The 288,358-nt window shown below is 35.3% G+C and overlaps 1 protein-coding gene, 3 long non-coding RNA genes and 2 pseudogenes across 36 annotated transcripts; 3 read left to right on the forward strand and 3 right to left on the reverse strand.

Moving 5' to 3' along the window:
* Window positions 1–1,533: 1,533 nt before the first annotated feature.
* Window positions 1,534–227,931, reverse strand: LOC126720911 (nudix hydrolase 7-like). Of its 32 annotated transcripts, none has more exons than XM_050423760.1 (11): window positions 225,336–225,689; window positions 225,008–225,225; window positions 224,854–224,919; window positions 220,465–220,602; window positions 219,803–219,880; window positions 147,880–147,930; window positions 70,599–70,633; window positions 48,661–48,717; window positions 36,561–36,612; window positions 3,599–3,715; window positions 1,534–2,676 (listed from the first exon to the last, which is right to left on the reverse strand). In XM_050423760.1, the coding sequence occupies exons 1-11, from the start codon at window positions 225,466–225,468 to the stop codon at window positions 1,741–1,743; spliced, it is 1,881 nt and encodes a 626-aa protein (XP_050279717.1). In that variant the 5' UTR covers window positions 225,469–225,689; the 3' UTR covers window positions 1,534–1,740. The 32 variants fall into 32 exon arrangements, 31 of the variants coding, with proteins under 31 accessions (XP_050279717.1, XP_050279716.1, XP_050279724.1 ...); XM_050423759.1 differs by lacking the exon at window positions 70,599–70,633 and adding an exon at window positions 109,498–109,532; XM_050423767.1 differs by lacking the exons at window positions 48,661–48,717; window positions 70,599–70,633; window positions 147,880–147,930; ... (3 more) ...; window positions 225,008–225,225; window positions 225,336–225,689 and adding exons at window positions 36,928–36,962; window positions 49,115–49,165; window positions 49,254–49,331; ... (3 more) ...; window positions 118,697–118,762; window positions 122,214–122,300 and having other exon boundaries at window positions 36,561–36,669.
* On the reverse strand, window positions 5,002–6,220 carry LOC126720915 (uncharacterized). The gene is made up of 3 exons (XR_007653726.1): window positions 6,043–6,220; window positions 5,810–5,944; window positions 5,002–5,476 (listed from the first exon to the last, which is right to left on the reverse strand). It is a non-coding gene; the product is annotated as an uncharacterized LOC126720915 (long non-coding RNA).
* Window positions 146,734–218,864, forward strand: LOC126720916 (uncharacterized). Its single transcript, XR_007653727.1, has 3 exons — window positions 146,734–146,843; window positions 191,306–191,438; window positions 218,783–218,864. It is a non-coding gene; the product is annotated as an uncharacterized LOC126720916 (long non-coding RNA).
* On the forward strand, window positions 201,284–218,433 carry LOC126720914 (uncharacterized). Of its 2 annotated transcripts, none has more exons than XR_007653725.1 (3): window positions 201,284–201,317; window positions 201,799–201,957; window positions 218,285–218,433. It is a non-coding gene; the product is annotated as an uncharacterized LOC126720914 (long non-coding RNA). The 2 variants fall into 2 exon arrangements; XR_007653724.1 differs by lacking the exons at window positions 201,284–201,317; window positions 201,799–201,957 and adding exons at window positions 201,377–201,446; window positions 216,641–216,670 and having other exon boundaries at window positions 218,285–218,428.
* Window positions 227,932–236,087: 8,156 nt separating the features above from the next.
* LOC126720918 (receptor-like protein EIX2) lies at window positions 236,088–239,460 on the forward strand (annotated as a pseudogene).
* Window positions 239,461–257,200: 17,740 nt separating this feature from the next.
* LOC126720919 (probable leucine-rich repeat receptor-like protein kinase At1g35710) lies at window positions 257,201–260,065 on the reverse strand (annotated as a pseudogene).
* Between the last annotated feature and the right edge of the window lie 28,293 nt (window positions 260,066–288,358).

Raw genomic sequence — 288,358 nt, forward strand, 5'->3', positions numbered from 1 at the left:
CCAAAAAACTAGGAATTTTATTTGTTGAACACACTTACTACTCTTCCACTAGCGAATAGCAATTCCCTAAATTAAGGAAAACACACAATCCATTACTCATGCTCATCCAAGTTGTTCACGCTGAGTTCATGTCTATCCTCACTCTCGGCCAGCCTAGAAGTCCCTTCGCTCCACGCACATGTTTGTTTGGATAATAACAATCACCAACTATGTGGGAATGATTCTCAAAAAAAATAAAAAATAAAAATTATGTGAGAATGAGCATTAATTGCTCCCTAAAGTACCGAATAATACATAAAATTTTTTAATATTTTGGTAGGAAAAAGTATTTTATATATCAACTATATGCAGCATCATTTTCATATTTTGTAGATCTCACCAAATAATACAAAAAATCATTTAATATTTCAATAGAAAAAATCATTTTATATATCAACTACATGTAGCATATCCCTCATATTACGTGGATCTCACTCTCATATGGTGCAAGTCTCATACGTGAGACTCAATATACGAGTGATGTTGAATGTGACGGAGATATGAGACAGAGAGCATTGCTACTGAATTGTACTTTCTATTTCGGCTGAACCTACCATTCTTAGCTAGATTGACAAGTGTCGCCACCTGCCAATACTGGCCTAATTTTGCTCAATTACTATTTCTTTTTTTTTTTTTTCTTTTTTTTGATGAACAAAAGGGGGGACGGAGGCGACCATATGTGACTTACCCCCCAGGGCGTGACCTAATAGGGGCACCCCCCCGCTAGAGAATGTTGGATTGAGCCATAGCTACTGTGACCAAGAAGCCACAGACCTCACCCTAGTACCCCAAGAGAGCCAGAGTGTGGGGCGCATTGCATGCCATAAATCCCCCCACATGGTACCCGCCACGACTCGAACATGGGACCATGAGCATGCACGCGAGATCCCACACCGCTGGGCCACCCCTCTTGGGGCTACTCAATTACTATTTCAATATTTATGTAAAATTAATTCAATACCAAGTAACTTGCTATTTATTTAATGTTTCTTCTGTCAACTGCTTGACCTGAACATACAAAACGAGTATAAAGAGAATGATCAATTGAAATTGACAAAAATCGATAAAAACTAGAACTTCACACCAAAAGTTTGTACGTCTTCTATTTACTGTGACCGGGACGCCACAGACCTCACCCTAGTACCCCAAGAGAGCCAGAGTGTGGGGCGCATTGCATGCCATAAATCCCCCCCACATGGTACCTGCCACGACTCGAACATGGGACCATGAGCATGCACGCGGGATCCCACACCGTTGGGCCACCCCTCTTGGGGCTGCTCAATTACTATTTCAATATTTATGTAAAATTAATTCAATACCAAGTAACTTGCTATTTATTTAATGTTTCTTCTGTCAACTGCTTGACCTGAACATAAAAGAGAATGATCAATTGAAATTGACAAAAATCGATAAAAACTAGAACTTCACACCAAAAGTTTGTACGTCTTCTATTTACGATGGGACACAAAAACCAGCACTTCAATACCCAAATCATCATGTCCAAAGTCAAAACAACACTTTATTTATTTATTTTTTTTTTTTTTTGAGAAAAAACAACACTTTATTACAAGATACAAAAGGTTGTCATATTATATACCCACACAATCCTAGCTGCCAGTCTCTCACTACCACCATACACCTATCATGATATAATTATGAAAATATCAAGGTACATATTATTATGATTATTTATCATCTGCTCTACAAGTACGGAGTGAAAAAGAAAATGTCACCAAGCCTATCATTACTTGGTGAATTGCCACCATACACCAAAAGTCCCTCCTTGCCATGTCGGTGACCGCCAGCAAACGCAGTCCAACCGCGAGGCCCGGGATGATCACCCGAATCCGGCCCATCCTCCCACCGTTTCCACACTAATGTCTCAGTGTCTAATGTATAAACCTCATTAGCAAATTTCCCAGCACCTAAGTGACCTAGGTCACTAGGGTCTACTTCCCCACCATGGATAAATATGTATTTACCAATCCCAACAGTGGAAAATACACTTCGGGCCGTGGGCTTTTCACCAGTTGTCTCCACTTGGGCCCATTCTTCACGGGCTGGATCAAAGTAGTATACATCATCCACTTCCTCTCCAGCAAAGCCATACACAACCCATATTTTTCCTTGGGCCACTGCCAACCCAGGCCCACCTCTTCCCCTGATTTTGTCCCCTGGGTTTGGATATTTGATCCACTTTTGATCAACAACATCATAGGCCCATAGATCGTTAAGCCGGCCCGCCACACCACACCCACCAAAGATATACACGTGGCGATCATCGGCAGTGGTAGAGTGGTAGCTCCGATGATCGGGTCCGTCGGAGAGTTGGGTCCACTTACTTGTAGATGTGTCAAACTTGTAGAGCTCATTGAGCTCATTGTGTTCACTATCTCTACCACCAAAAACATAAATTGTTTTCCCAACAGCTGCCATTGTGACACCAACACGTGGCGGTGGAACATCCCCGGTAGCATTAGCAACAGACCATGTTAGGGTTTCAAGGTCAAATACATGGACCTTGTTATCCACGGGGACACGTGGCGAGAATTCACCACCGAAAACATAGGCCTTCTGTCCTACTATGGAGATGGCATGTGAGCTTCTTGCTCCAGGCCCAGTACCATTTTGATCAAGCTGATCCAAAGTTAATTTACAAATGCAGACAACAAACTTTATGTTAAATGTGATAATGACAAAGTCTTTATCATACATGTGACCAAGAAAGTGACACAAATATAAACAAAGAAAGCACCAGCATCAGCAGTGACAATAACCAAGGGCATATGTGCTAAAAGATCTCTTATTTACTGTAGATTTAGATCAAGAATTGCCATCCAACGTAACAAAAGCTGATCACAAAATTTTCACCATTTTTTTTTTCCATAATTGTTGAGTTAGTATGTTGTGATTGGTATTAATAAAGGTATAGGTTGTATTTATACTGGATTTATATATATATTTTTTAAATTATTACAACAATAATAACTTATCAGTTTTAAATTACTCTATTGCTTATTCAAAAAAAAAAAGACATTGATACTTAAGGAAGAGGGCAATCAGCAACATAAAAGTGAATAAAGAAGATCCAGGTCAGTAAAGTAATCAATTGGAAGAAAACAAAATAAGGTACTCAGGACAGAATTTTATTGCAGATTAAGGAGTCCATCTGGGTAGAAATATCAAAGATTAAGAGAAGGTATTAAATCAGATGATATTATTGAATAATAAAGGAATTGGCTTTGGTGTCATCTGTATGGTTTTGCATTTCATAGATCATTCAAAGATTTAAAAAATCCACCTGGAGACCATTTCAATTTCTGGGGTTTATAAGGAGACCAAAATCAAATGTGAATCCTTCAAAGATTAACCAAACCTTTCTGTCAAGAAAGCACAAAGAGATTAAGCAAATCAACCATACTTTTTCTTCTTTCTCTATGAATTGATAAGTATGAAACAAGTGAAATCATCTGAAAGTGCATCTAAAAATTAGAGTCAGCCTAAGAAAGCAAAAACAGACAATTTGAAGCAAAACTAAAGTGTGAGTTAAGGAACAAACCTTGACCCATTTGCCTTGAGCCAAAGCCATAGCCGAAGTGAGTGTTCGAATTGTTTTCTGCTGAGGAATATTCCGAGTGGAAACTGCAAACAGTTTTCTTCTCAATACTGATTGTACCTGAAAAAGCTTGGTGGCCATTAGATATATATATCATTGGTGAAAGTACAAACATTTGGGCCACTACTTTTAGTATAGCCCCAAAATTTAGCATGAAATTGCAAACATACCACAACAAACTCAAAAACATGGACACAAATCAAAGTCCGTAATTAGAGACAAGACTGTTTGTCATGCATGATGGTCTAAACTAAACTAAACTATAAACTAATAATAGTAAATTCATATTCTCTTGGAAGGCCTTGGTTGTGCTGTGCCTTTGCTGATGATATCAAGTCTAGCTGGACTCCGATACCAAAGGTACTTGTAATATGACAATGAAATTAAGGTTTTTATAATATCAAACTGACAAACTCAAATCATTGCTCGGTATTACCTACCCCAGTAATTTATGTTCTTAAATAAAAACAATTGTGCTGGTGCATTTGTTGATTTCTTCTTTATCTAACAAGATATGCTTTTTTTTTTAGTTTATCTCTTTTTTATTTTATTTTTTTTTTTTTTTGCTGATAATATCAAGTCTAGTTGGACTCCGATACCAAAGGTACTTGTAATATGACAATGAAATTAAGGTTTTTATAATATCAAACTCAAATCTTTGGTCGGTATTACCTACCCCAGTAATTTATGTTCTTAAATAAAAACAGTTGTGCTGGTGCATTTGTTGATTTCTTCTTTATCTAACAAGATATGCTTTTTTTTAGTTTATCTCTTTTTTTTTTTTTTAATGAAATACTTTATCTCATTTTAGGATAACGACACATATAAAAAGAAGTTTTAATTTAACTCAAAACAATTCATTATAGCCAAAACCAGAGACAGGAATCTATGGGCGCAAGCTGTTTGCATCATTTTTAATTTCACTCGTGGAATAGACTATAGAGTGACATACGAGTATATGACAATTTTATTTAGGAATATTATTTTTGGATACATATTTAGGAATACTAGTCGCTAACCCGTGCGATGCACGGGCTAGATAAATAAAAAGATAATTAAGAAACCACATGGGGAAAAAAAAAATTTATTAATCTATTGTCAAAGGGTCAAATGACAGTATGGAAAACATTTCATAAATAACTTATAGCTCTATATTAAAACTAAAAGTAAAGTTTCAATCATTCTCTTTCTATAAAACATTATTGAAACTATATGTGGTTTACCTCAGTTTCAAATAGAAATTACTTGAAGAAACAACTATTTTGAATCATTATCTGAAAAAGGAGTGACATAAAAAACTAAAATAAGATGAAATTCCTCAAACATATTTTAGCATCAATGTCCAAGTTGAGCTTTATGTATAGCAACCAATTAGTCACTCCAATTGAAAGAACAATGTTTGAAAGAATCTGCCAAGTATCATATTCACTTACAATTTTCATCCACCCCCCTAAATCACTAAACTATACATCTAACTACCTTAACTTCAATATTGAATACAAAGATAGAGCCAAAATGTCTCATAAGAAAATGCATACAATAAAGAGCCTTGAAGCCAATAATGGAAACCTGATAGAGCCAAGTCTTTTAGCAGCTCATAGCCTAATCCATTAGCCCCTACTTCTAACACTTTCGCATATTTTGCAAGATCCTCACTCAATTCTCAACTACCACCAATTAAAACAAAAACCTTAAAAGTTTTAACGTATTTGAATAAGGATTAAACCCAAGAAGATCGAAGCTGAAAATTGATAAGAAAGAGTAGTACCATGTGGGGGTACCTTGTCTGCTGATTAAGTCCATGAAATACAAAAAAAAGAACTGCACCCATAAAAGTTGAACGAAAAGTAAAGACCCAAATATTATAAACTGAAGAAAATAAAAATTACTTTAAGAAAGTGAGTGAATTTGAAGGAAATTTTAAAAGCAACATTGCCTTCACATAACCAAGTATATGCTTTGAAGAGCATCCCAAAAAATAAAAACATATACCTGAAAGACCAGAGACAACCTTCAAGGCCTTCTACTTTGATCTATCATCACGTAATCTTAAATTTACACAATCTATTTAAGACTTAAAGATTCCATTTGTGGCACTATGAGATGATAGCCTACCTTAATAAATAAAAATAGAATTGGTAAAGCAAATAATACCTTCATAGATTTCATCCCATCCAGTGTAGTAATGATGTCCATTTTTCTTTCCAAATCCAAGGTTTTTGTTCTCTAAAGATTTCATTGCATCTTCCATCTCTCCAACTTCTCTTTTATGGTTATTGTCTCTGCTGCCTAATGAATTAAAAGAATATAATCAAAATATTTAGTCAAAAACCATGTTATATGTACAAAAGATTGCAAGAATTTTATTTGTATTTATTTTATTTTACCTCATCATCTTCACACAGGTTCAAAATTTCTGGTAGCACCAGACTCAACAATATAGTTGAAATTTTGTGGGTCAGTCTTGATGGTAAGCTCAGCAAAGCATTTGTACATTTGCAGTAGAATCAGAACCTTCGAATACCTAAATAATTGTCACCAATAACATCTACTTATGGGAAGCATCATGTGTGAATCATAAGAAAATTTTCAAAATCCAACACCTAATTGTAATGTGTAAGACACAAATAAACACAAAATCATAAGATTTCAAGTTAATATAATATACAAACGAATAAAAGAATTGAAAGTCAAAGATTTCAAGTTTTGCATATCTACTCTTTGATTCATTGTGACTGTTTTGGTTCTCATTAAAATTATAAAATATGCAGATTGAAGTGGCTTTTCATTCTTCTTCTCATAGTCATGCTCCAGTTCCTCCCGACACATAGACACCTAATAATTAGATAAAACATATATAAAAAAATATGCTAAAGTTCCAAAGATTGGTCATTTGGTTGCATTCAGATAAAATAATAATAATAATAACGGAAGAGAGAACAAACAATCTGTGCAAGAGTATAAAACTAAAAGAGAAGAAAAACAATCTGTCCAATACCAGAACAATCTCATATACATAATATTCGACTCCATGCTTCATCCGGTTGTGTCAGATTAACAATTAATACAATAATCTCTTCATAGTATTAGAGGGGACTGGTTTGACAGTAGTGAAGGGTCTCCTATAGATCTCTCTCCAACTCTCTCTGCACAACACATATTCATTACCAAAAAAAAAAATTCACTGAAAACTATAACAAAACAGAAGGGCCTAAAACAAAATTGGAACAGAAAATTAATAATTCCGTTGAAATTGTAATTCCAAAAACATACTTTCAAGAAGCTAAACTGCATAAAACACACAACCAACATAATATATGTTCAAATGAAAATCCCAAACTAAAATAAAGCACAATCTTCTAGTCATTTGATTTAGATTTAGAAAGCAAGTATTCTATTGCAATGATCATTATAACTTATTCAACAGATTTTAACACCTTTAAATTTAAAGCAACAAAATTAAACAACAATTAATTTGCATTTGTCAAATGACTACACTACAACATTCAAGCTTCAACAACAGATTTTAACAGTGATCAAGTAAACCATTAAATAAATAAATAAATAAACTAAAACACATAGGTTTGCCAGCATACCCCCTAACCCAAATTCCTCCGCCAATACCAATACCAAAAAACCCTTTCAATTATTTCTCCGCCTTTTCTGCTTCTTGGTGTTGTAGATGTCTTCAATCATGCTCTGCTTTTTCTCATCATTCAACCTTAATTAAAACCAACAACCCAAATAGTATTAATAATTGATGAAAGTTTTTAAATAATAATAACTTCTATAAATCAAAAGTCCTAAATTACAAAAATTTTAAAATAAGAATATAGTTCCTGTAATCTAGATTCAGTGTGTGAATACTCAACAAAGCAACCATAATATACATAACCATAGAAAAGAAAACTCAGTTCTCACACGACACAACAACAATAGCCAATAATAATAACAACAAAAATTTCAATAATACAAAGCCTAGAATAGCCAATACTATTTCTAAATTTAAGCATGATTGGAATACAAAACGTGATGGGGCTACGAAAACAATTAGTATTAAAAAAAAAAAAATTACCAAAATTGCAAATGGGTGTGTTCAAAGTTGAGGCTTTGGTTGATTTTGGAACTTGATAAACGAAGAGGCTGAGAAAAGGACGCTGAGGAATAATTTAATTTCCTTGCAAACTCGAATATTTATTGCAACACGATATCTGATTGAAGAGGCATCTTACCTAATGCTACTACCCTGCTTCTATTATTCCCTGCATAACAAAAATTGTGTTAAACAGGGAAGATCAAGAGGACGCAGCTACGAATATGATTGAGGAGGAATGCCTGGAAATCTTAGCAATTTTACACGAACTATTAAAAACAGCTCCTATGTATCTTATAACCTAAATTTGAAACTAATTCCAATCAGGTAAAGCTAATTCTGTAAAGAGTGGATTACGGCATGGAGCAGAAATAGCAGCACAGATATAAGAAATATAACTACAACCAAAAAATATAAAGAAACATATGTGCTTTTTCCTGAATATATTTCAGTGCATATCCAAACATTTTTGCATTATTCTTGTACCCATACCTTTGACCTCCTTTGATATAACACTCGCGACAACCTTCAGTTATACGCTTTAGGTGGAGAGGGCGTTAAATTATAATGTGGAGGACTATAATAGATGTCATAGTTACTGCAATTTGTTCTATTAAAACCTGTAGGGGCGGGAATATTGAGAACGCGGTTGCATTTGAACAGGGTCAGGATTAATAACAAAATCAAAAATCAAACCTAACTTACCATATCGTCTCCCCAACGGCCAGATGATTCGCAGCGTTCATCTAGAATCGGACTCCCCCAGATCTCAAATTTCTGTAAGTTATAGGAAAGAAGTTCAGCAGTGACTTTAACTTTGGGCAATCGCAGATCTTCAGAATCGTTTTTTGCTTTTGGGTTGTGGGTTTGATATGGTCTGATTATGGTGGTTTGTGTGTTGCGGTTGTTGTGGGTGGTGGAGGTGCTGCTGCCTACTGAGTTGTGGTGGTTGTGGGTGAAACGGGAAAGGAGAAGGCAGAGATTGTGGTGCTGGGACTGTTTTGATGGGTGAAACGGGAAAGGAGAAGGCAGAGATTGTGGTTGTAGGTGAAACGGGAAAGGAGAAGGCAGAGATTGTGGTGGTGCATTGAATTATTTATTTATTTTTTTTATCACTCAGTTGTGGTGGGACTGTTTTGACTGAGGAAGGAGAAGGCAGAGATTGGGTTTTGTGTTTATCGGGTTTTAAAAGTTTTATGTTGCGTGAAAAGTTTTTTGGTTTGTAGGTATGGTGGGACTGTTTTGACTGAGGAAGGAGAAGGCAGAGATTGGGTTTTTTGTTTATCGGGTTTTAAAAGTTTTTTTTTTTTTTTTTTTTTATCTTTATTTATTTATTTTTTTTAAATATGCTGACGTGGAAAATTGTAGAAGCTTCAAAAACTTCGGTTTTATATATATATATAGATTATTAGTTTACATTGTAATTGCAATGTAAAATTTACAATGTTGTGCATTTTTTTTTTTTGCAAATGTGTATAATGTATACAATACTACTCTTCCTTCTTCTATTTTTGGTAAAAATATAAAATTTTAAATAATGGCCTCCTAGATTTGACTAATACGTCATTTTTGTTTCTTAAAATTACTTTTACACCATATATAACTAATTAATTTAAAGTTACTTTTAAAATTACTTTTAATGTAAAATTCAAACACCCTCAAACATTAGGGAGTAAAATCCAAATTTTGAAACTTTATGGAGTAAAATTCAATCACTCCCAAATTTTAGGAGTGTAATTTGCAATTTACCCTATATTTAATAAAAATCTTATTTAATTATTTTTAATATTTTTAAAAAATTAGAGACACAGAAATTATTTTTTTTCCTTTTGGAAGAACCATAAATGTGGATTTCATGGTTAGGAGAACTCTTTAATTATTATTATTATTGATGGGGACTAAGTTAAGGATATTCGTCCATAATGATCGTCCATAGTCACCACATCCATAACTTGACCACATCCAAGAAACCTTAAGAAAAGGAGAACAAAAACATTGTACTTAGGAAACAATACAAGTCCCTTTGTAACAAGAACAAGTGGGTCGTCCATAATACAAACATAAGGGCGACCAAATAATACTTGGTGAATTCTACAAAAGGACTTCTCATAAACTCCCTTATGATTTGACCATAGTGTGCTACTCTCAAAATGTGGAAGGAGTTCCTCGTAATTTGCTCCACATATTCCATTTACCCATTTTCTCTATTAACTACTCACATCATCCACGATGGTGGTGGATTTGAACAAGTAAACCCACTTCTAACTATCAATAAAAGGAACAAGTCATATTCACCCAAGGTAAGTATCACCATTCACTATTTTCCTTTCCTTGTGTTCTAGAGAGAAAACTGACTTAACCGTCAGAGGGTCCTTAGCTAGGTTACGCTGGTCACCCTTGACAGTTCTTTCTTTCTTTTTAGGACTCATAGCCATCACTATAGCCCGAAGCATTTTTAGCCTACTAATTTTCGTGTATTATTAGTTGGCGTTGTCTGTGGGGAAAGATAAGGGAAAAAGTTTCTAAGTGTTAACTTCTTTGCTCTTTCCAAGACAAAAAGACTGCATGGTTCGGACTAGGTCAATGGCCATCAGTCCAGGACACCAGGAGAGTGGAAATGCCTCCAGTCACTCAAATCATTCGCCACCACCCCCTATGACCGTCCAACAACAATTACAGTCCATGACAGCAGCGATAGTAGAATTGACACAATAGAACTAGGAGTTAACTAGAGAAGTTAATAGACAACGTCATCAACAACGTGATGGAGAACAAGACCAAAATTTAGAGAATGAAGGGGTTGAGAACAATGCTGAAGGAGACCAGTCCAGAGGTACCGTCACTCGTAGAGTACCACATTTGGAGAGGGAGATGGACTAGATGAAAAGGGACATGGAAGAGATGAATGATTCCATGAGGAGCAAACCATGTGGATGATCTTGTCCACAGGACTGATTCCCCTTTCATTGCGCCCATCATAAGTCATCCCTTGACTTCCAAGTTCAAAATGCCTACCCTGGACTCATATGATGGGGCGCGTGACCCTTGCGATTATATTGCCACGTTCAAAACAACCATGCATCTCTAAAGTGTTCCAAATGAAATCATGTGCAGAGCCTCTCCTACCACCTTGAAAGGCCCAACCAAAGTATGGTTTAGTAAGCTATCGCCAAATACCATAACTTCATTTCAAGAGTTAAATAAGTTGTTAATTAACAACTTTGTTAGGGGACAAAGGTAAAAGCATTCCTCGTCCAGCTTGTTGAACATAGAACAAGGAGAAAATGAAAGCCTACGTACTTTTATCAGCCGTTTTATTAGAGAAGCTCTATTGGTGGATGAGGTGGATGACAAGATCCTCTTAGCAGCTTTCTATAATGGAGTCAGTTCAGACCTGTTCATTCACAAGCTGTACGACTAGGAGCCTTAGACGATGGTAGAATTAATACATTTAGCCCAAAGTTTCATGAACGCAGAAGACGCAATTATTGCCAAGAAGAAGAAGAAAGGTGAACGATTGGAAAATGGCTATATACACCATCCAAAGCAAGGTTCTCGTCCAAAGAAAGCCAAAATAGGGGAGAAAAAGGGTCGCGATTGTAAGAAAGCAGGGTCGTCTTCAGGATGATACTCCAACTACACTCCCTTAAATACTCTGCTTGATCAAGTATTAATGCAGATTAAAAACGATCCATCCTTGAAGTGGCCTGAAAGGATGTAAGGATATCCTAGTAAGCGAAACAAAAGCAAGTACTGTCGTTTTCACGGTGACCACGGACATGATACGGACGAATGCTATGAATTGAAGTAGCAGATTGAAGCTCTTATTAAGCAAGGAAAGTTGAAAAATTTTCTTGGGCGAGACTATAAGGACAAGAGATAACTAATGAAAGGCAAAGCAGAGGAACTAGCACGTCCACTGCTTGGAGAAATAAAGATCATTATAAGGGGTACATCAATAGGAAGCTCGTCCAAAGCCAAGAAGACCTACCTACGAGAAGTCCAGAATGTTCAAATATCTGGATGACCACCAAGGATTCGAGAAGATGAGCCTACCATTATTTTTAAGGACGAAGATGCAAGACGACTGAACCATCCTTATGATGATGTGATTGTCATTACCTTGATGATTGCAAATTATACAACTAGAAGGGAATTAATAGATAATGGGAGTTCAGTAGACATCTTTCGCAAACCAACCTTCCAGCAAATAAGGATTAATAAAGAATTACTTCGTCCAGTAAATGTGCCATTGATCTGGTTTGGAAGAATGAAAGTTTTACCAGTGGGCACCATCTTTTTGCTAGTCATGGATGACTCTTACCCCCTAGCAAATCCATAAGGAAGTGAATTTCTTTATTGTAGACTATTCGTCCTCGTATAATGCCATTATTGGACGACCAACTTTGAACAGTTGGAAGGCTGCAACGTCCACCTACCACTTGTCAGTCAAGTTCCCAATAGAGTATGACATTGGAGAAGTACAAGGAGATCAATTAGCTAATAGAGAATGTTACTTAGCTATGTTAGCCATGGACGAGCAGATGCAGACAATGAACATTGAAGAAAGAAGAACATTGGCTAAGTCAATTGAGGTATTGGAAGATATACCATTAGATGAGTCCAACCCAGAAAAATTTACCAGGATTGGAACAAGTATAGGGGAGACGATGAAGTAGGATCTCGTTGGATTCCTCAAAAAGAGCACAGATGTTTTTGCTTTAAGTCAAGAAGACATGCCTGAAATCGACCCAAGTGTGATCACTTACCGTTTAAATGTGTCCTCATCTTACATGCCTGTCTGTCAAAAGAAGAGAGTGTTTGCCCCAGAATGAGATAATGCCATCAAAGAAGAAGTTTATAAGTTAGTTATCGCAGAGTTCATTCGTGAAGTTTACTACCGTAGAGTTCATCTTAATGCAGTAAAGGTCAAAAAGGCCAATGGCAAATAGAGGATGTGCGTGGATTTCACAGATTTAAACAATGCATGTCCTAAGGATAGCTATCCTCTTCTACGCATTGATCAATTGGTGGATTTAACAGCTGGACATCAGCTACTAAGCTTCATGGATGCGTTCTTAGGGTATAACCAGATTGAGAAGATGAAGTAAGATCTCATTGGATTCCTCAAAAAGAGCACAGATTTTTTTGCTTGGAGTCAAGAAGACATGCCTGAAATTGACCCTAGTGTGATCACTTACCATTTAAACATGTCCTTATCTTACAAGCCTGTTTGTCAGAAGAAGAGAGTGTTTGCCCCAAAATAAGATAATGCCATCAAAGAAGAAGTTCATAAGTTAGTTACCGCAGAGTTCATCTGCGAAGTTTACTACCGCAGAGTTCATCTTAATGCAGTAAAGGTCAAAAAGGCCAATGGCAAATAGAGGATGTGCGTGGATTTCACAGATTTAAACAAAGCATGTCCTAAGGATAGTTATCCTCTTCTACGCATTGATCAATTGGTGGATTTAACAGCTGGACATCAGCTACTAAGCTTCATGGATGCGTTCTTAGGGTATAATCAGATTAAGATGGATGAGGTAGACTAGAAGAAAACATCTTTCATCACAAGCCAAGGTTTGTTTTGTCACAAAGTGATGCCTTTTGGTTTGAAAAATGTAGGAGCTACCTACCAAAGGCTAGTCAACCATATGTTTTGTTCACAAATTCGGCGAAATGTTGAAGTATATGCAGACTACATGTTGGTTAAGAGCACGAGGGAGATGCAGCATTTGGACTACCTTCAAGAAGCCTTTGATACACTTAGGCGATATAAGATGGAGTTGAATCAAAGAAAATGTGCATTCAGAGTTGCGTCAAGGAAATTCCTTGGTTTTATGGTTTCATAAAGAGGGACTGAAGCAAACCTTGATAAGATCCAAGCAATTCTAAACATGGAGCCACCAAAGAATATCAAGGACGTCCAAAGCCTCACTGGACGAGTAGCTGCCCTTAACGTGTTTGTTTCAAAAGCTACTGAAAAATGTTTACTATTTTTCAGAGTGTTAAGAAAATCATTTGAATGGACGAATAAGTGCCAACAAGCATTTAAAGACTTGAAGGCTTATCTTCAACTTCACTGTTAAGCTCGTCTAAACTAGGAGAAGAATTGTATCTCTATCTAGCAATGTCTCCTCATGCAATAAGTTCAGCTTTAATTAGGGAGGAAGGAAAAGTACAAAAGCCTGTCTACTACACCAGCAAAGTTTTAAAAGGAGCTAAAGGACGATACCCACCAATGGAAAAGCTCACATTTTCATTAATGACAGTAGCAAGAAAGCTTAGGCCATATTTTCAAGCTCATATAACCAACATTCTAATAGATCACCCACTAAAGAAAGCCATGAACAAGCTGAAGACTGCTGGACGACTGATCCAGTGGGCAGTGGAACTTAGTGAGTTCGATGTACAGTAAAAACCAAGAGATTTAATAAAAGCTCAAGTCCTAGCATATTTCATTGTTGAATTCACTCCTTCCAAGGAGAACACAGTGAGAAAAAGGGGGCAAAGTAGTGGGTTGTCCATGTAGATGGCTTGTCCATGCAGCATGCAGTAGGAATTGGGCTTGTTCTACACTCATTAGAAGGAGATCATTTGGAGTATGCAGTCCATCACTTAGATCAAACTTAATCCTTGTCCAAGGAGACTCTTAATTGTTGATAGGCCACGTAAATAGGACATGTGAAGCCAAGGAAGAACGTATGAAGAAGTACTTGGGAAAAGTTAAGCAATGCATAAATAGCTTCGCAACAATCCAGTTCCAACAAATACCAAGGGAAGAAAATACAAAAGCCAACGTTTTAGCCAAGACTACATCTGTGAACGAGATAGTGGGTGATCAAGTTAAAATCCAATACATTCCTAGCATAGACATGTTGGAAGTGAATTAGGAAGATGGAGTTACTAGCTGGACCACCCCACTTATGTCTTATCTCAAGGACGGAGTTCTCCTAGATGATAAAGAAGAGGCAAGAAAACTAAGGGTAAGGGCAATGAAGTTTGCCCTTATGGACGAGGTGCTGTATAAAAGGGGGTTTTCTCAACCCTATTTGAGGTGTTTAAATCCAGACAAGCCTCTTTATGTCCTAAGAGATGTCCCTGAAAGGGCTTATGGAAACCATTCAGGAGCCAGATCCCTCGTCTATAAGATGATCTGCGCAGGATATTATTGGCCATCTATGCAAGCAGATGCTATAGCTTATGTTAAAGCATGTGATAAGTATCAAAGGTACAACAACATACCTAGGCAGTTATCGGAGTATCTTACTCCAATGGTGGCCCTTTGGCCCTTTGCCCAGTGGAGACTTGACATCCTTAGTCCCTTCCCCATGGGGACGAGACAAATGAGGTTCTTGATAGTAGGGATTGATTTCTTTACCAAATGGGTAGTAGCAGAGCCCATGGTCACTAAATGAAATTGAAATGTCATAAATTTCATCTAAAAGAACAAAATTTTTCGTTTCGGAATTCCTAGGGTGCTCGTCTGAAACAACAAACACCAATTTGATAATACACTCTGCCGTTTCGGAATTCCTAGGGTGCTCGTCTGAAACAACGAACACCAATTTGATAATACACTCTTTTGAGGATTTTGCAAGAAGTTAGGAGTCAAGAATCATTACTCTTCACCTTCCCATCCACAGGCCAACGGACAAGCTGAAGTTGCAAACCGATCTTTGTTGAAGATCATTAAGACTCGGCTTGAGAGGGCAAAAGGGATATGGCTGGACGAGCTACCCAGCATCCTTTAGGCATACAAGATGACAGTAAGGACTCCAACTAGAAAGACTCCTTTTAAGTTGACATATGGAAGTGATGTAGTTGTACCCGTGGAGGTCGGTCTAACTAGCTACAGGGTGGCTCATTACAACAATGAGGAGAATGTAAAATAGCTTTGTTTGAGCCTTGACCTTGTGGACAAGGTGAGGATGGATGCAAAACAGAGGGTGGCTTGTTACAAAAACTTAATGGCCAAACATCATGATGCACTGGTGAGGCCAAGACAGTCCAACATTAGAGATCTTGTCCTGAAAAGGGTGTCACTGGCTACAAAGGACCCCATTCATGGAAAGTTAGGGCCTAATTGGGAAGGACCATATAGAGTCATCAATTCCAAAAGATGAGGTTCATACTACTTGGAAGTCTTAGATGGACGAAAGTCGGAGCTCCCGTGGAATGTGAGCATTTGAGGAAGTACTACTAGTAAAGAAGATTCGTCGGGAAGGTCAGCATGGACGAGTCTAAAGATTGCTAGTGATTTCTAGTAGTTTATATATGTTATCTTTTAACACTTATGTTTTTCAACAATATTTTATGTTTTCTAGCATTTGAATTCCCTAAAAAGCACTAGCTACTAGTGTGTGCTATGGACGATGTCATGAACAAAGTCCTTGTATATAAAGCAATTTGAATTCCCTAAAAAAAAGGATTAAGTGCTAGCATGGACGATGTCTTTGCACAATGCTATGTACTAAGTTCTCTGATGTTTATGGATGATGTTTTGTACAGTTATTGTATATAAAGTAGTTTGAATTCTCTAATTTAAGTGTTGATTGTGAAATTAACGTCCATATTAAATTAAAGGCATTTAAAATCTCTGGATGTGGAGATGTATTATCATGAGCCATCCTTAGACAAGGAAAAGACAAATTTCCATAAAACCTAGGACAATAATGATAAGTGCAAAGGGAAGGAATAAACCTCCCAATCCATTCGTCCAAAAATAAAGGATGAAAAAAAGCATGCATGCAATTCATATTATATGGATGACACGTCCAATTCGTTGTGTAATCCAAGCTATAAGAAAATATATAGCTAAGTACCACTTCAAGAACAAGTCTAAGGACGAGGAAAATATTCATATTCCAAACTTATCTATAGATGAAGAATACTTGGAATGGAAGTTGGGAATAAAAATATGGAAAAAAACATGTTCATAAATAAAAAGGTAGAAGACTATCATCCAAAAACCCTACTGTATCAAGCCCAAAAAAGGCAATCGTATAAAATACTCATCCTTAAACATGGACTGTTAATGTACTTGCAGAAAATTAAAATGGTCCAAAATAATGGATACCCTAAAAAAATAAAATATAAAAAAGAAAAAAAGACAAAAGCGAAACAACAAACGAGGAAATATATAAAATAGAAATCATTTCAAGGGTATAAACCACTGGGGGCATCGCCACCAGACTTAGAGTCGTCTTTAGTAGGAAAAGGAGTGGAAGCATCATCTTCAACATTCAAATCTTCTGAACTTTTCTGAAGTAGGGAACTCTTAGCTACAGTACGCAGCTTGATGGAATCAAAGTTCATCTCAGGGAACAGCTCAAGAGTGTCCATATGAAAATCTTCAAAGCCTTTTGCATAGTTCGCATCCAAAAGATCAATGAACGCTTTGGATGACTTGAATTCCCTTATCACTTTGTCTTTGGCTTGACTCGAGGACGATCTGAGCTCTTCGTTTTACTTCTACAGATGGTCAAACGAGTGTCCCTTTCCACAATGTCCGTCCCTAATTCTTTTGCTAAATTCTTCAACTCCTCAACCTCAGACTCAAGCTTCATCCTTTCCCCCAACCTGTGGCTTGACTCCTTCTCCATATCACAGATTTTTGCCTCAAGCCTAACCCTAGTGTGGTCCAATTCATAGGCCTGCCTAGACGCCGCCACAAACTTTTAACGTAACCTGTATCAAAGGAATATAGACAAAAGAAAGTGATGAAACTTAGACTCAAAGAAACAAAAATCAAGCTAAGGACGAATTACAATACCTTGAAACAATGGAATGTTCAAACTCTTTCATGGACATGTCGTAGCAAATGGCAACGTCTTCATCAGTGACTACCTGATTAAATTTCTCCCAAGCCAAGTCTTCACTTTCAAGAAGAGTCATGGGGGTAGCATTGGAAGGCTTAGATACGTTAACACCAAGACGAGAAGGAGAAGTGCCAACTCTAGATTTGGTCGTGGGGGTAGGGTGGTCAAGAACCATAACAAGGGTGGACTTTGTTGAAGGGTTGACCTTTTGCTTCTTGTTGCCCCAACGACTAGAAAGGTTCCTAGTATCTGCTCTTTTGGACACCGTCTTCTTCCTCTCCAACGAAGCATGAAGGACGACCTTCATTGTGGATGAAACTGGAGGATGAGACTATTTAATAGCCTCCTCCTCAATCTCATCTCTAGTAATGCCCTTCCTTTTGTTCTCCTTCATGGTTTCCATTCCTTAATAAAAAGGGGGGGGGGGGGGGGGGGGGTTTCAACATTTGGACGACTTGAGTATAAAAAGAAAAGAGAAAATGAAAAAACTTACATCTTCTGGTGGTAAGCTCGTGGGCAAGTACTTCTTTAGTGGGTTTAGGGCGAAGTCCCCAACTCGCAAGACGACAAAATGTCACTAAGCAATGAAATGTCCTATCTACAAAAGAACGAGCTTGCTGGGCGTGGTCTAGGTGGAGTTTGGACAAAGCAAGTCTTCTCACAGCTGGAAAAAAAAAAAAATTAGACAAGTATGATAAAGAGAAATAAAGCAAATGGTGGGAAATAACATACCCTCTAAACGAAGATGACCCATTTCACCATATAGGGAGGAACTGGAACCCTGCCTACTTCAACAGGGTTCTTTTCCTAAAACCTAGAGATGAAGCAAAACTTTGTCTTCCACCTCCTTCCAAATGTGGGGAGGGACCTAACCAACCAACAGTTGGAACTCCTCACTGAAAATTGATAAAAGCCCGAAGACTGACTAATCTCAGAGGGCTTGTAACAGTAAATAAACTCGTCCACAATAAGACGACAATTTCTCTAAAAAAACTTCTCTCCACAGCACTTGTATCGACACAATAAGCCTCCATGCATTGGGGTTAAGCTGGTTTATACCTATACCTAGCCTGTGAAGAATTTCCCTAGCAAAAGAGTTAAGAGGCAACCTAAGACCCCCCCCCCCCCCCCAACAAATAAGCTTTGTAAATACCAACTCCAAGACAAGGAGAACAACACCATTCACCTTGGACAACTAGACGAGGATTCAGATCGTCTAGGATCTGATACTAACTCTTAGTGGAACCTAGTTTTTTCTCGTCTGTCTTAAAAGGAATACCTACTGCGCAATAATATAAGATATCCTCCTCTTCATCTAAAAAGGAGATGGACACTGGTATGCGAGAGGGTAAGCCAGTTGACAAACTTAATGCCGTCTTTTGCCTTAACTCTTCTTGGAAAACCTCTAATGGGACCCTAAGAACCCCAAACAAGTAGTGCTCGTCCAAAGAACTACTTGCACTACTGTCACTTCCACTACTACTACTATTATTACTCTCATCATGATATTCATCTATCTCTCTCTCATCACTGTTGCTAGATGAGGACACTACAATAGCCATTTTGTAAAAGAATAACTTAAGAAAACCTATAGACGAAGAAAGGAGGATACCTGATTCTAGACGAAGATGACTAAGGACGAAAGGAAACTTCCAGATGATGTGCAGGACAACTGAAGTCAAGGAAGGAAATATGAAAAATGTGAGACGGTAAAAGGGGTATTCTCCTATTTATAGCCAAGGCAATTGAAGACAATTGAATACCAAAGAATTTTTCGCGGTAGCTCGCGAGTAGCCTTCCTGCGAAGTGAAGCATGTGCTTAGCACATGACTGGAATGCGAAGAGTCATGACAGATGGTGAAAATTGGTTTTTGCGAGTGTCTCGCAAGTAAGGCCTTCCCATGAGATACCCACAAAATATTCTGTTTTGCCAATTTGTCATATCTAATACACCCTGTCCCTACCTACACTATATATACTCACATTACCCACAAATGTTGAGGAGTGTTTTTCAGAGAGAAAACCCTAGTCACAACCCTTGAGAGTTAGAGATTGTTATACCCACAATCCTCTACATAATCCATTATGGTTTTCCTCAACTCCTACCTCTCCATTTCCAAATCCTTGAGAGGCTGATAGCCCAAACACTTACCACACCCATCTTAAGTGTAAAGTGAGGTTTTGGTGTTGCTGGGAAGTATTGGAAGAAGCCATTTGTTTGGTGGATGCAATCAGGTTGAATTACGTAATCCGGAGAATTAGAGAAGACAAGGCTTGGCGAAGTCATTTGGTAGTAGGAGCTTGGAGGGCTCGAGTACATGGGGTAGACTAGGCTTGGAGGCTCTTTTGTTATTCGTGTACTCTAACTTATTCTCTAGCAGATTGATTTACCGCTTGGAGGGCGACTGAGAGGTTTTTCGCCTAGTACTTCGGTTTCCTCTTCAATAACACATCGGCGTGTTATCTTGTGTTTGCATTCTTCTTCCCTACTCTTTTAGCTTTCATTTTACTGCTGTGATATGATGAATATGGCTTAGAGTAGTTACATTGTTTATCTGCTCACATTTACTCTATTCTACACTTAGTTTAAGTTAGAGTAAAATCAACTGAGCCATAATTTAAATTTGGGGGTCTAAACAGCTCTTGTGTTTTCACACATTTTCGAGCTTTCACCATTTTTCTCCATTAACTACTCACATCACCAATGGTGGTGGTGAATCCGAACAAGTAGACCAACTTTTAACTCTCTATAAAAGGAGCAAGTCCTATTCACCCAAGGTAAGTATCACCATTCACTATTTTCCCGTCCTTGTGTTCTAGAGAGAAAGTTGACTTAATCGTCGGAGGGTCCTTGGCCGGGTTACACTTGTCACCCTTGACAGTTCTTTCTTTCTTTTTAGGACTCACAGCCATCACCATAGCTCGAAGTATTCCAGCCTACTAATTTTCATGTATCATCAATTATTATCATTATTATAGATGTGATTCTTTGGATTAAACTTTTCATATATATTTAGCTTGGCTCCCTTGAGGAAATTTTCTGGCTCTGCCACTGATTTTACACATTTATTTAGTCCATAATATAAGACTTACATTACGAGTATAATGTAAACCTATAATTATCTTTGTAAACCTGTAATTATCTTATATTTTTAGGTGACAAAAGGGTGCATAAGATTTAGGCAGTGGGTGCAGATTGATACTATCTATGTGGAAGCTTGGACGATTCTTGAGACTATCTATAAGGGTACCAAGAAAGTTAAGGACACAAAGCTCTAGATGCTTACCACTAAATTTGAAGAGCTCAAGATGGGCGAAGATGAGTCTTGATTCATTCTGTGGCAAGCTCAATGAAATCGTAATTGCTAAGCTCAATCTCGGAGAGAAGATTGAGAATGCCAAGGTGGTGAGAAAGATTTTGAGGTCCTTACTAGAGAGCTTTCGTGCAAAGGTCATAGCTATAGAAGAAAGTAAAGATTTGGATGAGATCAAGATCCAAGAACTCATTGGAACTCTCCAAACATATGAGCTCAAACTGCCTTCGCACAAGTCGAGCAAATCACTTGCTCTCAAAACCATCAATGAGAGAATGGATGACTCCTCCAAAGAAGATGATGTGGAGAAGGAGGTAGCATTCCTTGCAAAGAAAATTGGGAAGTCATTTAGCAAAGGAAAGTTTTCTTCCCCTAAAGGTGACAGGAAGGAGTTCAAGAAGAAAGATGGGAAGGATTCACAAACCCCTCAAGGAATCATGTGCTATGAATGCAACAGTCATGGACATCTCAAAAAGGAGTGTCCCAACTATTTGAGAGGGAAAGGTGAAGTATTTGCCGCTACCCTTAGTGATTTTGAAAGCTCAAATTTAGACACAGAAGGAGAATATGAAAGTGAAGGAAATTATAGGGCTTTTATGGCAATTGCCTTCGTTGATTCAAAAGATGATTTAAGTAATTTGGTTGATGAACTTGGTGATCTTTCCAAGGGAGAGGAAATGGAAGACTCGGAAGATGAAGATGTATGCCAAAATGAAGGCGTGAACAACCTTCAAGAAGCATATAATTCACTGTTGGAAGATTGTGGCAAATATGCCAAGGTTGTAAACCTTGCTGTGAAAAAGATTGAAGATGAGCATAAGTGTATACTTGTGCAACTCAAGGAAGTGAAGTGTAAAGTAGAAAGACTCAAGGGAGAGTTGGTTGAAGCTTACTCTAAGATCAAGTTTCTTGAACTTGAAATTATCCAAGCTAATGTCAAGGTTGAGTGTATCTCCACCAAGAAAATTGACAACGTGCTGTTCTCGCAAAAATCTTCACATGATAAGACTGGTTTGGGCTACACCAAAAAAGGAAACTCTAGCAACGAACCCAAGAAGGAAGTAAGGTTCGTATTAGCCAAGAATGAAGAGAAACTCAAGGAAGTGAAGGCTGAGAATGAGACCTCTTCTATTGTAAAAAGAACCATTGGTGCAAAATCAAAGGAAAAAGGGAAGTCATTACCCAAAAATCAAAGGGGGCCTCAAGTGAAGCATGTGTGTCATCATTGTGGTGTACAAGGGCACACAAGGCTGAATTGTTTCAAGTTTTATGCTCTCAAGAAGGCTGACTTTATGTGTGGCCAAGAAAGTTCAAAGAGAAGACCAAAGTGAGCACAAGCTAAGGGAGATAGTGAGGGACATCTCATTGGAGACGTAATGGAAATGTTGAAGAACATATCATTATGCCTTGCAAGCTTCACCCCAAGGTTTGAAAGTTATGTTAGTCATACCCCTCCATCTAAGGCTCTCCCCTAAAACACTTATAAAATGTGGGTGAAGAAGGGTACTTATGCATAATCACTTTCTATACCCATGCATTAATTCTTCCATTGTTTAGGGTCATAGGTTCATGCATCATGACATATATAATCCACTTGTGTCATTGCTTCCGGTTTATAGCATGTTTCTTTTACAAGTTTTACTTTGTAAATCGATCTTCAAGCTTGTCATGAATAATTGGTCAATGGTTTTGATGATTTTGATACATGCATAGACTTGTGCCTATATATCTTCCCACATTTTTTTTTTTTTTTTTTTTACTTAAAGAGCTCAACAAATGTAAATCTCAAAATGAAAAGAGATAATGAGCTGCAAAAACCGTCGCATATATTAGTATTTGACTAAGAAAAAGGGAAAACGACTTGTATTAAAATGTATGGTGCCTATAAAGCCAAAGGCTTATTCTCAAAAATGGAAAATCAAAAGTTTAGGTATCGATCTCAAAATGAGATGTATTGTTAAAAAATGATCAAATGTTATGTATTGTAAAGAAGCCAAATAAAAAACTTCAAAGTTATGTAATCCTTTTTGTGGGAGGTCATATATGTTCATATCTATAATTGAGATAGATCTCTTGACCTAGTACTAGTTGTGTATAACATGATCGAATTGATCATTGAAGCTTCAGTCTGGACTATGGACGATTCCACATTTGATACTCACACACAACACACAAGACTCTTGTTCAACAAATGCTTATTTCATTTGTATAATTGTACATGATCAAATGTGATGTGTATGCTTAATTGCTTGTTGATCAAACCTAAAAAGAGTATTTTATATGTTTTTGAAAGTGTTTTTATGCTTTCGTGTTTTAAGTTTTTGGTCAAATTGCATTTTTCATGGTTTTCTTCAAAAACTTCTTTAGAGGCATTTTCGCGAGAAGCTCGCAACTAAGCTCTTCCTGCTAAAATAGGATGAGGCAAAACTTGAAAACACAAAATGTAGACAAAGACTTTCACGACTGTCTCGTGACTGTTTCATGACTAAAGACTTCTCATGAAAGGTTTTGTGCTTCAGATGCATTTTTCGCGAGTATTTAACCCACAAAAAACGTGTGTTTTTAGTTTTAAAGGGCTGATGTGACAGATTTTTAAACACACTTTAGTTTCCCTCGTTGTGCCTTCCTCGTGACTCTCTCAATCCCAAATAGTTTTTCACTCAAAAACCCGCTAAATATCAAGCTCAATTAGTGCAAAATCATCTCCGAGGTATGTTTTTATCAACCTTTTCATTCTTTTCTAAGATTTTGCAGAAAGTTGTCTAGGTTTACTTGATTTGGGGTTTTTTGAAAGAGGAGTTAGAAACACTTATTTTGGTCAAATTTTTTTCATATTCTTGATTGGGCTTAGTCACATTTGATTTGTTTGTGACTGTGTTGGCCCTATGCGGCAATTTTAACATGTATTTAGGCATATTTTCACATGTTCATTCATTGCCCACATGTTAAGTATAGTGTTGCATATCAAGTGTTTGACAAAATGCTCAAGTGGCATTTTTGAGTTGTTTTGGACTCCACTGAGTTCCAAATTTTGGGATTTCCCATGATTGATCTTGTTTATCATGTTTTGATCATTGGGTATGTGTTTTACACACTTTGACTTAACTATGCCTTTTCATGCATCACTTAGGCACACCTCATGCACACTTGATGCACACACATGCACAATTGTTCTTTTTTCTTTTTTTTTTCTTTTTTTTTCATTTGTGTTTTGTGTTTTTGCACTTGTTTTCTCTGTTTTGTGGTTATTTGTGCAGATGTCTCCCACCAAGCACTCTGCTTCCAAGAAATCTTCCAAGTGTCCACGCACAGACTTCAATAACTTCAGGTCCATTGAGGTAGACATGGCATATAATGATTGCTACAAATGAGTAACAATCAGTATGGAGAGGGTTGTCCGATTGGAGACACATGAGAACACTTCTATCCTCGAGGTGTTCAAGGAGAGAACTTGGACAAAGCTGCTGAATCCAAGTGGCAACGTTTATGAGGAAATCATACAAGAATTCTACTCCAATGCCACTGTGGATGGAGACCACATTAACTACTAGGTGAGACACAAGGAATTTGTTATCACAAGGGACTCCATCCAAGAATTCCTAGAAGTTCATCCACCTTCTCAGCCAATAGCCATACAATATGATGACAGATTGGACTCTCTTGAGCCAATGGCGGAGCTTCTTAGTGGTTCGTTTAAGAAGAAGTCGATGAACACTATCCCGTTCAATGTGGAGATGAGGACACTAGCATATGTCATGATCCACAACCTATATCCAGTCACAAACTTGACAACACTGGTTGGGCCAAGGACCATTTTCCTATATGATCTTTACACACATAAAGAGATCGACATTTGTGGACACATATACCACCTCCTGACCAAGAGCATCACCAAAAGGAACACGAGGACAATCATGCCATTCCCCACTCTCATCATGGGTCTCATTGCAAAAACAAGACTAAAGCTTCCAAGTGGTCTTACCATCGTGCCAAGGGACTATCCCATTGGTGCTAACACAATGACCAAAAGTAAAGCCCATATCACTGAATCCAAAATCGACATCTCTCAAATTCCAAGGGATAATGCTAAAGAAAAGGGTGGAGATACTGAGGAAGAGATTGACAGATTCACCTCAACACCAGAAAGTTCTACTCAACCATCCTCCCAAGCACAAGCACGAGGACCCGATCGTCTTGATCGCCTCATGGAAAGGGTAGAGCAGATGTATGGTTAATTTCAGTTTAATATTTAGTACTTTATAGTATTTTTTAGTACTTTTAGATGTTGATTAAACTATCTTGAGTACTACACACTTGTACCCTTGTTGGATCTTGTATCCTTGATGCAAATACTTCTTGTATTTCGCATTGGTTGTGTGTTGGACATGTAATGGATTCTTTGCGTTGCTCTTAATTTCGTTGCATGTTCGGATGATCATTTACTAGCTAAATGACCATTGTAGTCATTCTTTAATGACTGAACCTGTTTGATCAAGATATGCTTAATTGTTATATAGTTTTTATTACCTTGATCACACTTTACTTGCTTATATAAGTACTGAGTATTCAACTTGTCATAAGCTTAATGAATTTGGTTGTGTGCGAGTGTTTCAGGTTACAGGTACATACATGCAAGTGCTTCACAGCTTCTAGATTAGGTGTTAGTGAGTTTTGCCACTATTCCCAAACTCACATTTAAGTCTGCAGTCTATTTTAGGGGTTTTGTCACAGAATAGCCAAAGGGGGAGATTATAAAGTTGTGATTTAGAACTATTTTGTGTTGGCTTTTATTTCATGCCAAATTTGATTGTAATTTTGTTTAATCTTATTGTGGACGACTAAATTTCTCATTCGAAATAAGTCAAACAAGTAAAATAGTTTCACAAATGCGAATTTGTATTGATGATTGTGTGGTACAATTCTCTGTAATTACAAAAGAGTGATCCTTTGATTCGATTTTTTTAAAAGACTTGTTGATTGGATTTGTGGTAATGTGATTTTGACTTGAACACCCAATGTACTTCAATTTGGCTGAAGAATGGATCGAAGATCTTTGAAATAGAATTACAATGAATCTCTGGCTATGAGCTTGTTGGAAATCCTTTGTTATTCACGTTCTTCGTGTTCTTCATGTGTTCTTCGTCTTCGAAGGTTTGTTGTGGAAGTTCTCCGGGGCTTTAGAGGCTTGAATTCGTGGAGCTTCACTGATTTGTGGTTGTTTAAGGTTTCTGGAGGCTTTTGAGCTTGATTCCAGTGAACTTTGAGATCTAGGAATATGATTTGAATGATTCCTCTTCGAATGTTCTTCATATTTGAGGGTTTATGGTGGAAGTTCTTCGGGGCATTGGAGGCTTGAATCCGTAGAGCTTCACTGATTTGTGATTTGTTGATGTTTTCGGACCTTTGAGCTTAATTCCCGCAAACTTCAGGATCTAGGCAGATGGTTTGGATGATTCTGCTTCAAATGTTCTCCGATTTTGGGGTTGAAGTTATTGAAGTTCCTGGAGGCTTCAGGGCTTGATTCCAGCAGAGTTTTTTCATTTCTGAATCTTGGTCCTCCGAAATTTCTTAGGAAGGCTTCTATTTATAGGAGTTTGGATGTGGGTGAGCAACACGTGGCGGAGTTTGATTGGTGACACATGTCACAGCCTGATTGGTCTGCTTATGTCATCGCTTACACGTGCTGGACTGCTTGTGTCATCGCTTACACGTGCGAGGCTGCTTGTGTCATTGCTTACATGTATGCTGATGTGTGATTGGTTTTTGCATGACACTTGGCGAATTTTTGTTCGTTTCTGAATAGTGATAGCAAAACCTAGCAACAATACGTGGTGCTTTGTAATTGGTTGTATTTTGTGGACTTGGTAATGTGACGTATCAGCTTGTGATAGGTCGGGAATTTTCCCTCTCTACAAATGCCCCTTCGAGACTCGTTCACGCACACAGTCTCAGAGTGTGGTGTGGGAATGAGTTTCGAAAAAGTGGATTTTTGGTACTTGACTCTTTAAGTTAAGTAGTTGAAGGTGGTGGAGCTTTCAAAAGGATGAGATAATTTCCGAAGAGTAGACCCACCCATATGAAAGACTTTGATGAGATCGAAAAGGGGTCTGCCAGTATTTGAATGTACTTGCATGACCGAGCCTTCTTAGCATAGTTTAAGTTGAAGTAATTTCAAAAGAGTGTTCTATGGTATTTGAAGTGGGTTGGTGAGGAGGAAAGTTGTTTGCAAGAAGTTGGATGTACTTGCAAGATTGACTCATTTCAACAGAGGTTAAGTTGAGGTAATTTCAGGAGAGTATTTTGGATCGTTGGCGATGATCATAGGGTGTAGAAGATGGGGAAGATGAGAGAATGGTGGCTGGGTACAGCATGCAGAGTCATGTGGCTAACCTCGTGTTTTTAAGAAGTCCAGGCGAAGTAATTTTTGAAGAATATTCCTTGAATTACGGCGAGGACATGTGGGAAAGTGGTTGAATGCGCATGCGTAATTGTTTCACTTAGTTTAAGTTGAGGTAATTTCAGAAACTTATGGATTTTGGGTATGTTGGTGTTGGTGTTGAAGAAGACGGGGATGAAGCAAAGCGAATGGGTGAAACATACGCCACCATGGTGTTGGCCTTGTATGCTGGGGACCTTCTGGTGTAGATGCTTATGGGAAGTACACCTTTAGATATGGGATTGATTGCATGCTGAATGAGGTCCGACAGCAAGTAGTAGAATGTGCGTGCATGATGGGACCATGCCGACGGACGTTAAGTTGAAGTAATTTCAGAAGAGTACCTTCTGAAATTCTTCAAGCTGATTTTAAGTTGGAGTAATTCCAGAAAGTGAGTTTTGAGGTACCAGTTACGATGACCTTTGGGTCTCATAGTAGTGGGGACATGGAATAAGGCTTTGGTGACCATTTACCGGCACCAAAGGCTGAATTCTAATGAGCTGGTGCCTTGGAGGTTGTTTTAAGTGTTGGATGGAAGACAATTTGTAGGATACCCTAACACTTTTTACCATCTTCACCTACTGCCACTTGTTGGAAAAGCACAGAAAAATGAAAAATGGAGCTAACTTGTGATTCTGGTCTTAAAAACTAGCCAAGTTGCTATTTGTTCCGAACCACTACTTCTGCTAGAAGACCAAGCAATTGGAAAGAGACTACGTGTGTCCACTGGACTTGGGTTTCCTGGCCAACCAAGTCCACGGAAGCATGGGAGGACGATACAGGCCTTGTTATGAGTAATTTTATGGACAAAGGTGGTCGTTAAGTGTAGAAACAAAATTTTTTTGGATCTCAAAACTACAATGATGCTATAAAGAGGGTTTCAACAGAACCATGAGAGGGTTGATCTCAAACCGATTGTAAAGCAATATCGATTGCTAGGTGTTGAGAATGATGAGGCCATAGCGAGAAATGGTTGTGAAAAGGAGGACTTAAAAATCTGAAAAAAGCAAATCTTCATTTCATGATTCAGTGTTTTTTTTTTTTTGGATGAGTTTTTGATGAACCTGGCCCTCCTATTTATAGTAGAGAGATGAAGAATGGTAGATAGGTAGTTGAGAATGGTAGTTAAGAATTTTTGGGGAGAACGGTAGATGGGAACGGTAGGCACCAAATGGGAATGGTAGGTTGAACTAATGACCCAGTGTAATTTCAAGTTCAAGACACACTTGTGATAGTTCATTTGTACTTCGAAAGGGAAGCCTTGATGAAGTCTTGAGAATAACCTTGAGGGAATCAGACCAAGTGGATGAATCTCAAATTTTGATCTTGAGAGCCTAAGTTTTGAACACTTGGAATCGAGTCATTTGTGCAATTTCCGAGCCTCAAATGACAGAACGGACTCCAAAATTGGAATGTAAGCGAAAAATTGAGCAACATAGGTCCATCTTAAAAATTTTGACATTTGGTCAACATTTGCACAAAAGTCAACTTTTTTGGAAATTGGACATTTGCACAATTTCTGAGTTTCGAATGAAGAAACGGGTCCCAAAATCAGAATATACTCGAAAAATTGTTTCGGGTCAGATTTACGGGTCGGTTTAGGTCAAACCGGGTCATTTGGCAAGATGGGTCAGACCGGGTAATGGAGGATGATGTCATCCATGACGTCATTTCTCTGTCCCGTGCATCAACGCTAGCGCTTGAGAGTTTGTTGGCGCGTGGGAGCGCGTGAACGAGAGGTTTTGAACGCCGATGTCGCCGGAGGCGCGTGGCTTAATGTTTGGGCCTAAAATTTTTGGGCTTTGTCGATCTAAGGCCGTAGAAGACCATGGTATAGTCAGTTTTTGTGAAATCATAAACAGATATGTACAGTTTTAAGGGACTAAGCCGCTGGTCATCACGAGTCCGTGGCAATGCGTGGTGGCTCCGTTGTTGAAGATCTTTCTGGGTTTTGTACATCAAAGTCCTTAGAAGATTTCTGTGGGTTGATTTTTTGTGAAATCTTATCAGAAATTTTAGAAATCTGGAATGGGAGACCGCAGACATTGTTGGACTTGTTGCCACCTTGGTTTACTTTGGCGGTGGCCATTTTGACAATGTTTGACAATCCAGGCAGGGAGTGGTTCCAGGGTAACCATTGAGTGTCTCTGCTGTTCTCAAAGGGTTGGTGACACAGTAGAACAAGAAACTTCCCTTTGCTGGCCTAGAATTTCATTCACAGTCTAGTGCCATAGTTTTTCCTCTCTGCAGGCCAATAGGTTGTTTCTAAGGTCTAGTGTATTTTTTTTTTCTTTCTGACAGCATGATACATTTATGAGCTTTTACATTTCTAATTTTTCAAATGGGTACGTCACCCTTTGAAAATATGGTACTTTTAACTTTTTACATGTGTTTTTCCTTTTGTCTGTTAGCTTCTGAGGATCCCTATATAAAGCCACCCAGGGCATGCACTAATTTGTACAAGCAAATCTCCAGTGGGTGATATAATACCATAAGTGTAGAGAAATAATGCATATATATATATATATATATATTTTAGTTTCACAATATGCTTTGTTTGTACTAACCCTTTTTTTTTTTTGCTTGATTGCTTGTTTTTGTTATGCAACGTGCTTCCCTTGGCAATTAAGCTGCACCAATACTTATATTTTCAACACAGCCATCTCAAAAGTCTTCGCAATGTAGCCATATCAAGAGTCTTTACCATCGTGCCAACATTTGTCCTTGTACTGAAGCCATGCCAACATTTATCTTTGCCATGAAGCCATATTTGCACCGAAACTATGCCAACGTTCATCTTTGTCCTGAAGCAACGTCAACACTTCATTTTTGCCATGAAGCAATATTTGCACTTCATTAACACTAAAGCCGTACCAACATTGATATTTGCCACGAAGCAATGTCAATACTTCATCTACACTGAAGCCATGCCAACATTCAACACTTCATTCGCATCGAAGCTGTGTCAACACTCATCTTTGTCATAAAGCCACAACAACACTCCACATTAGCACTTGAAGTTGCACCATCATTTACATTGAAGTCATGGAGCAATGTCAACACTTCATTTGCATCGAAGCAACCACGTCAACACTTCATTTGCATTGAAGCCGTGTCAACACTCATCTTTGTCATGAAGCTATGTCAACACTTCATCTGTGCTGAAGCCATGAAGCCATGTCAACACTCCATTTTCGCCAAAGTCGTGCCAACGTTCATCTTTGCCATGAAGCCACGACAACACTTCATTTGTGCCGAAGCCATGAAGCCACGTCAACACTCCATTTTCGTCGAAGTCGTGCCAACGTTCATCTTTGCCATGAAACCACGACAACACTCCACATTAGCACTTGCACTCGCATTGAAGTCGCACCAAATTTTTAGAGGCAATATAGCTCTGACATCAAGGGTGCATAACATTTGAACAAGCCAGAGCATGCTACCAAGACTTTGAAGATGTTGAAACATGCTACCAAGAATTTTGTCATTGCACGAACATGCCCATAGAGGAGAGATAATGCCACACCGACTTCAGATATATAATCTATCATCATTCCAGAGGAAGTTGACGTCATCTAGATTTTAGAGACATGATGTGAAACGACACCACTCAGAAGGGAGATGATGTGGTTCTAATTTCAGAGTTATGAAGTGGCACAACCTAGAAGAGAAATGGTGTAGTTTAAACTTGCAAGGTACAAGAAGATGCCCCTAGGAGATAAGTGATGCAAAGCATACTTAAAAAATGTGGGAGAACATCCATTGAAGATGGGCAATGCCATGAAGACTTCATTTCTTGCAAAAGAAGTTGGAGATTTTGTTTTACTCCACAACCAAGCATCAACTTATGTTCATCATCATTTCAAAGAAAGTTAAGCAACGTCAACTCTTTACAGTCTTCATTTTCTACTATAACTTGTAAGCTCCATTGGTGTTTGCCCCCTGCCTGAGAGTTGGAAGTACATCACAAGCAACAGTCACATGGTTTGACCCAACAACTTCATCAAAGTTTAGATCAATCTTGTTTTCTTTGGCAAGCTTCATGATTTGTTCTTTGAAAACAAAGCATTTTTGGATTGGGTGGCCAATGATGCGATGATATTTGCAGTAGTTAGGGTCATCAACTTTCCCAATGTCTTCTAGCCGCTTGCATTCTGGCAATTCAATCAACTTCAATTGCAATAGTTGTTCTAAGATGTTTGGCACATCTTCATCGGGGAACGGATATACTTTTTGCTCACGTTCCTTAAAAGTCAGGCGACGTACTTCATTTTTTTGCCATCCTTCAAGCTGTTCTTTATTTGCCTTTGCTCCTCTTCTTGGAACCTTAACTACGGCAGTGTTGACAACCATTGAGTCTTTGAGATTGCTTTTTGCATTCCTATCATTCCTCCTTACTTCCTTTCTGCTTTCCTTAAGTATAGGAGGGTTTATACTTTCGCGGCTAGCAATGCTTAACTCCATGTCATGGGCACGAGTTGCTAGCTCTTCAAATGTTCGAGGCTTTATCCCTTGAAGGATGTAAAGAAGTCCCCAATGCATGCCTTGGATGCACATCTCTACAGTAGATATTTCAGAAAGTCTATCCTTGCAATCTAGACTCAAAGAACGCCACCGATTGATATAATCGACCATTAGCTCATTTTCCCATTGCTTGGTATTAGTAAGCTCCATCATGCTCACCGTGCGACGTATGCTATAGAATTGGTCAAGAAACTCTCTTTCGAGTTGCTCCCAACTGTCAATTGACTCAGGTTCTAAGTCTGTATACCAATCAAAGGCATTTCCCATGAGTGAACGGACAAATTGCTTTACAAGGAGGCTTCCTTGAGTCCTTGCGTTTTCATAAGTTTCTACAAAGTGAGCAATGTGTTGCTTAGGATTTCCTTTGCCATCAATCTGCAATAACTTGGGGGGTTGATACCCATCTAGCATTCTCATGTTGTTGATGTGCTTTGCGTAGGGTTTTGAATATGTGAGAGAACTTGTAGAAGAACCTCCATATTGTGCTCGGATGGTATTTGTTATCGTGTCTTGTAATTGTTGGACTGACAACGAAGCAACCGAAGTAGATTGTTCTCGTCAGGGAGTGTTTTCAATTTCTCTCCCTTCGTCATCCTTTGCAGATGTGAATTTATGACCATGGCTTAATTCACCGAGATCTTGAACTTCAAGTTTGTTCATTAAAGCTGCAATTTGGAGGTCTTTATCTTCAAGTGATTTTGTGAGAAGGACGACCCTTTGTTCCATTTTAGCCATATTTTCTTCCATGGTAGAGGTGTTAGTCATCATGACTGACACAACTTCCCAAAATGATGGAGAAGGAAGTGAATTGAAGTGAGCACGCGAAATCTCATATTTTGGGTTCCCTTCGGTGGGAGAGAAATTGTGCGATCAAATTTTTGTGAAGGATGAAGGGGATTTGCCCCCATACTTGAGGTGTTCCAAGGTGGAGATGTCCTTGTTGATGACCTTGTTTCTTTTAAGAGGGTCTAAGGAGATGATTGTCCAAACCTTGGCTTCCTTGGCTGATTAAAGTTGATTGTTTGTTTTAGGTTGGTTGTGATTCATTGCACCAATGCAATTGTTGGTGGTAGTCGTACCAACTCTAATTGAAGTAGTTATTGTTGAAGCTTGAATGTTCTTGCTAGAAGCCATTGAAGTAGCTAGGCAGCAAGATGATGAAGATTTCTTTCGTTGAAGGAGAATGAGATGAGAGGTAGAGATGTCCCACTGGGCGTGCCAGAATTTGTGGATGACTAAATTTCTTGTTCGAAATAAGTCAAATAAGTAAAATAGTTTCACAAATGCGAATTTGTATTGATGATTGTGTGGTACAATTCTCTGTACTTACAAAAGAGTGATCTTCTGATTCGATCTCCTTAAATGACTTGTTGATTGGATTTGTAGTAATGTGATTTTGACTTGAACACCCAATGTACTTCAATTTGGCTGAAGAATGGATCGAAGATCTTTGGAACAGATTACAATGAATCTCTGGCTATGAGCTTGTTGGAAATCCTTTGTTTTTCACGTTCTTCGTGTGTTCTTCGTCTTCGAAGGTTTGTGGTGGAAGTTCTCCGGGGCTTTAGAGGCTTGAATCCGTGGAGCTTCACTTACCATTTGTGGTTGTTTAAGGTTTTTGGAGCTTTTAAGCTTGATTCCAGTGAACTTTGAGATCTAGGAATATGATTTGGATGATTCCTCTTCGAATGTTCTTCGTATTTGAGGGTTTATGGTGGAAGTTCTTCGGGGGTTTAGAGACTTAAATCCGTAGAGCTTCACTGATTTGTGATTTGTTGATGTTTTCGGACCTTTGAGCTTGATTCCCGCAAACTTCTGGATCTAGGAAGATGGTTTGGATGATTCTGTTTCAAATGTTCTCCGATTTTGGGGTTGAAGTTCTTGAAGTTCCTAGAGGCTTCAGGGCTTGATTCCAGCAGAGCTTTTTCACTTTTGAATCTTGGTCCTCCTAAATGTCTTAGGAAGGCTTCTATTTATAGGAGTTTGGAGGTGGGTGAGCAACACGTGGCGGAGTTTGATTGGTGACACATGTCACAGCCTGATTGGTCTGCTTATGTCATCGCTTACACGTGCTGGACTGCTTGTGTCATCGCTTACACATGCGAGGCTACTTGTGTCATCGCTTACACGTACGCTGATGTGTGATTGGTTTTTGCATGACACTTGGCGAATTTCTGTTGGTTTCTGAATAGTGATAGCAAAACCTAGCAACAATACGTGGTGCTTTGTAATTGGCTGTATTTTGTGGACTTGGTAATGTGACATGTCAGCTTGTGATAGGTCGGGAATTTTCCCTCTCTACACTTATGTACCCTGTATTTTATGTGGGATTTCTTTGTAACGTTTATGTGTGAGAGAGAGTGTGAAGACTCAAGGCAAAGTGAAGAGCAAGAAGTTTTCGCAGGTAGCTCACGAGAAGCTTTCCTGCGAAGTGAAGCATGTGCCCTGCACAAGACTGGAATGCGAAGAGTTATGACAGATGGTTACAGCTGGTTTTTGCGAGTATCTCGCGGGTAAGGCCTTCCCGCAAGATACCTGCAAAACATTCTGTTTTGCCAATTTGTTATATCTGATACACTAGGTCTTTACACATACTATATATTATATACCCACATTATCCACATTCTGAAAGGAGTGCTTTCAAAGAGAAAACCTTAGCCACTATCCTTGAAAGTGAGAGGTTGTTACACCCACAATTCTCTACACAATCCATTGTGGTTTTCCTCAACTCTTACCTCTCTATTTCCAAATCCTTGAGAGGTTGATAGCTCAAACAATTGAGGTTTTAGTGCTACTGGGAAGCATTGGAAGAAGCCAAGTTTTGGCTGATGCAATCAGGCATATTACGAGATTCGGAAAGCTAGACAAGACACGGTTCTGAGAAGTTTTGTTGGAGTAGGAGCTTGGAGGGATTAGGTGCATTGGGTAGATTAGGCTTAGAGGGTCTCTTACTACTCGTATATCCTAACTTATTATCTAGTGGATTGATTTACCGCTTGGAGGGCGGCGGAGAAGTTTTATGCCAAGTATTTCGGTTTCCTTTTCGATAACATATCGGTGTGTTATCTTGTGTTTGCATTCTTCTTCCATACTCTTTTAGCTTTCATTTTACTGTTGTGTTTTGATGAATATGGCTTAGAGTAGTTTTATTGTTTGTTCACTCACATTTACTCTATTCCGCATTAAGTTTAAGTTAGAGTAAAATTAACTGAGCTGTAACTTTTAATTTGGGGGTCTAAACAGCTCTTGTGTTTTAACATATAATCAAGCTTTCAAAAACATAAAACTCTACACGTCAAATGAGTTTGGGCTGAATTGGAAATTTTGCAGAAAAATAAATCTGCACAAGATTCGATTGATCAAATCTAATTTTTGATCAATCGAGTCTTGCAGATTTAGACCAGTAAATCCTGCAATCACTCAATTCCAATTTTACAAAGAAACATACTTTGAGCAAGCCTAAACCTAAACTCAATGTTTTGATCATGGTTTGCCAACACATTACAAATTGAAGTTCTAATACATTTAGTTCCTAAAGTCCTAGAACCTAACACTATATAGTATGACTAACTCTTCAAGCGTTTCTATCATAGAGTTCTTATAGTCACAACTCATGCAAATAGTATATCGTGTTTTTTAAACATCACATCAGACTTCCTATGGCTGATTATCAGAAGTTACAAGGTGATTTGCATCTTGATTGTTGAAGTAGAGGTAGCTTATTTTGCCAGAGCCTGTAGTTGTAGCTAGTGGAGAAAAACCAGTATAATTCGTTTCAGACTTTGATAAGCATATTTTGGCAACATAATTGAAGAGCTCTTGTTTTTGGATAAAAGGTTGCGCTACGTAGTACCTCAATTGGCATCCACTAAAGAATTGGAAAAGAAAAAACGAACATAAGAAAACCATGATGCCATAGTTCAGTAATTATAGAAGGTCCAATATGAATCAAAATTCTTGAATTTTACATTGCTTTAATATTAAGTTATGCCATGCCAAGCCAAAATGGGAAAATAGGACATAATAAGTTAATGTCTTCTGCCACCAAATGGTCATGAAAGGTAGATTTTTTTCGTCTTTTTATGGTTTTATATTCGCTCTAAATGCATTTTCTTTCCTCAGAATACGTTTCAAATTCAAATTGAAAATGCATATTGCCTTAAAGATATATGAATTAGAGGAGGATTTCAAGAATGGGTGATGCAAAATAATTCACACTAGTCAGTACCATAGATATAAAGATTTCAACAAATATCTTTTGAATTAAGCACAAATGCCACCATCATACAAGTAATAAAAACCAATCCAAAGGATCTGCTTAAAAAGTTCCCAAATGGACTTATTTACTAGAACCTCACTACAACATATGCTTAAAAATACATTTTATTCTGATGCTCCAATCCGGACACAAGCCTTGTAGACATAATTGATTATTCCCTATGTATAGTCTTTTCTTTTATCAAACAAGAACATGAATTTGATTGGCTTATGGTCTTGCATCCAGCTAGTATGATTTTGAAAAGTTAATTCAAAGAATATAAGCAGCTAGTATGATTGATAGAAGTTTGAAAAATATGTGCAAATTTCCACATTGGGGATTGCTCAACTCCAACATTATTTTTATTAACAAAACTAATGTAATTTTATTCTTAAAGCCCTAAACTAGTTGATGCAAAGAAAAACAGTCTTTGTAGTAGTATTGCGAGAGAAAAAAAAAAACCTGTGCTGCTTCAATCTCTGAATTCTGCTTCTCAATGTCAAAGTTACGGGGATTTAACATGCAAATGAAGAGCAAATCTGATTTGCTAAAAAATGAATTGTGGCTTTGCCTGTATATTGTGTGTGTGTAAGAGAGAGAGAGAGATTAGAATGAACACCAAAAGGAGATTGAGCAACATGTAAACTATATTGACAACAATTAATATAATAATATTAGTTTTAGTATAACAAGTTGCCATAAATTTTTCATAATGCAACATTAGTAAACTTGCTTTTACAGGGAAGAGTATTTATTGTTTATTCACACATCTAAAACAATAATATCTAAAAATGCATGTGAACTGGATAGTATTAGGCAATTTTCTTACCTGAATGCTAAAACTTCCACAAACTCTGTGTCAATCTGAAACAAAATAAAAGCAAAGGTCTTAGATTTGTAAACCTACATGTAGGTAAATATCATACTCATTTGAATCCACAAATTGCATATTTTATCACTTACTCCTGTCTCTTCTTTGACTTCCCTAATTGCAGCTGAACAAATATCCTCACCCTACATATGAAAAATTTCAATCCAGGGTGAACATTTTCTAAAGAATTTGATAAACGATTGCACTTGGGGCATACTCACTTCATTAACAACCCCTGTAGGAAACTTCCACACCCCTGTTCCTTTGAATTTGCCACTAATCTCCTGAACTACAAGCACCTGCCATAAGCAGTGGCGGAGCCAGGATTTGACCTTAGGGGAGGCAAAATTTATAACTAATATACATGTGTTTCCATAAACAAATACATATTGTGTATGTAACATACAACATATGCATCATATATACAAAATATTAACCAAACTTGACAATTAAATGCCAGTAATATGAATAGTAAGTGATCATTCAATATTGAAAGATCCCCTAAAATCATTGCATATCATTATATTTTGTATATTTTATTAGTTTTTTTTTTAATATATATAGCCAATAAAATAATCCCCTTATATATTTTATGGAATTTTTCATGTAATTGTTTCCAAATTTTATTGCTTAATACTTTTGAAAGGAAACTTTTTTTTTTTTTGGGATGGTATTTTCATCTCTTCAATTAAGACTTTTTCTTCTTTATTTAAGTTTATTTTTTATCATTTTTTTTTATAAATTTTGAACTTTAAAAAATATTAATAAAGTAAAAAAAGATATGAATATAAAATTTTGATACATAAAAAAGGAAAATTTTGGGCAGGGTCAGGAGGGGCAAGTGCCCCCTCTCGACCCCCCCTGACTCCGCCCCTGGCCATAAGATAAATTCCATTTCAGTAGCTAGATTTACTAAGCCATCATAACAAGGCCATTCCATTTTTTGGTATTTAATGATTGAAATAGTCAAGTCAAATACACTAGAGCAAGTTGTTTTGCTTGATAGAAATAGCTATATGAAGTATGAACAAAGTGACTTATAAATTTTAAGAAGATCAAACACAAATAATGAATTGTCTAAATTGTTATTGGATTGGATATAAGTGTGGGTTGTGTGGGCATGTGTTGAATCTCATGTTGGATATGTATTAAGTTGATCTAGGTTGCATAAGTAATTACAAGTAGTACTAATTTTAACTTGACTAGACTTTTTGGAGTATAATATCAATATATAGCTAATGTTTTTGGAATAACAAGAGCAAAACCAGAATTTCCAAATTACAGCTTCGTCCTTGATTTCATGGTCAAGGCTTGCACAATACCATTTTAGGCCTAAGGAGACATTATTGGTGGGGCTTTTTTATATTTAAAATCTATTATTATTATTAATTTAAATTCTATTCTTCTTACTATTTAAAATGCAAAATTACTTACTAAGTTTGTTTATTTAGGTTTTGTTAAATCTACTTTTTAATTGATAATATGATTAGTCCACTTAATCTTTTAATCACATATCCCATTTTCGGTATGATTTTGTAAGTTTTAATTTTGATATTATGTTTGTTTCTTTGTTTTAGAAACAACTATAACAAGCTTTGTTAATAAAATTGTATAAGAGTAAGTGCATTTGAAAGGAATTTATTCTTTTCTATAATCGAGAATTGTAATATTATATTACATTTTTGAACATCACTATGATTATTTTCATTGTTATTTCCTTTATACTATGGCATAATCTTTGAAGTAATTTTTTTGAATTTCTCATTGATCTATAAGATTTTATATAAGTTTTCTATTATATGTTTTATTTTTTAGAGCATAGAATCACTTGAATTTATCTATCATGTAACTCAATGAATCAATACTAATCAAACCTAGACAAATTTTTTTTAAATTATTGACTTTTCATTTAACTCGGATAAGGTGATGCATGATGCAGTAGATTTATTTATTTATTTATTTATTTTTTAATATTACAAAAGTTCAAACTTGAATTTGTTACAGGAAAATAACGAAACCATTATCATCATCATCATATTTATGACATATCTTTCTAAACGTTTTAGATTTTCAATTGAATTAGATTTTCTTTTTGTCATCAATATCATGGTCATATTGGGGGTGGAGAAAATAATAAACAACCTATTTATGAAATTTTTTTAATAATTATTTTTAGTAAAAATAATAATAAGAGGTCCTGTTATAATTGGGCCTTAGGCATTGGCCCAAATAGCCTAGCCTAAAGGCCGACCCCAGTCATGGTAAGGGAAAGCCAGAAATTAATCCAAAACACATACCTCTCTCTTATTGTTCATGACAAAAGAACCAACACCTACTCGATGAGAAGCATTTCGAGGAATAGTATCAGTAGTTTCAGGAAGCCAACATGCAAGCATTAAGTAATCTGGTTCAGCATGGTGATACCGAAATCCTTCCTGTAAAATCAACAAACAAGATTATAAATCACAATTTAGAAAGACTATACATCGATTGTTGGTACATTTTAATATGAAACCAATAAATAGATGGTTAAGTTTCTTATTGCTACTGTGGTGGGTAAGAATGAGAATTAAGGATCTAACTTAGCACAATGAATTTATTATTTTTATTAGAGAAGCCACCTTTTGGAAAAGCCCAAGGTTTACAATTCTGACTAGAGGACATGTAATAACCAATTTATGGGATTTTCCAACCGCAAATTGCTTAAATTTTCTCAAAGAGAGAGCGAATTACATGTCTCGATCTAATTAGCTTCATTTTACATTAGAATTTCTCGTAATTATAACTAGCAACTATAAGGTAGGTAGTGCTCGGTTAACATGATTTTTGATTACTGAGAATTTAAGATTCTTATGAGTATAAATGATTGGGTGTTTGAATTCATGAGAAATGAAATTTCAGTGTTTAGTAAGTCCTGAGAATTGATTTTAGAAATCCTAAGTGTTTAAACTAATGGCCTATTTGGAAGTTTAGAGAGAGAGGAGAGTAGAGGAGAGTAGAAGGAAGGAGAGTAGTGGGGAAGAGAGTAGAGGAGAATGATTATCCTCCACCTTGTTTGGATGTTTTTAAAATTAGTGAGGGGGAAGGGAGTAATTAGCCCTTCATCTTGTTTGAATGTTTTAAAATTAGGATAGAAATGAGAGGAAATGATTTAAATAGACAAATTTAACCCTATTTGAAAATGGACTTGCAACATTGGTGTATAATTAATTTGTTAGATTAAATAATTATTTAATCAACATTTTGAGTTTTTTGATTTTTCTTTGTTAATTAATTTTCTCAGAAAACAAACAAAGATTAGTAGTGTAGAATTTCTCTTTGTTTCTTTGTTGCTCTCTCTGAGTTTGTTACGATGTCGAGCCGATATCTAGGAGCTCTGACCCAGGACTGGGAGCCAGTGGTGCTTCACAAGAACAGAGTGAGAATGGCGTAGAAGAACTATCTAGTGGAGGTGGAGAAAGCAAAGGAAGCTAAAGATGGAAGGCCATCCATGGGACCTGTGTACCAAAGTTTGTTTGCCAAAGTTGGATTTCCGGCACCGATTCAAGGAATGGACAGTTGTTGGGACGTGTTTCAGTACGACTCTCTCTGTTTGTTTGCTTGGAAAATCCGGGAAAATACAAACGAATATTAAAAGAAAAAAAGAGAGTCTTTTGTAATTTTCTCTTATTATTATTATTATTATTATTATTATTATTATTATTATTATTATTATTTTGGTTTTAAAACTACACGAAACAAAACAGACAAATCGTTTTCGCAACAAAAAGTTGACTGCATGTTTCTCATAACAAAAAGTTATTTTATTTTTAATAATTTACTGTGGTTTCAGAACTTGATTTCGAATTGGATTTATTGCATTATTTTCATTTTTTTCATTTAGCTTAATTTTTCTCATGAAACAAACAAAAATTAATTATATAATCGATTTATAATTTTGTTAATTTAGAAAGGGTAAATTAGAGAATTCATTTGGTCAATAATTTATTTACTCTACTTTCCCTCCAAATCTCTCCAATTTGGGAGAATTAAAAATGAGGAGTTAGAGGTAGTCCAAACCCCTCTCCCTCCTTCCTTAAAAAACATCCAAATAAAGTAATTAAATTACTATCCCTCCCTCTACTCTATTCCTTCTCCTTTTTTAAACATCCAAACAGGCCATAAGTTGGTCGATTTACTTATATATATATATATATATATATATATATATTTCAATTTCATCGAAAAATGAAAATTATATAAAATATTAGGGTGCCAATTGAATCTTATGAGTCTCATTAAGTCATTTCCTTTCATACTACACCATGAAAAAAAAAAGAAAAAGAAAAAAAAAAGAGGCTAAAATCCAAAATTGACCCTTTAAGTTTCACCTTTTTTCATATCAGTCCTCTAAGTTTTAATTTTGTCATTTCAGTTCTCTAAGTTGCAAATTTTGTCAATTAAGTATTCTGTTAGGCTTCTGTTAACTCTTTCTGTTTACTCACCAAAATGACACTATTTTGTGGTTTTTTAAAAAAAAATAAATTTCATAATTAATAAAAATGAAAAACTGTTATTGAAAAAAAAGAAAAAAAAAGAGGCAGCTAAGGGGAACGACCCTGCCCCTGAAAACAGGAAAAAAAAAAAAAAATCACGATATGGATCACTGTGTAAAATCCAAAGTTCAAAGTAGCACAGCACATAAATTCAAATAAAAAATATAGCTCACAAGCATAGGTCTACAACTACACGCAACTAATATAGTTCACAAAAAAAAAAAAAAAAAAAAAAAATAGAAAAGCTTTTTAAATTTTAAAATAGCAAAAAAAGAAAAGAAAAGAAAGACAAGCAGATCAGAGAGGAAACCGGCACCGTACAACAAATCAGTATGAGAACAAGTATTAGGCCTCTATTTGGTAATTGAGAAATCGCAATCCATCTCCTTCTTTCTCGGTGTCAATATCTCTCTCTATCTCGATCTCGATCTCAATCTCTCTCTCTCTATCTCAGTCTTAATCTCATGGTCCCTCACCGACTCACAATCTGTGTCTCTCTCTCTCCTGCCGATCCGACGATCCTTAACTCTTTCTCCTTCCCCCTTTCTTTCTCCCTCAATTCCTCAAGTAGGGCCCAATCATATTGTGATTTTTTTGTTTTATTTTCAGGGGCAGGGAATGACAGCATTCCCCTTTTCTACCCCCCACCCCCATTTTTTTTTTAAAGTTTTTCGTTTTTCTTAATTACCAAAAAAAAAAAAAAAAAAAAAACCCAAAACGACATCGTTTTGGTTAGTAAACGGAAAGAGTTAACAAAAGCTTAACAGAATATTTAATTAACAAATTTGAAATTTAGAGGACTGAAATGACAAAAGGTGAAACTTAAAGGGTTAGTTTTGGATTTTAACCAAAAAAAATGTCATGTTTGTGAAATTAGAACATGTCCCCTCGTATTGTATCTTACTTTTTCAGAAATTGTTGCATCGTTGTGTACCCATACCGATGCTTTTTAGGATGAAATAGGTTAGCTTGTTATGAAATAAAAGCGCAATTATAACTACCAGGTATATGTGTCAAAACAAAACTCTATCTATTGGATTTATAAGTTGAATTTTTTTTTAAATGTTAAAAAAAAAATAAATAAACACCTCCTTTTAAGTATTAGCCAATTTGTTGTAAAATAATAATAATAAATCTGGAAACCTGTGTTTACCTTAACAGTAGCTTCAACAAGATTTGCATGTTCGATAGGCAATTTGATCCAAACACCTTTCTTCCCCTGCAAATTACATCCCAAGTTTATAACATAATAGGAGGTACTAGTAGCAACTTCTACATCAAATAGATACTAGACGTAGGAAGATAAACTGATAAGATTAAAAGATACTATATATATATACCTGTTGCCTACATTGCGATATTGAAGCTCTAAGCAAAGAAGGAAAGATCTTAGAATCTATGGGCTGTTCTATCTTCACTACAACTCCTCCATATTTATCATTATCTGAATTTAGTAGCTCAACCTGTTCAACTATATTTTCAGACATGACTTGCTTCTCTGCTTCTGATTAAGAATGAAAATCTATCTCCTGAACGAATAACAAAAAGAAAGTAATTATGCACCGAGTTAAGCTGAAGAATTTATCCTGTAGTATACAGCTTTTACATATAAAAAAAATGATAGAAAATTCAACAGATGTTACCGTATATATATATATATATATATATATTTTTTTTTTTTTTTTTTGGTGGAGAAAGAGGTTAAAAGGGTAGGTGATATGTGAAAGAAACTATGATTCTTTGAGACAAAGTTCTAGAAGAGAGAGCAATGAGAAAACTGAATATTGCATCTCCAATAGATTACATGAGATACAACATATATAGGCTAACCAATCAAAACAGATTTAGGGGCCAAATCTATCCCGACATATATAGGCTAACCAATCATAACAGATTTAAGTGCCAAATCTATGCTAACCAATCATAACAGATTTAAGTGCCAAATCTATGCTAACCAATCATAACAGATTTAGGTGTCAAATCTATCCAGACATATACAGGCTAGCCAATCATAACAGATTTAGACGCCAAATCTATGCTAAGCAATCATAACCGATTTAGGTGCCAAATCTATCCAGACATATATAGGCTAACCAATCATAACAGATTTAGGCGCCAAATCTATTACGATTGGTTAGCCTATATATGTCGGGATAGATTTGGCCCCTATATTTGTTATGATTGGTTAGCCTATATATGTCTAGATAGATTTGGCATCGAAATCTGTTATGATTGGTTAGCATAGATTTGGTGCCTAAATCTATTATGATTGGTTAGCCTATATATGTCGGGATAGATTTGGCACCTAAATCTGTTATGATTGGTTAACCTGTATATGTCTGGATAAATTTGGCAACTAAATCTGTTATGATTGGTTAGCCTACATATGTCTGGATAGATTTGGCGCCAAATCTATCTGACAGAATTGTGTAATGACTAATAGAATAAAGACACGTGTACAATAGTGTAACTAACTAATACCCCAGCTCTTATACTAAACTACAGACAACTTTACGATATCATGACTGAACTACAGGTCGTTTATGTAGATGGTTGTCTATGAACTAAGGCTTTGTTGACTGATTTACTTGAGGCAGCATCATCATCCTTTACAACATGTGAGGCGCTCATTGTCACCTTTTAATATATATAATCTTTTGAGAAAGTTTATAAACATAAAATTTGGCAAAATATTTCATACTCATCTAACGTGGGAGATTATTAGTGGTACATAAAAATAAATAAATAAATAAATAAATAAATAAAAGTGATATTAGAAGTGAATTAAGATAAAAACTAAAAAGTTTCCTAATTCAACTGTTCTTATAAATGTTCTCCTCAATATAGGTAACCCATCGAGTTAAACTTTTTTTTTTTTTTTTGGTAGTTTTTTCTTTAGCAACACTGGTTGTGCTTGATTTTTCTTGGGTGATCAATTTCTCCACAATTCAACAATACCCGTCCCACTATAAAAATAGATCTCATTATAAAAATAAAAAAGGCAACGAAATTTATACTGCTGATGCTGATGAAGGAACCTTCATCCTGCTACTCCAATGGCTATTGAATTCAATGAAGTTGTTGATGCGAGATTGATGGCTGAGATTGGGGTTTTATCGATTGTCACAAAGACTTATTGCTTTAATAGAGAAACGGAGCAATATATGGGATTTGGCAACTACACAAATAATCTTAGCCCACCAAAGATAATCCTCAACCCCTTAAACAATAAATTAAAACCCAAAATAACAACAAAAAAAATTGGCCAGCCAAATAACAACAAACATAGCCCAAACAACAATAAGGTTAAGCCAAACAATAACAAATGAACAAAAGATTCAACAAAAAGCTCATTAAAAAAAAACAAAAAATAAAAGCCCCTAATCATTCGGATTCATAACTTGTTCATCCCATTACAATAAAAAAAAAAAAAAAAAATCATAATTTCATTTTTTTCCTAAAAAATTATACCAAGAGAGATAATCTAGTTGTGAGTTCTCTTCAACGATGTCAACCATTGTACTCTCCTTGACGGCTTGGCTCAACTCATATTCGCAACATGTATTATATCTCTCTCTCTCTCTCTCTCATCATTTTAATCTCTCTCTCACTTCATTACTCTCATCTCAACAATTTTCGTTCTCACTTTGGTCTTTTAATTTTATTAGTAAAGGAAATTGTAAAACTTCATGTATTAAAGGGTTTTTTTTAGTTATGTTGATATATTCAAGTTTTCTTTTTATTAACTTTTATAATTTAAATATCTTAATAATTATGTTAGAAAATATTCCAAGGCTCACTACTGTATGAAGTCATCATTAAGTTTCAATTTCCTCTATAATATGAAGACTTTAATTTTTGCAAGCTAAAAAATTGTCTACATTAAAAACGTAATCTTTGACACGATTAGACACTAAACGCTCTCTCCCTATTCCTCTCCCTCTCCCAAAATCAAAATGGGAAATACTATTCACTTGCCTTACTTAAAGTAAAGTAAAATCTTGTAAAATAATATATATATATATATATATATATGTATATATATTTAGGGTCATTCTCCTATGCCCCCTCTTTTTTTTTAGGGGGTACGGTACCCACATAAGTTTTAGCCATTAGATTTACGTATTTTAATCTTAGCTGTTTATCAGTTACTGGCCAGTCAGGTTAACATATAAAACCAAAAAAGAAAAAGAAAACATTTGGTTCTAGTTTTGCTTCTTCTTCTCTCGCATCTCATCTAATTTGACTGAAGTAGGTTCTTCTCTCACATCTCGACGTCTCTTCTCTCCAACTTTCATTGCTGATGTTCTTAGGTAAATCATTGAATCTATTTTTTGGCATCCTGTGTCTTTACAATCTAGAGTCTCTACATTTCTTATAGCATTCATTTAGGGATTTTGATTCTTAACCCTTTTCCTCTATATTTGTTGAAGTTAGGGAAAAACCCTAGTGATCGGTTTGCATGCCATGGATTCTAGCTCTTCCATCAATTGTAGATCTGAATCACAAAATATTGATAGGATTGTCTAGGTTTATTTGTGCCTCTGTGGGTTTCATTTGATTTGTTTATGATTTTTCTGTTGATTTTGTTTGATTTGTTTATAATTTTTTTGGGGTTTCGTTTGATTTTTTTTCTAATTTGTCTATGAGTTTTGTTTGATTTGTTTCTGATTTTTTGTGGGTTTGTATCTACTGGTAAGGATCAGAATTGCGCTGGTTTAGTTTTGTTAAGAATTTGTTGATTTATAATACAAGTATTGGCATAAATAAATGATTTAGAATGGGAAAAACATAGTGGAAAGTGGAAACTATACAAAGTTCAAAAATGGGGACAAATTATAACTCAAAAGACAAGAAAACAATGTCAAATTCTCATCCTTGAATAATGGAGGTGGGATGGATGGTGGAACCATCCTCCCTCTTCCATTGAATATAAAAAGAAGAAGAATACAGATAAAGATGTGGTATAGTTTCTTCCAAAGGGGCACAATGCAGAAGGTTTAGGCCGATGCACAGGGATCTAAATCACCCAAGGAAGAAGCCACATTGCTAGGGAAAGAATTAAAACTATTAAAACTTAATTTTCTGTTAGCCCATTGCAGCTTGCCATTTAGTAGCATCTTTTTCTATTACTCTTATCGATGTTGTAGTAATTTAAAAACTGCAACTTGAGACCAAAATTCTTTAATTGTCAATATGCCAAAACTCATGTCTTTCAATTCTGAAATCCACTAGAAACAAAATATAGAAGGATATGAGACAATTGTCTTTCTATCATTTTTTATATGAATTAACAATAACTTTGGACTTAAAAATGATAACCTAAATACATTGGGATTCCAACAACATCTTTGTCCTTTTAAGTGAAATATTATCCTGGCATTTTGCTTTAGAGACTGAGTACTAGTGAAACAAAGGCAATTTGTTTAACAGAGATCAAAAGAGTTGTTTTTGTCCTAACTCAGAACTACTGAAATCTAGAACCAGCTATTAGATGTACTACCAAAGATCTTGCTAAAAAATCATTTCATTGAAATATGTCTTAATATTTCCTTCATATTTCTAGAAAAGAAACCGTGGATAAAGGGACTACATAGGCATCTAAAACAACACTAAAACCACATCACATAGAACTTTACAATAGTTTTCACCTTAATTTCTTAATATATATTTCAAAATTCAGATGGACTAACATATACATTCTCAAACATCTGTATCATACGAACTTTGATTTCTAGATCTAGTGAGTGCAAAAAATGAAAATTTTCAACTATATAATATTAAGAAGTCTGATAAATGGAAAGTACCTTTGTGGGAAAAAAGAAAAAAAAAATGAAGCTTTTCTCTAATGCTCTAGTAATTAGTGGAGACCAATTTTAGATAAACGAAAATAAATTGAATCTTTATTATCACACTTTGTATTAAATAAATATCAAATTACATGTTTATTATTAGCCCCCAACCCCCCTCCACCCAAAAAAAAAAAAGCAAATTACAACTTTATTGACTCACTCTATCGAGAAGAAATCCGCATTTTGAATTATATGCACTGTAAAGAAATGTACGTCTATACAGTATGGCCAACCCTTCAAGCGTTTCTATCATAGAGTTCTTATTGTCACAACTCGGGCAAATAGTATATAGTGTTTTTTAAACATCACATCAGACTTTCAATGGCTGATTATCAGAGGTTACAAGGTGGTTATTATCCTGGTTGTTGAAGTAGAGGTAGCTTACTTTGCCAGAGCCTGTAGTTGTAGCCACTGGAGAAAAACCAGTATAATTCTTTTCTGACTTTGATAAGCATATTTTGGCAACATAATTGAAGAGCTCTTGTTTTTGGTTAAAAGGTTGCGCTGCATAGTCCTCAATTGGCATCCACTTAAGAATTGGAAAAGAAAAAATGAAAATAAGAAAACCATGTTGCCATAGTTCAGTAATTATAGAAGGTCCAATATTAATCAAAATTCTTGAATTTTACATTGCTTTAATATTAAATTATGCCATGCCAAGCCAAAATGGGAAAATAGGACATAATAAGTTAATGTCTTCTGCCACCAAATGGTCTTGAAAGGTAGATATTTTTCACCTTTTTATGGTTTTACATTGGCTCTAAATGCATTTTCTTTCCTTTGAATACGTTTCAAGTTCAAATTGAAAAGGCATATTGCCTTAAAGATATATGAATTAGAGGAGGATTTCAAGAATGGGAGATGCAAAATAATTCACGCTAGTCAGTACCCTAAATATAAAGATTTCAACAAATATCTTTTGAATCAAGATTAAGCACAAATGCAACCATTATACAAGTACTAAAATCAATCCATAGGACCTGCTTAAAAAGTTCCCAAAAGGACTTATTTACCAGAACCTGACTACAACATATGAATTAGAATGGCTTATGGTCTTGCATTCAGCTAGTATGATTTTGAAAAGTTAATTGGAAGACTATAAGCAGCTAGTATGATTGATAGAAGTTTGAAAAATATATGCCTATTTCCACATTGAGGGTTGCTCTAATGCAATTTTATTCTTAAAGCCCTAAACAAGTTGATGCAAAGAAAAACAGTCTTTGTAGTACTATTTCCGTTAAAAAAAAAATACCTTTGCTGCATCAATCTCTAAATTCTGCTTCTCAATGTCAAAGTTTCGTGGTTTTAACATGCAAATGAAGAGCAAATCTGATTTGCTAAAGAATGACTTGTGGCTTTGCCTGTATATTGTGTTTGAGAGAGAGAGATTAGAATGAAACACCAAAAGGAGATTGAGGAGCATGTAAACTATATTGAAAACAATTAATATAATAATATTAGTTTTAGTGTAACAAGTTGCTATAAATCTTTCATAATGCAACATTAGTAAACTTGCTTTTACAGGGAAGACTATTTATTGTTTATTCATACATCTAAAACAATAATATCTACAAATGCATGTGAGCTAGATAGCATTAAGCAATTTTCTTACCTGAATGCTAAAACTTCCACAAACTCTGTGTCAATCTGAAACAAAATAAAAGTAATGGTCTTAGATTTACGTTGAAATGTGTAAACCTACATGTAGGTAAATGTCATACTCATTTGAATCCACAAATTGCATTTTTTATCACTTACTCCTGTCTCTTCTTTGACTTCCCTAATTGCAGCTGTACAAATATCCTCACCCTACGTATGAAAAATTTCAATCCAAGGTGAACATTTTCTAAAATTTTCTAAAGAATTTGATAAATAATTGCACTTGGGGCATACTCACTTCATTAACTACCCCGGTAGGAAACTTCCACACTCCTGTTCCTTTGAATTTGCCACTAATCTCCTGAACTACAAGCACCTGCCATAGGATAAATTCCATTTCAATAGCTAGATTTACTAAGCCATCATAACAAGGCCATTCCGTTTTTGGTATTTAATAGTCAAGTCAAATACACTAGAGCAAGTTGTTTTGCTTGATAGAAATAGCTATATGACGTATGAACAAAGTGACTTATAAATTTTAAGAAGATCAAATACAAATAATGGATTGTCTAAATTGTTATTGGATTGGATATAAGTGTGGGTTGTGTGGGCATGTGTTGAATCTCACATTGGATATGTATTAAGTTGATCTAGGTTGCATAAGTGATTACAAGTAGTACTAATCTTAATTTGACTAGACTTTTTGGAGTATAATATCAATATATGGCTAATGTTTTTGGAATAACAAGAGCAAAACCAGAATTTCCAAATTACCGCTTCATCCTTGATTTCATGGTCAAGGCTTGCCCAATACCATTTTAGGCCTAAGGAGACATTATTGGTGGGGCTTTTTTATATTTAAAATCTATTATTATTATTATTATTATTAATTTAAATTCTATTCTTCTTACTATTTAAAATGCAAAATTACTTACTAAGTTTGTTTGTTTAGGTTTTGTTAACATCTACTTTTTAATTGATAATATGATTAGTCCACTTAATCTTCTAATCACATATCCCAATTTAGGTATGATTTTGTAAGTTTTAATTTCGATATTTTGTTTGTTTCTTTGTTTTAGAAACAACTATAACAAGCTTTGTTAATAAAATTGTATAAGAGATAAGTGCATTTGAAAGAAATTTATTCTTTTCTATAATCAAGAATTGTAATATTATGTTACATGTTTGAACATCACTATGATTATTTTCATTTTTATTTCCTTTATACTATGACATAATCTTTGAAGTAATTTTTTTGAATTTCTCATTGATCTATAAGATTTTATATAGGTTTTCTATTATATGTTTTATTTTTTAGAGCATAAAATCACTCGAATTTATCTATCATGTAACTTATTGAATCAATACTAATCAAACCAAGACAAATTTTATATTAAAAATCAGATATCATGGTTCGAACATAAAATCTATTATTATTATTATTATTATTATTAAAAATTAATGACTTTTCATTTAATTATGGATAAGGCAATGCATGATGAAGTAGATTTTTTATTTTAATTTTTTTTATTATTACGAAAGTTCAAACTTGAATTTGTTACAGGAAAATAATGACACCATTATCATCATCATCATATTTACGACATATCTTTCTAAACATTTTAGATTTTCAATTGGGTTGGATTTTCTTTTTGTCATCAATATCGTGGTCATATTGGGGTGGAGAAAAGAATAAACAATCTATTTATGAAATTTTTTTAATAATTATTTTAGTAAAAATAATAATTATTAAAATAATAATAAGAGGTCTTGTTATAATAGGGCCTTAGGCATTGGCCCAAATCGCCTAGCCTAAAGGCCGACCCATGGTAAGGGAAAGCCAGAATTTAATCCAAAACGCATACCTCTCTCTTATTGTTCATGACAAAAGAACCAACACCTACTCGATGTGAAGCATTTCGAGGAATAGTATCAGTAGTTTCGGGAAGCCAACATACAAGCATTAAGTAATCTGGTTCAGCATGGTGATACCGAAATCCTTCCTGTAAAATCAATAAACAAGATTATAAATCACAATTTAGAAAGACTATACATCGATTGTTGGTACATTTTAATATGAAACCAATAAATAGATGGTTAAATTTCTTATTGGTACTGTGGTGGGTAAGAATGAGAATTAAGGATCTAACTTAGCACAATGAATTTATTATTTTCATAGAGAAGCCACCTTTAGGAAAAACCCAAGGTTTACAATTCTGACGAGAGGACATGCACAATGAATTTATACCATGTTTGTGGGAGAAAATGGGCAAATTCCCCTTTCAAAAAAAAAAAAAAAATCTAGTATTTTGTCCCCTTTCCCAAACTAATTAGGGAAATACCCCTCTTTCGAAACTCGATTTTCTTAAAATTGAGTTATAAAAAAAAAAAAATCTGGAGCCCTATAGTAGCGTATTAAAAAGCCTATAGTAACGTTTTAAGGACCTATAATGGCGTTTTTTTAACTCGATCTCCATAAAGTCGAGTTATATGCAATTTTTTTTTTTCGTTTTTTTACCTATAACTCGACTTCATGGAGATCGAGTTACAAAACGCCACTATAGGTCCTTTAAACGTCACAATAGGTTTCTTAAAAACATCACTATAGGGCTTAACTTGATTTTGAGAAAATCGAATTTCAAAAAATGGGCATTTCTGTAATTAGTTTGAAAAAGATGGCAAAATACTAGATTTTTTTTTTTTTTAAAGAGGGCAAATGCCAATTTTTTCCCATGTTTGTGAAATTAGAACATGTCCCCTCATAATGTATCTTACTTTTTCAGAAATTATTGTATCTAGGGCCGGCTCTAGGCTTATGCCAATGCCTAGGGCCCCCTCACAAGAGAAGACCCCAAATTTGGGAGCAATCTTTTTTAATTTTTAATCTTTTATATATAAATATTTTTGGGAGATATTAAAACATTTTAGTTTACATTTTTTTTTCACTATCAAGAAGGCTCAAAGAATTAAGTAATGCTAGAAATAATGATAAGACAAATTTAAATAAATAGGTTTTACAAATAGACGTGTTACTAATCACAAGTAATTCAAATACGAAAATATTAAAAATACTATAAATTTTACTTTATAACTTTTATTTATTTAATTATTTTTATACAAGATAAAAATTATACTCTAGCATAATCTAAGTGTATATGTATGCGAAACTCTCTTCTAAAAACTTAAATCTCGGTCATTATCCTCCACACCCTACGAGAACTTATACTTGTGGAATGATTACTGCATCAAGGGTGCGTGATAGTCTCTATAACTTTATAATTTGATATGACAATGAATATGATAAGTGGATTCTCTCTCTCAAAAAAAATATGATAAGTGGATTTCAACAAACTATTGAATGCATTTTTAAATGAATATTTGTGATTGGTGATATATCTTTGTAATTCTCATATTGTAAATTTTATAATATTTCTAGTATTTTTGTAAGTCTTATGTCATTGATTACATTCATTATAACACCAATTTGTAGTAAAATTTGTTACAACTTTAGCATTTTCTAAACAAAAAAAAAAAAAAATCATATTAAAAACTAAAAAAAATGGATTTAAAAAAAAATTATTATATAAAATGCTAGTTAAATATTATTTAAGTGATAATATAAAAGTCCAATTTAAGGACTTCGCCTTAGGCCTCCGAAACACTTGGACCGGCCCTGGTTGTATCATTGTGTACCATTACCGATGCTTTTTAGGATGAAATAGGTTAGTTTGTTATGAAATAAAAGCGCAGTTGTAACTACCAGGTATATGTGTCAAAACAAAACTCTATCTATTGGATATATAAGTTGAAATTTTTTTTTTGAATGTTAAAAAATAAATAAAGAAACACCTCCTTTTAAGTATAGCCATTTTGTTGTAAAATAATAATAATAAATCTGGAAACCTGTGTTTACCTTAACTGTAGCTTCAACAAGATTTGCATGTTCGATAGGCAATTTGATCCAAACACCTTTCTTCCCCTGCAAATTACATCCCAAGTTTATAACATAATAGGAGGTACTATCAGCAACTTCTACATCAAGTGGGTACTAGACGTAGGAAGATAAACCGATAAGATTAAAAGATACTATATATATATACCTGTTGCCTCCATTGCGATATTGAAGCTCTAAGCAAAGAAGGAAAGATCTTAGAATCTATGGGCTGCTCTATCTTCACAACGACTCCTCCATATGAATCATTATCTGAACAAAGTAGCTCAACCTGTTCAACTCTATTTTCAGACATGACTTGCTTCTCTGCTTCTGATTAAGAATGAAGATCTATCTCCTGAACGAATAACAAAAAGAAAGCAATTATGCACCGAGTTAAGCTGAAGAATTCATCCAATAGTAAACAACTTTCATATATATATATATATATATATATAAATAGAAAAAAAAAAAAAAAAAATAAGAAGAAGAAAGAAAGAAAATTCAACAGATATTACCTATAGAAAATTCATATTACGAAGGGGGCAGGTGATATGTGAGCCCCATTGACCCATTTAATATATATTATCTTTTAAAAAAAAATTTATAAACACAAAATTTTACAAAAGATTGTACGCTACGTAACAGATTATTAGTCGTAGATGTTAAATATATATAATATTAGAACGCAATGTGTTATACCATGTTATATATACTAGAGTGGATGCGGAAGAGGAAGCATAGAATAGGAACATCAAGAACACGAGGATTACGTGGTTCAACCTTAACGGCCTACATCCACGGAGGAATCCCTAAGGGCTACATCTTTATTGTATGAGAGTGTAATACAATAACCTCCTGTATTACAATGAACCATAACATGAGTATATATAGGCAATTAAACCCTAGACTACTAGTACAAGTAGGACTGGGCTTGAGCCTATTATATTGGGCTAATATATGTTTAATATATATCTCTAACACCCTCCCTCAAACTCAAGGCGGAAGCTCGATGAAGGCTTGAGGTTGGATAAGCATTAGAAGATCACTTGGAAATGCCTTGAAGAATGCCTTTGAAGAAACCATAATGAAGAATGTGTCAATTGACCAATTTCAGAGTCTCAAATGCAGAAACAGAGCCCAAAATCGGAATCTACGCGAAAAATTAAGCAAGATAGGCCCTTTTGAAAATTTTGACTTTTGGTCAAAGGTCAACACAAAAAGTCAAAGTCAACTGGTCCAGAGTCAAAGTGCTCATGGGTCAGATCTGGGTGGTCTGGGTCGGGTCGATCCGTGTCAACGATCAGTTAGGTGACGTGGTGCTGACGAGACGACACTGATGACGTGTTGCGGATGACGTGGACTAGGGCGTGCGTGGCATGCTGACGTGGATAGGTGACGTCATCCGGTGACGTCACACGTCATTAGTAGCAGCTCTTCGGCGCATGTCTGTAACTTCCGAAGGCGCGTGGAAGCGCGTGCGATGGAGATTGATGCTCGGACTTCAGTGGTTTGGCAGATCGGCGAGCTACGAGGCCGTCATGGCGGCGCGTGTAACCATAGGAGGATCTGACCCTGTGAAATCGGCGGCGGCGCGTGGAGAAGTTGCTAGAAACTGCTCTAGCGCGTGGTGGCGCGTGCAGTGTTCAGTGGAGACCGGGCTTCTAGGTTTTTCTCACGGGAGGCCGTGGGGAACATTTGTGTGGTTGGTTTCATCAGGCGAATCTTGGATTTGCACAGATCTAAGATTGATGTCACGGGTTTGCTTGAGTTTATTGGATTTTGACACAACACAGAACCATGGTGGCTGCAAGATGCCGTGGAGTCTAGATCCAGCAGAGAAATATGTGTGACTTCAGATGGTGGTATGCACGTGTGAATCTTCTTTATTGTGTAGAGATGTTTGTTTGATGCTAAGAACGAAGTTTGGCTCCGATACCATGTTAAATATATATAATATTAGAAACGTAATGTGTTATACCATGTTGTGTATACTAGAGTGGATGCGGAAGATGAAGTATAGAATAGGAACATCAAGAACACGAGGATTACGTGGTTCAACCTTGACAGCCTACATCCACGGAGGAATCCCTAAGGGCTACATCTTTATTGTATGAAAGTGTAGTACAATAACCTCCTGTGTTACAATGAACCATAACATGAGTATATATAAGCGACTAAACGCTAGACTACTAGTACAAGTAAGACTGGGCTTGGGCCTATTATATTGGGCTAATATATGTTTAATATATATCTCTAACAGTAGATATAAGAAAAAAAAAAATGATATTATTGATAAGTTTAGATAAAAACTAATATAAGTTTGCTAATTGAACCGTTCTTAAAAATGACCTCCTCAACATAGGTCACCCATCGAATTAAACTTTTCTCTTTTTTTTGGTAGTTTTTTCCTTAGCTTTATTATTCAAACTTTTTTTTTTTGCTGATTGTGCTTGATTTTTCTTTGGGTGATGACTTTCTCCACTATTTAAAAATTGCCAGCCACCGATCCCATTATAAAAATAAAAAAAGCAATGAAGTTTATACTGCTGATGCTGATGAAGGAACCTTCATTCTGCTACTCCAATGGCTATTGAATTCAATGAAGTTGTTGATGCGAGATTGATGGCTGAGATTGGGGTTTTATCGATTGTCGCGGAGACTTATTACTTTAATAGAGAAACGGAGCAATATATGGGATTTGGCAACTACACAAATAATCTTAGCCCACCAAATATAACCTCAACCCCTTAAACGTTAAATTAAAACTCAAGATGATAACACATTCATTTTTTGTCAAATATCATTATCTTAATGAGTTTAACACTAGATGCATTGAATCCAACCCAAATCCGAGTATTTGAAAAATCAGAAAGGTGAGATGACATACCAAGTCGAGACAAGGCCTCTTGGGGAGGGAGGGGCTGCAGCAAATGAAGAAGTTTGAAGTTTGAAGGGCTAATGAATTCGATAGAGGTACTGATAGCTGATTATATATATAACTCTTTTACCTGATAGAGTCGTAACTCAGAATCCGGATGACAATTTCCCGGCGGCTTGCTGGTTTGGGACTTTTCATGGATTTTGTTGGAAATTGCATTTAAAGATCGATTAAATTGAATTGAAAGTCCCAACAAAGGGACCACTGACCACCTCTAAAACCAACCAATACTTTGAAAAGTATTTCTCGCCACGCTTCCTGACTATATTCGTTTCTGTTTTCAACACTTAGGTTTCCACATTTGACGCGCAAGCATTCCTTCTTTGTTTTGCCTGAAGTCATTAAGGTAACTTTGGCAGAAAGCTGCAAAAACCAGTCCTAATTTTTTTTTTTTTTTTTTTTTTTGAAAGAGAGATATGAGGGAAGTTGAGAGGATAATCATGCAGTAGGTATGAACTTTTGAGAAGAGTCAACGATAGGTATGAACTTTGATTATATAAACTTGGCAATTAGTTGGGTTTAGGTCAGGTATGAATTTGATCCACTTGGGTAACTTTAGGATATAATCGGATAAAAGTTGAAATTACCCTCAGGATTAAAAAAGAAATGAAAAAAAAAAAAAAAAAAAAAAAAAAAAAAAAAAAAAAAAAACTTTGAAATCAATAAATATATATATATAGAAGTAGAGATCTCATGCGGGATTATATGAGGTCTTGCCAAGTAGCGCTCTAACTTTATATTTAGCCTTTTTTCTATCTCTTTCATTAAGTTTTTCTATATTAATACGTGTTGTGATGATCTCAAGCATTTTCACTTTTCAGTTTTTTATTAAAAAGTGAGAGTACACAATTCGATCGATCCACCAATATTTCATACTTTTTTGATGAAGTTTCATATTTTTCTCACAACCCCTACTTTTGAGAAAAGCTTGTCATACTTTTTTTTTTTTTTTCTTTTTTGATGAAGTTTCATATTTTTCTCACAACCCCTATTTTTGAGAAAAGCTTGTGTTCTAGAAATTTTCTTAGCATAATCCTTCAGACGGTCCCATTATTTTTTCAAAGAAGACCTTTCTTTTGAAGAAATTGTTTAATGCAATCCTTCTATATACAACTCTCTCTTCTTTCCTTTTCCTTCCCTTACTTTTTCCTCCCTTCTTTCCTTTTCATCTCCCTTACAACCAAACGGGATATTAGTTTCCAAATTCAACTAATAAAAAAAAGTGTTTTGAGGATATTAATAAAAAAAGTTTGAATTTGGTAAGAATTGGGTGTAAAATTCATGTTTTACACCATCCAATAAGAGATGTTACATCAGCTTTTTGCTTAAAACTCAATACATCATACCACAATTAATAACATCTTAATAAACTCTCAATTTGATTGAATTTTCAGATGAGCATTATAATTGATTGAGTGTGGTTGTTCTTATTCTTTAATACGTGATAAGATGATGTGGTATGTTGGAATTGGAGGGTGTAAAATTTGGATTTTAAACTGCATCCTTATAGAATTTAATCTTTAATAAAAATATGTAAAAAACATGTTTAATTACCATTTTAGTCTTTAACACTTGTACCATGTATCGAAATGGTTTTTAACATCTTAAACGTGTCAATTTTGTTTCTAAACTTTTGGTATTGTGTCAAAATAATCCTTATTATTAAGCGGTACAAGAAAAGAATTGATGTATCTAACATTAATATCAAAATAATATTTTTATACCATCTAAGCTATCCTTTGAATTATCACGTATCGTTAATTAGAAAATAAAATAAAAATTTGAAAATATATTAATTGCATCTCCATAATGAGATGTCATTTTATTAGTAGAAATTGAAAATTTCTTTTCTTTTCTTTTTCTTTGCTTTCTCGGCAACCAAATGGGGTCTAAGTCTCGACATTTTAGTTAAGGTGCTCATGAACATCATCCAAAAAACATACTATTTACCTAATTTTAAAATGAAAAAAAAAAAAAAAAAAAAAAAAGCCAAATGTAAATTTTTTACATTGTCATTTTTTTAAGAAGTTAAATTTATTACCAATTATATTATAAAAATCTTGTAAACTAACATGGTAATGAATATGATTAGTGTCATGTCAACAAGGTAAGAAATCAATTTCCTAATTATTTTTCTATTTTGTGTTTAAAAATTGATACATTCATTTAATAAAAGTAGTGTGTAACCTTGTGCATATGCACATGTACATTTAAAAAAAATCACAATTATATATATATATATATATATATGATTTAAAATCTAATTGGATCTAGACTCTTCGGTTTTTGTACAAAATAATTCACTTACTACAAAAATTAAAATATTAGATGAGATACATGGCATTGAACTCCAATTAAAATTCAATTTAGAATCTAATTGAATTTAGAATCACAAATTTAAAAATTAGATGAGACCTGTGGCGCAAAATTATACTCCAATCTAGAATTTAATTAAATTTTCTCTCAATTTTGTATGTGTGTGTGCACGCGCGCGCACGCGCGTGTGTGTGTAGCAACCTACCATCAGTCTATTTAAAATTACATGTTGTTCATGAAATCACAGTCCCATGTGTGCAGCAACCTACCATCAGTCTATTTAAAATTACATGTTGTTCATGAAATCACAGTCCCATTTATGGCCTTTTTTTAGGAGCTATTATCTCATCAAAAAAACTATCTCATAAATTTTTTATGGCCTTTTTTTAGGAGCTATTATCTCATCAAAAAAACTATCTCATAAATTTTTTATTTTTTAAAAAAGTTAGTAAATTGCAATGTATTTGGAATGGTGAGTCCATAGGTATTTGGAATCAATTTTTTTTTTTTTTTTTTATAAAAAAAAAAAAAAAAAAAAAAAAAAAAAAAAAAAAAAACCTTAAATTGAACACATGACACAAAATTAGACAACAATTGGAATCTAATTTAGAATCAAATTGGATTTTTTCTAAGTTTTGGCTTTAATTATATATATAGACTGGTTATTGGCCTGTGCGTTGCACGATTTTTTTTGGTAAATATTATAACTGAGAACATTTTTTTGGGAAGAAAACTTCTTTTATTTTTATGTAGTGATTTTAAAAAATACAATGAAGGGTTTTATGATAAATTTTGTTAATTTTATGAAATATATTTGTATAAAATAAAACTCATAAAATGCATAAGATATACGTAAAGGTATAATTCATGAGTACGCATGAAAGTTATTGTTATTTTTTAATTTCTATTAGCTAGATCACATTTCTTAAATAAACAGAACAACCATTTCATCACCTTGTTATACATGTAATGATTGGAATGTTGTTAGTTAGTATATGATTGCTTGATAAAAAATATTGAGTAAAAATTATTTTAATTCTATTTAAGAAATTTTTTGTGAAATTTTCATTTTCATGTCCATTTTTTTAATCTAATAGATTTAATTTTTCACATTAGTTTGATTGAATAGTATTGTGCTTATACTTTTTTTCTTAACTACAATTGATAACTCACAAAATGAGTAAACAACCTATTGAGTATTGCAAAAGATACAAATATGAGCATCAACATGAAGGGAGATTTCTATTCATTTTCTTGAAAAAAAAATTTACTTACAAAAAATTCCAAACTTTATTAGGTAAAGAAGGATTAAAGTTATAGATAACAAAATCAATAAACCAAAAAATTTAGGAGACTTAGAGGAGCCATTACTCATTTGAAACAATCCAAAATACTCAAGGACTAACTTCCATCACAACTGCTTTAGCTCAAGGAAAACAATATCTCTCTCTCTCTCTCTCTCTCTCTCTCTCTCTCTCTCTCTCTCTATATATATATATATATATATTTGTTTTTTAGAAATAATTACAATATGCTGCTAACCCCGCAACTTGAACCTTTTTTCCCTGACTCCCGCAATTTGAATCTTTTCTCCCTTAAACCCTAGACACTTTGTATATGGGAAGGTTCCAATTCAGCTACATGGCCCTCGACATATATATATATATATATATATCATTTAATAAATATAAAACTTCTTTAAAAAAAAATATATGTTTATCATAATTAAGGGAAATCCTAATGGGTACTTCAGTTAAGCATATGTGAAAAAGGCATATACATACCAAAAATGGTAAAGGAGAAAGAAAAAGTTGTTAATTCCTTTTAATATGGTTAATTGCTTTACCTCAATCAGTCGCCCAAACAACATATTGATTATTCATACCACAACCACAAATGACAATGTAGCATTAGCCATCTGTAATTGCTAATCTAAAAGTACAGGTTTCTTTACTAGCTCTACCTTCTTTTCTTTTGGCTAATATGTCTTTATTGAGTCAAAATGAAACCACAAAAATCATATAAAAATCACCAAATTAGAGTTTAAAATTATAATTAAATTTTTAAAAGAAATCTAGGCCCATTTGCACAAAAATTCCATGTAACTAAGTCACACTTAGGAATATTAGACCATTTTTCCTTTGTATAAATAGGGGGTCCCAATGGGATGAGGGGGCTAATAATTTTCTCTCCAAAACATTTATTGTAGGAACACAAAAGTTTTCCATTGTAGACTTTTCTCGATTAAAGAACATGACTTGCCAACTAATCAAACTAGAGTTTTCAGTACCTACAGCAATTTCACAACGTCAAGAACAAACCCCAGTGTATACAATGTCAAATTCCATAGTCTCCTGTTACATCAAATGAGTGTTTAATTTTTCTTGCAAAGTATTGAATAGTAAAGCTTCTGGGCCATAGTCTCAATTACAACTCTCAATCATGTTGGACTTGGATGACACCTATCAACAACGTATCATAATGAGATGTAGAAAAAATTTGGAGTGTACACAACGTTTAGTGTAAATGGAAAGAAATTTTATCCTATTCCAATTGGTTAGGTTAGTAAGGGACCTATTCCAATTTAATGATCCTGGAATTTTGTATCCAAGTAATAATCTAGGAAACTTCCACCTAAAATAAGTCGGACTTTTGGCAAGAGAGAAAATTGATGTCTAGACAAATCAAACTAAGGCCAACCAAAATGGACCATATTCTTAATTTCTTATCTCTATTTGTTCCATGTACAAGACTTATAGTCAATACTTGGTGTATAAAAGTTGAACATCTTATCTAAAGTTCATCCTCTAAAAGCTTGAGAAAAAATTCATTTAAACCAACACAATATAAATTATAAAGGAATCAAAGAAAAATTGTCAAAAATAATGAAAATTTAATCTATGCTTAAATTCTTATTAGGATGAACACAATAGCAATATCCCTTTTTTTAAAAAAAAAATAAAGATAAAAAAATCTACACTTATTTTGCACATATGATAAAGCCCTATCACAAAGTTTTTTGAGACTCATGTTGATTAGTAATTAGAAGTTATAAAGGAATAATCATCAATATATATATATATATATATATATACATATATATAAGCAGAGATCTCATATGGGAGTGCGTGAGGTCTTACCAAGTGACGCTTTAATTTTGCATTTAGCATTTTTTTTACCTCTTTCATTAAGTTTTTTTTTTTTTTTTTTTTTTTTTTTTTTTTTTTTTTTTTTTTTTTTTTTACTGTTACCAAAAAGTTTACATTAACTTATTTTATTTTTATCTCATTAGTCTCTCATTAATTGTCTAAGTTTACATCACACATTTCTCTCTTTTTCATGTCTTTTAGCATACCTACCATTCTAATATTTTTTTTAAAAAGCAAAAAAATAATAATTAAGGACTAATAGTAATAACTAACCAAATAAGGCCTTGGAGAGAGATAGAGAGACATAAAAATGTTATGGATTGTTAAATAAAACTCATTGTTTCACTACAAAATCAAAACGCATTGTTTTATTATAAAAGACTTGAGACTGACAAAACATTTGAAAGAGAGAGAAAGAGAAATCTGAGGGGACGTCACCTCCGTCATATTAGCCTCCCACCACCATCAAGATGTCAAAACCCCAACGGGTATTTTTTTTTCCTTTTTAAATTAGGGAATTAAATATGATTTAGGTTTGGGTAATTTGGTTGGATAGTTTTTGTTTTGAGTATATAACTAGAAAGAATATTTGGTACGCAATGTAAAGCCATATTTTACCATGGTTTTAAATCATCTATAAAACATGTGCATACACACTTGCCTACACTATGTTTTATTGTCGCACTATCAATGAGTGGAAGACAGTAAGAGAGTTGGACATACTTTTATTTCGTAGTATTAAATATGTGAACACAATACAAATAATTTGATTTCCACGGTCCTGTTATTCTTTTGCATTTATTTTTTGTTTCATGATTTAAAAAAAAAAAATTTAATCTGACCTTTTTTTTTTAGGGCGAAAAATTAATCTTACCTTGAGAAGGCTATAAATATGCAGTGAAACAACAGTTATAAATTGCATACACATAACCATTATAACTATTCAGTTCAAGGAATGAGTAAAAAAGCTTTTTTGGAGGAATTTTGTAGAATAGAAGTTTTTACAAAATTTCTCTTTCTCAGAAACCTCATGCAAGAGTGCATGAGGTCCTACCAAGTGGCACTCTAATTTTGCATTTAGCCTTTTTTAACCTCTTTCATTTAGTTTTTTTTTTTTTTCTTTTATTGTTACCCAATAGTTCACATTTTCTTATTTTACTGTTATCTCATTAATATCTCATTACTTGCTTAATCTTACACCACACCTTTCACTATTCTTCATGTCTTTTAGCATACCCACTGTTTTAGCATTTTTTTTTTTTTTTTTTTTAAGTAAGGGCTAATAGCAATAACTAACGAGATAAGACTCTAGAGAGAGAGACACACACACAAAAATGTTGTGGATTGTTAAATAAAAGGCACTATTTCACTATATATTACCAAAATAAAAAACCTGAGACTAACAAAACATTTGAAAGAGAGAGAAAGATGAATTTGAGGGGTCACCACCTCCGTTATACTGACCTCCCACCACCATCAACACATCAAAACCCCTACGAGTAATCTTTTTTTCTATTTAAATTGCTTAAATATGATTTAGGTTAGGTAATTTGGTTAGTTAATTTTTGTTTTGGGTATATAAGTAGAGAGAATATTTGGTGAGCAATGTAAAGTAATATTCTTCCATGGTTTAATTTTAAATCATCTATAAGACACATGCATACACACTTGCCCGCACATGCAAACTGTTGGGTTCTAAGACTTTAAGTTTAAATGTATTAGAACTTTAATTTGTAATGTTAGCAAACGATAATCAAAAAGTTTTAGTCTTTGTTTTAGACTTGCTCAAAGTGTGTTTATATATAAAGTTGGAATCGAGTGTTCTGCAGAATTTACTGTGTAAATCTCCCTGGCTCGATCGATTAAAAATTAGATTTGATCGATCGAAACTCGTGTAGATTGTTTTTCTACAGAATTTTCCAACTCAGCCCAAGCCCGTTTGATGTGTAGGGTTTTATGTTTTGTCTTAAGTATAAAAAGGAAAATCCTAGCCACATTTTAGGTTGCTCTTTATGCTATGTGTGTGAATCTTTTGTGAGATCAAGAGGTGGTTGCCTTTACACATACTTAGGGTTTCCAAGATTCAAGATTATGTTAAGAACTTGGTGATCGATTCAGTTGCTACATTTAAGAGCTTAAAGATACATAACCAGGTGTACTTGTGCTTGCTGGGAATTCAAGGAATAAGTAGTTCGTGGACTCGGAGTTGTCATGTGGTCGTGGTAGTAAGTTTCCTACTCGAGGTAGCAATAGGATGTTAGTGGTCTAAGGCGCTATTGTGTAAATTTCAATTCTTTCATAGTGGATTCAGTTTTACCTTGAGAATAACTAGGTTAAATCCTCCCCTGGTTTTTTACCGGTTTGGTTTTCTTGGGTTATCATATCATTGTGTTCTTTATTTTCCGCACTTGTCAATGATATGATTTGTATGTGTTAACTTAGATCTGCATAATTTACCTAAGCTAATCACTTGGCTAAATAACTAGGTTAATTGGGTTGTGTTTTAAAGGGGTCTAAAAACAAACACATACAACACAAATTAGTTTATTTCATGGTCCTGTTACTCTTTTGCATTTATTTTTGGTTTCATGAATTAAAAATAATAATAATCTTACCTTAAGATGGCTACAAATATGTAGAGAAACTACTAAACCAATTTTTAATATCTCAAAATTTATATATTTCTTTACTCTAATTTAGTTTACTTTTTCTTTATAATTTATGTACAACATTATTCAAAACTATTTTACATAAAATATCACAAAATTATCCGTGCATCGCACGGGCAACTTATTAGTTACCCAAATTTAAACAGATCATTATTTTTGGACTCATGATGAGTCTACACGTGTTCAGATAATAACATTAAAATTTAATTAATTAATCAATTAATATGTAATAGGAAAATAATAAAACATCAAATATTTGAGTTAGTAGGTTGTTTATCCCAAAATTAGTATGGCTTATGACCATTTAAATCAAATAATTTTACTCAAATTACAACCAAAATAAAAAGATTGTCTTAAATATTTACAAAAATATTGCTATTAAATGCAAATCGTATTGTATATTGATTTTTTAAGTTTACAAAAACTTACATTTTAACCTATAAAGTTAATGGATCAAACATATATCTAGCTCCTTTTTCCTAAGTCAGATTTCAAGTTGACCTCTTTTTCTACAACCCAAAAACCTCTCTACTCATACTCAATTTTTCCTAAATATCACTCATACGAAATACTTTTGCCCACTAATTTTTTTTTTTTTTTTTAATTTTATAGAAAATTGTGTTTTAACCTATCAAGTTCCCTAAGTCAGATTTCAAGTTAACCATTTTACCAAAGGCAAAAAACCACTCTAACCATACTCATATTTTTCTAAATATTTGCATACAAATACTTTGGCTAACTAATTTTCTAAGTTTACCCCCCAAAACAAAAAAGTTTTAACCTATCAAATCACTGGGTCAAACACATATTTAACTTGTAATTTCTTGATTCGGATTTCAAGTTGACTTGTTTTTCCACGGTTCAAAAATCTCTCTACTCATATTCTTTTTTTACGTCAGGTTCAAGCAAATTAACTTGTTCAAAGTCCAATTTCACCAAATCTATTTGTGTAAGATATGGCTTGCAAAAGAGAGCTTTAATCTATTGCACTTTTTGGAAAAAAACAAATAAAGAATAAAGAAAATCAAACAAAAGGGTGTTTGGTAAAACTAGGGAAAATCATTTTTAATAAGAAGAAATTGAAATATAGATGTTTAGAGGAACTCTACAATTTATTGTTCATCCTTTAAATTCAGAATTTTGAAACACTGTTCACTATAATTTGCAAATTACTTAAAATACTAAGGGTCCGTTTGGATATCGCTGAAACTAAAAACTGAAAACTGAAAAACACTGTAGCAAAATAATTTTAAAATGTATAAATAGTACAGTGTGAACCATTTTTAATGAAAAGTTGCTGAAAAGTGAAATTTGTGGGTCTTGTGAACAATGCACGGGACCCACTAGTGTGCTGAAAATTGGATGAAAAGTCAATAATTTCGGCTATTGTTCATGCACTGTTCATGAACAGTGAAATCTGTCCCCTCTAAAACGCGTGTAGTAGGGAAAAAAAAAAAAAAAAAAAACAGAAAAACGCAAACACAAACACAAATGCATCAGTTGAACCCAAACGCACACTAAATTGACTTTCAGTTAAAGCTCTGTATAAAAAAGAAAAAAAAAGGGGGGGGGGGGGGGGGGAACTCTATTGCAAATAGTTTAAAATCAAAGTTCCACTTTTTGTAACAATATCTGATGGAAACATACTAAAAGTTAATCCCCTTTTTTTTTTCCGAGAGGGGGGGGGGGGGGGGGGGTGGTGAGGCAACTCTTGGTCCTAAAGTTTACATATTTAGTTACTTTATGATGTTCAAATGAGTGTTTCTAATCCTTTAAAGTTTGGATGTTTTTAAAATTAGTAAGGGGGAAGGGAGTAATTAGCCCTTTCCCATATTTGGATGTTTTAAAAATTAAGATGGAGATGAGAGGAAATAATTAAAATGGACAAATTTACCCTTATTTGAAAATGGACTTGCAATATTGGTCTATTATTAATTTAGAAAGAGTAAATTGGGAAATTTATCTAGTCAATAATTTATCTACTATACTCTCCCTCCAAATCTCTCCAATTTGGGAGAATTAAAAATGAGGGGTTAGAGGTGGTTGAAGCCCCTCCAAACTCCTCCCCCTCCTTCCTTAAAAAACTTCCAAACAATATAATTAAATTACTCTCCCTCCCTTAACTCTACTCTCCCTCCCTCTACTCTACTCCCCCTCCTTTTTTGAACTTCCAAACAGGCCATAAAATATGCTAGTTTTCTTATCAATGTATCTAAGGGAGCAATGAAATTGTTGGACTATGTGCTATGTTATCCACCTCAAAACCAATTAGTTATGAGGAAGACATACTCAAATTTTTTATGGCATTCGACATAATACCCCGCAGACCTATTTTTAGAGTGGTTGCAAAGAATCAAATTGTGGTCTTCACAACAAAAATTATTATTATTATTTTTTAAAATACAGTTATGGTGAAATTTTTATAAAAATAAAAATAAAAACAAATTATATCTTTGTTGTAAAGAAATCCACATTTTGAGGTATAACACAGTCAATAAATGTAAACTAAGTATGACATTCTATACAATATAACTAACCCTTCAAGGGTTTCTATCATAGTGTTGTGCACATAAAATCTGACTTTGTACATTTGATTATGAAGTGACAAGGTGTTTCATACCTTGATTATTGAAGTAGAGTTACTTGTTTTGCCAGAGCCTGTAGTTGTAGCCAGTGGAGAAAAACCAGCATAGTTCTTTTCTGACTTTGATAAGCATATTTTGGCAACATAATTGAAGAGCTCTTGTTTTTGGTTAAAAGGTTGGGCTGCATAGTCCTCAACTGGCATCCACTAGAATTGGAAAAGAAAAAAAAATGAACATAAGAAAACCATGTTACCATATTTCAGTAATTATCATAGGACCAATATGAATCCAACTTTCATGATTTTCGATTACATCAATATCAAGTTATGCCATGTCAAACCAAAATGGGAAAATAGGAGATAAGCCACTTTATTCCTGCTAAACCAAAGGGGCAATAAAATAGACAGAGGGGACAAGTTAATGTCTTCTGCTACCAAATGCTCATGAATAGTAAGCATTTTCACCTTTAATTAATGGTTTTTAATTGGCTCTAAATGTGTTTCAAGTTAAAATTGAAAAGGCATATTGCATCAAAGATACACGAATAAGAGGACGTTTTTTCAAGAACTGGAGACGCGACATAGTTCATGCTAGCTAGGGATATAAATATAAAGAGTTCACTAAATATCTTTTGAATTAAGATTAAGCACAAATGGAGTCATCATAAAAGTACTAAAATCCAACTCACCTGCCTTGCTTAAGAAGTTTCCAACAGGACTTATATCAATTAGAACTTGACTAAGCATATTGATGTAGGACAAGGGGAACAACAAAATCTGATTTAGAACACTAGGGCAAATCTGGTTTAGGTTGGGTTTTGAAGAATTAGGGTTAGGTTTTGGTGGGGAATAAGCTAGAAAATAATAGGTATTATAGGGTTTTCAAAGAGGACAAGGATTAATAGGGGTTGGAAATGAAAATAAAGGTGAAAAATCAAGATTTGGATTGCTATGAACAGTGATGTGAGCAGTAACCGTAAATAGTAAAATTAAAAAAAAAAAAAAAAAAAAAAAAGGAAGATAAATTCTAGGAATCACACCTAGACTTCCTAAACATCACACCTAGAGTTCTTTGGCATCACACAAATCATAAAAGAAAGCTTCATAGCTCTAAAATTCTAAAAACATTCATTAATAATCAACTTAATAGAAAGTACTGAAACTTTTTAAATAGAAGACTAATACTTAATCCTAATTGAGCTAAAATTTCTAAAAACCCTAATAAGACCTGGACTTGGACTCCTTAGGCTTTTAATACTAAGCCCAACTAAATAACCAAACTTAAATAAAACCCAAAAGAAGATCTAATGGACAGTTGGCATAGCCAATTCCAATTATGAAATTACAAAATTGCCCTTGATACTTAAAATCAAATAAAATATAATAAATCTTTCTTCTCATTGCCTCTTGCACCATTCTTGTTAGGTCATATTTTCTATGTAATTGGCTAATCCTTCAACAAAACACACTTCATTTGTAATTGGGTAGATCTAAGTTAGATTTTATGCATATCAAGTGGTAGTATTAAAGACATGAAGATTGATCCAAGAAATAAGTGAAGAAAAGTTGTTTACTAAAGCTCGATAGATAGGTCGACAAATAGTTGCTATCAAGAATTAATGGGAAACTCAACACAAGCTCGATTTATCAAGAACTATGATTTCAGACTTCTAGAACTGAAATTCAGCCTATGTTGATGTATTTGTTTAGAGTTTCTTTTCTCACAACCCTAGATATATATAAGGTATATTTTAAAAGCCGTCATATATGAATACAAAGACCAAGAGCAGAATTTTCTCTTTGAGAAGTTACTGTGTTTGTATACCTTAAGGTTTTTTAATTAAGTGCTTCCTAATCTTCATCGTTCAATAAGTGAAGAACTTTGCAGCCAACGATAATCATTTAAGTTACTAGAATTAGTCACGTACTGTGATCCGCACAAAGGAATTAGTCACAGATTAGAGATTTGTGCATCAAAGGAAAGAAAGCTACTACAAGATCAAGTCCAATTGAGTATTTGAGCAAAAGTTCAATTGTAAGTTGGTATTTTAGGATAGGTCAAGTAGTGGTAAGATTCCTCATACTTGTAACCGCTTAATTGTTGATTAGTGGATTATTGGGAGTAGTGAACTTAAAAACTGATGTGCCTTTTGTCTTGTGAAAGCTTTTCCTCATTTGTCAACAAATCATCTCACCGTGTCAATTTCATTTCCGTTGCATTTAGTTTATTTGGTGATTCTCATAAGAAGATTTTTTTTTTTTTTTTTTTTTTTTCTCTTACAAGTGATTCTCATAAGAAGATTTGGATAATGTTACTAAACCATAAGATTCTTGATCAATATATTACATATATTGTTTTTATTTTTATTTTTTTAATAGGGGCATAAAATTGAGTGTATTTTGTACTCTTGTTCATTGCAAGATATATGGTAAACGAAAAGAAATTGAATCTTTATTATCACATTTTGTATTAAATAAATATCAAATTACATCTTTATTATTAGCCCCCAAACCCCCCTCCACCCAAAAAAAGAAAAAGAAAATTACAACTTTATTGACTCACTTTATTGAGAAGAAATCCACTTCTTGAATTATATCACTGTAAAGAAATGTAAGTATGGCCAACCCTTCAAGCGTTTCTATCATAGAGGTCTCATTGTCACAACTCATGCAAATAGTATATAGTGTTTTTTAAACATCACATCAGACTTTCAATGGCTGATTATCAGAAGTTACAAGGTGGTTATTATCCTGATTGTTGAAGTAGAGGTAGCTTACTTTGCCAGAGCCTGTAGTTGTAGCCAGTGGAGAAAAACCAGTATAATTCTTTTCTGACTTTGATAAGCATATTTTGGCAACATAATTGAAGAGCTCTTGTTTTTGGTTAAAAGGTTGCGCTGCATAGTCCTCAATTGCCATCCACTTAAGAATTGGAAAAGAAAAAATGAACATAAGAAAACCATGTTGCCATAGTTCAGTAATTATAGAAGGTCCAATATTAACCAAAATTCTTGAATTTTACATTGCTTTAATATTAAATTATGCCATGCCAAGCCAAAATGGGAAAATAGGACATAATAAGTTAATGTCTTCCGCCACCAAATGGTCTTGAAAGGTAGATTTTTTTAGCCTTTTTATGGTTTTACATTGGCTCTAAATGCATTTTCTTTCCTCAGAATACGTTTCAAGTTCAAATTGAAAAGGCATATTGCCTTAAAGATATATGAATTAGAGGAGGATTTCAAGAATGGGAGATGCAAAATAATTCACGCTAGTCAGTACCCTAAATATAAAGATTTCAACAAATATCTTTTGAATTAAGATTAAGCACAAATGCAACCATTATACAAGCACTAAAGATCAATCCATAGGACCTGCTTAAAAAGTTCCCAATAGGACTTATTTACTAGAAGCTCACTACAACATATGAATTAGATTGGCTTATGGTCTTGCATTCAGCTAGTATGATTTTGAAAAGTTAATTGGAAGAATATAAGCAGCTAGTATGATTGATAGAAGTTTGAAGAATATATGCCTATTTCCACATTGAGGGTTGCTCTAATGCAATTTTATTCTTAAAGCCCTAAACAAGTTGATGCAAAGAAAAACAGTCTTTGTAGTAGTATTGCCATAAAAAAAATTACCTTTGCTGCTTCAATCTCTAAATTCTGCTTCTCAATGTCAAAGTTTCGTGGTTTTTAACATGCAAATGAAGAGCAAATCTGATTTGCTAAAGAATGACTTGTGGCTTTGCCTGTATATTGTGTGTGAGAGAGAGAGAGATTAGAATGAAACACCAAAAGGAGATTGAGGAACATGTAAACTATATTGAAAACGATTATTATAATAATATTAATTTTTCATAATGCAACATTAGTAAACTTGCTTTTCATAATATAATAATATTGTAAACTATATTGCTATAAATTTTTCATAATGCAACATTAGTAAACTTGCTTTTACAGGGAAGACTATTTATTGTTTATTCATACATCTAAAACAATAATATCTACAAATGCATGTCAACTAGATAGTATCAAGCAATTTTCTTACCTGAATGCTAAAACTTCCCCAAACTGTGTGTCAATCTGAAACAAAATAAAAGTAATGGTCTTAGATTTACATTGAAATGTGTAAACCTACCTGTAGGTAAATATCATACTCATTTGAATCCACAAATTGCATTTTTATCACTTACTCCTGTCTCTTCTTTGACTTCCCTAATCGCAGCCGTACAAAAATCCTCACCCTAAGTATGAAAATTTTCAATCCAGGGTGAACAATTTCTAAAATTTTCTAAAGAATTTGGTAAACAATTGCACTTCGGGCATACTCACTTCATTAACAACCCCGGTAGGAAACTTCCACACCCCTGTTCCTTTGAATTTGCCACTAATCTCCTGAACTGCAAGCACCTGCCATAAGATAAATTCCATTTTAGTAGCTAGACTTTTTAAGCCATCATAACAAGGCCATTCAATTTTTGGTATTTAAGTATTGAAATAGTCAAGTCAAATACACTAGAGCAAGTTGTTTTGCTTAATAGAAATAACTAGACGAAGTATGAACAAAGTGACTTACAAATTTTAAGAAGGTCAAACACAAATAATGGATTGTCTAAATTCTTACTGGATTGGATATAAGGGTTGTGTTGGCATGTGTTGAATCTCACATTGGATATGTATTAAGTTGATCTAGGTTGCATAAGTGATTACAAGTAGTACTAATTTTAATTTGACTAGTATTTTTTTTTTTTTTTTGGAAGAAATTTGACTAGTCTTTTTGGACTATACTATCAATATATGGCTTATGTTTTTGGAATAACAAGAACAAAACCAGAATTTGCAAATTACCGCTTTGTCCATGATTTCATGGTCAAGGCTTGCACAATACCATTTAATTAGGCCTAAGGAGACATTATTGGTGGGGCTTTTTTATATTTAAAATCTATTATTATTATTATTATTAATTTAAAATCTATTCTTCTTACTATTTAAAATGCAAAATTAATTACTAAGTTTGTTTATTTAGGTTCTGTCAACATCTACTTTTCAAATGATAATATGATTAGTCCACTTCATCTTCTTATCACATATCCCATTTTAGGTGTGATTTTGATAGTTTTAATTTTGATATTTTGTTTGTTTGTTTTAGAAACAACTATAACAAGCTTTGATAATAAAATTGTAAAAGAGATAAATGCATTTGAAAGGAATTTATTCTTTTCTATAATCACGAATTGTCATATTATATTACATGTTTGAACATCATTATGATTATTTTCATTGTTATTTCCTTTATATTATGAGATTATCTTTGAAGTAGTTTTTATGAATTTCTCATTGATATATGAGATTTTATATAAGTTTTCTATTTATTTTTTTTTCCAAGTAATAGCTGTATCAAGGATCCTTTTTGGGAGTCAATTAAATTTTTATTCTTTTCTCATTTTTTTTAGAAGTTTTTCATATCCAAATTGATATTAGTAATTATTTGTAATTAAAAAATATTTTATAAATAAAATAAATATCTACAATATAAAATTATAGTATGAAGATATCAAAAAAAAAAATATATTAATTTTAAAAATTTAGAATCACCTAACAACATCAATCTACTCAAACGAAGATAGATTTTAGATCATAGAATCACTCAAATTTATCTATCATGTAACTCAATGAATCAATTAATACTAACCAAACCAAGACAAATTTTATATTAAAAATCAGATATCATGGTTCAAACATAAAATCCAAAACTCTTACTGTTCATGACAAAAGAACCCACACCTACTCGATGTGAAGCATTTAGAGGAATAGTATCAGCAGTTTCAGGAAGCCAACATACAAGCATTAAGTAATCTGGTTCAGCATGGTGATACCGAAATCCTTCCTGTAAAATCAACAAACAGGATTATAAATCTTGATTTTGGAAGACAATACATCGATTGATTGTCGGTACATTTTAATATGAAACCAATAAATAGATGGTTAAATTTCTTATTGGAACTGTGGTGGATAAGAATGAGAATTAAGGATCTAATTACTTAGCACAATGAATTTATTAGTTTTTATTAATGAAGACACCTTTAGGAAAAGCCCAAGGTTTCGCTTTCGCTTGTGTTTCTGCTCTCACCAACACTCTATCTCTCTCTAAATTTGCTCTTTTTCTATTCCTTTAGTGTTCCACAGGTTATGATATTTATAGCATGCGTTTCTGCTCTCACCAACGCTCTATCTCTCTCTAAATTTGCTCTTTTTCTATTCCTTTAGTGTTCCACAGTTTATGATATTTATAGCATGCGCCATTCAGATTCAGTGGCTAAGGTTTGTGGTCCATGGATTTGTGGTTTCTGCAATAGCGCATATGCAAAAGGGTCACATAATTGCTTCCTTTTCAGAAAGTGATTCTCCATATTGTTAAATGCGTATATATGCGTGTTTCGTTTTGGTGTTTTCCATACGAGGTCTTGGTTTGAATAAGTCTTATCATAAGCCCCGGGGGTCCTAGGTATATTAATGCCTTTTTGCATATTTCTGAGGACGATGTCGCTTTCCCAAATATACTCAGGTGTGGGGGACAGCAATTAGAATGGTGGAAGATTTTAAGACTGCAAATAATAGCGCAGCAGCAGGGAAAGAGAAGCAGACCAGAGTTTGGAAGCCTCCACCTGAAGGTTTTTTCCTCATAAATGTGGATGGAGCAATCCCAGCTGAGGATGGTCACTCTGGAATTGGTTTTGTCATTTGGGATTGGGAGAGTCAGATTGTTGCAGCTATTAGCATGCCTCTATCCGGAAAATTTGCAGTAGAGGAAACTGAAGCATTAGCCATGGAAAAAGGTGCTATCCTTGCTTTTGATCTAGGCTTGGAGGATGTCATTTTGGAAGGAGACTCCTTGCAAACTATCCAGGCAGTAAACAAAAAAGATTTTATAGGAATGACTGGCCACATCATATCTGGTATCATCCATGAAATGTCCAAATTCAAGATGGCAGAGGCTAGACACATAAATAGGAATGGCAACAAGATAGCCCATGAACTTGCTCAACAGGCCAAGAGAAATGGGGAGCTGAAGAGCTGGACGGGTTCAACTCCAGATATTGTAGCTAATCTCCTTGGTGTAGATAGGTTCAGCTAAAGGAATTAGTTTGTGGTCTGGTCTTTTGTGGTCTGTCTTGTTACCTTTCTTTGCTGGTTTTTCTGTCAGGTTTGAGCTGTGTATTGGCTTTCGTGCCTTTTATTGAATAAAATGAATATTCAGTTTCAAAAAAAATATATACTCTTACAAGTCAGTATATTTGGGATACAGCTGTGATACAAATCAAATAAGTTATTATAACCTAACCCCATAAATATAATACGGTCCGGTTAATGTGTGTCTTTAGGACACATATTAAGTTATCTATTTTTGAAAATATTAGCAAAATCTATATAATAGTGAGAGATAGTCCAAACTTATGAAGATTTCTAGTTATATTTTATTTCCTCTTTTGAATTTTGGTTCGTATTATAAATATCATTTAAAAGACATGAATTCACTTTATTATCAATTATTGCTTTTACATTTTGTTTCAAAAGATTTTTTTCTTTTAAATTGATATATGCTTAACAATATATGAAAAATAAATATTTAACCATGTATATTAAAAATATATAGAAAAATATAGTTTATAATTAATTAATACATTTATCCCATCGTATGGTATCTTAGTTTTTTTTTCAGGATTTGTTGTATCATTGCTTCTTAAAATGAAATAAGTTAGCTTTTTATGAAATAAAAGCACAGTGAATCAATGATAGCCACCGGCCATATTATCCAAAACAAAACTCTATCTATTGGATATATAAGTTTAAATTTTTTTTTAAAAAAAAATAAATATAAATTAAATAAATAAAAACCTCCTTTAAGTATTAGCCAATTTGTTGTAATAAAATAATAATAATAAATCTGGAAAACTGTGTTTAACTTAACTGTAGCTTCAACAAGATTTGCATGTTCAATTGGCAATTTGATCCAAACACCTTTCTTCCCCTGCAAATTACATCTCAAGTTTATAACATAATAGGAGGTACTGGCAGCTAATTCTACATCAAGTGGATACTAGACGCACGAAGATAAACTGATAAGATTAAAAGATACTATATATATATACCTGTTGCCTCCATTGTGATATTGAAGCTCTAAGCAAAGAAGGAAAGATCTTAGAATCTATGGGCTGCTCAATCTTCACTACAACTCCTCCATATGAATCATTATCTGAACTTAGTAGCTCAACTTGTTCAACTCTATTTTCAGACATGACTTGCTTCTCTGCTTCTGATTAAGAACGAAAATCTGTCTCCTAAACGAATAAAAAAAAGAAAGCAATTATGCACCGAGTTATGCTGAAGAATTCATCCAGTAGTAAATTACATATAAAAAAGAATGGCAGAAAATTCAACAGATGTTACCTAGTATTTTTTTTTTTGGAGAAAGGTGTTACCTAGTATTTGAAAATTCATATTAGGTAGACTTTGCAAACAATATATCCTTTTAACAAAGTTCGAAGGGTAGGTGATATGTGAGTGCTCATTGTCACCTTTTAATATATATAATCTTTTGAGAAAGTTTATAAACACAAAATTTGGCACAAAATTTCATACTCATCTAACCTGGCAGATTATTAGTGGTACACACACATACATATATATATATATATATATATATAAAAAGTGATATTAAAGATGAATTCAGATAAAAACTAAAAAGTTTGCTAATTCAACAGTTCATGAAAATGTTCTTCTCAACTTAGATAACCCATCGAATTAAACATTTATTTATTTATTTATTTATTTATTTATTTTGTAGTTTTTTCTTTTGCTTTATTATTCCACTAGTTGTGCTTGATTTTTCTCAGGTGATCAATTTCTCCACAATTCAAAAATTCCTGTCCCACTATAAAAATAGATCTCATTATAAAAATAAAAAAGGCTATGAAGTTTATACTGCTTAAAAGTTACCATGACTTTTGAGTAAAGTTATAGTGCGTCTTTGTGTTAGAACCTCTTTCCCTCTTCCTTGTATGTGTGTGTTTGTTTCTCAAAAAAAAAAGTTTATACTGTTAATGCTGATGAAGGAACCTTCATTCTGCTAATCCAATGGCTATTGAATTCAACGAAGTTGTTGATGCGAGATTGATGGGTGAGATTGGGGTTTTATCTATTGTCGCAAAGACTTATTACTTTACTAGAGAAACGGAGCAATATATGGGATTTGACAATTATACAAATAATCTTAGCCCACCAAACATAGTCCTCAACCCCTTAAACAATAAATTAAAACTCAATATATAACAACAATAAAAATTGGCTGGCCAAATAACAACAAACATAGCCCAAACAACAATAAGATTGAGCCAAACAATAACAAATGAACAAAATATTCAACAAAAAGCTCATTAAAAAAATAAATAAATAAAAGCCCCTAATAATTTGGATTCAAAACTTGTTCAACCCATTACAATAAAAAATGAATTCATAATTTCATTTTTTTTCCTAGATTGAAAATGTCTACTAGAAAACATAAAAACTTTTTAAAAAATAGAATAGAAAATTTACTTCAATTTTAAATAGAATTTTTTGGATAAATTTATAATTACAAGAAACATAAAAGATATAACATAAAACTGAAAATGAAAATTTCACAAATGAATATGAAACTAATACAAAGTGGTTAGAAAATAGTGAACTATTAAAAAAGAAAGATGACAATCAAAATCATTATAATATTTGTCAATGTACCACCAATTCCAAACAAACCCATATGAATGAAACAGATTAAAGAACATATGTAAGAATGGGCAAAGTTTTGGGTCCTTACACTGAATCGCCAAGATGATAACACAATCATTTTTTGTCACATGTCATTATTTTAATGAGTTTAACACTAGATGCATTAAATCCAACCCAAATCCTAGTATTTGAAGAATCAGAAAGATGAGACGACATACCAAGTTGAGACAAAGGCCTCTTTGGGAGGGAGGGGCTGCAGCAAATGAAGAAGTATGTACTTTGAAGGGCTAATGAATTCGAAAGAGGTATTGATAGCTGATTATATATATAACTCTTTTACCTGATAGAGTCGTAACTCAGAATCCAGATGACAATTTCCCGATGGCTTGCTAGTTTGGGACTTTTCATGGATTTTGTTGGAAATTGCATTTAAAGATCGATTAAAGGTGTGTTTGGTTGCTGTAAAATGTTTTCCGGAAAATACATATTTTTCGGAAATGCTAATTTTCGAAAAAGGAAAATGTATTCAGGTTGTTTGGCTGTCTCGGAAATCGTTTTATAGAAAATCAATTCTGGTGTTTGGTTCGTCCAAACATTTTACAAAAATCGTTTTACGGAAAATAAATTCCGGTGTTTGGTTCGTCCAAACATTTTACGGAAAATACTTTACGGAAAATCAATTCCCATGTTTGCTTCGGTCAAACATTTTACGAAAAATGAAATTCGTTTTTTACAGAAAATCAATTTCGGTGTTTGGTTTGTGGATCATTTTACGGAAAATATGAAATGTGTTACAAATTCAAGCACCTGCATTATCTAGACAAACCTGTAACAATACAAAACTAATCATTCACTTCAACATCAAAAATAATCATTCAAATTCAAGAACCTGCATTGCCTAGACATATCTATAACAGTACAAAAATTATCATCCACTTCAACATCAAAAATAATCATTTGAATATACCCATAATATTTATATAAAAACAACCACATCAATCGTTCACCATTGGCATTACACCTCCATGGTGTACAAAAATGATATCTATTCGTGGTATCTAAACAGTACAAATACATAATTTGGGAAATTGTATCATTCCAATAATACAAAAGAGTACATATATAATACATTGGTAGGTCAATACTAATACTACAACAAAAGTTAATTCCTAAATCTACCATCACAGTCAACATAAAATAAACAAATCAAATTTGTGAGAACAAATAACCATCTAACCACAGCTTCCTCAACCTAGCATTCTTGGCTAAATATCCACGTGTCGTCTTCTCATTTTCACAAAGATGGTCGAAGGCAGTTGTGAGCATATCTTCGCTATATCCATCCGCCATCATAGCCATTACCTCATTGTACAAAGCTGTGTAATCCACCGGGCCCCGATTGATTTCTTTCAGAGCAACAGCTATTTCCTTCAGCTGATTAGACAGATCAGTCAGCACACTATCATCAGCATTAGAAGGTGCACTCCCTCTTTTGCGAGACTTGGAAATTCCCGACCCAGTGGTGGATGACTCAACTGCATTCTTCCCTTTCTCAACCACACCTTCCTCCACATTATCTGCAACAAACTCCGCACTATCCCCATTGTCTGACTCATTTTCAATATCCACATAGGACTTAGAAAAGCCACCTGTGGCTGTGTCCTTCCCCACAACAATCGCTAATTCATCATAAAAGTCAATTTTTTTGTTCAGATATTCTGCATGCTTTCGATGTGCCTGTAAGGGAGAAAGGAATGTATATAACAATGCAATAATAACTTCACTCATAAATTCAATATAAAAGGCTATGAAATAACAATTAAAGCAAAGACTCCATACTTTTTCCTACATTTTCTCAGTAATCAAACAAGTAATGCAAGAAAACTCTCAAATAAGGATTGAACAAGTCAATACATTGTGTTACTATTATGCACACTTCACTGTTGAGAGAGCCCAATTAAAAAATAATAATAATAATTACAACAGCAAGCACAAATCTTTTGGTCAAAAACTTTGTTTTCTTTCCTTCACTTTTTCTTGGCAACCAAATAGAAAGATCAAAGAAAACAGTGTGTCCTTAATTTCCTATTATTCCCAAGTCATTGCTGAAAAAAACCCATTAAAAAAATAACCTTAAAAAGAAAGTATCAATCTTTTCTTTACTTTTCCAACATTTTATTAGCAACCAAATAGAGAACCAAAGAAAATTGTAGCTCAGACACATATACACATATAGATAGATGAAAACACATAGGTATGTATAGATATAATACATAGCTAAGGTGACATGAAAGTTATATTTGAAAAACCTTATAAAAGCAATGGAATCCTAAAAAGAATGACAATATAAATTTCATATAAAAGGCAAAAACATATATTATCATCTATATTAAGAAAATATAGTTGGAAGCCATACCATAACTTCTTCTTGGTATGTTTTAGCGTCGCAAGTTATCATTTTCAAATTATCATCCCAACCAAATCCACTCTTCTTTCGAAGAGTTTGAATAGTGGACCACATGGTCCTTAGAGTTCGCATCCGGTTGTCAACATAGGACGGGTGGCACTCAACCCCGAATTGGGCCATTATCTCCTTCGCTACAAGAGCAAAAGGAGCCGGCCCTAAAAGTACTAGAGGGCTTATTGCCCTTTGCAGCCTCCTCTGTAAGTATCCTAAGCATTATTTCATGCATGGGTGGCAACCACCTAAATTGCTTGCTGCTGCTAACTTTCTCTTTGCCCTTTGACATTACTACATATGAAAATAGTATAGTGAGAGTAGCATTTAAAAATGAGAGTAGCATTTAGTAATTACGCTCGGAACATGAACAACAAATCAAACACACATACAACCACACTTATAAATGTGCACAACAGAATGAAACATACTAACACTAGAAATGACAATGTAATACCATCAAATAACAATGTAATGCTGAAAATAATTTTTCATTACACCACCAAAAGTTTATAGTAAATACATTGTCTTTACAAAAAACAAAAAGAAAAAACACATTACAATCATAGAAATCTAAATAAAGTACTACTCTCCACTCCTGGTATAATCAGACCACATGGCTTGGCATATCTCATCTCTCTTAGCATTCCATGATCTACTATCTTTGACGGACTCCCAACGTGATTGTGTTTCTTGTTGGTGGTCACTAGACTCTACTTGGTTCATTGCATCTTCCATAATATGGTCAGTTGGTTTAACCCCCATAATGTGATTATGAACCACACAACACGTTAACACTACTTTCACTTGAGTTGGGAAAGACCAAAATGGTTCTGCATTCAACACTCGAAAACGTTTCTTTAACACTCCAAACTCTCGCTCAATGGTAGTTCTCAATGAAGAGTGTCAAAGGTTGAACAATTCTTGCGCATTCTCAGGAGGACGATCACTAAACTCTTTCAAGTGATATCGCACACTTCGATAAGGTGACAATATTCCATTTTTATTACCATACCCAGCATCACCAAGATAATATTTACCTACATATATTAAAAAATAAAACCAAATCACTACTATGCTTAGGAAAACGCACAATATTTATTAAACTAATAAACCAAAAAAGGTGAAGTAATCGTATAATACCATCGGGAATTGAAAATTCCCCTGGCCTAGTAAATGCATCATTTAACACACGTGAATCATGTGCACTGCCTTCCCATCCAGCCAATACATAAGTGAACTTTAAGTCAAAACTAATGGCAGCTAACTCATTTTGCGTGGTTCCATCTTTGCGACCACGAAATCTTCCTTGTATTTCAGGTAGCACAGATGCACGAACATGTGTACCATTTATTGCTCTAACATAATCCTAATTTTTGACAGACATAATGGTTTAAAATTACATAAATCTTCACAATTTACAAAAATACACAAGTCACAATATTTACCTTAAAATATGGGTAAAACCTTTTGCTATTCCTTATCTCTAGGGGTGTATCTTCGCTACGCAATCTTATTAGAGCTCTATTTAATTTCAGGACCCCCCTAAGGACGACCTTGAAGTATCTATGAACAGTCTCAGTTGATCTATAGATCCGACTACCCATTACACAAAACCTCACATTATGACCAATAATGTGTAAGAAAATGAACACTTACTCCGTAACAGACATGTGAATAGTCAGGCGTACATGCTCCTCCTCAGTGAGGATATGACATAAGTGGTGGAAAGCTATAGGCTTCATCCTAAGTTGATTCACACAATGTGAATAGTCAAGCGTACGTGCTCCTCCTCAGTGAGGATGTGACATAAGTGGTGGAAAGTTATAGGCTTCATCCTAAGTTGATTCACACAATGTCTCTTAGTTCCATGCAGAACACTATTTATGTATTCCTTTCTCTCGGCGGCATGGTTAACATAAGGCGCCCTAGGTAGTTGTTTATGTCTACGTCGCAATTTCCTTAACAATGCAACCCCCACAAGGAGGATAGATGCAACTGAGGCAAGAATTGCGGCTTTGGTTTTTTTCTTCATCTAACAAAATCACAAACACTGTGGTCTAAGAGGTATGTAAACAAGCTTGCTATTGATTACACAGTAAATAAAAACAACCACAAATAGAAAACATTCAAACCACATTGATAACGAGTACCAAATCACATTGCATTCTATTTACACTATCACAATACCATCATATTGATAACTGCACATTGATATATCACAATACCATCACATTGCATTCTATTTACAATCAATATTTACACTATCACAATACCATCACATTGATAACTGCACATTGATATATCACAATACCATCACATTGCATTCTATTTACAATCACCTCTATATACCCAAAGCATCTTCAATTAAGGTTTAAACACACACATATTCTACTGTAAGAACATAATAACACCAAGCATGGGTCAAGCTCCAAAATTTCTACACATAACCCAACTAGCCAAATTTAAAAAAAATAAATAAATAAAAAATAAAAAATAAAAAAATCACAGCAAAAGTTCTACACATAACCCAACTAGCCAAATTCTAAAAAAAATCACAGCAAAAACCAATCATGCATAACCAATCAAGCTCCAAAATTCTAAAAAAAAAATCAAACCAAAAACCAATCCTGAATAACTTACAACCAGAAAAGCTCCAAAATTTCATATGCATAACCCATAAATACATAGTTTAATAAAACATGGACAATTAAAAAAAATTAATAAATAAAAAAAGTAAATAAATATATAAATATTTATAAAACTAAATATATAAATATTTATATATTTATTTATATAAATATTTATATAAATAAATAAATAAATATATATATATATAATGCAGAGATCGAATCAGGAGGTGGGTCGAGAGGATGGGTTGGACCGGTGAGGTGAGTGTGTGGATCGGACGTGTGTGGGTCGGAGGTGAGGTGAGTGTGTGGACGGTCAACCGATTCTGGAAAACTCACCGTGAGTCTGTGTTTGGCTCGGTGATCGGAGTGGCTAGACCGGTGATCGACTGACTAAGCTGGATCGGGTGCGTTGGTCTGGATCAGTGTGAGTTTGAGCTCTCACTCACCGTGGGTCTGCGGCATTTGGTGCGGTGATCGTCTGGCTGAGCTCGGCGTGACCGGCGTGAGGTAGATCGGTGTCGGTGGCTGGATTAGAGCTCTTGTTCTTTCTCTCGCTCGTTCGCTGGATCGGAGCTCTCGTTCTTTCTCTCGCTCTCTCTGTGTTTTGCATTCTTTCTCTTGCTCTCTCTCTCTTTTGCGTGACCCGGAAATGATTTGAAGTGAAAATGAGTGTAAAATCATTTCCGGGTCAAAGGAGTAAATTTCGATCAACAGGAAGTGATTTTCCAGAAAATTTCATTTTCCATTGCTGCCAAACACACGGGTTTGGGGGAAAATGATTTCCTGAAATCATTTTCCCCTAAAACAAACGCACCCCAAATTGAATTGAAAGTCCCAACAAAGAGACCACTGACCACCTCTAAAACCAACCAATACTTTGAAAAGTATTTCTCACCACGCTTCCTAACTATATTCGTTTCTATTTTCAACACTTCTGTTTTTACATTTGACGCGCAAACATTCCTTCTTTGTTTTGCCTGAAGTCATTACGGTAACTTTGGCAAAAAGCTGCAAAAACCAGTTCTATTTTTTTTTTTTTTTTGAAAGAGAGATATGAGGGAAGTTGAAAGGATAATCATGCAGTAGGTATGAACTTTTGAGAAGAGTCAACAGTAGGTATGAACTTTGATTATATAAACTTAGCAATTAATTGGGTTTAGGTCAGGTATGAATTTGATCCACTTGGGTAACTTTAGGTTATAATCGGGTAAAAGTTGAAATTACCCTCAGGATTCAAAAAGAAATGAAAAAAAAAAAAACACTTTGAAATCAATACATATATATATATATATATATATATATATAGAGAGAGAGAGAGAGAGAGAGAGAGAGAGAGAGAGAGAGAGAGAGATGGGTTCAAGTTACACCTGGTGTAACTTCATAATAGTTACACCTTTTTTTAAACCGTTGATTTCAAAAAGATCTAATGGTTAAAAATGCATCATTAAATGTTTATTACTCTCTCTCTCTCTCTCTCTCTCCTTATTTATTCCTTTCCAAATTCCACCTCATTAAATGGGCATGCCACTACTTCTTCTTCTTCTTTTTCCTTCCTTTTTTAAAGGAAACAATGATTAATTTTATTTCAAAAAAAAAAAAAAAAAAAAAAAAAACTAAGGAATTGTGCTGTAAACAATCTTGAGAGACTTTGTTGCTGTTACCACTATGTTTCTATAATCCTCTCCACTGAAATTATACTTCAGCAGTTCAATTTCCTTTCCCATAAATGATGGCGTATTTGCGTTTGAAAACAATGACCCCTCATTCATAGACGCTAGTGGATTCATTTTATATATATATATAAATAAAATAAAATAAAATAAAATAAAATAAAATAAAAAGAAAACAGATTGCAATTTGTATTCATAAACGCTAGTGGATTCATAAACTCAAAATCTCCTAGCAAAAGCAATTATTAATATTCAGTTGCAAAGCCAAAGAGGCAGTAAGTTTTAAATACTAGCTTTCAAAAGAATAAAGAAGTTAGAAAGAAAGTTTTATTCTTTTAAACTTTGAAGTTTGAAACAATAAAAGTTTTCATTTTTGTATTGTTGCCTCAGACACAAGCTTTCAACATGGGGCTTCAACCCTTAATTTTTTCACAGCACACAAATATTATGTATTTTATGTTCTCTTATTATGAATCACGTCCTTAGTATATTATTATTGATGGCAGTTTCAACTCACTGATTTGCAACCTAAGAACGTTAAGAATAAGACCATGAGAAAGCAAATCTGCAACTTAATACAGTAAGAATAGGCACTTGTGCAAGGTGAGGGAGGAATTAATTAGGAGAGAGAAACAAAGTAAAAAAAGGAAATATTATAATATTCTCTCAAATTAATTTAGTGGGCTGATGTGATTTTTAACCATTAGATCTTTTTGAAATCTATGGTCCAAAAAAGGTATAACTTTTGTAGAATTACACTAGGTGTAACTTTTATAAACTTACACATTTTTTACACCATAGATTTCTAAGAGATCTAACAGTTAAAAAAGCACCATTAAATACTATTGTTTTCCACCTTATTACCTAATTAATATTAGCATTCTCTCTCTGCTTATTTATTACTTCCCACAAATAATATTTTCTTCAACACAATCTAACAAAAAAAATTAAAAAATAATCCCATTTTACACCATCTCTCTCTCTCTCTCTCTCTCTCTCTCTCTCTCTATATATATATATATATATATATATATAAAAGCTATGTTATTACACCTTAAACTATATTAAAAAAAAAAAATAATGATTTGCAGTACATGGAAAATCCAAACAATTCTATATAAAACCTGACAAGTTGAACGGGCTACAAGAATATATGGAGTTTCATCAGATTTGAAGCAGTTATATAAAAAATTTAATTATATATCTAGATTGATAGAAGAATTGGGTCCTTGGTTCAGTGGTCGAATTGCCGTTTGTTTTGAAAAAAAAAAAATTCGAAAAACGTTTTTTTTTAGGTGTTTGTTTGTAGGTAAAATATAGTCATGTAAAATATTTTCCATTAACAATAAAATCTTTTATAAAAAAAAGTTGTAAAATGTTTTATCTTTAAAAATTTGGTAAAACATATTCCAAAAACATTTGTGACTTCTCCTCTCCCATCTAATCGCAAGGTCACAAATCCTATGGTTAAAGATGCTGCTCTGTTGATTGGTGCCCGCGGTTTGGTGGGAGAGGGGAAGTCACTATATGTTTTTGGAATATGTTTTACCAAATTTTTAAAGATAAAACATTTTACAACTTTTTTTATAAAAGAGTTTATTGTTAACGAAAAATATTTTACAAGTTTGATTATATTTTACCTGCAAACAAACATCTAAAAATGAAAAAAAAAAAAATTTCGAATTTTTTTTTTTCTTTTTCAAAACAAACGGAATGTTAGAGTCAATAACCATGGTAATAAGCCTCTAAACCTATATTAGTCGGGCTTGATTGGCCAATTCAACCGCTGAACCAAGGACCCAATTCTTCTATCAATCTAGATATATAATTAAATTTTTTACATAACACCTTTAAATCTGATGAAACTCCACATATTTCTTGTAGCCCGTTCAACTTGTCAGGTTTTATATAGAATCGTTTAAATTTTCCATGTACTGCAAATCTTTTTTTTTTAATATAGCTTAAGGTGTAATAACATAGCTTATATATATATATATATATATAGAGAGAGAGAGAGAGAGAGAGTGTGTGTGTGTGTGTGTGTAAAATGGGATTATTTTTTAGTTTTTTTTGTTAGATTGTGTTGAAGAAAATATTATTTGGTGGAAAGTAATAAATAAGGAGAGAGAGAATGCTAATATTAATTAGGTAATAAGGTGGAAAACAATAGCATTTAATGGTGTTTTTTTAACCATTAGATCTCTTAGAAATCTATGGTGTAAAAAAGGTGTAAGTTTATAAGAGTTACACCAGGTGTAACTTGAACCTATCTATATATATATATAAAAGCAGAGACCTCATGTAGAAGTGTAAGAGGTCTTGCCAAGTAGCGCTCTAACTTTACATTTAGCATTTTTTTTTACCTCTTTTATTAAGTTTTTCTATATTAATACATGCTGCGATGGTCTCAAGCATTTTCACTTTTCAGTTTTTTATTAAAAAGTGAGAATACACAATTTGATCGATTCACCAATATTTCATACTTTTTTTTCTTTTTTGATGAAGTTTCATACTTTTCTCACAACTCCTAATTTTGAGAAAAGTTTGTGTTTTAGAAATTTTCTTAGCACAATCCTCCAAACGGTCCCATTATTTTTTCAAAGAAGACCTTTCTTTTGAAGAAATTGTTTAATGCAATCCTTCTATATACAACTCTCTCTTCTTCCCTTTCCCTTCCCTTACTTTTTCCTCCCTTCTTTCCTTTTCATCTCCCTTACAACCAAATAGGATATTAGTTTCCAAATTCAGCTAATAAAAAAAGTGTTTTGAGGATATTAATAAAAAGAGTTTGAATTTGGTAAGAATTGGGTATAAAATTCATGTTTTACACCATCCAATAAAAGATGTTACATCAGCTTTTTACTTAAAACTCAGTACGTCATACCACAATTAATAACATCTTAATAAACTCCCAATTTGGTTGAATTTTCAGATAAGCATTATAATTGATTGAATGTAGTTGTTCTTATTCTTTAATACGTGATAAGATGATGTGACATATTGGAATTGGAGGGTGTAAAATTTTGAATTTTAAACCACATCCTTATAGAATTTAATCTTTAATAAAAATATGTAAAAAACATGTTTAATTACTGTTTTAGTCTTTAACACTTGTACTATGTATCAAAATGGTTTTTAACATCTTAAACGTGACAATTTTGTTTCTAAACTTTTGGTATTGTGTCAAAATAATTCTTATTATTAAGCGGTACATGAAAAGAATTGATGTATCTAACATTAATATCAAAATAATATTTTTATACCATCTAAGCTATCCTTTGAATTATCACGTGTCGTTAATTAGAAAATAAAATAAAATATTTGAAAATATATTAATTGCATCTCCATAAGTAAATGAGATGTCATTTTATTAGCAGAAATTGAAAATTTCTTTTCTTTTCTTTTTCTTTGCTTTCTCGGCAACCAAATGGGGTCTAAGTCCTGACATTTTAGTTAAAGTGCTCATGAACATCATCTAAAAAACATACTATTTACCTAATTTTAAAATGAAAATTAAAAAAAAAAAAAAAGCCAAATGTCAATTTTTTACATTGTCATTTTTTTAAGAAGTTAAAGCTATTACCAATTATATTATAAAAATCTTGTAACCTAACATGGTAATGAATATAATTAGCGTCATGTCAACAAGGTAAGAAATCAATTTCCTAATTATTTTTCTATTTTGTGTTTAAAAATTGATACATTCATTTAATAAAAGTAGAGTGTAACCTTGTGCATATGCACATGTACATTTAAAAACAATGACAATTATATATATATATATATATATTTATATGATTTAGAATCTAATTGGATCTAGACTCTTTGGTTTTTGTACAAAATAATTCACTTGCTACAAAAATTAAAATATTAGATGAGATACATGGCATTGAACTCCAATTAAAATTCAATTTAGAATCTAATTGAATTTAGACTCACAAATTTAAAAATTAGATGAGACACGTGGCACAAAAAAATACTCCAATTTAGAATTTAATTAAATTTTCTCTCAATTTTGGCTATGTGTGTGTGTGTGTGTGTGTGTGTGTGTGTAACAACATACCATCAGTCTATTTAAAATTACATGTTATTCATGAAATCACAGTCCCATATATGGCCTTTTTTAGGAGCCATTATCTCATCAAAAAAACTATCTCATATGATGATGCCGAAAAAGTCACCAATGAGCCACACAGTCCTTATATACTTGAAACGACACCTACACAACAAAAAGAAAAGACCTCACAGAGAGCACCGGTGTGGTGCCGACCAAATACCCTCCAAAGGTCTAGTTAGAACTTCTCACAACTCTAAAGTGCTAGAGTGGGGTCAATTATACGTACCTTGGTTTGCGAGGGTATTGGTGCTTTTATAGTAGTAGGGGGTTGACCTCTCATCTTTGGTGTGGAAGTCTTTTCCTTATAGGAATCTCTTTGGGCATATTTGGCAGAATCCTTTCCCTATAGGAATCCCTTTGAGTAGCACCAAACGTGGAGAGCAAGACATTTTCTTATATATGCAATCGTGGGTAGCAAGCTAACCGCTCTCAGGACCGTCGGCTTATCCCACTCCCTTTAGCTTTATAGGTGTCAGCTTATTGATGGCGTCAACCTTTTGGTGGGATCTGCCGACTCCCTTCACTACCCTTATCAGATCTCCTCTTGTCGACAACTACCAATGGAAGCTGACGGTTTTACCTGTAACTGTCAGCTTATGCCTGCTCCTGCCTTAATATGAATAGGCATTATTTTTATCCATATCAGCTGCCCCCTACTCCATATCCTCATCGCTTTTAACTGACGGGTTATAGAGTTAAGTTTTTCATTGGTTAATTGTCTTTTGGTTAGGGGGGCGAAAGTCATTTATGGGCGACTCCTTGAGCAACCATCATTAAATGCTCAGACACATGTCGCATCCCGATTAGCTTTGCTTCTGGACGAGGGCGTCGCTTCATCTTCCGTGCATTTCTCTCCTATATATAACTCTCATCCTCCCCTCATTTCTCCTATTTCATCCTTGTTAATTTCTGGAGAGAGAGAGCCTGTCACTCTTACTTCATTGATTTACTGACTCTGTTGCCTGTGCTGTTACCGTCACTTTCGGAATCATCTCCCACTTAGAAGACATACTTGTAAGTTCTCTTTCTTCCTTGTATTTTATTCCAACCGCTTAACTTTCTAGTGAGGTCGTCATCTTAGGTTCTTAGAATTGATCCGACACTTGTAGGTAGTTAGATGTTGAGTGATGAGAAGAGTGAACAGTCGTCAGTCCGCGATGGAGCGGGCTAGGACAAGGTCTTTGGTTCAGGTGATGAGTCCAAGGGCTTCTCACATTCGTTAGAGAGGGAAACGTCAGCCCGATCTCCTGATGATGATGTCGAGAGTTATATAGAGGAAAATGAGGAGGTAGTGGATGAAGGGGAGGATAAGGCAGAAGAAGGAGAAAGAGAGAGTGGAAGTGACGGGGATGAAGATGAAGGTAACGAGGAATCCTGTGAAGGGACCTCAGGGGGTCCTGGAGATAACCGTCCCTTCATTCTCCCTGAGGATTGGGTCGTTAACAAATTTCTACCAATGATGAGTGATAGGGTTTTTAAGGAGTTGCGTTCTCGTTACCAAATCCCAATTCCTCTCCCAAGGGAAAATGAAAGGTGCTATTCGGGGAGGACTGCGGACGTCGGCATGTATGATGCCATGTTTGCTGCGAGGCTTAGATTACCACTGACGGCTTTGCACCGTCAGCTGGCTAATTTTTTGGGTCTATCCGTCAGCCAGATTGCTCCGAATGCTTGGAGGATCTTTATAAGTGCTGAGATCTTATGGGGTCATCTAAGAAAAGGTAGCTGTCGTCTACAGACCTCAGCACATCGTGTCTTCTAAGGGGACCTATTATTTTACCGCCTGGGACAAGGGTTTGAAACTAGTGTCTAATATGCCAGACTCTAACAAAAACTAGAAAAGTAGATATTTCTTTGTCAAGGGGACGGATTGGGTATGTCATCAGGAAGAATGGGAGATGATGTCCCGTGGTTATTTTGACAACATTTGGGCTTTCGTTAGGGATTCAGGTTAATTTCATCTGCTCTTCTTCCTTTGTTTTGTTCTAATGCTTCTAACACCGTCTATTCCCTTGATTTCAACTAGTACTCGTCCTCACATATCTGACGAGCAGGAGGAATTCATTCATCGGGTTCTTGATATTCCTCTTAAGCAACGAAAGTGTATGGACTTAATCATCCTTGACACTCTTCATTTGTATTGCAGGGGCTTGAAGTCGACGCCTGAAGCTCACGCCTGAAGCTCGCAAATTGGACGAATACTGCCATTGTCGTAAGTAGATTTTCTATCATTCTCGTCAGTTTTGTTCTTACCGTTTACTTTCATAATGCATGTCAGTTGTCTTTTGCAGAAATGGATGCAGCTAAGCAAAGGGTGAAGGCGGCTGCTGCCCGTAAAAAAGAAGAAGACAGAAAGGCTAAGGGAAAAGAGGGGACGTCCTCGTCAGTCCCCAAGGCCGTCTTTAAAGGTTCGGCCAAAAGGAAGATTGACAGGGAGAATGACCGTCCGCCTAAAAAGGTAGCCGTCACTCCTGGGATGTGCACTCCAAGAAGTCACCTCCCAAGCTAGGTCCTGGTACGGGTAAAAGGATGATGACTTCAACTGGTCCCATTATTGAGTGACCTTGTTGCCTTCTCACTCACAAGGACTATGCTGTTGAGGAAGTGAAGACCCTTATAAAGCCGACGGATATGGATCCTTGTGCTGAGCTGGGCACAGAGGAGCTAGGGGAGTCAACTCTTTTTGACCTTACCCGGGTAAGCTCACTTCCCTGGTTGATTTTATAATGTCTTTTTTTTTTTTTTTTTTAACTGACGACTATACCTTTCTTCAGGCCTTGGTGCATGTTAAGGCACTTTAGGATCAGTGTGTCACCAAGGAGGGGGTCGTCACCAGGGTTAGGAAGCATAATTCCAACTTATTAGACCAGCAAAAGCAATATAAGGAGGCCGTCCGTACTCTGAACGCTGAGTTGGAGGCAACGAGGGAGAAGTTGGAAGGGGCAGGTAATCGAAACAAGGAGCTAGAGGAAGAGCTGACGACCTTACACAAATAGGTGGAGAAGGCTAGTGCTAACGCCGTTCAAGAATTCAAAGCGTCACAATCATACATCAATTCTTGTGCTGACTATTATGGCACTAGGTTTGATGATTTCCTCAAGCAAGTCGCGTCAACCTTCCCAGAGTTAGACCCATCCGGGATCACTATGGAAGAGTCCATGCCGACAACACCTGTTAGCGACACTGTCGCTGATGAGGGTGACAACCCTAAAGATGATAGCGTTGTTTTACTCAACCTGCTGCAACTCCTCCTGCTCAGAATAAAGAAGACAGGATTTCCACTGATGCCCCTGCCACTTAGTCCTATCCTTATTCTATTTAATTTGTGGACAATGTATTTAAATGCCCTTTTCGTTTTTTAGGCTTTTATTTGTAAATGATTTACTCTTATTTGTGGTACTTTGTACCCATTGCTTTTATCGGTTGATATGTTGTGTGTTGAAAGCCCAAAATGAATTCGTCGATCTATAGTCCCTACTATCTTTGCAAACTCATTCACTTCATGGATTAGTGATGGACTTGTCCTTTTTAAGGGTATGATGAGCCCGTCAATTTATAGGCTCGTCCATCTTATGGGCAATCAACTTATATTCTTTGTAATTTTGAGCTCGTCTATCTTATCTATTGAGTTTGATAAACTCGTCGATTTCATGAGCTTAGCTATGGACTTTGATTTATTTTGCTAACTTTATGATCTTGTCCACTCTTATGACAAACTCGCCATCCTTTGTAATTTTGTCAACTTTATAGCTTTCTCTACTTGATGAACTTGTCGGCTTTATAGTCTTGTCCATGTTTAGGACTTGATGAACTCGTCGTTTTTATGATCTCGTCCATTTGAAGAGACCGTCAGCTTTATAGCCTATCGTCCATTTTATGGATTATATTTTTCGTCCCTTTGGGGCAAGTTTATGTCACGTGGATTTAGACATTGAAGTCGTCCGCTTCTATTGATTTGTCCATATTTGGACTTGGTTCTCGCTCAGACAAGGGATTTTAACAATGCTTCATCCTCTTAGGATGAGTCCGTCCGCCTTACGGACTTAGAGTCGTCCACTTTTTGTGGACTTAAGGTCGTCCACTTTAAGGACTTAAAAACTTGTCCATTTCATGGACTTCACTGCCCCCTACTCCATGATCTCGTTAGCTTAAACTGACAAATTTATGGAGTTTAAGTCCTTTTTATTTGGACAATTCCAACTCATCTCTTAAGTAGACTTGTTCATCTCGTTAACTTTTATCGTAAGCCATCGTCTTGTAATGTTAGTCATATCCTTTGGTGGACGAACTCGTTAGCTTTATGGGCTCTTCTGCTTTGGGGACTTGGCTCAATCGTCCATTTTGTGGGTATTACTAACTGACTCGTCTAATCTATAGACTTAAAGATAAACTCGTCCATGTTGTGGACTTAATAATTTTTCATTCTCTTAGGATAAGGTCGTCCACTTTGGACTTATCAATGTCGTCCACTTTGTGGATTTAATAGGGTCGTCCACCTTGTGGACTTAATAAGGTCGTCCACCTTATGGACTTAGAGTCGTCCACTTTTTGTGGACTTAAGGTCGTCCACTTTAAGGACTTAAGAACTTGTCCATTTCATGGACTTTATGCACTTTTTCATCTTTTTTAGGGTGAAGTCGTCTACTTTTTGGACTTGAGGTCGTCCACTTTTATGAACTAAAAGTCGTCTACTTGTTGTGAACTAAAAGTCGTCCACTTGTTGTGAACTAAAAACTTGTGAATAGAAACTCCAGCCATTTTTGAATAAACTCCTCTTATTGCCATGCATTCGTAGAGAAAGTAGTTCTTAAAAAGAAAAAGTTCTGCCCTTTAGGCTTAAAAAAAGGTATTATAGCAAAAATTAAAGTAAATGATAAAACTAAGGAGTATAACTAAATTTAACTACGGTGAACTGTAAATAAAAGGGGGCGTTGTTCTTCATGTCGTCATCTCTACTGGTAGTACTTCTGTAAGTGCTTAGTGTTTCATGGATGTGGCAGCTTCCGTTCGTCTAATGTCTTCAGGTGGTAAGTGCCTTTCCTCTGCCATGACGTGATTTGGTAAGGTCCTTCCCAATTAGGGCCGAGCTTCCCTTAGGTAGGGTCTCTAGTAGTGCCCATGACTTTCCTTAGAACGAGATCTCCAACCTGAAAGTCTCTGTGTCGGACCTGGAAGTTGTGATGCTTAGCCATTCGGTCCTGGTACCGTGCGAGCCTTTATTCTGCCAAAGCCCTGATTTCGTCTACTAGATCAAGTTGTAGTTGTATGGCTTCGTCGTTCTTACTCTCATCATAATTGTGTACCCTGTAGCTTGTGAGTCCAACTTCAGCCGGGATGACTGCTTCGCTCCCGTATGTTAGCCGGAATGGTGTCTCTCTTGTGGGTGTTCTTGCCATTGTCTTGTATGCCCATAGTATGCTTGGCAACTCTTCAGGCCATATACCCTTTGCCCCCTCGAGCCAAGTCTTGATAATCTTGAGCAAGGATCGGTTCGTGACTTCTACCTATCCGTTAGCTTGAGGGTGGGCGGGGGAGGAGTAGTGGTTTCTTATCCCTAACTGCGAGCAAAAGTTTTAGAAGGAGTCGTTGTCGAATTGCTTCCTGTTATCTGAGATTAAGACTCTAGGGATCCCAAACCTGCATATGATGCATCTCCAGCGAAATTCCGTACATTCTTCTCCGTAATGTTGGCCAAGGCTTTAATTTCCACCCACTTTGTAAAGTAGTCAATGCCCACTACCAGAAACTTTAGCTGTCGCACTACTGTAGGGAATGGTTCTATGATGTCTAGTCCCCATTGAGCAAACGGCCATGGGGCCGTCATCGGGGTCAACTCTTCGGTTGGTTGTCTAATGATATTGCTGAACCTTTGGCACTTGTTGCAGGTTTTGACATAAGCCTCGACGTCCTTCTGCATGGTGGGCCAATAGTACCCTACTCGCACTAGTTTGTGCACTAATGATCTTGACCCTGAATGGTTTCCACAAACAACCTCGTGTACCTCTCTCATGACGTAGTCTGCCTCTTCAGCATCCAAGCACCTCAGATATGGACGGGAGAAGCCTCTTTTGTACAAGACATCTTTTATCAAGATGAACCACGCTACCTAGACATTTAGCTTTCTCGCGGCCTCCCTCCCGTTTGGCAAGACGCCATTCTTCAAATACGAAGCTATCAGTGTGGTCCAGTTTCTTTCAATACCTATCTCCTACACGTCGTCAGAATCTATTTGTGGGGAAAGCTGAAAAAAAGAGAGTACATTATCAAGGGTGATCATATTTTCTGCTGAAGCGGCTTTGACAAGGCGGTTGGCTTGCTCATTCTCTCCTCTGGGGATTTGGATGATCTTGGCCTTTAGGTCATCTACTCCTTTTCTTACTTGATCCAAATACCTCTTCATCCTTTCGCCCTTGCACTTATAGTCCCCATTCACTTGATTAGTAACGACCTGAGATTCGCAGTAAATGACTATGCTTGTGGCTCCTGCTGCTTTAGCAAGATCAAGTCCTACTACTAGTGCTTCATATTCTGCTTCATTGTTGGTGGTGGGGAAGTCAAGACGGACCATATATTCAACCATGTCCTGCTCAGGTGACAATAGTACAACGCCAGCTCCCCTGGCCTATTTGTTGGATGATCCATTCGTATATATGCTCCACACAGGAGACTCCTCTGCCCCCTTGTCCTTGTCGCTAGTAAATTCTGCTATGAAGTCCGCGACGATTTGTCCTTTGATGGCAGTTCACGAGCGGTACTGGATGTCAAACTCGCTCAACTTTATGGCCCATAACGCCAATTGACCAGCGGCTTCAGGGTTGCTCATCGCCCGCCTCAAGGGCTTGTCGGTTAGGACAATCACCGTGTAGGCTTAAAAGTACAGTTTAAGCTTACGGGTTGCTGTAACCAATGCGAAGGCGAGTTTCTCTATGGGCAGGTATCTTTCTTCGGCACCACGAAGCGCTCGGCTGACGTAATACATGGGCTTCTACACTCTTTCCTCTTCTCTGAACAAGGCGGCGTTGACGGCGACAGGGGAGACAGCCAGGTAGAGGAAAAGCTCTTCACCTGGCTGCGAGGGACTTAGCAACATTAGGGAAGATAGATAAGCTTTTAATTCCTCAAATGCTTGCTGACACTCGGCAGTCCACTTGAAAATTTTCTTCAGTGTGCGAAAAAAGGGTAAACACCTATCCGTAGCCCTCGACACGAATCTATTCAGCGCTGCTATTTTGCCATTGAGGCTTTATACTTCCTTCACATTTCTTGGGGGCGCCATCTCCATTATGGCCCGAATCTTGTCCGGGTTGGCCTCGATGCCCCTTTGAGACACCATGAATCCTAGGAATTTTCCTGCCGTCACTCCAAATGTGCACTTTCCTGGATTGAGCTTTATGTTGTAAGAGCGAAGGGTGTTGAATGTTTCCTTGAGGTCTTCCAATTGATCTTCCTCCCTTCGGCTTTTTACTAGTATGTCATCAACGTAGACTTGGACATTCCTCCCGATTTGCTGCGCGAACATCTTGTTCATAAGCCTCTGATATTTCGTGCCCATGTTTTTTAGGCCGAATGGCATCACTTTATAACAGAAGAGGCCTTGGCTAGTCACGAACGAAGTTTTCTCCTGATCATCTTCGTGCATTCGGATTTGGTTGTAACCTGAGAAAGCGTCCATAAAGCTTAACAGTTGATGCTGAGCCGTAGAATCTACTAGAACGTCGACCTGCAGGAGGCGATAGCTGTCTTTGGGGCATGCTTTGTTTAGATCGGTGAAGTCCACGCACATCCTCCACTTTCTGCTAGCTTTCTTAACCATCACTACGTTTACCAGCCAGTTGGGGTAGTAAACCTCCCTAATGAAGTTCGCCTCCTGTAGTTTGCAGACCTCTTTTGCTATGGCTTGATCTCGCTCCGGGACGAACACTCACTTCTTCTGTCGAATGGGTGGAAAGGAGGGCGACACATTCGGCCTATGTACCATGACTGAAGGGTCTATCCCTGGCATGTCTTCGTGGCTCTAGGCGAATACGTCCCGATTATTTCTAAGAAAAGTTTTGAGCGCTTGGCGGACTGAAGGATTAGCGAGGGTTCCAATTTTAGTTGTTCGATCAAGATTGGAGTCATCAAGAAGTATCTCTTCAAGCTTCTCTACGGGCTCCGTCGCCATCCGGTGTTCTTCTATGTTCATGGCTTGGAGGTGGTCATCCATTTCCATCATAGCCACATAGCATTCACGTGCGGCCACCTGATTTCCGTGTAGCTCTCCCACTCCATAGTCGATAGGGAACTTAATCATTAGATGGTAGGTTGAGGTTATAGCCTTCCACGAATTGAGGGTGGGTAATCCGAGGATAGCATTGTAAGCAGACGAGCAGTCGACCACTAGGAATGTTACGTCTTTGTTGATCTGTTGAGGGTAGTCGCCTACCATTACAAATAATGTGACAGTGCCTAGGGGGAACACCCTTGTTCCTCCAAAACCAACGAGTGGGGCGTTCGTTGGAATCAATCGTTCCTTGTTAATCCTCATCTGCTGGAATGCCGGGTAGTATAGGATATCTGCTGAGCTTCCATTGTCGACCAACACCCGGTGCATGTTGTAGTCTTCTACTCATATGCTGACAACAAGTGCATTGTCATGCGGGAGGTGAAGACATCGCGTATCTTCTTTCGAGAACCCGATAATAGGGCCTTCTCTCCGTGCTATCTTTGGTACGAAGCCCGTTAGTTGAACATTCTAGACCATCCTAAGGTAAGTTTTGCGGGCCTTTTCGGACTACCCAATAGTCACTGTTCCCCTTACAATCATCCTTATGTCCCTTATGAGGGGTCTAGGACGTTCATTATCTCGTCGAGGGTGCTACTTTTGAGGGGGTGGATCTGCTCTCTCCTTACTAACGAACTTCTGCAATTTCTCTTGTCTGATAAGGGCCTTAATCTGCTACTTTAAGTTATAGCAATCAACTGTGTCATGACCGTGGTCACGGTGGAAGCGGCAATATTTGTCTCTAGATCTCTTGTTGAGGTCTCCCTTCAGCTTTTCGGGGAATGTCAAAGCCCCTCATCCTTGATTTGTATTAGGACTTCATCTATCGGGGCGGTCAATGGAGTGAAGCTTGTGAACCTTCCTCCTAGGGGCTTAGAGAGCCTTTCATCTCTTCGGTCTCCTGTTCTTGCCTTCTTCTGCCCTTGGTCCTACCGTGTGTCTTCTTGTCTCTCCCTCTTCCTGGACTTTTCCTCCCAAGCCAGCAACGCGTCTTCAGTATTCATGTACTTGGTGGCCCTGTAGAGTACTTCCGACATGGTCTTTGGGTTGTTCTTGTACAAGAAGAATAAAAACTTACCCTAGGAGTATTTTGTCGTCGGCTTCATCAATTGAGAGTGCTTCCTTATTGAAATGGGTTATGTAGGATCTTAGCGTCTGGTCCTTTCGCTGCTTAATGCTCATCAAGCTCGCCGTGGACTTCTTATACCTATGTCCCTTGATGAAGTGCGCGGTAAACTGAGTGCTTAGCTCCTTGAAAGTGTTGATGGAGTTGGGTGTCAGTCAGCTGAACCATACCCTTGCAGGGCCCTTCAGCATTGTAGGGAAGGCCCTACACATGATTTTATTCGCTACTCCTTGAAGGTGCATCAAGGTCTTGAAGGTCTCTAGGTGATCTAGAGGGTCCTTGACTCCATCGTAGCTATCTATATACGGCATGCGAAACTTATGCGATAGGAGGAAGGAATTGATGAAGGTGGTGAAAGGTGAGTCAGTTCGATTAACACGATCGTCAAGTTCGCTGGACACTCGTCCTTTGAGGGCTGGACACTCGTCCTTTGAGGGCGGTCATCATAACCTCCATTTGTTCCTTTATTACCTGCATCTCCGCGAAAATATGTGGTGGAGTCGTATTCGTGAGGGATGGGAGGCTCATATTTTGCCGCTCCAGTCCCTCTCGGTCTTATCGCTCGGCGCTGGTACCTTCTTGGTCTTCTTCCTAGGTGCCGCGCCCCACATTCCTTTGGCGTAACTGTTCTTCTAAATCGTGGTTCTGCTTAGTGAGGCGTTCCACGACTGCGGCAAGGGTCTGCACTTGTCTCTCAAGGGTCGTTGAGCGTGGTTCGTCTCCCTGAACGTTGTTGGTGGTCGCCATCGATCGAGTAAGTACCATGCAACTCTTTGTTCGGGAAACGTTTGCTATGACTTTTTAATATACTATGAAGTCGATTTTCCACAGACGACGCCAACTGATGATGTCGAAAAAGTCACCAGTGAGCCACACAGTCCTTACACACTTAAAACGACACCTGCACAACAAAAAGAGAAGACCTCGCAGAGAGCACCGGTGTGGTGCCGGCCAAATACCCTCTAGAGGTCAAGTTAGAACTTCTCACAACTCTAAAGTGCTAGAGCAGGATCAATTATGCGTACCTTAGTTTGCGAGTGTATTGGTACTTTTATAGTAGTAGGGGGTTGATCTCTCTTCCTTGGTTTGGAAGTCTTTTCCTTATAGGAGTCTCTTTGGGCGTATTTGGCGGAATCCTTTCCTTTTAGGAATCCCTTTGAGTAGCACCAAACGTGGAGAGTAAGACATTTCCTTATATATGTAATCGTGGGTAGCAAGTTAACCGCTATCAGGACCATCAGCTTATCCCACTCCCTTCAGCTTTATAGGAGTCAGCTTATTGATGGCGTCAGCCTTTTGGTGCGACCTGCCGACTCCCTTCACTACCCTTATCAGATCTCCTCTTGTCGACAACTACTAATGGAAGCTGACAGTTTTACCTGTAACCGTCAGCTTATGCTTGCTCTTGCCTCAATATGAATAAGCACTATTTTTATCCATATTTAGAATTTAATTAAATTTTCTCTCAATTTTGGCTATATATGTGTGTGTATGTGTGTGTGTGCAGCAACCTACCATTAGTCTATTTAAAATTACATGTTGTTCATGAAATCACAGTTCCATATATGGCCTTTTTTAGGACCCTCATCAAAAAAACTATCTCATAATTTTTTTTTTTTTTTAAAGTTAATATATTGCAATGTATTTGGAATGGTGAGTCTATCGGTATTTGGAATCAATTTTTTTTTTTTTAAAGAAAAAACCTTAAATTGGACACATAACACAAAATTAGACAACAATTGGAATCTAATTTAAAATCTAATTGGATTTTCTCTAAATTTTGGCTTTAATTATATATATAGACTGGTTATTAGCCTGTGCGTTGCACGATTCTTTTTGGTATTATCTTTTTTGGTAAATATTATGATTGGAGAACATTTTTTTGGGAAAAAAACTTCTTTTATTTTTATGTAGTGATTTTAAAAAATACAATGAAGGGTTTTATGATAAATTTTGTTAATTTTATGAAATACATTTATATAAAATAAAACTCATAAAATGCATAAGATATACGTAAAGGTATAATTCATGACTACGCATGAAAGTTATTGTTATTTTTTAATTTCTATTAGCTAGATCACATTGCTTAAATAAACTGAACAACCATTTCATCACCCCATTATACACGTAATGATTGGAATGTTGTTAGTTAGTACATGATTGCTTGATAAAAAATATTTAGTAAAAATTATTTTAATTCTATTTAAGAAATTTTTTGTGAAATTTTCATTTTCATGTCCATTTTTTTAATCTAATAGATTTAATTTTTCACGTTAGTTTGATTGAATAGTATTGTGTTTATACTTTTTTTCTTAACTACAATTGATAATTCAAAAAATGAGTAAACAACTTATTGAGTATTGCAAAAGATACAAATATGAACATCAACATGAGCATGAACATGAAGGGAGATTTCTATTCATTTTCTTGAAGAAAAAAATTTACTTACAGAAAATTCCAAACTTTATTAGGTAAAGAAGAATCAAAGTTATAGATAGCAAAATCAATAAACCAAAAAATTTAGGAGCCTAAGAGGAGCCATTACTCATTAGAAATAATCCAAAATACTCAAGGATTCACTTCCATCGCAACTGATTTAGCTCAAGGAAAACAATCTCTCTCTCTCTCTCTCTCTCTATATATATATATATATATATTTAGAAATAATTACAATATGCTACTAACCCCGCAACTTGAACCTCTTTTCCCTTACTCCCGCAATTTGAATCTTTTCTCCCTTAAACCCCAAACACTTTGTATATGGGGAAGGTTCCAATTCAGCTACATGGCCCTCGACATATATATATATATATATATATCTGTGTGTGTGTGTGTGTATATATCTCATTTAATAAATATAAAACTTCTTTAAAAAAAAATTAATATGTTTATCATAATTAAGGGAAATCCTAATGGGTACTTCAGTTGAGCATATGTTAAAAAGGCATATACATACCACAAATGGTAAAGGAGAAAGAAAAAGTTGTAATCCCTTTTAATATGGTTAATTTTTTTACCTCAATCAGTCGCCCAAACAACATACTGCTTATTCATACCACAACTACAAATGACAATGCAACATTAGCCATCTGTAATTGCTAATCTGAAAGTACAGATTTCTTTAATAGCTCTACCTTCGTTTTTTTTGGTTAATATGTCTTTATTTAGTCAAAATCAAACCACAAAAATCATATAAAAATCACCAAATTAGAGTTTAAAATTATAATTAAATTTTTAAAAGAAATCAAGGTACATTTGCACAAAATTTCCATGTAACTAAGTCACACTTAGGAATATTGGACCCTTTTTCCTTTGTATAAATAGGGGGTCCCAATAGGATGAGGGGGCTAACAATTTTCTCTCCAAAATATTTATTGTAGGAACACAAAAGTTTTCCATTGTAGACTTTTCTCAATTAAAGAACATGACTTGCCAACTAATCAAACTAGAGTTTTTAGTTCCTACAGCAATTTCACAACATCAAGAACAAACCCCACTGTATACAATGTCAAATTCCATAGTCTCCTGTTACATCAAATGAGTGTTTAATTTTTCTTGCAAAGTATTGAATAGTAAAGCTTTTGGGTCATAGTCTCAATTACAACTCTCAATCATGTTGGACTTGGATGACACCTATCAACAACGTATCATAATGAGATGTAGAAAAAATTTGGAGTGTACACAACATTTAGTGTGAATGGGAAGAAATTTCATCCTATTCCAATTGGTTAGATTAGTAAGGGACCTATTCCAATTTAATGATCCTGGAATTTTGTATACAAGTAATAATCAAGGAAACTTCCACCTAAAATAAGTCGGACTTTTGGCAAGAGAGAAAATTGATGTCTAGACAAATCAAGCTAAGGCCAACCAAAATGGACCATATTCTTAATTTCTTATCTCTATTTGTTCCATGTACAAGACTTATAGTCAATGCTTGGTGTATAAAAGTTGAACATCTTATCTAAAGTCCATCATCTAAAAGTTTGAGAAAAAATTCATTTAAACCAACACAATATATAAATTATAAAGGAATCAAAGAAAATTTTTCAAAAATAATGAAAATTTAATCTATGCTTAAATTCTTATTAGGATGAACACAATAGATAAAAAAAATTCTTAAAGATAAAAAAAATCTACACTTATTTTGTACATATGATAAAGTCCTATCACAAAGTTTTTTGAGACTCATGTTGATTAGTAATTAGAAGTTATAAAGGAATAATCATCAATATATATATATATATATATATATATATATAAGCAGAGATCTCATGCGGGAGTGTGTGAGGTCTTACCAAGTGACGCTTTAATTTTGCATTTAGCATTTTTTTTACCTCTTTCATTAAGTTTTTTTTTACTGTTACCACAAAGTTTACATTAACTTATTTTACTGTTATCTCATTAGTCTCTCATTAATTGCCTAAGCTTACATCACACATTTCTCTCTTTTTCATGTCTTTTAGCATACCTACCATTTTAATATTTTTTAAAAAGCAAAAAAATAATAATTAAGGACTAATATTAATAACTAACCAAATAAGGCCTTGGAGAGAGATAGAGAGACATAAAAATGTTATGGATTGTTAAATAAAACTCATTGTTTCACTACAAAATCAAAACGCATTGTTTCACTATAAAAGACTTGAGACTGACAAAACATTTGAAAGAAAGAAAAATCTGAGCGGACATTGCCTCCGCCATATTGGCCTCCCACCACCATCAAGACGCCGAAACCCCTAGGGTTTTTTTTTTTTTTTTTAAATTAGGGGATTAAATATGATTTAGGTTTGGGTAATTTGGTTGGATAGTTTTTGTTTTGAGTATATAACTAGAGAGAATATTTGGTACGCAACATAAAGCCATATTTTAACATGGTTCTAAATTATCTATAAGACACGTGCATACACTATGTTTTATTGTCGCATTATCAATGAGTGGAAGACAGTAAGAGAATTGGATATATTTTTATTTTATAGTATTAAATATGTGAACACAACAAAAATTATTTGATTTCCACGGTCTTGTTACTCTTTTGCATTTATTTTTTGTTTCATGATTAAAAAAAAAAAAAAAATCTTACCTTTTTTTTTAGGGTGAAAAATTAATCTTACCTTGAGAAGGCTATAAATATGCAGTGAAGTAACAATTATAAATTGCACACACATAACCATTATAATTATTCAGTTCAAGGAATGAGTAAAAAAAAAAATTTGGAGGAATATTGTAGAATAAAAGTTGTTACAAAATTTCTCTCTCAAAGACCTTATGCGAGAGTGCATGAGGTCCTATCAAGTGACACTCTAATTTTGCATTTAGCCTTTTTTTACCTCTTTCATTAAGTTTTTTTCTTTTATTGTTACCCAAAAGTTCACATTATCTTATTTTACTGTTATCTCACTAATATCTCATTAATTGCCTAATCTTACACCACACTTTTCACTATTCTTCATGGCTTTTAGCATACCCACTATTTTAGTATTTTTTAAAAAAGAAAAAGAAAAAAAAAAGTAAGGCTAATGAGATAAGACTCTAGGGAGAGATAGAGAGACAAAAATGTTGTGGATTGTTGAATAAAAGGCACTATTTCAATATATATTACCAAAATAAAAGACCTAAGACTAACAAAACATTTGAAAGAGAGAGAAAGATGAATTTGAGGGGTCACTACCTCCGTTATACTGACCTCTCATCACCATCAAGACACTGAAACCACTACGGTAATCTTTTTTTCTTTTTAAATTAGGGGCTTAATATATGATTTAGGTTAGGTAATTTGGTTAGTTAGTTTTTGTTTTGGGTATATAAGTAGAGAGAATATTTGGTGTGCAATGTAAAGTCATATTCTACCGTGGTTTAATTTTAAATCATCTATAAGACACATGCATACACACTTGCCCATACATGCATATTGTTGGGTTCTAAGACTTTAGGTTTAAATGTATTAGAACTTCAATTTGTAATGTTGGCAAACCATGATCAAAAGGTTTTAGTCTTTGTTTTAGACTTGCTCAAAGTGTGTTTATATGTAAAGTTGGAATTGAGTGTTCTGCAAGATTTACTGTGTAAATCTGCCTGGCTCAATCGATCGAAAATTAGACTCGATCGATTGAAGCTCGTGTAAATTGTTTTTCTGTAGAATTTTTCAACTCAGTCCAAGCTCGTTTGACGTGTAGGGTTTTATGTTTTGTCTTAAATATAAAAGAGAAAACCCTAGCCACATTTTAGGTTGCTCTTTATGCTGTGTGTTTGAATCTTTTGTGAGATCAAGAGGTGGTTGCCTTTACACATACTTAGGGTTTCCAAGATTCAAGATTATGTCAAAAACTTGGTGATCAATCCAGTTGCTGCATTCAAGAGCTTAAAGATACACAAACGGGTGTGCTTGTGCTTGCTGGGAATTCAAGAAAAAAGTAGTCTGTGGACTCGAAGCTGTCACGTGGTCATGGTAGTAAGTTTCATACTCGAGGTAGCAATAGAATGTTAGTGGTCTAAGTTGCTATTGTGTAAACTTCAATTCTTTCATAGTAGATTCAGTTTTACCTTGAGGATAGTTAAGTTAAATCCTCCTCAGGTTTTTTACCGGTTTGGTTTTCCTGGGTTATCATATCATTGTATTCTTTATTTTCCACACTTGTCAATGATACGATTTGTATGTGTTAACCTAGATCTGCATAATTTACATAAGTTAATCACTTGACAAAATAACTAGGTTAATCGAGTTGTGTTTTAAAGGGGTCTAAAAGCAAACACATACAACACAAATTATTTTATTTCATAGTCCCGTTACTCCTTTGCATTTATTTTTGGTTTCATGAATTAAAAATAATAATAATCTTACCTTAAGAAGGCTACAAATATGTAGGGAAATTATTAAACCAATTTTTAATATCTCAAAATTTATATGTTTCTTTACTCTATAGTTTACTTTTTCTTTATAATTTATGTACAACATTATTCAAAACTATTTTACATAAAATATCACAAAATTATCCGTGCATCGCACAGGCAACTTACTAGTTACCCAAATTTAAACAGATCATTATTTTTGGACCCGTGATGAGTCTACACGTGTTCAGATAAAAACATTAAAAGTTAATTAATTAATTAATCAATTAATATATAATAGGAAAATAATAAAACATCAAATATTTGAGTTAGTAGGCTGTTTATCCCAAAATTAGTATGGCTTATGACCATTTAAAAATAATAATTTTAACTCGAATTACAACCAAAATAAAAAGAATGTCTTAAATATTTGCGAAAATATTGCTATTAAAATGCAAATCGTATTGTATATTGATTTTTTAAGTTTACAAAAACTTGCATTTTAACCTATAAAGTTAATGGATCAAACATATATCTAGCTCGTTTTTCCTAAGTCAGATTTCAAGTTGACCTCTTTTTCTGCAACCCAAAAACCTCTCTACTCATACTCATTTTTTCCTAAATATTACTCATACAAAATACTTTTGCCCACTATTTTTTATTTTATTTTAATTTTATAGAAAATTGTGTTTTAACCTATCAAGTTCCCTAAGTCAGATTTCAAGTTAACCATTTTACCAAAGGCAAAAAACCACTCTAACCATACTTGTATTTTTCTAAATATTTGCATACAAATACTTTGACTAACTGATTTTTTAAGTTTACAAAAAAAAAAAAAAAAAAAAAAAAAAAAAATTGTTTTAACCTATCAAATCTCTGGGTCAAACACATATTTAACTTGTAATTTCTTGATTCGGATTTCAAGTTGACCTGTTTTTCCACGGTTCAAAAATCTCCCTACACATATTCTTTTTTTACTTCATGTTCAAGCAAATTAACTTGTTCAAAGTCCAATTTCACCAAGTCTATTTGTGTAAGATATGGCTTGCAAAAGAGAGCTTTAATCTATTGCACTTTTGGAAAAAAACAAATAAAGAATAAAGAAAATCAAACAAAAGGGTGTTTGGTCAAACTGGGGAAAATCATTTTTAATAAAAAGAAATTGAAATATAGATTTTTAGAGGAACTCTACAATTTATTGTTCATGCTTTAAATTCAGAATTTTGAAACACCGTTCACTATAATTTGCAAATTACTTAGAACACTAAATTGACTTTCAGTTAAAGCTCTATATAAAAAAGAAAAAAAAAAAAGGGGGGGGGGGGGGTGGGGGAAGGCAACTCTTGGTCCTAAAGTTTACATATTTAGTTAGTTTATGATGTTCAAATGGGTGCTTCTAATCCTTTAAAGTTCGCCCTCAAAAAAAAAAAAAACCTTTAAAGTTTAAAACATGAGTGCCTAGCGCCGCCGCCCCCCCCCCCCCCCCCCCCCCCCCAAAAAAAAAATTAAAATATGCTAGTTTTTCTTGTCAATGTATCTAAGGGGAGCAATGAAATTGTCAGACCATGTGCTGTGTTATCCACCTCAAAACCAATTGGTTATGAAGAAAACACACTCAAAGTTTTTATGGCATTCGACATAATACCCCGTAGACCTATTTTTAGAGTGGTTGCAAAGAATCAAATTGTGGTCTCCACAACAAAAATGATTTTTTTTTTTTTTTAAAAATACAGTGATAGCTAAATTTTTATAAAAATAAAAGGTATTTTTTAGGGACATAAAATTGAATGTATTCTATACTCTTGTACATTGCATGATATACTGCATAAACAAACAAACATTGAATCTTTCTTAAAAAAATGTGCAGAAATAAATACCAAATTACATCTTTATTATTCACAAAAAATAATAATAAAAAGAAATTATATCTTTGTTGATTCACTTTGTTGTAAAGAAATCCACATTTTGAGGTATAACACAGTAAATAAATGTACACTAAGTATGACATTCTATACAGTATAACTAACCCTTCAAGGGTTTCTATCATAGTGTTGTGCACATAAAATCTGACTTTGTACATTTGATTATGAAGTGACAAGGTGTTTCATACCTTGATTATTGAAGTAGAGTAGCTTGTTTTGCCAGAGCCTGTAGTTGTAGCCAGTGGAGAAAAACCAGCATAGTTCTTTTCTGACTTTGATAAGCATATTTTGGCAACATAATTGAAAAGCTCTTGTTTTTGGTTAAAAGGTTGAGCCGCATAGTCCTCAACTGGCATCCACTAAAGAATTGGAAAAGAAAAAAATGAACATAAGAAAACCATGTTACCATATTTCAGTAATTATCATAGGACCAATATGAATCCAACTTTCATGATTTTTTATTACATCAATATCAAGTTATGCCATGTCAAACCAAAATGGGAAAATAGGAGATAAGCCACTTTATTCCTGCTAAACCAAAGGGGCAATAAAGTAGACAGAGGGGACAAGTTAATGTCTTCTGCTACCAAATGCTCATGAATAGGAAGAATTTTCACCTTTAATTAATGGTTTTTAATTGGCTCTAAATGTGTTTCAAGTTAAAATTGAAAAGGCATATTGCATCAAAGATACACGAATAAGAGGAGGTTTTTTCAAGAACTGGAGATGCGAAATAGTTCATGCTAGTTAGGGATATAAATATAAAGAGTTCACTAAATATCTTTTGAATTAAGATTAAGCACAAATGGAGTCATCATAAAAGTACTAAAATCCAACTCGCCTGCCTTGCTTAAGAAGTTTCCAACAAGACTTATATCAATTAGAACTTGACTAAGCAGATTGATGTAGGACAAGGGGAACAACAAAATCTGATTTAGAACACTAGGGCAAATCTGGTTTAGGTTGGGTTTTGAAGAATTAGGGTTAGGTTTTGGTGGGGAATAAGCTAGAAAATAATAGGTATTGTAGGGTTTTCAAAGAGGACAAGGATTAATAGGGTTTGGGAATGAAAATAAAGGTGAAAAATCAAGATTTGGATTGCTATGAACAGTGATGTGAACAGTAACCATGAACAGTAAAATTATTAAAAAAAAAAAAAAAAAAAAAAAAAAAAAAAAAAAAAAAGATAAATTCTAGGAATCACACCTAGACTTCGTAAACATCACACCTCAGAGAATGTTGCATCAAACAAACCATAAAAGAAAACTTCATAGCTCTAAAATTCTAAAAACATTCATTAATAATCAACTTAATAGAAAGTACTGCAACTCTTTAAATAGAAGACTAATACTTGATCCCAATTGACCTAGAATTTCTTAAAACCCTAATAAGACCTGAACTTGGACTCCTTAGGCTTTTACTACTAAGCCCAACTAAATAACCAAACTTAAGTAAAACCCAAAAGAAGATCTAATGGACAGTTGGCATAGCCAATTCCAAGTATTATGAAATTACAAAATTGCCCTTGATACTTAAAATCAAATAAAATATAATAACTCTGTCTTCTCATTGCCTGTTGCACCATTCTTGTTAGGTCATATTTTCTATGTAATTGGCTAATCCTTCAACAAAACACACTTCATCTATAAATTGGGTAGATCTAATTTAGAATTGATACATATCAAGTGGTAGTATTAAAGACATGAATATTGATCAAGAAATAAGTGAAGAAAAGTTGTTTACTAAAGCTCGATAGATAGGTCGACAAATAGTTGCTATCAAGAATTAATGGGAAACTCGACACAAGCTTGATTTATCAAGAACTACGATTTCAAACTTCCAGATCTGAAATTCGGCCCATGTTGATGTATTTGTTTAGAGTTTTTTTCTCACAACCCTAGACATATATAAGGCTTATTTTAAAAAGCCTTCATATATGAATATTAAGACCAAGAGCTTAATTTTCTCTTTGAGAAGTTACTGCGTTTGTACGCTTCAGGGTTTTTTAATTAAGTGCTTCCTAATCTTTATCATTTAATAAGTGAAGAACTTTGCAGCCAACAATAATCATTTAAGTTATTAGAATTAGTCATGTACTGGGATCCGCACAAAGGAGTTAATCACAGATTAGAGATTTATGCATCAAAGGAAAGAAAGCTATTACATGATCAAGTCCAAATGAATATTGGAGCGAAAGTTCAATTGTAAGTTGGTATTTTAGGATAGGCTAGAGTAGTGGTAAGATTTCTCATACTTGTAACCGCTTAATTATTGATTAGTGGATTTTTGGGAGTAGTGAACTTAAAAACCGGTGGAGTTTTTGTCTTGTGAAAGATTTTCTTCATTTGTTAATAAATCATCGCACCATGTCAATTTAATTTCTGTTGCATTTAGTTTATTTGGTGATTCTCATAAGAAGACTTTTTTTTTTCTTTTTTCTCTTACAAGTGATTCTCATAAGAAGATTTCGATAATGTTACTAAACCATAAGATTCTTGATCAATACATTACATATATTGTTTTTATTTTATTTTTTTAATAGGGGCATAAAATTGAGTGTATTTTATACTCTTGTTCATTGCAAGATATATGGTAAACGAAAAGAAATTGAATCTTTATTATCACATTTTGTATTAAATAAATATCAAATTACATCTTTATTATTAGCCCCCAACCCTCCACCCAAAAAAAAGGAAAATTACAACTTTATTGACTCATTCTATTGAGAAGAAATCCACATTTTGAATTATATCACTGTAAAGAAATGTAAGTATGGCCAACCCTTCAAGCGTTTCTATCATAGAGGTCTTATTGTCACAACTCATGCAAATAGTATATAGTGTTTTTTAAACATCACATCATACTTTCAATGGCTGATTATCAGAAGTTACAAGGTGGTTATTATCCTGATTGTTGAAGTAGAGGTAGCTTACTTTGCCAGAGCCTGTAGTTGTAACCAGTGGAGAAAAACCAGTATAATTCTTTTCTGACTTTGATAAGCATATTTTGGCAACATAATTGAAGAGCTCTTGTTTTTGGTTAAAAGGTTGCACTGCATAGTCCTCAATTGGCATCCACTTAAGAATTGGAAAAGAAAAAATGAACATAAGAAAACCATGTTGCCATAGTTCAGTAATTATAGAAGGTCCAATATTAATCAAAATTCTTGAATTTTACATTGCTTTAATATTAAATTATGCCATGCCAAGCCAAAATGGGAAAATAGGACATAATAAGTTAATGTCTTCTGCCACCAAATGGTCTTGAAAGGTAGATTTTTTTAGCCTTTTTATGGTTTTACATTGGCTCTAAATGCATTTTCTTTCCTCAGAATACGTTTCAAGTTCAAATTGAAAAGGCATGTTGCCTTAAAGATATATGAATTAGAGGAGGATTTCAAGAATGGGAGATGCAAAATAATTCACGCTAGTCAGTACCCTAAATATAAAGATTTCAACAAATATCTTTTGAATTAAGATTAAGCACAAATGCGACCATCATACAAGTACTAAAGATCAATCCATAGGACCTGCTTAAAAAGTTCCCAATAGGACTTATTTACTAGAACCTGACTACAGCATATGAATTAGATTGGCTTATGGTCTTGCATTCAGCTAGTATGATTTTGAAAAGTTAATTGGAAGAATATAAGTAGCTAGTATGATTGATCGAAGTTTGAAAGATATATGCCTATTTCCACATTGAGGGTTGCTCTAATGCAATTTTATTCTTAAAGCCCTAAACAAGTTGATGCAAAGAAAAACAGTCTTTGTAGTAGTATTGACATAAAAAAAAATTACCTTTGCTGCTTCAATCTCTAAATTCTGCTTCTCAATGTCAAAGTTTCGTGGTTTTAACATGCAAATGAAGAGCAAATCTGATTTGCTAAAGAATGACTTGTGGCTTTGCCTGTATATTGTGTGAGAGAGAGAGAGAGATTAGAATGAAACACCAAAAGGAGATTGAGGAACATGTAAACTATATTGAAAACAATTAATATAATAATATTAGTTTTAGTGTAACAAGTTGCTATAAATTTTTCATAATGCAACATTAGCAAACTTGCTTTTACAGGGAAGACTATTTATTGTTTATTCATACATCTAAAACAATAATATCTACAAATGCATGTGAACTAGATGGTATTAAGCAGTTTTCTTACCTGAATGCTAAAACTTCCACAAACTCTGTGTCAATCTGAAACAAAATAAAAGTAATGGTCTTAGATTTACATTGAAATGTGTGAACCTACATGTAGGTAAATATCATACTCATTTGAATCCACAAATTGCATTTTTATCACTTACTCCTGTCTCTTCTTTGACTTCCCTAATCGCAGCTGTACAAAAATCCTCACCCTACGTATGAAAAATTTCAATCCACGGTGAATACTTTCTAAAATTTTCTAAAGAATTTGGTAAACAACTGCACTTGGGGCATACTCACTTCATTAACAACCCCAGTAGGAAACTTCCACACCCCTGTTCCTTTGAATTTGCCACTAATCTCCTGAACTACAAGAACCTGCCATAAGATAAATTCCATTTTAGTAGCTAGATTTTTTAAGCCATCACAACAAGGCCATTAAATTTTTGGTATTTAAGTATTGAAATAGTCAAGTCAAATACACTAGAGCAAGTTGTTTTGCTTAATAGAAATAGCTACACGAAGTATGAACAAAGTGACTTATAAATATTAAGAAGATCAAACACAAATAATGGATTGTCTAAATTCTTACTGGATTGGATATAAAGGTTGTGTGGGCATATGTTGAATCTCACATTGGATATGTATTAAGTTTATCTAGGTTGCATAAGTGATTACATGTACAAGTAGTAATAATTTTAATTTGACTAGCATATATATATTTTTTTGGAAGAAATTTGACTAGTCTTTTTGGACTATACTATCAAAATATGGCTTATGTTTTTGGAATAACAAGAGCAAAATCAGAATTTCCAAATTACCACTTCGTCCTTGATTTCATGGTCAAGGCTTGCACAATACCAATTTAAGCCTAAGGAGACATTATTGGTGGGGCTTTTTTATATTTAAAATCTATTATAATAATAATAATAATTATTATTATTATTAATTTAAAATATATTCTTCTTACTGTTTAAAATGCAAAATTAATTACTAAGTTTGCTTATTTAGGTTCTATTAACATCTACATTTTAATTGATAATATGATTAGTCTACTTAATCTTCTTATCACATATCCCATTTTAGGTGTGATTTTGTAAGTTTTAATTTTGATATTTTGTTTGTTTGTTTTAGAAACAACTGTAACAAGCTTTGTTAATAAAATTGTAAAAGAGATAAATGCATTTGAAAGGAATTTATTCTTTTCTATAATCAAGAATTGTCATATTATATTACATGTTTGAACATCATTATGATTATTTTCATTATTATTTCCTTTATACTATGAGATAATCATTGAAGTAGTTTTTATGAACTTCTCATTGATATATCAGATTTTATATAAGTTTTCTATTATATGTTTTTTTTTCTTCCGAGTAATAGCTTTATCAAGGATCCTTCTTGGGAGTCAATTAATTTTTATTCTTTTCACATTTTTTTTTTTAGAAGTTTTTCATATTCAAATTGATATTAGTAATAATCTGTAATTAAAAAAATATTTAATAAATAAAATAAATATCTACAATATAAAATTATAGTGTGAAGATATCAAAAAAAAATAATAATAATAATTTTAAAAATGTAGAATCACCTAACAACATCAATCTACTCAAACAAAGATAGATTTTAGATCATAGAATCACTCAAATTTATCTATCACGTAACTCAATGAATCAATTAATACTAACCAAACCAAGACAAATTTTATATTAAAAATCAGATATCATGGTTCAAACATAAAATCCAAAACTCATACCTCTCTCTTACTGTTCATGACAAAAGAACCCACACCTACTCGATGTGAAGCATTTAGAGGAATAGTATCAGCAGTTTCAGGAAGCCAACATACAAGCATTAAGTAATCTGGTTCAGCATGGTGATACCGAAATCCTTCCTGTAAAATCAACAAACAGGATTATAAATCTTGATTTTGGAAGACTATACATCGATTGATTGTTGGTACATTTTAATATGAAACAAATAAATAGATGGTTAAATTTCTTATTGGTACTGTGGTGGATATGAATCAGAATTAAGGATCTAATTACTTAGCACAATGAATTTATTAGTTTTTATTAATGAAGCCACCTTTAGGAAAAGCCCAAGGTTTCGCTTTCGCTTGTGTTTCTGCTCTCACCAACGCTCTATCTCTCTCTAAATTTGCTCTTTTTCTATTCCTTTAGTGTTCCACAGGTTATGATATTTATAGCATGCGCCATTCAGATTCAGTGGCTAAGGTTTGTGGTCCATGGATTTGTGGTTTCTGCAATAGCGCATATGCAAAAGGGTCACATAATTTGCTTCCTTTTCAGAAAGTGATTCTCCATATTGTTAAATGCGTGTATATATGCGTGTTTCGTTTTGGTGTTTTCCATACGAGGTATTGGTTTGAACAAGTCTTATCATAAGCCACGTGGGCCCTACGGTATATTAATGCCTTTTTGCATATTTCTGAGGACGATGTCGCTTTCCCAAATATACTCGTACATGTCAGTATATTTAGGATACAGCTGTGATACAAATCCAATAAGTTATTATAACCTAACCCCATAAATATAATAGGGGTCCGGTTGAAAACATTAGCAAAATCTATATAATAGTGAGAGATAATCCAAACTTGTGAAGATTTCTAGTTATATTTTATTTCCTCTTTTGAATTTTGGTTCGTATTATAAATATCATTTAAAAGACATGAATCCATTTTATTATCAATTATTGCTTTTATATTTTTTTTTTTTTGAGAAACCACCCCTGAAACAAGGGGGAAGCAAATTCATTACTGCAACTCAGAGGCATACACAGAGGCAATATTAGGGGGGATGTCTTCCATCCAAGCATGAAAAAAAGGAAAATTACAAGCTGATCTTGCTAGTTTATGGGCAACTATGTTCCCTAGCCTACGGGTGTGACTAAAGGATAAACTCCCAAAAGCTGAAGCGGAGAAGTTGATATCCTTGATGATGTGCCCGAAGCTTGAAGACTCCCAACCACCTTTGGATAGCGCATTAATGCAAGTTTCTGAATTGCCCTCCAAAATAATCTGATCAAGACGAAGTTCTTGCGCAAAACCAATGGCGCTGCGCGCTGCCAACACTTCCACCATCTCTACAGATGTAGGCAGTGGAATAACTTGTGTAAAGGCAGCCATTACAAGACCTTTGTCGTTTCGAATGATGCAGCCTATACCGGCTAGGCATTTCTCCTTGAAAATAGCCCCATCGAAGTTCACCTTGAACCAGCCCAAAGGAGGGGGGAGCCATTTGGCGCTGGAGAGAGCCTTTTTGGCTGCTGGGATTACAGCCGAAGCTCTTTGAAATTCCAGCAGGTTGTCCGAGGCTAAGGGGAATAGTTTACACAGAGGGGCTGAACTGTCACCAACTCTAAGTTGATTTCTGCGAGTCCAAATCTGAGACACAGTCATGGCAAACAAATCAACAAGGTCCTTGTGAGAAAGACAAAGCTGAAAGACATCCAAAAAAGAGTTGCAGTCTTTGGAGAGCCTCTTTAACCAGCCAAAGGTGCCCTCCCAAACTGAGGTTAATTCAGTGCAGGACCAAAGGGCGTGAAAGGAGGTTTCGCTCTCCCTATTACAGCCGGGACAAGTGTCATCAACAAGCACTTTACGTTTTAAAAGATTGGCCTTCGAGGGGAGAGAATCTGAACCCGCTCTCCAAAGCAAGGTCTTAACTCTGTTCGGAACATGAAGACTCCAAATGCCCTTCCAAATTTTCTTGGTAGGGGTTAAATCAGATGGAGAGGGGGAGTCACTCAACTCTTCATCCATAAGGAGTCTGTAAGCCGAACAAACAGTGTATTTGCCATCCGGAGAGTGAGGCCAGAACAACCTATCTTCACAATCACAAAAGCTGAGGGGGATGGATTTAATAATGGCAGCCTCATGAGGCATGAAAATGTTGTCAATAGCATCCCGGAGCCAACACCTCCTCTCTTTATCAATTAGGACAGCCACCTGGGCATCCAAGCCGAGGAAGTCACTAGGGGACACTATTTTCTTGTTGAAAGGATCGGGGAGCCATCTATCATGGTAGATCCGGATTAAGGCACCATTCCCCACCCTCCATTGCAGCCCTTTGCTGATGACGTCTCTGCCTTTTAAGATGCTCTTCCAAGCAAAAGAGCCGTTACCCTCTTTAGCATCAAAAATGGAGCCATTTGGGAAGAACTTTTCCTTAAAGAATCTATGAAACAAAGAGTTTGGGTTGTCCGCTAGTCGCCAGACCTGCTTTGCCAGCATGGCAACATTGAATTTCTGGAGCTCCTTAAAACCCAGCCCTCCTAAACTTTTTGGCTGGCACAGAGTTTTCCACTTAGACCAGTGTATCTTTCTTTGATTCCCCCTTTGACCCCACCAGAAATTTCTAATTAAAGCCTCAATATCGGAGAGGAGAGTGAGGGGGAGTTTGAAGCAGCCCATAGCAAAGGTTGGGATCGCCTGAATCACCGATTTGAGGAGAACTTCCCTACCGGCTTGGGAAAGGAGTTGTTCTTTCCAACCTTGGAGTTTAGCTGCTACTTTTTCCTTAATATAGAGCAAGCTAGCTTTCTTCTTCCTCCCAACTAGTGAGGGAAGGCCGAGATAGCGCTCAAATTGCTTAATCTCCTGCACACCAAACGAAGATTTGATCTGGTCCAGAATGTTGGAAGGGGTAGATTTGCTGAAAAAGAGGCCGGTCTTGTTCCGGTTCAGCTTTTGACCGGAAGCTCTTTCATAGCATTCCAATAGGTCTTGGATTTTTTGGCATTCAACAAGCGAGGCTTTACAGAAAATCAAGCTATCGTCCGCGAAAAATAGGTGAGTCAATCGAGGGCCCTTTTTGCAGATGGATACACCTCGAATCTGCCTGGCTTCCGCTGCCCTCTGGAGCAAAAAATGGAGACCCTCAGAGCACAAAAGGAATAAGTAAGGCGACAAAGGGTCCCCTTGACGTAAACCTCTAGAGGGATGGATCACTTGGGTAGGCTCACCATTAATAAGAACAGAATAAGTGACAGTCGAAATGCATTCCATGATAAGATTAACCCACTTGACATCAAAACCCATTCTTTTCATGATACTCTCTAGGAAAATCCATTCTACACGATCGTAGGCTTTGCTCATGTCTAACTTCAGAGCCATAAACCCCGACTTACCCTTTTGATGGTGTTTCATGTAATGCAAGGTTTCAAAAGCCATGAGGATGTTGTCAGTAATAACCCTGCCAGCTTGGAAGGCACTTTGGTTTTCAGATATCACATGAGGGAGGATAGCTTTCAGTCTGATAGCTAGGACCTTAGCAACAATTTTGTATACTACATTACACAGGCTAATTGGCCTGAAATCAGTAATGAATTCAGGGGATTTAACTTTAGGGATCAAGGTAATGTTTGTGCAGTTTATTTCCTTAGGGATTTTACAGTTGTTTAGACAATCAAGCACAGCAGCACAGATATCATCGCCAATTAACGACCAAAAAGACTGATAAAAAAGAGGAGGCATACCGTCGGGGCCTGGGGCTGTGATGGGCTTCATCTCTTTTATCGCTGTATCAACTTCTGCTCTGGTGAAGGGCCTAAGGAGGCGAGTATTCATGTCTTCAGAGACAGAGGGTTGAACTGCCTCCAATACAGCAGAAAAGTCAGAAGGTTGGGAAGAAGTAAATAATGTGCGATAGTAATCAAAGGCTATCTCTTTGATCTCGCTGCTCTTCGTGCACCAAGAATTGACAAAGTTCTTAAGGCCAGAGATTTTATTCCTTCTGCATCTATGAGAGGCCTTACTATGGAAGAAACTTGTGTTCCGGTCCCCACATTTGAGGAAAAGAGCTCTGGACCTCTGTTGCCACATTTTACTCTCTTTGTCTAAAAGATCATTGAGTTCAGCTCTTAGGACTTTAACCACTTCGTAGTCAAGATAACCCCTGGCAACATTAGACTCAGCCTTGGAGAGTTGCTTGCCTTTTGATTCAAGTTGCTTCCTCACACTGCCAAAAGAATTCCGACTCCAATCCAGGAGCTTCTCACCACACACTCTGATCTTTGTGGCAATATGCACCATAGAGGCATTCAACGAAGTAGGCCCCCAAGCCAAGGTAACGGTTTTGCTACACCCTTCCTCACTAAGCCACATCTGCTCAAATTTAAACGGGCGATCAGGATGGGGAGAAATACCTTCCAGCTTGATCAGAATGGCTTTGTGGTCGGAGGAATGGGTGCGGAGGTGTTGAACCTTGGTGCCGGGGAAAAGAGAGAACCAAGCATTGTCCGCCACCGCCCTATCCAACCTTTCAAGGACCAAACCGCCAACGCGTTTGCCTCGCCAGGTGAATTTATCCCCCACGAAACCGAGGTCCATAAGCCCACAAACGTCCAAAGCGTCTCTGAAGTCCTTCATCATTCCTTCTTGTCTAGCACCCAAGCCAAGCTTCTCATGGGACCAGAGAATCTCATTGAAATCTCCGGCGCACATCCACAGCAAAGGGGATCGCCGGTGGAGATCACGGAGAAGGGACCAAGTCTCGTGCTTCCTGGCCTTGTCGGCAAACCCATAAACACCGGAGAAACGCCATTGGGACTCTGATCTTTTCCCAACAGACGCATCGATGTGGTTCGGCGAACAAGACATCACTTCAATCGTAAGAGATTTTTTCCAGAACAAAGCCAAACAACCAGTCTTACCGGCGCTTGGATTGATCCAACAGTGATCAAACTTCAACTCATTGCATAAACGACGCAGCCTAGCTTCACCTACCCACGTTTCGGCCAAAAACAGGGCAGAGGGGACTTGTGCTTGAGTGACTACCTCGAGCTCTCGAGATGTGCGCAGGTTCCCAAGCCCACGTACGTTCCAGACGAGCCAACTCATCTCTTACGGCGGGGCTGGATGTCAGCCACCGCCTCTGGTAAAGAGATTTCATCTTGTGCTGCGCCGATACGGCCTCTGCGTTTTGGAGGAATGGAGGAATCTAGATGATCAATGGAGAAGCGTTTACCTAAGGTAACAACGGGGTTTTGATTTTCCTTGAGTTGGGCCGGCCTTTGAATTCTTAACCATTTACCTTCAGACTGGGTTTTGGTCATCGTGGTGTCTGAGTCCAGATTCGTTAGATCATTTAGGGGAATGGGCTCGTTGGGCTGGGCTTGAGAACATACAGCCGTTGGGCCCGCTGATTGGGCTTGGTGTGGCGGGTTACTCTGATCTTCCTCGGGTAAGGCATTTTTTGGGACCAATGGGGAAGACTCCGTCCTGTCAAAATAGTGAATGTCACTGTCAAGGTCTTGGATTACCTTTTCGAAGTCCCCATGGTTCGAAAATTTCAGCGGGAGAACCTCCTCGGAACTAACAAAATGTTTTTGAAGTGGAAAATCCGCTGCCTTGACAGCTTCAGATTTTTCCTTGTCAGGAATCACAGCGGGTGTCCTCGGGGGATGTGGCGGAGTTTCGGAGGAGGGATGTTGTTTTCTAGCCGGAGGGGAGGGTTGTTGAGGGTCGGTGGTGGGGTGAGTTGCTGTGCTCTATTTTTTCTTCGTAAAGAAACCTTGAACTGAAATAACATTTTTCCTCGAAGAAAGAAAAGGAGGAGCACGTAACCATGACCCGAATTGTTGTTCATCAGGTTTTAGGCTTCCTTCGCTCGCAATCCATTTCTCACAGTCCCTATCATTATGGGTGAGACAGCCGCACCAATAACAGAGGTTGGGGAGGCGTTCGTACTTGAAGGAGACCCAATGCGTTTTCCCATCTTCAAGTGATATGCGTCGGCCTCTACAAAGAGGTTTGGATATATCAACCATGACTCTGACCCTTATGAAACTCCCTCCCTCATAATCTGAGTCTCCGCTGGGGTGAAGGATTGTTCCAACTATCTCACAAATCTGCTCTGCAACTTCTTTGTTCCTGAACCTTAAGGGAATATCATAAACTTGAACCCAAAATGCAACCTTATTTAGTTCGGAGACAATGGTTGGGTTTTCCTTGTCGTATCGAGATAGGACCATAATGTGTTTGTCGAAGCTCCAAGGCTCCGACGAGAGAATACGCTCAACATCTAAGTTATTGTCAAAAGAAAAAAGGGTCGCATGGTTCCCAATGTTTCTGACTTTGAAACCCGATTTAGATCGCCACAGAGGAGAAAAAGTGTTGGCAATTGCTTCAAGGTTCAAAGGGCGTCTGGTTAGGAATCTCGCGACGATACCGACTTCATTGACTGCTTGCTCGCTTTTAAGGTTTAGACCGAGGCCCTCATTTTCCGACAGAGATAAAGAACTCCAGTGTTTTGTTAAATCTTCCATGTCTAGGGAAGGGGATCCAGCACTAAGCTCTCGTGGTGTTTCCCAATCCCCAGGAAAAAACCCAAACTAGCCTTGCACTAACACTGTTAATGCAAGGGACAGACTCTCCTTCCAAAGGAAGGGACTACAGTGCCATGGCTTGGCAGGGGTTTACAGAGAAAACCTTACCAAGACAAGCAACTTAACTTGATATATGCTTTTATATTTTGTTTCAAAAGATTTTTTCTTTTAAATTGATATATGCTTAAAAATATATGAAAAATAAATATTTAACCATGTATATTAAAAATATATAGAAAACAATAGTTTATAATTAATTAATACATTTATCCCATCGTATGGTATCTTAGTTTTTTTCAGGAATTGTTGTATCATTGCTTCTTAAGATGAAATAAGTTGGCTTGTTATGAAATAAAAGCACAGTGAATCAATGATAGCTACCGGCCATATTATCCAAAACAAAACTCTATCTATTGGATATATAAGTTGAAAATTTTTAAAAATAAATAAATATTAAATAAATAATAAATAAAAATTAAATAAATAAAAACCTCCTTTAAGTATTAGCCAATTTGTTGTAATAAAATAATAATAATAAATCTGGAAAACTGTGTTTACCTTAACTGTAGCTTCAACAAGATTTGCATGATCAATTGGCAATTTGATCCAAACACCTTTCTTCCCCTGCAAATTACATCTCAAGTTTATAACTTAATAGGAGGTACTGTCAGCTAATTCTACATCAAGTGGATACTAGACGCACGAAGATAAACTGATAAGATCAAAAGATACTATATATATACCTGTTGCCTCCATTGCGAAATTGAAGCTCTAAGCAAAGAAGGAAAGATCTTAGAATCTATGGGCTGCTCGATCTTCACTACAACTCCTCCATATGAATCATTATCTGAACTTAGTAGCTCAACCTGTTCAACTCTATTTTCAGACATGACTTGCTTCTCTGCTTCTGATTAAGAATGAAAATCTATCTCCTGAACGAATAACAAAAAGAAAGCAATTATGCACCGAGTTAAGCCGAAGAATTTATCCAATGGTAAACAACTTTCATAAATATATATATATATATATATATATATATATATAAAGATAGAAAATTCAACAGATATTATCTATAGAAAATTCAACGCAGCTAGTATTTGAAAATTCATATACGAAGGGGGTAGGTGATATGTGAGCCCCATTGACCCCATTTAATATATATTATCTTTTAAAAAAAATTTATAAACGCAAAACGTTAATATATTGGGTACGTTTGGATAGAACTTATTTTGTTGGAATTGAAAACTGAAAAATGAAAACACTCTAGCAAAATAAATTTTAAATGTGTGAAAAGTGCCGTGGGATCCATTTTTAATAAAAAAGTTGTTGAAAAGTGATATTTGTGGGTCTATGAACAGTGCATGGATGAGCTGTTCACGGTTGAAAAGTCAACCTTTGCGGCAAAAAATAAATAAATAAATAAATAAAATGAAACGCGCATTGCTCCTCATGTCGGGCGTTTTTGCTTTTTTTTTTTACTAGCACTTTTGCATTGTTCATGTCCGTTCATAAAACATGAACAGCGCATTAAAGCAAATGTATAGTAATTCAGCTATGAACAGTAATGAAAAAATTATTTTTTTATTGTTTTCAGTAATAAGTTTTTAATTTTTAGCAAAATAAGCGGTATCTAAACACACACGTACGTAACAGATTATTAGTGGTAGATATAAAAAAAAAGATGATATTGTTGATGAATTTAGATAAAAACTAATATAAGTTTGCTAATCGAAACGTTCTTAAAAATGACCTCCTCAACATAGGTCACCCATCGAATTAAACTTTTTTTTTTTTTTGGTCGTTTTTTCTTTAGCTTTATTATTCAACTGGGTTGTGCTTGATTTTTCTTTGGGTGATGAATTTCTCCACTATTCAAAAATTGCCAGCCACCCGTCCCACTATAAAAATAGATCTCATTATAAAAATTAAAAAGGCAATGGAATATATACTGCAGATGCTGATGAAGGAATCTTCATTCTGTTACATTATCTACTAATTAAATAAAATGTGGGAATTAAAATCTATTAGCACTTGTTATTAAATATTTAAAATAAAAGAGTATGTCCAGTTAAAAAAGTACTAAAAATAAGTTAAACCTGATTTCAATGAAATTGTGGATGCGAGACTGGTGGCTGAAATTTAGGTTGCAACTTTTGCCACAACATTAAATGTGCTTAACATGTAGGTACTTTAAGGGCATTGTTTATTTTGTCATAATAATAATAATATCACCGTACACCCTTGGTGCGGTGGTCACTCTACAAGTATAAATGCTTGTGGGGTATGGTAAGTAAGAGCCGGGATTCAAATCTCTAAGAGAGAGTTTCACATATATATACACTTAAATTAGGTTAAAGTAGAAATTCTATTTTGTATTAAAAAAAAATACTAATAATAAATAATAATAATAATGAGTTGACCACGTCACGAGTCACCACGATGTTATGGATGTATCAAGTCAAGGGTCATTGAAGCCAGGATGTATATTTCACACAGCACCTTAACTTGTCAAATATATATATATATATATATATATATTTATAGTTGCAAAATGAATAAAAAATTCTATGTACAGAATTATACTTATTTTGACTACCTAAAAAAAAATATTGAACGCTAGCTTGAAAATTCCAAGAATTTGAATTTAGCAAAAATAAAAGTAATGCTAGAAATATTGAATACAACATAATGTCATTACAATTTCATAACATTTCTAAATTAACATGCTAGCTAATACATGGGCCCACCACAATCATTAATTTAATTTCGTTTTCATTTATAATTTAATTTAGTTTTTTTGGTATATTAATTTTAAAATATTGTAAAATTGTTATGTCTTTAGCATTAACCACAAAATAGTCTTAACCTACCAAACATGTTATAATCCTCAACCCCTTAAACAATAAATTAAAAGTCAAAATAACAATAATAAAAATTGGCCCAAATAACAACAAATATAGCCCAAACAATAGTAAGATTAGGCAAAAAAAATAACAAATGAACAAAATATTCAACAAAGAGCTTATTCAAAAAAAAAAAAAAAAATCATAATTTCTTCTTTTTTTTCCTAAAAAATTGTACCAGCAAAGATAATCTAGTCATGAGTTCTCTTCAACAACATCAATAGCTCTACTCTCCTTGATGACTTGGCTCAACTCATATTCGCAATATGTATTATATCTCTCTCTCTCTCTCTCTCGTCATTTCAATCTCTCATATCAACAGTATCAGCAGTTCCCATTTTCACTTTATTTCTTATTAGTCCCTTTGGTCTTTTAATTTTATTAGTAAAGGGAATTTTAAAACTTTATGTATTAAGTTTCTTAATAATTAATCTAAAAAATATTTCCAAGGCTTGCCACTTTACGTAGTCATCAATAAGTTTCAATTTCCTCTAAGATTTGAAGACTTTAAGTTTTGTAAGCTAAAAAATTGTTTACATTAACAACGTAATCTTTGACACAATCAAACACTAAGCACTCTCTCCCTATTCCTCTCCCTCCCTCCAAAATCAAAATGGGAAATACCATTCATTTGCCTTAAGGTAAAGTAAAATTTTGTAAAATAATATATATATATATATATATATTGTATATTTTATGCTTAAACCATGACAACTAATTCTATTTATGAAACTAAACTTGAATGGGCTAGTATTAATTAATTGAGTTATGTATTGAATTCTATTTTTTCTTTTGCACGTTCAGGTTTTTAGGTAATTCTAATGTTATGTGAAATTGCAATAGAGTCTTTGATAAGTTAAATTTTATTGTTTTATGCTTTAAAATTTATTTTCTTTTTTTCATGTTATAGTTATATATTATAGATATTGTTTCTTTTCTTTTCTTTTTTTTCTTTTTTTCTTTTTTTTTTTTTGAAAGAAGATATTGTTTCTTTGTTTGTAAATGTTTTATGATTGAAAATGTCTACTAGAAAACATAAAAACTTAAAATAATAATAATAATAATAGAATAGAAAATTTACTTGAATTTTAAATAGAATTTTTGGATAAATTTGTTATTACTGAATATATAAAAGATATAACATAAAACTGAAATGAAAATCTCACAAATGAATATGAAACTAATACAAAGTAGTTAGAAAATAATGAAACATTAAAAAAGAAATATGACAATCAAAATAACTATAATATTTGGCAACGTACCACCAATTCCAAACAAATCCACATGAATAAAACAGATTAAAGAAAATATATAAGATTGGGCAAAGTTTTGGATCCTATAGTTATATTGAACCGTCACAATGATGGCACATTTATTTTTTTGCTACATGTCATTATTTCAATGAGTTCAATGCACTGAATGCATTGAACTCAAACCTAAGTCCTAATATTTGAAGAATCAGAAAGATTATATGACATACCAAGTCGAGACAAGGCCTCTTTGGAAGGGAGGGGCTGCCGCAAATGAAGATGTTAATTTGAACTTCGAAGAGCTAATAGATATAAACACACAGGTTTTTTTTAAGGTATCAAAGCAACATGAATTAGAAAGACGTACTGATAGCTGATTATATAGAGTCGTAACTCAGAATCAGGATGACAATTTCCAGGCGGCAGCTTTGTTGGTTTGGGACTTTCAATGGATTTTGTTGGCAATTGCAGTTAAATTTCGATTAAATCGAATTTCAAGTTCCAAGTTCCAAGAAAGTGACCAATAGTTTGAAAAGTATTTATTGCCACGCTTCCTGTCTATATTCTTCTCAGCATTTTTGTTTTCACATTTGAAACGTAAAAATTCCTTTTGTTTTCCTTTTGAGAGGATAATCATGCAGTTGGTATCAACTTTGATTATAAAAACTTCGCAATTACATGGGTTTAGGTCAGGTATGAGTCTGACCCACTTGGAGAACTTTAAGTTATAATCGGATAAGAGTTGAAATTACCCACAGGATTCAAAAAGAAATGAAAAAAAAAAAAGAAAAAGAAAAAGAAAGGGGTTAAAATTACCCAAATTTAAACAGATCATTATTTTTGGACCCGTTATGAGTCTACATGTGTTCAGATAAAAACATTACTTATACAACAATATATACTTTAGTTATATTGTCGTGGTCTCATTGTTGGAAAAATAGTATGGTGTGAATAAGAAATTGATATTTTCTATGTTCACTTGAAGATGTTATTAAAAGTGATAAAAATCCCGAGTTTCACATAGGAAAGGAAAGAGATAATATATAAGTTTATATGCTCATGAGTTGGACACTGGGTTGAGCTTTTGGCATATGGACACTGGGTCTACTTGTCCAAATAATAATATTTTATTATTTTAATTTTTTAGTCAGTTAGTCTATGCACAGCAGTTATTACTGAAACATAGTGTCTGTTCAGTAACGTATAATTTTCCATAGTCCTTCATTCATAAAAATACTACGTTTTCAGAAAACTCTCCAAGTGAGAATATTTTTGTGCATTCATTTTGTGTGAAAGAGAGAGAAAGAGACATTGAGTAGTTTGCAGAGCACGACCTTGTATGCTTCCTTTTCGTGTTGTAGATCATTTTATCCTAGGAGGTAGACGTCTGTGAGTCTCAAAGCACCACAGTGATTATGTGAGGGGCGAAATCTGTTTTAAGGAGATTGTGTCAAACATAATACTTTATCTGAATCATTCATTCTTTACGCATTTGGTCTATGAGTTTTTAATTATTTGCAGATTTCTTCTTATATATATTCAATATTTGTTTATTGTTTTTGTCTATCACATCTATTTGTGTTATTACTTATTCTTAGATCTGTATATTGTTCATTTTGCTTTATCATAAAAATAAATTGTTGAAACATATCCAACAATCTTAAAGCAGACTTTATATATTTTAATTTATTTTTGTGATTTACGGTGAAAGGGATTTTTGTGTTGATTGAAAAAACGCTAAATTGGCAATTGTTTGTATTCCTGCGCAAAACTGGGTTTGTGTTTATCTTATCGTGAATATTTATCTTCTTTGTTTTTCTATAAAGTTATTGGTCTTTGTCTACCATCACGTTTTGGTGTTGGTTTGACCGTTGTTATTGTTTGTAGATTTTTGTTTCCGTGGGTTGACTGTAGATATTTGTATAGCTTCATTGGTATAGTGTTTTTGATATTATCATAGGCATTGGATAAAGTTGATTTCATGCTAGACAGTGCTGGTGGTTTTGATTATATTATATAACTAGTCACTAACTCGTGCGATGTATCGGAAAGATATTAAATACAATATAAAATTTAATTTTGGTTTATTTGACTACAACACCAAAGTTGAATTTGTAAAATAAAATTATGTAGCTAAAACATTTGCTAACAGCTATACGTTTATATTATTATTATTATTATTATTATTATATCAACTTGACAGTATTTAAATATATGATATTCATTGAAATCATCTAGTATTGAAAGGTCCAATATTGTTTTGCTATGTGGGCCTTAGAAACCTGGAGGCAATACCTTGGTTGTGTTCATAACTATATCCAAAGTCCAACCAAAAGGATCCAACGAATGTGGTTGTGTTCAGTATTTAAATATAAGATATTCATTGAAATCTTTTAGTATTGAAAGGTCTAATATTGTTTTGCCATGTGGGCCTTAGAAACCTGGAGGCAATACCTTGGTTGTGTTCATAGCTATATCCAAAGACCAACCAAAAAGATCCATCGAATGTGGTTGTGTTCAGTAAAGCAGACCATGCAAAATCAATACATCAACTCATTTAGTACCATGAAATAATCAAACCTGGAAACTTGGGAGTTGAAAAAATAATTTGTTAATACTTGCCTAGCTTAAAGTTGTGCATTCGGCAATAAGCTACGCAAGTTTCTTAGAGGACTGGATTTAAAAGCCTGCCCTCCCCTCATTTCTACACACTTCCGGACCCCTCCAACCACCAAATCTTCTCCTAGACAGCTTCCAAAACGTCCAGAAAAATTTACTTCTTCACTTTTGATTAAATCCAAGCTTTTGGAGGTAACTTCTCTAAACTATATATTATTATTATTATTATTATTATTATTATCAAGAATATATCATCCTTCATTATAAATAATGTGACCTACAGGCTACAGCTGCAACCTATAATGGAAGTCAAGAAGGCTGTGAGTGCAAGGACAAAGAACCAGTGCACAAAGTATAGGATCACCAGTTCAAATAAACAAATCCAAAGAAAATTTAGAAAATATAAATAAGATTAAACCAGAAGGCATGTAAGTTGCAGGGTTCATATTGAAAATCCCAAAGAGAAATTTTGGGCAGGGTTAACAGACCATGGGCTAAAGCAATATAAGCACACAGTATTTTTTCCTTGAACTACCAGGGAAAAAGGAAAAAAGAGCCATTAAATAAAACATGAGAAAGCTTCCACACGTAGACAAAGCCAGTAAACTGCCAAAAACATGAGAAAACAACAGGTGGGCAACCATGCATCTTGTTAGTGTATAGCTTAGACTAGTTTAGCCCATTAGGCTTAGCCTAGTATACTGTACTTATAGTTTACTCCTTTTACTTGTACTGCACACATACCTAGCCTATATATGGCTCTCTATTGTACATTATTTCACACACATCAATATACAGACTATTCAGTCTTTCTCACACTTTATATTGTTAACATGGTATCAGAGCCATTCCTCTGACTTTCTGGTTACTGTGGACATCTCTGGCGTTCTTTCGCTGCCCTCGCCTTCATCTAGTAGTCACTGTCAGAAGCGAGTCACCGCCGTTACGCCCACAGTCCCAGCAACTCTCGGATCTCATTGTTCTGCTCATCCAACTGTCAAAGCAAAGGCACAGAGTGACAGAACAGACAATCCCGAGCAAAACCCAATCAAGAACGGCCAGAAAATACCTCACACACGCCTCCACGCACCACCTGAATTTTCTGCCTCACGAGCACGCGTTCCACGCGCCGCCACACGTCGCCACACGCCGTCAGTATCCTTCACGCACCGTATGCGCCAGGACACATGGCCTCCACGCGCCTGCTCCGTTTCACAAACTGCCACGTCAGCCCTAGAGTGACGTCACACTGCCACGTCAGCACACGTCATCCGTTGACCGTTGACTTGACCAAACCGTTGACCGTTGACTTTGACCAAGTCAAAATTTTTCAACAAGACCTGTCTTGCTCAGTTTTTCGCATAGATTCTGATTTTGGGCTCCGTTTCTGCATTTGAGGTCTCTAAATCTTACTTTTTGGTCATTTTCTTCATTATGGCTCAACAAAGTGAACAAGATATCATACGTCCTGTCACCATTATGTTGGATGGTCCTACTAGCTATCATGCATGGTCTCAGAATATAACTGTCTTTCTCAAGGGTCGTAAACTGTGGAGATAAGTGACTGGTTCAATTCCCAAGCCAGTACCAAACCCTAATTCCAAAGCCACAACTGTTGAAGAGTCTTCCAAGACTGCTGTTACAACAGATGATTATGAAGAACACCTAAAGGAATGGGAGAGTATTCAGAGTAAGATTTTGTCTTGGTTTATCAATACCTCTATTCCCTCCATTCATAATCTTCTTCCTCGTCTTGAAACTGCTGAGGCTACTTGGAAATTTTTGGCCGATCGCTATAATTGCACTAATGATTCAAGCTTGGAGTTTCGCATTGAATCAAAGCTTTATCAAATGCGCCAAGAGACAGGTCAGTCTATTTCTGATTTTTATTCTCAAACTTCTACTGTGTGAGAACAACTCTCTGCTGCAGATCTTCCACTGGTGTGCTCTAAGGACATTGAGCTCTTTGTCAAATATCAGGATCGCCGTAAATTTATGCACTTCATGATGGGTTTACGTGAGGATTTTGAGCCTATTAGAGCTTCTCTGCTTAGCCGGTCTCCTACTCCTTCTCTTGATACTGCAGTAAAGGAGCTCATTTTTGAGGAGAATCGTCGGCCTACTTATCACATGATATCATCTGATCATGTATTGGCTACACCCTCACCATAGCCTCCCATTGTTGCATTCACTGCTCCTCTACGAATAAACTCTGGGCGTCCCATTTCTCAGTCTTCTAGAGGTACTCACTGCAAGTTTTGCCGTGCCAAAGGCCATGACATCTCTGTTTGTCGCAAACTACAGAAATTTGTGCAAGAGCAGAATAAAGCTTCTCTTCCTCAGGCAGCTGCTATATGTCCTTCAGATCCATCGATTCCTACAGGTCCATCTTTGGCTTCCTCACTTACTACGCCTAATATTGAGGCAGTTGTTCAACAGGTTTTATCCCGCACTTCCACTGCCCTTTCTGTCACCTCAGGTAAACAATTTTGGTTTTTTGATATTGCATGTTGTAACCATATGACTCCTAATGAATCCCAATTTTCTGATAAGCCACCCTTAGAACATCCAATCATCATTTACACTGCTGATGGAACTCTTATGCTTGTTAGTCATAAAGAACAATCTCTTCTCCTTGTTTATCCCTTAGTGACACTTTTCATATTCCAAAGTTATCCCTCAATTTGCTTTCTGTTGGTCAACTTTGTGAATTAGGCGTTAATCTTCTATTTACTAATCATGGTGTGGATGTGCAAGATCCCCGGACTGGTCAAGTGCTTGGGACAGGTCGTAAGGTTGGTCGCATGTTTGAGGTTCATGACTTGAGGATTCCTTCACAAGTTGTTTCTGCAGCTGCTGCCACTACCACCTCCTCACCTGATCTATGGCATGCTCGTCTTGGTCATCCATCCTTATCTCGTCTTCAGTTGTTAGCTTCTCAAGGTCATTTAGGTTCAATTCAGTTTCAAAAATTTGATTGTACTTCTTGTCATTTTGGCAAACAAACAAAATTGCCCTTTAATAAAAGTGACTCATTTTCTTCTGCTCCTTTTAATCCTATACATTCTGATATTTGGGGTCCTGCACCTGTTCCCACTGAGGGGGGGATCTAAATATTTTGTCATATTTGTAGATGATTTTTCTCGATATACTTGGATTTATCTGCTTCACCATAGGTCTGAACTTGTGTCTATTTACCAAACATTTCATAAAATGATTGAAACATAGTTCAATCGCACCATTAAAGTCTTTCGATCAGATAATGCTCAAGAATATAATGATAAATTTTTCTTATCCTTTTTAGACAGTCATGGTACTCTTCCTCAACGGTCTTGTCCTTACACCTCTCAACAAAATGGTCATGCAAAACGAAAACATCGTCACATTCTTGATGTTGTCCGCACCCTTCTCATTTCTGCCTCTCTTCCTGAGCGCTTTTAGGGTGAGGCCGCACTCACTGTTGTGCACACTATTAATCATATTCCTTCACCAACTACACACAACAAATCATCATTTGAGCTTTTCTATGGTCAAACTCCTGACTACTCCTCTCTTCGGGTTTTTGGTTGTGCTTGCTTTGTCTCTCTTCCTCCTCATGAACGAACAAAGCTCCAACCTCGTACTCGTCTCTGTTGTTTCCTTGGTTATGGTGTATCTCAAAAGGGGTTTCGCTGCTATGATCCCATTTCTCATCGCCTTCGTGTCTCCCGTCATGTTGAGTTTTGGGAACATCGTCCTTTCACTAGTCTTTAGCAGTTTCCTGCATCTTCTTCCTCAGAGTCTCCCATTTTTACTGATCTTTTCCTCCCTCTCTATCTTGGACTTGTGAAGGATTCTTCAACATCGACTGCCTCTCCAAACAACTCATCTCTGGTTCTATCTCCGGCATATGACCCGCCTGTCTTGGATCCTATGGCACCACCCTCTCCTGAGTCTCCTGTTGGTCCTGAACTTCGTCGTTCCACTCGGGTAAGCATTCCTTCCCCTTATCTCACTGATTATCATTGCTCTTTTGCTCTTGCCACCCTCTATGAACCTCACACCTTTCGTGAGGCCCATATTGACCCTCTTTGGCAGCAAGCTATGAACGAAGAACTAGATGCCCTTCATAAGAATCACACTTGGGATATGGTTGATTTGCCTCCTGGTCAGTCTGTAGTAGGTTGTAGGTGGGTTTACAAGATCAAGACCAAGGTTGATGGATTTTTTGAACGATACAAGGCTCATCTAGTTGCCAAGGGCTTTACTCAGGAGTATGGTATTGATTATGAGGAAACATTTGCTCCTGTTGCTTACCTTACATTTGTTAGATGTCTTATTGATGTGGCTGCTATTCGCCATTGGCCTCTTTATCAAATGGATGTGAAGAATGCTTTCCTCAATGGAGACCTCCATGAAGAAGTGTACATGCAACCACCTCCTGGCTATCCACACTCAGGCAGTCAAGTTTGCCGCCTTCGTCGTGCTCTTTATGGCCTCAAGCAGGATCCTCGAGCTTGGTTTGAAAAGTTTAGCTCAATTGTTGCTCAGTAGGGTTTTACTTCGAGTCCTCATGACACTGCTTTCTTTGTTCGAAGATCCTCTGCTGGTATCACTCTTATTCTTCTTTATGTTGATGATATGATTATTACTAGAGATGATTCTGCAGGTATCCGCTCTCTTCAGCATTTCCTTAGTCAGCATTTTGAGATGAAAGATCTGGGCACTCTCAGCTATTTTCTTGGGCTTGAGGTTACCTCATCCTCTGATGGATACTATCTTTCCCAGGCTAAATATGCTTCTGATCTTCTCTCCAAAGCCAGTATCACCGATAACAAGACTGTTTCCACTCCTTTAGAATACAATGCAAAGCTCACAACCTTGGACAGTGAACCTATATCCGATGCTACTCGCTATCGTTAGTTAGTTGGCAGTTTGATCTATCTCACTGTTACTCGTCCGGATATTTCACATGTCGTGGGTATGGTTAGTAAGTTCATGGATGCACCTCATTCTATCCACTATACTGCTGTTCTTCGGATTTTCTGATTTGTCAAAGGCACACTTTATCATGGTTTGCATTACTCCTCTCGATCTTCTCTTGAGCTTCATGCTTATTTAGATGCTGACTGGGCAGGTGATCCGACTGATCGATGCTCTATCACAGGTTTCTGTTTCCTGTTAGGTACTTCTCTTGTCTCGTGGCGCAGCAAGAAGCAGGATGTGGTTTCCCATTCCAGTATTGAGGCTGAGTATCGTGTCCTTATACTGTACTTGTAGTTTACTCCTTTTACTTGTACTGCACACATATCTAGCCTATATAAGACTCTCTATTGTACATTATTTCACACACATCAATATATAGACTATTCAGTCTTTCTCACACTTTATATTGTTAACACATCCATCAAATAAAACCAATACAACAGGTGGACAATCATGCATCCATCAAATAAAACCAATATACACGTAGACAAAACCAGTAACACTGCCATAAACAATAGAAAACAATAGGTGGTCAATCATGCATCCATCAAATAAAACCAATTATGCAAGATGCACAAAAAGTAGTCAATGACCAGTAGCAACTGAAACCAAGATGCACAAACTATAAAGTGGCTACAAACTAATGCAAGAGTAAGTAAGGCACTCTGTCAAACACATGGTGTGCACAAAATTTCAATGTCTTAGTTATTAACATTCGTTATTATTAAAAAAAAATTAAAAACAGAAATACACAACCTATTGACAAATTGAACAGTCCCTGTAATGCAACAAATAACACAACAAACAGGTAGAACAAACAAATTGAAGAGTATTTGATATATGGAACTACATAACTAATTAAATTCTGCCATGAATAATTTAAAGCTAGAAACCCAACTCTTCCATGGCTTTTATATCTCTCATCAACATGTCTAACATTCGTTTTTTTCTATCGGCAAAGCAAACATGGTGTAATTTAGAAAATTGACTAAAGTTGTATAAATCAAAACATACAATGGAAAGACAATATTTCTATCAAATTAGTGGAAGGTTACCATAGTGATTTTGCCGGGTTACTCTGCTTTTTCTCCATAACCTTTGCTGGGTTTCTTCTCACAAGAGTAAGCAAGAGCAACTAATGTTTGTGAAGAAAAGAATTACCGATAGCAGAGCGTCAAGGGCACTCTGTTTTTTTTCCACAATCTTCACTGTAAGTAGTTACCCACTGAAACGGTGTGGGTTTGAAAGAGTTAGACCAACTAATGCAAGAGTAAGCAAGACCAACTAATGTTTGTGAAGAAAAAAATTACCAATAGCAGTAGCATCAAGGACACTCTGTTTTTGGTCCACAACATTCGCTGAGTTTGTTCTCACAGTGGGGAAAGAAAAAACAAAAAACGGAAAAATGAAAAGAAGAAAACACAACATCATAGTTTTAAAAACCGGACTGGACCAGCCGGTCCGACCGGTTCAACCGGGAACTGGCCTTCAATCCGGTCCGGTTATGCTAAAAACCGAAATTAACATAAAAACCGCGAAACAGCAAAAACTGGCGGGTTCAACCGTAAAACCGAAAACCAGCACGGTTAAACCGGTTACTGACCGATTATTCCTTTTTTGTCCTTTCCCAGCCTAAAACAACAAAACTACATCGTTTTTGGCTAAAATCCTAACCCTAAAGACTAACCTAACAATCTCACTCTCATTTTCACTATCTCAGACTCTCAGTATCTCTGCCTTGCCCTCTCCGCCTCACCCAAGCTCAACTCATTGAACTCAAGCTCACAGCCTCTCTTCCTCACCGCTCACAGCCTCTCTGCCTCGCCGCTCACAGCTCACCCTCTCCGCCTCACTCTCTCTACCTCTCTGCCTCGCCGCTCACCCTCTCTGCTCGCCCTCTTCGCCTCACTCTCTTTGCCTCTGTACCTTGCCTCACACTCTCTGCCTCGCCTTCTCTGCCTCGCCCTCTCCGCCTCACTCTCTCTGTCTCTGTACCTCGCCGTTTACACTCTCTGCCCTTTGCCTCGCCCTCTCCGCCTCACTCAAGCTCACACTCTCTTCCTCTCTGCCTCGCCCTCTTCGCCTCAAACATTTTTCTTCCTCTCCGCCTCACTCAAGCTCACACTCTCATCCTCACGGGTTTGAAGTACTGGGGATTTTTTTTTTTTTTTCTTTTTGGGTTTTTTCCTTCTCATCCTCACAAGTTCTCGATCTCGCCCTCGCCCTCTAAAGTGCTCTGCTCTCTGCTTCTCGGCTTCATCAGGTAACATTCTTTTCTTTTGATTTTGATTACTTGATTACTTGATTTTGATAATTTTCTTTTCTCGGTTCTGTTTTTTTTTTTTTTTTTTTCATTTCTCTCGGCTTCATCTCAGGTTCTCCATTCCTTGACTTCACTGGGTAAGTGCCTAAGTGGTAACTTCTATTTCTATCTTTCAATTATTACTTGATTTTTTTATTACTTGATTTTGATTTTGATTTTGATAATTTTCTTTTCTCGGTTCTTTTTTTTTTTTTTTTTTCATTTCTCTCGGCTTCATCTCAGATTCTCTATTCATGTTCTCGGCTTCATCTTAGGTTCTCCGTTCTGTGACTTCACTAGTAAGTGGTTACTTCTATCTTTCAATTATTAGTTTACAGAGTATGTTGTGGATTTGATTTACAGAGTATTACTATTTGTGAAATATAAATTACAAAGTATTTTACAGAGTGTGTTGTGGATTTTGTGTATGATCAATGATGTGGATTTGATTTACAGAGAACTATTGTTTGTGAAATATTGTTTACAGAGTATTTGTATTTTACTGAGTATGTTGTGGATTTGATTTACAGCATATTATTGTTTGTGAAATATTGTTTACAGTCTGAAATTGTTGAGTGAAATGGAGTCCACCTCTATGCCATCTAATGAACATGCTTCCACAACCGGGTCTAATGCTAATTCTTCATCTGTGAGGGCGAAATGTGATCCTGCATGGGATCATGTAACTGAAGAGTTGAAAGACGAAAAAAGTAGTTATAGATGTATACATTGTGGGAAAACTTATAAAGCAGGGGGCATTAATCAGATGAAAAGACATCTAGTTGGAATTAAAGGTGATGTGGCTGCATGTATGGGTGTACCTTATGATGTTAAGTTTCAAATGGTTGAGAATTTGAAGGAAATTTCAAAATCTAAAGAACAAACAAAAAAGGATCAAGAAGCATCTAATTATTCGCCATTACAGGATTCACCAGAATTTGAAGATGTCCAAGAAATTACTCCTAGAGGTAGGGGGTTAGGTGGGAGAAATAGAAGTAGTCCTAGTAATTTTCCACTAAGATCCAATCTTGGCGGCAAGAGAAAGGTTGGTGACATTGGTAATTACTTCGCTCCTAGAACAACACCGGGAGCTCAACCTTCTATTAAAAGTGTGCTTGCTGGCAAAGAAAAGAAGCGGAGGGTTGATATGGCTATAGCAAGATGGATGTATGATGCTTGCATTCCAATTAATGCTGTGAATTCTAGTTATTATCAACCTATGTTCAATGCTGTAGCTTCTTATGGTCCTGGATATAGAGGCCCAAATTATCATGCCCTTCGAGTGCCTTTGTTGAGAGAAGCAAAAAGAGAAGTCCAATTGATTGTTGATTCTCATCGTTCATATTGGGCTGACACTAGTTGTACAATAATGGCTGATGGGTGGATTGATACTAGGCATAGAACATTGATTAATTTTCTTGTCTATTATCCTAAAGGTATTATTTTTATACGTTCTATTGATGCTTCTGACTTGGTTAAGGATGCTATTAATTTAAGTAACTTGTTTGATGAAATTGTTAATTGGGTTGGTCCTGCAAATACAGTACATTTGGTCACTGATAATGCTACAAATTATGTAGCTGCTGGAAGAATTTTGTGTGGAAAATATAGGAACATTAGTTGGTCACCTTGTGCAGCACATTGCCTAAACCTAATTTTTAAGGAGATTGGGAAGATGGATCATGTAACTAAACTTGTAAAGCTTGCATCCAAGTTCACTGTGTTCATCTATAACCATGTGGCTTTGCAAGCTTGGTTGAGGACTAGAAAAAATTGGACGGAAATTGTGCGTCCAGGGCCAACTAGGTTTGCTACTACTTTCATTGCCTTAGGGAGTCTTAAGGAACATAAGCATGACTTACAAGCATTGGTGACTAGCAAATTTTATGTTGAATCAAGATATGCAAAAGATAAGAAAGCAAAGGCAGTGGTGAAAATCATTCTTGATAATCAATTTTGGAATGATTGTCATGTAATTGTGCATATTATGTCACCATTGATTCGTTTATTACGCATTGTTTGATTCTGATGAAAAACCAGCTATGGGTTATGTATATGATGGCATGTATAGAGTAATTGATGGAATTAAAAAAAAAATTTAGGGACAAGAAGAGACTATGGGAGCCTTATGTTAATATTATCAAGGATCGTTGGGATAATCAATTCTATAGAGATATTCATGCTGCTGCTTATTGGTTGAATCCTGCATTCCAATATGACACATCCACTCTTAATAAGAGGCTAGAGACACAATTTGCTGTGACAGATGTTATTGAATCAAAAGTTTTAGTTGGTCGGTTGAAGTTGGTGGAGGAATTAAGGCTATTTCGAGAGCGTGAACAAACTTTTGGAACCCAACTTGCTCAAGAATCAGCCAAGACATCTCAGCCGGGTAAGATAATGTTGACTTTAACTAATAATAAAATGAAAATATGTTTTAAAGATCATAGCTCTTTTTTATATTTTTGGGATAAGTATAGTTGTGTTTATTGATTCATTGTATTTTTGTTTTGTGTTTTATATGTAACTTAGATAAGTGGTGGAAGTTGTTTGGATCTTGTGCTCCAACCTTACAAAAGTTTGCAATTCGGATCCTTAGCCAAACAACTGCCTCTTCGGGATGTGAGCGGAATTGGAGTGCTTTTGAACAAATACATACCAAAAGAAGAAATAGCTTGGAGCATCAACGACTTAATGATCTTGTGTTTGTTCATTATAACTACCGATTGAAAGAAAGGTATATATTATATAATTTCTTTGTTTCAATGTTTTTGTGGGGAAATATGAGTGATTCACTGATTTGGTCAAGTGGGTTCTTTGTGATTGTTAAATATAAGTGATTTGGTTACTAATTAAATTATTCATTATGTTCATCTTATGATATAGAGTCAAAAGGAAGAAGTTCAATTTTGATCCTATTGATTATGCAAATATCGATAAAACTGAATTTTGGGTAGTGGAAGATGAGGAACCTCCATTTCTTGATCATGAGGAGATAGAAAATGCATTATATGAAGAGGGAGCCTATCCAATTGAAGAAGGGTCTTCTAGCCATGTACAAAGAGGTTAGCTTATAACAATTCTTTGCCTAGTTGCATATTTTAATTAGACTATTTATTATTTATGAGAAATGATATTGTTCTTTGGTTTTGGAATTTGTATAGATATGGACAATGAAGTGATTGAGGATGATGATGATGACATTAATTTGGAATCATTCGGTGATGAAGATGATGCTCCTCCCGGATTTAGAGATAAAAATCATCCTATTCATGTTGAAGATGAAGAAGATGAAGATGAGGATAATGATAATGATGCTAGTGGTGGAGCATTTGGTTCACATGATGATATTGATTTCAATTTTCTTCATAACAAATGAGGCTTGGGTCTTAAAACTTAGTAGTTTTTTTGAAACTTTATAACTTATTTGCTATTTGGATGTAATGAACTTATTTGTTATTTGTCATTTGTCATTTGGATGTAAATGTAATGACTAATGAACTTATTGTTGTGGAATTTATGTGTATCTTTTTATTAGAAGACAAAGCTATAGATGAGTTGAGTTTGTTTGGATGTCCTACGTTGGGGTTGGATGGTAACTTGGGTGGATTTGAAGCAAAGCAGGGAGAATGATAAGCCAAGTCACCATTTTGTATAAATTGTTGAGTCTGTTGAATAGAATATGAATATGTGTATCTGTTGAATAAAATAGAATATGAATGATAAGCCAAGTCACCATTTTGAATAAATTGTTGACTGTTTTTCCCTGCAATTGCCTAATTGGAGGAGGATTTTTTGATGGGCTTTCAATGATTTGTTGATAAATGTTGTAAATCAGTAAATGTGTGGCAGTGAACTCTCTTTGTGATGTGCTAGTCATGAGCCTAATTATGCTTTTAGTATATTAAAAAATTATTAATTACTTATATAATTTAAATAAATATTAATTAAATTATTTATGACGTCACCGGTTCGACCATCGGTCGGACCCCGGTCCGACCATAAAACTGGTAATTAGCTCATTTTCCGGTTCTTTCACCGTACCGGTTTTTAAAACCATGCACAACATAAACAGCGTACATATACAATAATAAGTAGTTTCTCCAAAATAAAATAATAATAATAATAATAATAATAAGTAGTTACCCACCGAAAAGATATATTGTTCTATTTTTTTTAATTGTAGACGTGATGTTAATTTATGTAGCCACATGACGCAATAAGGTAAAGTCAACAAAAGGTCAAACGTTTCGGCTATTAGTTATTATATATAAATATAGATATTAAGCCTTTTTGTGTTATTAGCTTGGCTGGGTATTATTTAGACTCTGTTGCTAGTGTGTTCGTATTGTGCAACGTATAAATCTGATTGTTTTAATTTGTGTGCCTTCGTTAGTTTATGGGCATTTAATGTTTTGTGAAAGCAATATTATATAATTTATGTAATCATTATATTGTATGCCTACAATTATATTTGCTTCTTTTCTCAAAATATATATATATATATATATATATTTGCTTCAAAGAACCAGATTTGATTTATTTAAGTTTCAATCTGGTATATGTTCTTCTTTCGGAGTTTAGCCGATTGAACTATAATTATTTAACAATTATAGTTGCTTTTGGTTGTTTGTAATATTCCAAACTTGATTCGTTCTACTGTGTAAGATTTATTTACTATGTTTGCAATGGCCCGCAAGAGGAATCATTGGATTTTTGGGCAGATTGTAATAGCACTAGTTCATAGCATGTAATCTATCTATGAGTAATACATATATTGATATATATGGTCATATGGTATTTATTTGATATCAAGGGTAGATGTAAATGGCAATTAAACATGTCATTAATGCTAGTTATATGTCCTCGGCTTTTTATGTGCAATGGTGTATGGGCTAGATGAATAAAGGAAATTGGGAATTTTATTGGAGACAAAATTATTTTGAATCCATTTAAATGCATTCAATTTTGGGCGTGGCTGCCATTTTTAGTTTTTGGTTAGCCTTTACTAATTCATCAAGTGATCCTCTATTTGATAATTAAAATAGCATTATGAGAGTTATTATTAATAATTTCAAATGTGTAGATATAAGCCCCAGAATGAGACCAATTGCACACTAGTGGGGCTATAATTATGGGGTTTCATTCTAAGTTAGAGAGTGTACAATTCACCCCTTGGCCAAAGGTATTATTTATTTATAAAGTTTAAGGCTCAATTGTTTGTATTGATATGAAGGACATATGATTGTTGTTTTTGAGCACATATTACTTACATGTATATATATATATATATATATTGTGGGCATGTGTGAGCTTGATTGGATATTTGTGTGTTTAATCCCAATATGTGTTTTGTAATATTTCTTTGGTTGAAGTATATGTTACATGCCTTAGTTGATATGCTTAAGTTGTCTAATGTTTTGGAATGCACAAGAGTCTATTATGAGTGATTATTAAATAAGCAAGGATGAGGCATTAGAGATATTCATTCAAAGAATGAAGTTGAGAAATAACTCAATGATAGTAATAAGTTCTTAATTATCATAGAACTCGTGGGGGGAAGCTATTATTTCCACCAATTATTTGTTCATTGAGATGCCTTATAAAGAAAACCACTAAGACACCTTATGAATTATGGAAAGAATGATCACCTTTCTATAAATTCTTTAAATGTGGGGGTGTTTGATGAAGGTTGTGGTTCCTATTCCTAAATGATAAAGAACCATTGATTGTGTTTTCATTGGTTATGGTCATAACAGTAGCGCACAGTGCTTTCTAATTAATGAATCTATTATTTTTATATGCATGACAATTAATTAGAATATATTTCAAGTGTTAAACTTTCTTAATGAAAGTTTGAGTCTACGTTTAGTATCTCTCATGATCAAGAGTTGATGGAAGAGAGGTTGAGCCTAAGCATAGTAAAAGGACAAACGTCATGGTTGTTTGGTCTAAATTTTCTAATTTATATATTAGAAGATGAACTTAAAGTTTCAAGGAAGCAAAATCCTAAAGTGCCTTCTTGGAAAAGAGATTGTCAATAGTGCAATAAATCCATCTTGGAAATCTATGCATAATAATTGGTGGATCTACCACCTAAGAGTTTGAGAGTTGATGGAATTATTGACTATTATAAGGAAAGACTTGTCGTAGAAGGCTATAAAGAAAAGGAAGATATGAATTATGGTTCTTGTACAAGGAAACAAATTGTGTAGGCTTGTTGAATCTTTGTATAGATTGAAGCAAGTTTCAATGCAATGACATGAGAAAGTTGACAATAAGATGATGTCAAATAAGTGTAGATTTGATGCGACTAGTGTGTGATGTGAAATATATCACAAGAGGCTATATCATTGTGGGATATGCTTGTGTAAGTGTTGTAGATGTGATATAAGAAATGAAAATTTCTAATACATCTAATAGACTTGTCTTGTCTCAATCACATGAGAAACGTGACGACAGTCTAGTGAGAACATCTTATGCAAAGAGCATATGGATTTTTTGGGAAGTTAATAAATCTAAACAGACATGCATTGTTCTATACTCGTGCCTCCTATTTGTATATATTGGTAAGGCACAAAGTTATGGTAGGTCTCAACATATTTGTTGGAGACATAATACCATGAGGCGATTGCTCTCAAATGGAAGTATTTTTAGATTATAAAACGGATCCGTAATCAATTTTTGAGTGGAGAGCAAATAAATTGTGTGCTCATCGAGGGGAATGGGGATAAAGCCTATGACCTAAAGTTTCCATGACGGTAACCCCACCTAGTTGACTGGAGATCCTAAGATCTAGGTTTTCAAAGGGACAACAAAATTGTGGAGACTAGTTTTTATCACTATGGAAATTACATCTCCCACCTATTCTTATGATGAAATAGTGATGCCTATAAGCGACGTTCAAGGTAAGCTTTGCTTTTAATGATTCTTATATCTTGGAATTCCGAGTAGGGTATAGTAGGATTCTTAATAAGAATCACCTATATGAGTGTGAAGTGGGCCGCTTCCATGAGAGTTTCTAAGGCTAAATTCTTTAAAGCACTTCATGAATTTACCAGGATATGTTCAGGGCCAAAATGAACACAACTATAAGAACGAAATAAGTTGTGTGAATTCTATTGTCTTGGTATACACAAACGGCTGATAGTTTAAAAACATCGTGTTCACTGATTGGCTAATATATCCGATAGTCTTTCACAAAGGAAAGTTCAAAGCCACAAGCTACTTCTCCCGATACAGTAACTTTTCTTCTACTCTCTCTGTGTCTACATCATCATTTGCATTGTGTTTATCAATTTCTATTCATGTGGGGGATTGTTGGAAAAATAGCATGGTGTGAATAAGAAATTGATATTTTCTATGTTCACTTGAAAGAAATAATATATGAGTTTATATGCTCATGAGTTGGACATTGGATTGGGTTTTTGGCATATGTGGATTGGGCCTACTTGTCCAAATAATAATATTATATTATTTTAATTTTTGAGTCAGTTAGTCTGTGCACAAGAGTTATTACTGAAGCAGAGTGCCTGTTCAGTAACGTATAATTTTCCATAGTCCCTCATTCATAAAAATACTACCCTTTCAAAAAACTCCCCAAGTGAGAATATTTTTGTGTATTCATTTTGTGTCAAAGAGAGAAAGAGACATTGAGTAGTTCACAGAGCACGACCTTGTGTGCTTCGTTTTCATGCTGTAGATCATTTTATCCTAGGAGGTAGATGCCTGTGAGTCTCAAAGCACCACAGTGATTGTGATGTCAAACACAAGACTTGATCTGAATCATTCATTCTTCATGCATTTGGTCTGTGAGTTTTTAATTATTTACAGATTTCTTCTTATATATATTCAATATTTGTTTATTGCTTTTGTCTATCACATCTATTTGTGTTATTGCTTATTCTTAAATCTGTGTATTGTTCTTTTTGCTTTATCACAAAAGTAAATTGTTGAAATATATCCAACACTCATGACTCAGACTCTCATGAATAAATAACAATAAACAATAAACAAAAAACAGAGAGAGAGAGAGAGAGAGAAATAATCAAATAAAAGGCATGAAGAGAAGACAGACAAAAAGAGCATATATAGGAAAGGTATACACAAGTTGCAAACATATATCTAATAAAAGAAAACAATTTAATAAGCTATATATTCTTAGTTGTTAGGCTCAACAAGATGCCAATCTCACAAAGTTGCATTATCTCAAAATAAATTCACATAATTATTAATCACATGATATAATATGAATCTTACAACATATACCAATATATGAGCATAAAGGAGATACCCATACGATACACATCTTTTTGCTCCATTCAATATTTATTGTTACTATTGTATGGTTGTTGGAGATTGAAGCAAAAGCTATGTAGGAAGAGATTTCTTTTGCTGGAGATGTTGGTTTACGTGAGGTAATGTGATTTGAAAATTTTAGCTGATGCCCTCATGGGTTGATGTGTTCCACCGATTACCATTTCAAACATCTTGGAAGGGATAAGACAGAAACCCCAAGTTTTTCGGGTGGCCAGTGTTGGAAAAGTTTCAAATTAAAATTAGGGAAAATAAATGAAGGATTAACAACTAGGTCATTTAAGACCCAAGTTGACTTCATGTGAGGGTGGTAGGTGAGAATTAAACTCTCCCATCTGTCATCAAACCAATTTGGTCCACTGATTTCTCTCATCTATTCCTTCTTCTTCTTCATTTTTTTTTTTTTTTTTTTTATATATATATCTTAAAACATGCTCTTTCCTTTGCTTCAACACAATCCTAAATACACAACAATCAACCTTTAATTCTGTAGATGCTGAAGGAAAGTTTAAAATGAGAAATTTTTGGGGGACGTTTATCATGGCAGATTTACAAAGATCTGTTAGTCAACCTTTTCATACACTTATAAAAGCAAAGGTAAAGATGTTTCTTAATACAATATATACAACAATTCAAGTCAAATAACTTCCACAATAACAACAAATAAGTCCTAAATAATTATCGAACGCACACAAAATACCTTTGCCAATTGATTTTTTAATAAAAAAAAATTAATGGAACAAACATATATCTAACTCGTTTTTCCTAAGTTAGATTTCAAGTTGACCCCCTTTTCCACAACCCAAAATCCTCTCTACTCATACTCAAATTTTCCCAAATATCACTCATACAAAATACTTTTGCCAAATAATTTTCTAAGTTTATAGAAAATTGTGTTTTAACCTATCAAGTCGATAGATCAAACACATATCTAACTCATTTTCCCTAAAGTTGGATTTCAACTTAACCATTTTAACAAAGGCCAAAAACCCCTCTAGCAGTACTCATATTTTTCTAAATATTCACATACTAATACTTTGACCAACTGATTTTTAAAGTTTACAAAAAGGGAAAAAAAAAAAAAGTGTTCCAACCTATCAAATCACTGGGTCAAACACATATTTAACTTGTAATTTCTTGATTCAAATTTCAAGTTGACTTGTTTTCCATGGGTCAAAAATCTCCTTACCCATACTCATTTTTAACTTCAGATTCAAGCAAATTAACATGTTCAAGTCCAATTTTGCCAAGTCTATTTGTGTAAGGTATGGCTTGCAAAAAAGAGCTTTAATCTAAAGCAATTTTTGGGGGAAAAAAAGAATAAATATTTAGTTAGTTGATGATGTTCAAATGAGTGCTTTCAACCCTTTAAAGTTTAATATGCTAATTTTCTTGTCAATGCATCTAAGGGAGCAAAGAAATGATTTTTTTTTTTTCAAAAAAAAAAAATATATAGTGTGTTAGAAATACTGGATGAATGTATTGTATTTCTCAAGTAATAAAATATACATGAGTTCCTTTATATAAGAGGCAAAGTATGCAGTACAAGTATGTGTGCTATACAAGTAAACACGGTGGGCCTAAGGCCCACAGCCTATTACACGTTAGCAGCCCCCCTCAAACTTAAGGTGGATGTGAGACTAACTTGAGATTGTCAACCAAAACACGAAGACGTCCTTAGGATGTGACTTGGTGAAGATATCTTCAAGTTGATCTTCAAAAGAAACCGAGATCAATTTGAGAGCACCATGGATAAGATGATAACGGATAAAATGAAAATCAATCTTGATATGTTTAGTCTGTTCAAGGAAGACATCATTGTAAGTATTATGGATGGCATTCTAATTGTCACGATAAAGAGAAGTAGCAGAGAATGTAGATAAACTTAAATCATTAAGAAGCCATCAAAATCAAAGGAGCTTAGATGTGGTATCAGCAAGGGCATGTTGTTCCGCTTTAGTACTGGAGCGGGCCATAATGGTTTATTTCTTGCTTTGCCAAGAAATTAGAGAAGAACCAAGAAGAAAGCAACAACCAGTGGTTGACCTTTGATTAGCCAGATCTCCTACTCAATTAGCATTAGAGAATGCATGAAGAACAAGAGGAGACGGAGTAGAGTAGAAAAGGCCATGAAAGAGAATGCCCTTCAGGTATCGAAGAATGCACAAGATAGTAGCATAGTAAGTCGATCGAGAAGCAGACAGAAACTGGCTCACTTGGTGAATAGCATAGGAAATGTCTGAATGACTGACAGTAAGATAAATTAGGCTACCAACCAGTCATCTGTAAAGAGAGGGATTAGACAATGGTTTACCCACTGAAGGAGTCAAATGCGCATTAAGTTCAACTGGAGTGTCAACAGTCTTGTTATTAGTGAGTCCATCTCGAGAAAAAAGTTTAGAAGCATACTTAGCTTGAGTAATATAAAGTTCTTCAATGGAATGAGTGATTTTAAGACCTAAGAAGTAGTTGAGATATCCAAAATCTTTCATCTCAAACTGTTGGCTAAGAAAATCCTTGAGTTCTTTGATGCCACTAAGGTCATCACAAGTTATGATCATAAAATCCACATACAAGAGAAGCAAAATAGTGCCTTTGTCGATGCGGCAAAAAAATAAGGCAAAATCATAAGAACTGGCAATGTAACCCAAATGAGAAATGGTAAAGATGAACTTGGCAGCCCAAGCTCGGGGAGATTGTTTAAGACCATAAAATGCACGTTGAAGGTGACAAACATTGTTCAGTTCAATAGAGAGACTAAGAGGAGGTTGCATATAAACTTTTTCACTTAAATTACCTTTAAGGAAGGCATTTTTTACATCCATCTAAAAAAGTTTCCATTTACTGGCAGCAGCAACAACTAAAAGGGCATGAACAAATAAGATTCGAGCAACCGAAGCAAAGGTATCTTTATAATCAATCTCATACTCCTGTATAAAACCTTTTGCAAGAGGACAAGCTTTGCAGCACTTAATGGAGCCATCAGATCAAGTCTTGATCTTATAGATCCACTAACAACTAACCATAGACTTCCGAGGGGGGAGAGTCACCAAATCCCAAGTATGGTTTTTGGATAATGCATTAAGTTCCTCTTTCATTGCAATCTGCCATAAAGGATCAATGGAGGCCTTACAATAGGTGTGAAACTTATGTAAAGTAACAAGGGTAGTGTAACAATGATAGTCAAGTAAATGTGCAAAAATAAATCTTACCCAAGTTAAGTGACGAGGTGGAATGTATTGTGCAAGATCTTTAAGTGGAGCAAGAGTAAGGGACCCAGGCTCAAAGTTGGGTAGCTTGTCTTTGACTTGTTCATCTTCCACTTGTTCATTAGAAGGTGATTTAGGAGAGGCATCAAAAATATCTTATGGTTGGACAAAGAATTCTATTGGAGGATTAGGAGCAATTATAAAAGGAATATTTGACTCATCTAGAAAAAGATTTAAGACAGGGGGGTAGATAAGGAAGTACGGAAGTGAGAGAGCTCAACAAAGTCGCAATGTTCCCAAAAGACAACATTGCGAGAGATATGAAGATGGTGAGAGACAGGATCATAACATCGATACCCCTTTTGAGTTTAGCCATAGCCAAGAAAACAACAAAGCCTAGGTTCTCAAATCTATTATGCTCATGTGACTGAAGAAAAATGAAACAGGCAGAACCAAAGGAGTGAAGGTGCTGATATTCTAAAGGTGACCTAAAAAGGCGCTTATATGGAGTTTGATTTTGGATGATAGGATTAGGAATGCGATTAATAGCATGAACACCATGAAGAGCGGCTTTGTCCCATAAAGGAGCAAGAACTTTGGCAGAGAGAAGGAGAGCACGAATAATGTCAAGAATATGATAAAGTTTTCATTCGGATCTACCATTTTGCTGAAAGGTACCTAGAAAAGTTAGTTGATGAATAGTGCTACAGGAATGCAAAATAGCTTGGAAAGCATATTGAGTGTTTTCAAGAGCATTATTAGATTGAAAAATTTTAATGCGTTTGGAAAATTGAGTTTTAACCATTTTTGCAAAGTTACAATATACTTGTAACAATTCAGTACAAGGTTTCACATGAAAAATTCAACTATAGTGAGAGTAATCATCAACAAAGACAACAATATATCGAGATCCACCAATACTAGAGACAGGAGAAGGCCCATAGACATCACAATGAACTAAGTCAAAGATATTAGTAGACATTGATTTTGAAAAAGAAAAGCCGGTTGTTTTCCTAACAAACATGAAACACAATCAAAATTTTCTTTGGACACTAAATTTAACAAACCTCTAGAAGCCAAGTGTTGTACCCAAGAAGAAGATGCATGACCAAGTCGGGCATGCCAAAGTGCAAGGGAAGAAATAGGAGAAATTGCAGCAGCAACAGATGCAGGAGCTACATGTGGAAGATGAAGATTGTCCACGGGAAACATACGGCCAACTGTAAGACTGGTCCCAAGCTCCTCTCCTGTCCTTGGATCTTGCACAGTACACCCAAAATAATCAAAGGTAGTGTGATAACCCAACTCAGTTAATTGTCCCACAAAAAATAAATTGTAAGAAAGTTTGGTAACATTAAAGAACCCAGGAACCGAGAGTTTGGAGGTCAAGATAGAACCTATATTATTACCAAACATTGTGGAACCATTGCTGTGTAAATATTAAGAGGATGTGGTGCAGGTTCAAGTTGAGAAAATAAGGACAAGTGGGGTGTCATGTGATTCCAACAAGCAGAATCCATAAGCCAAGAGGAAGGAGACATAACAGATAAAACTGAGAGAAGAGGAAAAAGATGCGTTATCAACCATACGAATAATACTAGTGATGATGTTTTAAAGGTGGACTATGGAAATGGTAATAGTGGATCCAGAAGACTTGGACTTCATGGAGATGGGAGTCATTGGTTGGATACTCTCAGTGTTAGCAACGTTAGTAGTGGAAATGGAAACAACTGATTTGTTGTTATGATAGCAAGTCTCAATATTATGGCCAACACGTTTCCAAAAATTGCAAAAACGTTTGTTAGACTATCAATGACGATTGTTGTAATAAGAAGAAGACCTATTCTTGTTCTTCATTTAGAAGCAAAATATGCAAAAATGGACTGCAAAAATGAAATCTATGCAAAAAAATTGAGTAAGGAGCACCTAGACTGCAAAAAGTCAATTCCGAAAGAAAGTCAACGGTTAACTATCAGAGAAGTCAACATTCAACGCAAGCAAAGTCAACGCTCAGTCAAGTCAACAACAACTGGTCAACACTGATGTAAGCAGATGACATCAGCAAGGCCTGGCGATGATGTAAGTAGATGACGTCAGGATGATGTAAGCAGGAATCTAGAAGATGACGTCAGCTAGGCTTGATGTGGTACTAATGATGTTAGTAGGGATCAAGTGTAGCCACGTGTGGCGCATGGGCACATGATCACGGTGTAGAATCTTTTGGAGGCATGTGGGGGCATATGAAGGCTCCAACGACAACGGGATTTCCAAGGTTCAGTAGATCAGCAGAACTCAATCACAGTGGTACTTGCAAAAGTGCAATTGGAGTAAGATTCATGGCAGCAACGATTTTTGGTAGTGGTCTTTGTGGTGTGAGACTCCTCAACGATGGTAGTTGCAGGTCCCGAACCAGAGACGAATATTGAGATGCATCAATGGTTCAATGGCAAATGGCTGCAGTAGCAGTTGTGACGAAGGAAGCGATTATGAATCTAGAGTAACACCAAAAAGAGACAAGACTGCTAAGAAAAAGGTAAAGCAATGACTCTGATATCATGTTAGAAATATTGAATGAATGTATTGTATTTCTCAAGTGATAAAATATACATAAGTGCCTTTATATAAGGGGCAAAGTGTGAAATATAAATATGTGTGCTATATAAGTAAACAAGATGAACTTAAGGTCCACAGCCTATTACACGTTAAAACTATGACAGCTCAATTTTTATTAAAAAAAAAAATGTATTTTTTAGGGACATAAAATTGAATGTATTCTATACGTACATTGCAGGATATATTGCATAAACAAACAAAACATAGAATCCTTCTTAAAAAAATGTGCATAAATAAATATCAAATCACATCTTTATTATTCATAAAAGATAAAAATAAAAACAAATTATATCTTTACTAACTCATTCTGTTGTAAAGAAATCCACATTTTTAGGTATTACACAATTAAGAATTGTACACTAAGTATGGCATTCTATACAGTATGACTAACCCTTCAAGCACATCAAATATGACTTTATACATTTGATTATGAAGTGACAAGGTGTTTCATATCTTGACTATTGAAGTAGAGGTAGCTTGTTTTGCCAGAATCTGTAGCTGCAGCCAATGGAGAAAAACCAGCATAGTTCTTTTCTGACTTTGATAAGCATATTTTGGCAACATAATTGAAGAGCTCTTGTTTTTGGTTAAAAGGTTGGGCCGCATAGTCCTCAATTGGCATCCACTAGAGAATTGGAAAAGAAAAAAATGAACAGAAGAAAACCATGTTACCATATTTCAGTAATTCTAGAAGACCCAATATGAATCCAAATTTCATGATTTTCCATTTACATTAATATTAAGTTATGCCATGTCAAACCAAAATGGGAAAATAGGAGATAAGCCACTTTATTCCTGCTAAACCAAAGGTGCAATAAAGTAGACAGAGGAGGCAAGTTAATGTCTTCTGCCACCAAATGCACATGAATAGTAAGAATTTTCACCTTTAATGGTTTTTAATTGGCTCTAAATGTGTTTCAAGTTTAAATTGAAAAGGCATATTGCATCAAAGATACATGGATAAGAGGAGGTTTTTTAAAGAACTGGAGATGTGAAATAGTTCATGCTAGTCAAGCCCATAAATGTAAAAGAGTTCACTAAATATCTTTTGAATTAAGATTAAGCACAAATGGAGTCATCATAAAAGTACTAAAATCCAACTCGCCTGCCTTGCTTTAGAAGCTTCCAATAGGACTTATATCAACTGGAACCTGTCTAAGCATATGCTGGAAAGAACACATTATTCTGAAGCTCTAATACTGACTGACACAAGCCTTATCGACACAATTGATTTTCCTTATGTAAATTATTTTCTTTTGTCAAATACGAACATGAATTAGATTGGATATTATGGTGTTGCATCTGGCTATGATTTTGAAAACTTATTTCAAAGAGCAAACAAGAAGCTAGTATGAATGACAAAATTTAGAAAATTGTTTGCTTATTCCCACAGTGAAGCTTGTCCAATATCGTTTTTTAGCAAAACTAATCCAATTTGATTCTTAAATCCCTAATCTAAGTTTGTGAAAAGTATAACAGCATTTGTGGTATTATTGCATTCGAAAAGTACCTGTGCTGCTTCAATCTCTAAATTTTGCTTCTCAATGTGGAAGGTACGCGGTTTTAACATGCAAATAAAGAGCAAATCTGATTTGCCAAAGAATGACTTGTGGCTTTGCCTATATTGTGTGAGAGGGAAATATAAGAATGAAACCAAAAGTAAAAGGAGATTGAGGAACATGCAAATTATATTGAAAGCAATCAATTTAATAAAGCGATTTTCTTACCTGAATGCTAAAACTTCTACAAACTCCGTGTCAATCTAAAACAAAATAAAAGCAATGGTCTTAGATTTACATTGTCATGTGTAAACCTACATGTATGTAAATATCATACTCATTTGAATCCACAAATAATGTTTTTATTACTTACTCCTGTCTCTTCTTTGACTTCCCTAACTGCAGCTGTACAAATATCCTCACCCTATGTATGGAAAAATATCAAAGGTCAGCATTTCCAAAAATTTTCTAAAGAATGGCACTCAAGGTATACTCACTTCTTCAACAACCCCAGTAGGTAGCTTCCACACGCCTATTCCTTTGAAATATCCACTATTCTCCTGAACTACAAGCACCTACAATAAGATAAATTCAATTTTTGTAATCAGATATATTGAAACATCACAGCAAGCTCATATTTAATTTTTGGTGTTAAAGAATTGGGATGGTCAAGTCAAAGACACTGGAGCAAGTTGTTTCGCATAAAAGAAACAGCTACATGAAGTATTAACAAAGCATCTTATAAATTATAAGAAGTTCAAACCCAGATAATATGATACCCCAGATTTTCTGGATTGGTATTGGACTGAATATAATTGTGGGTTGGTTGAGTCTCACATTGGGCATGTATAAAGTTGATTACGAGTAGTCCAATTTTAAACTTGTCAAGTCGTTTTAAGATGTACTATAGAAGTGACTAACACTTTCCTTTGGTTGTGAAAAATGAAGCCAATCATTTGATCCATGTTGTATTCTTTTCTAATAACAACTATTATTATTACTGTTTGACATTTCAAATCATATATATATTATATATAGGGTCATGCTAACAAGTGCCCTTAGGGCACTGGTTAAAAATCCAATTAAAGAAAGTTTTTATGAGAAAAGAAAAAGAAGCAATAAATATTTTGACAATTTTTTTCAATTCCCATAAAAGTGATGTCAAAATTTTCTTTAATTAGATTTTTAACCAGTGTCTTAAGGGCACTCATTAGCATTTCTCATATATATATATATATATATATATATATATAATAACTGTTGGAAAAACAAGAGCAAAACCACAATTCCCAAATCAGTGCCTCTTCCTTGATGTAATTAATGGTAAGGGAAAGCCAGAAATTAATCCAAAAGACATACCTCTCTCTTACTATTCATAACAAAAGCACCAACACCCAGGGGCGGAGCCAGAAATTTTGGTTTGGGGGGGCCAAGTTGTAATGCTAATATATTAGTTAAGACAAACTTCTACACACACATGTATATAAATTAATTTACTAATAGAATTTATTATTTTCTAAATTTTAATGAGTATATAAAAGTCATGTATTTCTTCTATTAGACATGTATAAAAATTTATCATTTTCTACATAATTTAATTTGTTAAACCTCTTAAATTATTTGATTTTAATACAATTCCTTTTTCTTTTAAGAGCACCATTGAAATAACTCAAAATTTGGGGGGGCCAACTTCAATTTTTACATGCTACATTTTTAAAAATGTAAATAATATACATACTATAAAATAATTTTTTAAAATTTTGGGGGGGCCTTGGCCCCCCCACCTTTGTATGTGGCTCCGCCACTGCCAACACCCACTCGATGTGAAGCATTTGCAGGAATAGTATCCGCAGTTTTAGGAAGCCAACATACAAGCATTAAATAATCTGGTTCGGCATGGTGATACCGAAATCCTTCCTATAACATGAGCAAATAAGATTATGAAGCATGATATAGAAAGACTATACACCTATTTTTGGTGCATTTTAATACAAAATTAATAAGTAGATGGTTAAATTTCTTATGTTATACCAGTTATTTAGTTTAAATTGGAATGCAAAATAAAAAGGTGTAATAGCTAAGAGGGGGAGAAAAAGATTTTTCATTTAGTATTATTTATATAAGAAATGCTATGTTCACAATATACAACATTTTCATAACAAATTCTATGTGACAGGTTGTTACGGGTTGTTTTTGGAAGGCAAAAAAGTAATTTCAATGGAAAGTTCAAATTAGAACAAATAACAATTAACCACCTATGATTTATTTTGAAAATGTTGTGAATGTAATAGCTTTTTTTATTTATATTTGCAAGTGAATTGTACTTTTATGATTTAGGTCTACCAGTTTCATTTTATTAGGCTATTACTATTTTAATATTTGGAACTAAGATTATTTTTGTAATAAGGCAATTAAGGTTTCTTACGCTAATTAAAACTAGGATTTGTACTCCTTTCAGAGATAGTTGATATTTTGATGAATGATAAAAAAATAAAAATAAAAATGGCCATTGGTATCTATAGTCAGGTGCATGTTGGGAAATTGCCTCAAATTTCATTTATGACTTGGAAAGTCAATTAAATTTCCTAGTCGAAGAAGGAAATTTCAAATTGGGTTTCCTTTGTGTGGAAGGAAATATCATTTCTTGGTATGGAATGAAAGTCTATTCATTGTTAAAGGAGTAATATGTTCCTAGTCTAAGAGGGAATAGGAAAAGAAGTCTTATAAATAGACAATACTACAAAGAATTTGATGGTTTTGGCCAAGGGTCTTCTTTATGGGGAGAGGGAAAATAGAGCGTGAAATCGAGAGAGAAAAAAGGGTTTTCGGCTTGCCGCCTTAGAGGAGATGACTAAAGAAGAGAGAGCAAAGGGTTGTTGACTTTGAGAAGATGGCCAAGGAGGAGAGAGCAAAATGTTATCTCCTTCATGAGACACACAAGGAGAGTGTATGTGAGAGCAAAGAAAAATAAGAGAAATTTTTCTTTAGCCGTGAGACATACACAAGAAATATTGTATATTGATTTGATAATAGTGAAACTGGTTTGGAGTTTCTCTAGTGCTTTTTTTCCCTTTAAGGAGAAATGGTTTTCTACATAAATATTTATATTTTTGTATGCGATTGCTATTTTGAATTGATAATATTGATGGTAATATTATTTGGGACGTAACAGTGGTATCAAAGCATGGTTGATTTAGAGGATGACTTTTTGTGTGAATTAAGATGGAAGAGAAGGGATTGCTTTGACTAAGGTGGAGTTATCCTAAGAGAAAAGAAGACAGTTGAAGACAATCGATGGAATTTGAGTCAAGATACAGATTGTTAGGAAATTGTCTCAAATTCCAATTGTGATTTGAAAAGTCAATTAGGTTTCCTAGTTGAAGAAGGAAAATTTAATTTGGTTTTCTTTTGTGTGGAAGGAAAGACTATTCATTTGTGTGGGATGAAAGTTTATTTCTTATTAAAGAAGTAATGTGTCCTTGGTCTAAGAGAGAATATGAAAAGAAGTCTTATAAATAGATCATGCTACAAAAAATTTGATGGCTTTAACCCAGGGGTCCTCCCTATGGGGAGAGGGAAAATAGAGTGTGAAATCAAGAGAGAAAAAAGGGATTTTCAGTTGGGAGTAATCAAGGAGGAGAGAGTAAAGAGTTGTCGCCTTCGAGAATATAGCAAAGGAAGATAAAGCAAAGGGTTGTCGCCTTAGAGGAGATATACCTAATGAAAAGAGAGCAAAGGGTTGCCGCCTTTGAAGAGATAGCCAAGGAAGAAAGAGAGTAAAGTGTTGTCGCATTCGTAAAATACAAAGAGAATGTATGTGAGAGCAAAAAAAAAAAAAAAAAAAAGAACAAGGGAGATTCTTTTTTAACCATGGGACATACACAAGAAATGTTGTAATTGATTCAGAGTTTCTTCCGTTGTTTTTTCCCCTTCAAAGAGATAGGATTTTTCAAGTAAATATTTGTGTTTTTGTGTGTCATTGCTATTTGAAATTGATAATATTAATGATAATATTATTTGGGACCAAAAAATGCCGACTCCAATTCAATCCACCAACTCCTACGTCGTATGTCTCTATTTTCCCGACTATTCAATTGTTTTGGATGTCCTACGCATCGCCATCACCGCAGACAATCCAAGACTAGAAGAAGAAAAATTAAATTCCCTAGCTATGTTTCTCAACCCATCAATTCACAATAACCCACACAAAACGAATTAAAAAAAAAAAAAAAAAAAACCACAACTTTAGACCCACCATGACAAGAAATTATAAGGTACATATGGTGAACAAGTGATGTGGTCTACCATTCCACTAAAAAACTTCTACTTATTTACAATTGTTGGTTAGAAAATTTTTTTAAAGAGAAATTAATTACTGACTCAGTAATTTTAAACAAGTGAAAATCTTTTAATGAAATGGTGGACAAGTGACGTTATCCCTAAAGGACCCTATCATTTTTCCACCGTGACCTACATGCAGATCCCGACTACAGTAACCCGAAACACGCACACACATAAAAGCCGCTGCACGTACATACGAGGACTAAAGCTTCGTTTTGTTGTTGCTAATCCACACGTGACCCGTAACCGGGGTCTTCTAGTCATTAAAAAGAAAAAAAATGGTTTGAAGTTTATGGAACCGTGCACTAGAGAAAGCCCAGCCCGCAAATGACCAGTCTAAGTAAGGCCCATTACAAGGCTCAGGCTCTCTTCATAATTCCTATCTTTGGTGGACTCAAATTAATTTTTAGAGTTATCTTTAGCTTCTTTACGTTCCTACCAAAAAAAGATAAAAATAAAAAGCCTACTGCCACTCAGTCAGCCTATTAGACAAGTCACTTATTAGCCACATCGTTAGTCAGAGCACAGCATCGTTTAGCCAACAACTCAGGATCATGTAACAGTTTTATTGTTTGAGTCTTGTTATTTTAGAGGTATTAGAGCATTAGCATCAGGAAATGCTACTTTATTCTATTTTACCATATCAAAAGGTCAATTTATTACTTATACCATACTATTTTACAATATCTTTAGCATTCCAAAACTCTATTTTTATTAGAATATTATTTTTTTAATCTTTCTTTATTATTTCTTTCTAACCGTCACTTTTTTTAGACTTTGGCATGATTCGATTTTCCTGGGCTTTCCAACAGTATTTTTTTTCCTCTCTTTCTCCCTCAACCTCTAGCACTAGTTCAACACACAGAGCCACACACAGAGACCCATGATACACCGATCAACCTATCCAAACTCATCACCCCACACACACACAGAGCCACACACACACACAAACACAAACCATCAAACCATCAATAGAGCCACACACACACAAACCATTAAACCAGTAGAAGCCAACAACGGCCACCACCCAAGCCACCAATCAGAAACCCATGCCGTCGATTTGAAACCCACCGAAGCAAACCCATTCAAAAAAAATTATCACCGAAGCCATCATCGAAGCTACCGATGATCAACCCAACAAATCCACCCATCGATCAATAGATCCACCGTTTCAAACCCACCATCAACCGATCCCAACCCACCGATCCAAACCCAGCTCGTCGATCCACGATGAAAGATGAGAGAGAGGCCGTGTGAAGCTTTAGCGATGGAGATGGGTGAGGGTGAATCAGTTGAGATGGGTGAGGGTGAATCGGGTGAGAAATTTCGGAGATGGAGATGGGTGAGAAATTTCGGAGATGGCGATGAAGCTTCAGAGATGAGAGAGCAAGTAGAGAAACAGAGAAGGAAGAGAGAGAAGAGAATAGAAATAATGTGTTGATGAGAGAGAAATTTTGGGGAAAAACATAATAAAAATCGAAGGCGTAAATGCACTTTTAGTCCCTACATTTTGACTTTTTTCCATTTTAGTCCCTACATTTTATTTTTTCCACTTTTAGTCCTTAAATCAATTTACACGTTCCATTTAAGTCCTTAAAGCTACCTTCCGTCACTAATCTAACGGGCAAACTAACAGATAAATAAAATAATAATAATAAATTTACTGTAGCATGCCACGTTAGATTATAATTTAAAATATTTATTTTTCAATTTTAACAAAAGAAAAAATATGAGTTGGCCAGATCTAGGTTCATCTTCATCAAGAACACCAAAGAACACAAACCCAGATTTTAAACATAATAACACATGCCCAGATTTTCTTGCATTTTCTTGCCCTTTCTTGTCAACCAAATGCAAACACGAATCAATCCAGCAAGAACACAAACACAAACCTAGCAGCAGATCTTCTAAGATTTTCTCAAACCACAAAACCCAGATATACAAAATCTCAACTCAAACCCAGATTTTCTCATCTTTCAATCAACAACGAAATCTCCAACAAATAAATTTCATAAACCCAAAAACCAAATTCATAAACCCAGAAAATTCAGCATAAAAACACCATTAAAAAAAAAATCATAAATTCCAAAGCCCCCCATCCTCAAACCCAAGCAAAATCATTTCTCAGTTCTTTTTCATTCATTGTTTGGTTGCCAAGAAAATGAAAGAATAAAAATTTGGACAGCACCATCAAAGTCCATTCAGTCTCCGTAGTCTCTCCAGAAAAAAAAATAATAATAATAAAATAAAATAAAATAAAACAAACAAACAAACACCTAAACTACAAAAAAAAAAAAAAAAAAAAAAAAAAAAAAAAAAATCTCACAATGGAAAAACCCACAACAAGCTCAATGTGTCAACGAGTTGACTCGTCGCGATCGAAGATCTCCACGGTGATTTGGAGAAGTCGAAGCAAGAGTTACGACATAAACGACTCCGGCAACTGGATTGGCGGGTCAATGACCGTGGTTCAAGTCGGCAATGTACTCGATCGCGGCGGCGATGAGATTAAAATACTCTATTTTCTCGAGAGACTTCAATGGCAAGCGGTGAAAGCCAGCGGCAAAGTCATCACCATGAACAATAACCGCGAGACCTTGAACGTGGAAAGAGACTTCCTGTACATGTCGGAATCGGGTTGTGAAGAGTTTAGGGTTTGGGCGCACAACAACATGATGCGCCGAGAGCCATTGAAATCCTCCGTCGACATCCAACCCAAATGGAACATGCTTGACCAGACCAGATCCCCTTTTCCACCTTCTGTTCTTGTTCTTGTGTTTCTGGTGTGTTCTTCTTCTTCTTTTTATTTATTTTATTTATTTTTTTTAATTCTTAACTCATATTTTTTCTTTTGTTAAAATTTAAAAATAAATATTTTAAATTATAATCTGGCGTGGCATGCTACAGTAAATTTTTTATTATTTTATTCATTTGTTAGTTTGCCCGTAGATTAGTGACGGAAGGTAGTTTCAAGGACTTAAATGGAACGTGTAAATTGATTTGAGGACTAAAAGTGGAAAAAAATAAAATGTAGGGACTAAAATGGAAAAAAGTCAAAATATAAAGACTAAAAGTGCATTTACGCCAAAATCGAATTGTACTGTAGTAGTATTGCAAAAAAATTTGCAATATTGTTGTTTACAATTCTTTGATGCAAGAGTTTTTGGGGCTACAAATGCCAAATTCTCCTTACATTTGGCATTTGCATTCCCCAATACTAATGCTCTTAGAGCAATCCCGAGACATTAAGAATGCTAAATATTATTTTTTAACATTTTTAACACCTCAAATTATAAAAATATACTTACAATAGAGATGTTAAATACTAAATAATTTAGCATTTATTTACAATGAGCTACTATTGATAACAGCTCATCGTAGCATAATTGTGAAAAAAAAAAAAGAAGTATTTTTTTTATTCTCACGTCACTTTCTTTCTCACACTCTCCAGGTCTCTTTTTCTTTTTCTCTCGTTGCCTCTCTATCCTCTCCGTCTCCCTTTTTCTCTATACTCTTCGTCTCCCTCTTTCTCACAGTGACGGCCTGCCACGCCGGAGCCACCGTGGATCGCACTCTTCAAGATCCCCTTAGCCCACCCTGTCTCTGCTCGCAGAATCCTCTCAGCCAAAACCATCAACAGATGGTTGCTGATACTCAACTCAAATAGCAAGCCTCCACAACGGGTAAAGAAGGTGAGGTTGTCCACCATGATTACGACGGCTGAGTTATTTTGTGGTTTTGTGGTTGTGGGTGTGGGTTGATCTGGTCTAGGTCGTAGAATCGGATCTGGGTTGTGGGTGGGTTTCGGCAGCCTTGAGTGGTTTTATGGTCGTGGGTGTGAGTTGATTGGGGTGGCTTTGGCTTATAGGTGTGGGTTGATTGATTTGGGGGTTGGTTGTTGTGGGTTGTGCCGTGGGTTGAGGCCGTGGGTTGCTAGGTGTGAAATCTTTCTCTGGTGTGCCATGGTTGATTGATTCGATGATTGGTTGTGGGTTTGTCGTGGGTGATGACATTGAGTGGATGGTGGATGTGGATGGTGGTGGCCAAGAAGGGAGGGGAGGGGAGGGGAGGGGAGGGGAGGGGGGGGGTGGGTGGTTGGGTGTTTTTGCTTGGAGAAGAGAGAGACACGGAAAGAGAGAGAAAGAGATGTCTCATGAATAATAAAAAAGAATTATAAATAATAAATATATAATACTTTAATGAAGTGGTAAAAGAAAAAAAAAAAATCATTGATGTTGAGTATGTTATAAAGTGAAATGTTAAAATAGTTAAAAGTAATGTTTTGAGATTCTAAATGTTATAGATTTTTACATGTTTGATGTGAATGCTTTAGGATTTAGGTATTGCATAGGCTACAATTCACCTACTTTCTCTCACAAATTTTTTCACTTTTCACAATTTTAACTTTCACTTTTTATTTCTCTTCAATTTTTTCTTAACCTTTTTTAATCAATAGTTGAGATTGAAAGTTACTTTTTGCAACTATCAATCTCAACCATTCATAGTAATTACATTAGGTGTAATACCTCTCAATCCATTTTAGAGTACCATGGTAATCTTAGAAGCATCTTATTTTGATGGTTGTAAAAATAGTCCATTGGATTTTGTCAACTAGAAATATCGAATGAATCAATCTTTGAGCAAGCATATTTTGTGGATAACATAAAAATTGGGTATGCAAAGTTGAAGTTAAAAGAAGGAACACAAATGTTTTGGGAGGATCTTGAATATATGCACTTTATAAATTATGAATCTCCCATTGCTACCTAAAATATGGAAAAAAAAAAAAAGTTTTGTGATGAATATTTGTCAACATACTTTCGAACTCGTATCTACTCCAATCCTAGTGTGCTTATTTTCAAGATTGAAGTGATAGTATGAGGAAATTGAATAGTTAGCCAACTGCATGTTTTGAAGAAAATATGATGAATTCTTATCCAATTTCACGTCCTTAATGCACTATTGAACAATCTACCTTTCGTCAAGACTTCAAAGAATTAAAGGGATTATCTGAAAAGCTCATGAAAGTGTTCAAGACTTGGTTGGTTAGGTGAAGAAAGTGAAAACTCAAATTGATGAGATTTTGGTAATGGAGAAACATCAAGTAACACTAGCTAATAAAGCACAAGCACCAACAAGTGTTGCATTAACATGTATGCAACAAGATGAACCTATTGAAGAGTGGCAAGATAAAGAAAAGATTCCACAAGAGAATAAAATCTAATGTGAAAGTTGAAGTTGTTGAATATGCTAGTGATCAACTCTCCATAGTGCTCGAAGATCTACAACTTGGTGAAGTTGAAAGGATTGATAATATATTGTTTCCAATGGTTCAAGATGAGATTGTGCTTATTTCATACATTGATTTTGTAATTTCATAAGAGTTTGATGTGGTGTAATGCAAGATTTTTCTTTTCTATGTGCTCCTTAAGGTGATTCCAGACTTGAAATAAGTGTTACTTGTTAGCGTCTTAATCCTTCAATGCTTTAAAATTCAAGGTCAAGTTTTATCTAACCAGAGGAGAATGATGTGGGAAACGCAAGAAGATTTTATTTAGTATTATATATTTATGTTTGCAAGGAGTTTGTTTTTAGAAAAGAAAAAAGAGTTTTTATGAAAGAGATTCAATTATATATTTGTGAAAATTATATGCATTTAAATGCTGTTAAAGTCAGTTATATATAGCAGAAATGAATATTAAAAGTAAGAAAAGAAAAGAAAAAAAAAAGATACATTGGTATTTTCAATAAATCTTCATAACTCATTAGATTAGATTTTTTTTTTTTTTAATATCAAGGGGGGCAATTAAGTAAAATTGTATTTAACATAAAGAATTTATTATTAAAATAAAGAGGGAGGGGAAAAATCAAGGAGGCTTGGCCCAGTCCATCGTTGCATATCATATATAATGAGCAGGTGTTCAACTTTATGCTTTACTAATAATATTTATTGTGTATTTGTTTGACTTTCCTTATAAAATAACAAAAATTTAATTAACAAAAATTAAACAAATGGCATATCATAATTAATGGATAATTAATGGAGCATAAAATAAAAAACAAAAAAGTGGGACAGACAGATGATTTGTATTCTCATGTAATATATACTTAATTATGTTTGGGCAAAGAAGGTTATTTCTTTGATTGAGCTTTCGGCTAAGGTGTCAGTGTAGAATTAATTTAAAATATACAATGATTTAGTTGGACCATTTTATCTTGGAGGGATCATGCCAACTAGTTTTACATTCTAAGAATGTTCATAAGTCAGTTTATAAACATTGGAAACTTATACTTACCTTAACTGCAGCTTCAACAAGATTTACATGTTCGATGGGCAATTTGATCCATACAGCACTCTTCCCCTGCAAATTACATCCCAACTTCATAAAATTACAGGAGCAGAGCAACTTCATAAAATAAACCGATAAGATTAAAATAATATATACCTGTTGCCTCCAGTGTAACATTGAAGCTCTAAGCAAAGGAGAAAAGACCTCAGAATCCATAGGCTTCTCAATGTTCACTACAACTCCTCCATATAAATCATTTACAGAACTTAGTAGCTCGACTTGTTGAACTCTTTGTTGAGACATGACTTGTTTCTCTATTGATATGGAACTTGTTGAAATCGTCCTGTTTCTGACAAGGAAAATCTATCTCCTGAACAAATAACAAAAAAGAAAGGAATCATGCACCTAGTTGTGCTGAAGAGTTTATCCAGCAGTAAACAACTTATCGCAAACGTAGTTGAACAAATATTACCAAATATTGAAAACTATACATAGTCAATTGAAACCCGTTTTCCATGATAATAATAATGTTAGGCGTGTACCAAATCAACATTAATTTTCAATTTCCACTTAAAAGAGAAATAAGACTTTAGTATTTGTTCATGATTACACGGTAAATAATGACTCTCACATTTTAAGTGCGCACCTACAACGTTTGTTTGTTTTGTTTTTTGGTTCACTCATTCTGTTGTAAAGAAATCCACATTTTTAGGTATTACACAATTAAGAATTATACACTAAGTATGGCATTCTATACAGTATGACTCACCCTTCAAGGGTTTCTATCATGGTATTGTGCACATCAAATGACTTTATACATTTGATTATGAAGTGACAAGGTGTTTCATATCTTGACTATTAAAGTAGAGGTAGCTTGTTTTGCCCGAGCCTGTAGCTGTAGCCAATAGAGAAACAAGGTGAACTTAAGATCCACAACCTATTACACGTTAACAATGTGAAAACTTAATTTTTATTAAAATAAAAAAATATATTTTTAGGGACATGAAATTGAAAGTATTCTATACATACATTGCAAGATATATTGCATGAACAAACAAAACATTGAATCTTTCTTAAAACAATGTGCATAAATAAATATCAAATTACATCTTTATTATTCATAAAAGATAAAAATAAAAACAAATTATATCTTTATTGACTCATTCTGTTGTAAAGAAATCCACATTTTTAGGTATTACACAATTTAGAATTGTACACTAAGTATGTCATTCTATACAATATGACTAAACCTTCAAGGGTTTCTATCATGGTATTGTGCACATCAAATATGACTTTATACATTTGATTATGAAGTGACAAGGTGTTTCATATCTTGACTATTGAAGTAGAGGTAGATTGTTTTGCTAGAGTCTGTAGCTATAGCCAATGGAGAAAAACCAGCATAGTTCTTTTCTGACTTTGATAAGCATATTTTGGCAACATAATTGAAGAGCTCTTGTTTTTGGTTAAAAGGTTGGGCCGCATAGTCCTCAATTGGCATCCACTAGAGAATTGGAAAAGAAAAAAATGAACAGAAGAAAACCATGTTACCATATTTCAGTAATTCTAGAAGACCCAATATGAATCCAAATTTCATGATTTTCCATTTACATTAATATTAAGTTATGCCGTGTCAAACCAAAATGGGAAAATAGGAGATAAGCCACTTTATTCCTGTTAAACCAAAGGTGCAATAAAGTAGACAGAGGAGGAAAGTTAATGTATTCTGCCACCAAATGCACATGAATAGTAAGAATTTTCACCTTTAATGGTTTTTAATTAGCTCTAAATGTATTTCAAGTTTAAATTGAAAAGGTATATTGCATCAAAGATACATGGATAAGAGGAGGTTTTTTCAAGAACAGGAGATGTGAAATAGCACATGCTAGTCAGGGCCATAAATGTAAAAGACTTCACTAAATATCTTTTGAATTAAGATTAAGCACAAATGGAGTCATCATAAAAGTACTAAAATCAGCTGTTACGGGTTGTTATTGGAAGGCCAAAAAGTAATTTTAGTGGAAAGTTCAAATTGGAACAAATAACAACTAACCACCTATGATTTATTGTGAAAATGTTGTGGATGTAATAGCTTTTTTATTTATATTTGCAAGTGAATTGTACTTTTATGATTTAGGTCTACTAGTTTCATTTTATTAGGCTATTACTATTTTAATATGTGGAAGTAAGATTATTTTTGTAATAAGGCAATTAGGCTTTCTTACGCTAATTAAAACTAAGATTTGTACTCCTTTTAGAGATAGTTGATATTTTGATGAATGATAAAAAAATAAAAATAGAAATGGCCATTGGTATTTATAGTCAGGTGCATGTTGGGAAATTGCCTCAAATTTCAATTATGACTTGGAAAGTCAATTAAGTTTCCAAGTTGAAGAAGAAAATTTTAATTTGGGTTTCCTTTGTGTGGAAGGAAAGATCATTTCTTGGTATGGAAGGAAAGTCTATTCATTGTTAAAGGAGTAATATGTTCCTAGTCTAAAAGGGAATAGGAAAAGAAGTCTTATAAATGAACCATACCACAAAGAATTTGATGGCTTTGGCCCAAGGCTCTTCCCTATGGGGAGAAGAAAAATAGAGCGTGAAATCGAGAGAGAAAAAAGGGTTTTTGGCTTGCCGCCTTAGAGGAGATAGCTACGGAAGAGAAAGCAAAGAAAAATAAGAGAAATTTTTCTTTAACCGTGAGATATACACAAGAAATATTGTATATTGATTTGATAATACTGAAACTGATTTGGAGTTTCTCCTATGTTTTTTTTCCCTTTAAGGAGAAATGGTTTTTTACGTAAATATTTATATTTTTATGTGCGATTGCTATTTTGAATTGATAATATTGATGGTAATATTATTTGGGACGTAACAGTGGTATCAAAGCTTGGTTGATTTAGTGGATGACTTTTTGTGTGAATTAAGATGGAAGAGAATGGATTGCTTTGACTAGGTGGAGTTATCCTAAGAGAAAAGAAGACGGTTGAAGACAATCAATGGAATTTGAGTCAAGATGTAAATTGTTGGGAAATTGCCTGAAATTCCATTTGTGACTTGAAAATTCAATTAGGTTTCCTAGTTGAAGAAGGAAAATTTAATTTGGGTATCCTTTGTGTGTAAGACTATTTCTTTGTGTGGGATGAAAGTTTATTTCTTATTAAACAAGTAATGTGTTCCTAGTCTAAGGGAGAATATGAAAAGTCTTATAAATAAATCATGCTACAAAAAATTTGATGGCTTTAGCTCAAGGGTCCTCCCTATGGGGAGAGGAAAAATAGAGTGGGAAATCAAGAGAGAAAAAAGGGATTTTTGGTTAGGAGTAATCAAGGAGGAGAGAGTAAAGAGTTCCCGCTTTCGAGAATATAGCAAAGGAAGATAAAACAAAGGGTTGTTGCCTTAGAGGAGATATAGCTAACAAGAAGAGAGCAAAGGGTTGCCACCTTTGAGGAGATAGCCAAGGAGGAGAGAGCGAAGTGTTGTTGCATTCGTAAAATACAAAGAGAATGTATGTAAGAGCAAAAAAAAAAAAAAAAAAAAAAAAAAAAACAAGAGAGATTCTTCTTTTACCATAAGATATAGACAAGAAATATTGTAATTGATTTGATAATAATAAAATTGATTCAGAGTTTCTTCCGTTGTTTTTTCACCTTCAAGGAAAAAGGATTTTTCAAGTAAATATTTTTATTTTTGTGTGTAATTGCTATTTGAAATTGATAATATTAATGATAATATTATTCGGGACCAAACAATGCCAAATCCAATTCAATCCACCAACTCCTACGTCTTATTTCTCTATTTTCCTGACTATTCAATTGTTTTGGTTGTCCTAAGCATCGCCATCACTGCAGCCAATCCAAGACTAGAAGAAGAAAAGAAAAACATTCCCTAGCTATGTTTCTCAACCCATCAATCTACAATAACCCACACAGAACTAATTAAAATAAATAAATAAAAAACCATATGCCAAAACCCACAAATTTCTGACCCACCATGACCTACATACAGATCCCGACTACAGTAACCCAAAACATGCACCCACATAAAATCCGCTGCACATGCATACATACCAGGACTAAAGCTTCGTTTTGTTGTTGCTAATCCACACGTGACCCGTAACCGGGTCTTCTAGTCATTAAAAAGAAAAAGAAAAAAGTTTGAAGTTTATGGAACCGTGCACTAGAGAAAGCCCAGCCCACAAATAACCAGTCTAAGTAAGGCCCATAACAAGGCTCAGGTTCTCTTCAGAATTCCTATCTTTGGTGGACTCAAATTAATTTTTAGAGTTATCTTTAGGCCAAAATGGCCCAATACCACGAATTTTTGAAATATTTTGTAAAAAAACACTGTTTCGGAACTATATAGGAAAATACCACTTTTTATGGAACTCGAGTTCCTAGGAGTTTTGCCACCGTGGCACTGCTGAGATGGAAATTGGGCCATTAAAAAATGCTTTTTTTTTTTTTTTTCTAAGGTACTCGAGTTCTTGGTGAGCTCAAGTACCTTGTAAGGAACTCGAGTTTAATAAACTCGAGTTCCTTATAACTTTTTTTTATTTTTTTTGGTTGTTGGGATTATTGACAAATAAACATAAACATAAAAATAAGTAGCTTTTTTTTTATGTTTTTATTTATTTAAATAGAAGCATTGTAAAATATAGAGATTTTAATTTCAAAATATGAATTTAATTTCTACATTAAGTAAAACTATTCATTGTTTTCTCATAAAATTTTTCTAAATGCTTTTTACTTGTAGAAATTTAATTGTAAAATTTTTATGAGAAAACAATGAACAGTTTTGAAAACTGTCGGCCCAAGCCTCTGCTCCATGGACTAAGCCTCCAAAAATCTCCCATTAAAAACCACACAATATTATTTGAGTCGGGTCGGGTCGTCAACATGAATCAAATGATACCCTTAAAGTGTGGATGAAATGTTTTATAATGCTTAAATTTATAAAAGATACTAGTGAAAGTTCCATACGTTGCATGGCTTTAATCCTAAATTCTTTTTATATATTTTTTTGAGAAATTATAACTAAATGAGTTATTATTACATAATTTTAGAATTATTTTCTAACTAAAATATGTTTTCTCTGCATTGATAACTTGTACATCATGGTCGGCAAACCTCCAAAACTAAGTACAGGGAAATCGTGTTTTCTAAATTTAAAAGCCAAATCTAAATGCTTTTTCATGTTTGAATTTCACAATAATCGAATCTATTTTTCTGCATTGATAAAATATGTTTCTACATTAATATAATATGCTCTCTGCACATCATGTTTACTGCATATTCAAATCTGCTTACTGCATTCATAAAATCTATTTTCTGCATTAATTAAAACTATTTATTGTTTTCTCATAAAAATTGTTCACTATTTTCTGCATAAACTGTTTCCAGGATTTTGCATAAAATTGATCATCATGGCTACTCTTATACCACTACTTAGCAAGAGCATAAAGGTGTACAGAAAAAAGTTTGTTTTATTATATATGCTTTAAATTTTAAAGATGATTTTCTTATAAAACATTGTAAAAGGACTTTACAAAAGGACATTGACAGAAAGGCTTTGGAATTATATCTTTTTAGCACCAGTGCATTTATTGAAGCATTTGGTTGTCAACTCCCTGGCAAGGAGGTTGGAGATTCAAGCTCCATAAAGACAGAATCACAGTGCATTTTAGAAAACATGATTTCACTAGGTGTTTTATGAGAAAACAATGAACAATGAACAATTTATGCAGTGAACATAGAATAATTTATGCAGAAAAGAGGTGAACAATTTTTTAAATAATGCTGAATAGAAAATAATTTTATGCAAAATCCTAGAAATAGTTTATGTAGAAAACAGTGAACAATTTTTATGAGAAAACAATGAATAGTTTTAATTAATGCAGAAAACAAATTTTATGAATGTAGTAAGCAGATTTGAATAGATGTATAGATGTACAAATATTCTGGACTTGTTGAGAAATTTGATTTCGTTGAAAGTACAAAACCGTGAAAATTCATTTAGTTATTATGTACATTAGATGTACAGATCATTCGAATTTGTAAAAAACAAATTTAGATGTACAGATCGTTCGAATTTGATTTCGTTGATTGTATAAAATCTTGAAAGTACAAAATAAAATTGTGTAAATTAGATGTACAAATAGTCTGAATTTGTTGAAAAGTTTGAATTCGTTAAATGTACAAAATCGTGAAAATTAAATGGAAAACTGTGTACTAATGTATTGATCATCTGAATTTGTTGAAAAATTCGAAATCGTTGAATGAAGAAAATCGTGTAAGCTCAATGGAAAACCAAAGAACGTACCAAATTGTTGAGCAGCACATGCAGCATTACGAACATCAATGTAGTAATGGTTGGTCTGTGTGGTTTGGATGAGTCTGTATGTATTGAATTTATTAATTTTTGCTACAAGTAATGTACAATAAATCTAATTTGGGTGATAAGTGTTATGTGTTTAACATTTCAAATTACACAAATATTGGAAACATCAACATATCTAACTGGAGGCATTTCACTTCCTAAGGTGTTTCCTACATTACAAAACAGAGGACATTGTCCAACCAAAGCACAAGAATCATATGTAGCAACAAAGAATAGCAGGGAAAAAAATGACACAATATTTTCATATAAACTTAGTCAAAACTAATGAACAGTTAATCTTTAGATTTGTAAAAGTTGAATGTACATAATCATCAGTTGTCTTATATATAGTTAGAAAATAATTCTAAAATTATGTAATAATAACTCATTTAGTTATACTCAAAAAAATATATAAAGAAAATTTAGGATTAAAGCCATGCAACGCATGGAACTTTCACTAGTATCTTTTATAAATTTAAGCATTATAAAACATTTCATCCACACTTTAAGGGTATCATTTGATTCATGTTGACGACCCGACCCGACTCGAATAATATTGTGTGGTTTTTAATGGGAGATTTTTGGAGGCTTAGTCCATGGAGCTGAGGCTTGGGCCGACAGGCCCAAGCCGTTGCCCCCGGACCCCCAGGAAAAATTTTATGAGAAAATAATGAACAATTTTACTTAATGTAGAAATTAAATTCATATTTTGAAATTAAAATCTCTATATTTTACAATGCTTCTATTTAAATAAATAAAAACATAAAAAAAAAGCTACTTATTTTTATGTTTATGTTTATTTGTCAATAATCCCAACAACCAAAAAAAAAAAAGAAGTTATAAGGAACTCGAGTTTATTAAACTCAAGCTCCTTACAAGGTACTCGAGCTCACCAGGCTCGAATACCTTAGAAAAAAAAAAGTTATAAGGAACTCGAGTTTAATAAACTCAAGTTCCTTACAAGGTACTCGAGCTCACCAAGCTCGAGTACCTTAGAAAAAATAAAAATAAAAAGCATTTTTTAATGGCCCAATTTCCACCTCAACAGCACCACAGTGGCAAAACTCCTAGGAACTCGAGTTTAAGAAACTCGAGTTCCATAAAAAGTGGTATTTTCTTATATAGTTTCGAAACAGTATTTTTTTACAAAATATTTCAAAAATTCGTGGTATTGGCCATTTTGGCCGTTATCTTTAGCTTCTTTACGTTCCTACCAAAAAAAGATAAAAATAAAAAGCCTACTCCCACTCAGTCAGCCTATTAGACAAGTCACTTATTAGCCACATCTTTAGTCAGAGCACGGCATCATTCAGCCAACAACTCGGGTTATTGTCTGAGACTTGTTATTTTAGAGGCATTAGAGCATTCTCTTTCACCAAGGTATTAAAAATGCTAAATGTTATTTAGCATTCAGCTTCAGTGAGCTGTTAACGATTGTAAAAAAATAAAAAAGAGTATTTTTTTATTCTCCCATTTTTTTCTTTCTCACTCTCTCAAGGTCTCTTTTTCTTTTTCTCTCTTTGCCTCTCTATCCTCTCCGTCTCTCTCTTTCTCCATACTCTCCGTCTTTCTCTTTTTCACAGTGACGGTCTACCTCGCCGGAGTCACCGTGTCTCAAGCGAAACCATCAACGAATGGTTGCTGATACTTAACTCACTCAGCAAGCCTCCACAACGGGAAAAGAAGGTGAGGTTGTCCACCACGATTACGACGGCTGAGTTATTTTGTGGTTTTGTGGTTGTGGGTGAGGGTTGATCTGGTCTGGGTCGTAGAATCAGATCTGGTTCGTAGAATCGGATCTGGGTTTTGGGTGGGTTTCGGTAGCCTTAAGTGGTTTTATGGTCGTGGGTGTGAGTTGATTGGGGTGGCTTGGGCTTGGGCTTATGGGTGTGGGTTGATTGATTTGGTGGTTGGTTGTTGTGGGTTGGGCCATGTTGTTGCTAGGTGTGAAATCTTTCTCTGGTGTGCCATGGTTGATCGATTCGGTGATTGGTTGTGGGTTTGTTATGGGTGGTGGCTTGGGTGGTGACATTGAGTGGATGGTGGCTGGTGGTGGCCAAGAGGGGTGGGTTGTGTGTTTTTGCTTGGAGAAGAGACACACAGAAAGAGAGAAAGAGATGTCTCATGAATAAGAAAAAAAGAATTATAAATATATAATATATAATATATAATATTTTAATGAAGTGGTAAAAAAATAAAATTTTTTGACTTGAGTGTGCTATAAAGTGGAATGTTAAAACAGTTAAAGTAATGTTTTGAGATATTATATGCTATATTTTTTGACATGTTTGATATGAATGCTCTAAGATTTAGGTATTGCATAGGCTACGATTTACCTATCTTCTCTCGCAAAATGTTTTAACTTTTTACTATTTTAACTTTCACTTTTTACTTCTCTTCAATTTTTTCTTAATCTTTTTAATCAATAGTTGAGACTGAAAATTACTTTTTGTAACTATCAATCTCAACCATTCATAGTAATTACATTAGGCGTAATACCTCTCAATCCATTTTAGAGTATCATGATAATATTAGAAGCACCTTATTTTGATGGTTGTAAAAATAGTCCATTGGATTTTGTCAACTAGAAATATCGAATGAATCAATTCTTTAAGCAAGCAAATTTTGTGGATAACATAAAAATTGGGTATGCAAATTTAAAGTTAAAGAAGGAACACAAATATTTTGGGAGGATCTCGAATATATGCACTTTATAAATTATGAATCTCCCATTAGTCACCATACTTTCAAACTCCGTATCTACCCCAATCCTAGTGTGCTAATTTTCAAGATTGAAGTGATAGTATGAGGAAATTATATAGCTAGCCAACTACATGTTTGTCACCATACTTTCAAACTCCGTATCTACCCTAATCCTTGTGTGCTAATTTTCAAGATTGAAGTGATAGTATAAGGAAATTGAATAGCTAGCCAACAACATGTTTTGAAGAAAATATGATGAAGTCTTATCCCATTTCACGTCCTTAATGCACTATTGAACAATCTACCTGTTGAGATTTAAAAAGGATCATAGTGAAGGAGACCCAAAAGAATGAGTCAAGCCCAAAAGGAAAAATCAAGCTAAGCCCAAAGTAGCAGATGCAGGAGACCCATGAAGGAATAAAAAGGCCCAGGGGATCTTGAAGCCCAGACGAAGAAGCATCCAAAAAAAAGAGAACCACGGCAAGAGATAAGAAGTCAGGATCCTCAGGAACCATCAAGAGGCGCGGATCCTTTCAGGTACAAAGACAAAGGAAGACTAGGACAGCTCGAAAGAAAAAGACAGAAGAATAAAATAAGAAACAAAAGCAAAAGAACACAAGCGCCAGTAGAACCCAACGACCTCTCATGGCACAGACAGAAAAAAACCTCGGGGAACCAGAACAGGGAAGCACAAAAAAAAAGAATGATAACAAGCGGCTTTCAAGTTGGCAGAATAGGATTCCGCCCAAATGGGAAAGAAAAGGGAAAAGTGGAAACTGCCAAAAACGGGGATGCCAAGAAGGGCATACCTCAGCACATCCCAAAGGAGATGGCCAACCAGGAACTTTCAAACGAATCAGAGCTGAAAGAAGGAAAGAATGAGAAAAACGGAAATGGGACTTATCGAGTGATAGGTACAGGACGTGCTCTGTTTGCAAAAAAGGTAAAACAGGGGAACCAACGGTTCCTCGGGAAGACCAAAACTCCATTATAAAAGTAAAGGAATGGGTTGCGAAAAAAGGGCAGCGAAAAAAAGAGAGAAGCACAAAAAAGAAGAGATTTTCTAGATAAAAAAACTATTAGTAAATCGGTGGTGAAGAGAAAGAAAAATACTAAGGGAAAACGAACATTGCTTCCCGGTATCCTGTAAAAGCCACTATTGCACATACTCGAATTCAAAGAGTATCAAACTTTGCAAGTCTTGAAGGCTGAAATAGCCACTCAAGACTGTAATTTTTGAGCTTGATTGAACCTTGTATCACGTCCTAGTGAGCTTTCTGTAACATAACAGACAATGTATTAATGAAATATGCCTCATTAATCCCAGGATCTCCTTAGCATTAATTTTGTATCACTTTACTAATCCTGCTTCTTTCCTTTTGAATTTACCTTGTTGTTTTTTTTGGCATTCTTCAATACGAATATCCTTACTTGTCATTTTTTTTTATTGTCAGGAGCATCCCCTGTATATCACTTAATTCTTAAACAGCTTGTTAGCTGCGGTGAGTCAAGGCCCGGTTCACCAAACCTTTTATTTAGGCTCGAGATCCTTGGGCCTGAGTGTCACAAAAAAAGGCACTCTCACATTTTGGCGACTCCACTGGGGACTGGGCAAAGGAGAGGGAAGAAGCAATCCCTTCACAGAGTACTCCTCCAAGACAAAGAAACAGCAAAGGAACTAATGTGCCACCTACGGCCTCTGAGCCCGTAGGAGAAAACGAGGTAGCTTCCAGGCAAGGAGGCGGGATACCCCTGGTAGAACAGGAGGTTGTGTCAGAACAAAGACACACAAGGCAGGAACCAGACCTCATGGCCAGGATGACAGCAATGTTGAAGGATCTGGAGTAAGAAGTTCGTATTCTCAAAGAAAGCAGGACACAGGAAATCAGAGACAATGTTCCCCCTACTGGTCACCAAGATGAAACGCAGCCAGAAGGAGGGTCAGTAGTGGAAGGAAGAGCCAACCCTCAGTACTTAACACTGGCAGATGTCAATGCCCTCCTGGAGCAAGAGAGGGAAAAACTCTCAAGGATCCCCAAGCAATTCTCTCGGGATCCCCCGTTCCCTCCAGAACTTCTTGGCAAACCATACCCTAAGGGGTACGAACCCCCAAAGTTCCATCCTTTCGATGGAAGAAATGGAAGTGCTGTGGAACATGTGAATAGGTTTATCCACACTATGGGCCCCTATGCAAGAGACAGAGAATTATGTCTAAGGGAATTCGCCAAGTTCTTAGTGGATAGGGCATACACTTGGTACACTACGCTGAGACCCGGGTCCATCAAAACCTGGGATGAGATGATGGAAAAATTTTGCACCAAATATTATCCTAGTGAAGACAAGATCACTTTCCAGAACTTGCAAATGGTGAGGCAGAGACTTGGAGAAGATCCTGTCCAGTTCATTAAAAGATTTGAAGATGTGTCCCTAGACTGCTATGGGGACCACGAAGAAAAGGAACTCGTGGAAACCTGTGTAGCCAACATGCTTTTTGATTACAGGCTCAACCTTGAAAATCTATGTATCACACAGTTTGCTGACCTACTATAGAGAACCAAAAGGACAGCGCAAACCATGAGGACAAAAAGGCTACCCGTGTCCCAAGCTATGACAGCATCAGTAGGAGAAAAAAGGAAGAGACCAGATGGGAAGGTGTTCAAGGAACCACCGGTGATCCCATGTACAGCTGAAGAGTTAAGCCATGTCTTAGCTAAATGGATCGGAGATGGGGTTGTTAGGCCATTCACTGTGTCCAGGCCACCAACTGAAGAAGAAAGGAAGAACCCTTTATTTTGTAGAATCCATAATTATGTCAAGCACTCCACCAAGGATTGCTGGACCCTTCGCAAACTCTTCCACAAAAAGTTGAGGGAAGGAACCCTGGAACTCACTCAGAAGGAGCCAGAAGTGCAGAGGAACCCCTTGCCTAACCACAAAGGGAAAGGGGTGGTAGCAGTAGTAATACATGAGAACCCGGCAAAAGCAGGAGAATCTAAAGGATCCTTCCACCCGAGCATGGTCAGGACCCTCCAGAAGAATCCCAAGTTCAAGTCACTATTCAATCAATTAGGATTCGGACCAGAAGTAAGAAGAGTGGCCATAGAGTCTCTCATGAGCATAGCAGCAGATTCAGGGATGGAATGCTTTACAGTAGAGTCACATGCTAGTCGAGCTTTCCTGGAGACAACCAATGCAATAACCTTTACTGATGAAGACATGGAGATTGAGCACCCAGACCACCGTAGACCCCTTTATCTAATGGCCACCATAAACGGCGTTCAAGTCAAAAGAGCACTGGTGGAAACGGGGGCATCGCTCAATCTCATAGCCTTGAGTACCCTAGAAGCTGTGGGCTTAGTTGATAGAAGGATCCTGGGGGCTCCCATGGAAATAACAGGATTTGGAGGATCGGTGGAATCAACAGAAGGATACGTACAGCTAGCCTTAAGGGTAGGGCCAATAGTAGCCCTGACAAGGTTTCATGTGATTAATGCAGAAGTTTCTTATCATGTGTTGCTGGGACGCCCGTGGCTTCATAAACATCGCCTTATTCCATCGACGTTCCATCAATGCATTAAAGGGAGACTGAATGGGAGGCCCATAAGGATCCCTGCCAACCATAATCCTTTCAACCAGGGAGAAGTGAACTTTGCAGAAACGATATTCTATGATGAATTGGAGCCAGATGCTGAGAGCCCCGCCCCAGGGACCCCAGGGGCACCCATCCTAGAAGAAGAAGAAGGAGGGAGGGGCACCCGTGACCTAAGGAACCTTTTGGAAAGAAAAAGACAAAAAAGAGAGTCCAGCTCTTCAGGATCCCGAGAATGTGTGGTGGTGCGAGAACCCGAAGGGAGGCTAATCTACCGTTTGTGAAGGCGCGCGGGACCCGAATGCATTATGCAGGAAGGTCCCGGACCGCCAAGCTGCATGATGGCCCAAGAAGAAATTCCAGAAGAACCAGTTAAGGAGGCCCAGATTCAGCCTGAGGAAGAATTAAAGGAAATAGATTTGGGAACAGAACCGGGATCCCGAAAGCCTGTCTTCATTAGCAGTCAATTGGTGGCGCAAGAAAGGGAACAACTGGTAACCTTGCTCCAAAAATACAGAGATGTGTTCGCATGGACCTATGATGAGATGCTTGGTTTAGACCCAGGATTGGTAGTCCATTCTCTTAATGTGGACCCAGGGATGAGGCCAGTAGTTCAACCAGCTAGGGTCTTCCACACTGAGGTAGAAGCTCAGATAGTTCAAGAGGTCAAGAAATTGCTAACAGCTGGTTTTATCAAACCCATCCAACACCCAAAATGGCTTTCCAACATTGTACCTGTGAAGAAGAAAAATGGTCAGATCCGTTGTTGTGTCGACTTTCGCAACTTGAATAAGGCTTGTCCTAAAGATGAATTTCCCTTGCCCAATATCGACCTCCTTGTAGATTCAGCTGCAGGAAGCTCAATGTTCTCATTTATGGATGGGTATAGTGGGTACAACCAAATCCGCATGGCTACCAAAGATGCAGAGAAGACGGAATTTAGAACTCCAATTGGGAACTTTTACTACACTGTAATGCCCTTTGTCCTCAAAAATGCGGGGGCTACGTATCAGCGGACCATGACAGCCATTTTCCATGACATGATTTACGAAGAAATGGAAGATTATGTAGATGACATTGTGGTCAAGTCAAAGACCAGAACATGACATTTCCAAGTACTTGAGCAAGTCTTTGAAAGATGCAGGAAGTATAAGTTACGTATGAACCCCATGAAATGCGCCTTTGGAGTGTCTGCTGGAAAGTTCCTTAGGTTTCTGGTACATCACAAAGGCATAAGTGTGGATCCAGCCAAGGCCACAGCTATCGCCATAATGAGAAGACCAACTACTGTTAGGGAACTCAAAAGCTTCCTAGGAAGGGTCTCCTATATTAGGAGATTTGTGCCTGGTTTGGCCTTAGCTACAACAGGTCTATCCAAGCTGTTGAAAAAGGGAAATGAATTTACCTGGGGGACGAAGTAGCAGGAAGCTTTTCAAAGAATTTAGGGCATCATGAATCATTTGCCCACCCTCCAGGCACCAGTACGTAGGCGACCTCTGCTGCTATACTTAGCATCAAACTCCCAGGCAATAGGAGCTCTGCTAGCACAAGAAGACGACCAAGGAAATGAGCAACTTGTATATTATGTAAGCAGGACACTCAAGGATACCGAGACCAGGTACCCCAGAATAGAGAAACCCTGCCTAGTGATCATTTACGCATCCCAAAGGCTAAAGAGGTACTTCTCAGCTCACTAAATCCTTTTGGTAACCAAGTCCCACCCCATAAAAGCACTCCTACACCAGCCCCTTCTCACAGGAAGAATAGCACAATGGCTAGTTTTGCTCTCTCAATATGATATAGGCATAAGGACTCCCAAGCCTGTCAAAAGCCAGGCCATAGCAGATTTGCTAGCTCAATTCCCAGGAAAGGAGGAAGGCCCGCTGAGCGAAGAAATCCCTGGTGAGGTAGCAGTAATGGAGATCCCAGGGAAGAAATGGACCATGAGGTTTGACGGGTCGGCTACAGCAGCTTCAAATGGGGTAGGAATTGTACTAAGTTGTGAAAATGGGGATGTCATACCCTTGTCTTTCAAGCTTGGTTTCTCGTGCTCTAATAATGCAGCTGAATATGAGGCATACTTACCGGGTTGACTATAGCACTTAGTATAGGACTGAAACATATGAGAGTGTTGGGAGATTCCAATCTTGTAGTCTCCCAAGTGAAAGGTGACTTCGCATTACGGGAACAAAGCTTAGCAGCCTACAGAACTTGGGCACAAAGGCTGGAGCTGGAATTTCAAACCTTTAGCATAGAGTACACTCAAAGAAGTGAAAACAGGTTTGCTGATGCGCTCGCCACCTTGGGATCCCAAATACCATTTAATGGGAGAGATACGCTGATAAAAATAGGAATGCAGGAACATTCTATTGTAAGGATTCTCCAAGGGATGTACCTCGAAGAGTCCAAACAGTAGGATTGGAGAAACGAAGTCAAAGAAAAGATGAAAGAGGCAGGGCCTAGAGGGAACATCAAAGAACTAATGGATTACACTCAAATAGAAGGAGAATTGTATAGAAGGCTGCCAGGAGGAATATTGTCCAGATGTATCACCGAGAAGGAAGGAAAGTCGAAGCTAGAAGAATTACACACCCAAGCATGTGGAGTTGCAGAAAAGGTCAGCCTATATAGAAGGATGCAACGCATGGGGTATTACTGGCCAAATATGGACAAGGAAGTAGCAATTATACATGAGAAATGTCAGGAGTGTTGTTTGGCAATTGACAAAGAAGAAAGCTACGCGGTGTTTATTGCAGAAGATTGGCGGGTTCCTTTCATAGGATACCTGGCTCAGGGGATCCTGCCAACCGACAGAAAACTGGCCTACAAGCTCAAGAAGCTAGCAGGCAGATATTTCCTACAAAACGACATCTTATTCAAAAAGGGATACCGTGGGGATCCCCTAAGGTGCCTAGGACCAAAGGAAGCTAGAGAAGTAGTCAGGGAAGTACATTCTGGAGATTGTGGAAGTCACCCGGGAACGAGAAGGCTGTATAAGCAATTACTGTTGTTGGGATATTACTGGCCAACGATGAAAAGAGACTCTAAGGAGCTGGTCAAAACATGTCATGCTTGCCAAGTCCTGGGAGATGCAATTCACACTCACCCAAATGTTCTACAAGATATGATGACACCATGACCTTTTCACACTTGGGGGCTTGATCTCATAGGGCCTATAAACCCTCCATCCAACGATTACATATGGATCCTGGCAGCCACCGAGTACTTTATAAAATGGGTAGAGGCCATCCCTTTGAAAAAAGCCACTGGAGCAGCCGTAGCAAATTTCATTTGAAACCACATCATTACAAGGTTCGAGATCCCCAGAAGACTGATCAATGACAACAGAACCCCATTCATAAACAAAGATATGAAGGGGTTAACTGAAGCATATCACATCAAGCATGGGAGATCTACCCCATACTACCCACAAGGAAATGGCCAAGCTGAAGCTACTAATAGGGTAATGTTGAAGATCCTTAAGAAAATGAAGCATGAGTATGGAGGGAAATGGAGTGATCATCTGGCAGATGTACTTTGGGCATGTAGGAGCCTTGTAAAGACAGCCACAAGATTCTCCCCATTCTCCCTGGTCTATGGAACAGAAGCCATCAGCCCCGTGGAGTTAGTCATTCCTACACCAAGGGTAGTTCTGGAGGAAAATCAAGGAGAAAGTGAGGACACAAACAATGAAAGGAGGCTAGCAGATCTGGAAGGGGTAGAAGAAGAAAGAGAGCTGGCCAAGAAAAGAAGCCAGAGGTACCAGCAAAGAATGACTAGAGCATATGCACAAGCAGTACGCCCAAGAATGTTCACTGAAGGGCAATTAGTACTAAGGATGGCGGAACACGTGAGGAGGAACCTGCTAGGGCCTTCCAAGTTCACCCCAAAATGGGAAGGACCCTACATCATTAGTGCAGCTCATGAGAGCGGGTATTATTACCTTACCAAAGAAGATGGGACAGTCCTGACAGAACCCATAAACGAGAAATGGCTGAAACAATACTATGCATAAGGACGAGGGGATCCCGGTACCTCAGGATCCTTTTACCAGCTTCACAATCTGCTAAGTGTTTTTATTTTTATCTTTTTATTTCAGCCTTTATCATGAATTCTGGTCTAAAATGATTTTGTTCAGGAACCTATGATAGATTGACACTTTGTGGTCAATACTGCACTAAATGATTTTCTTTGTTCCTTAAAAATGACCATATTTTAATGAAGTTCCTTTTTTCTTCAATATTTAAGTCTTTCTTTAAATACTGCAAAGTCCAAGTTTGGATAGATTTAAGGAAGGATACCTGAGTCAAAAAAAAAAAAAAAAAAAAAAAAAAGGTATGTAATACCCTTTACATATGGCCCAGGATTCACCTCACAGATAATTTCAGATACCCCACAGACAGTTCCAAGTGCATAGGTCTAGGATCACAGGTAAAAGTAAAATACCTAAGATACCTAGCCTAGCACTTGGCAAAAGAGGGGAATCTGTCAAAGTTCATGAATTGGGACCGTATCTCAAAATATATATATATAGGAAAAGATATCAGTGTACCCAGTTCAGTACTTGCACAATAGATCACCGGGTACCTGGACCAGAACTTACAGTGAAGCTTGTGGAAACCATGGTCCAGGACTCAGGAAAGAAAAGAGAAAAGTCATATATCAAAAAGAAGAGGAAAGAAAAGGCAATATATCAAAGAGAAAGGCAGATTCACATACTAAGAAATTAGAAGTAGTTTTGAAACACCAAAAAAAAAAAAAAAAAAAAAAAGAAGAAAGCAATGTTAAAAAAAAAAAACTTATACAACCTCAAATTGTTTATATAAATCTAAAGTAAGCTAAGGAATGAGGCCGGCCAACAGGGAGGCATCCGGAGGAATAATAGGCACAGTCGAAGCAAAAAGGATCCTCTGTCGCTTGACCTTCAAATCTTGTAAAACCCTGTGAGCACGAGCCAAAGCCTCCTCAGCAGCAGCTATCTCGATGTCTATACTCTTGGGTAATTGCCTCTGAAACAGCATATGAGCCAACAGACGCAAGTGATCCAACAAAAAAGACAAATTGAACTTGACCTCCAGAAGGTCTTGGACCACCCCTCTCCGCTCCAGAAGCTTTTCTTCAGACAAAGAATCTACAGAAGAATTCCTCAGGGAAACCAGCACAGCACATAGCAACTCCATCAAAATATTACCCAGAAAAATGCCTCCCCTGAAGTCACTGGTGAAATCCCCGTGACTCTTGAGCAGACTCTCTAACAGCGGCAGACCTTCAACAGGAACAGAGAAGCGTAGGAAGCTGCCATAAGAAGACCTAAAAGCATGGAAATGGCTGGCAGGAAGACTGTTAAATTCCAGGAGGTCAAAGTGAGCTAGGAAGGAGGAGAGCCTTAAATCAAGATCTGAGGCAGCCACTCTCGAGGCGTCCCCCATTGTTGTGTCACCACTTGCAGGGATTGGAGGACTTGCAGCCTTTTGCTCTGGCTAAAGATCAGCAATTTGAACGGATCTCACAATTCCTTCGGGGATAACAGGCTCAGAATCTTTAAAGTCTGTATCAATATTCAAAAAAAAAAAAAAAAGAAAGGAAGAACAGATTTAGTCTTAAAAAAAAAAAAAAAAAAAAAAAAAAAAAAAAAAAAAAAAGGAGAGAGAGAAGAACAAACCAGTACCGGCTTCTCAAGGCAGAGCCTCTTCTTCCTGATCCCCTGATTTCCCGAAGATTCTGGGAAAGAACATAAGGCAAGTTGAAGAAAGGGTGAAGAACCAATGGCAAAATGGCTAAAGGAAGGAAGAGATGCAGGGGGCTTTGCCATGAAAAAAAAAAAGAAGGGCGAAGGGAAGGAAAGAAAGGAAAAGGAAACACAGTGGGATCAACTCGCACTCACCTTCTGAACATTCTGATTCTAATAGAAAGAGGCAACACTGGGAGCAGACTTCTCATTGGCTTGACCTAAAAGGAGAAGGAACTCAAAAAAAAAAAAAAAAAAACTGGAAAAGAAAATAGAGATGTAACGCTATTTCAAGGAAACATGGCTCACCTGTTTGTTTGGATAAAGGAGTGTCTCCCAAAGCGCCTTTATCTGACAATGTTTGAGGAAACACAGTCCTGATGGGACTAGGAGTGCGCTCAAGATGGGGACTTTGAGATGTAGGGATCTTAGAGGCTTTGGGATCCTGAGAATCCTGGGAACCTTGCATCGGTTGCCCGGTTTCCTCAGCTAGACCACCAATAGGAGGCTCCTCCCCCACAATAGGAAACGGAACAGAAAGAGCTGTAACAGTTTCCTCTCCCAGAGTCTTGCCGGTCATAGAAGGAGGCACCTCCACCTAAAGGAAAAAGAGGAGGGAAAAAGCAGTGCCAAGTGAAAAACAACGGGGTAATGCTAACAACACAGTGCCAGAGCAAAAGGAAGGGAACCCAGTAGAAGTTAAAAAAGGGGGGATCCTACGAAAATCTTAGAAAATCTGAATCACTCACGCGTGGGCTTTAGGCAACCCATGAGCTCGGGGGGCTAAATGTTGAGGTCTAAAAAGGATCATAGTGAAGGAGGCCCAAAAGAATGAGTCAGGCCCAAAAGGAAAAATCAAGCTAAGCCCAAAGTAGCAGATGCAGGAGACCCATGAAGGAATAAAAAGGCCCAGGGGATCTTGAAGCCCAGACGAAGAAGCATCCAAAAAAAAGAGAACCACGGCAAGGGATGAGAAGTCAGGATCCTCAGGAACCATCAAGAGGCGCGGATCCTTTTAGGCACAAAGACAAAGGAAGACTAGGACAGCTCGAAAGAAAAAGACAGAAGAAGAAAATAAGAAACAAAAGCAAAAGAACATAAGCGCCAGTAGAACCCAGCGACCTCTCATGGCACAAACAGAAAAAAAAATCTCGGGGAACCAGAACAGGGAAGCACAAAAAAAAGAATGATAACAAGCGGCTTTCAAGTTGGCAGAACAGGATTCCACCCAGATGGGAAAGAAAAGGGAAAAGTGGAAACTGCCAAAAACGGGGATGCCGAGAAGGGCATACCTCAGCACATCCCAAAGGAGATGGCCAACCAGGAACTTTCAAACGAATTAGAGCTGAAAGAAGGAAAGAATGAGAAAAAACGGAAATGGGACTTACCGAGTGATAGGAACAGGACGTGCTCTGTTTGCAAAAAAGGTAAAACAGGGGAACCAACGATTCCTCGGGAAGACCAAAACTCCATTATAAAAGGAAGGGATGGGTTGCGAAGAAAGGGCAGCGAAAAAAAGAGAGAAGCACAAAAAAGAAGAGATTTTCTAGATAAAAAACTATCAGTAAATCGGTGGTGAAGAGAAAGAAAAATACTAAGGGAAAACGAACATTGCTTCCCGGTATCCTGTAAAAGCCACTATTGCACATACTCGAATTCAAAGAGTATCAAACTTTGCAAGTCTTGAAGGCTGAAATAGCCACTCAAAACTGATATTTGAGCTTGATTGAACCTTGTATCACATCCTAGTAAGCTTTCTGTAACATAACAAACAATGTATTAATGAAATATGCCTCATTAATCCCAGGATCCCCTTAGCATTAATTTTGTATCACTTTGCTAATCCTGCTTCTTTCCTTTTGAATTTACCTTGTTGTTTTTTTTTTTTGGCATTCTTCAATACGAATATCCTTGCTTGTCATTTTTTTTATTGTCAGGAGCATCCCCTGTATATCACTTGATTCTTAAACAACTTGTTAGCTGTGGTGAGTCAAGGCCCAGTTCACCAAACCTTTTATTTAGGCCCGAGATCCTTGGGCCTGAGTGTCACAAAAAAAGGCACTCTCACCCTACCTTTTGCCGGGACTTCAAAGAATTAAAGGGATTATCTGAAAAGCTCATGAAAGTGTTCAAGACTTGGTTGGTTAGGTGAAGAAAGTGAAAACTCAAACTGATGAGATTTTGGTAATGGAGAAACATCAAGTAACACTAGCTAATAAAGCACAAGCACCAACAAGTGTTGCATTAACATGTATGCAACAAGAGGAACCTATTGAAGAGTGGCAAGATAAAGAAAAGATTCTACAAGAGAATAAAATCTAATTTGAAAGTTGAAGTTGTTGAATATGCTAGTGATTAGCTCTCCATAGTGCTTGAAGATCTACAACTTGGTGAAGTTGAAAGGGTTGATAATATATTGTTGTAATGCAAGATTTTTCTATTCTATGTGCTCCTTAAGATGATTCCAGACTTGAAATAAGTGTTATTTGTTAGTGTCCAAATCCTTCAATGCTTTAAAATTCAAGGTCGAGTTTTATCCAATCAGAGAAGAATGATGTGGGAAACGTAAGAAGATTTTATTTAGTATTCTATATTTATGTTTGCAAGGAGTTTGTTTTTAGAAAAGAAAAAAGAGTTTTTATTAAATAGATTCAATTATATATTTGTGAAAAATATATGCATTTAAATGCTATTAAAGTCAGTTATATATAGCAGAAAAAATGAATTTTAAAAGGAAAAAAAAAAAAAAAAAGGAAGAGACATTGGTATTTTCAATAAATCTTCATAATTTAGTAGTTTTTATTTTTTTATTTTTTATTTTTATTTTTTTTAATATCAAGGGGGGCGATTAAGTGAAATTGTATTTAACATAAAGAATTTATTATTAAAATAGAGGGGGAGGGGAAAAATCAAGGAGACATGGCCCAGCCCATCGTTGCATATCATATATAACGAACATGTATTCAAATTTATGCTTTACTAATCACATTTTATTGTGTATTTGTTTGACTTTCTTTATAAAATAACAAAAGTTTAATTTAAAAAAAAAAATTTAAACCAATGGCATATCATAATTAATAGAGTATAAAATGGAAAACAAAAAAGTTGGACAGACAGATGATTTGTATTCTCATGTAATATATACTTAATTATATTTGGGCAAAGAAGGTTATTTTTTTGATTGAGCTTTCGGCTAAGGTGTCAATGTAGAATTAATTTAAAATATACAATGATTTAGTTGGACCATTGTATCTTGGAGGGAAACATGCCAACTAGTTTTACATTTTAAGAATGTTCATAAGTCAGTTTATAAACGTTGGAAACTTATACTTACCTTAACTGCAGCTTCAGCAAGATTTACATGTTGGATGGGCAATTTGATAGCAAAGGAGAAAAGACCTCAGAATCCATAGGTTTCTCAATGTTCACTACAACTCCTCCATATAAATCATTTACAGAACTTAGTAGCTCGACTTGTTGAACTCTTTGTTGAGACATGACTTGTTTCTCTATTGATATGGAACTTGTTGAAATCGTCCTGTTTCTGACCAGGAATGAAAATCTATCTCCTGAACAAATAACAAAAAAGAAAGGAATCATGCACCTAGTTGTGCTGAAGAGTTCATCCAGCAGTAAACAACTTATTGCAAACATAGTTGAACAAATATTACCAAATATTGAAAACAATACATAGTCAATTGAAACCCGTTTTACATAATAATAATAATGTTAGGCATGTACCAAATCAACATTAATTTTCAATTTCCTCTTAATAGCGGGATAAGACTTTAATATTTGTTTATGATTACACGGTAAATAATGACTCACATTTTAAGTGGGCACCTACCACCTTTGTTTGTTTTGTTTTTTGTTTTTTGTTTTTTTCTTCTGTTATGTGGGCACCTACTATTATTACACTATTTGTGTTACTATTATACATGTGAAAAAACAAAATAAAATAAAATAAAAAATAAGAAGAAGAAGAAAAAAAAAAGGGTGTGGCCGCGGGTTTCGTGGGTTGCAGATGGGTGTGGCCATGGGTCTCAGGTGCGTTTGGAATGGGTCACAGAGGGTTCACGGTGGTTGAGGTTTTGTGGGTTCTTTTGCCACCGGTGGTGGTGGCTGGCAAGGGCTAGTTGCAGGTTGCTGGGGTTGGTGGCAGAGACTCTTCTTTGTCGAGTTTGGTTGCAGGTTGCTGAGTTGGTTGCTTCCCACTCAGGGCCGGCTCAACAAGTTTTGGGGCCTTGGGCGAAAATTTTAAATGGGGCCTTTTTATAATTAAATATTACTGATTTCTTTGAATTATTGCTCTTTTTGACTTTTTGTTGTATAATTTCATCATCTTCCAACTCTTTTTGATAAGTTTCTTGTTCATTTGTAATATTTTCACCCAAACTTTCTATTATGTTTTTTTTAATACTAGTAACAAATTTATCCATAGATCCTTTTTGAGATTCAATTTGTTTTTCAATTTTTCTCTTTTTAAGAAGTTTTTCATATCCGGATAAATATTTTCTAGTAGACATTTATAATGAGAAAATATTTATAGATAAATAAAACACAATTTATAATTAAAAATGATAATTTAACTAAAAATAAAATTTAAAGTATAGAACAATAGAACCTGGTTATTGCAATTTTTTTAAAGTCGTGACCACTTGAAAGTTTAAACCTGCACAAATAAAAATTAATTTAATACATGATTTAATAAATTAGTGTCACTATAATACAAATGAGTTGATATGATACACATCAAATTATTAACTGGCATAATAATTTATAATGATAGATAAAGTGTCAGATAAAAAAAAAAAAAAAAAAAAAGAAGGTGAGAAACCGTCGGACCAAGTAACTGTGGTCAGTGGTCTTTAACCAAAAAAAAAAAAAAAAAAACTGTGGTCAATGGTCTGTCACGTCTGTGGGCTGTACTGTACAACCCACAGATGTGACAGAACTGTACTCCTATAAAAAAAAGTGAGAAGTTTGAAAACCATCCAGCCTTTTCTCCACTAGATCCTATATTTCTATGGCTAAGTTTTAAAGCAGAAAAAAGTCCACAGAGGGAGAGAGGCAGAATTAGAAAAGCATCATAGCAAAAAACGTGTCCCATCCCATCAGACAGTTGTCCAGTGCAGTGAAAGTGTGAAACAAACTAAAAATATATATAATTTAAGTTAAAGAAATAGAAGACTCTTGAGTATTTATTTTCGGAAAGACAAAGAGAAAGAGGGGAAGAACTGAAGCAGAAGAATACCTTCTGTGACTGCCGGCTAGTAGACTGGTATGCTGGAATCAACAAAGAAAAATTTCAAGCTAGAGGGGCTGACTGAGTTGATGGAAAAAGATCAAAAATCAAGATGAAGATGAAGAAAAGAAAGGTAAGACTGTAAGAATATAGATGGAGAGGTAGATAGATAGAGAGATAAGAGGTTTTTCTTTTGTTTTTGACATTTATAATCTCTATTTTAACATATTTCAAGACAATTACGTTATATTATTAATAAATTTGTCTGCTATTAATTTTAATTTTAGCATATTTCAAGAATGGGTTAATACATTTTTCTCCTAAAATTTAATTCTGTTAGCTGAACTTTGACTTTTTTTTTTCCTTTTTAATCTTTTGCATTTTAGGATACAATGGGGCTTTTTTAATGCATTTTATTGACCAATAAAAATGCTTAAAATTTTTTTAACTAAAATATATAAATAAATATATTATATATATAAATTTTTTTTTTACAAGTGGAGCCTTCTTTTATTTGGGGGCCTTAGGCGATTGCATCTCTTGTATCTACTGTTGAGCCAGCCCTGTACCCGCTAGATGTGGTTTTTTTTTTTAGGTTGGTGGTTCTGATTTGCAGGATGTGGTTTTTGGTGGTTTTGGCAGGATGTTGGAAATAAATAATAAAGAAATATTAAAAAATAATATTTTGATAAAATGGTAAAATAATAGAGTTTTTGGATATTGGGTGTATTGTAAAATGGTATGGTATAATTGATAAAGTAGCTTTTTAGGTTGGTAAAATAGGATATGATGACAAAACTGGTTGGAGATGCTCTTAGTTTGCTGTTCAAACTCAAGTTGGTCAATCACGTGCATGTCATGTGTAAATAAAAAGCTTCAATTACATTTGCAAAAGAGAGAAAAAGAGAAGCCAGTTATGTTTGTTTCGATTATCATATCAATCCACTACTAACCCAATTCAATTCCTGATTATCCCTACTCTCACAAATATAATTCTACAGATTGATTACCAAACTCCCTCTCTCAACTTATTTACAAGTAATTTTTTTTAAAGGATAAAAAAATCTTGAGTTTTGACGCTTTGCAGCCTGTAATGGACATACTAAACCAGGTTCACTAGTTCAAGCTTTAATCGGAGGAGAAAGACGATTTCTTAACTAAGCTGCCACATCATCGAGTTCAAGCTTGGCCACTAAGAAAAACTGATCTCACCGTTCATGGCTTCTATGTTTCATTACCTGTTTCTATCGCTTTAGATGCTGTTTGTTTTGCCGAGAAAATGAAAGAAAAAGGGAGAGAAAAAAACAAAAAGTCTAGATCAGCGATGGGTTCAACCAGCAGTGAATGTCAAACAAACTAAGCAATTGGCGACACAAAGCCTAGATTGGCAATGAGAGCTCGAATTCCGATGATACCGCAGCTCGGTTGAAAGATCCTCTCTCCTTTAGTGAATGCTTGAACCAGTGAACCTAATTTCTCTTTTTCTCTCTTTTGCTCAATAACAGCAGCATTAAAGTCTCAAACTTTCTTCTTTTGGCTAAAAAATAAAAACCCACTAATAAAAACCCTTATTTGCTAAATTTCCCTTCAACTAATTTTGATCTAGTTGCATACTCGGCTCTATATAAAAAGGACCAAGTTACACACTAAAAAACCACAATCCATCCCTCTCTTACCCCCTTATTCTGAAACATTTTGCTACCATATCTCTAAACATCTCCATATCTTTCTTCATCTCTCTTACAAAATCTATCTTCTTAGATAACACCTATTACACACACTACTGCCCATCTCTCCCACACTTTAATATTCTGAAACCTCATCATTTTGCTGAACAAAAGCACATCTCCATCTCTTTCTCTATTTCTCTTACAATACCTCTCTTCTTAGAAAGCAACATAACCCATGACATAACATAAAAAACCACTCCAGTAGTATATATAAGCTCCTGTATTTACTATATTTAACCTTCATATTATTTATCTCATACTTCCATATATTTCACAAATACATTCCTCATAAACTATCTATACATATTTCTCACATATATTTCTAATCTATCTTACAAACACCATAACTCACAAAACACACACACACACACACACACACACACACACACACACACACACATATATATATATATATATATTTTACTATCTCCATACATCTTAAAAGATGCCAAACACTCTTCCAAGAACATATTACAAAAGTCATTCTCATGAAAGACATATGAACATCAATACTAAGGCTTTTCTCTTAAAAGGCACAAAGACTTAATATTAAAGTCATTCTCATTGAAGACATACATTTCTAATACTTAAAGCTATTCTTATGTAAGGCACAAACTTATAAAATTAAAAGTCCTTCCTATGGAAGGCAATATCACTCATACTTGACTGAAAACTAAAAGAGCATTACATGGGGAAAATCATTTAAGTGTATAATAAAGGGGATAAACATAACCAACCTATGCACACAGCTAGACATATTCTCTCTCCCTCTAGTTGCACCCATTTTTCCTCTTCAATCATGAAGTCACCATGAAAGGATTCATAAGATCATATTGTACCGCTGGACTCGTTTTCTCATTTTGCTAAAATGTTAAGTCCATTGACGTTATTCGGCTAGAGCTACAAAACTATGAAGATAAGTCATTATATTTTCATCTTCAAATTTATATTATTAAGTATATTTTATTTATTATCATTATGCCACTCGACTAATGTCATTATACCATTGAAATGTTATCAGCTTACTAATGCTATACGGCCGGGGCCACAAATCATATAAGGAATAAAGTGATGTTATACCATTGGAGTTAGAAACATAAGAAATAAGTCAATGTTTTCTCCATCTTTGAAATTATATTATTAAGTTTAACTCATTATTATTATACCGTTGGATGCAAGTTACTTTAATATTATCTCACTATTTAATAAACATGATCTCACTAATACTTCATTAATGAATATACATATTAATAAATCGATTTACCCCCGTTGTACATATATTATTTGGACATGAACCACCACTAGACACATATTTTTTGGAAATGAACTACCATTGGACATATATCATTTGGATATGGACCATTGCTAGACATATCTTATTATGTTGAACATGAACCATGAACCACAGCTGGATATGGACTATTGGACTCATCCCATTATTGGACATTTGATACCTAATTAATTATTTTCTAATATTGCACATCACTTAATATACATAATTATAATGTATCAACTCACCATTTAATCAAAGCTATCATACTAAGCATATTATTTATTTATTTCAACGATTATCATGATTATAAGACTTTGGGCTTTATCTATTTTGTAGGCTTAAAAATACATCAGAAGCCATTGGTCTATGCGGCCCAATGTCAAGTTCTGGGTTGAACTCCCCCAAACAAATCCGAGCTTAGCAAAGTCACACTTCCAGCAAAAGACACGTGGCTACACGCAAAAAACCGCCCCCAACAAATGGTATTGGATATTTTTATAGCTCACAGTGAATGGAATGTAGTTTCATAGTTATTTTTGGAAGCTTGGTACTAAACTATTCCTATTGTTCTTGTCATGTGGTTAATGAAATTGTTTTTGCATTAATTAAATGGAAATTCCCAAATTATAACATGTTTTGTAAAATGTTTATTATCACGAAGCTTGCATTTCCCCCACCCCTATTAATTATGCTGCTTACTAGGTTCTGTCTCATTCTATTATTTTATAAACTTTTCAAAGTAGCCAAAATTTTTTGAGATAGATTTTTGGTGGCTAACAATAATTAGACTAACTACTGATGGAGGCTGAACTTTTATGATAGCAATATTAGATGATTTACATCTTGGAGTAGGCTTGACTCATTCTTTTGTATATTATAATGGTTGTGACTTTATTCCCACTGATGGGACAAGCTGATGATATGCAATTATTTATTCAGACCTCCATTCTTTTGTGGCCAATAGTCCTTGTAATTATTGTATAGAGCTCTTACTTACTTTTGGAGTATATTTAACAGATTTATTATGATAATTCTTGATTTTAGTACTTGATATAATTTATTTGGATTGAATTGTCAAAAAAGGAGAAAACAAATATCTACAGGTACTTTTTAGATGTCTTTCTCATGCTTTGGACTCTTTTGGGTTTAAGGTGTGACAAAAAGTCTCTTCATAATCAATCTCATACTCCTGTGTAAAACCTTTTGCAAGAGGTCAGGCTTTGTAGCACTAAATGGAGCCATCAGATCAAGTCTTGGTCTTGTAGATCCACTTACAACTAACCACAGACTTCCAAGGGGGGAGAGTCACCAAATCCCAAGTATGGTTTTTGGATAATGTATTAAGTTCCTCTTTCATTGCAATCTGCCATAAAGAATCAATGGAGGCCTTACAATAGGTGTGAGACTTGTGTAGAGTAACAAAGGCAATGTAACAATGATAGTCAAATAAATGTGCAAAAATAAATCTTACCCGAGTTAAGTGACAAGGTGCAATGTATTGTGCAAGATCTTCAAGTGGAGCAAGAGTAGAAGACCCAGGCTCAAAGTTGGGTAGCTTGTCTTCAACCTATTCATCTTCCACATGTTCATTAGAGAGTGATCTAGGAGAGGCATCAAAAATATCTGATGGTTAGACAAAGAATTCTATTGGAGGATTAAGAGCAATTATAGAAGGAATATTTGGCTCATCTAAAAAAAGATTTAAGATAGGGGGTAGATAAGGAGGCACGGAAGTCAGAGAGCTTGACAAAGTCGCAATGTTCCCAAAAGACAACATTGCGAGAGATACGAAAATGGTGAGAGACAGGATCATAACACCGATATCCCTTTTGAGTTGCACAATAACCAAGAAAACAGCAAAGCCTAGATTGAGGCTCAAATCTGTTATGCTCATGTGACTGAAGAAAAATGAAACAGGCAGAACTAAAGGAGTGAAGGTGCTAATATTCTAGAGGTGACCTAAAGAAGCGCTCATATAAAGTTTGATTTTGGATGACAAGACTAGGAATGCGATTAATAACATGAACAATATGAAGAGCGGCTTCATCCTAAAAAGGAGTAAGAACTTTGGCAGAGAGGAGGAGAGGACAAATAATGTCAAGAATATGATGAAGTTTTCATTTGGATCTACCATTTTGCTGAGAGGTACCTAGACAAGTTAGTTGATGAATAGTGCTATAAGAATGCAAAATAGCTTGGAAAGCATATTGAGTGTTTTCAAGAGCATTATCGGTTTGAAAAATTTTGATGCGTTTGGAAAATTGAGTTTCAACCATTTTTGCGAAGTTACAATATACTTGTAACAATTCAGAACAAGGTTTCACATGAAAAACTCAGCTATAGTGAGAATAATCATCAGCAAAGAACAAAATATCGAGATTCACCAATACTAAAGATAGAGGAAGGCCCCTAGACATCAGAATGAATTAAGTCAAAGATATTAGTAGACATTGATTTAGTAGTATTGAAAAAGCAAAGCTGGTTGTTTTCCTAACTAACATGAAATACAATCAAAATTTTCTTTGGACACTGAATTTAACAACCTCTAGAAGCCAAGTGTTGTACCCAAGAAAAAGATGTGCGACCAAGTCGGGCATACCAAAGTGCAAGGGAAGAAATAGAAGAAACTGCAACAACAACAAATGTAGGAGCAACATGTGGAAGACGAAGATTGACCACGGAAAACATACGCCCAACTCTAAGACTGTTCCCAAGCTCCTGTCCCGTCCTCGGATCTTACATAGTACACCCAGAATAATCAAAGGTAATATGATAACCTAACTCAGTTAATTGTCCCACAGAAAATAAATTGTAAGAAAGTTTGGTAACATTAAAGAACCCAAGAACCGAGAGTTTGGAGGTCGAGATAGAACCTATATTATTAACAAACATTGTGAAATCATTTGCTGTGCAAATATTAAGAGGGTGTGGTGCAAGTTCAAGTTGAGAAAATAAGGACAAGTGAAGTATCATCTGATTGCAACAAGCAGAATCCACATGCCAAGAGGAAAGAGACATACAGATAAAACTTAGAGAGAAGAGGAAAAAGATGCGTTACCAACCATATGAATGGTATTAGTGATGATGTTTTAAAGGTCAACTATGAAAATGGTGATAGTGGATCCAGAAGACTTCGTGGAGATGGCAGCCATTGGTTAGATACTCTCAGTGTTAGTAATGTTAGTAGTGGAAATGGAAGCAGCTGATTTGTTGTGATTATAGCAAGTCTCAATATTATGGCCAACACATTTGCAAAAACGTTTGTTGGATTGTCAATAACGATTGTTGCAGTAAGAAGAAGATCTATTCTTGTTCTTCATTTAGAAGCAAAATATGCAAAAATGGACTGCAAAAATGAAATCTATGCAAAAAATTGAATAAGGAGCACCTAGACTACAAAAAGTGACCTCCGATAGAAAGTCCATGATTAACCATCAAAGAAGTCAACATTCAGCACCAGTAAAGTCAATGCTAGTCAAGTCAACATCGACTGGTCAACACTGACGTAAACAGATGACATCAGCAAGGCCTGGAGATGATGTAAGTAGATGATGTCAGGACGATGTGAGCAGGAATCTAGAAGATGACATTAGCTAGGGTTGATGTGGCACAGATGATGTTACGGATGATGTCAATAGGGATCAAGTGTAGGTGCGTATGGCGCGTGGGCATGTGATCACGATGCAGAATCTTTTGGAGGCGTGTGGGGGGCATGTGAAGGCTCCAAAGACAACAAGATTTCCATGGTTCAGTAGATTGACAGAACTCGATCACAATGATACTTGCAAAAGTCAATCAAAGTAAGATTCTTGGCGGCAATGATTTTTGGCAGTGGTCTTCTAGGTGTGAGACTCCTCAACGATGGTGGTTGCAAGTCCCGAACCAGAGACAAATATTGAGATGCGTCAGATGTTCAACGACGAATGGCTGCAGCAACAGTTGTGACGACGGAAGCAATTATGAGTCTGGAGTAACACCAAAAAGAGATAAGACTACTAAGAAAAAGGCAGAGCAATGACTTTGATACCATGTTAGAAATATTGAATGAATGTATTGTATTTTTCAAGTAATAAAATATACATGAGTGTCTTTATATAGGAGGCAAAGTGTGAAGTACAAGTATGTGTGCTATACAAATAAATAAGGTGAACTTAAGATCCACAACCTATTACACGTTAACAATGTGACAACTTAATTTTTATTAAAATAAAAAAATGTATTTTTAGGGACATAAAATTGAATGTATTCTATACATACATTGGAAGACATATCGCATAAACAAACAAAACATTGAATCTTTCTTAAAACAATGTGCATAAATAAATATCAAATTACATCTTTATTATTCATAAAAGATAAAAATTAAAACAAATTATATCTTTATTGACTCATTCTTGTAAAGAAATCCACATTTTTAGGTATTACACAATTAAGAATTGTACACTAAGTATGGTATTCTATAAAGTATGACTAACCCTTCAAGGGTTTCTATCATGGTATTGTGCACATCAAATATGACTTTATACATTTGATTATGAAGTGACAAGGTGTTTCATATCTTGACTATTGAAGTAGAGGTAGCTTGTTTTGCTAGAGCCTGCAGCTGTAGCCAATGGATAAACAAGGTGAACTTAAGATCCATAGCCTATTACACTAGGGATGACAATTTTTGCCCGACCCATGGGTATCCGGCCTGGCCCGACCCTAATGGGTCGGGTTTTACCCGATCCGATTACGAATAGGGTCGGGTATAGGTTTTTTTTTTAAAACTCGAAACGAGTCCGGGTTTTATCAAAAAAATCCGAAACCTGACCCGAAACCCGATCCGGATATAACCCGATTGAAATTACAAAAAAAGCCCCTATATATATATATATATATAGCTATAACAAACCCTAGCCCCTTATTTGTTCAGCAGCAGCTCACGCCTCCCTCACAGGGCCTCACCCTTATAGAAGCACACTCAAGCTCTCATTCTCACCTCATCCATCCTCACAGTCACAGCCGCCGCCTCCCTCAAACCATCACTATCATAGTCTCATGGTCTTACCCACCGCATGGTCGTCGCCCCCTCAAGCACTCACTCTCACCCACCCTCACGGCCTCACTCTTACTCAGCCATTCCTCCTCCATGCGTTTCCATGTCCACCCCGTCGTCGACGCTAAGCCAACATTCCTCCCTCTCTGATCTGTCACCGCTCACCATAAGACCATAAGAGTGAAATTTCCTGGGTTTGCCAAGCCAACGTCCACCTCTCTGGGTTCATTCCCCAAATTTTTTTTTGGGGTTAATTTCCTAATTCTTATATGATTTCTGGTATTGGGTTGGGTTGTATAGTTTTTGGTTTGATAATTGATAAATTCTGTAATTTTTTTTTTTTTTTTTGTGATTTGTGATGTGGAGTGTGGAAAATGAAAGCATGGGTCTTGTGATCTGTTTCTAGCTTACCATGCATTAATGAAAATGGCTTGGCTATGATTTGTAATTTTGTGATTTTTGATGTGAAGCCTGGAATTTTTTTATTTTTTTAATTTTAATTAGGTCAAGGTTTAGGGCCTTTAGATTGGACCCTGAAGAGGGACCGCTGGACAGGGACCGTGGGGCCCAGTTGGGGCGGGTCTGGGCCCTGGAAAAAAACCCGGTTAGTAAACGGGCCGGGTTTAGGCCGTGGGTCTTGGCCCATGGGTTGGGTCCAGGTATGTAAAAACCCGGCCCAAACCCAACCCATTGCCATTCCTATATTACACGTTAACAATGTGAAAACTTAATTTTTATTAAAATAAAAATTTGTATTTTTAGGGACATAAAATTGAATGTATTCTATACATACATTAAAAGATATATCGCATAAACAAACAAAACATTGAATCTTTCTTAAGACAATGTGCATAAATAAATATCAAATTACGTCTTTATTATTCATAAAAGATAAAAATAAAAACAAATTATATCTTTATTGACTCATTCTGTTGTAAAGAAATCCACATTTTTAGGTAATTACACAATTAAGAATTGTACACTAAGTATGGCATTCTATACAGTATGACTAAACCTTCAAGGGTTTCTATCATGGTATTGTGCACATCAAATATGACTTTATACATTTGATTATGAAGTGACAAGGTGTTTCATATCTTGACTATTGAAGTAAAGGTAGCTAGTTTTGCCAGAGTTTGTAGCTGTAGCCAATGGAGAAAAACCAGCATAGTTCTTTTCTGACTTTGATAAGCATATTTTGGCAACATAATTGAAGAGCTCTTGTTTTTGGTTAAAAGGTTGGGCCGCATAGTCCTCAATTGGCATCCACTAGAGAATTGGAAAAGAAAAAAAGGAACAGAAGAAAACCATGTTACCATATTTAAGTAATTCTAGAAGACCCAATATGAATCCAAATTTCATGATTTTCCATTTACATTAATATTAAGTTATGCCATGTCAAACCAAAATGGGAAAATAGGAGATAAGCCACTTAATTCCTGCTAAACCAAGGGTGCAATAAAGTAGACAGAGGAGGCAAGTTAATGTCTTCTGCCACCAAATGCACATGAATAGTAAGAATTTTCACCTTTAATGGTTTTTAATTGGCTCTAAATGTGTTTCAAGTTTAAATTGAAAAGGCATATTGCATCAAAGATACATGGATAAGAGGAGGTTTTTTCAAGAACTGGAGATGTGAAATAGTTCATGCTAGTCAGGGCCATAAATGTAAAAGATTTCACTAAATATCTTTTGAATTAAGATTAAGCACAAATGGAGTCATCATAAAAGTACTAAATCCAACTCGCCGGCCTTGTTTAAGAAGCTTCCAATAGGACTTATATCAACTAGAACCTGTCTAGGCACATGCTGGAAAGAACACATTATTCTGATGCTCTAATACTGACACAAGCCTTGTTGACACAATTGATTTTCCTTATGTAAATTATTTTCTTTTGTCAAATACGAACATGAATTAGATTGGATATTATGGTGTTGCATCTGGCTACGATTTTGAAAACTTATTTCAAAGAGTAAACAAGAAGCTAGTATGAATGACAAAATTTAGAAAATTGTTTGCTTATTTCCACAGTGAAGCTTGTCCAATATCGTTTTTTAGCAAAACTAATCCAATTTGATTCTTAAATCCCTAATCCAAGTTTGTGAAAAGTATAACAGCATTTGTGGTATTATTGCATTCGAAAAGTACCTGTGCTGCTTCAATCTCTAAATTTTGCTTCTCAATGTGGAAGGTACGCGGTTTTAACATGCAAATAAAGAGCAAATCTGATTTGCCAAAGAATGACTTGTGGCTTTGCCTATATTGTGTGAGAGGGAGATATAAGAATGAAACCAAAAGTAAAAGGAGATTGAGGAACATGCAAATTATATTGAAAGCAATCAATTTAATAAGGCGATTTTCTGACCTGAATGCTAAAACTTCTACAAACTCCGTGTCAATCTAAAACAAAATAAAAGCAATGGTCTTAGATTTACATTGTCATGTGTAAACCTACATGTATGTAAATATCACACTCATATGAATCCACAAATAATGTTTTTATTACTTACTCCTGTCTCTTCTTTGACTTCCCTAACTGCAGCTGTACAAATATCCTCACCCTATGTATGGAAAATTATCAAAGGTCAGCACTTCCAAAAATTTTCTAAAGAATGGCACTCAAGGTATACTCACTTCATCAACAACCCCAGTAGGAAGCTTCCACACGCCTGTTCCTTTGAAATATCCACTATTCTCCTGAACTACAAGCACCTACAATAAGATAAATTCAATTTTTGTAATCAGATATATTGAAACATCACAGCAAGCTCATATTTAATTTTTGGTGTTAAAGAATTGGGATAGTCAAGTCAAAGACACTGGAGCAAGTTGTTTTGCATAAAAGAAACAGCTACATGAAGTATTAACAAAGCATCTTATAAATTATAAGAAGCTCAAACCCAGATAATATGATACCCCAGATTTTCTGGATTGGTATTGGACTGAATATAATTGTGGGTTGGTTGAGTCTCACATTGGGCATGTATTAAGTTGATTAGGAGTAGTCCAATTTTAAACTTGTCAAGTCCTTTTAAGATGTACTATAGAAGTGACTAACACTTTCCTTTGGTTGTGAAAAATGAAGCCAATCATTTGATCCATGTTGTATTCTTTTCTAATAACAACTATCATTATTACTGTTTGACATTTCAAATCATATATATGTATACATATATATATATATATATATAGGGTCATGCTAACGAGTGCCCTTAGGACACTGGTTAAAAATTCAGTTAAAGAAAATTTTTATGGGAAAAGAAAAAGAAGCAATTAATGTTTTGACAGCTTTTTTCAATTCCCATAAAAGTGATGTCAAAACTTTCTTTAATTAGATTTTTAACCAGCGCTCCAAAGGCACTCGTTAGCATTTCTCATATATATATATATATATATCTAATAACTGTTGGAAAAGCAAGAGCAAAACCACAATTCCCAAATCAGTGCCTCTTCCTTGATGTAATTAATGGTAAGGGAAAGCCAGAAATTAATCCAAAAGACATACCTCTCTCTTACTATTCATAACAAAAGCACCAACACCCACTCGATGTGAAGCATTTGCAGGAATAGTATCCGCAGTTTTAGGAAGCCAACATACAAGCATTAAATAATCTGGTTCGGCATGGTGATACCGAAATCCTTCCTATAACATGAGCAAATAAGATTATGAAGCATGATTTAGAAAGACTACACACCTATTTTTGGTGCATTTTAATACAAAATTAATAAGTAGATGGTTAAATTTCTTATGTTATACCAATTATTTAGTTTAAATTGGAATGCAAAATAAAAAGGTGTAATAGCTAAGAGGGGGAGAAAAAGATTTTTCATTTAGTATTATTTATATGAGAAATGCTATGTTCACAATATACAACATTTTCACAACAAATTCTATGTGACAGGTTGTTATGGGTTGTTTTTGGAAAGCAAAAAAGTAATTTCAATGGAAAGTTCAAATTAGAACAAATAACAACTAACCACCTATGATTTATTGTAAAAATATTATGGATGTAATAGCTTTTTTTTATTTATATTTGCAAGTGAATTGTACTTTTATGATTTAGGTCTACCAGTTTCATTTTATTAGGTTATTACTATTTTAATATTTGGAAGTAAGATTATTTTTGTAATAAGGCAATTAGGGTTTCTTACGCTAATTAAAACTAGGATTTGTACTCCTTTCAGAGATAGTTGATATTTTGATGAATGATAAAAAATAAAAATAAAAATGGCCATTGGTATCTATAGTCAGGTGCATGTTGGGAAATTGCCTCAAATTTCATTTATGACTTGGAAAGTCAATTAAGTTTCCTAGTTGAAGAAGGAAATTTCAAATTGGGTTTCCTTTGTGTGGAAGGAAATATCATTTCTTAGTATGGAATGAAAGTCTATTCATTGTTAAAGGAGTAATATGTTCCTAGTCTAAGAGGGAATAGGAAAAGAAGTCTTATAAATAGACAATACTACAAAGAATTTTATGACTTTGGCCCAAGGGTCTTCCTTATGGGGAGAGGGAAAATAGAGCGTGAAATCGAGAGAGAGAAAAGGGTTTTCGGCATGCCGCCTTAGAGGAGATGGCTAAAGAAGAGAGAGCAAAGGGTTGTCGACTTTGAGAAGATAGCTAAGGAGGAGAGAGCAAAATGTTATCGCCTTCGTGAGACACTCAAGGAGAGTGTATGTGAAAGCAAAGAAAAATAAGAGAAATTTTTCTTTAGCCGTGAGACATACACAAGAAATATTGTATATTGATTTGATAATAGTGAAACTGGTTTGGAGTTTCTCTAGTGCTTTTTTTCCCTTTAAGGAGAAAAGGTTTTCTACGTAAATATTTATATTTTTGTGTGCGATTGCTATTTTGAATTGATAATATTGATGGTAATATTATTTGGGACGTAATAGTGGTATCAAAGCATGGTTGATTTAGAGGATGGCTTTTTGTGTGAATTAAGATGGAAGAGAAGGGATTGCTTTAACTAAGGTGGAGTTATCCTAAGAGAAAAGAAGACAGTTGAAGACAATCGACGGAATTTGAGTCAAGATACAAATTGTTAGGAAATTGCCTCAAATTCCAATTGTGATTTGAAAAATCAATTAGGTTTCCTAGTTGAAGATGGAAAATTTAATTTGGTTTTCCTTTGTGTGGAAGGAAAGACTATTCATTTGTGTGGGATGAAAGTTTATTTCTTATTAAAGAAGTAATGTGTCCTTAGTCTAAGAGAGAATATGAAAAGAAGTCTTCTAAATAGATCATGCTACAAAGAATTTGATGGCTTTAACCCAAGGGTCCTCCCTATGGGGAGAGGAAAAATAGAGTGTGAAATCAAGAGAGAAAAAAGGGATTTTCAGTTGGGAGTAATCAAGGAGGAGAGAGTAAAGAGTTGCCGCCTTCGAGAATATAGCAAAGGAAGATAAAGCAAAGGGTTGTCGCCTTAGAGGAAATATAGCTAACGAAAAGAGAGCAAAGGGTTGCCGCCTTTGAAGAGATAGCCAAGGAAGAGAGAGAGTAAAGTGTTGTCACATTCGTAAAATACAAAGAGAATGTATGTGAGAGCAAAAAAAAAAAAAAAAAAAAACAAGGGAGATTCTTCTTTAACCATGGGACATACACAAGAAATGTTGTAATTGATTCAGAGTTTCTTCCGTTGTTTTTTTCCCTTCAAAGAGATAGGATTTTTCAAGTAAATATTTGTGTTTTTGTGTGTCATTGCTATTTGAAATTCATAATATTAATGATAATATTATTCGGGACCAAACAATGCCGACTCCAATTCAATCCACCAACTCCTACGTCATAATTCTCTATTTTCCCAACTATTCAATTGTTTTGGATGTCCTAAGCATCGCCATCACTGCAGCCAATCCAAGACTAGAAGAAGAAAAAAAAAAATTCCCTAGCTATGTTTCTCAACCCATCAACCCATCAATCCACAATAACCCACACAGAACGAAGAAAAAAAAAAAAAAAAAAACCCACAACTTTCAGACCCACCATGACAAGAAATTATAAGGTACATATGATGAACAAGTAATATGGTCCACCATTCCACTAAAAAACTTCTACTTATTTAAAATTGTTGGTTAGATAATTTTTTTAAACAGAAATTAATTACTGACTCAGCAATTTTAAACAAATGAAAGTTTTTTAATGAAATAGTGGACAAATGACGTAATCCCCTGGAAGACCCTATAATTTTTCCACCGTGACCTACATACAGATCCCGACTACAGTAACCCGAAACACGCACACACATAAAAGCCGCTGCACATACATATACTGGGACTAAAGCTTCGTTTTGTTGTTGCTAATCCACACCTGACCCGTAACCGGGGTCTTCTAGTCATTAAAAAGAAAGAAAAAAAAAGTTTGAAGTTTATGGAACCGTGCACTAGAGAAAGCCCAGCCCGCAAATAACCAGTCTAAGTAAGGCCCATTACAAGGCCCAGGCTCTCTTCATAATTCCTATCTTTGGTGGACTCAAATTAATTTTTAGAGTTATCTTTAGCTTCCTACCAAAAAAAGATAAAAATAAAAAGCCTACTACCACTCAGTCAGCCTATTAGACAAGTCACTTATTAGCCACATCGTTAGTCAGAGCACAGCATCATTTAGCCAACAACTCAGGTTCTTGTAACAGTTTTATTGTTTGGGACTTGTTATTTTGTATTAGAGCATCAGCATCAGGAAATGCTACTCTATTATATTTTACCATTTTAAAATGTCACTTTATTACTTATACCATACTATTTTACAATATCTTTAGCATTCCAAAACTCTATTTTATTAAAATATTATTTTTTTAATCTTTCTTTATTATTTTTTTCTAACCGTCACTTTTTTTTCAAATTTTGGTATGATTCAATTTTCCTGGGCTTTCCAACAGTATTTTTTTTCCTCTCTTTCTCCCTCAACCTCTAGCACTATTTCAACACACAAAGCCATACACACAGACCCATGATACACCGATCAACCTATCCAAACCCATCACCACACACACAGAGCCACACACACACACAAACACAAACCATCAAACCATCAACAAAGCCACACACACAAACCATCAAACCAGTAGGAGCCAACAACGGCCACCACACCCACCACCCAAGCCACCGATTAGAAACCCATGCTGTCGATTTGAAACCCACCAAAGCAAACCCATTCAAAAAAAATTATCACCAAAGCCATCATCGGAGCTACCGATGATCAACCCAACCAATCCACCCACCGATCAACAGATCCACCGTTTCAAACCCACCATCAACCGATCCCAACCCACCGATCCAAACCCAGCTCGCCGATCCACGATGAGAGATGAGAGAGAGGCCGTGTGAAGTTTCAGCGATGGAGATGGGTGAGGGTGAATCGGTTGAGATGGGTAAGGGTGAATCGGGTGAGAGAATTTCGGAGATGGAGATGGGTGAGAAATTTCAGAGATGGCGATGAAGCTTCAGAGATGGGAGAGCAAATAGAGAAACAGAGAAGGAAGAGAGAGGAGAGAATAGAAATAATGTGTTGATGAGAGAGAAATTTTGGGGAAAAACATCATAAAATATTCCTTTTTTTTTACAATATTGCTACAATGCAATTCTATGTTTAGAATTGCACTGTAGCAACATTGCAAAAAAATTTGCAATATTGTTGTTTACAATTCTTTGATGCAAGAGTTTTTGGGGCTGCAAATGTCAAATTCTCCTTACATTTGGCATTTGCATTCCCCAATGCTAATGCTCTTAAGAGCAATCCCAATGCATTAAAAATGCTAAATATTATTTTTTAACATTTTTAACACCTCAAATCATAAAAATATACTTACAATAAAGACGTTAAATACTAAATAATTTAGTATTTATCTACAATGAGCTACTATTGATAACAGCTCACGGTAGCATAATTGTTAAAAAAAAAAAGTATTTTTTTATTCTCACGTCACTTTCTTTCTCACACTCTCCAGGTCTCTTTTTCTTTTTCTCTCGTTGCCTCTCTATCCTCTCTGTCTCCCTTTTTCTCTATACTCTTTGTCTCCCTCTTTCTCACAGTGACGGCCTGCCACGCCGGAGCCACCGTGGATCGCACTTTTCAAGATCCCCTTAGCCCACCCTGTCTCCGCTTGCAGAATCCTCTCAGGCAAAACCATCAACAGATGGTTGCTGATACTCAACTCAATCAGCAAGCCTCCACAACGGGTAAAGAAGGTGAGGTTGTCCACCATGATTACGACGGCTGAGTTATTTTGTGGTTGTGGGTGTGGGTTGATCTGGTCTAGGTCGTAGAATCGAATCTGGGTTGTGGGTGGGTTTCGGCAGCCTTGAGTGGTTTTATGGTCGTGGGTGTGAGTTGATTGGGGTGGCTTTGGCTTATAGGTGTGGGTTGATTGATTTGGGGGTTGGTTGTTGTGGGTTGTGCCGTGGGTTGAGGCCGTGGGTTGCTGGGTGTGAAATCTTTCTCTGGTGTGCCACGGTTGATTGATTCGATGATTGGTTGTGGGTTTGTCGTGGGTGATGACATTGAGTGGATGGTGGATGTGGATGGTGGTGGCCAAGAGGGGAGGGGGGGGTGGTTGGATGTTTTTGCTTGGAGAAGAGAGAGACACAGAAAGAGAGAGAAAGAGATGTCTCATGAATAATAAAAAAGAATTATAAATAATAAATATATAATACTTTAATGAAGTGGTAAAAAAAAAAAAATCTTTGATGATGAGTGTGTTATAAAGTGAAATGTTAAAATAGTTAAAGTAATGTTTTGAGATACTAAATGTTATAGTTTTTTTACATATTTGATGTGAATGTTTTAGGATTTAGGTATTGCATAGGCAACAATTCACCTACTTTCTCTCACAAATTTTTTCACTTTTCACAATTTTAACTTTCACTTTTTATTTCTCTTCAATTTTTTCTTAACCTTTTTTAATCAATAGTTGAGATTGAAAGTTACTTTTTGCAACTATCAATCTCGACCATTCATAGTAATTACATTAGGTGTAATACCTCTATATCCATTCTAGAGTATCATGGTAATGAGAAGCATCTTATTTTGATGGTTGTAAAAATAGTCCATTGGATTTTGTCAACTAGAAATATCGAATGAATCAATTCTTTGAGCAAGCATATTTTGTGGATAACATAAAAATTGGGTATGCAAAGTTGAAGTTAAAAGAAGGAACACAAATGTTTTGGGAGGATCTTGAATATATGCACTTTATAAATTATGAATCTCCCATTGCTACCTAAAATATGAAAAAAAAAAAAATATATATATATATATATATAGTTGTGATGAATATTTGTCACCATACATTTGAACTCGTATCTACTCCAATCCTAGTGTGCTAATTTTCAAGATTGAAGTGATAGTATGAGGAAATTGAATAGCTAGCCAATTGCATGTTTTGAAGAAAATATGATGAATTCTTATCCCATTTCACATCCTTAATGCACTATTGAACAATCTACCTTTCGTCAAGACTTCAAAGAATTAAAGGGATTATCTAAAAAGCTCATGAAAGTGTTCAAGACTTGGTTGGTTAGGTGAAGAAAGTGAAAACTCAAACTGATGAGATTTTGGTAATGGAGAAATATCAAGTAACACTACCTAATAAAGCACAAGCACCAACAAGTGTTGCATTAACATGTATGCAACAAGATAAACCAATTGAAGAGTGGCAAGATAAAGAAAAGATTCCACAAGAGGATAAAATCTAATGTGAAAGTTGAAGTTGTTGAATATGCTAGTGATCAACTCTCCATAGTGCTCAAAGATCTACAACTTGGTGAAGTTGAAAGGATTGATAATATATTGTTTTCAATGGTTCAAGATGGGATTGTGCTTATTCCATACATTGATTTTGTAATTTCATAAGAGTTTGATGTGGTGTAATGCAAGATTTTTCTTTTCTATGTGCTCCTTAAGGTGATTCCAGACTTGAAATAAGTGTTACTTGTTAGTGTCTTAATCCTTCAATGCTTTAAAATTCAAGGTCAAGTTTTATCCAACAAGAGGAGAATGATGTAGGAAACGCAAGAAGATTTTATTTAGTATTATATATTTATGTTTGCTAGGAGTTTGTTTTTAGAAAAGAAAAAAGAGTTTTTATGAAAGAGATTCAATTATATATTTGTGAAAAATATATGCATTTAAATGCTGTTAAAGTTAGTTATATATAGCAGAAATGAATATTAAAAGTAAGAAAAAAAAAAAAAAAAAAAAAAAAAAAAAAAAAAAAAAAAAGAGACATTGGTATTTTCAATAAATCTTCATAACTCATTAGATTTTTTTTTTTTTTTTTTTTAATATCAAGGGGGGCGATTAAGTAAAATTGTATTTAACATAAAGAATTTATTATTAAAATAGAGGGGGAGGGGAAAAATCAAGGAGGCTTAGCCCAACCCATCGTTGCATATCATATATAATGAGCATGTGTTCAACTTTATGCTTTACTAATAACATTTTATTGTGTATTTGTTTGACTTTCCTTATAAAATAACAAAATTTTAATTTAAAAAAATTAAACAAATGGCATATCATAATTAAGGGATAATTAATGGAGCATAAAATAAAAAACAAAAAAGTGGGACAGACAGGTGATTTGTATTCTCACGTAATATATACTTAATTATGTTTGGGCAAAGAAGGTTATTTCTTTGATTGAGCTTTCGGCTAAGGCGTCAGTGTAGAATTAAAATATACAATGATTTAGTTGGACCATTTTATCTTGGAGGGAACATGCCAACTAGTTTTACATTCTAAGAATGTTCATAAGTCAGTTTATAAACATTGGAAACTTATACATACCTTAACTGCAGCTTCAACAAGATTTACATGTTCGATGGGCAATTTGATCCATACAGCTCTCTTCCCCTGCAAATTACATCCCAACTTCATAAAATTACAGGAGCAAAGCAACTTCATAAAATAAACCGATAAGATTAAAATAACATATACCTGTTGCCTCCAGTGTAACATTGAAGCTCTAAGCAAAGGAGAAAAGACCTCAGAATCCATAGGCTTCTCAATGTTCACTACAACTCCTCCATATAAATCATTTACAGAACTTAGTAGCTCGACTTGTTGAACTCTTTGTTGAGACATGACTTGTTTCTCTATTGATATGGAACTTGTTGAAATCGTCCTGCTTCTGACAAGGAAAATCTATCTCCTGAACAAATAACAAAAAAGAAAGGAATCATGCACCTAGTTGTGCTGAAGAGTTTATCCAGCAGTAAACAACTTATCGCAAACGTAGTTGAACAAATATTACCAAATATTGAAAACTATACATAGTCAATTGAAACCCGTTTTCCATGATAATAATAATGTTAGGCGTGTACCAAATCAACATTAATTTTCAATTTCCACTTAAAAGCGAAATAAGACTTTAATATTTGTCCATGATTACACGGTAAATAATGACTCTCACATTTTAAGTGCGCACCTACTACCTTTGTTTGTTTTGTTTTTTGTTTCACTCATTCTGTTGTAAAGAAATCCACATTTTTAGGTATTACACAATTAAGAATTATACACTAAGTATGGCATTCTAGACAGTATGACTCACCCTTCAAGGGTTTCTATCATGGTATTGTGCACATCAAATATGACTTTATACATTTGATTATGAAGTGACAAGGTGTTTCATATCTTGACTATTAAAGTAGAGGTAGCTTGTTTTGCCCGGCCTGTAGCTGTAGCCAATGGAGAAACAAGTTGAACTTAAGATCCACAACCTCTTACACGTTAACAATGTAACAACTTAATTTTTATTAAAATAAAAAAATATATTTTTAGGGGCATGAAATTGAAAGTATTCTATACATACATTGCAAGATATATTGCATAAACAAACAAAACATTGAATCTTTCTTAAAACAATGTGCATAAATAAATATCAAATTACATCTTTATTATTCATAAAAGATAAAAATAAAAACAAATTATATCTTTATTGACTCATTCTATTGTAAAGAAATCCACATTTTTAGGTATTACACAATTTAGAATTGTACACTAAGTTTGGCATTCTATACAGTATGACTAAACCTTCAAGGGTTTCTATCATGGTATTGTGCACATCAAATATGACTTTATACATTTGATTATGAAGTGACAAGGTGTTTCATATCTTGACTATTGAAGTAGAGGTAGATTGTTTTGCCAGAGTCTGTAGCTGTAGCCAATGGAGAAAAACCAGCATAGTTCTTTTCTGACTTTGATAAGCATATTTTGGCAACATAATTGAAGAGCTCTTGTTTTTGGTTAAAAGGTTGGGCCGCATAGTCCTCAATTGGCATCCACTAGAGAATTGGAAAAGAAAAAAATGAACAGAAGAAAACCATGTTACCATATTTCAGTAATTCTAGAAGACCCAATATGAATCCAAATTTCATGATTTTCCATTTACATTAATATTAAGTTATGCCGTGTCAAACCAAAATGGGAAAATAGGAGATAAGCCACTTTATTCCTGCTAAACCAAAGGTGTAATAAAGTAGACAGAGGGGGCAAGTTAATGTCTTCTGCCACCAAATGCACATGAATAGTAAGAATTTTCACCTTTAATGGTTTTTAATTAGCTCTAAATGTGTTTCAAGTTTAAATTGAAAAGGCATACTGCATCAAAGATACATGGATAAGAGGAGGTTTTTTCAAGAACAGGAGATGTGAAATAGTACATGCTAGTCAGGGCCATAAATGTAAAAGATTTCACTAAATATCTTTTGAATTAAGATTAAGCACAAATGGAGTCATCATAAAAGTACTAAAATCAGCTGTTACGGGTTGTTATTGGAAGGCAAAAAAGTAATTTTAGTGGAAAGTTCAAATTAGAACAAATAACAACTAACCACCTATGATTTATTGTGAAAATGTTGTGGATGTAATAGCTTTTTTATTTATATTTGCAAGTGAATTGTACTTTTACGATTTAGGTCTACCAATTTCATTTTATTAGGCTATTACTATTTTAATATGTGGAAGTAAGATTATTTTTGTAATAAGGCAATTAGGGTTTCTTACGCTAATTAAAACTAAGATTTGTACTCCTTTTAGAGATAGTTGATATTTTGATAAATGATAAAAAATAAAAATAAAAATGGCCATTGGTATTTATAGTCAGGTGCATGGTGGGAAATTGCCTCAAATTTCAATTATGACTTGGAAAGTCAATTAAGTTTCCTAGTTGAAGAAGAAAATTTTAATTTGGGTTTCCTTTGTGTGGAAGGAAAGATCATTTCTTGGTATGGAAGGAAAGTCTATTCATTGTTAAAGGAGTAATATGTTCCTAGTCTAAAAGGGAATAGGAAAAGAAGTCTTATAAATGAACCATACCACAAAGAATTTGATGGCTTTGGCCCAAGGCTCTTCCCTATGGGGAGAAGAAAAATAGAGCGTGAAATCGAGAGAGAAAAAAGGGTTTTTGGCTTCCCGCCTTAGAGGAGATAGCTAAGGAAGAGAGAGCAAAGAAAAATAAGAGAAATTTTTCTTTAGCTGTGAGATATACACAAGAAATATTGTATATTGATTTAATAATACTGAAACTGATTTGGAGTTTCTCCTATGTTTTTTTTTCCTTTAAGGAGAAATGGTTTTTTACGTAAATATTTATATTTTTATGTGCGATTGCTATTTTGAATTGATAATATTGATGGTAATATTATTTGGGACGTAACAATGGTATCAAAGCTTAGTTGATTTAGTGGATGACTTTTTGTGTGAATTAAGATGGAAGAGAATGGATTGCTTTGACTAGGTGGAGTTATCCTAAGAGAAAAGAAGACAGTTGAAGACAATCAATGGAATTTGAGTCAAGATGTAAATTGTTGGGAAATTGCCTGAAATTCCGTTTGTGACTTGAAAATTTAATTAGGTTTCCTAGTTGAAGAAGGAAAATTTAATTTGGGTTTCCTTTGTGTGGAAGGAAAAACTATTTCTTTGTGTGGGATGAAAGTTTATTTCTTATTAAACAAGTAATGTGTTCCTAGTCTAAGGGAGAATATGAAAAGTCTTATAAATAAATCATGCTACAAAAAATTGGATGGCTTTAGCTCAAGGGTCCTCCCTATGGGGAGAGGAAAAATAGAGCGTGAAATCAAGAGAGAAAAAAGGGATTTTTGGTTAGGAGTAACAAAGGAGGAGAGAGTAAAGAGTTCCCGCCTTCGAGAATATAGCAAAGGAAGATAAAACAAAGGGTTGTTGCCTTAGAGGAGATATAGCTAACGAGAAGAGAGCAAAGGGTTGCCACCTTTGAGGAGATAGCCAAGGAGGAGAGAGCAAAGTGTTGTTGCATTCGTAAAATACAAAGAGAACGTATGTGAGAGCAAAAAAATAAATCAAGAGAGATTCTTCTTTTACCATAAGACATATACAAGAAATATTGTAATTGATTTGATAATAATGAAATTGATTCAGAGTTTCTTCCGTTGTTTTTTTGCCTTCAAGGAGAAAGGATTTTTCAAGTAAATATTTTTATTTTTATGTGTGATTGCTATTTGAAATTGATAATATTAATGATAATATTATTCGGGACCAAACAATGCCAAATCCAATTCAATCCACCAACTCCTACGTCTTATTTCTTTATTTTCCTGACTATTCAATTGTTTTGGTTGTCCTAAGCATCGCCATCACCGCAGCCAATCCAAGACTAGAAGAAGAAAAGAAAACATTCCCTAGCTATGTTTCTCAACCCATCAATCCACAAATAACCCACACAGAACTAATTAAAATAAATAATAATAAAAACCATGTGCCAAAACCCACAAATTTCTGACCCACCATGACCTACATACAGATCCCGACTACAGTAACCCGAAACACGCCCCCACATAAAATCCTCTACACATACGTACATACCAGGACTAAAGCTTCGTTTTGTTGTTGCTAATCCACACGTGACCCGTAACCGGGTCTTTTAGTCATTAAAAAGAAAAAAAAAGTTTCAAGTTTATGGAACCGTGCACTAGAGAAAGCCCAGCCCGCAAATAACCAGTCTAAGTAAGGCCCATTACAAGGCTCAGGTTCTCTTCATAATTCCTATCTTTGGTGGACTCAAATTAATTTTTAGAGTTACCTTTAGCTTCTTTACGTTCATACCAAAAAAAGATAAAAATAAAAAGCCTACTCCCCACTCAGTCAGCCTATTAGACAAATCACTTATTAGCCACATCGTTAGTCAGAGCACAGCATCATTCAGCCAACAACTCAGGTTATTGTCTGAGACTTGTTATTTTAGGCTGCGTTTGAATTGACTTCAAATTGATTCTGGAAATGATTTTCGAAAAATGGGGGTGTTTGGCTATTACTTCAAATTCGGTCAAACTGAAAGCATTTCCAGTTGATCGAATTTGAGAGCCAAAACAACGGAAAATCTATTTTCACTTCAAAGTACTTCTGGCCTTGGAAGAGAGAGAGAGAGAGAGAGAGAGAGAGAGAGAGAGAGAGAGAGAGAGAGAGAGAGAGAGAGAGAGAGAGAGAGCGACATCACCGTCCGCCGACATCACCGGCTGGCACAGTAGCGCCGATCGCGATCTCCGTTTCGATCTTCGCACTATCGCGATCGCGATCGACGCATCGCGCAAACGCGTCGATCGCGATCGCGCGAAGTGCCGACCGCTCCGATCGCTATCTCGCCTTCGTTTGTCCGGATTTGATGATTTTTTTTTTCTGGGTTTTGTTTGTGTTTTGAGGAATAAATGATATTATATAATCGTTTGGTAACCAAGAAAATGTAAGAAAATGTGAGCAACAAGTAGAAAATGTGTTTTTCTATGGTATTTTCAAGAACACAACCAAACATTAGAAAATATTTTTCGAAACATTTTTTGAAATGCAACTAAACACATGAAAACATTTTCCTTTCCGAAAAATAGCATTTTTGGAAAATAGAATATTTTCTGAAAGTACTTTTACACTAACCAAACGCAGCCTTAGAGGCATTAGAGCATTCTCTTTTATCAAGGTATTAAAAATGCTAAATGTTATTTAGCATTCAGCTTCAGTGAGCCGTTAACGATTGTAAAAAAATAAAAAAGAGTATTTTTTTATTCTCACATTTCTTTCTTTCTCACTCTCTCCAGGTCTGTTTTTCTTTTTCTCTCTTTGCCGCTGTCCTCTCCGTCTCCCTCTTTCTCCATACTCTCCGTCTCCCTCTTTTTCACAGTGACGGTCTGCCTCGCCGGAGTCACCGTGTCTCAAGCGAAACCATCAACGGATGGTTGCTGATACTTAACTCACTCAGCAAGCCTCCACGACGGGAAAAGAAGGTGAGCTTGTCCACCACGATTACGACGGCTGAGTTATTTTGTGGTTTTGTGGTTGTGGGTGTGGGTTGATCTGGTCTGGGTCGTAGAATCGGATCTGGGTTGTGGGTGGGTTTCGGTAGCCTTAAGTGGTTTTATGGTCGTGGGTGTGGGTTGATTGATTTGGTGGTTGGTTGTTGTGGGTTGGGCCGTGTTGTTGCTAGGTGTGAAATCTTTCTCTGGTGTGCCATGGTTGATCGATTCGGTGATTGGTTGTGGGTTTGTTATGGGTGGTGGCTTGGGTGGTGACATTGAGTGGCTGGTGGCTGGTGGCTGGTGGTGGCCAAGAGGGGTGGGTTGTGTGTTTTTGCTTGGAGAAGAGAGACACAGAAAGAGAGAAAGAGATGTCTCATGAATAATAAAAAAGAATTATAAATATATAATATATAATATTTTAATGAAGTAGTAAAAAAAATAAAATTTTTGACTTGAGTGTGTTATACAGTGGAATGTTAAAATAATTAAAAGTAATGTTTTGAGATATTATATATTATATTTTTTGACATGCTTGATATGCATGCTACAATTTACCTATCTACTCTCGCAAAATGTTTTCACTTTTCACTATTTTAACTTTCACTTTCTAATTCTCTTCAATTTTTTCTTAATCTTTTTAATCAATAGTTGAGGTTGAAAATTACTTTTTGTAACTATCAATCTCAACCATTCATAGTAATTACATTAAGCGTAATACCTCTCAATCCATTTTAGAGTATCATGATAATATTAGAAACATCTTATTTTGATGGTTGTAAAAATAGTCCATTGGATTTTGTCAACTAGAAATATCGAATGAATCAATTCTTTAAGCAAGCAAATTTTGTGGATAACATAAAAATTGGGTATGCAAAGTTGAAGTTAAAGAAGGAACACAAATATTTTGGAAGGATCTCGAATATATGCACTTTATAAGTTATGAATCTCCCATTGCTACCTAAAATATAAAAAAAAAAAAAAAAAAAAAAGGCTTTGTGATGAATATTTGTCACCATACTTTCAAACTCCGTATCTACCCCAATCCTAGTGTGCTAATTTTCAAGATTGAAGTGATAGTATGAGGAAATTGAATAGCTAGCCAACTACATGTTTGTCACCATACTTTCAAACTCCATATCTACCCCAATCCTAGTGTGCTAATTTTCAAGATTGAAGTGATAGTACGAGGAAATTGAATAGCTAGCCAACTACATGTTTTGAAGAAAATATGATGAAGTCTTATCCCATTTCACGTCCTTAATGCACTATTGAACAATCTACCTTTCGCCAGGACTTCAAAGAATTAAAGGGATTATCTGAAAAACTCATGAAAGTGTTCAAGACTTGGTTGGTTAGGTGAAGAAAGTGAAAACTCAAACTGATGAGATTTTGGTAATGGAGAAACATCAAGTAACACTAGCTAATAAAGCACAAGCACCAACAAGTGTTGCATTAACATGTATGCAACAAGAGGAACCTATTGAAGAGTGCAGGATAAAGAAAAGATTCCACAAGAGAATAAAATCTAATGTGAAAGTTGAAGTTGTTGAATATGCTAGTGATTAGCTCTCCATAGTGCTCGAAGATCTACAACTTGGTGAAGTTGAAGGGGTAGATAATATATTGTTTTCAAGGGTTGATAATATATTGTTGTAATGCAAGATTTTTCTATTTTTTGTGCTCCTTAAGATGATTCCAGACTTGAAATAAGTGTTATTTGTTAGTGTCCTAATCCTTCAATGCTTTAAAATTCAAGGTCGAGTTTTATCCAATCAGAGAAGAATGATGTGGGAAACGCAAGAAGATTTTATTTAGTATTCTACATTTATGTTTGCAAGGAGTTTCTTTTAGAAAAGAAAAAAGAGTTTTTATTAAATAGATTCAATTATATATTTGTGAAAAATATATGCATTTAAATGCTGTTAAAGTCAGTTATATATAGCAGAAAAAAAAAAGAATTTTAAAAGAAAAAAAAAAAAAAAAGGAAGAGACATTGGTATTTTCAATAAATCTACATAATTTAGTAGGTTTTTTTTTTTTTTTTTTTTTAAATATCAAAGGGGGCGATTAAGTGAAATTGTATTTAACATAAAGAATTTATTATTAAAATAGAGGGGGAGGGGAAAAATCAAGGAGGCATGGCCCAGCCCATCATTGCATATCATATATAACGAACATGTATTCAAATTTATGCTTTACTAATCACATTTTATTGTGTATTTGTTTGACTTTCTTTATAAAATAACAAAAGTTTAATTTTTTAAAAAAAAATGGCATATCATAATTAATAGAGTATAAAATGAAAAACAAAAAAGTTGGACAGACAAATGATTTGTATTCTCATGTAATATATACTTAATTATATTTGGGCAAAGAAGGTTATTTCTTTGATTGAGCTTTCGGCTAAGGTGTCAATGTAGAATTAATTTAAAATATACAATGATTTAGTTGGACCATTGTATCTTGGAGGGAAACATGCCAACTAGTTTTACATTTTAAGAATGTTCATAAGTCAGTTTATAAACATTGGAAACTTATACTTACCTTAACTGCAGCTTCAACAAGATTTACATGTTCGATGGGCAATTTGATCCATACAGCTCTGTTCCGCTGCAAATTACATCCCAACTTCATAAAATTACAGGAGCAGAGCAACTACATAAAATAAACCGATAATATTAAAATAATATATACCTGTTGCCTCCAGTGTGACATTGAAGCTCTAAGCAAAGGAGAAAAGACCTCAGAATCCATAGGTTTCTCAATGTTCACTACAACTCCTCCATATAAATCAGTTACAGAACTTAGTAGCTCGACTTGTTGAACTCTTTGTTGAGACATGACTTGTTTCTCTATTGATATGGAACTTGTTGAAATCGTCCTGTTTCTGACCAGGAATGAAAATCTATCTCCTAAACAAATAACAAAAAAGAAAGGAATCATGCACCTAGTTGTGCTGAAGAGTTCATCCAGCAGTAAACAACTTATCGCAAACATAGTTGAACAAATATTACCAAATATTGAAAACAATACATGGTCAATTGAAACCCGTTTTACATAATAATAATAATGTTAGGCGTGTACCAAATCAACGTTAATTTTCAATTTCCTCTTAATAGCGGAATAAGACTTTAATATTTGTTCATGATTACACGGTAAATAATGACTCTCACATTTTAAGTGGGCACCTACCACCTTTGTTTGTTTTGTTTTTTGTTTTTTGTTTTTTTCTTCTGTTATGTGGGCACCTACTATTATTACACTATTTGTGTTACTATTATACATGTGAAAAAACAAAATAAAATAAAATAAAAAATAAGAAGAAGAAGAAGAAGAAGAAAAAAAAAGGGTGTGGCCATGGGTTTTGTGGGTTGCAGATGGGTGTGGCCATGGGTCTCAGGTGCGTTTGGAATGGGTCACAGAGGGTTCACGGTGGTTGAGGTTTTGTGGGTTTTTTTTTGCCACCGGTGGTGGTGGCTGGCAGTAGCTAGTTGCAGGTTGCTGGGGTTGGTGGCAGAGACTCTTCTTTGCCGAGTTTGGTTGCAAGTTGCTGAGTTGGTTGCTACCCACTAGATGTGGTTTTTTTTTTTTTTTTTGGGTTGGTGGTTCTGATTTGCAGGATGTGGTTTTTGGTGGTTTTGGCAGGATGTTGGAAATAAATAATAAAGAAAGATTAAAAAAATAATATTTTAATAAAATGGTAAAATAATAGAGTTTTTGGATATTGGGTGTATTGTAAAATGGTATGGTATAATTGATAAAGTAGTTTTTTAAGATGATAAAATAGGATATGATGACAAAACCGGTTGGAGATGCTCTTAGTCTGCTGTTTAAACTCAAGTTGGTCAATCACGTGCATGTCATGTGTAAATAAAAAGCTTCAATTACATTTTGCAAAAGAGAGAAAAAGAGAAGCCAGTGATGTTTGTTTCGATTATCATATCAATCCACTACTAACCCAATTCAATACCTGATTATCCCTACTCTCACAAATACAATTCTACAGATTGATTACCAAACTCCCTCTCTCAACTTATTTACAAGTAATTTTTTTTAAAGGATAAAAAAATAGAGTTTTGACGCTTTGCAGCCTATAATGGACATACTAAACCAGGTTCACTAGTTCAGGCTTTAGTCGGAGGAGAAAGACGATTTCTTAACTAAGCTGCTGCATCATTAGAGTTCAAGCTCGGCCACTAAGAAAAACTGATCTCACCGTTCATGGCTTCGATGTTTCGTTACCTCTCTTTATCGCTTTAGATGCTGTTTGTTTTGCCAAGAAAATGAAAGAAAAAGGGAGAGAAAAAAACAAAAAGTCTAGATCAGTGATGGGTTCAACCAGCAGTGAATGTCAAACGAACTAAGCAGTTGGCAACACAAAGCCTAGATTGGCAATGAGAGCACGAATTTTGATGATACCGCAGCTCAGTTGAAAGATCCTCTCTCCTTTAGTGAATGCCTGAACTAGTGAACCTAATTTCTCTTTTTCTCTCTTTTGCTCAATAACAGCAACATTAAAGTCTCAAACTTTCTTCTTTTGGCTAAAAAATAAAAACCCACTAATAAAAACCCTTATTTGCTAAATTTCCCTTCAACCAATTTTGATCTAGTTACATACTAGGCTCTATATAAAAAGGACCAAGCTACACACTAAAAAACCACAATCCATCCCTCTCTCACCCCCTTATTCTAAAACACTTTGCTACCATATCTCTAAACATCTCCATATCTTTCTTCATCTCTCTTACAAAATCCATCTTCTTAGATAACACCTATTACACACACTACTACCCATCTCTCCCACACTTTAATATTCTGAAACCTCATCATTTTGCTGAACAAAAGCACATCTCCATCTCTTTCTCTATTGCTTTTACAATACCTCTCTTCTTAGAAAGCAACATAACCCATGACATAACACAAAAAACCACTCTAGTAGTATATATAAGCTCATGTATTTACTATATTTAACCTTCATATTATTTATCTCATACTTCCATATATTTAACAAATACATTCCTCATAAACTATCTATACATATTTCTCACATATATTTCTAATCTATCTTACAAACACCATATCTCACAAAACACACACACACACACACACACACACACACATATATATATATATATATATATTTCTTACTATCTCCACATATCTTAAAAGATGCCAAACACTCTTCCAAGAACATATTATAAAAGCCATTCTCATGAAAGACATATGAACATCAATACTAAGGATTTTCTCTTAAAAGGCACAAAGACTTCATATTAAAGTCATTCTCATTGAAGACATACATTTCTAATACTTAAAACTATTCTTATGTAAGGCACAAACTTATAAAACTAAAAGTCCTTCTTATGGAAGGCAATATCACTCATACTTGACTGAAAACTAAAAGAGCATTACATGGAGAAAATCATTTAAGTGCATGATAAAGTGGATAAACTTAACCAACCTATGCACACAGCTAGACATATTCTCTCTCCCTCCAGCTGCACCCATTTTTCCTCTTCAATCATGAAGTCACCATGAAAGAATTCATAAGATCATATTGTACCGCTGGACTCATTTTCTCATGTTGCCGAAATGTTAAGTCCATTGACGTTATACGACTGGAGCTACAAAACTATGAAGATAAGTCATTATATTTTCATCTTCAAATTTATATTATTAAGTATATTTTATTTATTATCATTATACCACTCGACTAATGTCATTATATCGCTGAAATGTTATCAGCTTACTAATGCTATACGGCCGGAGCCACAAATCATATAAGAAATAAAGTGATATTATACCGTTGGAGTTAGAAACATAAGAAATAAGTCAATGTTTTCTCCATCTTTGAAATTATATTATTAAGTTTAACCCATTATTATTGTACCGTTGGATACAAGTTACTTTAATATTATCTCACTATTTAATAAACATGATTTCACTAATACTTCATTAATGAACATACATATTAATAAATCGATTTACCACCATTGCACATATATTATTTGGACATGAACCACCACTAGACACATATTTTTTGGAAATGAACTACCATTGGACATATATTATTTGGATATGGACCATTGCTAGACATACCTTATTATGTTGAACATGAACCATTAACTGCAGCTGGATATGGACTATTGGACTCATCTCATTATTGGAAATTTGATACCTAATTCATTATTTTCTAATGTTGGACATCACTTAATATACATAATAATAATGTATCAACTCACCATTTAATCAAAGCTATCATGCTAAGCATATTATTTATTTATTTATTTCAACCATTATCATGATTATAAGACTTTGGGCTTTATCTATTTTGTAGGCTTAAAAATACATCAGAAGCCATTGGTCTATACAGCCCAATGTCGAGTTCCGGGTTGAACTCCCCAAAACAAATCCGAGCTTAGCAAAGTCACACTTCCAGCAGAAGACACGTGGCTACACGCAAAAAAACCGCCCCCAACAAATGGTATTGGATATTTTTATAGCTCACAGTGAATGGAATGTAGTTTCATAGTTATTTTTGGAAGCTTGGTACTAAACTATTCCTATCATTCTTGTCATGTGGTTAATGAAATTTTTTTTGCATAAATTAAATGGAAATTCCCAAATTATAACATGTTTTATAAAATGTTTATTATCACGAAGCTTGCATTTCCCCCACCCCTATTAGTTATGCTGCTTATTAGGTTCTGTTTCATTCTATTATTTTATAAACTTTTCAAAGTAGCCAAAATCTTTTAAAACAGATTTTTGGTGGCTAACAATAATTAGACTAACTACTGATGGAGGCTGAACTTTTATGATAGCGATATTAGACGATTTACATCTTGGAGTAGACTTGACTCATACTTTTGTATATTATAATAGTTGTAACTTTATTCCCACTGATGGGACAAGCTGATGATATGCAATTATTTATTCAGACCTCCATTTTTTTGTGGCCAATGGTCCTTGTAATTATTGTATAGAGTTCTTACTTACTTTGGGAGTATATTTAATGGATTTATTATGATAATTCTTGATTTTAGTACTTGATATAATTTATTTGGATTGAATTGTCAAAAAGGGGGAAAACAAATATCTACAGGTACTTTTCAGATGTCTTTCTCATGCTTTGGACTCTTTTGGGTTTAAGGTGCGACAAAAGGTCTCTTCATAATCAATCTCATACTCCTGTGTAAAACCTTTTGCAAGAGGCCAAGCTTTGTAGCACTAAATGGAGCCATCAGATCAAGTCTTGGTCTTGTAGATCCACTTACAATTAACCAAAGACTTCCAAGGGGGGAGAGTCACCAAATCCCAAGTATGGTTTTTGGATAATGCATTAAGTTCCTCTTTCATTGCAATTTGTCATAAAGGATCAATAGAGGCCTTACAATAGGTGTGAGACTTGTGTAGAGTAACAAAGGCAATGTAACAATGATAGTCAAGTAAATGTGCAAAAATAAATCTTACCCAAGTTAAGTGACGAAGTGGAATGTATTGTGCAAGATCTTCAAGTGGAGCAAGAGTAGAAGACCCAGGCTCAAAGTTGGGTAGCTTGTCTTCAACCTATTCATCTTTCACATGTTCATTAGAGAGTGATCTAGGAGAGGCATCAAAAATATCTGATGGTTAGACAAAGAATTCTATTGGAGGATTAAGAGCAATTATAGAAGGAATATTTGGCTCATCTAAAAAAAGATTTAAGATAGGGGAGTAGATAAGGAGGCACGAAAGTAAGAGAGCTCGAAAAAGTCGCAATGTTCCCAAAAGACAACATTGCGAGAGATACGAAGACGGTGAGAGACAGGATCATAACACCGATGTCCCTTTTGAGTTGCACCATAACCAAGAAAACAGCAAAGCCTAGATTGAGGCTCAAATCTATTATGCTCATGTGACTGAAGAAAAATGAAACAGGCAGAACTAAAGGAGCGAAGGTGCTAATATTCTAGAGGTGACCTAAAGAAGCACTCATATGGAGTTTGATTTTGGATGACAAGACTAGGAATGTGATTAATAGCATGAACAACATAAAAAGCGGCTTCATCCCAAAAAGGAGTAAGAACTTTGGCAGAGAGGAGGAGAGGACGAATAATGTCAAGAATATGACGAAATTTTCATTTGGATCTACCATTTTGCTGAGAGGTACCTAGACAAGTTAGTTGATGAATAGTGCTATAAGAATGCAAAATAGCTTGGAAAGCATATTGAGTGTTTTCAAGAGCATTATCGGTTCAAAAAATTTTGATGCGTTTGGAAAATTGAGTTTCAACCATTTTTGCAAAGTTACAATATACTTGTAACAATTCAGAACAAGGTTTCACATGAAAAACTCAGATATAGTGAGAATAATCATCAACAAAGAACAAAATATCAAGATCCACCAATACTAGAGATAGAGGAAGGCCCCTAGACATCAGAATGAATTAAGTCAAAGATATTAGTAGACATTGATTTAGTAGTATTGAAAAAGCAAAGCTGGTTGTTTTCCTAACTAACATGAAACACAATCAAAATTTTCTTTGGACACTGAATTTAACAAACCTCTAGAAGCCAAGTGTTGTACCCAAGAAGAAGATGTGTGACCAAGTCACGCATACCAAAGTGCAAGGGAAGAAATAGAAGAAACTGCAGCAGCAACAAATGCAGGAGCAACATGTGGAAGACGAAGATTGACCACGGAAAACATACGCCCAACTCTAAGACTGGTCTCAATCTCCTGTCCCGTCCTCGGATCCTACACAGTACACCCAGAATAATCAAAGGTAATGTGATAACCTAACTCAGTTAATTGTCCCATAGAAAATAAATTGTAAGAAATTTTGGTAACATTAAAGAACCCAAGAATCGAGAGTTTGGAGGTCGAGATAGAACCTATATTATTAACAAACATTGTGAAATCATTTGTTGTGCAAATATTAAGGGGGTGTGGTGCAAGTTCAAGTTGAGAAAATAAGGACAAGTGAAGTGTCATGTGATTGCAACAAGCAGAATCCACATACCAAGAGGGAGGAGACATAACAAATAAAACTTAGAGAGAAGAGGAAAAAGATGTGTTACCAACCATACGAATGGTATTAGTGATGATGTTTTAAAGGTCAACTATGAAAATGGTGATAGTGGATCCAGAAGACTTCGTGGAGATGGCAGCCATTGGTTGGGTACTCTTAGTGTTAGCAATGTTAGTAGTGGAAATGGAAACAACTGATTTGTTGTGATGATAGCAAGTCTCAATATTATGGCCAACACGTTTGCAAAAACGTGTGTTGGATTGTCAATAACGATTGTTGCAGTAAGAAGAAGACCTATTCTCGTTCTTCATTTAGAAGCAAAATATGCAAAAATGGACTGCAAAAATGAAATCTATGCAAAAAATTGAGTAAGGAGCACCTAGACTTCAAAAAGTGACCTCCGACAGAAAGTCCACGGTTAACCATCAGAGAAGTCAACATTCAGCACCAACAAAGTCAATGCTGGTCAAGTCAACATCGACTGGTCAACGCTGACGTAAACAGATGACAACAGCAAGGCCTGGCGATGATGTAAGTAGATGACGTCAGGATGATGTGAGCAGGAATCTAGAAGATGACGTTAGCTAGGGTTGATGTGGCACATATGATGTTAAAGATGATGTCAGTAGGGATCAAGTGTAGGTGCGTATGGCGCGTGGGCATGTGATCACGATGCAGAATCTTTTGGAGGCGTGTGGGGGCATGTGAAGGCTCCAAAGACAACAAGATTTCCATGGTTCAGTAGATCGACAGAACTCAATCACAGTGATACTTGCAAAAGTGCAATCAAAGTAAGATTCTTGGCGGCAATGATTTTTGGTAGTGGTCTTCTAGGTGTGAGTCTCCTCAACGATGGTGGTTGCAAGTCCCGAACCAGAGACAAATATTGAGATGCGTAAGAAGTTCAACGGCGAATGGCTACAGCAACAGTTGTGATGGCAGAAGCAACTATGAGTCTGGAGTAACACCAAAAAGAGATAAGACTACTAAGAAAAAGGCAGAGCAATGACTCTGATACCATGTTAGAAATATTGAATGAATGTATTATATTTCTCAAGTAATAAAATATACATGAGTGACTTTATATAGGAGGCAAAGTGTGAAGTACAAGTATGTGTGCTATACAAGTAAACAAGGTGAACTTAAGGTCCACAGCCTATTACACGTTAACAATGTGACAACTTATTTTTTATTAAAATAAAAAAATGTATTTTTAGGGACATAAAATTGAATGTATTCTATACATACATTGCAAGACATATCGCATAAACAAACAAAACATTGAATCTTTCTTAAAACAATGTGCATAAATAAATATCAAATTACATCTTTATTATTCATAAAAGATAAAAATAAAAACAAATTATATCTTTATTGACTCATTCTTGTAAAGAAATCCACATTTTTAGGTATTACACAATTAAGAATTGTACACTAAGTATGACATTCTATAAAGTATGACTAACCCTTCAAGGGTTTCTATCATGGTATTGTGCACATCAAATACGACTTTATACATTTGATTATGAAGTGACAAGGTGTTTCATATCTTGACTATTGAAGTAGAGGTAGCTTGTTTTGCTAGAGCTTGTAGCTGTAGCCAATGGATAAACAAGGTGAACTTAAGATCCATAGCCTATTACACTAGGGATGGCAATTTTTGCCCGACCCGCGGGTATCCAGCCTGGCCCGACCCTAATGGGCCGAGTTTTACCTAGTCCGATTAGGAATAGGGCCAGGTATGAGTTTTTTTAAAAAAACTCGAAGCGGGTCTGGGTCGGGTCCTAGTTTTATCAAAAACATCCAAAACCCGACCCGAAACTCGATCCGGATATAACCCGATTAAAATTACAAAAAAAAGCCCACATATATATATATTTATTTATTTATATAGAGCTATAACTAACCCTAGCCCCTCATTTGTTTAGCAGCAGCTCACGTCTCCCTCACAGCACCTCACGCCTCCCTCACAGCACCTCACCCTTCCAGAAGCACACTTAAGCTCTCATTCTCACCTCATCCATCCTCACAGTCATAGCCGCCGCCTCCCTCAAGCCATCAGTATCACAGTCTCACGGTCTCACCCACCGCATGGTCTCAAGCACTCACTCTCACCCACCCTCACGGCCTCACTCTTACTCAGCCACTCCTCCTCCATGCGTTTCCATGTCCACCCCGTTGTCGATGCTAAGCCAACATTCCTCCCTCTCTGATCTGTCACCGCTCACCGTATGATCGTGAGAGTGAAATTTCCTAGATTTGCCAAGCCAACGTTCACCTCTCTGGGTTCGTTCCCCAAATATTTTTTTTTGGGTTAATTTCCTAATTCTTATATGATTTCTGGTATTGGGTTGGGTTGTATTGTTTTTGGTTTGATAATTGATAAATTCTGTAATTTTTTTTTTTTTTTTTTTGGGTGATTTGTGATGTGGAGTGTGGAAAATGAAAGCATGGGTCTTATGATATGTTTCTAGCTTACCATGCATTAATGAAAATGGCTTGGCTATGATTTGTAATTTTGTGATTTCTGATGTGAAGCCTGGAATTTTTTTTTTTTTTTTTTTTTTTTAATTTTAATTAGGTCAAGGTTTAGGGCCTTTAAATTGGGCCCTGAAGGGGGACCGCTGGACAGGGCCCAGCTGGGGCGGGTCTGGGCTCTGGAAAAAAACCCGATTAGTAAACGGACCAGGTCTAGGCCGTGGGTCTTGGCCCGCGGGTCAGGTCCGGGAATGTAAAAACCCGACTCGAACCCGACCCATTGCCATTCCTATATTACACGTTAACAATGTGAAAACTTAATTTTTATCAAAATAAAAATTTGTATTTTTAGGGACATAAAATTGAATGTATTCTATACATTCATTAAAAGATATATCGCATAAACAAACAAAACATTGAATCTTTCTTAAAACAATGTGCATAAATAAATATCAAATTACATCTTTATTATTCATAAAAGATAAAAATAAAAACAAATTATATCTTTATTGACTCATTTTGTTGTAAAGAAATCCACATTTTAGGTATTACACAATTAAGAATTGTACACTAAGTATGACATTCTATACAGTATGACTAAACCTTCAAGGGTTTCTATCATGGTATTGTGCACATCAAATATGACTTTATACATTTGATTATGAAGTGACAAGGTGTTTCATCTCTTGACTATTGAAGTAGAGGTAGCTTGTTTCGCCAGAGTCTGTAGCTGTAGCCAATGGAGAAAAACCAGCATAGTTCTTTTCTGACTTTGATAAGCATATTTTGGCAACATAATTGAAGAGCTCTTGTTTTTGGTTAAAAGGTTGGGCCGCATAGTCCTCAATTGGCATCCACTAGAGAATTGGAAAAGAAAAAAACGAACAGAAGAAAACCATGTTACCATAATTCAGTAATTCTAGAAGACCCAATATGAATCCAAATTTCATGATTTTCCATTTACATTAATATTAAGTTATGCCATGTCAAACCAAAATGGGAAAATAGGAGATAAACCACTTTATTCCTGCTAAACCAAAGGTGCAATAAAGTAGACAGAGGAGGCAAGTTAACGTCTTCTGCCACCAAATGCACATGAATAGTAAGAATTTTCACCTTTAATGGTTTTTAATTGGCTCTAAATGTGTTTCAAGTTTAAATTGAAAAGGCATATTGCATCAAAGATACATGGATAACAGGAGGTTTTTTCAAGAACTGGAGATGTGAAATAGTTCATGCTAGTCAGGGCTATAAATGTAAAAGATTTCACAAAATATCTTTTGAATTAAGATTAAGCACAAATGGAGTCATCATAAAAGTACTAAATCCAACTCGCCGGCCTTGTTTAAGAAGCTTCCAATAGGACTTATATCAACTAGAACCTGTCTAGGCACATGCTGGAAAGAACACATTATTCTGATGCTCTAATACTGACACAAACCTTGTTGACACAATTGATTTTCCTAATGTAAATTATTTTCTTTTGTCAAATACGAACATGAATTAGATTGGATATTATGGTGTTGCATCTGGCTACGATTTTGAAAACTTATTTCAAAGAGTAAACAAGAAGCTAGTATGAATGACAAAATTTAGAAAATTGTTTCTTATTTCCACAGTGAAGCTTGTCCAATATCGTTTTTAAGCAAAACTAATCCAATTTGATTCTTAAATCCCTAATCCAAGTTTGTGAAAAGTATAACAGCATTTGTGGTATTATTGCATTCAAAAAGTACCTGTGCTGCTTCAATCTCTAAATTTTGCTTCTCAATGTGGAAGGTACGCGGTTTTAACATGCAAATAAAGAGCAAATCTGATTTGCCAAAGAATGACTTGTGGCTTTGCCTATATTGTGTGAGAGGGAGATATAAGAATGAAACCAAAAGTAAAAGGAGATTGAGGAACATGCAAATTATATTGAAAGCAATCAATTTAATAAGGCGATTTTCTTACCTGAATGCTAAAACTTCTACAAACTCTGTGTCAATCTAAAACAAAATAAAAGCAACGCTTTTAGATTTACATTGTCATGTGTAAACCTACATGTATGTAAATATCACACTCATATGAATCCACAAATAATGTTTTTATTACTTACTCCTGTCTCTTCTTTGACTTCCCTAACTGCAGCTGTACAAATATCCTCACCCTATGTATGGAAAATTATCAAAGGTCAGCATTTCCAAAAATTTTCTAAAGAATGGCACTCAAGGTATACTCACTTCATCAACAACCCCAGTAGGAAGCTTCCACACGCCTGTTCCTTTGAAATATCCACTATTCTCCTGAACTACAAGTACCTACAATAGATAAATTCAATTTTTGTAATCAGATATATTGAAACATCACAGCAAGCTCATATTTAATTTTTGGTGTTAAAGAATTGGGATAGGCAAGTCAAAGACACTGGAGCAAGTTGTTTTGCATAAAAGAAACAGCTACATGAAGTATAAACAAAGCATCTTATAAATTATAAGAAGTTCAAACCCAGATAATATGATACCCCAGATTTTCTGGATTGGTATTGGACTGAATATAATTGTGGGTTGCTTGAGTCTCACATTGGGCACGTATTAAGTTGATTACGAGCAGTCCAATTTTAAACTTGTCAAGTCCTTTTAAGATGTACTATAGAAGTGACTAACACTTTCCTTTGGTTGTGAAAAATGAAGCCAATCATTTGATCCATGTTGTATTCTTTTCTAATTAAAACTATCATTATTACTGTTTGACATTTCAAATCATATATATATATATATATATGTGTGTGTGTATATATATAATAATTGTTGGAAAAACAAGAGCAAAACCACAATTCCTAAATCAGTGCCTCTTCCTTGACGTAATGGTAAGGGAAAGCCAGAAATTAATCCAAAAGACATACCTCTCTCTTACTATTCATAACAAAAGCACCAACACCCACTCGATGTGAAGCATTTGCAGGAATAGTATTCGCAGTTTTAGGAAGCCAACATACAAGCATTAAATAATCTGGTTCGGCATGGTGATACCGAAATCCTTCCTATAACATGAGCAAATAAGATTATGAAGCATGATTTAGAAAGACTATACACCTATTTTTGGTGCATGTTAATACAAAATTAATAAGTAGATGGTTAAATTTCTTATGTTATACCAATTATTTAGTTTAAATTGGAATACAAAATATAAAGGTGTAATAGCTAAGAGGGGGAGAAAAAGATTTTTTATTTAGTATTATTTATATGAAAAAAATCATATGTGACAGGTTGTTATAGGTTGTTATTGGAGGGCAGAAAAGTAATTAAGTGAAAAGTTTAAATTAGAACAAATAACAACTAACCACTTATAATTTATTGTGAAAATATTGTGGATGTAGCACCTCTTTTATTTATATTTGCAAGTGAATTGTACTTTTATGATTTAGGTCTACCAGTTTCATTTTATTAGGCTATTACTATTTTAATATTTGGAAGTAAGATTATTTTTGTAATAAGGCAATTAGGGTTTCTTACACTAATTAAAACTAGGATTTGCACTCCTTTCAGAAATAGTTGATATTTTGATGAATGATAAAAAAAAAAAAAAAAATGGCCATTGGTATTTATAGTCAGGTGCATGTTGGGAAATTGCCTCAAATTTCAATTATGACTTGGAAAGTCAATTAAGTTTCCTAGTTGATGAAGAAAATTTTAATTTGGGTTTCCTTTGTGTGGAAGGAAAGACCATTTCTTGGTATGAAAGGAAAGTCTATTCATTGTTAAAGGAGTAATATGTTCCTAGTCTAAAAGGGAATAGGAAAAGAAGGCTTATAAATGAACCATATCACAAAGAATTTGATGGCTTTGGCCCAAGGGTCTTCCCTATGGGGAGAGGGAAAAAAGAGCGTTAAATCGAGAGAGAAAAAAGGGTTTTTGGCTTGCCGCCTTAGAGGAGATAGCTAAAAGAGAGAAAAAGGTTGTTGCCTTTGAGAATATAGCCAAGGAGGAGAGCAAAATGTTATCATCTTCGTGAGATACAAGGAGAGAGCATGTGAGAGCAAAGAAAAATAAGAAAATTTTTTCTTTACCCGTGAGACATACACAAGAAATATTGTATATTGATTTGATAATACTGAAACTGATTTGGAGTTTCTCCTGTGTTTTTTTTTTTTTCCTTTAAGGAGAAATGGTTTTTTACGTAAATATTTATATTTTTATGTGTGATTACTATTTTGAATTCACAATATTGACGGTAATATTATTTGGGACGTAACAGTGGTATCAAAGCTTGGTTGATTTAGTGGATGACTTTTTGTGTGAATTAAGATGGAAGAGAATGGATTGCTTTGACTAGGTGGAGTCATCCTAAGAGAAAAGAAGACAGTTGAAGACAATCAATGGAATTTTAGTCAAGATGTAGATTGTTGGGAAATTGCCTGAAATTCCATTTGGGACTTGAAAATTCAATTAGATTTCCTAGTTGAAGAATGAAAATTTAATTTGTGTTTCCTTTGCGTGGAAGGAAAGACTATTTCTTTGTGTGAGATGAAAGTTTATTTCTTATTAAAGAAGTAATGTGTTCCTAGTCTAAGGGAGAATATGAAAAGTTATAAATAAATCATGCTACAAAAAATTCGATGGCTTTAGCCCAAGGGTCCTCCCTATGGGGAGAGGAAAAATAGAGCGTGAAATCAAAAGAGAAAAAAGGGATTTTTGGTTAGGAGTAACCAAGGAGGAGAGAGTAAAGAGTTCCTGCCTTCGAGAATATAGCAAAAGAAGATAAAACAAAGGGTTGTCACCTTAGAGGAGATATAGCTAACGAGAAGAGAGCAAAGGGTTGCCACCTTTGAGGAGATAGCCAAGGAGGAGAAAGCAGAGTGTTGTTGCATTCGTAAAATACAAAGAGAAAGTATGTGAGAGCAAAAAAAAAAAAAAAAAAAAAAAAAAAGAGAGAGATTTTTCTTTTACCATGAGACATACACAAGAAATATTGTAATTGATTTGACAATAATGAAATTGATTCAGAGTTTCTTCCGTTGTTTTTTCGCCTTCAAGGAGAAAGGATTTTTCAAGTAAATATTTGTATTTTTGTGTGTGATTGCTATTTGAAATTGATAATATTAATGATAATATTATTTGGGACCAAACAATGCCAAATCCAATTCAATCCACCAACTCCTACGTCTTATTTCTCTATTTTCCTGACTATTCAATTGTTTTGGTTGTCCTAAGCATCACCATCACCGCAGCCAATCCAAGACTAGAAGAAGAAAAGAAAAACATTCCCTAGCTATGTTTCTCAACCCATCAATCCACAATAACCCACACAGAACTAATTAAAATAAATAAATAAAAAACCATATGCCAAAACCCACAAATTTCTGACCCACCATGACCTACATACAGATCCCGACTACAGTAACCCAAAACGCGCACCCACATAAAATCCGCTGCACATACATACATACCAGGACTAAAGCTTCGTTTTGTTGTTGCTAATCCACACGTGACCCATAACCGGGTCTTCTAGTCATTAAAAAGGAAAAAAAAAAGTTTAAAGTTTATGTAACCGTGCACTAGAGAAAGCCCAGCCCGCAAATAACCAGTCTCAGTAAGGCCCAACCACTCATAGTAATTACATTAGGTGCAATACCTCTCAATCCATTTTAGAGTATCATGGTAATATTAGAAGTACCTTATTTTGATGGTTGTAAAAATAGTCCATTGAATTTTGTCAACTAGAAATATCGGATGAATCAATTCTTTGAGCAAGCAAATTTTGTGGATAACATAAAAATTGGGTATGCAAAGTTGAAGTTAAAAGAAGGAACACATGTTTTGGAAGGATCTCAAATATATGCACTTTATGAATTATGAATCTCCCATTGCTACCTAAAATATGAAAAAAAAAAAAAAAAGTTTTGTGATGAATATTTGTCACCATACTTTCGAACTCCGTATCTACCCCAATCCTAGTGTGCTAATTTTCAAGATTGAAGTGATAGTATGAGGAAATTGAATAGCTAGCCAACTGTATGTTTTGAAGAAAATATGATGAATTCTTATCCCATTTCATGTCCTTAATGCACTATTGAACAATCTACCTTTTGTCAAGACTCCAAAGAATTAAAGGGATTATCTAAAAAGCTCATGAAAGTGTCCAAGACTTGGTTGGTTAGGTGAAGAAAGTGAAAACTCAAACTGATGAGATTTTGGTAATGGAGAAACATCAAGTAACACTACCTAATAAAGCACAAGCACCAACAAGTGTTGCATTAACATGTACGCAACAAGAGGAACCTATTGAAGAGTGGCAAGATAAAGAAAAGATTCCATAAGAGAATAAAATCTAAAGTGAAAGTTGAAGTTGTTGAACATGCTAGTGATCAACTCTCCATAGTGCTCGAAGATCTACAACTTGGTGAAGTTGAAAGGGTTGATAATATATTGTTTCCAATGGTTCAAGATGAGATTGTGCTTATTCCATACATTGATTTTGTATGCTTATTCCTTCAATGCTTTAAAATTCAAGGTCGAGTTTTATCCAACCAGAGGAGAATGATGTGGGAAACGCAAGAAGATTTTATTTAGTATTATGTATTTATGTTTGCAAGGAGTTTGATTTTAGAAAAGAAAAAAGTGTTTTTACTAAATAGATTCAATTATATATTTGTGAAAAATATATGCATTTAAATGCTGTTAAAGTCAGTTATATATAGCAGAAAAAATGAATTTTAAAAGAAAAAAAAAAAAGAGACATTGTTATTTTCAATAAATCTTCATAACTTAGTAAATTTATTTTTATTTTTTAAATATCAAGGGGGGAGATTAAGTAAAATTGTACTTAACATAAAGAATTTATTATTAAAATAGAGGGGGAGGGGAAAAATCAAGGAGGCATGGCCCAGCCCATCGTTGCATATCATATATAACAAACATGTGTACAACTTTATGCTTTACTAATCACATTTTATGGTGTATTTGTTTGACTTTCCTTATAAAATAACAAAATTTTAATTTAAAGAAAATTAATCAAATGGCCTATCATAATTAACAGAGCATAAAATGAAAAACAAAAAAAAAGTAGGACAGACAGATGATTTGTATTCTCACGTAATATATACTTAATTATATTTGGGCAAAGAAGGTTATTTCTTTGATTGAGCTTTCGGCTAAGGTGTCAATGTAGAATTAATTTAAAATATACAATGATTTAGTTGGACCATTGTATCATTGAGGGGATATGCCAACTAGTTTTACATTCTAAGAACGTTCACAAGTCAGTTTATAAACATTAGAAACTTAAAACTTACCTTAACTGTAGCTTCAACAAGATTTACATGTTTGATGGGCAATTTGATCCACACAGCTCTCTTCCCCTGCAAATTACATCCCAACTTCATAAAATTACAGGAGCAGAGCAACTTCATAAAACAAACCGATAAGATTAAAATAATATATATATACCTGTTGCCTCCAGTGTGACATTGAAGCTCTAAGCAAACGAGAAAAGACCTCAGAATCCATAGGCTTCTCAATGTTCACTACAACTCCTCCATATAAATCATTTACAGAACTTAGTAGCTCGACTTGTTGAACTCTTTGTTGACCAATGGCTTGTTTCTCTATTGATATGGAACTTGTTGAAATCGTCCTGTTTCTGACCAGGAATGAAAATCTATCTCCTGAACAAATAACAGAAAAGAAAGGAATCACGCACCGAGTTGTGCTGATCGAAGAATTCCTAGGTTGCACTGACACCCCATTTTTGGCAAAGTACCGGTGTCCGACATACCGGTAAGACTCGCCGGACTCCGGTGTCCGAGCGGTGTCTTTTTTTTTTTGCTTCTCCGACACGGCGTGGACCAATTTTTTGAATATAGTTCTGTTCCGGCCGGGCCAAAATGTGAATACTGAAAGCTTTTCATACCTTGAGAGTGAAATCTTAGGGAAGAAGGGAGATGGGAGAAAAAATTGATAAAAGGGAAACTATGAACTTGGATCTGCAACAGGAAACGCAGGCTTGAGAACTGAGAAGAAGTAATCGAAGGAGATAACCACTGGTGGGAGTTACGGTGCTGCAGAAGGAAGAAGGAAACAAACAAAAGGAAGAAGTAAAAATAAAGGCTGAATGACTGTGCGGTGGAGGTTGGGACAGAGAGAAGAAAATGTAAATAAAATAAAGGTTGTTTGGCTTTGATGAGAAATTGATGTGGCCATTGGCAGGTACGGGAGAGGGAATACAATTATACATGATGAGATAAAAATAGGGAAAAATTTTGTTTTGGATTTGGGCTTAAGCTTAACTTCTTTTTAGTTGGGTTTGGGTTTAAAGGTAGCTTTCGGTCTATTTAAATCAACTCAAAATTACCATTAAAAACAAAAAATCAACTTAAAATTAAAATATAACCTAACAAAGATAATTATTTTATTATTATAATACAAAATTACAAATAAAGAAAAAATAAACTAAATTTTAGACATAAATGTATTTTATGTCTAAAAATATTAAAAAATATAATTAAATATAAAATTTAATTAATTATTTAATTGTTGTATTCACGTCGTGTCGTATTCTTATTTTTCAAAAATTGTCGTATCCTCATATGCATACTCGTGTTGTATATGCATCTGTGTCTATAGCGGTGCAACTTAAAAGAATTCATCCAGCAGTAAACAACTTACCGCAAACGTAGTTGAATAGATATTACCAAATATTGAAAAAAATACATATTCAATGGAAAACTGTTTTACATTTTATATATATATATATATATATATATATAGGTAGTAAAGTTTATAGAAAATCTAATTAGATTTTACAATTAAAGTCCAATTTTCTGTCATGTGTCCTAAATTATTTATTTTGAGAGAGTTTTATTTCTTAATTTTGGAGTCAAATGTGGGATCACATCGCAAATATTCATTTAAATGAATTATTGCGAACAAAAACCAAAGAGTTTAGAATTAATGAACATAAATAAATAAAAAATTAAAATGGATAATTTACATTTTCTACCTAATAATATTCTTATAAGACTTTTTAAAGAGTTAAAAAAATTATTATCAATAATATTTAAATTATAATGTATCTTAATGTATATATTTTAAATATATCCATGCATATACGTGGGTTACAAGTTAATAATAATAATGTTAGGCATATAACAAATCAAACGTTAATTTTCAATTTCCTCTAAATAGTGGAATAAGACTTTAATATTTGCACATGATTACCCGGTAAATAGTGACTCTCTCACATTTTAAGTGGGCATCTACTACCTTTTTTTCCCTTCGTTATATGGGCACCTACTTTAATTGAGTTCACAACAACTAATAGATTCAAAGTTCACAACTAACTAACAAATGCCATTCTTTATGAGTTGTTTTGACTCGCTACCCTCTATAAGTTAGTTAGTTAGTTAGTAGTAGTAGTAGTAGAATTGAGTTCACAACAACTAATAGATTCAAAGTTCACAACTAACTAACAAATGCCATTCTTTATGAGTTGTTTTGACTCGCTACCCTCTATTAGTTAGTTAGTTAGTAGTAGTTTGTTGTTGTTGTTGTTGTTTTGACTCGCTACCCTCTATTAGTTAGTTAGTTGGTTGTTCCCATAATGCCATTTGTTTTTTTCTTTCTTCTTTCTTATGTGTCTGTTAAGTGAAGTATAATTTTGAAAAAGTATTACGTTCATAACATTTTTTAAAACAAATTATAGATAGTTAATTATTATTGATTCTAATTTAAAACTACCACTGAAATTATTTTTTTACCATATCAATAATAACCTATAATAATATATCATATAAGATTTGTTGTGAAAATATTGTGGACGTAATATTTCTCATTAGTTTGCAATTATGCTAATTGATCAAACTGAATCATGACACGTGAATTTAACTAATACATGTGAGATAAGTCTAAAAGAGAGTTTTTTTTTTTTAAAAAAAAAAAAAATCAAATGACAACACACATTTGAGCAAATAAGCCTGATTTTTTTTATTTATAGCTTTTTTTACCTTATTTGTTAGCGCTTTCTACATTATTGTTAAGTTATACATATACAGAAATCCAAATCCAACTCGAAAAAATAATAATAATGTCATTCCAAAGGACTTTAAAACTATGGACTGGGTCTCAGCCAAAAAAAAAAAAAAAAAAACTACCATGGACTGGGTAATACCCCTGGAATGAACAGCTTAGAGACATACATAATATAAATTTGGAGCAGAAAGAAGATAAGACTTACCAAGACAAGGCGTCTTTGAAACTGGAGGGGCTGCTGCAAATGAAGACGTTTGAAGGGTTTTGTTAGCTAAAAGTAAAATATATGGATACACCAAATTGAAGGCCGAGGCTCTTGACCTCTGCATGAGTAAAATATATATAGAAAAGAAATAATTGTAAACACAAGGTGAGAAACTCAAACTCAAACCAACATATGAATCCGAAGGGCATCTACCGGTTACTGATTATATAGTCGGAACTCGATCAGAACCCTGACGACAACTTCTCGGAAGCTTTGATTTGGGACTTTGAAGTTTGAATTGATTTTCTCGTCAATTCAGGACACGGTCAGTCGGTCCCAACTCCCACGGCTGTTAAAGGTCTCGACCCCGCACTTGAATTGATTTTCAAGTTCCAAGAAATTCACCCAACTCTAGAAGACTAGAACCAACCCAATAGTTTCGTAATAAATGGTTAAATACTTTCTTTCCTTGTTGCGGACTATATTCTTATCTTCCTTTTTTGTTTTACTTTTAACTTTGAAATTTTCAAATTAAACCCAAAATTCTTTTTTCTTTTTTTCTTTTTTTTTTAATTTTATGGGAGCCCAAAATTCTTTCTTTATTAGATAATATATTGTTTTTATTCCTAAATTTTTATAAAAGCTTAATTTTCGCCTCTAAATTTTCAAAAATTCATTTTCTATCTTTAAATTTTGCAAAACGTTTCACTTTTCATCTTTCTATTTATGTCTGTTAGTTTATATTCTACGCGGCTTAACGAAATGTTGACAGAGTGTCCAACTTGGACCATTTTTGAAATTATAAACACGTGGCACATAATGATTAGCACACATTGAAAATAAATTTCTGATCAGACAAATTTGCCCTTCACACCCACAACCCATTCTAATTCTTAACCCAATCTCGAAGATTCCAAAATCTAAAAGGCTGAAATCCCAATGCCATTGTCTTGTCCCACAGCCTAAAACAACAGCCCCAAATAGGAGAAAATATACCATATTTCGGTAATACCAACTTAGCATCTGTTTTAGTATTTCCTACCCAATAAATGAGTAATATCTATTTCAAAAAACCACATCAAACTACTCCAATAAATTAATCACAATTTTATATACTATCGGGAAGATAAATTAATTATTTATTAGAGTAGTCTGATGTGGTTTTTTAAAACATGTGTCACTCATTTATTGGGTAGGAAATACCAAAATAGATGTTGAATTGGTATTACCAAAACATGGTATACTTTCTCCCCAAACAGTGACCCCCACCTGGGGATGAAGTAGTAACAATAAAAATGATAACTCCAACCACCGATCATAGAGAAATCTACACAAAAGCTTTGACCAAGATACGGGCATATGGGTATAGAAATCTTCTTTTGCACCATGTGTTTATGATTTTAAAAAATAAATTAGTTTCATCCATGTCAAATACTATCATGTTAACACTTTGTTAAGCCAAGGGTAGTACATAAAAATACAAGGATGAAAAGTAAAATGTTTTGCCGAGTATAGAGATGAAAGATGAACTTTTGAAAGTTTAGGGAGAATTTTTATTATTTTAATTTTTATGAAAGTTTAGAAATGAAAATGATATTTTACCCTTCTTTATTTTTAGATTTTGGATAAACTACTGTTGGTGTCAAAATGTAACACTTAGAAGAAAAAATTAATTACTAAAACATTTATTTAGTATTATTATTCTATCAAATTTATGTATAACTCGATAGAATAATAATACTAAATAAATGTTTTGGTTCCTATTTTTAACTCACTAAAGAAAATACTTATGTGGCAAACGAAGTGCAATTGACACACTCAAAGCTAACGTGGCTGATAAAGTAGTAATAAAGATTCAATAATTCCATTTTAACACTTAAATTGAAAAAAAAAATAATCGCTTAATTTTAAAAATGGAAAAAAAATATTGTTGATACCCAAATTTTGACACTTTGGGCCAATATATAAGGCCCAAAGCCCAACAAGCTATGCATCGAAGAATGGAGAGAAAACCTAAAATTTAGGTGGCGTTTGGGTATTGTGTTTGACGTGTTTGCGTTTTCTGCATTTTTTTTTTCTTGGACACGCGTCTGGCACTGTTCATTGTCCATGAATAGTGATTTTAGGCTTATGAATAGTGTCAAACGCGTGAACAGTAACTTTTTTATTATTTTTTTTATTGTTTTCAGTTTTTAGTTTTTAGTAAAATAAACAATATCCAAACGAGCCCTTAATATCCAAATCCATGCTCTGGTTGAATTGGTTAAGAGTGACCAAAGAAAGGGTCTTGCTATAGAATGCCTAGATATGAGAACAAGCGGGCCCTTAAGTGACCCAATACCCTTACTTTTGGGAATGTCATGAAATAAACCCAAAGTGGCCCAACCCATTCGTATAAAAGAGGTAGAAGAAGTTAGAAGAACCTAGAAACTTCATTGGACATTCCAATGAAAAGATTAGAAAATAAAGAGAAGGCAACAAAATGAAGGAAAATGTGCCGTGAAAGAAGGAAAGAATCTCCAAGTCCAAACACCATAGAATGCAAAAATTCTCATATTTCAAGCGGCAATGAGAATCCCTAGGTTCAAACACCGTTGAATGCAGAAAGTCTCAGATATTAAATGCTGCAAAATATCCAACAAGTAAAATATTGCAAAATGGGGAAATTCCTAGGTTTCAAGTTGCGGAATGAGATCTAACGGGTAAAGCAAGGTAGGCGAATGGGTTCACCCTATCTGTATCCCAGACATATAGAGGAAGTTTAACCTGTCATTGCCGAGATTTATGGAGGTGTGGTCTAGCAAAGGGGAGTAAGATCTTAGTTGTGGTAATCTGCCACAACTCTTTTGAGGTTGCTTTTGATGTGATAAGCACTAATACCAAAAGAGGAAAAAGTTGTGGATTATCACAGGGTGCATGTCAAGCCAAATAGCATTAATGGTCTTCCACCATTTATGCTAGATAGAAACCAAGTTTTAATCTTAAACCCACCAAAAAAAAAAAAAAAAACTAAAGAATTCTTTTGTTGTGTAATCCAAAAGAGAAAAAAAGAAAGCCAACAAGAATAGGCAAACATGGGGCTCAAAAAATCAAAAGAAAAGCAAAATGTGTAAAAGACCCACTCAATTTCAAGTATAAAAGGGGGAGATATCACCAAAGAGAGGGGTAAAACAGGGAGAAGGGAGAAAAGAGGTAACACAAAAGGAAGAGAGAAAAAGAATGAGAGAATATAGGTAGAAGAAATATGGTGGAGAAAAGGTTGAGAATTCGTACCCAGTAGTATACTTACACACTTCTGCAAAATACACCTAAGGAAAGAGATTACCGTAAAATAGTAGTATTGACATGCACTACTAGGAGAACTTTCTCTCTCCTATGAGACACATCTCTATTGAGTTTCTCAATATTCATCTTAATATGGCCAGTTTGACTCACATTCCAAACTTTATAGTTTTGTGCCAACTTTAGGCAATAAGACTGTGTGAGTTGGAGTTGAACTCTTTTTGGTCCGATTCATTCTGCAAAATGTATTTTATACATATATGCGCAAATGTGTATTAGTATATATACAAATATATATGTGTAAATATATAAATATATTTGGGAAAATCTATGCTAACATGTTGTAACTAACATTTGCTAGATGAATACTTTCTTTGGGTTTTAGTATTTTTTGTGCAGGACTTATAATAGTAGAGGAAGCAAAGTAATGATCAATTTGCACTAAGGGGAGAAGAACTCATTTTATGGAGTAAGGGTCTGTTTAGGATTCGCTTATTTTGTTGAAATTGAAATTTTTTTGTAAAAAGTATTGTAGATAAAGGTAAAAGTTAGTTAAAATAGTATAGTAAGATCCATAAATGGTATTAAAAAGTGCAGTGAGGCTCATGAATAATAGCAAAAATAAGCTGAATAGTAAAATAAGCTGACTTTTTAAATTGGAGCCAAGCACACACTAAATCTCATAATACAGCAAAACAATGTTCCTTCTATAGAACACAACCCCTTCAGTAGTTGTAAAAAAAGGAGAATAAGCCCATTTTGCATCAACACTCCTTGGACTGGACTTAATGTTGTGCACAGACTGGCAGCAACAGCATAATGGGACCTTTAAGCCCATTCTGCGAAAGTTTTAGGCCCAAATTCCTTCTTAGAAAAGGCCTAGGCTAAAAGATATCTAATAGATGCAAGACACATGACTAGGTGTAAAACGATAAAAAAAAAAATTAATAAAAAAAAAGACCCTCAACAAATATGTAAGAAAATTTCCAAATTTTCTTGATATCCAAACACATAATAAACACTTTCTTGATTTTTAGTTAGACAAAAAAAAATTCAATACAAACAATCAATTCGTACATCAACACAAAGACCCATTTCATAACCATATTAAAGAAACGCTAGAATGAATTTTCTAAACACACGAACACACAATGAAAGGACCAAATTTTCAAAATAGCACAATTTTAACAAAGTTTTGGGAGAAATGTTTCATGACTAAGTTGTTTGGTTATGTGGCACATTTTTTAAGCTCGAGTTTGACAAACTAATTCATATGTGCTATCAAATGTGCTATCAAACATTAAATAGCACATAGAATTAGTTTTTGGGCTTGGGTTATGCATTGAGAGAGTATAATAACAACAAAAAGGCCAAAATCACAAGTTTCTAAAATCAGTAATAGATACTCAACAAATTATTTAGAGTAAGCCACGTGAAAGTGTGTGTTGGAGAGAATTCTAATTGAAGAGTCCCTCCCACCTTAACACACCAAATCTGAAATCCCCACTCAGGCATAACATCAAACACCTTGAATGCACCACATAAACTTTTAACTCACTACCTTCACTAGCACGGTAACACCAAAAGCTCACTCATGCCAAACCCACATCACCTAACCACAACTCAGCCCCGCTGTCCACGAAAACCATTGAAGTACCACCCTTAGGAGCTCATGAAGAGTGTTGGGTATTTTTTAAAAACTCAATAAAATCTCATTTTCGTTTGTTATTTACTTATTTATGCTATTTTGTTGTGGCTGAAAATGGGAGTCGGGCTTAAGCTTCAAAAATGGTGTGTCAACTCGGCTGGGTTTGATGGCTCGCCTGGGAAAACCCATTACCAAACCACTGAGTTGTATGATTCAAAGATAGATTTTAAAAAGGGAATTCTTCGAATAAAAAGAAAAGAATTTAAAAAGGGAAGACAAATTCAATTCAATAAGTCTAATAAAATTGCCCCAAAGTTTTGTTTTAAAAAAATGGTCCACATTTTCCCAAAAGAGAGGTTTTACTTATTTTAAAATATAGCCCTATGCTTCTCTCAAAAGAAGGTCCAAAGTTTTGTTTTAAAAAAATGGTCCACATTTTCTTAAAAGAGAGGTTTTACTTATTTTAAAATATAGCCCTATGCTTCTCTCAAAAGAAGCTCCAAAGTTATTTTTATTTTTATTTTTTTATATTAATTTTAATAAGTCCAAAGCCAAGTAACAATTGGGACTTGGGACACATTAACGTTAAGCAAACTTAAGAAATTTGATCTTATTTTACCGGTTGCCTTAGTTATTACCTTTATTTTATTCTTTATGTGATTTCTAATATTTCTTAAAATAAGTGGTCTGATATGTCTAAAATGTCCAATTTTCAAACAAAATGAAAGTGTGCAACACATTACATTTATATCACTGTTTAAATGTCATATGTCTTACATTTAAATAAAAATTGGAAGGAATTAGAGAATTCGATGGGACGAGATCTTAATCTTATTCTGTGTTGGACCCTTATAGAATAGAACAAATGATATTAATAGCCAATCAACCTTTTCAAGGTCACTGGGTTACTAGGTCAAGACTCAATTGCCTAAGCTTTAAGCTATAAGGAGCTATTGGAAACTCCAATAGATAAAGCTGCCGGTACCACCGAGGTGGTGTTGTTTAGTGGTGTTAGGTGATGCACAAAGAGCTGCGCCAAGGGTGAGGTCCCATGTTTGAGTCCGAATATGGACTTGCGTGGGGTAGCCTTCCTTGACAACCTAGGATCGCTAGTGCCTCTCGTAGGGTTGGGGAAGCTATGGCTCACCGGTCCCCTTACACCCAGCAGGGCCCAGACCTTGACAGGTAGGATGCTACTATGGTTACGCCTAGGTAGGATTACCACGTTGGTTGCCCCCTCTATCCATTTTTTATTCAGCAAAAAAAAAAAAAAAAAAAAGATAGAGCTGCTGGTTTCTCAGCCAATATTTGTCATTTCCACTTTCTACTTCATTCCTGCCGACCTTTTTTATTTTTTATTTTTATATATATATATATACATGCAGTTTCTCCACAAAATTAGAGTCTGAAGTATAGATTGCTAATTTTGCATCAGTATTATTATTTATTACTATTACATTTGTTTATACTATGATTTTGGTCTACACAAAGGCATAACTAAATGCTACACATAAACAATAATAAAGCTTACATTAGACGTTTGTATTTGTATTAGTACAAAACTTATTTTTTGGGCCAAAAAAAAAAAAAAACTTATTTTTTGGCGTCCTCATGACTTAGAAGTGTATCCTTTCTAGCTTCAACACAAAACGAGATTAACACATTGCTTCATGTGAAACCAAACTGATTATACTCTGATCTGGAATGTTCCAGTGCTTGCCACTATTTGATGTATAAATTAACGACAGTTGACTTTGGTGGCCATTGGTTTCTTTAGTTTAATTTTTCTTCGACTTTTTTTTTTTTTTTTTGGTGTACAGGAAAATAAAATTAAACTAGGCAGCCAGAGTGGCTAAGTTAGCAACAACTTGTCTACAAAATCTTTCCCCAATCTCATCTGCATACACTATATCAGAAACATCAACAGATGGGACTATCAAAAATAACAAATTCCTCATGAGCATGACATTTATTCTTAGCTAAAGCATTTGCACATTTATTTGCTTCCTGGAACACATGCTTCACCTTGGTATTAGGCATCAATTCCAGTAATAATCTGCAATCAAACAATAAGGAAGAGTATGCTGTATTGGAAGAGTTCCTAGAATTAATTAAGTCTACAATGACTTTCGCATCAAGTTCAACTTCCAAATTTTGCAGGCCAAGCTGAATGGCTAATTTCAAACCATCCCTAAGTGCCCAAAACTCAGCCATTATGCTTGTAGAATAGCCAATATATCTAGCAAAACCCCTTATCCAATTTCCTGCACTGTCCCTTACGACACCACCGCCTCCTGCTCTCCCGGGATTTCCACACGATGCCCCATCAGTATTTAGCTTATACCAATTTAGAGGTGGTTTTTCCCATCTCACAGCAATGACAGCCATGTTTCTCTGTTCCCTGATCTTGGCCACACAAAAATAATACTCCATGGCTTGATTTATACACAGTCTGCACAGCATTGGATTTAGAGGAATATTCTCAAAGGACACTTTGTTTCTATGTTTCTACAACTCCCATATAGCAAAAGGAAAGACAAATCTCCATGGCACCAAAGATTGGTGATTTGCGTTACTAAAACAATTTTCCCATAGCCAAGTAATCACATCCGAGGCTTGGAATGACTGAACAGCATCAGGTGGCACGCTCATTAGATGCCAAAAGTTTCGGGCAAAGTCACACTCCCTCAATAAATGCTCAATTATTTCAGGCTGATTCTTGCAGAGAGGGCAGATCTTATCTTCAATGATACCCCTAGAAGCAAGGACATCTTTAACTGGAACACTCTTATGAACACACAACCACAAAAAATTCGCAATTTTGGGCAACACACCTAACTTCCAAATCCAGGCACCAAGGAAGGTAGGGGCTGGATCATGAGATATATTAGCTAAATAGGCTGATTTTGCAGAAAATTCCCCATCTTTTGAGTGTTTCCATAGCACTAAATCCTCACTTCTACCAACTTGACTTAGAGGTATAGCTTTAATTTGCTCTTTAACTTCCTGAGGCAGCTCAAATGAAAGCCTTTCCCATCTCCACCTCTGACCTTGTCCACCAAGAAGCTCAACAACCATCATATCCTCCTCATGATGCTTCAAGGGACCTTCAATCAATTCCCTTAGTGGCTTTCCTCTTATCCAACAATCTGTCCAGACTCTAATCCTAGTCCCATTGCCCTCTCCCCAACAAATACCATCAGCAAATGTTTGGAAGCTAGCTTTAATAGCCTTCCAATTAGATGAGGCCAGAAGCTTGTCAGGATTACTTGATCGTCTTCTGTCTATTGAACAGTACTTTTTCAAAATAACATTAGCCCACAAAGCTTCTTTCTCCATATACATTCTCCAATTCAACTTAGAAAGGAGCGCTTAGTTTTTTTCTCTTGCTGCCTGTATCCCAGGACCACCCTCCTCCTTTGGTTTAATTATTTTACTCCACCCAACCAAATGAAGTTTTTTCTTCTCTCTAGCTAATCTTATCCATGATAAGTCACAGACTTAGTTCAACTCCATTAAAAAAAAAGCAGGAAGTTCGTGTACTTCAAGTAAAAGAAGACTATATGTACACATTAGAGATGATGGTTTTTGGCTTACAGTCAAAGCTTCATTATAGAACTGATGGAAAAATTTGCAGTCCTTAGACTGTTACTACTTATTCTCTGTTTGATAGCAAGAGGATTTGCTTCTAATGTTGCTGCACAGTCAGTCAAATGCCTGAAATCTGATCAAGATGCTCTTATCAACTTCAAAAATGGTCTTGAAGATCCTAAGAACCAGCTTTTATCATGGCGAGGAAGCAACTGTTATCAATGGAGTGGAATAAGCTGTGAAAATAGTACAGGAGCTGTTGTTACAGTTGATCTTCATAACCCTTCTGATTCTTCAGGCAGGTATGGATTCTGGAACTTGAGTGGAGAGGTTAGACCTTCATTGGTGAAACTCAAGTCTTTGAGATATTTAGACTTGAGCTTCAACACCTTCAATGGCATCCCTATTCCTATATTCTTTGGATCTTTGGAGAATTTGCAATACCTTAACCTATCAAATGCTGGGTTTAGTGGCAAAATTCCTCCAAATTTGGGAAATCTCTCTAGCTTGGAGTATCTTGATGTCAAGCTTTCAACTTTAACAGTTGATAATCTTGAATGGATGGCTGGTCTTGTCTCTCTGAAACATCTTATGATGAATGAAGTTGACCTTTCAATGGTAGGATCAGACTGGGTAGGGACATTAAACAAGCTTCCAGCTTTGATTGAGTTGCATCTATCTTCTTGTCATCTGTCTGGTTATATTCCATCACTGGACTTTGTTAATTTTACTTCCCTTGCTGTGATAGATCTTAGCTTTAACAGGCTCAATTCAAAGATACCTGATTGGCTATTAAATATAAGCAGTCTTGCGTATGTTGACATGAGCAATAACAAATTTTATGGAAGAATTCCACTTGGTTTAGGTGAGCTACCAAATTTGCAGACTTTGAATGTTGCAGGGAGGGAATAACAATCTCACAGCAAGCTGCTTTCAATTGTTCAAGGGAACATGGAAAAAGATAGAAGTTCTTGATCTAGCTTCCAATAAATTACATGGGAAACTTCCTGCTTCCTTTGGCAACATGACATCTCTCACTTATGTTGATCTCCTTGCCAATAATGTTGAGGGTGGCATTCCAAGCTCTATTGGTAAACTCTGCAATATGAAAAATTTTCGTTTAGTAGGCAATTTACCTGAATACCTTGAAGGAATAGAAAACTGCCTTTCTAAAAGTCCACTACCTAGTCTACAGTTTTTAACATTGGCCAACAATCAATTGCATGGTACATTACCAGATTGGTTGGGCCAACTTAAAAATCTTGTTCAACTTGATCTAGAGTATAACTCGCTTCAGGGTCCTATCCCAACTTCTCTGGGGTCACTGTTACATCTTACTGAATTGGGACTTGGGGGCAAATCAACTTAACGGGACTCTCCCAGAGAGTTTAGGACAGCTTTCTGAGTTGTTCTCTTTTGATGTTTCCTCCAATCATTTAACAGGAATAGTTAATGAATCACATTTTTCAAAGCTCGCTAAGCTGAAGTTCTTGCACTTGTCTTCCAATTCATTCACTTTGAATGTTAGTTCCAATTGGACCCCTCCATTCCAAATCCAACATCTGGATCTGGGTTCGTGTCATTTGGGCCCTTCATTTCCAACTTGGCTTAAATCACAGGAGCAGGTCACATATCTAGACTTCTCAAATGCTAGCATTTTAGGTTCCATACCAAGTTGGTTTTGGGAAATTTCTTTTAATTTGTCACTTTTAAATGTTTCCATCGTTGCTAATATTTAACAAAATGTAGCTCCATATGCAGACGTTGATTTGAGCTCCAACCTCTTTGAAGGATCCATTTCTCTTCCAATTGTTGAGATTGTATTGCTAGATCTCTCCAACAATAGGTTCTCTGGTCCTATCCCAATAGATATGGGTGCTTCCATGCCTAATCTGCTCTTCCTATCTCTTTCAAGTAATAACATAACAGGAAATATCCCTGCCAGTTTGGGAGATACGAATTCGATTCAAGTCATTGATCTTTCGAGCAACAACTTAACAGGCAACATCACAGCAAGCATAGGGAATTGTTCTTACCTAAAGGTGCTTGACGTCAGCGGCAACAATTTATATGGGAGAATCCCAAACTCCTTGGGTTAGTTGAAATTGCTTCAGACACTTCATCTGAGTGGCAACAAGCTCTCTGTAGAGCTCCCATTATCTTTCCAAAATCTGTCAAGTTTGGAAACTTTGGACCTTGGATACAACATGATGAAGGGTACAATTCCGCCATGGATTGGAGATTGTTTCAGACATCTTAGAATTCTCAGCTTGCGATCAAATGCATTTTTTGGAAAACTGCCCCCTGAACTTTCAAATTTAAGTTCATTGCAAGTCCTTGACATGGCAGAAAACATGTTGAAGGGCACAATTCCTGTTAGCTTTGGTGATCTGAAAGCTATGACCCAAGTGCAAATCAAAAACCAATATCTTTTCTATAGCAAGTACAGGGGCCTCTACTATGAAGAAAACTTGGTTGTGTGTATGAAAAACCAGCCTCAAAGGTTCACGAAGACTCTTTCCTTCTTACTAGTATAGACCTTTCCGGAAATAATTTACACAGAGATCTTCCCCAAGAATTAACAAAATTAGAAGGATTGGTGGTTTTGAACTTGTCTAGAAACCATATCAGTGGCCAATTCCTAATAGCATTTCAAATTTGCGTCAACTTTCATCTCTTGATCTCTCAAGTAATAGCCTTTCTGGTCCAATTCCCCCAAGCATGTCTTTGTTGTCATTTCTGGGGGTTTTGAACTTATCATACGATAATTTCTCAGGTGCCATCCCTTACACTAGTCATATGACAACTTTTGAAGCACCATCCTTTGTTGGTAACCCAGGTCTTTGTGGTGCTCCACTAGTTGTGAAGTGTCCTGGTGAAGGAATTGATGTTGGGGGAACTATTGTGAATGACAGTGAAGACAATTTCATTGACAATTGGTTTTACTTGAGCATTGGGCTTGGATTTGCAGCAGGTATTCTGGTTCCTTATTTCATTCTAGCAATTAGAAAGTCTTGGAGGAATGCCTACTATGCTTTTGTTGATGAAGTTGTTGACAAATTATCCTTTATGAGACACAGAGGAACGACACATCCAAGAAACAAACGTCATCTGCATAGTTTTATTGCACTTTTCAAAATATGTTGATCAGCACTCTTTGTAGATGTATATTTGTTGTAAAACTTGTAATATATAAATATATGAAAGTCTTGTCTTTTACTTTAGTTTTCTATTCTCCTTGAACATTTTCAGTATATTACTGGAAATTGTTTTGCATTATCTTTGCAAAATCTCTTCTTGGTCTCATTTGTGCTTAGTACATAAACTAATTTATTTCTTTCAACTTTCACTACTTATTCCCACCTTGGATGCTGCATGGCAAGCTCGCATTTGTTTTTTCTAGGGAAAAAAAAAAAAAAAAATCAAGATAAACTTACATTTGCTGTAACAATTCCTTAAGAATAACTTTTTATTGAAGTAATATTTTGAAAATTCCACTATTGAATTACATTTTTTTTAATATTTGTAAAATCATGTTTTGCATACAATTTCAAAATCCAAAAAAAGAAAAAGAAAAGGAAAAAGAAAAAAAAAAAAAAGGTTAAACATTTTATAAATAAAATAGTTATTGATCTTGAATTGTTTTTATATTTTGCAAGCTTGGAAAGTATAAATGAAGAGGCAATGTAATCCAATGGTGCATTTATAATAATAAAAATTCAACCAATGGAAAGTTTTTGAGTGTTATCATTATTCATTAACAAAAGTAACATCTTATTTTTGTTTAAAAGTTAATAAATGATCTAAAGGGCATTGGTTTAGCAATTATTTTTATGAAAGAAAAAAGTAAATGATTTTTTTAACAACTTTTTATATTTTCCTTTAAAATGACATTAAATTTTTTCTAAAATAGTCTATTAACAAATGCTTTATGAGAATCCATTTGCCGATTTTATTTTATTTTTATTATTATTTTTTTTAACATTAGATGTTACTTAAATTTAACCAATATATATAGTATATTTGGTGTAACTTAAACTCTTATTAATGTTTCACTACTAAAGAAATTTATATTGGCTAAGTATTTGACAATTTCACTTTTTTTTTTATAATAATTTTTTGTTTTCAAGATAATTAGATGCTCACAAAACTATTTCTATTTCAGTATAATATATTGGGTTGCCCAGCTATTTCTGTGTTGCAGAGAAGTGAGAGAAATCTGAGCCAGGGATTTTAGCTTCTGCACTTAGTAAGGCAAGCTTTCGGGTTTGGAGTTTGAGCTCCTCTGCCAATTTTCGAATAGCAAGAAAAGAGGGGAGCTTTTCTGGTCTTCTTGGAGCTCCTCTGCTGTGAGTTAAAACAGAGAGTTGGTTTTCTTGAGGCCAGAAGCCAAAAAGCAAGTAGTGAAGGTGTTTTTCTTTTGCTCCTAAACTGGATGTGAGCTTAGGTCATTCCCTCTTTTTCTTATTATCTTAGGTTCATGATCTTGTGCTTTGTTCTTTAATTCCTATGATGTACACAAGATAGCCTTATGCTAAGTGTTTGATTAAATTTATTAGTCCACTTATCTTTCAATCCCAGAGTGCGTGTTTGTGCGATTGAAATATTAGAGTTTTTAGATTTTGCAAGTGAGGAGACAGCAGGGACGGGACTTGGAGTTAGAGAGGCGGCTCTACTACTTGTTGTGTGCAGTGACTCTGACCTTTGGCTTTGTTGCTTAACCATCTGGGATGCACGGACGCGGCTCCGGACCCAGCGCACCCGCGTCCGACGGGGCGGGACGCGGCGACGCGGGAGGGACGCCGCAGACCGCACGTCCGTGCCGCGTCGTGCCACGTGGATTTCACGACTCGCGCCGACGCGGCTCAAATCGGCGCCGACGAGGCTCAAATCGGGCCGACTCGCGCCGATTCGGCTCCGACGTGCGCCGATTCGCGCTGAACCGGGCGGATTCGTGCCGATTCGGATCGTATCGGCTGAATATCGGTGTGTTTAGGTCGGAAAAAGGAAATCGGCCAGTAAGGAAAAAAAAAAAAAAAAAAAAACTTAAACCAAAAATACCGGTGGATTGGATATTGATACGCCACTGTCGCCGGTGGACTGAGTTGTTCTTTGTTTTTTTTTTTTTTTTTTTTTTTTTTTGTTTTGGGAAGTGTTCTGCAGCTTCCGTTTTTCCTTTTGAGAAGAACAACACTCTTCTTTGATTGTTGTGCCTCTCTGACCAAACGTTAGAGCCCCATCTTCCCTTTTATTTCTTTTTTCTTTTTCTTTTTTAATGGGAAGCTGAGAGAGCCTCCTACTTTTTTTTTTTTTTTTTACTTATTATTATCTATTTATTTTATTATTATTATTATTTCTATATTATTATTATTATTATTATTATTATATGAGTTTTCTATTATTATTATATAAAAAAGCATGCTTAGTAATATATTAAAAATATTTTTAATAATTTTTTAATCGTCGAGTCCCGCCGCACCCGCACCCACCTTTTTCAAAAATTGCCGAGTCCCGCACCTGTACCCGCACCCGCACCCGAGTCCCGAAACGCACCCGTGCTTCATAGTTAACCATTGATGTTTTTTTTTTTTGGTCTTTGTTGCGTGTGTGCTAGATAAAGAAAAAAATTATTTTGTTTATAAATTTTTAAAGGTCTAGGTTTTTTATTTGGGTAAAATAAGTTAATTGGGCTTAATATTTTTTAGCTTTACTAGTGGTAATTTTTGTTATTGGACTAATTTTTTTGAGCTTGTATATTTATTTTTAGATTTAGATCTATTATTTATTTTTTTTAATGGTTTTTAAAAGGAGGAAAATGCTAGAACTACAATTTCTTTTACAAATTGTTGATGTAGTGAGTGGTCATTAATAAGTAAAAAAAGTGATATAAGTTTGCTACCTCAACCATTTGTAAAAAAGGTTTGTGGCTATAGTATCTCTTAAAAGAATCGATGATATTGTAAATGGGGGCAAAGTGTAATTTGGCCGGAAAGTGACATATCCACTTTCAAGCGCTCTAGAGTGGCTATCGGGTAAACATTCAGAGCCAAACCATTATCAATCAATACCCTCGCCACAATCATGTCTTCACACTTGACTACGATATGCATGGTCAAAGTATGATCATTTCATTTTGGAGGAAACTCATCATCTAAAAAGGAGACTTGGTTGGTGGCCAACACCAATGATACCATACCCTCAAAGGAGGAATTTGTAATACTAGTAGGAACATGTGTTTCCTTCAACACCTTCAAAAGAGCCTCCTGGTGGACCTCAGAAGATAATAACAATGCCAAGATAGAAATCTCGGTTGGAGATTTGCTCAACTATTGAATCACACTATAATCGGCCTTTCGGATAGTTTTCAAGAATTCCTCAGTTTCTTCAATAGTGACTTTATTCCCAGTGGGCTCGGTTGTACCCTTGCTAAGCTCCTTCCTTCCTCTTTCTAATTCCTCAGGAGTATAACATTGGCCACTCCTAGTGAGTACGGCTAAACCCGAAGAGACATTGGAACCAACTTATTCTTTCCTTGCACAAGTAGAGATCAAAGTCACGTCAAACTTCCATGTGACATTATGGTTATCCTTGTAAGGAAAGGGCTTCGGGATTCGAATAATCAAACCCTCTTGAGTCTATAGATTAAGAGCCAGAGAAAAGGTCTTCGGACTGATAATAAACGAACTAGGTAAAAAGGTCTCTAAAGCCTTTGGGCCGGGCACCCCAAAGTTTTCTTTAATAGACCTTGGTAGAACTAGAGGAGCAAAACCTCAAACGGTGGGAACAACATGGGTTTCTTTCTAGAAAAACCTTGGAGATGACTTTGCGATCTCAGATAACGATAAAATTAGAGGGGCAAAACCCTTAATGGCTGATATAGCCTACTCCTTCTTTGGAGCTGACACTTCCGGATTCGAAGATGATTCCATTATCTCTTCAATAACAACTAAAGACAGGGAAACTGATGTCCTTATCCCTAGAGGGACCTTGCAACATGATCTTTCAAGTACTTATCCCAATCTTTCCATGAACCTATAGACATAGCACTATGGCTGGTTCCTACTTGTAATCCGGGAGGACATAGGCTAGTTGCCATGCAGTCACCCCTATACAGGATCTCTCTTTCTATCCATATAATACCATGGTTGGCTAGACTCTAAATCTATGCTCTAAGCACTTCACACTCAAATAGGGCATGCTTATTCCCACTGTTACAAAATTAACAGACTTCCTAGTCGAATTAGGGTTCTTATATCTTCCAAAGCAACATGGCTTTCTTGGGATAGAGCCCGTAACATGGCTTTCCAAGGGAATGAGGGGATGAGAGATCCGGAATCTTTTTTTTTTTCATTGTAGAGATAGCATTTACATTCCTTTTTGGCTGAAGAGGCAAGGGATTAGTAATAACATTCGGCCTCAAAGTGTTCTCAAATTGTATTAACTTGTTTTTAATGAGATCCTGAATCCGGAGTTTCAGAGGTATGCATTCTTCCAAAGTATGCCCTTTAGTCCCAAAATGGTGTTTGCATTTCTTAGACCAGTCAAATCCTAGTGGAGGAGGACCATCCCTTGGTCTAGTAAACAAGGGAGTCACCAACTTCTTTTCCAACAAGTAAGGAAACTTCTGTGCCTCTCTCTTAGGGTACTAGGGTTGATATGGCCTTCCCCTCTAATTAAATGCTCGGTTAGGTGCTTGAGCTGGCTGAGCTTGTTGTTGATAAGGCTGGGTAATCAGGACTGTATAAGCAGAAGTAGCACCCCTTAGCCTCTCAGGTGCCCTAGCAATCATGTGGACATCGGCTTCCTTCCCCTAACGGCCGTTTGCCTTTCTCACTTGTTGTTCTATCATAGAATTCAAAGCCTCAGGATCAACTAACTTCTTGCTCCTAATACCCTTATCAATACACTTCCCAATAGGAATTAAGCTTGTGAAATGAGTGACCTAAGCACTAATCATCTTCTCATAGTACAAAGGCTTAAGGTTATCAATGAACCACTTAATCATTTCCTCTTCCATCATGAGAGAAAGCATTTATGCGGCCAACTCACGCCACTTCTGGGCATAGTCACAGAAAGATTCCCCACTTTTCTTTTTTTCTCTTTGAAGGACTATACAGTCGGGAGTTATCTTTGTATTGAACTAATAAAATTCCGTAAAGGCATTGACCATCTCCCTCCAGCTAGAGGTCTTTTCCAATCTCACATATCAAGTGGTTGTAGGGCTAGTTAAGCTATCGGGGAAGATTTGACAGAGCAAAGGCTAATTATCCCTATAGGGTGCCATCTTTCTACAGAACATACGTAAATGGGCATAGGGATCTCTAGTGCCATCATACTTGACAAACTCAGGCGACTTGAACTTGGGAGGCATGATAACTTGAGGTAAATTGGTTAAACTATCCAAATTAACATTTCCTCAAGAGCCTGAACCCTCCATGATGCGCATTGTTTTTGTTAGGGTCTCCGCTTGACTCTTAACCTGATTGTAGCTCGACTTTGAGGTCTTATCCTTAGAAGGATCTACTTCTTTGTTACCCTTTGTGGGCCAATGGGTTGTGTGGTCTTGTCATGGTTTGGATCTGGTGGCGACTGTGCCTCGTTTTCAGACTGAGAGGCAGGGCCTTCTAGAGTGGGACCAGATGAATCACACCCTCCTCCTACAACTAGTTGTTGCATCATGCGCATCATTTTTACCATTTGTTCTTTCATCTGAATGAACTCGGCGACACTTACTTTAGAGGCTGAAGGATCACTAGTAGACATCTCTCTAGCATGAGACCTAGTGATAATAGGATCATGATGTGGTCGTAACTTAGATTGTTTCCTTTGAGCAATCTTTTCTCTTTTTAAACTTGGAAATGAAAAGAATGGGATAGGAAAGAGATAGGGGTACATTTGAAAATTTTATAGTGTGGAAACACAAAACGAACACAAAGTTAGTTTGAGTCCTTGCTTATTTAAAATTCACCTACCATTTTCAAAATTTGGCTCAAACCCTTAATCGGGTTTTCAATAGAGCATTATTATTGGTTGTGCTAAAAAGCCATATTGCTATTTTTAGCACTACAAATTACAAAACTGAGGCTGCATTGGTGGAACCAAAGCCAAAAATATTGGCTTCTCAGTTATAGTGCACAGTCAAAGATGGCTGTACACTGTAGTTCAAAGGTTAAATATATATATATATATATATATATTATGTTGCGTTTACACTGGTCAGAATATTTGAATATTTTCTTTTTCTTTTTCTCTCCTCCTTCCTCATTTCTGCCCTTTGCTCCTCTCTCCTCACTCTTCACTGCTCCACTCTATGTCATGCACTCAAATTTTTTCTCTTCCTCCTTCTCACAGATCTTGTTGATCTCGCCTGCCTAGCATCGACCTCGCCGATCTCTCTTCTCCCTTTCATTTTTTTTCTTTCTTCCTCCCCTCAACCATTTTGGATCTTTTCTCTCTCAAAAATATCTATCTAAACTCAATCAAAATCAAAATACAAACTCAAATCAAAATCTTAAAACTAATCAAATAAGAATGATAAAAAAAGAAAAGAAAAGAAAAAGACAACAAATCTGATCCATCTGAGCCTCAGTAGGGGGAGGATGAGTGGCGGTGGAGTGGATGAGGCGGAATGCGTGAATGTCGATTTAAAAGGCTGACTCTCTCTAGCCTTTGTTATTCGCTGATCTCAGTGTTTGAGAGAGAGAGAGAGAGAGAGAGAGAGAGAGAGAGAGAGAGTTGAAGTAGAAAAACAAAAATGAAAAGGAAGATAGAGTGAAGAGGAAGTATACGTGTGTGGAGAAGAGTGAAGAGGAAGAATACATTTGTGGAGGAGAAAAAAAGAGGAAAAAAAGAAAAAAAGAAAAGAAAGAAATGTGTATGGATGAAAACAAATAAAGAGATAAAGGGAAAAATAAAATTAAGAATAATAAGAAATTAAAATTAAGAAATGCTACCATAATATTTTCACAATAAATATTGTGTTGTTTATATTATTTTCACAATAAATATTGTGGCGGTTGCGATGGTAGTGGCAACGGTGGTGGTAGTGGCTGTGGTGGTTGTGATGGTAGTGGTTGTGATTGTTGTTTATTGTAGTGAATATATTATTTAATTATAGTAGATATATTATTTTATTCTGTTATTTATATTATTTTATTGTGTTGAAAACTAAAAGAAAACCACTGGTGTTGGGTTTTTTGTAAAGTGAGAGGGTAAAATAGATGAAGTAGCTTTTTGTGGTGCCAAATTGCTAAATTTATGGCTTCACCTATGTGGATGCTCTTATGGTGAGTTCCTACAATGATGCGGAATTAATGCAAGCTTTGGCAAGTAACTGGAACTTTCACATCATGCTTGAAATAGCGGGATGGACCCCTCTCTTTTCATTACAAAGAAAACAATGTTTTTACAAAATTTGGCCTTTTACAATGCCCCCAAAACTGAGCTATATACAATGGCTCCAACACTGAGCCTTTTACAATACAAGGAAGTTCAAATTTACAAAATTGTAGAAGCTTCTTTCTTGATGGCTTCGCCTTCCTGAAAAAGTTCTTGGGCTTTTGGTAACGTCCTTCTTGATGCAAAGTTCCAACTACTTGCCACAAATTTTATCTGTACACATTTACATGATAAACCCATTAGTGTATGCATGCATGCCTTTGTAGGGTTGGAAACCCTTAGGGTTTGGGGGTGATGTAATGTGCAAGCAATGTAGTTGTTTTTCTCTATGGGTTGGTCACAAATTCTATACAAACGGGTTAAAAAGAACTTGGATTGAGCACAACTTTATAACACAAGAAAAAAGGGGAAACTTGCAAATAGAAACTAGACACGTCTTGGATGTTCACTTGTTTTGGCTCTTCCTAGTCCTCACGGGCATTTGACTTACTCTAAGGAAACTATATGAGACATGGCGTAATTGTTAAGTAGGTCCTAATCTGAGGGGGGACCTTGATTATCTAATCCTTCCCTTTATAGAAGTTATGGGATAGAGCAGATCAAGGGGGTCTTTTCAGCTACTCCTGTCCACCCGTGGACCCAGAAATGTCTACAAGTTGGCACCCAGTAGCTATCTAAACTATGCATTTAGCACTCACCTTCAATGTTGAGCTTAGGTTCGACTCAATGGGGGGTGATGTCATGCATTTTGAAATGAAAGGGGAAAGACTTTCCAAGCAAGCACAACATATATATGCATAGATAAAGGTATTATTACCAAAGGTAAGTGAAGTTGCCACCAATCATTGGGTTTTTTCTAAAGTGTGATTAGTGACCTGACTTTATTTGATTTTATTATCAATCCTAGGCCAAGAAAAAAGTTGTTTTTCCTAATCTAACACGGACGTGTAAAAAATCTTAATTTTTGAGTTTGGAAGTCTGGTTACGTGCAGGGAAGGTGTTAGGCACTCCGCAATGCTTGTCTGGAAACAGTCCTTTGTTTTGGTAAAATCTTAATTTTTAGACATTGGTAGTGGAAACAAGCTATTGGCATTAGCTTTCGAGGCTTTAAATGAATTGGGCTTTGTGGTTTGGTTACAGAGAGGGTGTGGTCTCAATAAATACTTCGTTAGCACATTTGAAATTTTTGCCAAATTTGCATGACGAAAATCCAGAAGCATTTTGCCTTATTTTCATGGCGGAAATCTGGCAGCATTTCACCTCTAGTGCGTCATAGCACACAAAAAACTATTTTCACCAAGCTTTCGCTATGAGAATATGGCAACAAAGGTGCCCCATTTTTATGACAAAAATCCAAAAAGGTTTCGCATTTGGTGAGCTATGGCACACCGATAGGGTTTCATGCCTGTGTATACGGCACACATTAGCATGTTTATATGAGGACGAGCCAAAGCTCACCAAAGCATCAAACATGTTGATGCATGTCACATACATGAGGAAACCAATATCACTTAGCTAACATGGATCGAGACAATCACACCGCGATGATTATGCACACAATGTAGCATGAATATGCACTTACAATAGTCGCCTTGAGCGCATACTCACACTACAAGGTTAGGAGCACCCACGATTACGAGAGGGTTACTTTTCTAACCATGAGAGTCCATTATACAAAGTGCATGACTATTCACAAGTAAGCAGATATATTTATACACACACACATATAATGCACAATGCAAGCACACAAAATAGGAAATGCAAAGTAGACATTGCCAACGTTCTAAGGGTATGGCCCAGCAAGGTACAATAAATGTAAATTAGACATTGTCATACCCAAGGAATGCAGCCCAAGCAAGGTACAGGAAAGATAAAGGATATATGCCTACATCCATAGGGTATGGCCTAATAAGGTATAGGAAATGTAAAACAGACATTACTATAGCCTATGAATGCGGCCAAAAGCTAGATACAAGGAGAGGAGACCCTAATACCTGGTTCTAAAGAAGAGGCGAAGAAAGAGAAAGAGATAACCACATAGGAAGGGGGCTAAAATGCCTAAATCTATAGAACATTGCCCTTCTTGGGCTTGCGTTGCTTGCATTCTTTGCCCTTCCTAGCTTGCGTCTTGGAAGTTGCACCTTTGCTCCAAGCTTATACATGCAACAACAAAAGAAAGCAAAACCAGCAAACAAGTGAAAGGAAAACAAAGAAACAAAGAAAGCGCACAAGGGGGAAAATAGGTGAAGGATAGCACACAAAGGGGCATACAAACAAAGAAGGCATACAAACAAAGAAAGCACACAAAGGGGAAAACATGCGTGTTATCAAACAAACATGCTATCAAGTAAAAGAGGGTGTCCTGGAAGGACAAATGTAGGTTTGGATTGGGGTTTGTACTTCCATTATATTGGAGTACGGACGACATGCGTGCCATTAAGCAAAGTTCCTAAAAGGGACTTGGGATCTCGTGTACAAAAGACGAGTATGAACCTGCATGAGATTATATGTAGGAACTAGGCTTGATGACACAAAAAAGCACACAAAGACACATGCATGAACATATAAAAAAGTGTGCAAAGATGCGAACGAACAAAGAGAGCCAAACAAGATGGCACAAAGGGAACATAGCAAGCAAAGCATGTTATCACACAAAGGGGAGAGCTAGATATGTTATAAGGTGCATAGAGGGGCCAACATGAGAACCCTAACATGCAAACCAAGCAAGGGAGAGATAGGCAGACGACAAGCAAGCCAAATATCACAAAGTTGTACTCCCGAAAATGGTTGCATCCAAATGAGCCACCAAAGGGGCAAGTGCAACTAAACAAGCAAGTGGCCCCAAAGACCAACAAGCAACAAACCCAAAAGGGAAAACAAGCAAGAACATAGTAAAGAACCTAGATCTTAGCAAACAATCATGGATCTAAAGCGAAAAGCACGGACAAGGGCAAACAAAGTATAGACACTCATAAAGAAACTAATCCAAACCCTTTATTGAAAGATGGGTGTATGGATGTAGGCCTAGACTACAAGATCTAGATCTACACCCCACCCAAAAGCCAAACACTAGAACAAGGCAAAAGCAAGAGATATAAAGCACTAGGCATAGCATCCAAACAAAGCTTTAAGCACATGAACATATAGATCCAAACACATAAACATGGCATAAAGCACATAGACATGTAGATCTAAGCATAAATATGACAAAAAGCACATAGACAAGCATAAACAAGGTATAAAACACATAGACATGTAGATCTAAGCATAAGCATGACAAAAAGCATATATACATGTAGATTTAAGCATAAACATGGAAAAAAACATGTAGACATGTAGATCTAAGCATAAACATGCTAAAAAGCTATAAAAAGATAGAGAAAGCAAGATATATGCAAGGAAATTAAATGGGTGTAACTAGTAGCGAAAAAACTACATCTACACCCCTAAACCTCAAATCCAAGGTTCTAAAACCAAGGAGAGAAAGATGAGAGCAAGAATACTACCTCTTGATTATTGGAGAAAAGTAAGAAATCAAAGATTTTTGTATGTGATTTTGGAGAGAGAGAGAGAGAGAGAGAGAGAGAGAGAGAGAGAGAGAGAGAGAGAGAGAGAGAGAGAGAGAATCTGCCTAAAATAACTCCAATAATTTCCAAAATTAGTTTTTTTTTTTTGGGTTCTATGAGTCACATTTTGTGATTATTTAGCTTTCGACGCACCCTTGGGGCCACCAGCTAGCTCTAGTGGCCCTTTAGGGTGTGCCGGGTCTGACTGTTAACATCAGCAATCCTGGCTCGTTCCCGTTTGACTTCAAATGTGTATTCGAAGGCCTTCCTAGACTTTGATTGAGCTTATCTTGGTGTCCTTAAAAAGGTATGGATGTCTAGTTTCCAAAAATATAAAAAATGCAAATTCTAACGGTCAGATAAAAGGTTATGGTCTAGAGAAGCAAGCGAATTCGCCTGACACGATTTTCAAGATATCTGAACCATTTTAACTCAAATTTTGACCCATGAATAGTCTTTGGAAGGGAAAATAATCTTCGCAATGGTGCTAGTTTCAACCTGTTTTAATGGTTGGATCAAAATTAGGGTTTCTAGGGCCTTAGGAGTCAACTCTAGGTCAAACTTGGTCAAATGTGACAAAAATCTTTGAATAGCTCTGGTTTGATGTAGAAATATGAAAAAAAAAAAAAAAGGCTTTAGAGGATTTTGACCAACTTTGACTTTCAATCAACCTTGAGTTGACTAGGGGTATTTTGGTCATTTTGATCTAAAAATGTGCTTTGGGGGCTCCAATGCTCGAACGGATTATGCCACATCAATCTAGATGTTTTTGTGGTCCCATGGTGAAAAATTAATATTTTTGGATTTTTAGTGGTTCAATATGCAAACTGAGGCGGACAAAATACGGTATCTACTAGTGCTTTTTGCCATGTTTATGTTTGGATATATATGTTTGTGTTTAAAACCTTGTTTGGATGCTATGCCTAGTGCTTTATAGCTTTATGTCTCTTGTTTATGCCTCTTTCTTGTGTTTGGCTTTTGGGTCGGATGTAGATCTAAATCTAGTGGTCAAGGCCTACATTTGTACACCCATGTTTCGATAAAGGGTTTGGATTATCTCCCTTTGTGCATGTTCATGCTTTATTTGCTGATGCTTGTCTGCTTAGATTTAGCCACTTTGCCATGTCCTTGTTTGTTTTCCCTTTGTGGGTTTGTCGCTTGTTGGTCTTTGGGACCACTTGCTTTGTTTAGTTGCATCTTTCCTCTTTGGAGGCTTGTTTGGAAGCAACCATGTGTGAGGATACATCTTTTTAATGTTTGGCAAGCTTGTCTCTTGCCTTTTTCCTCCTTTGTTTAGCTTTACATGTTAGAGTTCCGCATGTTAGCCTTTCTATGTGCTTTATAACATGTTTACCCTTCTCTTTTGTGTGATAACATGCTTTGCTTGCTATGCTTGCTTTGTGCCATCTTGTTTGGCTTTCTTTGTTTGTTTGCATCTTTGCATCCTTGTCTATATGTTCATGCATGTGTCTTTATATGCTTGTTTGTGTCATCAAGCTTAGTTCCTACTTACAATCTCCTGCAGGTTCACAGCCGTCTTTTGTATACAAGATCCTGAGTCCCTTTAGGAATTTTGCTTGATGGCACATATGTCATCCGTACTCCAACATAGTGAAACTATGGACACTAAATTTAAACCTACATTTGTACTTCTAGGACACCCTTTCTTGCTTGTTTACCCCTTTATGTGCTTTCTTTCCTTGTTTGCCCCTTTGTGTGCTTCATTTGTTTCTTTATTATCTCTTTTGCATGTCTACTGTCTTTGTTTTTTCTTTGTTGCATGTACGTGCTTGGAGTGAGGGTGCAACTTCCAAAATGCAAGCTAAGAAAGGCGAGAATGCAAGCAAGAAGATGCAAGCCCAAAAGGGGCAATATTTTTTTAGATTAGGGGGCTGAGCCCCCTCCTCGTTTAGTTATCTCTTTCTCTCTCTCTTAGCCTGTTCTTTAGAACCTTGTATCTAGGCTAGGCTCTTCTTTCCTTGTATCTATCTTTAGGCAGCATTTTTAGGGTATGACAATGTTTGTTTTACATTTCCTTTACCTTGTTAGGCCATAACCCTATGGATGTAGGCGTGTTGCTTTACCTTTCCTGTACCTTGCTTGAGCCGTGTTCCTTGGGTATGGCAATGTTTGGTTTATTTTCCTTCTTTGTATGCTGACATATATATATATATATAGATAGATATATCTACTTGTTTATGGGTGGTCATGCACTTTGTATAATGGATTCCTATGATTAAGAGAGTAACCGTCTCATGATCATGGGTGCCCTTGACCTTGCAGTGTGGGTAGCACTCAAGGCGACTACTATCAGTGCATATTCATGTTATATTATGTGCATGATCATCGCGGTGTAATTATCTTGATCCATGTCAGCTAAGTGACATTGGTTTCCCCGTGTATGTGACATACATCAACATGTTTGATGCTTTGGTGAGTTTTGGCTCGCCTTAACACAAGCACATTAACATGCGCTGTATACATAGGCATGAAACCCTGCCGGTGTGCCATAATGCACCAAACGTGAAACTTTGCCGAATTTTCGCTGTGAAAATGGGGCACCTTTGTTGCTGTATTCTCACAGCAAAAACTTGGTGAGAATAGTGTTTTATGTGCTATGACACACCAGAGCTGAAATGCTGCCGGATTTTCGTCGTGGAAATTTGGCAACAATTCTAAAATGTGCTAGTAAAGCATTGATTAAGACCACAGCCATTCCAAAATCAAACCTTAAAGCCCAATTCTTTTTGTTAGGACATATGTGTTTCACTTGTTAAGAATATATATCATGATTTTATGTAATTGGCTTATCCTTTGACAAAACGCACTTTACTTGTATTTGGGTAGATTTAGAATGTTTTAAATACTTCAAGAAACCTTGTTTCAATATCAAGTATTGAAACTTTCAAGTCTATTCAAGAAAACAAGTTCAGAGTGCAAAATCATTAAAGCTCGACAGTTGGTCGACAGTTGCATCTATCGAGGTTAAGGAAGCTGTTCTACATTCGGTGTGCTCGACACCTTCTTGACAGCTTCTCGACACCTGCTATCTGTCGAGGTTTAATATTTTCAGAATTTCAATATGATTTTCTTGGGATCCGTGAATATGTCTTTGGACCTTCTTTTCTCCTAAACCTAGACATATAAAAGGATCAGTTTAAGGGTCGTCAAAGTGTTCACAAGTTGCACAAGCATTGAGCAAATTCTGTTTAAGCAAATTGTGACTAGAGACGAAGTTCTTGCCCTAGTTCATCTCTTTCTCTTGAAGAAGTTGCTGTGTATGTGCATCGTAAGATTTTGTGACCAAGCATCTTCTTGATCTTCATCGTGTGGATGAACTGAAGAACTTTGCAACCAACAACCTTCTTAATTGGTGATTGAAGTCGTGTACTGGGATCTGCGCATTTAGTTAGTCACGTACTGAGAGTCATGCATCTGAAAGGGGAACTGTCACTACAGAACAAGTCCAATTGGGTATTGGTGTAAGGGTTCAACTATAAGTTGATAAGGTACTTGGATTCCTTTACTTGTAACCGCTTGTTGTGATAATAGTGGAGTTTCGGGAGTGGTGACCTGAAAATCATCCGGTGGGATTTTTGCCGTTAGGTTTTCCCCATTCATAAACAAATCACTGTGTTATTTATTTTCCGCTGCATAATTAGTTTATTGGTGATTTGTTTGTGCTACCACGCGTTTGCATGATAAATTGATTAATTAAGAACTTGGCTAATTAATTAATTAATTTCTATCACAAGGAGTCATTCAGTTTGTGGCCTATCACTTTTAAAGCCCCAAAAGCTAATGCTAATAACTTGTTTTAACTACCAATGTTCGAAAATTAAGGGCACGTTTGGTAGACTGTAATAGACATTGTAATGTAATAGTTATTCATATGGTTTAGCTATTCAATAGTTTGGTTATGTTTTTATTACATGGAATATTCATTCCTTATGAATAGCTATTCTTTAAAATGAGGAATAATTATTCCTCTCTAAAAGGATTGTAATAGCTATTCCTTAGTAGATGCAATAATTTCTAACGTTAATATATTTTCAAATAAATAAACTTTCCATATCTACTTAACAATTATGGAAATAAAAAATCATCAAAAAATAATTCATCTCTCTAAAATTTAAAATATATTATTTTATAGGAAATATAATTGTATGAATGAAATATTTCCTAAAATAGATCATAAATTTTATTCTAATGTTACAACTTATAACCAAACTAATGAATAGATTTAGTAATTCCATTACAACACATTTTATTCCCAGTAATAAAGATTACCATTCCTGTTGTAATCCATATTCAGTGTACCAAACGTACCCTAAGATTTTATCAAAACAAAGGACTGTGTCTGGACAGACATTGTGGGGTGCCTAACACATTCCCCGCATGTAACCAGACTTTCGAACTCAAGAATCAAAGTTTTTTACCCGTCTGTATTAGATTAGGAAAAACAACATTTTTCTTAGCCTAAGATTGGTAATAAAATCAAATAGAGTCAGGTGACCAATCACATTTTAGAAAAAAAACTCAATGATTGGTGGCAACTTCATTTACCTTTGGTAATAATAGGTTAAAATTCACTCAATTCAAGTCACACACTAGGTGAGTGTTTGGATTGCACTAAAATTTCAACATGTCTGCGATTGTGCATTTTGCTGAAAAAATGTGGGTCTCATGACACTGTTCATGAACCCAAAAAAGTCATAAAAACACAGATTTCAATATAAATTTGGGTCCCACAGCACTATTCACACATTTAAAAATTATTTTGTTACAGTATTTTCAGTTTTCAACAATAAACGGTATCCAAATTGACCCTAGAGGTTCTTTCACCCTCATTTCACAGCACCCAAGCTCAAAGCCGCTTAGAAAGCGCGAGCATCGCCATGATAGGTGGTCGACTGCCACGAGGCATCGATAGGACGGGAATGAAACCGCTAATTAGATTAAAAGAAATTTCAAATGTTACTAATTGAGTGAGATTTCTGAGTGAAGAGGTAGCTCACCTATAAGTATATTATGATATGCACTCAAGTGTGTGAGATTTGTTAAAAGACGTAGAGCTATAGGGATTGGTCCACTGAAATTGTTTTCACTTAGATTTAATTCAAGAAGATTCTTTAAATTTTGAAATTGTCTAGGGATATGGAACCACTGATTAGATTATGGGAAAGGTCAAATGTCTCTCATTGAGTGAGGTTTCCAATTGAAAGAGGTAGCTCACCAGTAAGTTGATTTTCTAATGCACTCAAGTGGATGAGATTGTTTAAAAGACCTACAGATGAAGGGATTTGTCCTGTGAATTTTTTATAATTCAGATTTAATTGAAGAAGATAAGTTAAATTTCCAAGAGCTGAGGGGATCGGTCCTATGAATTTGTTATTATTCAGATTTAATTCAAGAAGATTCTTTAAATTTCCATGAGTTGAAGGGATCAGACCTATGAATTTGTTTTTACTCAGATTTAGCTTAAGAAGATTCTTTAAGTTTGCCAATTCATTCGGGATGGAACCAATAATTTAATTAAAAGAAATTATGTCAAACTTCTCTAATTAATTGGGTGAGGTTTGTAAGTGAAACAGGCAAGTCACACCTATAAGATAATTATGAGATGGATCAAGATGGGTGAGTTTTGAAAGAGTACCTACGTGAAGTTGGATGCTCCCCCAAAGCCCAGTTGTAGAAAGGTTAAGAGAAACTAAATTTGGGAATGAAGAGAAGTTGAATTTCCTTAACTTATTTCCTACATAGAGCCCAACCATGTTAATGGATGTCCCGCTTTCACCAACATTGCAAGTGATTGTAGGGGTGCACGGCTGCACCAAGAGTCCAGCCCAATTGGGACTGCAAGCATTGAAGAGTCCTAATTCTAATGAAATAGGAATAGTTGGCTTGCATTGAATAAAATTCCTATTCCTAATTATACTAGGAGTGTCCGGCTGTGGCAGGTGCTTTATATATAAAGCAATATATTTAGTACGTGTGTTTTAGACATTGAGAGAAATTTGGAGAGAGAGTGAAGAGTGAAACATAAATTGCCGGAAAAAGGATAGTACTTTGTGTGCCACAAAGAGAAAAAAGAAAAAGGTGATTTTTCTTTTGCTCAAGACATACAAAGAAGATAAATTGGAGTTTTCTTTAAGACGATTATTTGAGTGCTACAATCACAGAGAGTTGAAGTATTCAGAGTAGAAGATCTTGCTATTAGATTTTGTGGTGAAGTTGTATTTGTTCCTAGAGTTATTATTGTATTTTTTCAATTTATTGTGAACTCTGGCGAATGCATATCCAAGAGACATTATTGCAGTACATTTTTATCTTGGACTTCGAAAAAATACCAATGTGATGAGTGTATATCCAAGAGACATTATTGCAGTACATTTATTTGTTTAGACTTCGGAAAAATACCAACGTGATTCTCACGGAATATTCTCTCTTGAATCATTATTGAAGTGTAGAATTTCCTCGAATTTTCTAGGAAATTTTTGTTGATTATTCCACATAATGCAATTGAAGTTAACATTTCCACTTTGCGCTGTCCTAGCTACATGACTATCCAGGGCATTTTTATTTTCTTTTGGTATGGCGATATATATATTAGAGAACAAAGTTTAGTTATAATCCTAGCTGTCGAGCTTTAAAAATCCAGCACTCTCTCACTTGATTATTGGATAGACTTGCATATCTTTAATACTTGAACTTAAAATCTTCTTTCTTGAAGCATTAAACACATCCTCAATCTACCCAATTACAAATAAATTGCGTTTTGTCAAAGGATTAGCCAATTACATAAAATATTGACATATGTTACTAACATTGAATCACATATGTCCTAACAAAAGTGATGAAGACAAAATATAGGTCACAAGTCATAAAGAAAAATAGATACAAATTACACAAGGTTTTTATTTTTTAATGTATTTTTATTGTGATACACAATTTTTTTATTTCTTAATAAGTTCATCACACAATATGGTTTACATCTGAAAAGCAAACACTTCCTAATTGAGTTTCACTCTCTCTAGTTGTATGGGTTTCTTGGCTCCTCAACTGCCATACTGAGACTGCATGTAAAGTATTCACTATTAGCTTCTTGTGAGAAAGAAATTCTTGGGACACCCATTTCATTGTTGGCCTATACATTGGTTTAGTGTGTAAGCATGCAAATGCAATTGTAGCAACAAGGAAAACATCTCGTGCAACTAGTCGATTTGGAGGTGGGAGACGTTGGTCTAATATTTCATTTAGCATCAGATTTTGAGTTGATGATGATGGTGATGATAATGATAATGAAGTCAAGAGTTCTCCTGGATGTCTTCCCATCAGTATTTCTAGTGCCACCACTCCAAAACTATAAACATCACATTTTTCGGTCACCTCCAAAGTATATGCCAATTCTACATATATAAGAAAAAAAAAAACACAACAATATTAACAAAATGCGATGCCTTTCATTTTTCTTTAATTTTGTTTTTTTTTTTTTTTTTACATGTCTTATTATATGCTTTTTTTATGCAAATGTTAGTTCAAGTGTGAAAGAAATTGTTTGCCACCACATGGTTCGGTTAATATAATAAACAACAAAGTGAGCTAAGTTGCATGATTATCTAGAAAGCCTTGCATAGTTGACATTTTAAATAATAAAAGAAAGTGTAAGGTAGAATATGAAAAGAATAATTGACCTGGAGCAATATAACCATAAGTCCCAGCAATTAAAGTTTGATTGGAGGAATTAGGATCAAGTAGTTTAGCCATGCCGAAATCAGAGATAGATGCCTCCAACTCAAAGTTCAATAGTATATTGTTGCTGTTTATATCTCGATGAACAATTACTGGGACACATTCATGATGCATGTAAGACAGGGCATGTGCTATACTTTTGATGATGTTCATCCTCTTTATCCAATCCAATTCCACTGCTTCAACATTATTGCTTAGGACACAAAACAAGCTTCCCCTTTCCATATACTCAAAGACCAAAAACATACAGCGTTTATGCAAACAATAGCCATATAGTTTAACAATATTTCGATGTCGAATTTCTGTTAACATTTTGACTTCGTTTTTGAAATGCTTGTCAAAACTCAGTTCCTCAGTCTCCAAGCGATGAAATTTCTTTAAGGCAACTACTTTACCATTAGGCAATTGTGCTTTGTAAATTCTACCATAACTGCCAACTCCAATACAATATCTAATGTCAAAGTCCTTTGTTGCTTTAATGATGTCTTCATATGCAATTTTTCCATCATAATTCCATATCGAGAATATGTCCCCATTTTTTGTTTCCTTTGACTCGGATTCAATTTTCCTAACCCCGTATCGATAGATGAAAAAATACCCAAGAAGTGAAAGCACAAGAAAAAAACTCAATGGAACAAGAATTTTTATTTTGTAGTCAATTGATGTGTTCTTGTTTGGGGAAGATGAAAGACAAGAAGGGAAACTTTGATATCACCACACAAACCCTTGTTGCCGATAAGTGTGTCAGAACTATAATTTTTGAAAACATCCGGAATTTGACCCTCCAAAGAATTGTATGACAAGTTAACATATCTTTTTTTGAGAAAAGGAGGAATTTTTCCTGTAAGGTTATTGTAGCTAAGGTCAATCCAATCAATTGAACAAGGGCCACCAATCTGAGAGGGAATGGTTTGATTTAAGTAGTTATGGCTCAAAAGCAAAGTGTACAAAGAATGACAATGAGCTATTTCAATGGGGATGGAACCACTAATTTGATTCCAATCAAGGATCAACTTTTGCAACTGATTCGAATGACATATAGTTGAAGGTATTTTACCCGTAATTCTATTATTACTGAGGTCCAAGTAACTTAAATTCTTCATATTGCCTATTTCTGGTGGAATGGAACTATTGATTTGGTTTGAATGGAGATCCAATTCTGTCAAATTGGTCAAATGACCTAGAGAGGAAGGTATCGGACCAATGAGCTTGTTATCTTTGAGGGACAAGAGCTTCAAATTCTTCATGTTGCCTATTTCTAGTGGAATGGAACTATTGATTTGGTTTGAATTGAGACACAATTTTGTCAAACTGGTTAAATGACCCAGAGACGAAGGTATTGGTCCAGTGAGCTTGTTATGTTCCAGTTTCAACACTAACAACTTCTTTAACATTCCTATTTCTGACACTATAGAACCATTGATTTCATTAAAAGACAAATCCAGATGAGAAAGATTAGTTAAAAGGCCAAGAGCTGAAGGGATTGGTCCAACAAATTTGTTATTGCTCAGATCTAATTCAAAGAGATCCTTTAAATTTCCTAGTTCTTTGGGGATGGTACCAGTGATGAGATTACTAGAAATGTAAAACTCCACTAATTGAGTAAGATTGGCAAGTGAAAGTGGCAAGTTTCCTGTAAGTTTATTCCAAGCCAAATCGAGATACATGAGTTTTGAAAGATTACCTATCTCTTGTGGGATGCTCCCTTGAAGTCCAGTATTATAAAGATAAAGCATGACTAAATTTGGGAAGGATGAGAAGTTGAATTTTCTAAACTTATCTCCCAAATAGAACCCAGTCATGTCAATCTTTGTAACGCTTCCGCCATCATTGCATTCAATTCCACGCCACTCACAATGATTTGAGGTATCGTTGGAATAGCTACTCCACCACTCACTCTCCAGCAGAGCCTTTGCTTCAAAATCCAGCGCAATAACCATATTTGTGGCATGCATGAAGATACAAAGTGCCCATGCTACTACCAGAATGGAAATGAAGACAGAGGGAGCCATGTTAAAGTTTACTTGATTAATGAATACAAGGGAAAATGGTTGATTGTTATATTCATGACTCAAGACACCTTTATAAGTGAGATATGGATAGAGATGAAGACTACGAAGTCACTTTTTCTTTTTCTTTTTTTGACTTTGAAAAAAATACCTACATATTTCTCACGAAATTTCCTCGAATTATCTTGGAAATTTTTCTGAAAAGTCCACATGATGCCATTGAACGGTTGAACCTAACCCGTGGAATTCGTCAAAGAGCCAAAGACCAAAGACTGACTTGACTGTATATACAAGCTACTGAATTATTAATCAAAAGACCAATAAAGTCATCACGAAAAGCCGTTATTGAGTTTATAGTTTGAGTTATAAAGATTTGTTTTGTTTGTATAAGTTGCAAAATAAATTTAAAGGTGAGGACTTTAAGATCATAATAAAAGTCTCTGAATTGGTTTCAAGACTTTGTATGACTTGGAGTAGAGGTGGGGTTTTGCTCTTTTCTTCGAGGATGCAATGATGCTGAACAATTACTGTAGATTTTGTAGGAAACCGGTACTCAACATTAATGAGTTCCTTTTTTTGATCGTTAGATCTACTTGAATCTAATGATGTAACTTTTTTTTTTAGAATCAACGTAGTGCCTTTTATTCAATGAATGCCATCAAAGTTTACAAAAACACAAGAATGAAACTGTGGTGAAACATCCTCCAACCCCATTTCTGTGTATGGAATTAATTAATTTTATTCACTTTAGTCCAATTACTATATGGGCACGTTTGGTATAATATAATTATAATTACCATGTAATAGGAATTATTATTACAAGTACTATAAAAAGCTGCAATGGAAGTAACAATTTTTATAAGCTAAAATGCAAAATCCACCTTCTATGTTTCACCAAAATTCATTTTAGTCTTCTAACTGTGCGTTAGTTCATTTTAGTCATTTAAGTTTCAAGTTTATTTAATTGAACCCTCTTCATTAACTTCTATTAAAATTTACTAAAAAAAATTATGGAAAATGTTTTTCAATCATTAATTGGATTTTTTTTTAATTTAAAAATTTTGAAGAAAATATTTAAAAATTTGAACAATTAACCGTAAAATTTAACAAAAGTTGATGGAGAGACCTTAATTGAATAAACACAAAACTTAATTAAAGGACTAAAATGAACGAAAAAAAAAAAGTCAAAAGAGTGAAATGAATTCTTGATGAAACTAAAATATAGAGTATGAGTTTTGCATTTTAGCCCTATTTTCATTATTAATCTAGTTGGTGACAACATATGAATAGAATTATAGACACCGCATTTTGTACTCCTTAAGACTCAGGCCCCCATTCCCTAATGATGCTAAAATTCTAAGGCACAAGGTTTGTTTAGTGCCCAAACAGAATCTAAATTGACTTGAGAAATGTTAAAATGGAAAATAACTTTTTATGAGCAAATAAATTTAATTAAAGGACTAAAATGAATGAAAATAAAGTTAAAAGAGTGAAATTAATTCTTGATGAAACTGAAATATAGAGTGTGTGTTTTGCATTTTAGCTCTATTTTTATTATTAATCTAGTTGGTGGCAACTTATGAATAAACTGTAGACACTGCATTTGGTACCCCTTATGGCTCAGGCCCCCGTTCCCCTATAATGTTGAAATTCTAAGGCCCAAGGTTGGTTTAGGGCCCAATTAGAATCTAAGTTGACTTGAGAAATGTTAACATGGAAAATATAATTTTTATAAGCAAATAAATTTATTTTTAGAAAATAAAGGCTAGAGAAATCATGATTTCTTTAATATTTTATAGATTTTTAGGGGTCCGGCATGCAAAGTGAGGGCAGACAAAATACGGTATCTACTGGTGCTTTTTGCCATGTTTGTGTTTGGATATATATTTTTGTGTTTAAAACCTTGTTTGGATGCTATACCTAGTGCTTTATAGGTTTATTTCTCTTGTTTATGCCTCTTTCTTGTGTTTGGCTTTTGGGTAGGATGTAGATGTAGATGTAGTGGTCTAGGCCTACATCCGCACACCCATGTTTTAATAAAGGGTTTGGATTATCTCCTTTGTGTATGTTTGTGCTTTGTTTGCCATTTTTCATGATTTTTACCCTTTTCTATACTTGTTTGCTTAGATTTAGCCTCTTTGCCATTTCCTTGTATGTTTTCCCTTTGTGGGTTTGTCGCTTGTTGGTCTTTGGGGCCACTTGCTTTGTTTGGTTTCATCCATCCCCTTTGGTGGCTTGTTTGGATGCAATCATGTGTGAAGATACATCTTTGTGATGTTTGGCTAGCTTGTCTCTTGCCTTTTTCCTCCTTTGTGTAGCTTTACATGTTAAGGTTCCCCATGTCATCCTTTCTATGTGCTTTATAACATGTTTACCCTTCTCTTTTGTGTGAAAACATGCTTTGCTTGCTATGCTTGCTTTGTGCCATCTTGTTTGGCTTTCTTTGTTTTTTTGCATCTTTGCATTTGTGTCTATATGTTCATTCATATGTCTTTATATGCTTGTTTGTGTCATCAAGCTTAGTTCCTACTTACAATGTCCTACGGGTTCACACCCATCTTTTGTAAACAAGATCCCAAGTTCCTTTAGGAATTTTGATTAATGGCACATATGTCGTCCGTTCTCCAACATAATGGAACTACAGACACCAAATCCAAATCTACATTTTTCCTCCTAGGACACCCTTTCTTACTTGTTTGCCCCTTTGTGTGCTTCGTTCTCTCTTTTGCTTGTCTACTAGCTTTGTGTTTTCTTTGTTGTTGCATGTACACACTTGGAGCAAAGGCGTAACTTCCAAAATGCAAGCTAAGAAGGCAAGAATGCAAGCAAGAAGATGCAAGCCCAAAATGGGCAATTTTCTGTAGATTAAGGGGCTTAGCCCCCTCCCTTTGTGGTTATCTCTTTCTCTCTCTCTCTCTTAGTCTCTTCTTTAAAACCTTGTATCTAGGCTAGGCTTTCCTTTCCTTGTATCTAGCTTTAGACCGCATTCCTAAGGTATGACAATGCTTGTTTTACATTTCCTGTTCCTTATTAGGCCATACCCTATGAATGTAGGCATGTTGCTTTACCTTTTTTGTACCTTGCTTGAGCAGTGTTCCTTGGGTATGGCAATGTCTGGTTTATTTTCCTACTTTGTATGTTGGCACTGTGCAAGATATATATATATATATATGCTAACTTGTGGATGGTTGTGCATTCTATATGATGGACTCTTATGGTTAGGAGAGAAACCCTCTTGTAATTGTGGGTGTTCTTGACATTGTAGTACGGGTATGCACTCAAAGCGACTGTTGATGGTGCATATTCATGTTATATTGTGTGCATGATCATCGCGGTGTGATTGTTCAATCCATGTCAGCTAAATGATATTGGTTTCCCCGTGTATATGCGACATGCGTCAACATGTTTGGTGCTTTGGTGAGCCCTAGTATGAGCACACTAACACGCGCCATATACACAGGCACGAAACCCTACCAGTGTGCCATAGCGCACCAAACGCGAAACTCTGCTAGATTTTCACCATGGAAATGGGGCACCTTTATTGCCGTATTCTCACAACGAAAGCTTGGTGAGAATAGTGTTTTATATGCTATGACACACCAAAGGCGTAATGCTGCCGAATTTTCGTTGTGAAAATTTGGCAACAATTCTAAAATGTGCTAGCAAAGCATTGATTAAGACCATACCCATTTCAAAATCAAACCTCAAAGCCCAATTCTTTTAGAGCCCCAAAAGCTAATGCTAATAACTTGTTTTAACTGCCAATGTTCGAAAATTAAGATTTTACCAAAAGAAAAGACTGTCTTTGAACAGGCGTTACGGGGTGCCTAACACCTTCCCCGCACATAACTAGACATCCGAACTCAAGAATCAAGATTTTTTACCCGTCTGTATTAGATTAGGAAAAATGACATTTTTCTTAGTCAAAGATTGGTATTAAAATCAAATAGAGTCAAGTGACCAATCACACCTTAGAAAAAATCCAATAATTGGTGGCGACTCTATTTACCTTTGGTAATAATAGGTTAAAATTGATTCAATTCAAGTCACACACTAGTGGTCCTTTCACCCTTATTTGACGGCACTCTAGCTCAAAGCAGCTTTTGAAGCACGAGCATTGCCGCAATGGGTGGTCGACCGCTGCAAGACATCAACAGGATGGGAATGAAAACACTGATTAGATTAAAAGAAATTACAAATGTCACTAATTGAGTGAGATTTCCCAGTGAAAGAGGTAGCTCACTTGTGAGTATATTATGATATGCATGTCCAAGAGACATTATTGCAATTCATTTATTTGTTTAGACTTCGGAAAAATACCAACGTGATTTTCACGAAATATTCTCTCTTGAATCATTATTGAAGTGTAGAATTTCCTCAAATTTTCTAGGAAATTTGTGTTGATTATTCCACATAATGCAATTGAAGTTAACATTTCCACTTTGCGCTGTCCTAGCTACAAGACTATCCAGGGCATTTTTATTTTCTTTTGGTTGGGCAATATATATATATATTTTTTTTTTTTGGAGAAAGATATATATATATATATATATATATATATTAGAACAAAGTTTAGTTATAATCTTACTCAATATCTTTTTATAAAAGGTGAATTTTGACAAATTCACCATTAGATTACTTATTCTTCTTATATCCTTGATGTTTGCAAAAATTTCAAGAAAATTAAAAATCAATAGCTATATCATTAATAGAATTTTTAAATTGTAAGTTTTTGTAATTTAAAATTATGTATAAAATATAAACTTATAGATTATATAGTAAATAATATTCGATTGACATAAAATTTGACATGTGTATTAAGAGCCTAAAAAACATGTAATTCAACGGTTAGGTTTGTTGGGAAAAATTCTCTATAACTGTGAATAAATTTCAGCAAGTACAGTAGAAGCACTACCACACAAAAATACAAAGATTTACGTGGAAACCCTTTCTCATTGAAGGAAAAAACCACGGGACAAACTCCGAATAATTTCATTATATTAAATAGAGATTATAACATTTAGAGATACAACTTAAGCCAAAAAAAAAACTCTTTTTCTTTTCACTCATTACTCTCTTTCTCACTGTGTATTTTCTCTTACCCTCTCTTTTTTTCTCTTCTATTTTACTTGCTCTCACTCACGCAGTTCTTCAAGACTGCACCAGTCCTCAGTCTCACTTGCTGGGACTACTCTTTTCTCTGGGGGCTTCACATCTTCACCGCCTTCTTCAAATTGCCGAATGGCCTCTTCCTTTTATTTCTTTCACCTTTTCTTCTTTTCATCCTTCCACACTCTTCACATCAAATCACAATAAATGCAAGCCACTTACTTTGACTTTGCTTCCACCAAAATCTCTTTTTTCAGCTCTCATTGGCCGAATGGCCTTACTTGTTTCTTTTCTCTTTTCTTCAGCGTGTCCAAAACACTTTGGCTCACTTCTCATTAAGAGAAGTCAGACTTCTTACAAGTCATGGAGTGACATGCTCATTAAATGAGTTATTGAAAAAGCATGTGGGCTGGATCATGGTGCAGTGCACTCAATAAGATTGTCAAAATATGTAGTAATATTTATTTTATTGAGTAAAGTTGTAGCCTTAAACTACAACCAATTTTGTAATTAAACTTTATTATTTTATTGTAGACCTGAAAGTGTTTTTTATGCTGACACCAAAATTGCAGTTCAAAATAGTGTTTACTGATACAAGCGTTAGTGGGATAAGTCACAAAGACAGTCCGCCATACACCCACATCTACAGCAAAGCAGGCTCTGCTATTTCAAATGGTGATGAACCAGATATTCTCGCTATTCACTAACGAGATTGTATAATATACACTTGCATGGTGTAGGAAATAACAAAGCACAGTAAGTATTCTACGTGTCATGATGAAAACGGGTAAGCAGGGCTAATTCTAAAAAAGTGAAAACCACACTGGTAATCCTTGAAACATTTTAAGATTGCATTGTAGTTGGATGACTATTTCTACAGCAGCCTCTAGCAAATGTTGCTAGATTATTCGCATGGGAGTAATGCAGTTTGTTAACTCTTAAAAATCTCATATTGGATAATTATCACGAGAGTAATTTGATGATAAAATATAATTGAGTCACATTGGAACCAAGGATACAATAACAATGGAAGTTAGGAGTAAAGCTACGAGTAATAAAAAGTTTAAGAAGATTAGTCCAGTGTAAAAGCATATATCTTGGATTTTTTTTTTAGTTCGATTTTCCTCCTAATGCAGCAGCGTCTAGTACATTTTTCTATTTTTCATGTAAACTTCAAGATCCTATTACTATCAAAGAAATATTGCATAGACTGACTCCAGTCAATACGGCCATCATCTCCCGATCAAAGCAAGCTAATTTTCCATTCCAAGGGTCCCTTTGCATAGACTGACTCCAGTCAATACGGCCATAAGTCTACTTACTATACAGTTTGGATTCGTGCTAGCCTCCGTTCTTGCATTTTTGTGGTTATTGGCAATTACGTGTGGAATAGGTTGGTTTTTTCTTATTGAAATTGAACAGTGGTTTGAAATAAGTGGAAAAGAAGACAGAATTGTTAATTTTTGCTTGAAGTTTATAATAGCTAACCCAAGTTTAGGGTAAGGTGTGATTGGTCAAAAGCAAAGAAGATTGAATTGATTAAGAGTGTCAAAAATTATATAATTAAGATTGTTGGATATACTATTCAAGATTTAATTGAAGTTAAATGTGACAATGACTCGATAACTACAATTTCAAGATTTAATTGATTTATTCAAAACCACATTGTTTTGAGGTGATGTGACTTTTAATGGTTGCCTCATTCATGAATAGGGGTGGAAGGGTCTTTCTGCAAACACCATGCAATTTTAGGGGTGTAAATCCAAAATTTTGAAACTTTAAAAGATAAAATTCAAATTTATCAAATTTAAGAGTGTAAATTGCAATTTAGTCTAGCCAAATTGACAAATCAACTTAAGAATGTAACTTTTTATTTAGTCGGACCAAATTGACAAATTACATAATCTAAAGAAGTCCTTCAAAACTAAAATAAACAAAATTATGTATATATATATATAAATAAACAAACACCTTTATAAGTGAGATATGGATATAGATGAAGACTACAAAGTCACTTTTTCTTTTTCTGTTTTTGACTTTGAAAAAAATACCTACATATTTCTCACGAAATTTCCTCGAATTATCTTGGAAATTTTGCTGAATAGTCCACATGATGCCATTGAACGGTTGAACCTAACCTGTGGAATTCATCAAAGAGCCAAAGACCAAAGACTGACTTGACTATATATAAAAGCTACTTAATTATTAATCAAAAGATCAATATAGTCATCACGAAAAGCCGTTATTGAGTTTATAGTATTTGCATTATAAAGATTTGGGCCAAAATGGGCATTTGCCCCTTTCGCCCAAAACAAGTAGCAAAATGCTACTTGTTTAAGAAAAAAATTATTTGTTTCAAAAAAAAAATTACATGGAACTTGAGTTCCATGTAACATTTTGCAAGTAACTCGATTTTCATTAAATCGAGTTTTTCATTGAAACTTGATTTTTTAAAAATTAAGTTTCAAAACAGGGGCATTTTGTTACCTGTTTTGGGCGAATGGGGCAAATGCCCAACACAAGTAGCGAAATGCCCCCTTTTTTTTTTTGGTGTATATGTTGCAAAATAAATTTAAAGGTGAGGACTTTGAGATCATAACAGAAGTCTTTGAATTGGTTTCAAGACTTTTTACAACTTGGAGTAGAGGTGGTGTTTTCCTCTTTTCTTCGACGATGCCATGACATTGACCGTTTAATGTAGATTTTGTAGGGAACTGGTGCTCAACATTAATGAGTTCATTTTTTTGACAGTTAGATCTATTTGAATTTAATGGTGTAACTTGAACCCATTTTTGTGTATGGAATTAATTAATTTTATTCGCATCAATCCAATTACTATATGAGCATGTTTGGTACAATGTAATGATAATTACTATGTAATAGGAACAAGTAATATAAAAAGCCGCAATGGAAGTAACTATTTTTATAAGCTAAAATGCAAAATCCACCCTCTATGTTTCACCAAAATTCATTTTAGTCTTCTAACTTTGTCTTCGTTCATTTCAATCCTTTAAGTTTCAAGTTTATTTAATTAAGGCCTCTTCATTAACTTCCGTTAAAATTTATTTTAAAAAATTACCAAAAAATATTTTTCAATCATTAATTGGATTTTTTTTAATTTAAAAAATTTGAAGAAAATATTTAAAAATTTGAACAATTAACAATAAAATTTAACAAAATTTGATGGAGAGACCTTAATTGAATAAACATGAAACTTAATTAAAGAATTAAATGAATGACAACGAAGATTCTTGATGAAACCAAAATATAGAGTGTGTGTTTTGCATTTTAGCCCTATTTCTATGATGAATCTAGTTGGTGACAACATATGAATAGAATTGTAGACACCGCATTTGATATCCCTTATGACTTGGGCTCCTATGTTCTCCAATGATGCTGAAATTCTAAGGCCTAAGGTTGGTTTAGGGCCTAATCAGAATCTAAATTGACTTGAGAAATGTTAAAATGGAAAATATAACTTTTTATGAGCAAATAAATTTATTTTTGGAAAATAAAGGCCAAGGAAATCCTCAGTGCTAACGCACCCTTGCAATCTTTCTAAAGCAAGAAGCGTCTTAATATTCTAATATTAGTAAAGGTGCCTTAGCCTAACCAAATGTAAGGGGCCTTTTCTTGCTTGTTTGTGCCCACTTACCCCTATTTTCTTAGTATTTTCATAAAGGAACTCAAGTTTAGCCTTTTGACAACCTTACTAATAGAAAGGAGCTAGTGCGCAATGGCTTTCTATGATATGGGCTTGCTTCTTCAAGCTTCGCTTGCTACTTTTCATTTTGATAGGAGTAGGTGCTTGCTACTCGTCAAGTCGTAGCTTACTGTCTACTAAACGAGCCTTCACTGCCCGCCTGGCCATTATTATGCAAGCACTGACTTGCGTATGCAGCTAGGGTTCCAGAAATCTATGAAAGACAAGTTTTCTACATTAAAGTTGAGGTTTGGAATGAATTCCATGTCGTCTGAAAGCCATTCCAAACCCCCATTTTTCGACTATATAAAGCCTTACATGGTATATTTCAAAAACACATAGAAAATCCTAAGAGAAAATACAAGATTCACTAGAAATAGTGAATCAAAGAGGAAGTTTTTCACAAAACATATTCAAGTCAATAGTTTCTTATTGGGGCATTTTTTGACCTTGATCTTTGAGTTTAAATTTACAAATCACTTTCTTGTTTGATTGTGAGTAGATTTGATTAAGGGTCCGTTTGGATACAACTTATTTTTGCAGAAATTGAAAACTGAAAACACTATAGCAAAATAATTTTTAAATGTGTAAAAAGTACTGGTCACTCTTTTTTTTTTACTGTTCATATGCCTTGGTGCACTGTTCATGTCCACCAGGCGCTGGTCTTTTAAAAAAAAAAAAAAAAAAAAATGCCAACGTGGGTTTGGAAACGCCGATCCAAACCCACACTAAAGGGAACAGTCATAACCAAGCCTAGAAGCTTTTGTTTTGAGCTATTGAGTTCTAAACTTTTTTCTTTCATTTTTGTTCTAATCTTGTTTTTAATCTTATTTCCTTCCTTTATTCATGTTTATATATGTTTGTTTAGCTTAGTTTTAGTTAGCCTTTATGTTTTAAAGCATTTAGGTTGTTAGTTTCTTTGTTTTAAGTTTTTGCTTTGTTTTCTGGACTAGGGTTCTTGAGCAAACCTATGTATGGATGCGCACGTAGGTTGAAGTATGTGTATGCATGCAACTGGCTTGCGTACGTAGGCCTATGTATGTGCATGCATACTTAAGCCTACAAACCCTAATTTGAGCTTTCTGCTTCCTTTTCTTTGTTTCTTTCATATAATATGCCTTTGTTTAGTACCTTTTCATGCTTTTTAAGTCTCTGTTTCTCTGTTTATTTATTTGTTTATCCTTAACATGATTAGATTAGGGTTTCCTCTTATGTTTTCTTTGCTTTAAAATGAAAATGCATATGATATGCTCATGCATTGATGCAAAAGTGTTGTGATACAGTAAGGTAAGTGAGGTAAAGCATGCATTCATATGTACATGCATTTGATTGGGATATGATCTTGCTTTGGATGATGAACATAGATGATGTTTGCATAATTGTCTTTCCTTTAATAATGAGATGCAATAATATGTTTGTTTGATTCTGCCATGATTTGTTTGCTACCTTGGATGAGATAATATGATATAAGATAGGAGCATGCTAGGATATGATATGAGATACCATGATAAATGTATGCTAGGGTTTGGGATGAAATGCCAAACCCTAGATATATGCTAGTGTGTGAGTGAGTATAGACTACAATGTTGAATATGCCTTTAATAGGATTAAGACGTAAGACATAATGACTGGAGACTGACCCATGGATCAGACGGTTTTAGGTGCCTAAAACTTTCCCAAAACCATACCTAAACTCCGAATCCATATTCTAATAGTAAGATCAGTCCTTCCATACAAGGGCGCTATATATATGGTTCATAGGCCATAAAACTAGGTGACAACTCCAAATCTTTTCTCCACCCTGGTCTACTCGGCTGAGGTGTCTCCCTCCTTTCCTTTTTAGGAGGAAAGAGCCGCTGCGCCCACATGAACCTTAAATGAAATTAAATATAAGTCCAATGCCCAAAAACAATCTCATTTAGAAAATTATACTTACACATTTGTGTGGGTCTAGGCCTTCTAGCTTTTCATTTATTGTGTATAAATTGAACATTTTATTAATTTATTGTGTAGATATGGTTCATAGGCCATAAAAATAGGTGACGACTCCAAATTTTTTCTCCGCCCTGGTCTAAGTATAAGAGTATTTGAAAAAACACCGCACATCGTTGGTGCGGTGGTTACTCCACAAGTATAAATGCTTGTGGGATGTGGGAGGGTGAGTGCCAGGGTTCAAGTCTCTAGAAGGGAGTTTCACACACATATACACTTAGATTAGGCTAGAGTAGATCAAATAGGTCACATGTTGATATAGAACAATAATTTTTTTTTTTCCTTTTTTTCCAGATACCCTTTTACCGAAGGATAGCATCTCAAAAAAAGAAAAAAGAAAAAAAAGATAGGGCTTTTAATTTTTGTAAAAATTATAGTTTCTCCATTAAAAAAATAATAATTAAAAATCACCTTTCAATGGTGCTTATTTATATCGTCGACTTTTGATTTTATTAATTTTGTAATATTCATCGATAAAGAATAGATTTCAAATTCAAATCTCTATCTACCCAAATGGAGATTGAAATTTGAAAAACCACAAACTTTTATAAAAATAAAAATAAAAACCAGTTAGTGCTGCCGTGCCTTTTTAATTAGAAGAGAAGATAGAGATTAAATTTGAAATGAAAACATGTCATATTTTTCATTTTTGAAAATAAAAAATATAACAAGTGAAAAACAACTTGGAGATCGAATAGGATTGAAGGATGTTGGAGTGAGATATAATTTGACGAAGATAAGACCATGTGCAGATTATGCCATTATTTATTATTATTATTATTATTATTATTTTTGCACACGTTCACGTTAGTTTTATTTTTATTTTTTGAGAAAGAGCCCTATAATTTTATTTAAAGAAAGGCTGATTCGGCTTGAATTATAGCAGAGAGGTGTGGAGGAACATCCTCCATCCACATCGATAACTCACTAACATGTCTCACGTCTAACAATGTTTTGAGCTGCACTATTACCCTCTCCTTTTACATGACTAAACTCCACGGATTCAAACTAGTTTGCTAACCTTTTTGCATCATCTACCAAGTGACTGTATTCCACCAACAATGATCCCTCACACATTAGGGCATCTATAGTGTTCTTAGAATCCTCCTCTAGGACAATAGGTGAGAGACCGATAGCTAGAGCCAACCTGAGTGCTCTCATAGCTACAATTACTTCCGTAGTAGTAACAGAGTAAGGCAAAGTGATTTTCTCGTCCATGGATGCTACGACCTGACACTTATCATCTCGGATTACAACTCCCACACCCACAAAATTTTGTTCTTGGAAAATAGCACCATCAAAGTTCACCTTTAGGATTGGCCATGGAGGTGGTTTCCAGATAGCGAGATGTGGAGGCCGATTGGACTGATCCGACTCATTACCCCTAATTGCTATTGTTGAGAGTTTTTCCTTGTCTAGAATATTGACTGCATTAAACACTAGTAGTTAGGATTGCTGGGAATTAGAGTTAATAGGAGCAATAATTGGTGAGCTGTCATGCGTGGATAATGCTGCTTGAATATCACTTATTTTTGCTGCCAATGTATCACTCTTTACTTCCACAACCAAAATAAGAGGTGCATTAAACAAGCTGGCCTCTTTAATGATTGGCTGGGATTTCGAACTTTCAGAAATTCCCATAGTAGTTGTAGAGTTTGGAGAAATTATTATGTACTCTTAGAATACTATAAATGCGTACTCCCTCCTCTCACATGAATAGTGGGTCCCACTAATTAAATTCATGGTGGGACCCATCATTCATGTGAGAGGGGGAAGTACACATTTATGATACTTTGGGAGTACCTAACAATTTTCCGTAGAGTTTGAAACCACCGCCAACTTTCAACGCGATGTCAACATTAATAGGGAATCAATTCCACATAACTCATATTCCTGAACTGATGTAACGTCCTCTTTTAAAAATATGTTTTTATTTTTTTTCTTTCAAATAAATAATAGGGATACTAATAGTATTGGAAATAGGGAAAAGTGGACATGAAGAGGCATATTCTCTCTCTCTCTAGTCTTTACTTATAGAGAGCAGATTAATAGGTTGACTAGGAATTCGCATAATCACCGCCAGAGCATCAACTTGAACGCATTTAGCATAACCAATGTTGTTATAATGTCACTAAGAGGCTGTTTGGATCACTTTTTTTTATCACTCAATTTCTGTCACTCATCACTCATCACTTAAAATACCCTACCCGTTTGGCACCATCACTCATTACTCATCACTCAATATTTTTCACATTGTTTGTGGGCCGCATACCTATCACTCGGTGTAGCTTCTTTTTTTTTTTTCTTTTTTTCTTTTTTTTTTTTTTTTTTTTTTTCAAGTACCCAAACTCACCGAACCCAGTGAAAAAAAAAAAAAAAAAAAAAAAAAAAAAAAAAAAAAACCCAGAACTGAAGACCGAACCCAGTGAAAGAAGGAAAAAAAAAAAAGAAAAAGAAAGAAAGAACTGAAGACTGAACCCAGTGAAAGAAGAAGAAAAAGAACAAACCCAGAACTGAAGACAGAACCCAGTGAAAAAAAAAAAAAAAAGAACTGAAGACCGAACCCAGTGAAAGAAGAAAAGAAAAAAAAAAGAAACCCAGAACTGAAGACCGAACCCAGTGAAAGAAGAAGGAAAAAAAACAAAGAAGAAAAAAGAAAGAACTGAAGACCGAACCCAGTGAAAGAAGAAAGAAGAAGGAAAAAAAAAATGAAGAACTGAAGACCGAACTAGGGGAAAAAAAAAAAAAAAACAAAAAGGTAGATTGGTCAAAAGTTGTGGCTGAGTTATGACTAGTGGGTCCTGTGGGAGGACTTTCGTCTCAGCCCCCAATTAGGTATTGTCTTCTTTGGAAATGGCGTTGAGCTTTGGTCCTCAAGGATTTGCTCAATCTCACATCGGGAAGAGACGTCTCCCACTCATGCCTTATAAGCCTTTGACCTAAGGATGAGTGTACCACTACTACACATGTGTAGTAGTGGTACACTCCTCCTTAGGCCAAAGACTTATAAGGCATGTGTAGTAGTGGTACACTCATCCTTAGGCCAAAGGCTTATAAGGCATGAGTGGGAGGCGTCTATCTCCGATGTAGGATTGAGCAAATCCTTGAGAACTAAGGCTCAATGCCATTTCCAAAGAGGACAATACCTGATTGGGGGCCGAGACGAAAGTCCTCCCATAAAAAGGTACTTTTTGAGGGCAGTGCCCATCAAAGGTATTGTCCGCTTTGGGTGGCAGTTTTTGAGATTTGCTTCGACCGCACAGTTTTGTTACCTCGAAGGGCACGCCTCTACCACTACAACTGTATGTAGTAGTGGTAGAGGCGTGTCCTGCATAGGGGTAACAAAACCGTGTGGACGTGCCAAAGGCTTTCCACACATGGGTCGAACCTGAGGTTGCCCAAAGCTGACAATACCTTTGATGGGCACTGCCCTCAAAAGCGCCTTTTTGTGGGGACGATTTTTGTTCTCGGCTAGCACAAGCAGTTTGTTTGCTTTGGGACAAGCTCGCATGATTTTGTTCTCAAGTGACATGGGAAGACTTTGAGTGCAGTCCCACATCGACAAGAGAAATGCCCCACCCATGCCTTATAAGCTTGAGCTCAAGGGATGAGTGTACCACTACTACACATGTGTGGATTAGATTTCAGTTGGTTACTAGGTTTTGTTTTGTACAAAGTTCAGTTACAAAATTAGTTGTAGCCTATGACTACAATCTTGTTTAATATCTTTATATTGGAGGTGAATTTTGATAAATCTACCATTGGATTACATCTTCCTTTTATATCCTCCATACTTGCAAAATTTATAGAAAATTAAAGATCAATATTTATGTCATTAATAAATTGTTTAAATTGCAAGTTTTTGTAGTTTAAAATTATGTATAAAATATAAGCTTATAGATCATGCGTATAGGAAATAATATCCAATTGACATAAAATTTGACATGTGTATTGAGAGTGTAAAGAACATGTAATTCAACGGTTAAATTTTCAAAATATATAGTAATATTTATTTTATTGAGTAAAGTTGTAGTATTAGGCTATAACTAATTTTGTACCTAAATTTTGTTCTTTTATTTTTTTGGGTACAATACAATTGGTTTGTATATCCTCCGTGGGTTCGCTATTTTTGAAATGGATTTTGGGGTTTGTAACACCCCATAATAATTTTATTATTATTATTTCATAATATATATACACACACACACACACATACACTAGTGTTAGGACATATGTGATTTAATGTTAGGAACAATATTTTATGTAATTGGCTAATCCTTTAACAAAACGCACTTTACTTGTAATTGGGTAGATTTAGGATGTGTTTAATGCTTCAAAAAACAAGATTTCAAGTTCAAGTGTTAAATCCATGCAAGTCTGTCTAAGAATCAAGTGATAAAGTGCAAAATTTTAAATCTCGACAGCTAGCTCGATACTAGCATCTATCGAGGTTTAAAAAATTGTAAAGTTCAAAACTACAGCTAGCTCAATAGATACCCTATCTGTCGAGGTTTATGAAATTCAATTTTTCAGAGCTGATTTTACTCCAATCTGTGAGTATGTGTTTAGGCTTTTTTTTTCTCACAACCCTAAACATTTATAAGGATTATTTTAAGGGTTGTCACAGCTAATGCAACTTAATGCAAAACATTTTTCACAAGCATATTGTGAATCAGAGACATATGCCCTAGTTCATCTTTTTCTTGAAGAAGCTGCTGTGTGGTTTTGTGACTAAGGAGCTTCTTGATCTTCATTGTGTTGATAAACTAAAGAACTGTGTAGCCAACATCTTTCTCAAATTGGTGATTAAGTCGCGTACTAGGATCCGCGCATCTATTGGTTAGTCACGTACTGAGAGCCATGCATTGAAAATGGGAGATTGTCACTATATAACAAAGTCCAATTGGGTATTGGGGTAAGGGTTCAACTGTAGGTTGGTATAAGGTACTGAGATTCCTTTACTTGTAACCGCTTATTTTGATAATAATGGATTCTCGAGAGTAGTGACTTTAAAATCACCCAGTGGGGTTTTTGCCATGTAGGTTTTCTCTATTCATAAACAAATCACCATGTCAATTTAATTTCCGCTGCATACTTAGTTTAATTGGTGATTTGTTTGTGCTGCCACATATATTGCATGTTAATTTGATTAATTAATAAACTTGACTAATTAATCAATTAATTCATCACAAGGGGTCAATACGTTTTTGGCCTATCAACTAGCCTTAGGGGCTATTCTATTTTTTTTTTTTTTTAGATAAAGGTTAATAATTTGCATCTATTATAATTTGAAAATATTTTTTTTTTATTTTTCAAATACATAAAAATGATAAAAATTTAGAGATAAGCAGTAATTTCTTTGTTGAACGTGTATTTGAAAGTGGTGTAGTGATATAGAGAAAAGTTTGGATAGGAAAAATAAGATGAACATGAGGGGAAAGAAAGCTAAATTTTAGGAGTTCTCTCAGATTTTTATTTTTATTTTTTAAAATTTTGGATGTTTTCCTTTTATGCAGATGAAAAAAGAAATAAAAAAATGCTAAATTTTTGGGGAATAAAACAATGAATGTTAAGGGAAAAAAATCCTAAATTTTAGGAGTTCTCTTTTTGAATTCAAAATGAATTTTTTTATTTGACACTTATAACCCTATTTCTAAGAGAAGTTACCCTTCATTAATGAGGGTATTTTTGAACCACATAAAAGTTTAGTTCAATGAGGGGAATTCTCTTTTATATATATATATATATATATATATATATATATAGACTAGTATAAAGTAAAATTTTCCCTCAAATATATTTCAATAAAGAAAAAAGAAGATGTAAAAACTCATGTACTTAATGTCACACCCCAAACCTGATACCCGGATTTGTGACCATGACCGGCATGCTAATATCAAGCCTAAACCTGATATTAACAAGAACCAACTTAACTTTTTGAAAACTTTTACAAAAGCTTTCTTCTTTCTTTTCAATCCTCTTTTCTTTACTTAAATTATATAACCTTTCACTTGATATTCAGAGCATCTACATTGTACTCTAAAGAATAACATAATCCACCAATCATTTAATTTCCACACTTTCACATAATACATCTCTTAATACTTTGAGGTACACACTTTCATTATATCCTAAAATACACAATGCTATAAATCTAAACATCATATTGCTAATTTAGGATCTATACATATCAAACTAAAACCAGCTCATTCCAAAACTCGACTAAGGCTCTCTCTACTCCAAAATAAAACCTGCTAACTGAAAGAGTAGAAGGGGTGAGCTACACAGCTCAGTAAAGGTAAGATATATGAGAATTCAATAAGGATGCATGTAAATCAAATCATCTCATTTTATGAATATTCGAATAGGAGAACAACTTTTCATATGGGGATTTTTATACACTCATTATACATGTTATACACTCATTAGAGGTTATTTTAGGACAAAATGGGCTTCTGCTCTTTTCGGGAAAATTAATTAGCCTTTTGTCCTTCTTCCCAAACTAATTAGGGAAATGTCACTCTTTTGAAACTCGACTTTCTCAAAATCGAGTTAAAAAAAAAAATTCTGGAGCCCTATAGTGACGTTTTATAACTTGATATCTATGAAATTGAGTTATAGGCAATAAAATTGCTTATAACTTGATTTCATGGATATCTACAAAACGCCACTATAGGTTCTTAAAAACGTCACTATAGATTCTTGAAAACGTCACTATAGGGCTTAACTCGATTTTGAAAAAGTCGAGTTTCAAAAGATGGACATTTCCCTATTTAGTTTGGGAAGAAGGGCAAAAGGCTAATTAATTTGCCCGAAAAGGGCAGAAGCCCATTTTGTCCGGTTATTCTATAAATATATATATATATATATATATATTTATATTTTTTTTTTCTAAAATTTTTTTAAGTAGTAACTGTAATTTATTTCTTGAACATGTGTTTGAAAATGTTGTAGTGATATAGATGAAAGATTGGGTAGGAAAAATAAGATGAGCGTGAGAGGAAAGAAGAGTAAATTTTAGGAGTTCTTTTAGTTTTTTTTATAGAAAAACTGGAGGTGTTATTCGGGGAAAATTATTAGGTACTCCCGGAGTACCATAAATACGTACTCCCCCCTCTCACATAAATTGTGGGTCCCGTCATGAATTTAATTATTAGGACCCATCATTCATGTGAGAGGAGGGAGTATGTATTTATGGTACTCCGGGAGTACATAATAATTTCCTATTATTCGGATGAAAATGAATAAAAATGGGCTAAATTTTAGGAAATAAAAAGATTAACGTGAAGAGGAAAAAAAAAAAAAACCCTAAATTTTAGGAATTATCTTTTTGAATTCAAAAAGATAGTAGTGGTAGGTCTTAGATTGGTTATTTGTTTGACATTTATGATCTTATTTTAGATAAATTACCTTTCATTAATGAGGGTATTTTAAAACTATATAAAAGTCCAGTTAAAAATGAAGAATCCTCTTATAAATAGTATATATATATATATATATATATAAATAAAGGAGGAGGGAAATGGCCCAAGTACTAGAGTGGAATTTGAGTCCAATATATTTAAATGAGATAATTAGCTTTGGAACAAGGAGGCCCAAGAAAGGGAGCATAAGTAAATAAATGTGTCTTGATAAAGCTAAAAAACCCTAGCCCATATGATACGTGGTATGGGCTCTTGTCCCCACTCAAGGTCTAATACCAGTGGTACTCTTGTTCCCATTCTTGTAGGAAAACATGTGTCTTTACCTGCATTATTTTGTACCTAATCAACTTTTATTTTTTATTATTTTTTTTAATGAAAGATTTGTCAAGTGTATATATCATTGAATGATCCTCTGTAGGCTATTATTTTTAATTCAAGGTTTGGGAATTGGGATTGATCAAATTATCAATATACTATGTGGCTTCTAGAGCATAATAAGAGCTATAATGACATGCTAGAATTCCATAGAGTTGCTGTATATTTTTGCCGATTGATAGATATTGAAAATTCGGGGAATAGAGCAATTGGATCACGTTGAAAGCGAACTGGACAGCAACTAGATTATTGTTGTTCTGAGTTATACTATTAAAACATTTAGAACAGATTTTATAATGGAAAATTCGTGTAAACTGATGTGTGCATGTGCTCTGTGCCAAAACAGACACAAGAAGTGATAAATCTGCACATAGGTGATAGAGGGACTTGAATGTATGTTACCTCTCTTATAATTTTTGGTCCGTTTCCCTTTTGTTTTGATTTTTTTGCTGCTTCCATATTATTATTTTTGTGCTCCTTGCCCCTTTGTGTGTGGATCTAGATTACAAAATTCATTGTACCTGTGTCTTATGGTTTCGAAGATTGAATCATGGCAGATGTGGACTATGAGGACTATGAGGATGTAAAGTTTCGATTCTTAGGCGAATTCACTAAAACAACCAACTACCCTTGCCCTGAATCCCCTTCTCCAGAGTCCAATGAACTCGATTATGAACCAGTGAAGGCACCTACCCTTCTCTTCCGCCCCTCTAGTTTCTTTCAATTCAGTATTTCCGAAGATTCAAGATACCCATGCCACGGAAGTATGTGCTACATTGTTAGTGTGAGTATATGTTTGTCTTTTTTTTTTTTTTTTTAGGAAATATTTTACTTATTCCTCAGCTTTGTAAGCAAGAAATAGATGAATTTTCCTCCTATGGACATAGGTTGTTAAAGCACTACAACGAAATTAAGGTTGTTTTCTTGTTCTTCTTAATATCCATCTATATATGCTTTATAGTACTTCTTACTTCTTTGATTTTGAACAATTGTAGGGTACCTATTTTTAATTTGTGAGACTTTGTGAAGATGGAATCGATGTACAGTAGTGGTATTTTATTCAATTTGAGGCCAAGCTCACTGGTGCTGAGCACACTCCGAAAACGTTTGAAGGTGCCTTGTTCAAGGAGTTTTTTCTTACTAATAGAATGTGGCCCATGTCTTGTAAACTACTAGGCCCCAATTCTCAACGGTATGTGCCCAATAGAGTGGACAAATACACCATTGACCCTTCAAAGAAGCTTAGTCTACCTTTTTCTAAATAAATTAAGGATTACCTTAAGGTTAGTGCTTGGGTGGCGCGGTTAGTCTGTTGGATCTTATTTGATTGTAATGACTTTATGTTTTCTGGTTTTATTCGAACATATAATATATATATATATATATACACTTTTTTTTTTGAGGAACCTGCAACCAATATTACAAATTTTATATAATCAAAATTATTGGTGTTTCTCTACTCTTCTAATTTATCTAATTGTTTGGTTCAATTGACTGGAGCATATCTAATTTTTTTGGAAATGGTATTCAATATGTTTTTTCTTTAGGCGATCTTAAGTGTGTTGTTTGTTTGTCACTACCTCTATGCCATTAAGGTGGAGATCATGGGTTTCTCCCATAACATAAGGAGAAATAGGTCTCTCTGAGTGAAATTAATAGGCTATGTTTGCATGCTTTACTCAATTGCACTTGCCTAGTTGCCTTGCCTTAAGCTATTGTTGTATAATTTCATATCCAATTAATTAAATTGAGATGTATCATTGGTCTTTTGGGACATACTATTTCTCCGCGAAGGCAGAAAGACAGCATGATCAACGAGGTGAGATTTCTTTCTTAAAAAAAAAAAAAATAATAAAAAAAACCCCAAAAAACTAGGTGAGATTTCTTCTCAAAAAATCAAAGTGAGATTGGTTAAAAGACACAGCTGTGGGGATTTGTCCAAAGAAAGCATTTGCACCTATGTCTAACTCAAGAGGATTCTTTAAATATCCCAATTCATCGGGAACGGAACCATGAATTTTATTATAAGAAATCCAGTTTCAATAAACAACGTTGTGGGGTGCATGAAGATACAAAGAGCCCAGGGCCGGCCCTTCCCCTAGGCGAGTTAGGCAATTGCCTAAGCCTCCAAGTGGAAGGGAGGCCCCAAAATTTTAGAAAAGAATGGGTAGTAGGGAAAAAAAAAAAAAAAAAAAAAAAAATTGGCTTCAGATGAATCTAAAAAATCCGGAACATCCTTTTGACCAACAAACAAAATTTCTGTTATACACTTATACCCAGTTAAACATTGGTAGCACAACAAAATTTTTTTGGTCTAAATAAAATCAATTGTTTCAAAAATAACATCATTATATAAACTACAAATCTAGTCTAAGAAATTAACCACAAAACAATCAATAATCAAAACAAATAAAAAACCTCAAATCCCTAAAATTTTTACCATCTCTTTCTCATTTTTTCTCTCAACTCTTGCTCTCCGCCTCTCTTATTCTCTCTCCACTGCTGCTAGGCCTGGCTGCCTGGATCAAGCTTCATTTCCTCCAATCTAATCTAAATCATCCGACTGCCTGGCTGCTGGCTCAAGCTTCCTTTCCTCCGCCGACTGCCCCTTTTTTTTTTTGCTACTGCCGTCAGTGCCGTGCTGGAGGTATTGTGCAAATCAGCTTCCTTCAACCATTCAAATTAGTTAGTTAGGCACGTTTTCAAACAATTTAGAAAACTAACATCTCGAGTTTTTGAAACTCGAGATCTATATTAGAACTCGAGTCTGAAAGACTCGCTTTATATCTCAAGTCTTTAAAACTTGAGTTTCATGCAAAAAAAATTTAACCTATAGTGGCGTTTTTAAGACTTACAGTGACGTTTTAAAACCCTATAGCGACGTTTTCCTGCAAAAAATTTTTTTATAAGTACAGGCTTAAGGAGTCCTATAGTGGCGTTTTTAAGCCCTATAGTGACGTTTTATAGACCTATAGCGGCGTTTTTTGCAATTTATGAAAATCGAGTCTCTAAAACTCGATTTTCAGCGCAATTTTTTTTCTTCAAATCGAGACTTAAAAACTCGAGTTCCATCTGGAACTCGAGTTTTAGATACTCGAGATGTTATTTTTCAAAATTGTTTTGAAATATGACAATTAACTAAATTGTTTAATATTTATTGTTATTTTAAAAAAAAATTCGCCGTGCTGTGTAGCCTGCGTTTTGATTCTGGCTGGGTAATGGATTTTGACTTTTGAGCTTCACTGCTTCAGGGTAATGGGTTTCTATCCTACTTTATATTTGTTAAGAGGGCTGGGCCGTGCTGCGTTTTTTTTTTTTGTTGTAGGTGTAAATGTAATAGGATATTAGGATTTGTTTTATGTTTTTTTTTTTTTTTTTTTCTTTGTGATGGGTGGGTCTTGGCAGGTTCTTGGCTGGGTTGGGCTTGTTTTTGTTATGGTTGTGATTAGTTTTTTTTTTTTTTTTTTTTTTTTTTTTTTTTTTTTAATCTTGTGTTTTTATATATATATATATATATATTTTAGTGATTAGTAATATAATGAATAAATCTTTATTTATGCAGGTTAAGATTGCTAAAAATTTGTTATTATTCGGTATAACTACAACAATACTTTTTATATAAATTAGGTTCTATTTTTCATTTGCTCTACACTTGAAAGTTATTTTTTTTATTTTATTTTTTATAAATATATTGTTTGATTAGAAATGTCTACTAAAAAAATATGTATTTGGATATGAAAAACTTAAAAAAAGAAAAAAAAAGAAGAAAAATTAATTGAGTCTATATTATCGATTGAAAATGAGATGTTAGAAGAACTTGAATAAAAAAATTTAATTAGTCAATTTGCATACAAGAAAAATAGATTTTAAATGAAATATATTATATTATAAAAATATTAAATAAATATTAATTTAATTAATACGTAAGAATAAAAAAGACCACATTTTAGTTCTCGCCTTAGACTCTAAAATGTATAGGGGCGGCCCTGAAAGAGCCCATGCTACTCCAACAAGAATGAAAATGGAGACAGAGGAAGCCATGTTGAAGTGTCTGGATGATGAGTGCAATGCAAGAACAAATATTCATGACTCGTGACACTTTAATCATTGCAATGTAAACGTTAACAAATGCGATACCTTCTTTTTCCTTTATTTACTTTTGAGAATGAATAGCAACCTTTTTTATTATTATTATTATTATTATTATTATTATTTTTTTTTTTTTTGAGAAAGAGAATGAATAGCAACTTGATTCTCTTATTAAAAAAAAAAAAAAAAAAAGTGCAGAAATTTACTTGAAATCTATCCGTGTGGGATTTCCACATTGTGTCCCTGTTAGATGACAGTAAGTCCAGCAGTTCTCTTTTTAGTGGAATTGCTGTGAAGAATCTGACTAGTGCGATCAGTAAATGGTATAATGGCCACGATTTATTTCCTACACTTTGTTGAAGGTTCAAATATTAGTGGAATCAATAAATGGTGTAATGGCCATGATTTATATTTGATTTTTAGGTTTCAAATGAGGTCCTTAATTAGATTAGTTGAATCAGTAAGTGGTGTTGATGGAACACAAATTCGTCAGTAAGAGTGGGCAGATGGAATCCCCTGTAGAATATGAAGGTCCGCTCGATGAGGGCCACCGGTGTGGTGCCTGCCACAACGTCTCCGATGCCAAAGTTAGAATAATGGACAAACACAATAAAGAAGTAGAATGTGCTTTCAGAGTATTTTTGCATATCTCTTACCTTCCGTTGATTGTATGAAAGCTTTATATCTGAGGCCTTAGGGGCTAACCGTTGAGGCTGTTAATGCTCTCTGAAGTAACGCCCCTGGTCCAGTAATGAGACTTTTAAGAGGCTCCCAACGGTCTGCTTGGTCGATTTAGTAACTGCTCAGGTCATTGATTGACCGCATTGAATGACTCCCTGCCTTCGTCAGTGATGATGGCTTTCTTCGTTGTTTCTGATGACCTCGTCATGGATGATTCCTTCGTCATTAATGTTGTATTCGTCAGTGAGATGTAGAATCGTCACTCCTGTCAGTTGCCCCCCAGGTTCTGGGGTCGTCGGTGATACGTCATGACGATCACAGAAGATGAAAAGTTTTTCTTGTGACTCTTGGGGTTCTGTTCCGCTTTTAATGCTTAGTGGCGGCGCTACACGCAATCATGGCCACGTGGCGCGTGATGATCTGTGAAATTAATGGCATGATCCTTGGGTTTCCCGCTGGTTTTTCAATCGTTTTTTGGCCCACATTTAAAACTTCTCCTTTTTAATTTTTCGTCTACTTCTCAGAGAGCAAAAACAGACCAATTCTCCAGTGATACTCTGAGCATTTTCTTGGGACTTCCTTTCTTCTCCAAATTGCCTTGCGCTGTGCTTCTGTTGTTCCGCCATTGGAGGTACGTTTCTCTTTCCTTTTTTTTTCTTCTTTTTCTTCTTTTGTAGCATAATTTCTGATTTGCTATTCCCTTTTGCTTCTCTTCTGTTGTTGGTCCTTGTTTTTTCTTTTGGGGTTTTAGTTTCGTACCTTATTTTTCTGCCCTCCGATTTCTGCATTTTCCATGGTTGATAGCTTGGAGATTAGGACAGCTTGCCCGTCGATCTCCTTCTTTTTTGCACGTCTAGGGGGGTCTTTGGGTAATTACCCGTTTTTAGAAAATTTTGTGTACGAGGGCAATAGTCTGAGCGTGGTTTTGGGCGAATTATTGCCCTTGCTCCGTCAATCGCTCAATTGGTTCGAGGGTTTAGGAGGGAGAGGATTAATGTCTGAGGTCAGGTCTAGTGACCTTGATACTGGGCTATCATCCAGTGGTGACCCGGCTGAAGGAGATACAGCCGTCTGGCCCTCGAGAGGTTAGGGCTTTTTATGCCCTCAATGAGGTTTGTGGTCTGGATGCCGAGACCGTAAATAGATTCAAGGATAGGTTTCAGTTTCCATCTAGGGTTCGCGTTCGTCTACCTAGGGAAGAAGATAGGGCCTGTCACTTTTTTCCAGGCGAAATATGCTTTTACGAGTCAACCTTTACCTGCGGGCTTAGGCTCCCCGTCCACCCGTTCCTGATGGAACTTTTAGATCACTTTGGTATAGCTCCCGGGCAGCTCATGCCTAACTCGTGGAGGATCGTCATCAACTGTATGCAAATATGGTTGGCCTCCAACGGGGATATGATCAGGATAGGCGAGCTCACCTACCTGTATCGTTTGAAAGAGTCTAAGGAGTGGGGGTATTATGAATTAATCCCTTGGGAAAGAAAGACTAGGATCGTCAAGGGATTGCCCTCGTCATTCAGGTATTGGAAGTCGCGCTTTTTCTTTGTGTCTGGGGACGACTTCGAGACTCAATCCAGCAGTGATTGGGGTGATATCCCGAGGTTGCTCCGTCGGTGGGGAACCCCGACCTTAGGTGCGTCAGTATTTCTCCACGTTGTTTCAATTTTGCCAATTTTGAGGCTCTGGTCTTGCTAACTTCTTTGTTTCTTTGTTTGGTGTAGTTAAGAGACGGCCTGGACTGAAGAGTCGGTATAAGGAACGCATAGAGACTGCGATCGGGTACGCTGAGACGATTGAAAGCTGGGATGAACTGGTTGACCCCCGGTCTCTTGCATTTTACAACCTTGGTCCTGACCCGTCTCCTTTCGTTCTTCGTCAGCTTGGCATTGAAGGCAAAAAGAGTAAGTTTTAACTTCGTCAATGCTGATTCTTCTTATGTACACTTAAGCAATTTTTGACAAACATTCCCTTCTTGCAGAGATGACGACAAAATTCAATAAGGATATGTACGCAAAGATGAGATCAAAGAAGGACGAACCCCTGTCCAATCTGGGGAAGAAGGCTGTGCGAGTCACCGGGAAGGGTCCTGCATCCATCCCCCTCAGTATTGTTCCTTCCATAGCTTCCGAAACGACGAGGATTGCTTCCCCGACCGTTTCAATAGAGGAGATTCCTACTCCCGGCTCCAAAAGGCCGCGTGTGGCTAGCAAAGGGAAGGAGAAGACTGATACTCGTTCATCCACAATATGGGATGACGAGTCATTGGCCGTAGAAAGAGCTCACGAGGTCGTCACTTCAGCGGACTTAAAGGCTCTCTCTGACTTGTCCTTAAACGATGTGGCCTCTCGTCATGTCCACAAACTCGTCCAGGTATGGGGTTCTTCCCTCTTCATCATTTTTTTTTATTATTTATTTTTTTACAGACGACTTCATAATTCCCTCCAGGTGTTGGGAGAGAGCCTCCATATTACCGCTGAGTACCTCACTCAAGGGGCCAAGGTGACGTCTCTGACGACCCGGATGGAGGCCTTGGAGAAAGAGAACTCTGACCTGAGGACGAACCTGATCACTTCTATGGACGAGGCAACGACACTGAAGGAGAAGGTCAAAGTGCTGGAGGACGACCTCAGAGTTGAGCGCGGGTTGACTCACGAGAAGGACGAGCAGCTTCTTGCAGCCAAGGAGAAACTTGTGACCATCGCTGCTCGATCCGTGGAGGCTTTCCAGACCACTGACGAGTACAATACCGTGCTCTTCAGTTGGTATTTCAAAGGTTTTGAGCTTCTCCGGAGGTATATGATCAAGCATCCTTCTGGAGTCAACCTGGAGAGTCTGGATTTGGAAGAAGTCGACAAGGAAATGGCTCTGGAGGAGGCGGCTTCATCTTCTGCCCCTGGTGATGACGCACCTGAGCCTGTTGCTGATGTAGCGGCCAGTGAAGGCACAGCTGATGCCTGATTTAATACTTAGAAATTTTCCCTTTTGTTTTATGGTGGGTGCCCGTCTTGTTTTGGGCCTTTTCTTTTTGTAAATCTAATCTCAAAACAGTTAATTTTATTTTGAAAACAATGATAGTGGCCCAGTGGTTATGGGCTTGAATGAAGCGTACTTACTTTTCCTTTAGATGTTTTGATTTACCTCTGTCTACAGCTTTTGTGCTTTGTTAATCAGTTGTTGCATCCTGTATTGATTTGATGTACTGCACTCTTTTTTCCGTCAAATAGACTCCTGCCACTTGCAACTGCCAAGGGGTACTGCCTGGGTGGCTCGTGTCTGTCCAGGCGGACTCTTGTCCCTTTCTTTTTTTTTTTTATCGTCTGTAACTTACATCCGTCAAGGCGGAATCTTGTTACTTAGTCTTTTAACCATCTTATTATGGTCATCAGTAACTTACATCCGTCAAGGCGGAATCTTGTTACTTAAGTCTTTTAACCGTCCTACTATGGTCGTCAGTAACTTACATCCGTCAAGGCGGAATCTTGTTACTTAGTCTTTTAACCATCTTATTATGGTCGTCAGTAACTTACATCCGTCAAGGCGGAATCTTGTTACTTAGTCTTTTAACCATCTTATGATGGTCGTCAGTAACTTACATCCGTCAAGGCGGAATCTTATTACTTAGTGATTTATAGACCTTATGGTTGACCAATACTGCCTGCGCAAAAACATCAGAGGAATAATACTTTTATTAACTTCAAGAACGAATGCATTCGTGTATTACATTTACTCATGGTATTTCTTTAAATGCTCAATATTCCAAGGACGAGGGAGCTTTTGTCCGTCCATAGTTTCCAGATGGTAACTTCCCTGTCTAGAGTAGTGAACGACGCGGTAAGGCCCTTCCCACGTAGGGCCTAGCTTCCCTTGAGTAGGGTCTTTAGTTGCTATAGTGATTTTGCGAAGGACGAGGTCCCCTATGTCCAGCCGCCTGAGTTTAACCCTCTTGTTGTAGTACTCGGCCATTTTTTTTTTGATACTTTGTCATTCTACTGGACGCATTGTCTCTTACTTCATCCAAGCAATCCAGGTTGAACCGCAGTTCCTCGTCATTGAGTCCATCTCTGAAAGTTCCTCGTTTGATGCTTGTTACTCCAACTTCTACTGGGATTACTGCCTCTGTGCCATAGGTAAGCCTGAAGGGTGTCTCTCCTGTTGGGGTTTTGGCTGTAGTCCTGTATGCCCACAGGACACTAGGTAGTTCTTCTGGCCAGGCACCTTTTGCTTCGTCCAACTTGGTTTTGATTATCTTGAGCAGCGTCCTGTTCGTTACTTCCGTCTGTCCGTTTGCCTGGGGGTGTCCCGGGGATGAGAACTGATTCTTGATCCCGAGGTCCGAGCAGAAGTCTCTGAAGCCTTGGCTGTCGAACTGCCTCCCATTATCAGATATGATCGTCAAGGGAATCCCGAACCTGCAGATTATGTTTTTCCACACGAAGCTCCGGATCCGAGCCTCAGTGATGGTTGCTAGGGCCTCTACTTCAACCCATTTTGTGAAATAGTCAATAGCAACTAGAAGGAATTTTACCTGACCTTTACCTTGGGGCAGAGGACCGACGATATCGATTCCCCATTGTGCGAATGGCCATGGGGAGGATATGATCGTCATCTTCTCTGCTGGAAGCCGTTGTACATTTCCGTACCGCTGGCATCTGTCGCACCTTCTGACGATGTCAGCAGCATCCCCCTGCATGGTTGGCCGAAAGTACCCTGCTCTTATCACCTTGTTGACTAGGGATTTGGAGCCGGCATGGTCGCCACAGACTCCTCCGTGTACTTCTTTAAGGATGTATTTGGCCTCATCCTCGTCGACGCACTTTAGATAAGGCATAGAGAAGCCTCTCTTGTACAAGACGTCATTTAGGATCGTGAACCTGGCCGCCCTCTTTTTGACCTTTCTGGCTTCATCAATATTCTGAGGTAGGTGCCCGTCTCGGAGGAAGGATAT

Source organism: Quercus robur, chromosome 4 (assembly GCF_932294415.1).
Source record: "Quercus robur chromosome 4, dhQueRobu3.1, whole genome shotgun sequence".
Lineage (NCBI taxonomy): Eukaryota > Viridiplantae > Streptophyta > Magnoliopsida > Fagales > Fagaceae > Quercus > Quercus robur.

Excerpts from the sequence above, each read along its gene's own strand:
- LOC126720911 (XM_050423760.1), bottom strand. The coding sequence starts at position 225,468 with ATGAAAAGCTTTCAGTATTCACATTTTGGCCCGGCCGGAACAGAACTA. Across the intron at positions 70,634-147,879 it reads AAGTCAAAGAAGAGACAGGA|ATTGACACACAGTTTGGGGA; the intron begins GTAAGTAATAAA and ends ATTTTGTTTCAG. Across the intron at positions 2,677-3,598 it reads CTCAAGGCAAATGGGTCAAG|CTTGATCAAAATGGTACTGG; the intron begins GTTTGTTCCTTA and ends ACTTTGGATCAG.